This window comes from Sorex fumeus, unplaced genomic scaffold, assembly GCF_029834395.1.
Source record: "Sorex fumeus unplaced genomic scaffold, SorFum_2.1 ptg000043l, whole genome shotgun sequence".
Taxonomy (NCBI): Eukaryota; Metazoa; Chordata; class Mammalia; order Eulipotyphla; family Soricidae; genus Sorex; species Sorex fumeus.
Window position 1 is genome coordinate 3,035,410 of NW_026606100.1, and position 258,802 is coordinate 3,294,211.

General features: G+C 47.8%; 3 protein-coding genes and 1 pseudogene across 4 annotated transcripts; all 4 read left to right on the forward strand.

Annotated features, from left to right (window-relative positions):
• Positions 1-16,062: 16,062 nt before the first annotated feature.
• On the forward strand, positions 16,063-22,739 carry TMEM254 (transmembrane protein 254). 2 transcript variants are annotated; one of them, XM_056120723.1, is made up of 4 exons: positions 16,063-16,188; positions 18,706-18,809; positions 18,951-19,010; positions 22,158-22,739. In XM_056120723.1, the coding sequence occupies exons 1-4, from the start codon at positions 16,096-16,098 to the stop codon at positions 22,276-22,278; spliced, it is 378 nt and encodes a 125-aa protein (XP_055976698.1). In that variant the 5' UTR covers positions 16,063-16,095; the 3' UTR covers positions 22,279-22,739. The 2 variants fall into 2 exon arrangements, with proteins under 2 accessions (XP_055976698.1, XP_055976697.1); XM_056120722.1 differs by lacking the exon at positions 16,063-16,188 and adding an exon at positions 16,204-16,510.
• Positions 22,740-54,171: 31,432 nt separating this feature from the next.
• Positions 54,172-174,318, forward strand: SPECC1L (sperm antigen with calponin homology and coiled-coil domains 1 like). The gene is made up of 16 exons (XM_056120635.1): positions 54,172-54,283; positions 94,267-94,456; positions 101,242-101,395; positions 104,079-105,706; positions 107,251-107,458; positions 117,898-117,971; positions 119,027-119,202; positions 122,140-122,303; positions 124,559-124,650; positions 131,060-131,150; positions 140,500-140,583; positions 144,767-144,923; positions 148,961-149,063; positions 169,603-169,719; positions 170,280-170,339; positions 171,713-174,318. The coding sequence occupies exons 2-16, from the start codon at positions 94,304-94,306 to the stop codon at positions 171,800-171,802; spliced, it is 3,351 nt and encodes a 1,116-aa protein (XP_055976610.1). The 5' UTR covers positions 54,172-54,283; positions 94,267-94,303; the 3' UTR covers positions 171,803-174,318.
• A 10,232-nt stretch (positions 174,319-184,550) lies between these two features.
• On the forward strand, positions 184,551-193,690 carry ADORA2A (adenosine A2a receptor). Its single transcript, XM_056120799.1, has 2 exons — positions 184,551-184,954; positions 192,787-193,690. The coding sequence occupies exons 1-2, from the start codon at positions 184,632-184,634 to the stop codon at positions 193,688-193,690; spliced, it is 1,227 nt and encodes a 408-aa protein (XP_055976774.1). The 5' UTR covers positions 184,551-184,631.
• Positions 193,691-228,037: 34,347 nt separating this feature from the next.
• Positions 228,038-228,418, forward strand: LOC130029861 (60S ribosomal protein L30-like; annotated as a pseudogene).
• The last annotated feature ends 30,384 nt before the right edge of the window (positions 228,419-258,802 follow it).

A 258,802-nucleotide genomic window follows, 5' to 3' on the forward strand; every position in this document is an offset into this window, starting at 1 on the left:
ACATATGGACCCCTGAGTACCACCAGGATACAGAGAACAAAGCCAGGAACAAAGAGAACAAAGCCAGGAGTTATCCGTGAACACCGCCAGGTGTGCCCCAACACTCTGCCCCCCAAAGAATAATCCGTCATATGGACAGAACACTATTCAACAGATTGTGGTCATCTGGGTTATTTCTACCTTTCAACTGTTGTGAATAAAGTTGCTATAAATATTTATGTAACGTGGCCTTAATTTGCTCATTCCCTTGTTTGTTCAATTTCATTTATTTGCTCACTAATGGTATTTTGAAGATCAAAAAACTTTGTTTTGCATTGGGCAGGGAGCAGATGTTGGCAACAGATTCGGGTCTGCAAAGGAATTTTAATTAAGCGTGGGTATTGGGGGAAGGAGAAGTTCTGGGGGTAGAAACTAGGGTCTCACAGGGCCAATAGTACAGCAGGTAGGGCGTTTGCCTTGCATGCAGCCAACCAGGGTTCGATCCCCAGCATCCCATATGGTCCCCCGAGCACTACCAGGAGTAAGTCCTGAGTGCAGAGCCAGGACTTAACTCCTGAGCAGCGCCAGTGTGACCCAAAAAGAAAAAAAAAAAAGAAAGAAACTAGGGCCTCACAATACAGGGCATATGCTCTCTCACTGAGCCACATCCCCAGCCCCTGTGGCTGGATTTTTTAACAGTGAGATACAGGGAGTGAGCGAAGAAGATAAGGCATGAGGTGTCCATGTATCACAGCAGCCCCGACCTCAACACACACACACACACACACACACACACACACACACAGTCATCTTTCTGAAGGATAAGTAGGACTATAAGGGTGAGGAAGATTGAGAGATTTACAAGCCATGGTATTTTGAAGCTTAAAGCCATGCTCCCAGGCCAGGCTGGCTGGACCGGAATTGTGCTGAGGGAGGCGGGGACCTGCATTTGATGGAAAGCTGACAGGGTCTATGCCCAACGTGGTGACCTACTTTGGTGACCCTCAATGAGAATGAAATGGAAGCACAGAGACTCATGGGCTGACACCACATCCGAGAGGACACTGGACTGGGAGCAGGTCAAGGGGAAAGGCCACTCCCAGGAGAAAGCAGCAGAGAGGACACAGCTGGCCATCTGTCATGCAGGGGCAGAGGCCAGAATGCACTGAACCGAGGAAAGATAGTGTCTCTCACAGGCACCCACAGCTCCCAACACATGTGTTTCACATCCTGGTCACCCTCAAGGTCAGAGCCCTTCACCTAGCACCACAGGAATGAGGTTTTATGGACTGGCAGATTGGCCAGTCCTTGCCACCCTAATGCTCCTTTCCTGCCTCTTACTCAAGGTCTGAATCCTCATTAACATGCAGGATGCCAGCCTCGATACTTCAGTGAGTCGGAGGCAGCAAATCCAATCCCTTCCTTAGAGAATGAGAATTCAACTTTGCAGAAACAGAGACAGGAGCAAGTGTCTTAGAAAGTAGAGAAGCATTAAGAGTGCTGGGAGCAGAGGGTCTTCCAGGGAGGGGAGGAGGACTCACTAAAAAGGGGTCCTATAGGGGGAGTCTATGGAGGAGGTTAGGCACGAGCTGTGGGGGCGTGGTAGGGAAGCATTAGGGGTCGTACCTCAGGAGGGCCCAGGGCCCACGGACTGCAGAGTAGAAGGTGCCAGTGGAGAAGGAGGCTGAGATGGAGAATGTTCGAGCAGTGTGAACACGCAGTGTGTTTGTAGCTTGCCCCAGCCTTGTCCCTGGGGGCTCTCCGGCTGAACTCCGGAGGTTTTGCTGAGGAATAAGGGAATAAGGCAGTCTCCTGCCCCTGCGCCTGGCTGTTCCTCGCCGGGGTCCCTTGGAGGGGACCGGGTTGAGCTTTCCTCCCCGCCCGACCAGGGCTCCGGCAGCCGAAGACCTCCAGGACCAGCCACCACCATGCTGAGACCACTCTCCGCACACATGAAGGTACTGGCAGAGGGACAAAGCCACGCGGGTTCCGGGGCCGAGATCTCCAAGCCTACTCGGATTGGAGTCGAGCATCCTCCACCCAGATCCTCCAAATTCCAGTAGGCGGGGGTCACACCCACCACCTGGCTCCCTGGCACCGTGTAATCCCATCAACGGCCAAGACTCAGAGACCATAAAATCCAGCTCCCGGAACCGCGCGGCCGCATTCGCGGCCACGCAACATCTTATCAGGACATCTTTTTATGACATCTTATTATCTCATTCCTACTTTGGACAAACTTGCAGGCTATCGAATGTAGCCTGCCCACAGGGCAGAGTCTGGCAAACTCCCCGTGGCGTACCAAATATGCCAAATACCAGTAACAATGATGGGTCTCATTCTCCTAAAGAGCCTTGAATATAATCTCAGGGCTAGGATGAAAGAGACGTTACTGGGGCCTGCTCGAGGCAATCGACAAATAACAGGATGATGAATGAATGAATGAATGAAAGGGAATAAGGGAGTTGTCCTTGGACATGCAATCTCCACCCAAACAGGGTCTGGGTTCTATTGGCCATTCATGACACACCTGGGTGCTGGGCTCCAACCTCAAGGGCATCTTCTCTCAGGCCCATCTTGTCCTTTATAGCAGTTTTGGGGGACCAAGGGCAACCAGACCTGCAGGAGAGATGGCCCCAAGAGCCAAGTTCGGTCCCTTTTTAAGCCAGGATTCTTTAGGGCTTCCAAGACCACCAGGAAATCATCAGACCCCTAATGACTGAGTGAAATAACTGCAACGGAGGGACCAGAGGGGAGCTGGCACTCATCCCGACTAAGCACATTCTCTCTCTCTCTCTCTCTCTCTCTCTCTCTCTCTCTCTCTCTCTCTCTCTTTCTCCACTCTCAAGGCATGGAACGTACTCAGGCTTCGAACATGCATGGGGCAAGGCAGGTGGACAATGGAGGGAGGGCTTAGTGGTGCTCTGGGCCACAGGCTCAGATGCCGCTGTGAGAAGGAGCCCCCTGAGCCCCGCGGCTGCTGAGCGATCTGGGATTCTGCAAGTGAGAGTTGGCCCCTTGGGTCCCATGCTCCCATCCAGGCCACCTCCCTCAAACCCCAGCCCATTCACACTATTCAAGCTGTAATGGCCTATCTGGAACATATTCCCTGCCCCTACCAAGTGCAAGTATATGCGGTTACCAATTCTTTCCTGCTTAAGTGTTGTTAGTTTTCTTTCTGTCCAACCAAAATGAAAACTCCGGAAGCATCAAGGCCATTGATGACTCCACCGGAGTTGACCCCACTGGAGCTCCAGTCCAGTGTCCTGACAATTCTTTCACTCTAACTGTGGGTGTACTGAATGCCAGTTAGACACAGGTCTTCCCTAGTGGGGCTGTATTTCTTAAACACTTCCCTTAATAAGCTTTTGGAATCTTCAGGAGAATTCACCTGACCCTACCTGAAGCAGGTGCAACCTAGGGCTGGAAAGATAGTGCAGGGGTTAAAGTGCTTGCTTTACAAGTGGCTGACCTGGGTTTGATCCCCAGCACCACGGATTGACCTCTGAGAACCTCTAGGGGATAGTGGTCCCCTAGTGCAGAGCCCAATGTCAACCCTGGATGCCATGGGGTGTGGCTCTAAGATAAACAAACAGACAAGCAAAAATCTTATCTGAAGAATCAACAAAAGCTAAAGCCCTGGATCAACTATTTACCCCAATGTAGTAGCAGGCAGCATCTTCAGTCACAAGTGAGCAAACCATAACCCGGCACACCGAGAGGCTTGTCCTGGAGGGCCGGGGGCTGGGCCGGCTGTGGATCGGGGTCTCGCTGTGGAGCACAGCACTGTCTGATGCAGAAACCCATTTTCACTGCCTTTCCACCTTCTACACTGGGTGCCAAGGAGCCTCACTGTGTCGTAAGCGTCTTAGCTGTCTAGGGAGATTCTGGTGTCCCAGGAAGTGTTTGAGGAGGTTTCAGTGAGTTACGCTAGTGAACATCCAAGCATGGGCTTGGACAAATACATGTGGGCTCCGTTTCCTTCCCCCGGCAGCATGTTTGGGCGGGGGGGAGACAAGTCCTTCAGGTCAGTCCTGACCGTGGAGCCACAGTGCCTCTTCCCAGCCCAGCCTGCGCAAGCCCAGTGCCAGGATCCACCACTGCCCAGCCCCAGAGGAGTGACCTACGCCCACCTCCCTGCCTTTCACTTACTATGTGCTCTTTCTTGGGATGGAAGGATCTGAAGGTCCTAGTGGGGAATCAGAGGAGCTAGATGGTGAGGGGCAGGTGGGGAGAGGAGAGGCACCCTGGGACAAGGAGCACCCAAGCATCTGCCAAGGGATAGAGTAGTGTTCGTGGTGGACGGAAGCCGCGGGAAGTCTGCCCCTTCGGAAGACGCCCACCTCCATGGCCCCGACAGCAGAATCCCAGAATTCCCAGGCTGGTTATGACTGTAGGTCCCAGCCCTTCCCACCAGGACAAGAAGCCAAAGTCGCAGCTCTACCTGGTTCCCCCTTCTCGCCCCGGGGGCCCTCTCTCCCGTCCCGTCCATCACGACCAGGCAGGCCGTTCTCCAAGGGGCTACACATAACCAGGGTGCAGGCGTTGGTCACTGCTCTCGGGGAGTAGTTCTTCATTTCCGCTCCCAGTGACCCCCAGGACTGTGTGAGCAGGATCAGCGCGGACAGAGGGAGGACCAGCATGGCCTGGGCAGGTGGGCAGAGAGAGGAAGGACACACTCTTGGTTCCAGGGCTCAGGGGAGAAGGTGGCCCAGCACCCTGGAATCCCAAGAAGCACTCGTCTCTCCCTCCTTTCCCCGCCAGGGACAGCAGAACTCAGGGAAGTTTAGGAACAGGTGGGCTAATGGTGTGGCCTGGGAGGTCATGAGTTACCCAGCTGAAACCTGAGTATAGGGACAGCAGCCCCTGTTCTCAGTTGCCCCGTCCTCGGACACTCCTTCTGAGGCCACCCCTTGAGTACGGCCATCAGCATGGTGAGGAGGGTGTAGAATTGCTGCCTGCAGCTTTCTGGCACTGCAGGAAGGATTCAGTGGGTGCCTTTGGATGGACCTCACTGCCCAGGCTCCTGATACCTCATGGTACCATTAGTTGGCTGAGCTCATCGAAAGGCAAACCCATTTCTTCTCTCCTGCTGCTGCAGGTGGGTTAGCACTGGTTGTCCACCTCCCACACCTGCACTGCCTAAGTCAGAGCAGTTGCACAGATCCTGTCTCCCTCCCTCCCCACCTGCAGGAGAAACCCCCGCGTGAACGGTGGATGGTGGAGGCTAAGCAGGTGCCAGGGGCCAGTCACAGGGTGCTGGGAAAATACAAGGAGAGAAGGAGACAGAGGCACTCACAGTTGCTTCCTCTGGGGCTTCTGGGTCTCCGGCAACGCAAGGCTGTCCTCGGCAGGCTCTGGCTATTTATTTATGCTGTCCTTCCCGGTCCTTGGCAAACTCTCTTCAACAAGTGGGGCGATGTTCTTCCTGTTGACTCACGCTCACCCCCACCCGCCACAGGCATTCCTAACACTCCTCACCTTAATGTTTCTAGAGCACCTAGAATGATTTCACTCCCCGCAGCTCGGGTGGTTAAGAGCTGGCACCAGTGTCTGTGTGACAGATGTCCAGGAATCTGCGGTCTGGAGAAGACCAGCCTTGGCACAGAGTCACAAAAGCCATAGGCATCTGCAAGTTCCCCAAGTGCTGTGGCCACTTCTTCCAGAGCTGGTCCTCAGGTGTTGGGAAAGAGCTCAAGGCTCCTTGGCATATCTGGGCTGGGCGGGGCAGGTGGAGGGGCTTCAGCGGCCGTGGCAGTTTCTGGGGTCAGAGATGGGAGGAGTGACCCCCTGGCAGGGCTCACTCTTGCTTCTCGCCCAGGATCGCAGCAAGCCTTCCTCCTGCTCTCTGCTGGATGGACTAGACCGCTGCCCCCTTCCCCAACCCCTTCCTCTTCGCCTGCCTTCCACCCTGCCCACCTTCCCCATCCTGCCCTGCCCTCCCAGCCTCCTCTCTCTGTTGTCACTGATCTTTCCCTGTATGTCACTGACTTAGGCCCCTGAGCAACTGACATGCTCCACCCCGCTCACTACCCCTCCTCATCTATGTGATCTTTACTGAACAATCTGCTTTCTTTAAGAGCCCACCCCAACCATTGTGCCAGCTGCTTGCATCCAAATTCCTTTCTCCTAATTTTTTTTTTTTTGCTTTTTGGGTCACACCCAGCAATGCACAGGGGTTACTCCTGGCTCTGCACTCAGAAATTACCCCTGGCGGTGCTCAGGGGACCATATGGGATGCTGGGAATCGAACCTGGGTCTGCCACATGCAAGGCAAACCCCTTACCCACTGTGCTATCGCTCCAGGCCCAATTCCTGTCTCTTTACCTCTTCCTCAATCCCTTCCTGGGTTTCGGGGAACTCCAGTGGAAGATAGGGCTTACTCCTGGTCTGTGGTCAGGGATCACTCCTAGCAGGACTCAGGGGAGTGATGTGTGGGGCCAGGATGGAACTGGAGTCATCTACTGCATCAAGGCAGGTGCCCACCCCCTGTGCTATGCCTCAGGTCTTGTATCAACCCTCCCTCCAGGCAGGCTTCCTGGCCAGTAGCCCCATGTCTCCAGTCCTTTCCTTTGACCATCCCCTTGGTGCTCACTTCTTCCAGCTTTCTTTTTTTTTTTTTTTGCTTGTTTTGGGTCACACCTGGCAATGCACAGGAGTTACTCCTGGTTCATACACTCAGGAATCACTCCTGGCGGTGCTCGGGGGACCATATGGAATGCTGGGAATCGAACCTGGGTCGGCCATGTGCAAACGCCCTACCCACTGTGCTATTGCTCCAGTCCCTCAGCTTTCTTTTCAATATCACGATCACAATCATCCTGTTGTTCGTTGATTGCCTTGAGCAGGCGCCAGTAACGTCTCCTTTGTCCTAGCCCTGAGATTTTTAAAAAGTGCCGTGTTCAAGGCTCTTTCAGGGTTAGGAGAATGAGACCCATCATTGTTACTGGTATTTGGCACATTGGATACGCCACGGGGAGTTGGCCAGACTCTGCCGTGTGGGCAGGTTACATTCGGTAGCCTGCCAGGTTGTCCAAAGTAAGAATGAGATAACAAGATGTCCGGGAGCTGGGTTTTATAGTCTCTGGGTCTTGGCCGTTGATGGGATTACCTGGCGCTGGGGACAGTTGGAGGGTGTGACCCCTGCCTCCTGGAAGATGGAGGATCTGGGTGGAGGATGCTCAGCCCGATCCAAGCAGGCTTGGAGATCTCAGCCCATGTCTTTGTTCCTGTGCCAGTACCTTCATGCGTGTTGAGAGTGGTCTCAGCACGGTTGTGGCTGGTTCTAGAGGTCTTTGGCTGCTGGGGCTCTGCTCAGGGCGGGGATGGAAACTCAATCCGCCCCCTCCAAGGGGCCCTGGCGAGGATAGCCAGGCGCGGGGGCAGGAGACTCTGCAAAAAAAAAAAAAAAAAATAGAAATTTGAGAAAAGAGGGAAAAAGAAGGAAATGTTTCTGAAACAACAACACGAGAGCAAAAGTTTTGTTGAAGGGGCGGTTGGTGATTTGTTTTTTCCTCAAGGGTTAATCAGCAATCCTAAGAGTCCTGCTTGGGATTCTAGGTAAACACCTTTTTTTTTAAATATATTTCAATATATTTTTTAATAATAAAATATAAGACCCACACCCAGCAATGCTGGGTGGGCCAGGTGATGAGGTGGAGACATGGGCCTGGTAGATGCAAGTCTAATAATTGAGTACTGGGCCCAACATGAGGCCACACCCACCAGTCCTCAAATACATGCAGGGCATGTGATCTCCTGCTGCAGCCATCTCCCTGCCCTATGCCCTTTCCGTGTTGCTTGTATGTTGTAGAATCCACAATGCCAGGTCTCCTTGGACCAAATGGCTGGTCTTCAGTTTCCAGGCTGCCATGTTCTAGGGTTGCGTTTCAGGAGAGCGTGGCCTGGACCTGATGTTCAAGCTCTTGTCATTCACACACTGCCCTCTCTATTCTAGAAAGTTCCTGGGCCTCCTAGAGCTCTTCCTAGAGCCACATGGGGGCTGAGCTGAGCCCCCTTTGTCTTTAAACATATTGCTACACATTGCAGTGGCAGTTCCACAGGATCAATGTGTCATATATGATCAGACTCGAGTCTTGCAGCAACCCTAGGTGGAAGTATTGTAAAGAGGAGATGGAAAGGGAGGAATAAGAAGTTTAGTTGTTTTTAGAAGTTTAGTTTTCTTAAAGCTGATTTAACTGTATCACTCCCAAAGTACACTGAACTTTCCGCAAGGGCCTGAAAGCTCATCATGGATTGCAAACAGGAGCAATGGGCTGGGGTTCTAAAAGGATATGGTCAAAAAATGACTGATTGCTTGCCTCATGGACTCCTGCTGTAACCACTTTTCCTCACTTCTGTACCAATGCTTGCCTTGCTGAATTTGCGTGAACTTACCAGGCACCAGGATGTGGGCCCAGTGGGCTAAAGAAATGTTACAGGTGCTTACAAAAGTGTTCAGGACACCAGGATGTGGTTTTTCTAATAAAAGACCAGTGCTTCTGCTGTGAGGCGACTGCTCCCACCCACCAGCTGGTGTCAATAAAGACTCCTCCAAATTCTATTTTTTGGTCTCTAGTTGTCTTTCGATCGTGACCCCACAATCGTATGTAATATACATACCCATCATACCCAACGCACACAGTTGTTAACTAATTTTCCAAGGTCAGACTCTGAGAGGGGTCTATTGAGAAGAGACAAAGGAGGAAAGGAAGGTCTTTAGACAGACCATCTCAGGATTCTCTCTCTCTCTCTCTCTCTCTCTCTATTTTAATCTCATTCCAGCTTTACTTTTTCTAATAAGATACTTTATTTAAGTACTGTGGTTTGCAAAGTTGTTCATAATAAGTTGTTACACATATACAGGTCTTTCAATGTTCAAACACCAATTCCACCACCAAAGTGATCTTTCCTTTAGTTGTTTGTTACAAGTAAAAGAACTGTCAAAAATATTTTGATAAAAACTCAATGCCTCTTTTGCAAACCACAGGACCAAAAGGAGAGAGAAGACAAAAGGGAATGCCCTGCCACAGGGGTGGGGTGAGATGGGAGAATGGGGGGGTGGGAGGGATACTGGGAGCACTGGAGGTGGAGAATGGGCACTGGTGGAGGGATGGATACTTCATCATTGTATAACTGAAACCCAAGCACAAAAAATGGTAAGTCTAAAACTGTACCACATGGTGTTTCACTAATAAAAATAATAATAAAAAATATTTCAGTAGAAGAAAATATGTGAAAATTGTTATATCTCACCATAGGATTGTTAAGTCCTTGTCTAAGGGTTCACTAAGCTGTTGCTTGTTGACTGAGCCTTCAGTACTATTATTTCTGTCTATTGAGTTTAGTTGGCCTCTATGCTGCTTTCCCATGGAATTTGGTGTGCCCCTACTGGGATGTTAGTATTGATGAGTTTGGAGGTGTCTGTGATTGCACAGTGCAGAGACTTCAGGACCTATGGTCTGGGCCAGTGAGTCACATGGCAGGGGTCGGGGGAGATGGGTGTGGCTACCGGGTCTTAGGAAGTTGGGATGGGGGTGGGGGTTCAAGGCTGCCCGCCTCCATTCCAAAAAGACCCCAGAGTTCTCAGACAGGACACCAGGAGTACCTGAAAATGTTCTCACTCTCTGAAGAGAATATTCACGTTGGAGTTGAGCTGTTGTTGCAGCTGTAGGGGTGGGGGTGGGTGCGGCTGCCAAGGCACTAGGCCCAACACCCTCCCGAGGGTGCCCCAGATTTCTCAGCTGGGTGGGTCAGCGTGTCCATGAATTTTAGCTGCTTGACTTGCATCTTCTTGGAGATTTAGTCATGAATCGGTAGAGCAGTGCTGCATGCGTTAGTCGACCTGGAGGTGGCTCTCGTTCCAGCATTAACCATACCTTAACAAAAAAAAATTAAGAGAAAAGAAAAAGAACATGCCTGGTGGGCAGATGAAATCACCTGAGATCACATTCATGAGTCCTATGTGGTCTTGGGCTATTTGCTTATCAAAGGCACTGGCAATTCAGCTGGTCCACTTGGACAAGTGATGGGGTTTATTAGGGACAGAGCTTTGGGAGATGGAGGTGTTGGGGGAGAACAGAGCCATAAAACTTTTGGCCCTGTGGAGTCCATGCCCAGTTCAATCAGCCTAATCAGTGGCTGAATAAATAGCAGTACTCCACATTAAAAATAAATAAATAAAATAAAATAAAATAGAAAAAATATAAAAAACAACAACAACAAACATTTGGCCCTAAATGTTCTCTGGCTTTTTCTTTCCACTAATTCAAAGCTCAGATCAGCTTTATTTTTCTCAGACACTCACTGAATTCACTCTAGGTGGCGACATTTGCTACGCCTCCTCTCCGTGAACCACTCCCATGAACACCTTCCAAGAAACACTCCAACCTTCACTTTCTTGTTAATCATGATTCTCTCAACTCCAGTTCTGTCCATCCACTCCTGTTCTTGTCTCTGTTTCCTCCTCTTTTAGTTATATATGACATGTTTCAGAGCAAGTTACTCCAAATTGAGCACCTTATCTTGATTATTTTTTAAGTAAAGTTACTTAAGGGCTAGCTGGTGAGTCCAGAACAGGGGGCTGAGAATACTTGCCTTGCAAGTATATGGTCACAAGCTAAATCTCCAGTGGTTCACATGTGCCAAGCACCATCCTGGCACCATGCTGGGGGGGGGGGGTGTTTTGTTGTTTGTTTTGTTTTGTTTTGTGTTTTGCATCGTGCTGTTTGAGCCTGGAAACTCTGCTGTCTGTAATCCCAGGCATTGCAGTCCAGGTGTGCATGTGTGTGTGTGTGTGTGTGTGTGTGTGTGTGTGTATGAAAGAGTACCACAAAAAAAGGGGTAAAGTCCCTGGCAAGCATCACAACTAATAAGGAGTGTGGGCACCATCACCAGAAAGTGAGACCTCTGGTTTGAATTGCAGAGATCCGTGGCCAGCACAACCACAGCTTGTGTGCCTCTTTATAAAAAAAAAAAAAAGAACAGAAACAATCAATGTCACAGTGAAAAGGAAACCCTCTGTTGGTGGGACTGTCATCTGGGTCAGCAAGACAGTGCAGAGATTCCTCAGAAAATTAAAAAATAAAACTTAATTTATGGTCCAGTGATTCACTCCTTAGCAACTATCCCCAAGAACCCCAAACATCTCAAATACATAAGATGTACACCTATACATATGTATATTACACCTATATGTCCATCATAGTGCTAAAGGCAGTGGCCAAGATTTGGAAACACCCAGCATCCGATAGATAAATGAATAAAGAACTCATTGCTGTTGTGTGGGACCAGAGGGGTAGTATAGGACTAACAGCACTTCCCTTGCATGCAGCCAACCCTAGTTCAATCCCTGGCACTGTACAGTCTCCCTAGCAACCTTCGTGACCCAGAGCACAGAGCCGAGAGCAGGCCCTAAGCATCACCTGGCATGACTCCCACCCACCCCAAAAAGAAGAAATTAAAGATATATTTTTATCACTGTCACTGTCCTCCCGTTGTTCATCGATTTGCTCAAGCGGGCCCAGTAACATTGTGAGACTTGTGACTGTGTTTGGCATATCGAATACTTCACAGGTAGCTTGCCAAGCTTTGCTGTGCGGGTGAGATACTCTCGGTAGCTTGCCGGACTCTCCGAGAGGGGCTGAGGAATCGAACTCGGGTCGGCCGTGTCGGCCGCGTGCAAGCAAACGCCCTACCCGCTGTACTATTGCTCAGTTGGGGTATATGTACACAAGGGAACATGATGTAGCTATACCAAAAGATGAAAGCTTCCCTTTTGCTGCTACAACACAAATGGCCTAAAGGGGTCATATAAAGTGAAATCAGTGAAAGGGAGAAGTATAAATACCAGATGATCTTCTCCATGTATGGTAAAAACAACAAAGCCAAGAAATCAGTATTATATCTTAACAACACTTTGGACTTTGAAGTCAGAACTGAGGTTACCAAGTGGCAAAGGGAGGAGCATGGGGAAAGGAGGAAGAAGTGAAATGACAAAGTGATGAAGGACTAGAAGTGACAAAGGACAGTGGGAGTGAGTCTTGGCACGTTGGTGATAGTGAGGTAACTTCGTACACCAAAACCATAAACAATGACGCTACTGTAACCATGTTACCTCAACTGTAATTAATACTAAATCACGATCACGATCACGATCATCCTGTTGTTGTTGATTGCCTCAAGAAGGCACCAGTAACATCTCCTTCGTCCTAGCCCTGAGATTTTAAAAAGTGCCATATTCAAGGCTCTTCCAGGGGTAGGAGAATGAGACCCTTCATTGTTACTGGTATTTGGCATATTGGGTATGCCACGGGGAGTTTGCCGTGGCGTACCCAAAACTAAATAAATAAATAAATAAAATGTGGAGCTGAAGAGATAGTACAGTGGGGAGGGCACTTCCCTTGCAGGCAGCTAACCCGAATTCGATCCCTGGCATCCCATATGGTCCCATCAGCACTGCCAGGAGTGATGTCTGAGTGCAAAGCCATTAATAACTCCTGAGCATTGCCAGATTTGACCCCCCCAAAATAAAACAAAATAAAATTTTGGGTGCTTCAACCAAGGGTGAGAGCTCTGAGGACACTGTGCAAGAGCTACAGCTAACGGAACACAGCTCAGTGAGCCCCAAGAGCTGATGGGTGATCCACTCCCAGTGCGCACCACAGCCAGGAATGTGTGCACCCCGAGTCGTAGTGGTGAAGACAACAGCAAAACTGTAGTGGAAGGGAAGCGGGGGAAGGGAGAGAAAGAGCTGGTACAAGAGAAACTGGCTTACTGGAAGGGAAGATGAGTTTTTGTTGAAAGCAAGAAACAATAGAGTGCCCGGAACGTTTCAGCAAAAGAACAAAAGCAACTAGTGCTGGCGTGGATGTGGGGGAAAAGGGACGCTCTTTCACTGTTGGTGGGAATGCCCACTAGTCTGCTCTTTCTGGAAAACAATATGGACGGTCCTTCAAAAACTAGAAATTGAGCTTCCATATGACCCTGCAATACCACTTCTGGGAATATATCCTGAGGATGCAAAAAAGCACAGTAGAAATGACATCTGCACCTATATGTTCATTGCAGAACTGTTCACAACAGCCAAAATCTGGAAACAACCCAAGCATCCTAGAACAGACGACTGGTTAAAGAAACTTTGGTACATCTACACAATGGAATACTATGCAGCTGTTAGGAGAGATGAAGTCATGAACTTTGCTTATAAAAGGATAGACATAGAGAATATCATGCTAAGTGAAATGAGTCAGAAAGAGAGGGACAGACACAGAAGGACTGCACTCACTTGTGGAGTATAAAACAACATAACATGAGACTGACACCTAAGGATAGTAGATACATGGAACAGGAAGATTGCTCCATAGCAGGAAGCCTGCCTCATGAGCAAAGGGGAGAAAGCAGCTGGAATAGAGAAGGGATCACTAAGAAAACGATGGCTTGAGGAAGCAGTCGGGATGGGAGATATGTGCTGAAAGTAGATAATGGACCAAACATAATAACTTCTCAGTATCTGCATTGCAAACCATAATGCAGATGCATAAATAAATAAATAAAATGTGGAGCTGAAAGTAGAGAGTATAAAAATAGAGAGAGAGTATGGGGAATATTGTCTGCCATGGGGGGGGGGAGGGGGGAAGGGGGAAAGGGGGCGTATACCGGGGACATTGGTGGTGGGGAATGTGCATTGGTGGAGGGATGGATGTTTGATAATTGCGTGATTGTAACCCAAACATAAACTCTTGTAAATATCTCACGGTGATTCAGTAAAATTTAAAAAGAAGAAGAAGAAGAAGAAGAAGAAGAAGAAGAAGAAGAAGAAGAAGAAGAAGAAGAAGAAGAAGAAGAAGGCAAGAAACAAATTTCCTATGTGAGAAAGTCCTCTCGCTGAAATGGAAAGGTTGAGGCGTTCTTACACCAGAGAGATGGAATCTAAGCCCAAAAGTCTGTCAATAGAATAGTTTTTTTTTTTGCTTATCTACAGTCTAAAGTTCACATTTCTTTATATTTGCCTGAAGCAAATAAGACTTGCTCTATAAGCCACAAGCTGCAGAGATGCCTTTGGACCCCAAAATCACCTCCAATTGTCTCAACCTATTTAAAATTTTATAATTTCTGGAGGGCAAGGCCACAGTCGGTGCCACGGGACATCTCATACTCTACTCCACTGATGTGCCAAGGGTAGTACACCACATTTGATGGAATGTAAGGTAGAATGCAATTGCTCTGGATCAAAAAAATAAATAAAATAAAATTAGCACACAAGTCTCAACTTGTGTCAACTTGTTAGTAATCTCTTACATAAGGGCTTAATGGCTCCAGGGAGAGATACAGCAATCTTCGCACACTTTGCCTCCACCGAAACTCTTTTGGATCCTTTTTTAGCAGATTATTCAGAACAAGCAATACAAAAGAAATTATTTAGATCTGTTTTTGGGGCAGGCTTGGGTGGTGGTGGGAAAATTCAAAATAATGGTGATGGGAAGGTGTAAGGGTGGCGGTGCTGGAGTATTGAATGTAATAAATCATTGTGAACAACTTAATAAAAATAAAATAAAATTAGGGGGGTGTAAGATAACACTGTTTTGTCCTTCCTGCATAGCTTCAGGTAGTTTTTGTTTATTAGGTTGCTCCCATCACAGTGCTCCCATTCCTCTGTGTTTATTTATAACTTCTTTCTTTGTGCTCTGTTGACTTGTAAATATTGTTTTTCTCTTCTCCCTAAATCCTTTGCATAGTTTATTCAGAGCAATGTCCTTTTTGTATGGACACAAGAAGACATGCTTTTGTAATGTGACTCTCAGTAATATTTCCCTCCTGGGCATCTGTTCTCTCATCTAAGCCTCAGCTGCCTTTACTTCCTAGTGCCCCCAAAAGCAGGGTCCCAAGGACAAGGGACTGGATGGAACCAGGGCAAGCGGTAAGCTATGTGTTATCAAGATGGGCCTGGCCAAAGTGCCATAATGCTTAACTATAAGTTAAGAGCTTAGTCATGGACAAATCCTGTCATGATCCAAAAAGTAATAACTCGATTTGGACCCTGCTAGGGTTAGGAAAGATTAATCTGGCCTGAGTGCTGTAGTCTAAGTCTGTGGCAAGATGTCCCCAGGAGAGCTGCCCTACCAGTCTCAATATTATCTCTTACTGTGTCCATAAAAAAATAGCTAGTATTGATATGTTGATAGTTATTGGACTGAGGAAAAGAGAAAAACACCTTCGGAGGTATTTTGCCCTTCGGCAGTCAGGAAGGGCTTTAGAATACCTTTTAGGGGGGCCCTCAGGAATGACTTTTTTTTTGTTTTTTGTTTTGTTTTGTTTTGGGGTCACACCTGAAGATGCACAGGGGTTACTCCTGACTCTGCGCTCAGGGGACCATATGGGATGCTGGGAATTGAACCGGTCGGTCACAAGGCAAACTCCCTACCCGCTGTGCTATTGCTCCAGCCCTAGGAAGGGCTTTCATATGTTGATTTTGCTACCTGACTGGGTGCAGCAGCAGCCCAGAGTGCTGAGGAGTTGAAGAGGCAAGAGAGCTGGGGAGAGAGAGAGGAGAGAACAGGGTGGCAAGATGGACCGGGGAGAGGCTAGCAAGGGGGACAGAGAGAAGAATGTAGAAGAAGAATACAGGAGCAGGCACGTGAAGAGAGAGAGCCCAGGCTGTGAGATGGAGCAGGGAGTGATGAGCGGGAGAGACAGAGGAGACGGGAATGAGGAGCAATGTGAGATTAGAATGGGGGGCTCAGAGAGACTGGGGCACGCTTGGGGTGAGAATGGAATAAATGGCAACTGATCAATCAACTTGCTTGGCCCTCCGCTCCTCCACCGTCTCCCCATGGCCCAGGCCTCCGGCTGGGTGAGCGGCCGAGGCACCCCAAACGCAGCCAGCTAGGGGAAGAGCCCTTGGGGCCTTCCCCTGGCCGCCCCACAACGATTTTTTACAGTGGAGGAAATAAAAAAAAAAAAAAGTCTCGCTCTGCAGTTCCAGAACCTTTAAGACTCTTCGCAGCTCGGCAGCCGGAGCAGGGCAGGGGCGGGCACTCAGGCCCCGCCCCTGGCCCGTGGAGGGCCGCGTCCAGCAGGCGCGCGGGGCAGCGGGGCAGCGGGACAGAGGGCGCAGCGATGGGCAAGGTGGCAGGAGGCGACGAGTCCTTCTTCCAGAGAAGCAGTCTCTTCTGGTGCACCGTCATCACCCTCTCCTTCGGCTACTACACGGTCAGGGCCGCTCGCACCCGCCCGCGGGGACCGTTGGCGCAGGCGCAGCCCGGGCGCGGCTGCGGGGACTCGGCGTCGGCGCGCTCTGCCCGCGCCTGCAGCGGGGTTGCTGCGCGTCCGGAGAAACCGGCTCCCCGGGCTCGATCGGTCTCGGGTCTCGGGGTGGGAGGTCCGGGCCGCCTCGCCTGCTGCCCACGGCTCGGGGCCTGCAGCTCGAGACATGGTGGCCAAGTCGGAGGCCGGCCGCAACGCCGCCGCCTATTTCCGCAGGGCCAGACCCTTGGCCTCCCTGGTCACGGTCCTGGCGCTGGGCGCTGTCGCGGTAAGGCTGGACGGGGCGGGGCGGCCCGGGGGACCCGGGGCCTGCGCCCCGAGCATTGCGGGGGGCTCGTCCCGCGGCGTCCGCTCCGCCCTCTCCGGGTCCCCGCGCGCGCGGGCCGGGTCTGCGCCGCGCTCTGATGACAGGTCCGGGCGTGGCTGTCCACGCTGGGGGGGCTTCCAGAGCGGAGCGTTCCGGGACGTTCTTGCGACGGGGTGGGGGCGGGGTGGGGGTGGGAACAGAGGTGTCCTAGTCTACAGTAGGGACGTGGAATCCACACGGATCGCCCCGGGAACTCTGCGCCCCACCTCGGATCCTGTTCGCGGCGAGTGGGGACATGGAAAGACGCCCCCTGGGCAGGGGACGGAGCTCGCGTGGCTTGTGGGCGCCTCCAGGCCCTGCCGGTGTTGGGATGCGCGCAGGCTGCCCAGGGCAGTGTACGCCGTCCCTGCGCCGGCTGTGCGGGCCAGGAGGCGGGAGATCGCTTTGTCCCGGCCTCCCCGAGGCTGTGACTTCTCTGGGTGCGGGGACGCTCTCCAGGAGGCTTCGGATGCGGGGACTGGTGCTGGGACACTGGTGCTGGGCGGTGGGGGGGAGGGGAAGGGTGGGGGGGTCTTGCAGTAGGTCTGCTCGCAGATCTGATCCGAGTCAATCCTGAGATCCAAGGGCTGGAGGAGGCGTTTGGAGGCCCTTGGCTCAGGTTTGTATGGGACAGGACAGTTTGGAACTGTTGGCACTGTGGCACCTTCTCCCATCGGTGGCAGTTAAAACGGAGTGACTGGGAAAAGCTTGCAAAGGCCCTGCGTGATTGCGTGGGTTATTAGTACTTCTTGTAATCGATAGGACTTATTTTCCAGGTGGTATGGGCCATGGTTACCACTTTTAGAGGTATTTAAAAAAAAATGAAAGAAGAGTAAAGGGTGCTTAAAGAAATCCATTATAATCTTTATAGTAAAGAAGCTAGCAAGGACACTTACACTCCTAGGGTTTGTAATAACCTCTATGCAATAATGCTTTGTGGAAGTTATTGAGAAGCTACTTGTAGGGAGGAGATGGAAAGAAATAGAGTGAAGGGGAAGGGGAGAAGAGATGGATGAGAAGCAACAGGGCAGGGGTCAAGGGGATTCAGATACAGGGTGGTGTTAAGGAATGACGGCTTAACTCTGTTGAATTCAGCTTGTCTAAACCACTGAGTCAACAACACTGAAATCGTGAGACCCAAATTTGAATAACCAGACTTAAAAGCTGCCTGTCAAGATGGCAGGCTTGGGGCTGGGTTTGGGGTGAGGAGAGGGAACCTGGGAACACTGGCGGAGGGAAGTTGACGCTGGTGGTGGGATCAGTGATGGAACACTGTATGTCAGAAACCCAACTGGGAATAACTTTGTAATTCGTGGTGCTTTAACAAACAAATCTTTGTGGGAGGGGAGTAATTTGGGGCCAAAGAGATGATTTCAGAATAAGGCGTTTGTCTTGCATGCAGCTGACCCAGGTTCAAATCTCAGCACCCCAAATGGTCCCCTAAACCACACAACGACTGGGCGTGTTCCAAATCCTGCCCCTAAAAATAAAATAAAAATCGTAAGTCTATAACTGTACCTCATGGTGTTTCACTAATAAAATAAAATAAAAATCAGTGATTTAGGCCCTGAGATGTAGCTCAGTGGTAGAGCCCACCCCTTCTGACCCCCGCTCCCCCCGTGACCGAGTGCCACCTTCCTCAGTACCATTGTGAGCACTGCAACCAAGGGTAGGGCCCCACTGGTACCTATAGAATCCCTGGACTTGAAATAACTAAAGATTGGGGCTGGAGCAATAGCACAGCGGGCAGGGCGTTTGCCTTACATGCGGCCAACCTGAGTTCGATTCCCAGCATCCCATATGGTCCCCCGAGCACTGCCAGGAGTGATTCCTGAGTACAAAGCCAGGAGTAACCCCTGAGCATCGCCGGGTGTGACCCAAAAAGCGAAAAAATAAATAACTAAAGATTTAAAAAAGCAGCACTGAGTCTGTTAACCTGCCCGTTTCCCACTGTCGGTCTCCGAGAATGGGCTGGAGAGAAGCAGCCCAGAGGACTTGGAGTTTCTTTGGTCAGTTCTTGTTCTCGTGGAATCAGGTTTTCCGAGCCCCTCTCAGAAACAGAGGCTGGCTGATTGCAGTGACCTAATAGGTGTTCTCTGGCTCTGCTTCCCTTGCAGTGGGTTGTCTTCTGGCCGCAGAGCATCCCTTACCAGAGCCTAGGACCCCTGGGCCCCTTCACTCAGCACCTGGTGGACCATCATCTCACTCTCCTGCGCAATGGGTAAGGAGAGCTGACCCAGACGACCCACGGAGTTTTTAAATATCCACGCGGTTCAGGTGAAGGGACCGTTTCCAAAAGCTTTCTGGGTTACAGTTCAGCGGCACTTAAGCATCAACTAAACTTGGCTGAATTTTGTTTCAGGTTTTGGCTTGCCTGGCTGATTCACGTGGGAGAGTCCTTGTATGCCTTGGTCTTGTGCAAGTAGGTGTTTGTGAGAGGCCTTTCGCTCTTCTTTCAGTATCAAGTAGAAGTTAAGAGTAATGACATTTAAATAATTGATGCAGGTGTAGGCTGAGAGCACCAGGTTAGAGTTGAAGCCCTGTGGCGAAGGCTGAGCCTAACCCAGAGAGAGGGAACTCTCCGTAACTATTTCAGGAGAGAATTCAATTTGTTTCACTTCTGTTGATTACTTACTTTATTGAAATAATTTGTATTGTTTTCCAATTCACCGGATAACCCCCAAAGAAAACAAAAGTGTGGGAGCCGGCTGCCTTCAAGTTGGGATTTAATTGTTGACCTTGGTCCCTGGATCTTATTCCCTTCTCCGCCCTCCCATCCCTATTGTTGTTCTGCTGCCTTTATAGTGGGGGTGGGGGGAATTGCATACGTATACACCTGGCTGTGGTGCTCACACACTTTCACTCCTCATTAATGCTCCATGTTCTATTACACGGATGTATGTGAGTGGGTTTTTGAACACTGTGTCGAGCCGGTGGACCACCTGCTCATTGTTGCTCTGAATACAGCATTGGGTAGAATTGGCTTCACAGTCACTGGGACCTGACAGAATTTGTTGTCTCACGTGGTTCAAGAGATTTCCCCATTGCTGGTCCTTGCACAGCCTCGTGCATTGTCCCGAATACAGAGATGGATAGATAAGGACAAAAGTTAGATAGATTAATGTATACGCCTGTTTGAGGCTTTTACTGGATTCAATTTACTTTGTGAGAATCTCCAATACTGAGTTTTTCAAATCAATAAGATGACCAAGTTCTATTTTATAGGTCTCCAGTATAATCTTAAGAGACCTTATATATCATCATGATACTTCCAGCTGCTTCTATTTTCAAATACTATTATAAGTTTCCCTTTTTATTGTTAATAAAATGTATGAATAGAGTTTTTATCTATTGCCCTTAGTGCTAAACCCCTTAATCAATTGTTAATAGTTAATCTGTAGGATTTTTACATTTTTATTTTGCTTTGGGGCCCCACCCAGCTGTGCCCAGGGCTTAGTCCTGGCTCTCTGCTCAGGAGTCGCTTCTGGCAGGCTCGAGGGACCATGTAGGGTGCCATAGATCAAACCAGGGAATGTGTAGGGCAAGTGCCCATCTGCTGTACTATCTTTCTGGTTTCTATAGATTAAAAAGAAAATATTTTCTAGATATATAACTGTATCGAGGAATAGAAACTGTTATTTTTCCTCCCAGATGTACTGGCTAACATCTCCAATGCAGTGGGTTGTTGTTTTATTTTTATTTTTGTTATGCTGGGTATTGGGCTGGAGTGATAGCACAGCGGGTAGGGCATTGCCCTTGCACGCAGCCAAGGGCTGCCCGGGTTCGATTCCTCTGCCCCTCTTGGAGAGCCCGGCAAGCTACCGAGAGTATCCCACCCACATGGCAAAGCCTGGCAAGCTACCCATGGCGTATTCGATATGCCAAAAACAGTAACAACAAGTCTCACAATGGAGACATTACTGGTGCCCGCTCAAGCAAATTGATGAACAACGGGATGACAGTGCTGCAGTGCTATGCTGGGTATTGAACCAGGGCATTTTCTACCACTGAGCCATGTCCTCTGCCCTCTGGGTGAGTGCTGACCAGAAGTGATGATGTGTCCCTCCTGCTTTGTTCCTCATCTAAGGGAAGCCTTCAATATTTTGCATCAATTTTTTTTCTAAAATTTATAGACTTCTGGGGCTGGAGTGATAGCACAGCGGGTAGGGCGTTTGCCTTGCACGCAGCTGACCCAGGTTCGATTCCCAGCATCCCATATGGTCCCCCAGACACCGCCAGGAGTGATTCCTGAGTGAAGAGCCAGGAGTAACCCCCATGCATCGCCGGGTGTGACCCAAAAAGCAAAAATAAAATAAAATAAAATAAAAATAATAAAATTTATAGACTTCTATCAGATGTTCTATAGATATGTTCTAACTTTCCTGAAAACTGGTATTTATGACAGATGTCAAAATGTGTCAAATGCTCCTTATATGCTTACTAAGATGATCTTTTGATTTTTCTCCTTTAATCTATTACTGTGGAAAATTATGACATGTTTATATGTTGTTATAAATTCAGATTCATCCACAGGAGACTTACATGCTGTGATGAGTCTGTAGCAAACCATTTATTTCAGCTGGGTCATTTTCTTTTGTGCTTTGTTTTAAGCAGTTTCGTACGAAGTATGTTATATCAGGCATTCACTAGTATTGAGGGTCAGACCCCCCTACTCAATGCTTTGTATGTGTTCTCTCAAAGTCGTATCAAAACTGGGTGAAGTAAATGCTACAAAAGTTCTATTTTACAGATAAAGAAACTGATTCTGAGAATGATCGCCCAAGGTCACCTCTGGTAGCTAGCCAAGCTAGGACTCATATCAGATCTACCTTCATAATGCTTTCTGTAGGCCTGGAAAGATAGTACAGCAGATAGAGCACTTGCCTTGCATGTAGCCAACCTAGGTTTGAGCCACAGCATCCTGAATGCAGAGCTAGCAGGTAAGTCCTGAGCACAGCCAGGTGTGACCTCCCCCAAAGCAAAAACAAACACTTTCTTTCAAACCTCAAGAAAGCTTTAATTCTTTCCTTTGGTTTGTTTTTGTTTATTTTTGTTTTTGGGTTTTTTTTTTTGTTTTTGTCATTTTTTGGTGGGGGAGGTCACACCCAGCGATGCACAGGAATTACTCCTGGTTCATGCTCTCAGGAATTACTCCTGGTGGTGCTCAGGAACCATATGGGATTCTGGGAATCAAACCTGTGCAAGGCAAACGCCCTACTCACTGTGCTATTGCTCCAGCCCCTCCTTTGGGTTTTGAGACCTTGCAAAGGTAGGAATCGGACATGGGGGGCTATATGCAAAACATGTTCCTAGGCCCTTTGAGCTATCTATCTCCCTGGTCCAACCATCGAATGCCTTTGACTCTGATTCTCAGAATCTTGGAAGATAGTTTTATAATACCCAACTGCAAGCATCTGGCCCAATTGGCCAAGAATCTAGGAATTGCCCCTTGGCATCCTGAGTGCTCCCAGCCTACTCCTCCACCACCCCCACCACCTCCCAGAATACTCTCGCGAAATTGGGACATTAACATTTTGGTGCTGAAAATGTTCTTGTCTTTTCTTTTTAGGGCTAAAGGCATCACCAATGTCCGAGCTCAGTTCCTGTGGTTCCTACAGACTTTCCTCTTTGGAATAGCATCTCTCTCTCTCTTGATTGCCTATAGACCCAAACGCCAAAAACGTACTTAAAGAAGACGTCTGGAAGTTTTCTCCACACTTAAGACATTCAGCCTCGCCTATTGGAGAGGCATGTTGTTGTTTACTTGATCTTTCTACTTTCTAGAAAGTTAAGACCTAGTTATTCATTATTCTTTTATACGCTCTTACCGAGCTTGAGTAACTAAGAGGAAACTGTTCTAACTTTCCAATTCTTTAGACTTAACCTATTTGGCAGAGGGCTTCCAGCTACCTTCTGGAGGCCCTTGGCATAGTTGGTGCTTTCCCTCACATCTGGTTTAAACCACATACTTGAGGCTGGGTTAATAGTATAGGGGCTCAGGCACTTACCTTGAAGGTGGCTAACCTGAGTTTGATCCCCAGCATTTCATATGGTCCCCCAAGCACTGCCAGAAGTAATTCCTGAGTGCAGAGCCAGGAATTACCCCAGAACATCACAGAGTATAGTGTATGGTCCAACAAGGACAAAATAAATAAATGAACCACTACAAACTTCACTGCTTGGTATACCTTTACTCCTGCCTCCTGGCTAAAACAATTTACCCTCACTCTCTCTCCTTCTCTCCTCTCTCTCCCCCCCCCACCCGCACTTTTTCTACCCATCTAGAGGAAGAGAGTTACAGTTACATACCACCTCAGTTCTACACACATTCATTGGGCACCTGTGAAACAGGAGCTTATCCTCTAAAACTCACTCTTTTCTCAGTGTGGCACTAACCAAGCGGGCCCAGTAACGTCTCCATTGGAGACTTTGTTGTTACTGTGTCTGGCATATCGAATACGTCACGGGGAGCTTGCCAGGCTCTGCCGTGCGGGCGAGATACTCTCAGTAGCTTGCCGGGCTCTCCCAATTCTAGAAAAGGGGACAAGTCACTGACTGCAAGCAAAGGGGGCTAGAGAAGGTGATTTATGTGAGACTATTTGGAAAACAACAAACATGTATTGATAAAAACAGTGGCACAAATACGTTGCAATGCCTAGATGCTGGACATAGGTAATGGCAATCCCCTCACTACGTCATGTGAGTTAAAGAGTTAATCCCTGGAGATCTGGGAGCTGGTTGCTAAATGTCCTTTCATTCTTACAGGCCAGAGAGATAAGACTTGCCTTTCTGAGAGCGAATTTCTCTCCTGTCATTAGTGAATGTGGTGGTCTTCAGAATAGTTGGAAGCAAGAGTGGCTTAAAGGAAGCATGAATAGGGAATTTCTCTCATTTAGAATATTGTCTCTGGGGGCGGAAGAGATAATACAGCAGGTAGGGCATTTGTCTTGATTGCCCCCAACCTAGGTTCAATCCCCAACATCTCGTATGGTCCCCCAAGCAACTCCTAGAGTAACAGTAACCTCTAAGCACAGAACCAGGTGTGGCCCAAAGCTAATAATCACTGTCACTGTCCTCCCGTTTTTCATCGATTTGCTTGAGTAGGCCCAGTAATGTCTCCATTGTGACACTTATTACTGTGTTTGGCACATCAAATACGTCACGAGTAGCTTGCCAGGCTTTGCTATGCGGGCGAGATACTCTCGGTAGCTTGCCGGCTCTCCAAGAGGGGCAGAGAAATCAAACCCGGGTCGGCCAGGTTGACCACGTGCAAGGCAAACACCCTACCCACTGTGTTATTGCTATAATATTGTCTTGTTGGTGTGTGGTTCTGGGGCTCAAACCCAGGCCCTGTTACATACAAGGCATCCCCAGCCCTGAGGGAATTTTCAGGTGATCATGTATTTTTGTTTATTTTTTATTGTGTAGACCCTCCCAATGTTGAATAGCAGGATGCTGTATGATTCTAGCAGCTTAGGGTTAAACCAGAACAAGGGGAAATAGCAGCCAAATGCAGAGCTAAGGAACAGGACCCCCAGAGGAGGAGGAGAGGGGTGCTAACTGGAGAGGTATGGAGTTCTGCCCTGGGGTGGCTGAGGGCCCATAACCCCTGACATTTAAGACTCTCCCGGGGCCCACTCTGGAGGCAAGAACTAGATGGACAGCATATCCAGAGCCTTAACTTTAAAGGGACCTGAAGCCAGCAGGGATTTCTGGTCCCTTTGGAGATAAGAAAGAGCCCACAGGGAAACTGCCCTTCCTAGCTGTGGGTGGGTTAGCAGTGAGCTCCTGCCCTAGGAGAGAGAAAAGTAGCCTCCTTCTGGTCACAAGAGTGTCAGCTGAGGAGTGAATAAATCCTGAGACTCAGAAAAGAGAGTTTCTGCAGAGCCTGTCGAGCCGCTGTGCACCTTTGAAGAATAGAACACTTAGTTAGTACCCAGGTCTCATCAAATTTAGGGTCTGACCACTGGTCATTTCCCAGATTGGCTTCAGCCTGGCAAGTTGCCAGGTGAAGGCAGATGCAAAAACCCTAGTGGTTACCTGGTCTGCTCTCAGTTACCACCAGGCACTCCTGACCACAAGCCCCAACTGCCAAATTTGTAGGACACTGAAACCAGCAACTGCAACTTCTGGGAGGCAGCACTGGCTTGTCCTTCCCTAGGGATAGAGCTCATGACTGAATTCCTGGGGGCAGTCCAGACTCGGTTCCACTCTCTCTGGATTGAATTAATATACACGAACTTTCACTGCCATCCATCCTGCACAGAATGAGACTCTCATCCTTAGCCCCCACACTACATCAGATACAGTGAAGACAAAGGAATTTACCTGCAATCCTGGATGAAGACAAAAAGCCCGCAAATATCCACAAGAAGTCTCTAAACACCCCCGATAAAAACTTCAAAGTGACAATGGTAAGGATGCTCACTGAACTGATGACAGTAATTGAGTGTTCCCACAAGAAAAGAGAGCAGAGGGCCAGAGTGATAGTACAGTGGGAAGGACGTTTGCCTTGCACGCGGTCGACCCGGGTTTGATCCCCAGTATCCCATATAGTCTCCCAAGCACCACCAGGAGTAACTCATGAGTGCAAAGCTAGGAGAAACCACTGATTATCGCTGGGTGTGACCCAAAAAAGAAAAAAAAAAAGAGAACAGATAAGAAACTTCTGTGAGAAAATCACTTAACTGAAAAGCAAAGCAGGTTAAATAAAGCACACAACAGAGAGGCTCAGAGCAGAACAAGTGATCAAGGAACAGATGAGCATGCTTGAGGAAAGGCGCATGACCTCTTTGAAACAGAAAAGAAGGAATAGTAAAAAAACAAAAGCAATCTCTGGGAGGAATATAGGAGGAACAATATTCACATCAAAGAAATCCAGGGAAGAGGAGGAAAAGGATAGGAATTACTGATTGAGGGCCAGAGTGATAGTACAGTATTTGCCAGAGATGCAGCTGACCCAGGCTCTATTCTCAGCGTCCCCCACAGTCCCCCACATACCACCAGGAGTGATTCCTGAGTTCAGAGCCAGGAGTAAGCCCCAGTTCAGTCCCAGCATCCCATATGGTCCCCTGAGCATTGCCAGATATGGCCTCAAAACAAAAAACAACAAGTCAAAGAATAATTGATTGACTAAATTATAGCCAAGAATTTTCCCAGTCTGGGGGTGAAGATACAGAAAGCACTAACAAATTTTAACAACAAAAACACAAACCCCTGCATTAAAAAAAAAAAATATATATATATATATATACACACACACACACACACACACACACACAAAGTGATCAATGGAAAGTAAATCATCCAATGTTTCTCCCTGAAAATCAGGCTTAACTCTTTTGCAAACCACAACACTCAAAAGGAGAGAGAAAACAGAGGGGAATGCCCTGCCACAGAGGCAGAGTGGGATGGGGGGATGGGGGGAGGGAGGGATACTGGGATCCGTGGTGGTAGGAAATGGGCACTGGTGGAGGGATGGGTATTCGAAATAAAAAAATTAATTAATTTAAAAAAAAAAAAGAGAGAGGAGCTAAGCAGGACTTCCTCAAAGAAGACGTACGGATGGTCAAAGAGAAACAAGTAGGAGTGTTCATCGTAACTACCAATCATATTATTTTTAAAATCAAAACACTATGTCATGGGGCCAGAGGGATAGTATAGTGGGGAGGACATTTGCTTCGCATGCAGCCACCCCACGTTCAATCCCAGCATCTCATATGGTTTCCTGAGCACCACCACAAGTAATTCCTGAGCGCAGATCCGAGAGTAAGCCCTAAGCACTGCCAGGTGTGGCCCAAAAAGCCAAAAAGAAAAGGAAAAAAACCAACAATGTTGTTTCATCTAACACCACTAGGGATGGCGTATAAATGTATATAGCAGAGTCTGGAAAAAAACATAGTTGGCAGGATGCAGTAAAGAATGAGAAACCATTATTAATAGTGTTTTAGTATTTTAATATTAATAGTATTAATAGCATTGTGAACCACATAACCTCAATAAAATTTTTTCTTAAGAAATAAGGGAAGGAGCTCTCATTCACTTCTGATGGAAAGATTTTTCTGGTTCAGCCTCTATGAAGCAGAAAGCAGCATGGATATATCTAAAAATAATTTTAAATAGAGCTTCCATATGTCTGACCCAGCACTTATACTCCTAAACATAAAGAAGAACATAAAAACATAAATTTGAAAAGATATATGCACACCGGTGTTTAGGGTTATTGACTATAGCCAACATCTGAAAAAAAATAAATGCCAATGACAGATGAGTAAGAAAATGGTGCTAGATTAACACCAGTGAAATGCTGCTCAATCATAAGAAAAGTTGAAATACTGCGTTTTGCTACTACTTGGATGGAACCTCGGGTATCTCATTAAGCAAGAGCAGGTCAGAGAAGGAAGATAAATCCTGGAGTCTCATGTGTGGAGTATAAAGACATAAAGCAAGGAAACAGGCAACAAATAGGCAATGAAAACAAACCCCGAGATTCTGCCAAAGAACCGAGTCTGCCAAGGGGTGGGGGAGGTGCTGTCATGGGAGTTTGGGGACATTAGTGACAGGATTTTGGCATTCTGGTGATGGCATGGATGAAACATTGCATGCCTAAAGCATTCCTACTATACTACTTTAAGTTATGACATCTCTTTAAAATATTAAATGAAAAAAATCAATCTGTTGCATATATTCAAAAAGAACTGAGGTTACCAAGGGGGGTTGTTGGTGAAGGGTTGAGGGGAAAGGGTTGATATGGACTAGAAATGACAAAAGGACAGGGGAGGCAGGAATTTCGTACACCCAAAACGTAGATGCTATTGTAAATCTTGTTGCTTCAGGAATAAAAGAAAAACTTCCTTCTATCAGGTTCTGTCCATACCTGTGACCACATGTTTTTCTGACAATGTTTCAAAGAGTGTTTGGAAATCAATGGGGTCATGGTGTACCTGACCTTAATGCTTTACTGCCCACAGACCAGGCCATCCTGGAAGTGTATGTTCTGATCCTGCAGGCTTGATTTTGAAACTAAGGATTTCCCTTGCTCCAACTTCTCAGCAAGAACTCTCTCTCCATCCCAAGGCCAAAGTGGTGGATTTTGCCGTGGTGACAGCTGGAGTTGGCTGGTGGAGGTTTATAAAGGATTTGTCTCCAGGGCATAAACTGGGGCGGGCGGGGGGGGGGGGGGGTTAAAAAACACGGGAGATTGAGCAGTGAGCAGGCTACTGAAAAAAATTAAACTATTTGAGAGCCGGAGCAAAAGTAGAGCAGTGGAGCGTTTGCCTTGCATGCAACCAACACAGGTTCAATCCCCGGCATTCCATAGGGTCCCCTAAGCCCACCAGAAGTGATCCCTGAGTGCAGAGTCAGGAGTAAGGCCTGTGGTGGCCCCTAAAGCAAAACAAACACAATAAAATTAAGCTCTCTTCATGTGTGTGTTGAGAGACAGACAGCGCAATGGCTGGAGTTCATGTTCTGCAATGTTGGAGACCTGGGTTGGATCGCCAGCACCGCATGGCCCCCTGAGCACTGTCAGGAGTGAGCCCTGAGACCAGTAAGACAATGATAGCTGGAAATGATCACTCTGAACACAAACTGAGTGCTGAAAGTACATAAAGGAATATGCATGATAACCTCTCAGTACCTATATTGCAAACCATGATGCCCAGAAAGAAAGAGAGAGAGAGAGAGAGAGGGGAAGGGAGAGAGAGAGAGAGACAGGGAGGGAGGGAGGGAAATTGCCTGCCATAGAGGCAGACTGGAGGGGAAGGAAGAAGGGGGACACAGGTGGTGGGAAGGGTGTTAGGAGGGAAACAGAGAACATTGGTGATGGGAAATGTACACTGGTGAAGGCACCAGTCTTGGAACATTGTCTGATTGAAATCCAATCATGAACAACTTTGTAACAGTGTGTCTCATTGTGATTCAATAAAGAAATGAATATATAAATAAATAAATGTCGAAAAGGAGTGAACCCTGAGATCTAAGCCCTATGTAACCTCTGATTGCTACCCCTTTAAATGTGCCCCCCCTTTAAAAAAATTAACAAATAAATAATACTTATTCGAAGAATAAATTGAAAGAAATTTAGAACTTCTGCCTCTATGGGAATCCAAATGGATGTCTCTGATCGACAGGACAAAAAGAAAAGGTGTCCGGGCAGTTACCCAGAGATCTTAAGATCAGTGTTTCCATTGGCATGAAGGAGTGACTTGAGATCCAAGGAGACTTACTATTTGAGCACGGGTCCCCCCCACCCCCCTGCCTGATCTCTAACAGGGACACATCTCCCACTATGCTACTAATGGTGACAACTGGGGTCGGTACATGAGTTCGAAGCACCATGGTTCGCATTAGTCCTGGAAGGCCCCATAAAGTGGGAATCAGCCCTACAGTGCCGGCTTGGTGCCCAAGCTCCCTGACATGCCCTTCCTCGAAGAAGTGTGTGCTCCATGCCGCCAGGATGAAAGGTAAGTATGGAAACACGGGGTCCTCACCTGCATCTAGAACTGTGTATAGAACTAGGAGTCTGAACAGTGAACCCGGCAATACCTGGGTGGCCCAGCTGGCGATCCTGATTCTCAGGTCCACACCCCTCCCCCCACACTTCGGATACACCTCTGTCTGAACAGGCTGGGATCCCCCGAGAGGGGGGAGGGGACAGCCTGCAGGCCCTGTTCATTTTGGCACAGGTGAGCGACACCTAAGAACCTCTCTTTTTCCAAACTGCTGCTCTCTATAAGTGATCACTGTACCTCTTCCTCCCCAGGGATTCCTGGCCGTGATCTCCATCCCCCAACACTGGAGAAGGGTGAGACACTGTCAAGGGGGGGCCTCAGGGTGATGGCCTGGCTGCCATCACCCCACTAGGGGACCTTGTTCTTCCCTTCAGGCACCTGCAGGCCACTAACCAGATGCCTCAGGGTTGAGGGTCCAGCCAAATACATGCAGCATCTTAAGAATCTTCAGGGGGCCGGAACGATAGCACAGAGAGTAGGGTGTTTGCCTTGCACATGGCCAACCTGGGTTCAATCCCTGGCATCCCATATGGCCCCCTAAGCACTGCCAGGAGTAATTCCTGAGTGCAAAGCCAGGAGTAACCACTAAGCATTGCTGGGTGTGACCCAAAAAGAAAAGAAAAAAAAAGAATCTTCAGCACTGAGGTTCCAGGTTTACTGGAAGCAGGAGCCGCAGAAAATTCAGATACAGCAGGATTCTCTACAATGTATCTCTGGTCAAACACTGGGTCTGGGGCCATCTATAATGTAGGTGCCTGCTTACAAGGGTTCCGAGTTGTTGGGAGTTGTTGTTAAAGAAGCGACTTCATATCCTGAGTCCTTAATTCAGAAAAATCTCTGTCTGTCCTCTGAAGAGCGCTGGGGTCTGCTGATCGCTTCCCCTCACTGTGGAACACCATCTAGACACATTCACACTGACACCCGCGGCACCTTACAGAGCTGGGAAGGGCTAGGTGCGGCCAGGGACCCGCTCAGAGACAGAGTAACCTGGACTCACTTCACCTCTTCCTGACACTGGCACGTCATTGTGCTTCTCGGGATCTTCTCCCTGGCCATGTAGCACATTCTTCTGAGGGGTCATCCTCAGGTGAAAGTGGGTCATTAGCTGTGAACTAGGAGTGTGTCACCTGGGCACAGAGCTTCCAGACTCTCAGATCTCATCTGGATTTTTTACTGAAGCATCCAAGGTGTGCGAGTCGGTTGCTTATTACACTGTGAGATACAGCACTTGGGAGAAGTTCTGTTTTCCAACACTGTAAAGTACAAGTACAGCAACTTCCATTCTATGATGCACTCAAAACTTTGACTTACGGTACCTGTGATCTACTTGGTGGTTCTGAGGCGTCCATATGGCCTTGCAACTCGACCAAGCCATGAAGCATTGAAGCACGCCTCCCGTTTCTCTGAGGGCCACCAGAGGGCATGGTTGCTTTGTGTCACCAACACTGCTCCACTTCAAACCTTTCTCTCTAGATGAGACTTTATCAGTCCTTTCCGTAACTAGAGAATTTTTTTTCTTCTACCGCTCAATAATTTGGGAATCTAATTGAAACCTTTCTATACATAACAGTTTAAGGTAATCACTCACTGGACCACGTGTAAGCTCCTAAAAGTAAAATTGAAATAAAGGTGGACTCTAACCTAATATAACGTAAAAATTAATTAAAAAAAAAAATCAGAGACTGAGGCCAGAGTGATAGTACAGTGGGGAGGGCATTTTCCTTGCATATAATCAACTTGGGTTCAATCCCTGGCATCCCATATGGTCCCCCAAGCACTGCCAGAAATAATTCCTGAATGCAGAGTCAGAAGTAACTCCTGAGCATTGCTGGGTGTAACCCAAAAAGAAAACAAAAATCAGATACTTAAAGTTAAGAGCTAAAAGAACGAAAGTCAAGAATTTTTTAAAAAATGAAGTAAGTCTCTTATGAACAAACTTGGCTTCTGTTTCTTAAAGATAACCATCTTTGTCCATCTTTTTTTAATTGAATCACCGTAAGATACAATTACAAAGCTGCTCATCATCAGACGTCAGTCATGCAGTGTTCAACAGCCATCTGTCCACCAGTGTACATGTTCTATCACTAATATTCCCAGTATCCCTCCTGCCACCACCACCTCTACCCCCCACTCCAGCCTGCCTCTGTGGCAGGCACTCTTCTTCTTTGTCTTTCTCTCTCAGAGAGTATCATGCTGAGTGAATACTGCACTCATTTGTAGGATATAAAAAACATAGTATGAGACCAACACCCAAGGACAGTAGAAACAAGGGCCAGGAGGATTGGTCCATGGTTGGAGCCTGGGGAGAGGACAGTTGGAATAGAGAAAGGACCATTATGACAATGATGGTTGGAAGGGATCGCTCTGGATGGGAGAGGTGTGCTGAAAGTGGATAAAGTACCCAAACCGATGGCTTCTCAGTTTCTTTGTCCATCTTAATGAGACTGTGGGGATATTTTCTGGCCTCTGAGCATCACAAGGACAAGGGCAAGAAGAAAAGGAAAGGGGGAGAAAGACTAAGAACAAATCTAGGGGCAAGATTTGTTGGGACCCAAATGGGCAAAGTGTGGGACAAATTCAATAACTTCGTTTGACCAAGTCACATACAACCAACTGTCAGCGTGTTCTACCTCCAAGCCTCTGGTTCCCACTATTGTGTTTGGAAGAGACTGAAGCCTCAGGGGGTCCCTGGCCAGGAGAGCCCTTCAGGAGTCCCTTAGTAAAAGGCCTATGAAACTGGTTCCAAAGCACAGAGCTCAAGTAATTCACACCAGAACCCTTGGGGAGGGAGAGCCTCAGCGGTGGGGAAGTCGCCAACCCATCCCAGCTGTACGTTTTGAAAAATAAAAAACTGTGTTAAACAAAAAAAGAATGATGCCAAAATCAACAAAAACGTTTAAAAGGTGCAATGTTGAAATCATCAAAATGGAAAATAATCTATGCACCAAAGAGCACTCCCAATGGCTCAGTGGTAGCACCAGGCAGCCAGGGGTTACATCCCTGCCCCCCACCACACATGCTAATGTGATCCTGGCAGCAGAGACACCCAGCTCTGCAATGGCTTATTGTTCTGTGGGTTTTTTTGCTTCTTATTTTTATGTATATATTAGGTAAAATTGTTATAACATGGTTAATTTTCATGGTTTCTTTGTGACAATAATTTTTTTAAATTTATCAAGTTAAGGAGCAATGGTACAGCAGATAGATTGCTTGCTCTCAAATATGGTGAGTCAGGGTTTGACTCACATGGTCACATGTAGTGTGACCAGCACACCATATGGTCCCCCAAACCCTCCCAAAAGTGATCTCTGAGCACAGAGCCAGGAATAAGCCCTCCCTGAGCATCGCTGGGTGTGGCCCCCAGACAAACAAATTATCATAGTTCAAGTGGGATGTCCACAATGGTGTTGGCATTTATGGTCTTGGGGTACACTGGGATCTCATCTCATCACTACCAAAGAGTTTAAGACCCTCCCCCCCACACACATACACACCTGTGTCACAGCCCCCCTCCCTAATCTGAAGTTGTCAGTTTGTGCTCCAGTGCCCAGGGTCTGCCATCAATTGATGTTCTCCATGCTCTTGTCTTGCTTCTCCTTCACCACAGACCAGTGAGATCATCACATGCTTGTTCTCTCTCTGGCTCTGCCATGACTTACTATTCGGAGAGGAGGCCTAATCAGCTTGACATTTCCTGAAATAGTGAAGCATAACGCCCCCTCTTCCCAGCTAACCCAGCAAGCCCACTCCCAGCGCAGTACACAAAGCTTTGAAGAAATGCATTCAAACAAATGGTCAGACACAAATATTCGTGGCAACACAATTCTTTAGAATCACAAATCAGCAACCACCCTGATGGGGCCAGAGAGCTAGCACGGAAACCTGGTCCCCGGAGCTCTCCCTGGAGTTAGCGATTCCTGGCTTGGTTCTCTCTCTGCCGTTCAGTCATGGCTGTTTCTGAAGGTGGTCCAACTCTGTTCAGTGGCAGGCCTGGGCCCCAGCATTGCAGCTGCAACTCTTCCTGTGAGCTTAGCGTGGCGCTGGCTCAGGAAGTAGCAATGGTGAGTGAAACTATTTGAGCTCTAGACATGGGACAAAGCCCTCCGCCCCCCACCCATGCCCCCCTGTGGAATCTGGTACAGGCTTTTGTGAGAGATGCCACCATCTCTGGGATTGAGGTGATAGCTGGTGCCCAATCCGACTCCATCTCTTTAGATTTGGTGTTGACTCTGGATCCGGAACCATTGCAGGAACCGACACTCAGGCGGGCTCTATCTAATTCTACAGCTGGTACCGGAAATCAGTGACTCTCTGGTAGGAGTTGAAGCTGGAGCTCTTTCCTTGGAACTGCCACTGTACTGGAACAGGAAATGCTTTTTGTTTCAGGAGATTACACTAGACCTGGTGTTACCTAGTGTTAGCGCCAGCCACCCGGCCTGGTGCCACATGAACCCCTCATCCTCCAAGTTTCTGCTGGAACTGACCACAGGTTGGCGGTGTTGCTGATGCAGCTTTTCTGATGCACTTGGAAAGATCACTCTCAGCTGTCACCAGTTGTGCCCTCAGAAAGAGCCTGTTCAGCTTGAGGGTGTGTGAAGTGAGCTGTTTGCTGAGAATAGGGGTGCTGGGGACACCCACATTCACTGGCTCCCTGAGGCTGGCCTAGGGGACTCAGCTCACCTAAGAGAGGCTAGTGGCCAGTGCAGTGGGTGGAGGGCAGTGAGCAGAGGTTCTCTGAGGATCCCACTGGCTGCGGGTCAGCTCTCAGAACAGGGCCAGCTGCCCACATTGATTCTCCCCCGATGGCTCCTGGAGCATCGCAGTGACAAATTCAGTGAATGCAGGGCTCAGAGGTGTCCTGAGGGGACAGACGGTGCGGCCTTGAACTCACTGCCAGCCTTCACAGCTGGTAGAGATGTCACAGAGGCCATACTCAGGTCATGACAGGATGCCCTTGAGAGAGATCAAGGGGCTCAGTGTCTGTGCCTGCAGAGTGCAGTTCCATCTTGGGACTACACAGGGAGCGCCCCCGAGCACCCCAGGTTAGCAGTGGCCCCAGAGTACCATCAGGCGTGGCCCAATAAAGAAAACGATTATGAGGAGCTGGAAATAGTACAGCAGAAAGGGGCTTGCCTTGCATTCAGTTGATTCTGGTTTTATCCCTGGCACCCCATATGGTTCCCCAAGTACTGCCAGGAGTGATCCCTGAGAGCGGAGCCAGAAGTAAGCCCTGAGCACCACTGCGTGTTGCCCAACCACCACCACTGCCCCCACAAATAAATCAAAGTGTGGGGGCCTGAGAGATAGTAGAGTAGGCAGGGCACTTGCCTTGCTCATGGCCAGCCCAGGTTCTACCCTCATGGGGCTGCCCATGCCCTCTAAGGATGAGCCCTAAATGCAGAGCCAGGAGTAGGAACTGCCAGATGCAGCCCCCAAACGCACAATTGTGGGTTGGGCTTGTGGCCAAGCTGTAGAGCACTTGCCCTTGTGAAGCCCTGGGTTTCAATGACACCGCCTGGTCCCCCAGCACTGTTGGGAGTGGCGCCCGAGCAGAGTCATGTGTGGCCCCTCAACAAAAATAAAGATGTCCTAGGGGCAGGTGCCTGACCCCAGTTCAATCTCTGGCACCACAGATGGTTCCCTGAACCCTGCTGGGACTAACCCCAGAGCACAGAGTTGGGAGTAAGCTGACTGGGGCCAAGTGTGGCCCAGAAACCATCCTCCCCCCGTTTAAAAAATGTAAAAAGATACTCCGAGAGGGAACCTCACCATCTGTGTCTCAGATCAGTACTCCCCTCAAGGCACCCTCTTTCGGCAGGGATGCGAGGGAAACTCACTTCCTGCTTATCTTAGAAAAGTTTCATGTCTCAGTGCCACCTCTCTCCTGCTGTCTGCTGGTGAGAAGCAGACAGCCCCCCTGGCCCTTCTGAGTATTTGGTCTCTAAAAAGCTGAGTGCCCGAAAACAGACAAATGGACAAAGAAACTATGGCAGATCTGCACAATAGAATACTATGCAGCTGTTAGGAAAAATGAAGTTATGAAATTTGCCAATAAATGGATGGACATGGAGAGGATCAAGCTGAGTGAAATGAGTCAGAAGAGGGACAGTTATAGAATTCATTTGTGGGACATAAAAAAATTATATAGTAGAAGAGTAATATCCAAGGCCAGGGAACACAGGGGCTAAAAGGACTGGTCAATGGTTGCAATCTACCAAATGTGTGTGGGGCAGAAGGCAGGTAGGATAGAGAAGGGACCACTATAACAGTAAGTTGGAAATGATCGCTCTGGACAAGAACTGAGCATTAAAAGTAGTTAAACTTTGAGAGAGAGAGAGAGAGGGCGGGGGGGGGCGCCTGCCATAAAAGTAGGCTGGGGAGGGGGGGGAGAATGGGAGGGAAATTAGGGACACTGGTGATGGGAAATGGACACTGGTGGAGGGATGGGTGTTGGAACACTGTATGACTGAAAACTAATTATGAACAGCTTTGTAAAGGTCTGTCTCAGTGATTCAAAAAAAAAAACCTTAAAAAATAATTTTTTTCTTCCCTCTCTCTTCCTCCTTTCCTTTCATTTGAAAAGCTTAAAAACCAGAATGCCCCATTGCATCTGTTCTGAGTAGATTCACTTCCTACAGCAGCCACCGCCTCCATGCTCCAGCCGGCCCAGGCCAGCAGCAGCGTCTGGGAGCAGGAACATTCCCTGCTGCCTGGGACCTGAAATTCTTTTTTTTATTTTTCAGATTGTTTGTGCCACACCCAACAGTACTCAACAGCGCTCAGGGGTTATTCCTAGCTCTGCACTCAGGGATCACTCCTGGCGGGCTCCGAGAACCATATGGGGAGTGTCGAGGATTAAACCCAGATCAGTTACATGCAAGACAAGTGCCCTGTACTATAGCTCCAGCCCTGAAATCTGAAATCCTTCCTCTCAAAATGTCCATAGGGGTCTCTTCATCCAACTTTTTACTTGGCAATTGGAAAAACAGAAGCACACAAAGTCATACCACCACCCCCCCCTCTGGTCCCTCTACATCCCAGAGCTGGACCATCACAGGAGTTGGGATCTCAGTGTTTGGATGACCCTCAGGCTTGCATCTGCTCTGCTGGACTCATCGCAGCCAGACCTGGGTCTTCACCTGGTGTGGACGCGACTCTGCTCCTCACTTTCGTGCAGAAATCTCAGGCCCCAGATGCCTTAAAAGGAAGCATCTATGTGCACAAGTGAGGGGCAGTAGTCCTGGAGAGAGAAACGGAAAAGGGACGGACAGTCCTTGAAGAGGCCCAGCTGGCTCCCGGACAGCGGCTGTAGGTCAGGGAACAGGATGGGGCGGCGGGTGGTCCTTGGTGGAAGTGGGGAGAGCTGCCAAACACAGGTCAGCTGTCCAGTGGAGATCCGCCTCACGCCCCCCACCCCCATCCTCAGCCCGGGAAGGCCAGCCAAGGGCAGTGACAAACAGGCACACCCCACATGGTTTCCTGGAAGCCAGGTCCAAGCACACCGCCCTGCCTTATCCAGGGGAGAAAGGAAAACAGCTGCTTTGCATTGGAGGCTGCACTTCTGCCCTTCTCAGACTGGTCCACCGAGAGGGCTTTGGACCCAGGTCACCTGCCGGCGTTGCACACTGCATCTCCACAAAGGCCTTCTCAAGGCTCCTTTGGCCCGTTCCCCTGAGACACTGAGAGCTCAGTCCACACACAAGCACCGCCTGTTCTGTGTCTGCGGTGGGTGGCACAGGGCAGCACCCGGCTTGGCCCCAGTCTCTCCCCACAGTAGAAACTTGAGCCTGAAGCTGGGGGTGTGTTCTTGGATAAGATCCTGGATGAAGTTGGGCCCCAGGGGCAGGGCCGACCAAGGAGCTGTTGGCTGAGCAGCCGCCAGAGAGGAGAAAGGGGAGGTGACCGTCCCTGACCCAGCCCCCAGAGGCCACAGACCACCCAGCGGGAGGGACGCAGAGGCTGCACTACAGGATTCAGCCGGTGCAGACTCAGCGCGGTGAGCAGACTTGGCGGCCCCTCCCTGGGATTCCTGTCTGAGTTCTGTCTGCAGCTGCTCAGTGAACCCAATGCCCGCACCCACACACCCTGCTGCTTCAGGGCCCCGGGAGGGGGAGACAGTGGGGTAGGGGATGATAGCAGCTTCTTTTATTTTCTCGGGTAAAGGTAAAGGTAAAGGCCCTCCCGTTGATCGTCGATTTGCTCGAGCGGGCCCAGTAACGTCTCCATTGGAGACTTTGTTGTTACTGTGTCTGGCATATCCAATATTCTCGGGAAAAAAAATATTTAAAATATGGGCCAGAGAGATATACAGAGTAAGGCACCTGTCTTGCACGCCATCAGACCCGGTTTGATACCTGGCACCGCATCTTGACCCCTGAGCACTAGTCAGGGGTGACTCCTGAGTGTAGGAGTTAGCCCTGAGCAGATTTGGGTGTGGCAAAAAAAATCCACTATAAATAAAATAAGATGTTGGGAGCAGGCGATTAGAAGATCTTTCCCAGCAGCCTGGCTCCCCTGGAAGAGGTCAGGGAAACTCCCAGGGCTCCTAGCCAGTGGGTGGAGGCCCCGGGAACCCTGTCTAGTCCCTGCAGACTCCTGCGTGCACATCTCAGGTCGCCTGGTGCTAAACCAGCCTTCTGGGAGGCTAGCGCATGCCACATCCCTCCTCTGAACAACTGGTATGACCGTGCCCTCCCACGTTCCTTCATGAACACCTGGAATGTTCTAGATACCATTGCTCCATGATTGCAATGGACTCAGCAGTGTTGTGACCAACCCCCACCCCCCATCCACACAAACAGTCGTTACATCTAGTAGTAGTTTTCAGAAAAACTCAAACATATTCGTGAGTGAAAGCAGCAAGTATGCAACAGTTAAGGAACCCACGGAGACCCTTCCATTTCCATGTACAGAAGGGAGAGAAATGTCACGGGGAGTGCTTTAGTGTGGTTATGAAGACCAAGGGGGCTAGAGGTCAGACAGATTCTTCTGCGCAGTCTCCACAGGGCCTTATCTGTGCTGATGGATCCTTGAGATTTTGCTCTGGTCCCATCAGAGACAATAGAATGCAACTGGGCTACTCTCCTGGGGCGAGGTGGTCACGCCCTCCAAACCACAAGCCTCCAGCCAATCTGCTTTCCTAACCCCACAGGTGGGGATGTTTGCTGAATTCCCGCAATGGGAAGAGACAAAGACTCACACTCCGAGGAGCTAGAAACAAAAAACTATTTTTTTAAATTTTTTTCAGTCATACAGTATTCCGACACATCTGTCCCTCCACCAGTGCACATTTCCCAGCACCAGTGCACCAGTGTCCCCCATTGCCTTTCCATCACCCCTCACCCACCCCCACCCCCAGCTCGCCTATATGGCAGGCACTTTCTCTCTCTCTCTCTCTCTCTCTCTCTCTCTCTCTCTCTCTCTCTCTCTCTCTCTCTTTCCTTTTGGGCATCATTGTGGTTTACAATACAGATACTGAGAGGTTGTCATGTATATCCCTTTACTTACTTTTAACAATCTGTTCTTGTCCAGTGTGATCATTTCCAACTATTATTGTCATACTGGTCCCCTCTCTACTCTTATCTTACCTGCCTTCCACCTCCAACACACTTGTGGTGGATTGCAACCACGACCAGTCCTCCGAGCCCTTGAAAAACTAATTTTTTTTTTTTTTTAGCACCAGTGCAGAGTCATCTCCAAAGGCTGACCAAGCAGCCCACATTCACGACCACATTTGTATAGGCTCGTTCCTGGGGAATGGTCTGACTTGTGGCTGGGAAGGGGAGTGGGCAGAGCTACTCCTAATAAGGTGTCACAGCATGTCAGGGTGACAGAGAACTTAGACACGGCTTCCCCTGATAGTGGTGATGAACAAAAAGCCGGGTCAGGATCCAGATTCCTCCTTCACAGGCATCAGACCTCCCTCATCAGGTGAGATCAGGGTGTTCAGGGCAGTATGGCCAGGGAGAGAGAGGGAAAGAGAGAGACAGACAGAGAGAGAAGAAAAGTGCCTGCCTTAGAGGCACACAGGGAGTCGGGGATGGGGTGTGATGGTAGGGAAGCTGGGGATACTGGTGCTGGGAAATGTTCACTGGTGGAGGGATGGGTGTTGGAAAACAGTACGACTAAAATCCAATCATAAACAGCTTTGTAATGATCTATCTCATAGTGATTCCCAAAAAAAGTACAAAATAAATGAGTAAATGAAGTGTACAGATAAAATGCCCAGATTGGAAAGGAAACTGGCCACAGTGAAGCAAAGTAGAGCCAAGTGATAGAGCATATGCAAGGCGCATGCAGGGCTGTGAGTTCATGCCCCAGAACCACACGACCGCCTGATCCCAAGGGTGGCTTCTATGGCACCACTGGCCTGCGCCAGGCTGAGCTCTCCTTGGAGTGACCGTGACCCCCAGCACGGTTCAGGCACAGTTCTGACAAAAACACTTTAAAACACAGAGGCCAAGAGACAGTACAAAGGTTAAGATTCTTGCTTTGACGCTGCCCCAGCCTTGATCCCCAGCACCACATATGGTCTCCTGAACACCGCCAGGAGTGATCCCTGAGCACAGAGCTAAGAATAATCCTGTGGCCTCAAAACAAATCCAAAATATGTTTAAATATGTGCTGAAGGGATAGCTCAACAAGCTGGAGCACATGCTTTGTACATAGAAGGTCCAGGTTCCAGCCCCAGCACTGCATAAGATTCCCTAAGCATTGCCAGGAGTGATGCTTTAACACCAAACTGGAAATAGTCCTTGAGCATTGGGCCAAGTATGAACCAAAAACCAAAAACCAAAAAAAAAAATTGTTTTTTTAGGGGGCTGGAATGATAGTACAGTGGGTAGGGCGTTTGCCTTGCACATAGCTGACCCGGGTTCGATTCCCAGCATCCCATATGGTCCCCTGAGCACCGCCAGGAGTAATTCCTGAGTGCAGAGCAGGAGTAACCCCCCGTGCATTGCCCGGTGTGACCCAAAAAGAAAAAAATATGTTTTTTAAAATTTTAATTAAAGTGTAATTCTTTTTTTTTTTTCTTTTTGGGTCACACAGGGCGTTGCACAGGGGTTACTCCTGGCTCCTGCACTCAGGAATTACTCCTGGCGGTGCTCAGGGGACCATATGGGATGCTGGGAATTGAATCCAGGTGGCTGTACTATCTCTCTAGCCCCATTAAAGTGTAATTCTTAAAATATTAATGTCCTTGTTATATGGTCAATAAAATAAAATAAAATAAAATAAAATGGGTCCAGGCCTCATAAACCTGGTACAGAATCAGGTCTTGCTGTGCAAAAAAGCTTTGACGTGTGACAGCTGTTGGGTTTGAGGACCTTATCTGGTGCAGACAGAGGGACAGAGACGAGTAAGGTGAAAAAATAAGAGAAGTTATTAGGGGTGCTCCCAGGTGGACTCTATAGACCCCTGGTGAGGCTGGGGTAGAACGAGACCAGTGGAGGCTTGGTCAGCAGAGGCATAGTCTGGGTGCTTCCAGGCTTGGGGTGGACCATAAGCCCTGCCTTGGGTGCCAGAGGGGACAGGGTGATCTTTGATTCTGGGAATGTCGCTGTTTCATCAGCTGGTGGCCTTTTGGTCCTGAGCAAACCTCACTCAGGTGGCCAAGCTGCAGCTGTGGCTCAGGCCTGGTGCACTCAGCCCTGTCCTGCCCTGGCCTGTTGGACTGTGAGGGTCCCCTGGTAACAGCATTCTTCTGGGGCCCCAAATCCTTAAGAAGCACTCCCCCACTTCCTCAGTTCCTCCATCTCAACGCCCCACCCCATCCCAGATTTCTGGGGGGAGTCTCCACTTGGGATTCTCTCTGGATTTCCGGGCTGAGGAGGGGAGAGGACATGTGTCCAAGAAGTTGTGTAAGGTGGGCCTCCAGACAGGGTAGGGAAGAGGAGGCCCGGGGCACTGAGTTGTCGGGAAGAGGGGTCGGCTGCCAGCAGGCTGGCGGTGCTGCAGGAGCCCCCGGTGCATGGTGGCAGCTCTCAAGCTCTCAGAACTGGAGCCTCTTACCCGTCCTGCTGGGCCACAGGGTCTGGAAGCCGACTCAGGGCGCCCTCCGTTCCCTCCAGCTCTCCTCCAGACGTGTTGAGACCTTTGCAAGGGAAAGTGACTCTTCCAGTTTCTATCACGGCGTAATTACATCCATCCTGAGATTGGTTCATCTTGACCTCAAGTGGGACTGTGTGCAGATCAGGGGGTTTTGCCAGGGGGGTAAGTGAGGTGAAGAGGCTGAGGTGCCGTCATGTTTCACCCCCGTGATACGTGTTTTTGTTATAGCTTGCTTTAGTCTCTTGTCTTTAAGCAGCCAAAACTGGATATAGGAGACAACACTTAATGGCAGGATTCAGAAGAGATTTTAGGAGCTGGAGAGATAGTACAATGGGTAAGGTGCTGTCCTTGCAAGCAGGTGACCCGGCTCAATCCCTGGCACCCTCTATTGTCCCCTGGGCCCACCTGAGTAATTCCTGAGTGCAGATCCAGTATTAAATCGTGAGCACCGCCACATGTGCTCAAAAATAAACAAAAACCTAAGAGATTTTATTTGCAAGCCAAGAAGGAATGAAAAAGACAGGAAGAGGCTCCGAGTGTGGGAGGCATCTCTCACCAGGATCCAGAGAAAGCAAGCCAGAACCAGCTCCTTGCTGTCTTTTAACCAGAGTTAGGGGTGGGCATTTCCCTAAGTTTAAAGGACCCAGCAGTGTGGGAAGGCAGTGGGGTGCTGGGAGTTGGATGCTGAGATGATGATCTGGTGGTCCAGGATTGGGGGCCCATCCTCATGCTAGTCTGTCTTCACATAATACAGTATAGTCTGACCCTGCTTCATTCCCCCATCCCCGTCACTTTTAAGGAGACTGAAAGGACTTGAGAGAGACACAGAGGGTCAGGGACCCTTCCATGTGAAGACAGAGGTAGATGCTGAAACATTCTCCACCTTTCTCAGAGGTGTCTCACCCGCTGACACCTGACTTCATCCCCTTCATCCTCCTGACTTCATCTCACTTCATCTTCCAGAACTGTCAGAACATCTAAGTCTGTTTCCATCGCCCCATTTGGGGTCCTTTGTGGCAACAGCCTTAGCACCTAATACAAGCCACCTGGCTAGAACAGATCCTGGTTTATTTATTTATTTATTTATTTATTTTGCTTTTTGGGTCACACCCAGCGATGCTCAGGGGTTATTCCTGGCTCTGCACTCAGGAATTACTCCTGGAGGTGCTCGGGGGACCATATGGGATGCTGGGGATCAAACCCAGGTCAGCCGCGTGCCCTATCTGTTCTGCTATAGCTCCGGCCCCAGATCCTGGTTCTTGACACCCTCCCTTGATCTCCCCTCCCCTGCCCCTAGGGGGCCAAAAGGAGAAAGAGCCAGATACCCCCCAGGACACATTGAAACCCAAAACCCAGTCCTCCTCCCTGTTGCCCGATGTGTAAAAGCATCTTGCTATGGCAGCTGGAGCTGGCCAAGATCTTTCTAAGCCCTGGACTTGAAACCCAGCCCAGACCCAAGTTCCCTTGCCATCCTCCCTCCCCGACATCCACCCCAGCAGCTCTCCCCAGCAAAAGACACCTGGAATGCAGAGCGTTCCTTCCCAGCCTGAGGGCTTTGGCCTCCATCCCAGGTCAGCCTCTGAGGATGTGCCCTCTGCCCCTGTTGGAGTCCTCTCATCTCTGCCCCAGGAGTGTACTCAGGTCCCTGCCCGCTTTGACAACCGGAGAGGAGAAAGAATGATCCTGCTTTCACCCAGTGGGGCCTCTCCTCCTCCTATGGAACTCCGGAAGCACACTGAACAACCATCTCGGTCAATGGGAGCCCGTGTCACTGGGTCTGGCTGGAAACCCAGGGCTCCCGGTGACCCCTCTGTCTACTGTAGCGAATCTGATGGACCATGCCCTCTCCTCCCTGGCTGAACTGCATTAGGCTTGACTTGCTGACCAGGGGATGGCTTTGCTCCCCAGGGTGGCTGATGTCGTTCCAGCCCCTCCTGTGTCTGTCCTCCAGACACCCCTAGGGTCCCTGAAGTACCTTCAGGCATTCCTGGGCCCCTTCCAGTGTGGGCTGTGCGGGGTCAGGACCGCGTAGCCCTCTCTGTTGCATTGAGGAAAGAGTGTCCTGCCCTGGAATCTTCCCACGTGGGGGTGTCTTTTCAGAGAGGATGCATCTGTCAGTCCCAAAGATGATTCCCAATCAGATGGTGTGGGGGTGTTAGGAGCTTTGAAAAAGGAGCAGAATTCCTAGGAAACCTATAGCGAGGCTAGGTGTGCAGGCCCAGGACTTGGGACTGGAGGCCAAGACTTGGGGCTGGAGTTTTATTTAATCCAAGGGGCTACGCACAGGCATTGCAGGCAGGAGGTCTGGGCCCGACCCTCGTAACTCCCTCAACTCCCTCGAGCACAGAGCCAGGAGCAACCCCACCCCAGCACCACTGGGTGTGGCCCCCTGCTCAAACACAAAAATAAACACAAACAAACAAAAAGAGGCCAAGGCTTCCTTCCTCTCTAAGACAACTAGCTTATCTCAGGGCCTTTGACCTGTAAACTAAGGGTCCACTTTGATGCTGACACTGGTGACACGCACAGCCTAGGAGTGGTTTTCTAGCCTCAGGTGCCCTGGGCTGGGGCTCTGCTCTCCCTGTGTCCCCACTATGTGGGGTGTTTTCCCAGGACCCTGTCCAGGCAGGAAGGTAGACGAGAGTCAGAGGTTTCTATGGATGAAACAAACCTAAATGCCCAGAAATACCCAGAGGGGCCGTTTCTTTTCTCTCTCTGGGTGGGGTGTGTGGAGTTTCCCAAGCAGAGCTCAGAGGCCCAGTGACCACTCCCAGTAATATTCCCAGCAATACTCAAGATAATACTGAGGACCACACCCAGTGGTACTTGGGAAACAGTGACTGAGACTGAACTTGTTTCCCTTTGAGTGCCAGACCTCGACCCCTGAGCCAGCACTCCTGTCTGGGCAACTCTTTCTTTCTTTCTTTCTTTCTTTCTTTCTTTCTTTCTTTCTTTCTTTCTTTCTTTCTTGGCTTTTTGGTCATACCTGGTGATATTCAAAGGTTACCCTTTACTCTGAATTCAGGAATTACTCCTGGTGGTGCTTGGGGGACCATATGGGATATGGAGGATCGAACCCGGGGAGGCCGCATGCATAGCAAATGCCCTACCTGCTGTACTATCCCTCTGGTCTCTGAACAACTCTTTCTTGAGCCCTGACCCCAAACTAGGCCCTGCCCCACGGATGCTTCCAGTCGCAGGTCATAGACACTAAACACATCTGAACTTCAACAGACCAGTGACTGCCGTGTACAGGGGGTTGAGAAGAGTGACAGGAGGGGCCACTGCATGGGGATCTATTATTTCCTTTCTAGGAACTCTTCATCTGAGGGCTTGGGAGCAGGGCCATTGTTTCCAGAAAGAACCAAGGGGCACAGAGAGGGAGAGGAACCTGCTTGCAGTCACACAGCTTCTTTCTGTCTGAGTCAGGGTTTGAGTTCAAGTGGAGCCCTGGGGGAATCTGGGGGAAGCCCTGACTCTCTAGAACCTTCGCATTGGCCTCAGTTTCCCCAACTTAAACAAGACAGTCTGGTGATCTCCTCAGGCCTTGGGGAAGGTTGGATTCACTGTCCTGAGTAGGCTCCTTCCTCCATCTCCTGAGGCCACCTGTAGACCCGCAGGACGACCCAATGAGCTCCCAGGCTCAGTGAGCAAGTCCCTCTGCAGGAGCGGCGTGGTCTTGGGCCACCAGCCGTTTTCTGTTAGCAGACACACCATCACTGGCTGTCAGTTACCATTCCCCTGGACCCAGAACTCCCTGGCCAGCGGCGGGAAGCATGTCAAGAATCCCAGGCTCGCTGCCCTGGCGCTCAGGGCAGATGGCCCGCTAGCTGTTGGGAACAGTTGTTTTCTGTTTAAAACCTGGCCTGTTTGGCTCCAGCAGCTGGAGTGTGTGGATGGTGCAGCGGCGGGAGCAGTTACTTCCCAGAGAGTCACAGTGAGCTGAATGACTAGGGTATGCCCTAGGGGAGCTCAATAAAGGTGCTCAGCTCACCCCCTGGTGAGGTGACCCCTGACCAAGGCTTGCAAGACCTCAACAGAGGAGTGCTTGAAGCCCATGAGTGGAGGCCATCAAGGGGCCCGGTACCCTGCCACTGACGGTCAGGGCCCGGAGGAAGCTGGGCCAGCCAGTGTCCCAGCACTCAGCCACCTGCTCCCCCAGGCCCGGAGACTGCACCAGGTACCCTGCAGTAGCTGCCAAAGGACATGTCCAGAGCAGGTCATCTTTGTATCAAGGTGACCAAAATGTGACACTTCGGTAGCTGGATTTTTCTGAGCTAAGATTAAATAAAGACCTTGCCGGTTCAGAAGAAACTTTTTGCCTCTCTCTCAACCACTGAGAAGAATGAAAACTGTGGGAATTACCCTTGAGTTAGAACTTTTACCAGAAGTAATCTTTCTATCAGAGAAACTTATCTGAGGGCTGGGCAAACAACTAATGACAGAGCAACTGTCCTTTGTAGTATGAGTCACCCTCTCTTCATCACATGAGTCCCCTTTGCCCCCTTTGAAGTCCTGACCTCTTCCGTCACTCAGGACAGTTCCCTCGTGTTTTCCCACTGGCCTGGGATCAGTGTCCATGAAGCTTCCCCATATAGGTCATTATATTGGTCTGACGTTAATTTCACTTCTCCACAAGTCAAGAAGAGGGGGACGGGGGCTGGAGCGACAGTACAGCTGGTAGGGCGTTTGCCTTGCATGTGGCCAACCCGGGTTCAATTCCCAGCATCCCATATGGTCCCCTGAGCACAGCCAGAAGTAATTCTTTTTTTTTCTTTTTAAAATTTTTATTAGTGAAACACCATGAGGTATAGTTGTAGACTTAAAAATTTTTGTGCCTGGGTTTCAGTCATACAATGATTGAGTACCCATCCCTCTACCAGTGCCCATTTTCCACCACCACTGATCCCAGTATCCCTCCCACCTCCTACCTACCCCCCCCCATCCCACCCTGCCTCTGTGGCAGGGCACTCCCTTTTGTTCTCTCTCTCCTTTTGGGTGCTGTGGTTTGCAAAAGAGGCACCGAGTGGCAATCATGTTCAGTCTATAGTCTACTTTCAGCTTGCATCTCCCATCCTGGGCAGATCTTCCCAATACCCTTTATTTGGTGTTCCCTTCTCTATCTGAGCTGCCTTTACCCCTAGAGTGTGCGGCTGGCCTCCAAGCCATGGAGTAAACCTGCCAGGAGTAATTCTTGAGTGCAAATAATTCCCCAGTGCATCACGGGGTGTGACCCAAAAAGAAAAAATAAAAAAAAGAACTGGGAGAAGTGAAGGGGCCCCTCTCTCCACCCCTGCACTGCCTCAGTTTCCTGCTCTCCTGGCCTGGGGAGTAGTAGGGGATGAGCAGAGAGAGAGAGAAGGAATGAGGCATGAGGCCAAGGAGCACACACAGATGTCATGCTGAGGCCCAGAACTGTGTGAAGTTGGGATGGTTCTATGAGTGCCAGCCGCAAGACTGTGTCTTCACTGTCCTAGACCCTCGGTCAGCCCCCACCTGCCCCCAGACCAAGCTGCTCCTCTGACTGTGGAGGTGGCCCTCCCACCCTGGGCTACCCAGAGACAGTCTTCCTGGAGAAGACCCTTCTCAGCACAGTCGGCCTAAAACTGGAGCAAGTGGCCCCTGGCTACATTGTGAAAGGTTGGGGGTGGGGAATGGTTCCTCTGGTCTGGCTGCAACCTCACTTCTGTATGCATGGCCATGCTCACTGCTCTGTCTAGCACCTCTAGTATTTACTCCCTGAGAATGTCCTATTCACCTCCCATTTCTTTTGCGGGGGAGGGGAGAGGCTTGGGCCACTCCTGACACTGTGTTTGGGGGACTCTGCAGTGTTTGGGGGTCAAACCTAAGCCTCCTGCGTATACTGAATGCAGGTCATTGAGCTTCCTGCCCAGCCCTGCCTGTACTTTCTCATGCGCTCTACTGCTGTCCACTACCCTTGACAGGTCCTCTCGTGAAAGTACCCAACTGCCAGCTCCTCCTGGAATCCTGCTGATTCCATTAGGGCATAATTGCACTTACTTAGAATCAGGTCACCACTGCCCAACCGGAGAAGGCTCTTGGAGTCTTGGACCCTGGCTGAGGGCATTTCTGCCCTCACTCCCAGGCTTGGGCACGGGGCCTGTTACCACAGCATGCTTGCTATTCAGGAAATGTCACTGATCTCCTGTTTGGTGGGAAAATGATTTTTCGCTTTGGAATTTCAATAGTAGAGAAATCTAGTTCAGTCATTTGGCCTCATGAAAAGTCTCCCGCTTTACCAGGAACCTTGAAATAGGACATTGGAATGTTATTCCCAAAGCCAAAGAATGGGTGTTTGGGAGGAGTGGAAAGGGGCTTAGTGATAGAGCACTAACCTTGTATGTGTGAGACTCTGGGTTCAATTTTCTGCACCACAGTTAATAAACAAAATCAATTTAATTTAATTAGATGTTTTCGTGGCTCCAGAGCGCCAACTCAGGTCTGCTGCGTTCTAGGCCGGTGCTGTTCTGCTGAGCCACATCCCAGTTCCCACTTAAAAAAAAAAAGATCAGGGACCAGAGACTTGCCTCAAAAGTGCCCAGTTCAATCTGCAGCACCACACGCCGAGCCTGGATTTCAGAGCCAAGAGTAAGCCCTGAACACCACTGGGTGTGGCCCCAGACAAAACAACAACAAATCACAAAGAGCTGGAGAACTAGTACACGGGTTAAGGCATTTGCCTTGCATGTGGTCAACCCCAGTTTGATCCCCAGCACAGGACTATTTCCCAATCAACCCCAAGCTCTGCTAAGTGTGGCTCAAACTCTCCACCCAAAACTTGAAACCATGAGGAGCAAGGATGCAGCAGCGGCAGGGCAAGGTGAAAGTCACTGCTATCAGCCTGACTCATGCAATCTGCACAAACCTCCAGAGAACCCGAAAAGGCATTTTATATTTCAATTGCAATGCAATTTTGGTTAAACACTTTCCCTTATCTCTGTCATTATCATTGAGGTCACATGTTTTTTAATACTGTTAACATTATTGCTTTAGATACACAATACTGCTCTACCATACCCACCACCAATCCATGAAAAAAAAAATTTTCACGGGGCTGGAGTGTTAGTACAGTGGGTAGGGTGTTTGCCTTGCACTCGGCCGACCCGGGGTGCAGTTCCCAGCATCCCATATGCTCCCCTGAGCATTACCAGGAGCAATTACTGAGTACAAAGCCAGTATTAACCCCTGTGCATCGCCAGGTGTGACCCAAAAAGCAAAAGGACGTTTGCCTTGCACGCAGCCAACATGGCCGACCTGAGTTTGATTCCTCCGCCCCTCTCGGAGAGCCCGGCAAGCTACCGAGAGTATCTCGCCCGCACGGCAGAGCCTGGCAAGCTACCTGTGATGTATTCGATATGCCAAACACAGTAACAGTAAATAAATAAATACATACATACATACATACATACATAGAAATTAAAGAATCCAGGCATGGCCAGGGATATAGTTTAGCACTGGAGCACGTTTCTTGCATATGTGAGGCCCTAGGTTCAATCCCCAGTACTCTCTCTCTCTCTCTCTCTCTCTCTCTCTCTCTCTCTCTCTCCAGGTATACCATCTAACTTGATGTCAAAATCTGATCATCTTTACCACACATTTAATTTGACCTATGAATTACGACTTGGGAACTTGGATTTTTTTGTCTGTTTTTGGGTGACACCTGGTGATGTTCAGGGGTCACTCTGACTCTGTACCTAGGACTTACTGGTGGTGGTTCTTAGGGATGCTGGGCATCGGATCCTGGTCAGTCACATGCAAGGTAAGCGCCCTCCCCACTCTCTCTAGTCCCATGACTTAGGTACTTGGATGAAAAAAATATTGCAGTGCTAGTGCCAGAGAGAGAACTCAAAGCCCTAAGCTCATGCTCTGCATGTGAGAGACCCAGGCAGGATTCCCCAGCATACTGTGGTCTTTGGACAACACTGAACACGACTAGCAAGCACAAAGCCGGGAGTAGCCTCTCTATGTGTGTGACTTGAAAACAAAAATAAAACAAACAAAAAATCATTGTTCTCAGTACAGGTTTTTTTTTTTTTTTTTTTTTTTTTGCTTTTTGGGTCACACCCGCCAATGCTCAGGGGTTACTCCTGGCTTTGCACTCAGGAATCACTCCTGGCGGTGCTCAGGGGACCATATGGGATGCTGGGAATCGAACCCGGGTCGGCCGCGTGCAAGGCAAACACCCTACCTGCTGTGCTATTGTTCCAGCCCCATCAGTACAAGTTTTTAATTGAATCTATTTCTATATATTTAGTATCTATATTTCCACAGGAAATGCAAATTGATACAAAGAAAAACTAGTTCACTTATAAAAATAGTTCATTTATAAGATGAACATAGATAGCTTACCTAACAAGATTTTCTTGAGAAAGGTGGTTTGATAAAAATTCAAGGTTTCTGTGTCTGTTTTGGGAATTTGGGGGCCAACATGGTGGTGCTCAGGGGTTACTCCTGGCTTTGTGCTGAGGAATCACTCCTGTGGTGCTCGGGGAATCATATGTGGTACTAGGGATCTTGCTGGGGTTGGCCATTAAGGCAACTGCCTTAACCCCTGTACTACCTCCCTGACCCCTTTAAATGGACAATCTAAATGAATAAAGGAAGAGTGTCTCAAGTTAATTTGCTTTGTTTTGTTTGGGGGCCACATCTGGTGGTGCTCTGGGATCACTCTTAGCTCTGCGTTCAGGAATTACTCCTGGTGGATTTAGGGGACCATATAGGGTGCTGGGGATAGAAACTAGATCGACCGCATGCAAGGTAAAAGTCCTACCCACTGTACTATCACTCTGGACCCGCATGGTCATTTTCTTTCTGCAAATAAACTAATCCAAACAGCATGCAAAAATGTAGCCCTGCAGTTCCAGGTGTGTTCTAGGAGTTTCAGTAGTCACTGGATGTGGGGAGATCCCTGGGAAGGCACAGGCCGCTGACTGCAGCACGAGAACTGTAGCCCATGGGGGGGCTTCTCAGTGCTGACCCACTACAGTGCTCTGTCCCATGACCGTGGATCCCTCAGCTACACTGTAAGTGAGCAAGCCCGAGAGACCCCATCCTGTTCCTCACACATGTAGCTGATATCATCTCTCCCCCCTGGAGCTCTGCCCAGTCCCCAGAGATGTTCTCATGCCCTGAGCGTTTGACGTTGGACCATGTCCAGTTACGGATGGAGTGGGGCAGAGAAAACAACAGGCCCTCTGAGATCACCCCCTGGGCTGATCCTGCCCACAAACGCCTCTCTCCCTTGGAGGAGAGTCAACAACAGGCCCTCTGGAAGGGCTCTTATCGAGCAGACCCTGGAGAAGGAGGTTGGCCGACCATATTGCAAAGCAACAGACCGTCATCCTCCAAGAATTCATTAACCACCGATGCCAGCCCGAGCAGCCTGGAGACAAAACTGCCTTCTGTTCTGCCCACAGCCGTAAATTTCTTCTAAGTAAGCTTTCCCAGCCAGCCCCATGTAATCCCCTGCCCCAACCTGAGAGGAAGGTGTGTGGTTTTAGGACAAGCTGTCCACCATCTTCTCAGGTTACTAGTGCCTGAAGACTTTCTTGTCTCCACATCAACCGTCCACTTCCGAATAACTGACCTTTGAGCAGCAAGCACACAAACTTAGGAACAGTAACACCAGACCTCAAGCAACAACCCACTACTCAACCTGGAGCCCAATCAGCAGCGCTGGCATCTTGAATCGGTTATGTGGTCAGGGGAGGAGGGGATTTGTAAATGAAATGTTATGAGGAAGGGAAGGAGGCAAAGAAAGAGAGAAAAAGGAAGAGAGGAAGAGAGAGAAAGAGGGAGGGAGGGAAAAAAGAATGAAGAGAGGGAGGAAGGAAAGAAGAAGGAAAGGAGGGAGGTACAAAAGAGGGAGGAAGTTGAAGGAAGGGAAAGAAAGGAAGGGAGGAAGGAAAGAGAAAATGGAAAGAGAAGTGAAAGATTAGTAATGGCTCCAGGGCTGGAGCACATATTTTGCATGCTGGAGCTCTGAGCTTGATCCCCCCAGCAGTGCCTGGTCTGCTGAGCACCACCAAGAGTGATCTCCAAGGACTTGGGAGTAACTTCTGATCATTGCCTGGCAGCACCCCTCAAACAAAACAAAAAAGAAAAAAAGCAGGAAAACTCCATCAAAGAAAATTGCAAGATGATACATTTTCTATTGTTGCTAAAAGCAGAGGGTCATGAAGATTGTGTGGCGGTCTCAATGCCTCTTTTGCAGACCACAACACCCAAAAGGAGAGAGAGAACAAAAGGGAATGCCCTGCCACAGAGGCAGGGTGGGAGGGGGGGATGGGGGTGGGAGGGATACTGGGATCAGTGGTGGTGGAGAATGGGCACTGGTGGAGGGATGGGTACTCGATCATTGTATAACTGAAACTCAAGCACAAAAATTTGTAAGTCTACAACTGTACCTCATGGTGTTTCACTAATAAAAAATTAATAAATAAATTTGAAAAAAAAGAAAAGATTGTGTGGCGGCAGGAAAAAAAGCAGAAAAGGAGGAGGCGGAAATCAAGGTGGCTTCATGTCCAATTGCCCTGTTCTTCAACCGTGTGTCTGGAGCTAAGTTGGTCAAGCTCGCATTTCCTCCCACTTGCTCCAGTGTCCTAGCACTGAGGAGTCTCGGCTGATCCCTCTGTGCCCTTCCTTAGCCTCAGGTCAACTTCCGAGCTTCAGGACCATTCCTGTGGTGAGAGAGTTACCTCTTCCAAGGATTTTTATTTCCATTGGGCTCAAGTCAAAGTACTGGAGTTAGCCTTGTAATTAACTGTTTTATTGCGGGGGGTTGGGGGGGGTTGGGGACCACACCCAGAGGTGCTCAGGGAATTGAATTGAGGTTGACTGTTATATAAGGCAAGCACCTCTAACCCCTGTACTATCTCTATGGTGAGCTCTGTAATTAAGAAAAAAAAAAAGTAAAATGACGACCTTTAACATAAACACACATCAAAGGTTTTTACTTAACTCATTCATTAAATGGAGGAACTGTAAATATTAGTTCAGAAGAGAATTTAAAGACCCCACACATTTATTTTACTTGAAGGAAGGCTTCCCATAGAGTAAAGGGAGATAAATCACATCCTCTGGGCAGGGTTTGGGCAGCTGAAGAATGGAGTGTGCCAAAAAATTCCTTTTTCTTTCTTGTCTCCTTCCTTGCTTCCTTCCTTCCTTCCTTCCTTCCTTGCTTCCTTCCTTCCTTCCTTCCTTCCGTCCTTCCTTCCTTCTCTCCTTCCTTCCTTCCTTGCTTCCTTCTCCTTATCTCTTTCTTTTATGTATTTGGGCCATACCCAGTGATGCTCAGGACTTACTATTGGCTCTGCACTCAGGGATCACTCTTGGCGTGGTTCAGGGGACTACGTATGGTGCTGGGGATGGAACCTGGCAAGCACCCTACCCACTGTGCTCTCGCTCAGTTCCTCCCAAATTCCTTAAAACAACAACAATAACAAAAACCTTACTTCTGCTCTGTGCTTAGAGATAACTCCTAGCAGTGCTTAGACTATGAGGTGGTAAGAATCAGCCCTGAGGCTCCTGCTGCAAAGCATGCACTCCAGTCCTTTATACTATCTGTGGTTTTGTTTCCTTTTAAATAGGAACTTGCATGTGGCTGACTGGTTTGATCCCCTACACCACTTCTAGACCTCTGCTCACCACCAGGTATGTGATCCCTGATCAGACCCAGAAGTAACCCAGGAGCATTGCTGGATGCTGCCTCAAACCAAGACGAACAACCTCCCCTCCCGTATCCCCCCCCCCCCCATAAAAGAAAATAAAGAAGTTCTTTTGGGGGGAGATACACAGCCATCATGCTCAGGGCTTACTCCTGGGTCTGTTCTCAAGGACGATTCCTAGCAAGGTCCAGGAAACTCTATGAGACATCAGGACTCAGGATTTTATGAGGAGCCTGGGCCTGAACCCATAAGTGGTGCAAGTGCCAGACTGCTGCAGCTATACTATGTCCCCAGCCAGAGAAAGTTTTTTATAACAATGTGCAGGGCTTATTAGTAGCAACAGGGTCAATCATGGCAGGTACCAGTGACCATTTTTGTTCTGTTTCTTCTGGCATTTGCTGGCTGCTTTGAACAAGTGAAAAACATTTTGAGTCTGAATTTCATTAAATGAAATTTTTTATTAGCAGTCTGTTTTGGGACCCCATCTGGCTGTGCTCAGGGCTTACTTCTGGTGGGGCTTAGGGAACCCTATGTGGTGCTGGGAATAGAATTTGGGTCAGCTGTGTGCAAGGCAAATGGTCTTTCTCCAGCCCCCGTCTCAGTTCTACACTCCAGCTTGTAGAACCACTCCAAATTTTTGCCAGGAAACTAATATACAGTTCAAACAGAGAGAGAAAGACAGACAGAGAGAGAGAGAGAGAGAGAGAGAGAGAGAGAGAAATGCATATGCTAATACGTTAATTATGACATAAGATAATCTCCCTAACTCGATTAGGGATGTTTAAGGTAATTTTCAGGTTGCTCCCTTGTTTATGGTTCAAGTTTCCTTGCTGCACTGAAAGCATCAGGAGGGATGCTAGCGCGCATTCCTCACACTGTCTAGCTCATGCCTAGTACAGAAGGCGCGGAAGAGCTGAACGGCGGATGGACCTTTGAACTAAGGAGAGAGTCTGGGGCTGAGGAGCGCTAAGGTCATTACCTGAACGCGCCCTACTCAGCCTCCCCAAGAATCCCAGGACAACCCAAAGCCCCAGCGCGCGGCTGACGCGTGCGTACTGGTACGTGGTACTGACTTCAGTGTGTGTGTGTGTGTGTGGGGGGGGGGGGGGGGGGGGCGGGGGGGTAAGAAGGGGGTGGGGGCAGAAAGCCGACGGAGCGCCTGCGCAGTGCAGGCGGGGAGGGCGGAGAGTGGGCGGGGCGGGGCGGCCGTGGGGGCGGGGCCTTGGCTGCGCCTGCGCAGGCGGCGGGAGCCGGACGGGGCGGGTCCGGGGGGCGGGCCGAGGGCGTGGGCCGGGAGGCCGGCGGGGCGGGCCGGACGAACCGCGCCGCCGGGTTGGCTGCTGCCCCGAGGCCGGACTCAACGGATTCGGGCCGCGCCACCGGGCGAGCTCGCCGCCCCGGCCCCGCCGTCCGGAGCTGAGGAGCGAGCGAGGCGGCGCCGCACGGTAAGCGCCCGCGCGCCGCCGCGTCCCCCGGCTGTGCGGCGCGGGGATGGACGGTCCGGCCCGTCGCCGCCCGCGCGGCCGGGCCCAGGCGGCCCCGCAGACCCCAGCGGGCCCCGCGCCTGCGCCCTCCCGCGCTGGGCCCCCGGCCCTCCTGCGCCTGCGCCGTCCCCCTCGGTGGAGGACCCCCCCCCACTCCCACGCCCATCCCTACCCCGCCGCACTCTCGGGCCCTGGGTGTGTGGGCTGGCCCTGGCCGGTGCCGGGGCTGAGCGGGTGTCCCCTTCTCCAGTGCCCCCCGCGCTGGGCGCAGGGGCCGGGCGCGACCCCCTCGCGCTTTGCTTTCTCTGCGCCGCAGTTCAGGCCTGGGCCGCCGCCCCACTGCCCGTTCCTTGTCCCACAGCCTGTTCTGCAGCGCGGGGCGGCGGGCTGTGGGCACCCCCCACCCGCCCCACCCCCGAGTGTGCTGCAGCTGGTGCTTCCGCAGCCCACTGGATTGTGTCCGCTCCCCCCACCCCCTCCCCAGCCCTCCGAAACCCGCACAACTTGGGGGTTCTGCTGGGGACAGGTTCCCCCCAGCCTGGTAATGGTTGTCAGCGGTTAAGTCAGGGGCATCCTAGTTGGTTCGGGGCAGCGCCCCTGGACAGGACTGGGTTGCGGGGTGGGGTGGGGTGGGGGTTGGGGGGAATGTTCCTTTTCCGCTTCATCTCAGTCCATTGAGCCTGTGGGGAGAGAAAGAGACGCTATGATCTTACTGCCGCTGGGAACCCCCAGTTTACTGCGGCCCTTGGTCATTTGCTGGCAGGTAAGGGAGGACCCAGGAAAAATCCACACCCCCAGCTACCAGGACCACCGCTGCTCTGTCCATCACAGGGTAGGGAGAAAAATGGGAGAAAAGAGCCACGGGTGGTGATCCCCAGCTCACAGCAGGCTCGAGAAAAGAGTGGCTGTGGCAGAGCCCAGCCGTGTTTGCTGTCCCGCAGGAGATGAAAGCCGAGCTGGGGCATTGGGTGGGTGGGTAACGAGGCAGCCCAGCGCTGGAGGTCTGGGGTGCAGTAGGAATCCGGGGGTGCGGGGGAGCCCCTTCCTACAGAGGAACGACTAGTGCAGTACTTAATGCAGTACTTAGCATTTTCTCTGAAATCCTTTCTCCCTTGACGGGACTCTTCTTTGGGAGGTGGGAGGCTCATCAGTAAGAGTAATTGGGTCTGGAGAGGTATTACAGGGATTAAGTGCTTGCCTTGCATGCTGCTGACCTGGTTTGATTCCCCCGTACCACGTAGGGCCCCCAACGAGAGCGTCCAGAAGTGATCCCTGAGCAGAGAGTCAGGAGCCAGATATGGCCCAAGAACAAGAAAGAAAAATGGAAAATGAATATTGTGCCCTGGAAAGGCTTTTATCCATTATCCTTAACAGGCACAGCATTGCAGTGCGTGGGGAGGGATTTTAGCCATTGAGGTTAATGTGAAGTTTGTATCAGAATTACGACTTTAAGCCAGACGGTGGGTGTCTGCAGTATTTGGAGATACAGCTTCTTCCAAGCAGAAGGTTTCTTTGTGTTTATGTTGTGATGGACCCAACATTGGTCCTCTTCCATCTTGATGGACTCACTTCTCCGCTTCAGATTTAGGTTTTCCGACACTTGGACCCACATTTGAACCCTTTGGCTAGTGTGCGTAGAGTGTGTAGACTGTCCCTCTCAGCAGAGGCCGTGCCAGGGGGTTGGATCTGCTTCAAGGCCAGCCAGCAGGTTTTCCTTCTGGGACCTTTTTTCCTCTCTCACAGTACGGGGATGAGGGAGGAGATGGAAGGGAGCTTTCATATGCCAGTTTTAGCAGTTACTGGGTCCCTGTCTACAAAATCTTCCTTGGGCAGGGTTAGAACTGGGTCTTCTCACCTGGCCTGTGGCGTTGTTGTGTGGGCTTTTATATCCCAGCATCATAAAGTTAGAGCAGAACTGGGTCATGCTCCTGAAAGGGAGCCATCAGTAGCCCTATGTACCGAGAAAAACGAAGCTTATTTCAAAAAAATGAGTCATTTTCTTGGTGTTAAAATAGGTATATTTAATATGTGAAACTGGTGACAGTGAATGGTGGTGAATGGCAAATTGGCAGGAACATGCTTCCCTGTGGTTGCAGTTGTTAGTGCTGAGTGGACTGGTTGCTGAGGTAACGAAACCCCCACTGGGGTTGTCTGTCGACTCAGAAATCTTCACATAGTGGCCTCAGTTTTATGCTGTGAAGCAACATAACCATCAAGAAATCAGGTCTACAGATCAGATCGTGGTCTGGTTATGCTAGGACCATGTTTCTCAAAGAGGGCAGTAAGCCTCCTGGGACGATCCTGGGGAACATAATAGCTTTGGGTGCTTTTGGGGAGTACTGTGTCATTTGTTTTTCTCAAAAGGGAGCTGTAGGCTATAAAGTTTGGGAACCGTCTTGCTAGAAGTATCTGTGGATTCTCCCAGAGGACATGTTAGAGAGGATCTTGATATCTGTGAAGTCTTTAAAACTTGTGGTGTTCTTCAGGAGTGATCTCTGAGCACAGAACCAGGAGTCAGCCCTAAGCTCTACTGGGTGTGGCATATAGATTTAGGGTCTTTTTTTTTTGTACTTACATATCTAAAGTATCAAAATGGGTTTTTTGATCATACGCCATACATTTTGAAAGTGTTGAATTAAAATTAATAATGCAAGCTCTTAAAACACTTCATAATGCACATGTCTGTATTCAGAGGATTGCTTTTTTCATCAGAGCCTTCTCCATTTTCAGAAAATAATGTTAATTGCTTACAGGAAATTTGTGCAGATCTGTTCAGAATTTTTCTTGACCTTCCTGTAGATATGTCTTCATTGTAGTTTTTTCTTTGCTTTTTTTGGTTAAATCTTGAAAGTTTGTTTCAGCAGTTTTTCTTTTTTTAAAAGAAAAATTAAAGGAATTTAGGGGCTGGAGTGATAGCACAGTGGGTAGGGCGTTTGCCTTGCACACGGCTGACCCAGGTTCAATTCCCAGCATCCCATATGTTCCCCTGAGCACTGCCAAAGGTAATTCCTGAGTGCATGAGCCAGGAGTGACCTCTGTGCATGACCCCCCCCCAAAAAAAAGGAATTAAAAAAATTTTGGGTCACACCCAGTGATGCTCAGGGGTTACTTTTGGCTCTGTGCTCAGGAATTTCTCCTGGTGCTGCCTGGAGACCACATGGGATTCTGAGTATTGAACCTGGGTCAGCCGTGTGCAAGGCAGTCTCCCCACCCACTGTACTATTCCGCTGGCCTCTTTGTATGTCTTCTCAAAATATTGATCTGTTCATAGTCACCACCCCATCCCACCCACCATTACATTTTTTAAATTGCTTCTGCTATCTTTGTAATCAAACCCACCTTAGCTTGGTATTCAGAACACTTCATCGCGGGTCTTTCCCTACCTCTTTTGGTGCTTCATTGAGCTTTGCTGAACAACTCTTGATCCTTTGAACTGTATCCAGTTTCCTTGTCCCTCTCTGCTGGAATGTTCTCATTTTATCTGCTTATCACCTTCAAACCCAGGTCAGATCTTATCTTGCCTGTCTCCTGTAGTCCTTTTCCTATGTGCCCCCTCGCTCCCCACATGCCCCCTCCAATTAGGAGCTGACTATCTTTTGTCTGTGACCCCTCCCAGCTGGTGACATACCGTGCATAGCGAAGTGTGTGGCCTGGCAGAAAGTTCCTGTGTCTGCTGGCTGCTATATAGCACTACAGAGGAAGCAGACCGCTTAGTTCTGCCCTCAAGGAGCCTTTCAGTCCAGGTGCGCCACTTAACCTGGTCAGTTGTGAAACACCTCTCTGCAATGTACACCAGCTTGCAAAGTCTGATTAATTGTATCTTAGTGGGTAATTCAAGTCTTATTTCCTGAAGAAGATACTCTATCTAATGTCCACTTTGTTGTCCAGAAACCAAGTAGGCAATTCCACCCTGCAACTGTGGAAAGAATGTGCTTTTGGAGAAGATTACTACCCACTTTCCTCTTGTATGCCTTCCACCTTGTGTTTTTGTTATGTGGTCAGGGTTTTCTTTTTCTTTTTTTTTTTTTAATGTTTGGACAATAAAGGTTTAAGAGATTAAGATATTAAATTTCAGGTTTTTCTATTGTGCATATAGTGTAAGGGAAACAGAAAAGGAGAAAAGTACTTTGTCTCCAAAAATATTCCCATATTACAATTATTGCATGATTTTTTTTTCAGTGCCAGGTTTTGAACCCAGGGTCTTCATACAGTCAAGATAGTGTTTTATGTTGGGGTCCATCCCAAGTATTATAATTTTGAAACTCTTAATTTGTTTTTTTTTTAAAAAACTAACTTACACTTAAAAAAAGGGCTGGAGCGATAGCACAGCGGGTAGGCCGACTCGGGTTCGATTCCTCCATCCCTCTCGGAGAGCCCGGCAAACTACCGAGAGTATCCCGCTCACACGGCAGAGCCTGGCAAGCTCCCCGTGGCGTATTCACTATGCCAAAAACAGTAACAAGAAGTACCACAATGGACACGTTACTGGAGCCTGCTCGAGCAAATCGATGAACAATAGGACAGTACTCCAGTGCAGTGCTGCACTTAAAAAAGAGAACAAAAATCTCAACACCTCTGGGGCCAAGTAGTGTTTGTATTGTTGAGCTCTGGCGTAGACCTGGTTGGCAGAATATCACTGGGAGAGGTCAAGGAAAGAGACATGCAAAGAAATTTAGCAGCACTGTTGAGATTTGTGAAGAAACACTGATTCAGAATGAAAGTTGCCCCTTTCTTCTTTTCTTCCTTCTCATATTTTTGGGAAAAATCCCAAGTTCTCTATCTTCCAGTGACATGTCCATCAGGAATTCCTGAGGCAAAATATTGGAGCTGCTCTTTTGCAGAAAATTTTTAATAGCATACTTTCTCCAAGGTGACGTTCCCTAAACCCGCACCCATATCTTGGTATCTTCTTTCCTTTGTGCTTTGCTTTTGCCCTGCCTGACCCAAGGATTTTTGAGCAGCTGGTTCCTTTATTGTGTGTGTGTGTGTGGGGGGAGGGGGGGTGCAAGTGCACACACATGCATGCTAATTAGGGTGCCTAGCAAGTACCCTGACCGCTGTACTATCTCCTAGCCCATGTTCATGTTTCTGAAGCACATGCTTCAGTGGTTTTTAGTACATTTAGAGTAGTGCATTAATCCCCACTCTCTAAGACCACAGCGTTGACACCTCAGAAAGAAATGGGGCTCTCGTTAGTATTCAAACTCTTCTCTATTTCCCTTGACAATCACAAATATGCTTTTTTGGTCTCTATGGATTTGCCTGTTTTGGAGTTCTCATAAAAGTTCAATTGTATGGCTGCGTTACCTTTTATTTGACTTATTTAATGAGCCTACTTAAACATTCAGTTTTCAAAGTTTATGTATAGCGTATATTAATACATTGTTCCTTGTATTTTATCTGGTCATTAGTTGATGGACATTATTTTTTTCCTGCTTTTGGCTCTTCTACATATGTAGCTGTGTATTTTTATGTTCGTCTCTACAGATACGTTTTCAGTTCTCCTGGATGTATTTCTAAGATTGGACTCACTGAAGTTGTATGGTAGCTATGATGAACTTTTTGAGTTATCTCCAAACTCTTTGTTAGAGCTGTACCATTTTATCTTCCCTCTATAGTTTCCTCTATAGTATTTGAGGGTTCCAAGTTCACTCCTTTCTTTTTAATGATAGGTCTCAACTATACTTTTTTTGTTGTTAAAAAAACAAAACAGATTTAGGTGCATCAAGGGCACTAGCCCCCATCACACTCTGTGGCTCTTTCTCTATCTGTGACCTCTTCCTGGGTTCCTGGGACTGAGGAAGTCCCTCCTGAACTCCTTGAGCCCAAGGCATGCCCCCAAAGGTCCAGAAAGCTGATGCTGGCCCCTTTTGTCATCCAGATGTGAAGGGCTCAAGCTCCCCAATCTTCCGGGGTTCTCTGGATTGAGGAAGCTTGTCCAAAAACCCTCTTGAACTCAAAACAACCTCTTCGTTCTTGGAATTGAAACCAATTCCAAGGGTTTCTCATATATTTCCTCAAATATGTCTATCGTAACACTTCTATACAAATGGAAATATTAGATACTGAACTGCATGACCAGTGAAATAACAGACTATGGTCACAGATATTGTTAGAGTAATAGATTATGAAGAACATTGCATGCTGGAAAGTAACAAGTTATATCAGACCTCAGATATCTGGGAATCTGAAACTCAAATCATGGCACCCACAGATCTTTAGGAACATTGGTGAGACAAAGGATTTGGCCTGCTCTGGCAGGGACTGAAGTCCTGGCAAATCATCAACCTTGAAGCGTCATTGATGAAGAATTCAAATCAGTGCCCTGTATAGTGGACATAGAAATAAAGCACTCACTGGAAGAAAAGTTCTACCAATTTAACTGATCCAGGGTCTCAAAGAATTCAAACAAATGGAAATGAAGGAGTTAAAAAATACAATAGCAAGTTACAGCAACAGAATTCCACATGCAGAGATTATATCAGTGATTGAAGATATTATCACCAATACTAATCATCACCAATAATAAAGTGAAAAAAAGTAAACAAATGGAAGAGAATGTAAAATTCATGATAGATAATAGGAAGAGGAATCTTTGAATTGTAGGATGACTAAGAGTTGAAAAAGATAATGGGAAAGAGCAGCTGGTGGAAGAAATAATGCTTGAGAACTTTCTTAATGTCTTGAGAGAGACTCCACAGATTCAAGAGGTCCAGAGAGTACCAAACAAAACAAACTCAAACAAAAAGAACGCCAAGACACATGGTAATCAAAATGGTAAATCAAAAGACAAAACCAAGCTGTTTAAAGCAGCAAGAGAAGAAAATCTTCAAATGTAAGGGAAACTATTCCAATCACCACAAACTTTCCATATTACATCTTACAAGCCAGGAAAGAGTGGAATGACGTATTCAAGGAGTGACTGAAAAAAATTTCCATCCTGGAGACCTCTAGTCTGCAAAGCTATCACTTAGACTTGAGGGCGGGATAAGAACCTTTTAAGACAAACAAGAGCCAGCAGCATTTGAGACAAACGAGTCCTGTAAGAATTTCCAAAAGACACACACACACACAGCAACACAATTTTTTTTTTTTTGCTTTTGGGTCACATCCAGCAATGCTCAGGGGTTACTCCTGGCTTTGCACTCAGGAATTACTCCTGGCGGTGCTTGGGGGACCATATGGGATGCCGGGAATTGAACCCGGGTCGGCCACAGGCAAGGCTAATGCCCTACCCGCTAGCAACACAATTTTTTATGTCAGTAATCTCTCAATATCAGCGGACTAAACTCCCTTAGAAAAAGGCAAAAAGTTGCTGGTGGATCAGGAAAGAAAATATATTTGGTGGCTATGGGAAACACACCTAAACTTGGGATAAACACAGATTTAGAGTGAAATGAAAGAGTGGAAAACAATCATACAGGCCAATGGAAGACCAAAAAAAGAAAAAAGAGAAAAAGCTTGGACAGCCATACTTACATCAGACCAAATTCCACTGACGATAAAGACGCTAATTAGAGATAACGATGGACATGACTTAATGGTCAAAAGAACAAAAGATCAAGAAATACTGTCATCAGTATTTTTGCACCAAAGAAGAATAAGCAAAGTTCATGAAGCTTCTGCTCACAAACCTAAAGAAACACATTGAAACACAACAATAGTAGGAGGCTTCAACACATCACATTTACCAACTAGACAGATCAACTAGACAGAATATCAGTAAAGAAACAAGAGCCCTAAATGAGGATCTGTAAGAACTGGGATTGTTGGACATATAATGGGCTCAAAACAAGAATACACACTCTTTTCTAAAGTGTATGTAGAGAGCATTCTAAACATTCTTCAGGATAGATTACATGTTAGGGTATAACTGAAACAAATTTACAAATATATAAATTGTACAAACTCCCTTCTTAGATGGCATTGTCATAAAAGTACATATTAACCACAGAAAGATGAGGGAAACTGTCAGTGCTTGGCTGAACAGAACACTGCTAAACAATAATTGGATCAAAGAGGAAATCAAGGAAGAAATAAAGATTCCTTGAAACTAATGAAAATGAAGGCATAAGCTACAGAATCTACGAGGTTCAGCAAAAATCTAAGGGACACCAAGGGAGTACATATCTATGAGTTACGGCAAAAGCTGTAGTAATGCAGACCTATATTAAGAAAGAAGAAAAAACTCAAATCAGCAACCTAAACATATATCTAAAAATGTGGAGGAGGAACAAACATCCAAAAAGTAGTAGAAGGAATCACTAATCATCAGGGCAATGCAAATTGAAGTGAGTGAAATATCATCTCACACCATAGAGATTGGCACACATCAAAAAGAACAAGAACAAGGTGTGGATGTAGGGAGACAGGGACTTTGTCATTACTGGTGCGAATGACTGCTCCAGCCTTTATGAATAACAATATGGCCATTCCTCAAAAAAACTAAAAGTCAAGGGCTGGAGAAATAATACAGTGGGTAAGGCACTTGCCTTGTACATAGCTGATCTGGGTTCAATCCCTGGTATCCCATATGGTTTCCTGAGAGTACCACTGGGAGTAATTCCTGAGTGCAGAACTAGGAGTAACCCCTGAGTCCCACCAGATGTGGCCCTGAAACAAAAATAAAAAACTAGAAATTTGAATTTTCAGACACACACACACACACACAGACAGAAATTTGAACTTTCATAACTGGGCAATAACTACTCTTGGAATATATCCGGGTTGGCGGGGGGGGGGGGGGGCGCAAAAATACAATGCAGAAAACAAAAACACAATGCAGAAAAGCCATTTGAATTTTGTTCATTTCAGCACTATTCACAGTTGCCAGAATCTGGAAACAGTCCAAGCACCGAGAACAGATGACTGGATAAAGAAATTATGGTATATCTACACAACAGAGTACTATGCAGCCATTAGGAAAAACGAAGTCATAAAATTCGCTTATACATGGATGGACATGGAATATCAATCTGAGTGAAATGAGTCAGAAGGAAAGAGAAACTATAATGATCACACTCATTTGAGGGTTATAAAAAAGAAGACATAGTATGAGGATAATCTTCAAAGACAGAAGAAACAAGAGCTAGGAAGACTGATTCATGGTAGGAAACTTGCCACAAGTTGAGGGGAAGTGCTGTTAGGAATAGAGAAGGGACCACTAAAGACAGTGGTAAGTGGAAATCATCACTCAGAGAACTGAAATCTGAAAGGAAGTAAACTGATCATACATGATAACCTTTCAGTAACAATATTGCAAACCACAGTGCCTAAAAGGGGCAGGGATGGGGGGAATCTTCCATAGAGGCAGGTTGGGGGAGGGGGCAGGAGAGAAACTGATTAAGTTGGTGGTGGGAATTAAACACTGGTGAAAGGATAGGTGTAGGAACATTGTATGACTGAAACCCAATCATGAACAACTTTGTAACTGTGTATCTCATGGTGATTCAATTAAAAAAGAAAAAAGGAAAAAAAGAAGAACTTAGTAGAAGGAGGAAAATAACAAAAACTAGAGCAGAAATCAACATAGAAACCAAGAAAGCAGTTCAAAGAATCAATGAAACCAGGAGCTGTTTCTTAAAAAGAACAGGATTGATAAACCTTTAGCTAGACACATGAGGAAAAAGAGGAAATGTTCAAATAAATCAAATCAGAGATGTAAGGGGAGAAATTACAATGGGTCCTACAGAAATGCAAGATATAATGAGCGGTTTCTATGAACAACTTTATGCTCTTAGCTAGAGAACCTAGATGAAATGGATAGATTCTTAGAGTCATATAATTTCCCAAAGCTGAACAGGGAGGGAGTTGAAGCTTTTAACAGACCAATCACAAGTAATTAAGAATCTCCCCAAGAGGGGGAATTCCAAATAATAATGGTGTATCTTTTGTTGAAATAATGAATGTAATCAAAGTAGATAGAGAATTAAGTGGAAATCATCTGCCTCACAGGCATGGGGAGGGGTGGCATGGGGGGTATATGGGGGTTCGTTATTTATTTTTTAAAATTTATTTATTTATTGAATCACTGTGGGAAAGGTTACAAAGCTTTCAGGTTTAGGTCTCAGTCATGCAAATATCAAACACATTTCCCTTTACCAATACTTATTTTTTTACCATGAAGAACCCCAATAAGACCCCACCCCCCACCCCTCCCAGTCCCTGTGAGGCAGATGAATTCTAGTTAACACTCTATCTGCTTTGATTAGATTCATTGTTTCATTAAAAGATTCACCACTATTATTTAGAGTTTACCCCTCCCCCCCCAAATCAGACATGCTGAAAAAGCATTGTGAAGTGATTTGCTTTCTACAGCTGGGTTCAAGAATTAAATGTTGGTTTTGGATTTCTGCTATTTTACCTATTGACCCTGGAAGTATTTCTACTGAAAGTCAGATAGTTAAGAAATTGGTTTCTGTGCTCTGGCGTCGTGCTGGAGAGCCGCTCGTGGGGGGCAACTGCTGGCCTCAGTAGGGCGTGAAGGGCGGACCGAAATGCCCCCCTTCCCATGAGGTTTTAGTCGTCCCCACACCCTATATGGGGGTTCTTGATGGTAGAAAATATACCCTGGTGAAGGGATGGGTGTTTGATCATTGTATGACCAAGACTTAAACCTGAAAGCTTTGTAACTGTTCTCAAGGTGATTCAATACATGAATTAAAAAAAAAAAAGAATCTCCCCAAGAATGAAAGTCCTGGTCTTGATGGGTTCACTGGTGAGTTCTGTCAAACCTTCAAAGATTTACTTCCTATACTTCTTAAGCCCTTCCAAAATATCGAAGACACAGGAATCTTTCCCACATCTTCTGTGAAGCTAACAGTACTCTAATATCCAAAGCAGACAGAGACACATTCAGAAAAGAAAATTTCAGACCAATCTCCCCAATGAATATTGATGCAAAAATCATCAGCAAAATCTTAGCTAACTGAATCCAACAACAGCATATGAAGAAAAACCAAACTCCCTGTTCAAGTGGAATTCATCCCAGGGATGCAAGCATTTCAGCATAGCAAATCAACATAGTACACCAAATTAGTAAAAGGAAAGATAAAAATCACATATCAGTTGTTGCAGAGAAAATCATTGGCATGATCTGACATCCATTCATGATAAAAAACCCTCAATAAAATAGGGGTGGAAGGAACCTTCCTCAAGATAGTAACAGGTATCTATAACCGGACCACAGGCAGTATCCTGTCTGTCATTATTTGTTTGTTTGTTTGTTTGTTTGGGTAACACCCGGCAATTACAGAGGTTACTCCTGGCTCTACACGCAGGAATTACTCCTGGTGGTGCTCAGGGGACCATATGGGATGCTGGGATTTGAACCCGGGTTGGCCGCGTGCAAGGCAAATGCTCTACCCATTGTGCTATCCAGCCCCCAGTATCCTGTCTTAATGGTAAAAGTTTGAAAGAATTTCCTCTGAGATAGGTACAAGGCAAGGATGTCAACTTCCTCTTCTTTAATTCGTCATAGTATTAGAAGTCCTAGTCAGCAATCAGGCAAGAAAAATCATAGGGATACAAATTGGAAAGAAGAGGTCAAATTATTACTATTTACAGATGACATGATGACATACATAGAAGACCCTAAAGGGTCCACAAGAAAGTTCCTTGAAACAGTAAGCCAATACAGCAGAGTCGCCAGTTACGAACACAATAATTGGTTGCATTCTTAGATACAGCGAATGAATCAGAGGAGAAAGTGATCAGGGAGTCTATCCCATTTTAAAATAGTTTACAAAAACATCAAGTATCTAGCAATCAGCTTAACAGAAGACATGGGAGGTCTATACCATGAAAACTTTAAATCACTTAAGAAATTGAAATTTCCTAAGAAGACCTGAAAAATGGAAAAATATCTTATGCTCATGGATTGGCAGACTCAATATTATTAAAGTGACTATCCTACCTCAGTGATTATATAGATTCAGTGCCGTCCCCTTCCAGATTCAGACTGCGTTATTCCAGGATCTAGGAAAGTCAATAGTAAAGTTTGTATGGAATCAGAAAAGATCGTATAGCCAACACCATACTGAAAAATAACAAATTGGGGAGTATTTCATTATGTGATTTGGAACCATATTATAAAGCTATAATGATCAAAATTGCATGGTACTGGAGTAAAGATACACCCTCTGATTGATCAGTGGGTCAGAATTAAAAATCCAGTGACAAAACCCTATATATCTGGACAGTTAATTTTCAATAAGAAAGCCAGTAACATAAAATGGAATAAGATAGCCTCTTCAGAAAATGGTGCTGAGAAAATTGGATAACTACAGAAAAGATACTAAAGCTGGATCCATATCTTACACCTTACACAATAGTCCATTCAAAGTGGATCAAAGACCTTGAGATTTGACAAGAAACTATAAAGAATATTGAGGAAAATATAGGCAGAACACCTCAAGATTTGGACCTCAAAGGTGTCTTTAGTAGTCTGATGCTACTGGCAAAAGCAACAAAATAAAACTTAAATAAACTATATAAAATTGAAGAGCTTCTGCATAGCAAAAGAAATATAGGCTAGAACAAATTGATAGCTAATTTAATGGGAGAACGTATTTGCAGTCAACATGTGAGGTAGATATCCAGAATATATAAAGTACTCATAAAGATCAACAACAGCAAAAAAATTTTAAAGTGCTATCAATAAATGGGCAGTGAAAATGAATAGGCACTTCTCAGAGGAAGACGGATGGCCAGTAGTACATGAAAATATGATCAACATCAAGACAACAATGAGATACCATCTCACACTAGTAAAAATTGCACGTCAAAATAGTAGAAACAACCTATGTTGGCAGGGATGTGGTGAAAAAGGAACTCTCATCCATTGCTGGTGGGAATGTTATTTGGTACATTAAATTAAAGCCTTGTGGAAAACTGTAGAGAGTTCTCAGTAAAAGGACTGAACTGCTATATGACTCAGCAGTTGCACTTCTGGGCGTGTACCTCCCAGGACACAAAAACACAAATTCAGAAGGACATATGCACACCACTGTTTATTGCTACACTCATTACAGTAGGTAGCTAAGATACAGAATCAACCCAGGTTTCCAACGACAGGTGAATCATTACAAAGATGTGGGCTACAACTACAGGGAACAATGAAAGCATGCAATTGGCTGCAATGTGGTTGGAACTGGAAGATACCACGTAGAGTGAAGTAAACCAGAAAATGAAAGACACAGGATGATCTCACTTATCTGTGGTATATAGAACAATGGATGAGGAGCTGTATTATAAAGGGAGGGGGTGTCTAGATCACTTTTGACCCCAGTGTTGAGAGAGAAGGATAGAGAAGGAAAGAAATCAAGGGGGAAAGAAGAAAAGGAGAGCAGTAAGTAATGGGTGGACAGAGGTCAGGGCTGCAGTTATACTGGTGATGTGGGTGAATAGTATAGCCATATACCCAAACACAGACTCAGCAACACTGAAAATATGAGTAGCTGCAACCACTGGAACTTTGTCAAGTTGACAGGAGGGGACGGGGCAGGGATTGGAGGTGGGAAGAGAATATGGAAGCACTGGTGGAGGGAAGCTGACACTGGTGGTGGGATTGGTGTTGAAATTCTGTATACTTAAAACTCGACTATCAATGACTTTGTAGCTCACAACTCTTAAGTAAAAACATTTTTTCAAAAATGCAGTTGCATCTCAACAGTTCACAACTTATTTTATTCACTTAATACTTTTTGGAAATGGCCATTAAATCCAGTGGTATAGCTGTGACTCATTGTGGTTAGTGACTTTTTAGTGATAAGTAGTATAAATACACCATTCACTTATTCAGTTCAACAGATATTAAGGAGTCATAGATGTTCCAGCAAACAAAAAAATCTCTTAGAATTCCAGCAAAAATCCCTTACGGTTTACTCTTTTATGGAGAGGTTGACTCCCAAGCACTGCTTAGAGGGCTCAAGGGCCCATTCTCCGTAGTGCTCCTCCTGGCTTGTCACTTGCCAGTTCAGTATGTGGGCCTGACAGTGTGGGGTTGCCGTAGCCACACCCAGCAGTGCTCAAGAACTTCTGGGTTACACCTGGAGGTGCATGGAGGTAGTCCTGTGGAACACAGGGTTCTAGCTCTGTAAGCTATATTTCTCGCCCCTAGAGTTTACTTTCTAACGAAGAAGATGCTGGGAAGTTCAGAGTTAAAGCATGAAATTTTGCCAGTACAATTCCAGTCTGTGGCAACTTTCTGAGTAGTCTGTGTGAAAGTGCCAAAAAAAGTTACAGGATCAGTGTTAATGTTAGTCATTTTGTAGGCAAAAGTGGAACGTTTTTCTGAAAGGGGAAAAAATCCTATTAGTACGTGTAGATTTGGACTACTCTGGGAGGCAAACTGGTGAGATTAAAAGATAGTATGCAAGAGCTTAATAACAGAGTTTGCCATTGTCTAAATTGCATTCAAATCCTCTTACTATGGTACTAAGTAAGAGACACCCATGTTGACCAAGAATGTGAAGTCTGGTCCCATGTCTTCAGCGGTTTGGAAAACAGACCCAACACGCATTTGAGCAGCCTGTTCAAGTTCTAAAAGTGTGAAACACACTGACTCAGAAAAGGTGGGCCTCATCCCAGTTTAAAAGGTAAAGGCCCTCCCGTTGATCGTCGATTTGCTCGAGCGGGCCCAGTAACGTCTCCATTGGAGACTGTTGTTACGGTGTCTGGCATATCGAATACTCTCGGTAGCTGGCCGGGCTCTCCTAGAGGGGCGGAGGAATCGAACTCGGGTCGGCCATGTTGGCCGCTTGTAAGGCAAACGCCCTACCCACTGTGCCATCGCTCCAGCCCAGTTTAGTCTGCCTTATGTAAATGAGTTTTTTCATTCAGGAAGATTTGTGGAAGGTGGTGGGTGATTGGTCAAATTTCAAACCTTGACAGAATGACTTGTGCCTTTGCTTCTTGGCTTTGGATGCATCTGGGCAAGGCAGTGCACCTGGAGGTTGCCTGGACCCAGCCTCTCACAGCTTGCTGACTGGCTGTCACCCACTTATGTTTTGCTTTTCAATATTACTGTAAATACTACAGTTCTGGTTTTTGTGTCACAGGGCTTGATCCTGGCTCTGCACTCCAAGGATCACTCCTGGTGGTGCTCAGTACTATCTGGGGAGCCAGGGATCAAACCCAGATTCGCTGTACCCTCTCCTCTGTACTATTGCTCCATCCCCTGTTTTATATTATTTTTAATCCCTTCACCAAAATACCAGGTGAGAGCTGTTGAAGTTTGTGCTGAGAGCATTTGAGTAATGTGGCAAAACAGATCCATTCAAGAATCTTATTTTCTTTCTGAACTTTTATGTATTTATTACCCTCTAAATTATTGAGATTGTCTTTCAAGTAAATTCTTGAATTATTCATGCTGGTTTTTAGGTAAAATAATCTGGGTCAGGTAGAGTGAATTGGTCTGAAGAGAAAAACTATGTCCTTTTGTGGCTGGAGCAATAGTATAGCGGGTAGGGCATTTGTCTTGCACATGACTGACCCAGTTCTGTCCTCAGCGTTCCATATGGTCCCCTGAGCATGGAGTAATTCCTGAGTGCAGAGCCAGGAGTAACCTCTGAGTACTGCTGGGAGTGACCTCAAAAGCAACTGAACAGCTGTGTCCTATTCTCAGAGGCAGATTGATGCTGAGCCTACTTGAGTCTGCAGGAGATGCAGTTGAAATAACAGTTTCTGTTCAGGATTGATTTTTTCATTTTAGACTTTAGAACTAAGTTAGGAATGCATAGTTTTTAATTTTTATTTTGCCCATTCCGTTTGTTGTGATGAAGACCCAGGGTCACACATACTCAGTTGTGTTGCTCTCATGCTTTTTTAGTTTTGGTACTGGCTGTATTTTTGTGCTTTGGTTGTGGTGCTCTGGAGATTGCACACTTTTTTTGTTGTGTTGGGATTACTGTGACAGTGCTACCAGGATCATGTGGGCTTGTGGAGCAGTGCTAGTGACCGAATTCAGTCTTAGCCCATTGGTGCTTTACTATTAGGCCACATCCCTGGACTTTCAGAAAATATACTTTATTTCTTATTTACCTTCTCCGGCCGTCCCACCCCCCGCCCTTTGCTGTTGAAACAGTGAATGGAGAGAGATTTCTGTTACGCATACAGTTTATTTTGGATGGTATCACGTTTTCATTGAATACTTGCTGAGGACTGACCCATAGTTGTGCTTGGGTACATTCTGTTGTATTTATGGGGGTTTCACTTCTGGGCCTGTTTGTCCAACTTGTATTGCTTGCACACACTTGACTCTTGTGCTCCTGCATGGCACTTTTGAGTAGCACTGAGCATCAGACTTCAGCCTTAGGCTGCCAAGGCAGACAATTTTGAGCCATTCCCTAGGCCAGAAATTGACACAAAGTGTAAATTTACTCAACTTTCCTGTCATCCTCTCTCCTCAAAGACTTGCTCAGCTAGACTCAGTTCTGTCATTATGAAATGTAAACCATTCATTATTAATCGACATTTCACTGTAATGGATCAAATATTATTTTGTCTTCGTTTTTACTTTTGGTTTGGGGGGTCCTACCTGTGGTACTCAGAACTTATTCCTGGTTCTGCTTGGGCGTCACCCCTGGTGGTGCTCAGGGAACTATATGTGGTTCTGGTGGGGATCAAGCCCAAGTAGGTTGTGTGCAAGACAAGCACCCTACCTGCTGTACTGTCTCGAGAGTCCCTGTTTTGCAGTTTTGGGAGCCTGCATTTTAGTTATGATGTGTCTTGTCTTAAATTTCTTAAAAATGCAACCTGCAATTGGATGTTAACATATTTCTCAAAGTCTTAGAGCATAGATGCCAGCTAGTGTATACTCTAGGGACATGGGGACTCTAGTCACCTGCCCTCTTGCCTTTTTTTTTTTTTTGCGGGTGGGGCACACCTGGTGGTGCTGAGAGATTCTTCCAGGCTCCCGGAAATGTGCTGTACCAGGAATCCAACCTGGGCTTCCCACAGGCAAGGCATGTGCTCCGGCCCCTTGCACCATCACCCTGGCCCTTGCCTTTGCTTCTCACCACATACGTGTTTAGGTTGGCCCTGGATCCAGAACATCATTGATAAATCTCATTTAATCACATGCTTTATGAAGCTTATGTTCAGTGTCTCAGAGTCCGATGTGCATCTCGAGCAGCACAGTTGAAAGCCTGCATTTCCTGTGTCTCTCTTCAAACTTGGTCCTCTCCAGCACGTCTGCTAACTGTTCCTTTCCTCGGTTAACGTGAAGAATACAGAGTTACCCAAGTGATCATGCTTGTATTTGAGCGGAGGTTTCTGAGGAAAAGTCTTGTGCTCTTTTCACTGCCCATTGCTTTTCTGTCAAGCTGTGTAGTTATCTAGTTGAAAGAAACAGTTACGTAGCCTGGAGGTGGGAATGCGGGGTGGGGGGTGGGGGAGAAAACTCCAGGAGAGTGTTGTTTCCTATAATGAATGTTTGGAGTGCTTTCCCATGGAAAGAAGGATGGGTTTATTTTGTGTTGCTTTGGCAGATTCTCTGCTAAGTAGTAGTTATGGAAGCACCACCTTTGAAAACCTACCCTGAATTGAAGGGTTGCACTTTCAAGTTGCTGCAGAGTTAGGAGCCCAGGGTGTGATTGGAGAATGGATGGGGGATTAAATTGGATTCCTGCTATGTTCTGTCCCAGCCTACTCTTTCTTTTACTCTTCTTTATCTTCTCCCTCTACAGTTCCCTTGCTTGAGGGGCCTTGCCTTTCTGGAGGCTATTCTGGAGGTCTTAGTTTACTTTAGGAAGGTTATCACAGTAATAATGATATGCTGGTAGTTTCTTTTTTTTTTTTCTTTTTCTTTTCATGTTTTTGGGTCACACCTGGTGATGCTTATGAGTTACTCCTGGCTCTGTGCTTAGGAATCACTCAATGCCCTGAACCCTTATGGGTTCAGGGGATTGAACCCGGGTTGGCTGCGTGCTAGTCAGGCACCCTGCATGCTGTATACTATTGCTCTGGTCTCTTTCCATATTTTAAATATGACTATAAAGTGGTTTGAATTTTTTTCCCCAATACTATTACTACAGGGAGCTCTTTAACTGGAAATAAAAATTAGAGAAGTGATGGTAGGCTGAGAGGATTTACTGAATGCGTAGGAGGTGCTCTGTTGAAAGCCTAGTGCGGTATTTACTTTCTCACTCAAGGTTTAGTATCCTCAGTGCTGACTTCCCCAGGTCGTTACTCTGTTTTGTTATTAGATCCCTGTGATTGTATAGGTGTACCTATATTAGGAGCTTTAGGGCAGTTAGGGGTCTGGTTCCAGACCACTGCAATAAAGTGAGTATTATGACAAAGCTTGAGCTGGAGCGATAGCACAGCGGGTAGGGCGTCTGCCTTGCACGCAGCCAACATGGCCGACCCGAGTTCGATTCCTCCGCCCCTCTCGGAGAGCCCGGCAAGCTACCGAGAGTATTCCATATGCCAGACACAGTAACAACAAAGTCTCCAATGGAGACGTTACTGGGCCCGCTCGAGCAAATTGATGATCAACGGGAGGGCCTTTACTTTTACTTTTACTTTTTTATGACAAAGCAACTCACATACTTTTTTTAGTTTCTCAGTACATCTAAAAGTTATGGTTACACTATAAACATAAATCTAAGATGGAATGATATTTAAAAATGTATAATGAGATACCCTAAATATGACACAGGGCTACAAAGTGAATATATGGTGTTGGAAAAGTGTTAGCAGAAAACTTGACATAAGCCTCCTGCAGGCCTGTTTCTCTTTTTTCTTTGTAATGCATTGTGAAGCACAGTAAAGCACTCCTGCTGATCCGAGGCACACTTTTGTAGAAAAGTTGGGTAGTCACTGTGTTCTCCTGGCCAAAGGAGGATATACCGCAAATGGAAAGACTGGGTCGTAAGTAGTGTCAGATTCTCTGTGGACCACAAAGTGGCCTCTAGAAAGGATTGTTTTAATTCTCGGCCACCATCCATCTTTGAAAGTAGTTTCTGAGGTCAAGAAGAAAAAAGATGTTGTCTTTCAAATACCTCATTAATTTTTGCATTGTAGGCACTGGTTTCTGTCACTGGTAACTGGGCTTGCTCTGGAGTATGTGGGCCCTTGAGTAATATATGAAAGATTTGCTTGTAAAACTCCAGATACATGTGAAGTCGTCGCTTTTTTGTACAGTTTAAGTAGGTAGTTCTAGGCTTCTCTCTCTTTCACCTGTAGGATGGCAGTTGCCAGTCCCTTCACTGTCCTTTCCCCTCCAGTGTCCAAAGACCTAGTCTTTCCCTCGCTGTCCTTCCCCCATCCCCTCTGGTGTATGATGACCATGTCCTGCCCACGTGGTATTTGTCCAGTGTATGGCTTCTGAGTCTGCGGTCTGCAGCTGGAAACCCGGATCCTATGTCCCTGGCTGGATCTTGCTGTTCTAGGGTCTGTCCTGGACTTCCAAGGCTCATAGCCCAGCGGCTCTTTGTACCTTTGGCTTTTCTTTGTTCTCAGGCCATGGGGGTGAGAATGGTGGATTTCCTGCCTTTGGTGCTGAAATGGGTGAGGGATCAGAGGAAGTCACCTGGCTGGGGCTCCCATGTGTTTGTTTAGGATTAAAATGTATTTAGAATTTGCCAGAGGGACTGTTAAGATGATTCCAGTTTTGTTGGCAGTATCCAAGGCATCCTCATCAAAAGCTAGCAGAACACACATCTTCTTCTCTCATCACATCTGATTGGGGAGCTGACCTGGGCAGCATCAGTGTTATCGAGCTTCTTGCCAGCCTCTCTGATCTGGGATTCCTTGGCCTTGACCTCCATAGTGAGCACAGATGTGTTGGTAGTCTTCTCTCGATTCTCCGTGGCTGACTCCGTGGTCAGAGGGAACTTGAGGGTGACTGAACTGGTTTCTCCCAGGGCCACTCTTCCGAGTTGCCCTGAGCTGCCTTCTCTGCTTCAGCACTGTGGATCTTCCTTTTTGTGTCTGTGCTTTCTTGGCCTACGGAGTCTTAACTTGAGAGTGGTAGGCGCTTCCTGCCTGGCTGTGGGTGCTGTCTTCATGAAGAGCTTTTGCCCCTTTTATATCTTACTATTTCTCACCCACGGCCATTTTCCTGGCTGCCTCGATAGAGGAGATTGCAACGATTGGTTAAAGGATCAGTTAAATTAACTAGATTACCTGCTGTCTCACCCCACCCCTCCCCATTCATTGTGACATTCATTTGTGCATTGCAATTACTAGTTTCTTTGTTCTTTATTAACCTACTTTAAGGAAATGAATTGTCAGAAGCCTGGAGTTTTATATATTCATCTAGTCACCAAGTACTGTGCTCAGAGGTTAGGATGGGAGGCTGGAGATGATGGGAATGCAGAACTGAAAAAGAGTTTGCCTCTTTAGGTAGATGCAAAAGTAAGAGAGGAGAGGGGTTAGAGAGGAGAATTCTCCCGATAATACTTTTGAAAGTAATTGAAGTTATCTCACCATTGTCTGGAACCTTTAGAGAGGAAGGTTGGGCTGTCTGTGCAACTAACTACAGTGAGTGGCTGAGCTTTACATGTCAGCTGCTGACGGTTGCTCTCGTAGTCATCCCAGTGGCCCCCGGATGGCAAGGGTGCTTTTGGGGACTGCAGAGAAGAACCTCACTCTTGGGGCCTCTCATTGATGGAGGGTCGTTTCTGAGTACTAGCTATTCAGGAAGATGTCTTATCCCCGAATCTAACTTTTCTCTCTCTAGTCTTCTTTCTTCCCTGGGGATCTTTTTACATTTGAAAACAAGTTCTTTTACTTACTGAGTAGAAAGTCTCTCTTTGAGTTGTTTGCAGAGTCCCCAGTACTGGACATAGACTGGTGATTGGAATCTGTCCTGAGAGCCCTTTCAGAACTGTACTCAGTGCCTTGCAGGTCCCAGAGGGCAGAGGGTCTAGCTGTTGCTCTGGATCCAGACAGCATGAATCAGATGGTTTATTTGATTTTTTTTTTTTTGGCTTTTTGGGTGACACCTCGTGTTGCACAGGGATTACTCTTGGCTTTGCACTCAGAAATTACTCCTGGCAGTGCTTGGGGGACCATATGGGATACTGGGATCGAACCTGGGTCGCCCTACCTGCTGTACTGTCGCTCCAGCCCTTCAGATGGTTTATTTGAGTGCTGGACTGTAGCAGTAGATCATGAAGTGCTTCTGCCATGCTGCAAGTCGACCGACACTCAGCTTAGGGTTGGTCAGCCCAGACTCCAGCGTTGCTTCACAGGCACCCGTCATCCCAGGTCCAGCTTTCCAGTTTCCTGTCACTGGGAAGTAGCAAGATCAAATCCAGCCCCTAGACAGTGAGTGGCTGCACCCTTCAAAAATCCGCTCCCCCTCACTTGTCACTTTAATTGAGGGATGGGTCTCAGGCACAGAAAGAAAAAATAAAATGTGTGAGGTAATAGTTGTGTTCATGGGGCTGGAGTGATAGCACAGCGGGTAGGGCGTTTTGCATGCAGCCGACCTGGGTTTGATTTCCAGCATCCCATATGGTCCCCTGAGCACCACCAGGAATGATTCCTGAGTGCAGAGCCAGGAGTAACCTCTGTGCATCGCCAGGTATGACCCAAAAAGCAAAAAAAAAAAAAAAAAAAAAAAAAAATTGTGTTCATTAACTAGGGAATGAAAATTCACATTGCATCTCAGCAAAACAGGAAAATAGCTTGGAGATAGCCTTTTAAAGTTAAGGTGTCCTAGATGAGGCCACTGGCAGAGATAAATTCCAGGTTACTTATTTCTCATTTCTTCTAAATGACATCGAAAAATGGCCCTGGGTGGCTGGAGAGATAGCATAGCGGGTAGGGCGTTTGCCTTGCACGCGGCCGTTCCGGGTTCGATTCCCAGCATCCCATGTGGTCCCCTGAGCACCGCCAAGAGTAACTCCTGAGTGCAGAGTCAGGAGTAACCCCTGTGTGTCACCAGGTGTGACCAAAAAAAAAAAAAGGCCCTGGATTTTTGGCCTGGCCAGCAGGTTTGCTGCTTTATTATTGTGCCAACTCAAGGGCGTCGGGACCCTGCGGAGTTGAGACAGCCCAACAACAGCTCTGCTCTGAGCCTGCCGCCTGCCCTGCCCTGCCCTGCTTCAGCATCCCAGTGACGGGCTGACTGGCTGGCACCTCCTGGCTTGCTGATGTGTCCCCAGCTTCCTGTGAAGCTCCAGGTTGAAGTGGCAGGTTTTCTTCTCCTTCCCTGACCCTCGTCACTTTCCTCTCACTTTCACCTGTGTGGGTGGCCTTTGCTAACAAGGACACTGCAGGCTGGGAATAAACATGACTCAGCCGAGCCCCTGAAGCGTTGTACATCTCCGTGCCTTGCATCATGCCCTCTTCCTGTCCTAGTTGCTAGCCTCCAGCCTGTTTAAAAGATGACGACGACAAGTTGGGGTCATTAGCTACCCTTTTTGCGCATCATACAAAGTACAGGCACTCTCTCTCTCTCTCTTTCTCTTTCTCTCTCTTTCTCTCTTTTTTCCCCCCCAAGACCTCAGCCTCTGTAACAATTCCTATTTTGTTTACTTGCTCTGCATAAGCTCCTGCTGGACAGTGTGTGGAAAGGATAAAGCAAAGTGGGGCTTGATCAAAGGAGAGATGGGGATGAGTGTCCCTGGAGGAGGGGCTTGGCTTTGGTCTGTGTCTTTGTAGAAGTTGACACGAGGGATGCACTTAAACCTTCACACTGTCCTTCCAGCCCCAGGATTCCTTATTATTATTATTATTTTAAAGCTTAAATAGTCAAGTTACTAATGAGATAAGTAAAGTAAAGTAAAGACCCTCCCGTTGATCATCGATTTCCTCGAGCGGGCCCAGTAACGTCTCCATTGGAGACTTTGTTGTTACTGTGTTTGGCATATCGAATACGTCACGGGGAGCTTGCCAGGCTCTGCCGTGCGGGCGAGATACTCTCAGTAGCTTGCTGAGCTCTCCGAGAGGGGCGGAGGAATGAAATAAGATTAAACTATATTGTCAGAAGCTGGTATATGTATGTCAGGGTTGGTAATATTTTGGGGTATGTTTTTGAACTGAGGAACTAGTTTTGGCAGCTTAAATTTTAAACTTTGTGTCTGCCAAGTTTGGTGTAAGCTGCTGTGACTTTTGTAATGGGAGTTTTTTTTCTAATTTGTTTTGTTTTGTTCCTAAATTTGCCACAGAAAAATCAGTGAAATTGAGTTCTATACTTTGTCTCCGTATTTTAACAAGGAAGTGTATGTAGACCGTGTCATTGTGATCTCAGAAGGAAGTGCTTTATACAGTTTTTTTCGTATTCCTCTTAAGTCTCTTCCCCTCCCCCTCCCCCCATTAATAATGGAGTAGAAGTTCTACACCCACATATACAGATGTCTCATGGCAGGTTGTGCACTATATAGACCTATCTAGAACAGTTTACTAGCGTTTCTATCTAACGTCCATGTTCTTTTCAGCAAGAATTCTGACTGTTTGTACCTCAGCTTGGATTCTGTTTTTGAGTATCGGGCTCCATTCCCTCTAATTATTGAACGTTATCTTTAAGTAGTGGCCTCATACAAAGCATGTATATTCTTATTGAGGCTTGTAGGAAAAATGCTGAAAGAGAATCATGTACCCGGAGATTCATGAAGGGGGCTCTGGGGATGGGCTGGGGTTTTTGGAAGACCAGGTATGATTTTTGAGTATTGGGAAATGCTCCTCCTTAGAGCTGAAACTCTAGGAAGTTGAGTTGAACTTGTCCTTCGAGATTGGCATTTGGAGGAGGAGATTTCAGTGAATCAGTGTTGGAGTTGGGAGACTAATACCATTGGCGAGAGTGTGAAGCAGTCATAGCCCATAGTGTGGCTGGTTTGTGAGCGATACGTGCCTGCTGCCCTACTCTGAGGCCCTTTGCAAGTCCTGGTGGAGAGTGGTTTTGGAGCTGTAGGTCAGGCAGTTCTGAGGGCTGCCAGGCAAGGGGATTGGAATATAATATTTGTTACTGGTTATGGCTCAACATTTCTGCCCGTTCATTGTGTTCTGGTTTTCTTAGTCTATTACTCTTGGGTTCTGTTCCCTCCTCTGCTGCTGCCCTTCCTAATCTCCCTATGTGAGGGTCTGGTTAGCTCAGTACATTTGATTTTTAGGTAAATAATGAGTGTGTTTTTGTTATGTTTGCTTGGAATGTTGCTTGGATAAAATACACCCAAGGTGAGTACAGTGACAGGCGTGTCAGAGAGGAAGTGTTGGTGTGTCTGGAAGAGTCATGTCTGAAGAGATGCCATCTGAACTCAGTCTCTTTTGGTGGGTGCAGCTATGCCCAATGCAGTGCTGGGGGATTTTGTGGTGCTGAATCTTGTTAGGGGTGACAGATGTCGCAGCCAGATCGGATCAGGGCTGAGCATTCTCCACCCAGATCCTCCATCTTCCAGTAGGCGGGGGTCACACCCACCAACTGCCCCCTCCCCCCCATGCCGTGTAATCCCATCAATGGCCAAGACCCAGAGACTATAAAACCCAGCTCCCAGACATCTTATTATCTCATTCTTGCTTTGGACAACCTGGCAGGCTACCAAATGTAACCTGCCCACATGGCAGAGTCTGGCCAACTCCCTATGGCATACCCAATATGCCAAATACCAGTAACAATGATTCTTCCAACCCTGAAAGAGTCTTGAATGTAGCATTTTTTTAGAATCTCATTGCTAGGACGAAGGAGACATTACTGGTGCCTGCTCGAGGCAATCGACGAACAACAGGATGATCATGATCGTGAATCTTGTTATGCCTTGAGCAGTTGCTTGTCATCCTAAGATGGTGGTAAGTGTGTGGAATGATAGGAAACACGAGGGGATGTCAGAGTGCACAGTGTTTGTGTGGAAGGTGGGGAAGGCGTGTGGGAATAGTTGGTCTGGGGGCGTTTACTATGAGGATAGGAGTGCTGTGACTGTATGGGGTTTGGCTGGGCAAGCTTTGTGCTGAATTGAAGAGAGACAGTTGTGGTGCAGGGAACTGAAGGCAGGGAGAGGTCAGGAAGCTGGACTAGTTGTGCCGCTGATGTTCCTCAGCACAGGAAAGGCCAGGACAGGATGGCCGAATGACAGGGTGGAGAGGAGGATACCTTATTATTGAGATCTGATTCACATGTACTGTTCGTTTCAGCTGTGTGACACAGTGACTCAGTATCTGTGCATATGGTAAGAAGATCACCTTAGTAAGTGTGTTTAGCATTTATCACCATTCCTAGTTATAAAACATGAAGTCACCTTGTATGTTATGTCCTCTGATTTTAAATGTTCTCACTGGGAGATTGTGCCTGTAACATCTTCCCCTCCCGTCCAGTCTGTTTCCTGTATCCATGAATTTGGTAGTGGTTTGGTTTTTATATTCTACCTATAAATCAGATCATATGGTGTCTTTCTCTCTATTTAAACATATCTTCACATACTGTTCTTAAGATATGTTAATGTAATTTCTAATACTTTATAATATTACTTTGTGTATATACACACACATACATAAATTTAGTATTTCTTTTGTTTCTTTATCCATGTCCATACATTCGTCCATGGATGAACACTTAGGTTGCTTCTGTATCTTGGTCATTATAAATCAAACAATGATGTACCTTGGGGTACATACTGAATTTATTGTTTGGGGGTTGTATAAAAACTGTGGTGAGCCCAACTGGAGCCTGGGTCCTCTCTGTGGAGGATCTTGTGTCGGACTTAGAAGATGCTCGGTGAATTCTCTTGTTGGGACACTTTTGAGAGCAGACCTTAGAGGGTCAGGGTTAGATAGCTGGCAGGCCTTGGTGATGGCATTACAGGTGACCTTGGCGGAAATCACCCAGGGCTGCTGTGCATCCTTGGAGTTGGTTAGCTGTCATCCATACCAGTACCATCAGGAACCGCTTAGGTACAATGATGAGACTATGCCAGGGCCCTGGGCAGGCTTGAGGCACATAGTACAGAAGCTCAAAGGAGGTTTACCTTCCAAGGGAGTGTGTGGGTTTGGCCCCAGACTTGTCCCTGTGGTGAGCTTGGCCAAGATAATGCCTCTCAGATGACAGTATCTCCTTGGACATGTCAGTTATAATCCCCAGAGATGCCTTAACCCTGGTCTGCTGGCCACTGTGGCTCTGTTTTTGTGTGGATGTATAATCTTTAAATACTTATTCTTGAGGGGTGGCCCCAGGAGGGAAATCAGATTTCTTCAAAGACAAGGAAAAACTATAAATCTTCTTCAAGAACTTGGTCTTCATGCCCTGGACCAAGTTGCTCAGCTTGAACACTCCTTGTTCTTGGCCCCTGCCCCTGCCCCTGCCTGTCTCTGGCCCTGGCCTGACCTGGGTGCTGAGACCTCCCAGTCCAGGGCCTCCTGTAGCACCCCGTGTCAGCTGCATTTGATACATTCTTGAAACAGGAGGCATACAGCTTTGTGAGTTAGTGTTTGTTTCCCTTGGATAAGTAGCCAGCAGTGGGATTGCTAGATCGTATGGTAGCTTCCTGTCTCCATCATTAACGTCTCTGAAGACAGAGTACTACAAAGCCCCTCTTGGTAGTCTTGAGGGAGACGTAACCCAGGGAGTTAATGTGTAGTGCAGTGGCGTGGGGTTTGTATGTGGTTGAACCTATTCGGACTATTACTCCAGCATTCGTCAGCTGTGGGAGGCTCAGGTCATCCTTCTCACAGGCTCAGGACCTGATACTTTATTGCCTGCCTGTTAAAATGAAGGAGAATTTAATGAAATATTTTGAGATCCCAACACCGTGTTTGGCAGATAGCCGGCCATTCTACCAGAGAGATTCCACAGGGACTGGAGAAAAGTGAATCTTGATCACCCATTGGGGTTGTCCTAGAATAGCAGAAACCACAGGTAAGCAGTGGGTCCCTTTGACCTCTTCTGAACATTTCATTCTTTAAGATCCTTTGAACTCTGTGCTCTTTCAGGAAATGTGGATGCAAATTTTCGCCCAGCGATGCTCAGGGGTTACTCCTGGCTCCGCACTCAGGAATCACTCCTGGCAGTGCTGAGGAACCATATGGGATGCCGGGGATTGAACCCAGGTCGGCCATGTGCCAGGCAAATGCCCTACCTGCTGTCCTACTGCTCTGGCCCCTACTTACCCTCGTTTTCAACTAATTGCTTATACCAAGGTTTCTCAGCCTCAGCTCTGTTGATATTTTGGGCTGTGTAGTTCTTTGTTATAGGGCCTATACTGTGAATTATAGAGTGTTTATCAGCATTTTTGGTTTCCACCCAGTTGGAGTCAGTGCAACCCCCACACCAAATTGTGCCAAATTGTGCCAGTGCCAAATATGTCACCAGGAAACAAAATTGCTGACTGTTGCAATTATTACCCTTATACTTGGTAGAGGTAAGGGAAAAATAATCCTTAGACACTCCTTAGTATTTTAAATTTGTTTTTCTTTTCTGGAGCGATAGCACAGCGGTAGGGCGTTCGCCTTACAAGCGACCAACATGGCCGACCCGAGTTCGATTCCTCCGCCCCTCTCGGAGAGCCCGGCAAGCTACCGAGAGTATTCGATATGCCAGACACAGTAACAACAAAGTCTCCAATGGAGATGTTACTGGGCCCGCTCGAGCAAATCGACGATCAACGGGAGGGCCTTTACCTTTACCTTTACCTTTTCTTTTCTTATATATTTTTTAAACCTAATTAGAAAAATGTGATACCCGGCAATGTTCAGAGTTTAACTCTTCTGTGCGTAGGACCATTACTAGCCGTTGCCAGGGATTGAATCAGGGCAGGCTGTGTGCAGGGCAGACACCTTAACCCCTGTACTAATTCTCTAGCTCTAAAATGATTGTCAAGAAAAGATTTCATTTTTATTATATTGGAGCCCAGTTCTAGTTTCTTTTTCACTTGGTTTAGAGACTTCCTTCATGCTACTGTCAGAGCAAATTCTGGCGGGGAAGGACTGGGGAGTTCCCTCCAAGGGCTGGCGCTCCTTCCTCCACACACAGGGCCCTGGGTACGAGCTCTGGCACCACGTGACTTCCCTGTCACTGTGCGACACCCTGCCTTCCCCCAACACTGCTGAGGGGGCACCTGCAGAAATTCCTCAGCTTGCACTTTTGGTTTTGGTTTGGCTTTTTTGTTTGTTTGCTTGCCTTTGGGCAAGACCAATCAGTGCTCAGGGCTTAATCCTGGCTCTGCGCTCAGTGATCACTCCTGGTAGGGCTTGGGGCAGCTGAAGGGGTACCGGGACTGAGCCCGAGGTGGGTGTGTGCGAGGAATGCACCTTACCTCTGTGCTCTCTCTCGGGCCCCTCAGCTCATCAGCTGGCTTGCTTTCTAGGGTCAGGAATGTAGCTCCGTGGGAGAGTACAGGCCTCCAGTGGGTTTAGTCCCCTGTTGCATAGTAATGGACTTTTTACTTTGTTGTAGTTGAATGATTAAGTAGTATAAAACATTTAATTTGTATTTTGATTTTTGATAAGTTTGGTCTAATATTACAAATATTTTGTATTTACTGTTTTAATTAAAATATGATGAACAGCAGGGGCTGGAAGGATAGTACAACAGGCTTACCGTGCTTGTGGTTGACCCAAATTAGATTCCCAGTACCCCATATGGTCCCCTGAGCCGCACCAGGATTCCTGAGCATAGAACCAGGAGTAAGCCCTGAGCACTGTTGAGTGTGGTGTGTGTGTGTGTGTGTGTGTGTGTGTGTATGCGTGTGTGTGTATGTGTATATATATATATATATATATATACACATACACACACATATACAGGCTGGGGCTGGAGCGATAGCACCGCGGGTAGGACGTTTGCCTTGCGCGCAGCCAGCCTGGCTGAGCGGGAGCAGTGTTCAATTCCTCCACCCCTCTCGGAGAGCCCGGCAAGCTACCAAGAGTATCTCACCCGCTTCACAAAGCCTGGCAAGTTACCTGTGACATATTTGATACGCCAAACACAGTAACAACAAAGTCTCATACTGGAGACATTACTGGGCCCGCTCGAGCAAATCAATGAACAACAGGAGGACAGTGATATACATGCATTGTGCAAAACTGTGCAACATGACATCTATAAAATTAACTGTTATATATATATCTGGCAGTTATATATAAATAAAATTGTATGACAGTTAATTTTCTGAATGTTGTGTTATGCAGTTTTGTGACTGCCTGCCAAAAAAAATGAGCATAAAGTTTAGGCTTGGAGAGGTCCTGAATAAATGCTTTCTTTTTGCAAATACTTTACCCAAGGAGGGAGTAGTCAGAGAACACACAAATTTTCTTATATTCTGGGAGTTTGAACTTCGGGAACCAATTTATTTTGGACTAAATCTGGAAAAATCATTTGAGTGTTATAGCCAGAAATTCTTTTAGGCTATCCTTTTCCAGCCTTGTCATTTGTCTGGAATGCTAAGTATTGTCAGTAGTTTAACAGCCTTTTAGGCTCTTGTGTTTAAAAAAGGGACAATCTCCAGAAATGGATCTGAAGTGGTTTTGGTGTAAGATTAGCTTTTTGTCGTTATTCGTTGGAAAACATTGAGATGGAGAATACTTAGTAGTACCAAATTTGAAAAATCTGGGGCGCTTCTAATTGTTCCTAAATAATACGTGTGTGTGTGTGTGTGTGTGTGTGTGTGTGTGTGTGTGTAGTTTAACTATCTATCATTAAATCGTATGAATAGGCTTTCTTTGACCCAAACTACAGTGGTGCTTCTGCACTTTCGTCTGTGGTAATTAACTACTTTTCCTTAGTATCTGATCAGTATTCAAGGTCTAGTAGAAAGAGTCCAGACTTTGCGTAGACTATTACCTCTCACCTTGGTCTCCCCTCCTCTCCTGCTGGGCAGGATGGTTCTGAGAACGGAATATACTCATATTTATTCATCCTAGGCCATCCATGTTGTTCTCCTCTGACCCCTTGCTCTCGGATTTAGAAAATTCTAGCAACCTCAGCTGAGTTCTCAACCTCATTAGTCTCTGATTACAAGTCATATTTTACTGTCATATTTTACAAGTTCTTCATTTTGCCGCCTACCTTCCCCGTGGGGCTCTTTGCCCTCCTCACCAGGCCTCTGTACCATCTGCACCGTGCCTTTCTCCTTTTGAATCATTCCCACACTGCCCTCACAGAATATGGCCAGGAGTTTTTCAGTAGACAGTTGCTGAAGGGGTCTGTCAGGCTCCTTTTCCAAGTCTCTATCTCCTCTGACCACAAAAACCTCAAGGGACACTGTCTTACAAGGGTGCTGGGGATCAAACCTGGGTTGGTCGCATTTAAGGAAGGTGCCTTACCTGCTGTACTAGCTGCCTCCAGTTCCAGGACCAAGTCCTTCCTGTTGCTGCCCTTGATTAAGCTGGCAGTGCCAGGTGTCTAGTTCATTTTGAGCTGAGATAAGGCTGCAGTCTACAGTGGCAGTGGGCCAGTGGGTCCAGCACACCCGTTCCATCTGTCGTTGCAACCTTGTGAGGAATAATACTTTTTGATTTGGGGGGGGGGGGGTTAGGATGGGGATTTAGGGCCACACCCAGCAGTGCTCAGGTGTTGGATAACTTTGGGTTGTCCTTGCTCCTCCTGCAGGGAGCTTTGGTTTATTGAGTTATTCCCACAACCGTGCCCCTGAGGCACAGCCATTTCCATCAGGCACTAATTATCCTATATTGCTTTTCTCTTAACTTTATGTCATTTGCTTGGTTTATTCAGCAGTGTCCTTTTTGTACAGACCTAGGAAGACAGTTGATGCTGTGCTTTTGTAGCTTTCTCCTGGGCACCCATATTTCCTTGACTTAAGCCTCAGTTGCCAATAGTTCCTAGCACTCCAAAAGTGGGGTCCCGATGAAGGGACTGGATGGACCCAGGGCAAGCTGTAAGCTACCCTGGCATTGAAAGGGGACAAGCTAAGTACCATAAGTATAATAAGTTAAGAGCATGGTCATGGAACAAATTCTGTCATGATCCAAAAAGAAGTAACTGAATAAGGACCCTACTGGGTTTAGGAAAGACTAACCTGGCCTGAGGACTGTGGTCTGGGATATTATAGCGCGATGTCCCCAGGAGGAGCTAAACTTTAAGCTTAATATGTCTCTTACTGTGTTCATACAAAATGACTAGAAATATTATAAGAAGTAAATTTGCTATGATTGTTTAAAGGGATTACTAGCTGAGGACATGGGCTGGAGCAATAGCACAGTGGTAGGGCGTTTGCCTTGCATGCAGCCAGCCTGGCCGAGCCACGTTTGATTCCTCTGTCCCTCTTGGAAAGCCTGGCAAGCTACCCATGTCGTATTCAATATGCCAAACACAGTAACAACAAGTCTCAAAAAATGGAGACGTTACTGGGCCCGCTGTAGCAAATGATGAACAATGGAGGACAGTGTTTGTTTGACCAGCTGAGGATAAAGGATAAAGCAATACACCCTGGATGGAATCCTGCCCTTGAGTAGATCTCCTAGTATTTTGGAGTGCTGATCCCTGAGATTTTGTCCTTGAGTTAATCCCCTAGAACTTCCCCTGAAGGAGTGGCTTTACCTCTGTTTGTTATGACAGTGTTCAACCCCAGTATGTGTACCCCCACCCTTCATGATTTCTATGTAACTATGCTGTAAGGGGTCAGAGGGGGAGTGGACTTTGAGGTCTACGAGGAGACTAGGATGATGGAGCTTTGATGACTGGGACGACGACCAAAACCACTACTATGATTGTGCTGTAAGGGAGAGATTGGACTATGCTGGGGAGGAGAGAGAAACTGTCTACCTACCCGCCTGGGGCCCTGTTCCTTTGTCCGTCTCGGCAGGGGAACAGCTCGAATCCTGAGTACCACCACGCTTTCTCTTGAAACTCACTCGGGTTATTCCTGGCTCTGTGCTTAGGAGTGACCTCTGGTGTTGCTTAGGGCCCTTTACGTGGTGCCAGGGATTCAAACCCAGGGTGGTCACTTGCAAGGCACGTACGTTAACTTATGTGCTATCTCTCCTCTATAACATTCTCATTTCTTTAAAACTTTTCTTATTGGGCCAGATAACTACTGGGAGTGATCCCTGTGTGCAGAGCCAAAAGTAAGCCTGGAGCACCACTGGGTCTGCCTTTGTTTCCACCACCCACACACACAGACACACACACACACACACACACACACACACACACTTCTTACTGGATTTCTTTGTTTTTTCTTTTTGTGTCACACCTAGCAATGCACAGGGGTTACTCCTGGCTCATGCACTCAGGAATTACTCCTGGCGGTACTCAGGGACCATATGGGATGCTGGGAATCGAGCCCAGGTTGGCTGCGTGCAAGGTAAATAAATGCCCTGCCTGCTGTGCTATCACTCCAGCCCCTGGATTTCTTTTGTATATTTTACTTGTTGGTTTGGTTTGGTTTTTGGGCCAAACCCAGTAATGCTTAGGGGTTACTCCTGACACTGTGCTCATCGGTGCTTGGTGATCATATGGGATGCCATGGATTGAACCTGGGTTGACTGTAAGGCAAGAACACTACCCACTGTACTATCCCTCCTTTACTTGGTTTTTGTTTTTGTTTTTGTTTTTTTGTAGAGTACTTGTTTTGATCAGGTTGGGTATTAGTTTTGGTTCATTTAAGTCCAGTGTGACTAGTTTCCTAAATTTGTCTCCTTGACTATATCAATTTTTCCTATCACTTTTCTTAATTTAAAAATTTTCTGTGATCCTTATATTTCAAGTAGGGAGTTTGTGAAATAAGAGATATGTGTATTTAGGTTGCTTTGTTGAACTCCTTTTGGGATTTTTATTGGGATGATGATAGATATAAAAATCATAACCAGTAAACTATACCATTTAAAAAATCTGATTCCTGGTTATGAGGAATATTTGAATTTATTAAAGAAAGACCCAGAATATCCTCCTCATGACTTGCACCAGATCAAACCGATGTGTCAGGCCTGTGACCACAGTCGAGGTCCCGTGATTACCATTCCAGGGAACTCCCTACCCTGTATTTTCAGTATTTCCTGATATATAATTTTCAGGGAGAAAGAATCAGAAACAAGTCGTGTTTGTTGACATCTCTGTGCCATAGTATATAATTTAATGTATGTAGTAAGTAAAAACAGTCTTTAGTCACTCCTTATAAAGGGTTTCTCTTACAAAGTATCTTGAGTTGCTTTTATTTTAATAAGGTATTAGTCATACTTGGATCATGCAGTGTGTTCTGTGAAATGTGATCATTCACATTTATCCTGTCTTACTAAGGGCTGTCACCCTGCTTAGCAATCTGGGCACATAATTTCATTTAAACCTCTCGACGTTCTTATGCTAGTATTATTGCCAGACCTTTTTATGTATGAGGAAACTGAGATTTCAGAGAGGTTAAATGACTTGCTTAGGGATACAGATTTAATTATATCTGGTAGATCAGTCTCCAGAGTAAATAAGCACAGTAGATTTAAAATTTTAATTACATTCTGTGTGTGTGTGTGTGTCTGTCTGTCTGTGTCTGTGAATGTGTCCATCCAGGGACTGAATCTAGATCTTTAATGTACTTTACCACTGAGCTACATTCCTGACCAAATAATGGTTAAATTAAAATAATTTTAAATAATAACGTTTTGTGTAAAGGGGCCATGGGGAGAAGGATTCTAATTGGAGATCAGAGAAGCTGAGAGGATGGCAACAACTCTAAAGATCTTGGTGTGATTGTCGGCGGGGAGGGGTTGGGGGATTCCTGTAGTTGCCACCAGAGGTTCCTGGGTCACACTGTGCCAGGGTTGAAGGTGCTTTAGCATTGGTTGTTGCCATAGTTCTTTTGAAGTTCTCACAGGATCTGTGTTCTCCATTGTCCGTTCTTTCAGTCTAATGAGCTTGAAGTGGGAGTCTCTGGGTCTTTTGGTGGTGTTTCTGAAAATGGACTGGTGTGTTTTTCATGGGCGGCTGGTTGTGGAGGGTGGCCTTTCTGACCTAATCAAACTGTCATCCCCGATCTTGGGATCTTGGGTTCTTCTGACCTGGAATCCCAAGTTTCATCTTTTGGAATGATTTTGCTCAAAATCCCCACCCCCCTTTTCTCGGTCTACATGTAATTTTGTTCTAGACCTCTGAGTTAGATCCTAACAGCCCACCCCAACCCCCATTCTTTATTATAGACGAGGAAACAGAAAGATATGATGTGAATCCCCCCAGTAATGCAGCTGATATGGCAGAGCCAGAGCTTGAACCCAGCTCTCCAGACTATTGTTTCTCTGACCTGCAAGAGGGTTTTGTTTGTTTGGGGTTTTTTTGGGCCACCCTGGCAGTGCTCAGGGCTTAACCTGGCTTTGTGCTCAGGGATCAGCCCTGGCGCAGCTGGGGGTGATCCCTGAGCACATATGTGGTTCCTGGGGTCAAATGTAGGTTGCTCACGTCCAAGGCAAAGCACCCTACCTGCTCTGCTACCCACCGCCCACCCACCCCACGCCCAGAGGCTTTAATGGCACATCACAGCCATCCTGTTATAATTTGGTCCTGTAGACAGGCCATTATCACCAGTTACATGAAACATTTTAAATTACAAGGTTTTTGGAATCAGAAGGTACCTTGGAGAGCCCTTATGATCCAGCCTTCTTTTATTGTAGGTGAGAAACCCAAGTGATTTGGATAAAAAGGGAACTCGGTGGGAGGGAGAATGGCTATTTTTAGGTTTGAAGATCTTGAGTCAAAATCTGGCCAGATGAAAACTTTTAACAGAGGTGTGATTTTCCTCCACCAGAATATAAATTACATAGTGTATAGAGGATGAAAAAGGGTGTTTGCTGCATAATTTCTTCAACATGACTGTTTTTTATAATAACATGTTAGGAATAAAAGAGAAAAAAAGGGGTTGGAGTGATAGTAAAGCTGATAGGGTGTTTGCCTTGCACACAGCCGACTGAGTTCTAGTAGTCAGGAGCCTCCTACAATAGATATTACAATACTTTTTGTTGTTGTTGTTGTTGTAATGATATTGGATATGGGATCACCCATAAATAACCTTCAAGATAATCTCCTACCACCTTTTAAAGATATTTTCCCTTTAAGAGTCTGTGCTTTAGAACCCGGCAGCTTGGAGCAGAAAAGTGAACGGACTATGCGTTAATCCAGGCCATCAAGTCTGCCGGAGGGGAAAGGGTGTTGCCCCATTCGCCCTCTCCTCTCTGGAAAGAAAGATGGCGGCCGCATGGGAGCCTTGTGGACAGCAGGTATGAGCCGGGAGTGTGGGGGCGACTAAAACCTCATGGGAAGGGGGGCGTTTCGCTCCACCCTTCACGCCCTACCGAGGCCACCGGTTGCCCCCCACGAGCGGCTCTCCAGCACGACCACGACTCCAGAACACAGAAACCAATTTCTTAACTATCTGACTTTCAGTAGAAATACTTCCAGGGTCAATAGGTAAAATAGCAGAAATCCAAAACCAACATTTAATTCTTGAACCCAGCTGTAGAAAGCAAATCACTTCACAGTGCTTTTTCAGCATGTCTGATTTGGGGGGGGGGGGGTAAACTCTAAATAATAGTGGTGAAGCTTTTATTGAAACAATGAAACTAATCAAAGCAGATAGAGTGTTAACTAGAATTCATCTGCCTCACAGGGACGGGGAGGGGTGGGGGGTGGGGCCTTATTGGGGTTCTTCATGGTAAAAAATAAGTATTGGTAAAGGGAAATGTATTTGATATTTGCATGACTGAGACCTAAACCTGAAAGCTTTGTAACCTTTCCCACAGTGATTCAATAAATATAAAAAAAATAAAATAAAAAAAAATAAATGAAATAACTAGGGAAAAAAAAAAAGAGTCTGTGCTTTGGGCCGGAGAGATGTTACAGTAGGTAAGGTGCTTGCCTTGCAAATGGCTGACCCAGTTTCAATCCCCAGCATCCCTGTATGGTCCCCAAGCCTGCCAGGAGTAACTCTTGAGCATCGCTGGGTGTGGCCCTAGAACAACACAAACAGACCAAAAAAACAAAAGAATTTCTGACTTGCCTTTTTGGTTTTGTTTTGGTTTTGTTTGGGGGCCACACCCAGGACTCAGGGATCAGAGATCACTCCTGGTAGGGCTTAGGGGGACCACATAGGATGTCAGGGATCAAACCTGGGTTAGCCAACCGTGTGCAAGGCAGACAGACACACTAAACCACTGTAGTATCTCTCTGGTCCCTGCTGTTTGATTTTTTAAAATAATATATTATCTATCATACATTGAAGGCAAGAGATGGGTCTTTGATTTGTTTTCTTCACTGGGTTTTAATTATATGATCTAGTAGATGTGAGGGAAACTGGAGCTTCCTGTGTGGCTGTGTAATTAGTTTTAGACAAAGCTCCTGGAGCTGTAAACCCTGTCTTGAGGAACCCCGAGTCCTGGGACATTGGGAGAGTTCTCGCCACCCACACCAGAACGTGCTAAGTGCAGGCTGATCTGCAGAATTGTGAGTCTTTGTATGCCTGTATCTAACAGATAATTATTTTAAATGAAAAAGGAGTAATTATCTATAAATTGAGTGTCACTAAGAGTTTTACTTTGATAGCTCAAAGTTAATAATACTGATCTAGACATAGCAATCAATTTTCTGCTGTAAAAACAGATTAAATATTAAACTTCAGGTTAGATAGGATATTAATTAATGCCTTCTAAATGAAGAAAATTTTGGTTAAGAGTTGCCACCAGCAGTGCTGGAGCGATAGCACAGCAAGTAGGGCGTTTGCATTGCACGTGGCCAACCTGGGTTCGATTCTCAGCATCCCATATGGTCCCCCGAGCACCGCCAGGAGTAATTCCTGAGTGCATGAGCCAGGAATAACCCTTGTGCAATGCTGGGTGTGACCCAAAAAGAAAAAAAAAGTACCACCAGCACTGGCCAGAGGACAAGTAGGTGAGCCTTGAAGTGGTGGATTGAGTAAGGTAGTTTAATTGCGGTGTTTTGTTCATGTCTTGTGAGATGGTCAGTAAGACCAAAATTCACATTCTTGGGGCTGGAGCAATACCATTGCAGCACTGCGTGCTTTCCCAAGTACCACCTGGAGTGACCATGTAGTACAGTGCTGACAGTCTCCCCTTAGCACTTCTCAGTGCCCTCCCACTCCAGTTTTGTACTTCCCTAAGCAAGTTCTCATGACTGGCTGACCTGGAGGGAGCACAGGGTAGCATGTAGGATGTAGGGCTGAGAATCAGACTCTTGTTCCGAACCGGCTGTCTCTTAGCATCTTTAAAGCTTCTGGTCATGCTGTCTCCTTGAAAAGTTCACAGACTGTAAAACCATAGTCCCTCTCTTTATTTAAAAAGATATTTTATTTTTTTTTTTTTTCTTTTTGGGTCACACCCGGCAATGCACAGGGGTTACTCCCGGCTCTGTGCTCAGGAATTACCCCTGGCGGTGCTCAGGGGACCATATGGGATGCTGGGAATCGAACTCGGGTTGGCCATGTGCAAGCCAAGCACCCTACCTCCTGTGCTGTTGATCCAGCCCCTTAAAAAGATATTTTAGGATAAGGTCAACTTTCTAGATGTTTTTGTCTGATGTTTACTATTTTTTTAAAATAGCCTTATTCATTTCTTAATTTATTTTGGGACTCCCAAAATAAATTAGCACCAGGAGTCACCAGAAGCCAGCCAGCATGCTTGGGAGGCCATGCAATGCAGGGATTGAACTTGGGACTTTGCACATGTTAGGAATGTGCTCTGTTTATTTTAACTATTTTCCTGGCCTACATTTATTTATATTAATAATAACTCTATTGCATTATAATCCATCTGCCAAAATATTTGCCCATTTGAAGTTCAGGGACTGTTCCCAGCGTGCCCAAGAGACCAGGCTATGCGGGGGACCAAACCTGGGCCTGTTGCGTGCAGAGTATGTGCTCAGCCCCTCTTGGATTTTTCATTTGGCATAATGTTTTTAAAGTTCATCCATGTTATACTGTGTGTCATTATGTTATTCCTTTTTAAGCTCAAATAACATATTTTGGACTACCTGTTAATGATCAAGTGATTGTTGGACACTTGGAATTGAAACAGTTATTTTTTAGATAGAAAGTGTGTGAAAAGGGCACTGTATGATAATACAAAACTGGGACTTTGTCATGCCAAGTGCCTTTGCACTATTTCTCTAGCAGATTTTATTGTATTACTATATTTTTGTTGACACTGGTGCTGCTGATAGTAATTAAGCCACATCCAAATGTGAGCCAGCAGTGGTAAGTGCCCTTGCCAGCATGTTAAAGTTTAGCATATTATACATGATAATCTTTCAGCATCTGTATTAGAAACCATAATGCCGAGAGAGAGAGAGAGAGAGAGAGAGAGAGCCTGCCATAGAGGCTGGAGTGAGGGGTGATTTAGGGGAGTGGGAAGGAAACTGGGGACATTGGTCCAGGGAAATTACACTGGTGGAGGGATGGGTATTGGAACATTGAATGACTGAAACTCAATCATGAACAGTTTTGTAATGCTTTTAAAAAGTTGGAATATTAATTTTTCATTTATTCTATATCCTCTCTGTGCGTCATTTAATTACAGCCCTCCTAGTCTCACTAGGCTCTAACTGCGGGGCATAGCAGAAAAGGGATAGACTGTTGTCCAGTATGATAGCTGCTATGTGCTACTAAGTGTAAATAAATTAGATAGTATGAGTCTAGAAAAAAGTCAGTTTGAGAGGGGTTGGAGGAGTAGGCAAGGATGGTAGAAAGAGATCTGCGTGGAATTGTAGACAGGAGTGCAGGCTTGGTATTGGGAGAACAGAGGAAACTTTGGTGGAACCATTTTTATTTAAAATGTAAGGTAAAGGTAAGGTAAAGGCCCTCCTGTTGATCGTCGATTTGCTCGAGCGGGCCCAGTAACTTCTCCATTGGAGACTTTGTTGTTACTGTGTCTGGCATATCGAATACTCTCGGTAGCTTGCTGGGCTCTCTGAGACGGTGTCTTCGAGGCCTTCAGGATGGTGCAGCGTTTGACATACTGCCGTCGGGTCTCCTACAACACTGCCTCCAACAAAACCCGGCTGTCCCAAACCCCTGGAAACAGAATCGTTTACCTGTATTTAAAACATAAGGTGTAGTAAAATAAGGTGAATTAAAACCGGAAATTGAAAAGTTGAAAGAAACATCTTAGGAACTCATTTTTTCTGCAGTGCCTCAGATTAGTGATAAATCCAATCTGTCCCTTCATTTTACAGGTGAGAAAAACATATACTTACTGGTGGTCAGATTCAGTGTAGTTTTGTTTTGTGTCTGCTGTGGGAAGCAATGAAATTTACCCTTGTAATTTTCAGCGTCCTGTAGGAAAGTATAGGAAAAGATGTGGAGAGAGAACTCGAGGGACTGCTCTGGGAAAATGACTCACGTGGCATAGGAGAGTGGATAGCAAAAGGGTTAAGGGCGGAAAGGCCGTTTGGTCACTACTGTATACAGCATTTTCTACAAGGGATGAGCGAGCTGGCAGTTGGGGGAGGGAAGACCAGAGCAGAGGGAATCTGAAGTCCGTGTTTCAGTGGATATTAATACCAGCGTTTTTGTTGTTGTGCAAGGCCTTGTCACTTGGAGGGTGGAGCATGGCCTTAACCCCATGTCCCCATTCCTGCCATCAGACCACTTGATTAGTTTTTCTTCTGTCACGGCAAAATAGAGCTGGAGTGTTGGCACAATATAGGTAAAATAATCATTAAGACTTTTAGTACACCTTTTCTTTTCCGAAAGGTCATTCATTTGGAAGAATTACTCAGAATGTGAATTTCTCCAAATTTCAGTTAGACTTTTTAAATTAAACCCACTTTTTTGGCGGGTGGGGGGGGGGGTGCTCACAGCAGTTTCTCAGTATCATACACAAACCTCCTTACATTCAAAAGAGACTTTTTATTTTTGGTGTTTGTATTACCCTAATCCCAAATGGGCATTGTGATTAAGAAGTCTTAAGAAGTTTTTCAGAGTTTACTTTCCACGCAGCACCTGGTTTTCAACATACTTAGTTTTCATATGTTCAAAAGCAAATTCCTAGGGTCCTCCTCCCCCCCCCCCCCCCCCCCCCCCGTTTTGCTTTCAGTCTGATGCCATTTCTTTCCACAGATTTGATTGTAAATGCATCGCGAAGAGAGAGCCCAGAATGAAGAAAGCAAGCAGGAGTGTTGGCTCGGTGCCTAAAGTGTCTGGGATGAGCAAGCCGCAAGCAGCAGAAAAAGCCAAACCCGAGAGCAGCTCGTCAGCATCTACCGGAGGCAAAGTTGTGAAGCCGGGAGCAGCAGCAGCATTGTCGAAGGTACTGGAAGGGCGAGGTGTGCCTGGGGGATGCCTTTTAGGAAGGGGGATCTTTGAATGATCTTTGACTAAGCCGTGTTTAGGGATTGCACTCAGCTGGGAGCAGAACCTTTGAAGGAGCGCACAGTGTGGACTGCCTTGGTCTGTTTGCTGTTGCTTCGTGAGTGAAGCCAATAGCGGGCTTATGTGTGGAAACATGTTTCAGGGCTCCTGTCGTATGCACTCGGTGCTTCTGAGAGCTGGAGTCCGCACTCAGGGAGTTTGTGGACTGGAGAAAGTCACATCAGATCGTGAATAAGTCAGACATAGGTGGAAAGTCAGACGTGCTGGGAGAGCAGGAAAGCTGTGTAAATGGTCGTAGGGAAGGAAATACTGTGTCTAGCCTGAGTGAGTTTCATGGAGAGAATATGTGGTCAGGGTCTTAAATGACGACCAGCAGTAACATTCTTGAAACCCTTGGATGGGAACTTTCATTGCCACCCACCTCCTCATATACCACGAGCTGTTCATTCTTTGACAGTTAGCCTCGTATTAATCGTAGTCAAAATTGGCTGATAATTATTTAGTGAAAGTAGTTCGTTTTCTTTACGTTCCTATAGACACTGCTTTAGTCCTTGTGACTTTAGCAGTTCTTTAAATCACGGGCCTAAGGAGCAGGCTGACCCAGACTCAGAAATGAGAATCTGTAAAATCACTTAGTACAGGGCCTGGAACTGCAAGTGCATGGTAAGTGATGGGTAGTGGCATTTTTAATGATTAGTTCTAGAAACCTCTCCAATCCAGGACTGTTTCCTGAAAATAACCATCTTCCTGTGGGTCTTAGTGTCTGCTTTGTTGGGGGCCAGCCCAGGGACAGGAGGATTCCAAACCCGTTTCTCTGCTGCTCTTGTCTCAGACATTCATTGGACAGAGAGCCATGCAGTCTTCCTACAACTTTCTAAGTCCAGAATTTATTTGGTTGTTCTTCGCTTGTTTGTGTTAGGGATGTTGTGAATTAGAAAAAAAAAAACATAAAACTTGACTATGATTATAATTGAGAGAGAGTTTCTCCCAGCCCATGGCAGAGACAGCTCCCCCAGACATGATTTCATTCAAAAGCCTTTCTTTAGGGCTTGGGGGATAATAGCCTTGGGGGCGAAAGGCTCCTGTTTTGTATGGGTTCAATCGGTGGCACCATATGCCACCCTTCCCCGCCTCTCATCTCTAGTCACCTCCCAGTGTAGTCCTCAAGGTCCCTAGGCAAAGCATTGTGGCTCTTGGGGGGCTCCCAAGTGCTGCTTAGGTTGGTACACGTGGTCCCCAGCAGAATCCTCATTCTTGGGCCCACCATCACTAGGAGTGGTTCCCAGGTCTTAGGCCCCTCCTGGAGCAGTGCTCCTCCCCCCCCAAAAAAAAGAAGAAAAGAAAAAAAAACTACTTTTGTCCTTTCGGGGCTTTGCTAGGTCATTACTGAGTTATTTTAAGAAACACCTCGAAGATAATTGAAGGACTTCCTTCTTTGTGTTGAAAGATCTAGCAAGAAATGCTGGCTTTATTGGTCCAGAGTTGTTAAAAATTAGCATATACTTACTCCTTGGGTTTGGAGGTGTCAGAAGATTTTTTTCTGATGCGTTACTGGGTGTCATCCTGTGTCTGAGGATGGGGTCAGGAATAGACCTTTGCCCTACTTCCGTTAATCTGAATCAATACTGTGGATTATTTCCTTGGTGGCAGTGCTACCATTCTTTCTTGTAAGGTAGCCAGCATTTTCTGACCTGACTGGTTGCTCAGTCTGCGGCTGCCTTTGGAGTGAAGCACCTCTGTGACTGCATGACCTGTTCTTGACTTGACTGGAAGAACAGGTTGAGACTCTGGCATTGGACGTCCTCTGCCTCCTTCCTCCCTTTACCTCTCCTCACAGCCAGACAGTGACTTTGGAGTGTGGATTGAGCAGGCAGGCAGATCTGGAGATGCTGGTGATTGGTCTTGAATAGTGAGTACCAAACAAAACTCTGCCTGTCGCATACCTTCCTGTCTGTGCATGTGCCAGTGTTCCGTGGCTTTGGCTTCGCTGTGTTAGCTGGTTTATTTAAGTAGGGTGTGTGTTTGTGCGTGTGTGCGTGTGCGTGTGCGTGTGCGTGTGCGCGTGTGTGTGTGTGTGTGTGTGTATTTGGGGAACGCTTTACCTGAACTACATTCCAGCAAATGCTTTTACTTAGGAGAGTCACTGAAGTAAGGGGACTTAGAAGGGGAAAGAAAGAAATAGGAATGAACCCCCTCCCCAGCAAACAAACAAAACTCAGATTAGCTATGACACAAATTTGTATGTTACTTTCATGATTTCGCTATGCTTCTCTGCATTTAGTCTCCTCTTTCAGCTTGAGTTCTTACGACAGTGATGGGCCATTACTTATTAAGTAAGGGAATGAAGCATTTGATTTTTTTTTAGTTTTTTAAAATTTTCATTAGTGAGACACCATAAAGTACAGTTGCAGACTTACAAATTTTTGTGCTTGGGTTTCAGTTATACAATGATCAAATACCCATCCCTCCACCAGTGCCCATTTCCCCCCTCTCTGGCAGGGCATTCCCTTTTGTTCTCTCTCTCCTATTGGGTGTTGTGGTTTGCAAGAAACATTTGAATTTTGATTGTTTAGATAATGCACACGCGCGCACGCACACACACACACACACACACACACACACACTTATCTGGACATCCACACATTTGTATCTGTTTTATTTGTATATGTTTTAAATTTTGGGTCAAATTCAGCAGTATTCAGAGGCAACTCCTAGCTTAGACTTTGGGAGTTGGGTCCTGGTGATATTCAGGGGACTGTGCAGTGCCGGGATCAGACCTAGGCATCCTGTGTTCAAAACTTGTTCTTTTGCCCATAATCTGGCCCTTTATATATATATTTTTAGAAAATTTCCCCCACACCCCACTGTGCTCAGGGATTACTCCTGACTCTCTGCTCAGGGTACCATGCAGTGCGGGGAATTGGACCAAGAATACTGGTGGGCAAAGCATGTTCCCCAGCCATTTGAGATATCTTCCCTTGCTTTTTTCTTCCTTTTTTTGGGGGGGGGAGGGTCATACCCAGCGGTGCTCAGGGTTTTATTCCTGGCTCCATGCTCAGGAATCATTCCTGGTGGTGCTCAGAGGATCATATGGGATGCCGGGGATAGAACCTGCACTGATCGCGTTCAAGGCCAATGCCCTACCTGCTGTACGTAGCTCCAGCCCCTTTCTCCTTGATTTTAAAGAGTTTTTTATGCTTCAGTGATAGCAGTTCTTTATGAGCTACTGCACATTCTCCCAGTAGCTCATAAACATTTTTCTTTCTTTTAATGTCTCCCTTGCCTTTGTGTATGTTGATGTTGCAATGGCTGGGAGGTCAGATGCTGCAGGACTCTGGTGCTGGCTGCCTGGGGGCCACGTCCGGCTGCGGTGTGTTTGCACGTGTCCTCACTGACCACCATCCTCAGCTATGGCACTCACACACCTGCTATTGCAGTGCTCAGAGGCCTTCCTGCCCTGCTCACGGGTACACTCACCCAGGGTCATGCGCTTTAAGTATATTTGATCTTTCCTTACAGCATCAGAAACTAAGACCAGGGCCTTCCCCGACTGAGACTTGGGCTCCGCTATTCAGCCGTCTTTATTTTTGTTACGGTGATCATCACAAAAATCAGGTTATTTATTTCTTTTTCCTTAGTGGATGTATCACTAGCCTAGCACCATTTATTAAATACCTTTCTATACTGTTTCTCTAGTCATAAATCAAGTGTCATTAATATCCGGGTGTTTTTTTTTTCCTGGACTCTATGTGCTAGGACTGCATTCTTACAGTTAATGATAGTTGCAGAGGTTTTGATTTTGTGCTGTGATGTCTGCTTAAAGATAAATTGTAAGAAGAGCAATATGACAAGTCACTTCCACTTGAGTAATTAAGGTGATTTTAGATATAATTATTATGAACGGGAAAAATAACTATGGGGAAATAAAAATTAGTTCAAAGATCATTTTGACTTTTAGTACCAACACAAAAATTGACTTGAGAAATGTGAACATATGTTGTATTTATTTACTAACAGCAGAGGGGCAGATTGATAAGAAGGGGGTAGGGGGTATAAGTTTGGATTTTTTTTTTTGACACCATAGTTGAAGACCAGTTTTATTAAGAGAAATTGGACTAGGGCGAGTACTCAAGTGGTAGAGAACAAGAGAACGTGGGGAGCATGTGCAAGGCTCCCGGTTTGATCCTTGCCAGCACTTGGGTCACTGAGCACCTTCAGTGGCAGGGGTGACGACCGGCACACACCCACTGTTGTGTGTGGCTCCTATTGGAAAAAATAAAGAAATTTTTTTATTCTTCTTTTCTGGGGAGAACTGGGCAGTCAGACACATTTTCAGGTACATTTTCTTTCATAATTTTGTTATTGAGGAAGTGCGGTAGCATTAATGCTTACACTTTTGGCACTGTGACTGTCCACTGTCACCACAGAATAAGAGCAGTCGGTAATGCTAAGTGCAAGATGCCCTTGCTTTCTTCCTTGTCTGATTTTTCCAGTGTGACAACTCTATTTAAAAGTTTAATTTGTTTGAACATTAATCTTTCTTGTCTTGTTTCTAGTGTACAGATTTGACCTAGCTAATAGTTCTGTGTTTCAACTTTCATAACTGAAAGATGAGAACAGAATTACTTGTGGAGGAGTCACATTTATAACAGGAAGAGACTTTAGAGATTATTTATGAGCCATTTTAATTTGTAGAAATGGATTCCTTTTTGTTTGTTTTGTGTTATGAGATCACACCCAGGCGTGCTCAGGGATCACTCCTGGGAGAGGTGGGGGACCATTGGGGTTCTGAGGATTGAACCTGCGCAGGCCACATGCAGGACTAGTGCACTCCGACTATGATCACTCTGGCCCCTTCACTGTGTTCCTTAACTAAGAATTTTACACCCAGTCTAATTAACCAGAGTGCTTATTTCCTTTTTCAAAAGCTCATTTTAAAATCATCTTTACAAAATGTAAATATTACAAAATTGTATTACGTGATCATTCAAACTGATTAACTATAAAGTCTGTATAGTTTTTAAATTTATATATTATCTAGATCTTTGGAAAAAAATTCTTTCAATTTTGGTATTAGCCTGTTAAAGATTAAGTAAGATAAAGAAAATTTCAGAACATTATTTTAAATTGTGACTTCATTGTTGAAGCACTTAGGGCAGTGGGATTCTTTCTTTTTTTCTGGTGAGAGGGGGCGCAGTTTGGCTCTACCTGGTGGTCCTCAGAGCTTACTCCTGGCACTTCACTCAGGAATCACTCCTGGTGTTCTCAGTTGAACTCAGAGGATCGGACTCAGGTTGACCATGTGCAAGACAAGCGCCCTACCTGCTGTAAGATCACTCCAGCCCCAAAAAGGACTGTTTCTGATTCAGTGATATTTCTAGGAATTATAAGATGATATTTTCTGCTTTTTTTGAATGTTACTAATGTACGAGGGACAGGTTGACAGGAGAACTGTAAGGGTTTTTTATTTTTAGAACTTTTATTTAAAAGTTGACTTTTACAATTGATTTATATCACTAGTACTTGTATAGCTAAGTCACAATTCAGATGAAATTGTAACATGGATGACTGTCTTAATTTTTTCTGGTCCCACATTGAGTCTGACATGTGTAAGCACACAACCAACTTTCATAAATTTTTGAGTACATGATTTTATAATTTATAAAGAAGTATATGAGGTTGAGAATGTGACTCAGTGGCTAAGTGCATGCTTGTGCAAATAAGACCTGGGTCCAGTTCCCAGCACTGCAAACAGTAGACAAACAGAAATGTTTGATTGTTTATGAACCAATAAAGAGGTTTTATTTCTGCTACACATTGGATTTTTTTCTCCCACTCTCTTTACACATCATGGTTTGCAAAGATTTGTTACAAGAGTCCAATATTCCGCATCAGTCCCGCCACCACTGTGACTTTCCCTCCACCATTGTTTCCATTTTCCCAACCACTCCTGGAGCCTGTCTCCCAGCAGGCCCACCATAATTTATTTTAGATCACTTGTTACCATTAAATGACTAGTGAATGATCAAAAATATTCCATGGAAGAAAATTTGTGAAAATCATTATATCACTGCCGTGAGGACATTAAGTCCTTGTCTAAGGGTTTACTGAGCTGTTACTCCAGAGTAAGCCTTCTGAGTTCATGCTTCTGTTATTTGAGATTGGTTGGCTTCTGTGCCACATTCTTGTCCAATCTGGCTACTACTACTGGGAAGAACGTGTTGTAGATTTCGAAGATATCACTTCAGGAAATCCAGAATACTTAAAAGGGCGGTCCCTCCGGAACAAGGCCGGTAGTTGAGTGTTCATGGTGGCACTTGGGGGATGTGGTCTGGTCACCAGGTCTTCTGGAAGCAGAGGGAGCACGGGGAGGTCACCCATCCTGACTTCAAGAAGGCCTGGAGTTTTCAGCCACAAAGACCCAGGTACCCGAAGTATTTGGCAGATTAGGTTTCTGTGGTGCTCAGTCCTGAGGTGGTGGGATCCAGCCGAAGGCAAAGTGTTGGCTTTGGGGTGTGGGAGCGGCTGCCGGGGCTTTGTTTGGGCAGGAGCTGGCCCACCCCTCCAAGAGTACCCGGAGGTCGTAGCACATTATATTTTGCTGAAAACTCAGAAAATTGTTGTAGGTCTCTTGAACTCCACACAAGTCTGGAGCTTTGCATGGTCTCTAGTTGTTGCTTAATCCTGCTTTATCTAGTTGATTTATTTTTGTTTTATTTCTAGACCAAGAGCAGCGATGACCTTCTAGCTGGAATGGCTGGAGGGGTGTCAGTAACTAATGGTGTAAAAGGAAAGAAGAGCACCTGCCCACCTGCAGCATCTTCAGCGTCCGCCCCTGCCATGACCACAGTAGAGAACAAGTCCAAGATTGGCACAGGTATGGGGGGTATTCAGGAGCATTCTCCTCCCGTTGTTCATCAGTTTGCTCGAGGGGGCCCAGTAATGTCTCCATTGTGAGACTTTGTTGTTACTGTGTTTGGCATATCGCCGTGTCGGCAGGATATTCTCGGTAGCTTGCCAGGCTCTCCGAGAGGGGCGGAGGAATGGAACTCGGGTCGGCCGGGTCATCCACAGCAAAGCAAACACCCTCCCCACTGTGCTATCGCTCCAGCCCCGGTATTCAGCTATAAGATTAAAATATAGGTCACCTGAAGTGGTGTTTAGGAGGTTCCATGTCGTTATAGGAAATGTCAAATGGACAAGAGCAGGCCAGCTGGTATTCCAGCTCCATGTGCTTATCACTGTTATTAGCTGCTGGCCACAGCTGAGGGCCAGTCAGCTCTTAACTCCCACCTTTCCCCCAGCTTATTATCAGGAACTCCAGACATTATGCAGTTGCATCCACAAATATTTCATTATACTTGAAAAATAAGGGTTTAAAAAAATACATAATCACAATATTATCACTTTAATTAATGACACTTATTGTTTGTATCATAAATTATTCAGTCAATATTTAAGTTGTCTCATTAATTTTATGTTTAAATATTTAATGTCAATTTGGATCAGGAGTCACTTAAGGTCTCTCTAACATATACAGGTGATATATTTAAAGTGTTTTTAAAATATATGGGTCTTCATTTCTTCCTCGCCCACTTTTTTTTTTTTAATTTGATTTTTTGTAGAGTCTGTTGTTTGACCTGTGGAGTTCCCATGCCATCCATGACCATGTTCTTTTGTTCTTTCTGCTTGTTTAAAATAGATGTCATTGGATAGAGAATCTTGCTGGGACAGATTCAGGTTTCTCCCCCAACTAAAACCCTTCCTATCTTGGTGGTTATTCATCAGGTGGTACATCTTCTTGGTCATCTCTGTCTGTGGTGTTAGTGCCTTTGGCGCCCAAACTTAGAGTCATTCATTCATTCTTACTCTTGAAAGGTTTTTTGTTTTCGGATCTGATGGAATCCACACATTAACTGATCCTGCAATCCTAAGACTCTGCTATCTTAATTTGCTTCTTGTAGTAGGCAAGAAAGAAGACAACGCATTAAAATCATGAGTTTGTAATAAAGAATGAAAGCAAACCCAAAAACTGCAGCAAATTTTCTTCTTGCAGACTGATAGCCCTTCGAGTATGTAATGAACGTTCTCTTAGCCCAGCTTCACCCACTGGTCTCTCCCTAGCACCTAACGTCCTCCAGAGCGTCACCAGGCCTTGCACTGAATTCTGTGTCACCAGTGTTGCTGGGCAGTGGGGTTGCTAAAACAAAGTATTTGTTGGGTCTACGAGATCGTAAAGGGGTTAGGGCTTTTGCTTAACCCCGTTCAGCCAAGTGCAAGGCAAGTGCTTATCTGTGGTACTGTTGCCTTGGCCCCGAGTATATTTTACTGATATTGTAGTTATTACCATTTGTTTGATGTTCTGTGGTATGATTTTTTTCTTCCATTTATTAATTTTTTAATGGATTTTTTTGCCATATCTGATGGTGCTCAAGGCTTACTCTTGGCTCTGCACCCAGGAATCAGTCATGGTGGCCCCTGGGCACCATACGGAGCGGTGGGAATCGACTCAGGGTCAGCCACATGCAGAGCACACGTCCTACTAGTCCTCCTATCACTCCAGGTCTCTTAACATTTGTTTTGATCATTTTTTTTAATGTTGGTTTCTTATACTTTTTTAATTTGAAGATTGGCTTTCTCTCCTTAATCTCCTGTAATCTCTCTCTACTATTTGTTGTTATAATTAGTTTGCTACCTAACTGACTGGTCCTAATTCTCTAAAATATTATCCTGCTGGCCACCTTTTTATTAGGGTTGAGTAGTTTCTTTAAAAAAAAATTTTTTTTTTCTCTTTTGATGGTAGAGGGGTTCCCAAGCAGCGTTCAGGCAGTCTGCGGGCACCACCAGTGATTCTTGACCAGATGTTAGTGCAGGGGCTGGATGTGATGCTGCATGGTCCCTAGAGTACGCGGGATACTGGGTCAATCTCTGGCAGTGATGGGGATCAAACCACTGCTTCTCACATGCCAGGCATGTGCCCTACCACTGAGCCACCTTTCTAAAGCCATGATTTAAGGCTCCTGTTAATGTTTATGTCTTCTTATACTTGACGTTACATAAGATTTGCTCTTTTGAAGTGTACGTGCAGCTGGGGCCATAGGTCAGTGTTAGATTACTTGCCTTGCACATATAAGGTTCTAGCACCATTAAAAAAAAAGAGTACATTAAATTCAGTGTACATGGTTTTTTTAAAAAAGAAAAATTAAAAGAAATTTTTTTTCTTTGCTTTTTTGGGTTACACCCGGCGATGCACAGGGATTTACGCCTGGCTCTGCACTCAGGAATTACTCCTGGCGGTGCTGAGGGGACCATATGGGATGCTGGGAATCGAACCCGGGTTGGCAGCGTGCAAGGCAAACGCCCTACTCGCTGTGCTATCTCTCCAGCCCCCTAAAAGAAATTTTTAAACTGAATTTTAAGAGTGTCCAGCATCTAAGTCAGGGTTAAAGTCTAAATAAAGATGTGGATCGTGGATCTTAATTTTACTATATCTGAGACATAAATGATATATTTTAAAAATTGCTGATATTTTCATCTAAATTCTTTATTTTGACATGTAGGCACAAGTTCTTCAACTAAGCGGAACACTTCCAGTAGTAAAGAATCCAGTTCGACCAGAGAAAGATTGCGTGAACGTACCCGACTAAACCAGAGCAAAAAACTACCTTCTGCCGGTCAGGGAACTAACGAAGTGGCATTGACCAAGCGCTCCCGAAGTCACACAGCCACGGAATGTGATGTTCGTATGAGCAAGTCCAAGTCAGACAATCAGATCAGTGACAAAGCTGCTTTGGAAGCCAAAGTGAAAGATCTCCTCACACTGGCCAAAACTAAAGATGTGGAAATTTTGCATTTGAGAAATGAACTCAGAGACATGCGTGCTCAGCTGGGCATAAATGAGGATCATTCCGAGGGCGATGAGAAATCGGAGAAGGAGGCCATCATTGCGCACCAGCCTACTGATGTTGAGTCCACTTTACTGCAGTTACAGGAACAGAATACGGCCATCCGCGAAGAGCTCAATCAGCTGAAGAATGAAAACAGGATGCTAAAGGACAGGCTGAATGCCCTGGGATTTTCCCTAGAGCAGAGGCTAGACAATTCTGAAAAGCTGTTTGGCTACCAGTCTCTGAGCCCCGAGATCACGCCTGGCAACCAGAGTGATGGTGGAGGGACTCTGACTTCTTCCGTAGAAGGCTCGGCGCCTGGCTCCGTGGAGGATCTCTTGAGTCAGGATGAAAACACCCTCATGGACCATCAGCACAGTAACTCCATGGACAATCTGGACAGTGAATGCAGTGAGGTCTACCAGCCCCTTACGTCGAGTGATGACGCCCTGGACGCGCCGTCGTCCTCGGAGTCAGAAGGCATCCCGAGCATCGAACGCTCTCGGAAGGGGAGCAGCGGGAATGCCAGCGAAGTGTCGGTTGCTTGCTTGACGGAACGCATACACCAGATGGAGGAGAACCAGCACAGTACAAGTGAGGAGCTTCAGGCAACGCTGCAGGAGCTGGCGGATCTGCAGCAGATTACCCAGGAACTGAATAGTGAGAACGAAAGACTCGGGGAGGAGAAGGTTATTCTGATGGAGTCCTTATGTCAGCAGAGTGATAAGTTGGAACACTTTAGCCGACAGATCGAGTATTTCCGCTCCCTCCTGGATGAGCATCACATTTCTTACGTCATAGATGAAGATGTGAAAAGCGGGCGCTACATGGAACTCGAGCAGCGTTACATGGATCTGGCTGAGAACGCCCGCTTTGAGCGAGAGCAGCTTCTCGGAGTCCAGCAGCATTTAAGCAATACTTTGAAGATGGCCGAACAGGACAATAAGGAAGCTCAGGAAATGATTGGGGCACTCAAAGAGCGCAATCACCACTTGGAGCGCATCATCGAGTCTGAGCAGAAGGGCAAAGTGGCCTTGGCAGCCACGTTAGAGGAGTACAAGGCCACTGTAGCCAGTGACCAGATAGAAATGAATCGCTTGAAGGCTCAGCTGGAGAATGAAAAGCAGAAAGTGGCGGAGCTGTATTCCATCCACAACTCTGGAGACAAATCCGATATCCAGGATCTCCTGGAGAGCGTCAGGCTGGACAAAGAAAAAGCAGAGGCTTTGGCTAGTAGCCTGCAGGAGGATCTGGCTCACACCCGGAATGATGCTAATCGATTGCAGGATGCCATTGCTAAGGTACTGTGAAATGTGCTGGGTCCGCCAGTCACACAGTTGTAGCATCACTTGGGTGGTATATCCTTGGCTGAATCTTTTCTGTTGTTGTTTTGGGGAAGGTTTTCTTAGCATTTGTTTTTGGTTTGGGGCCACACTTGGCAGAGTTCAGACTTGTTCCTGATTCTGTCCTCAGGGGTCACTCCTGACAGTGCTTGTTGGACCACCTGGGGAACTGTATCTCTAGCCCCTGTGCAGTTATTCTGTTTTGTTTTTTGTTTGTTTTTGGGCCAAACTGGTGATACTGAGGGGTTACTCCTGATTCTGCACTCAGGAACTCTTCCTGGTGGTGCTCAGGGGACCGTATAAGGTGCTGGATACATCTGGGTGAGCTGAATGCAAGGCAGACGCCTTAAGAACTGTACTGTCTTTCCAGCCCGTGCTGTGACTTTTTTTTTTAAGTAAGAAACAATAGTACGTCTTTGGCCAAAATATAAATAATTCAGACTAATTTTCCTTATTAAGATCACTCAAAAAGACACAATTTTTCTTATTATGTACTAGAGCATGTGTGTTGGGGGAACTAATCTACGTGCAGTGACAATATTTGAAAATGTGTCCCCACTTTTTGGGGGGAGGGGATGACTTGGGTGGGCCTCCAAGCCACCAAACCCCTCCTGGGGCTCCACCAGCAATTCTCACCAAATGGACAGACAGTTCCATGCCAGGTGAAGACACGAAGCTGCTGGGGGCTCACTGTCAGTGCTGGGGACCTGCACGGCTGCACCCGGTGATGCTCTGAGGACTGTGTGCCGCCAGGAATTGAACCTGGGTCTAGTGCATCCAAGGCATGCACCCGCACCCTTATACTATCTCCTGGCCCCAGGCATTTGTTCCAGATGTCAAATTTTTAATTTGATATTTGTCTCAAATGTCAAATTTTTAACTTGATATTTGTTCCAAATATCAAATTTTTAATTTGATATTGAAACTATGACAAATTGGATACCATTTTGGTGGAAGAGCATGTTCATGATGTATCAAATTTATGTCTTTGTCCCAAACTTTGGAGGAGAAATTTCTCAGATTTCCTCATAAATAATCTGGTGATTTAATGATCACATTATTTCAGTCATTGATGTCATGATTAGGCAGCAAATTCTGTTATGATTTAGACAACAAATTATACTCAAGTATATTACCTGAAGTCCTGCATTATTGTAGAGCACTTACTTTTTTTTTTTTTTTTTTTTTTTTTTGCTTTTTGGGTTCACACCTGGCGATGCACAGGGGTTATTCCTGGCTCGTGCACTCAGGAATTATTCCTGGTGGTGCTCGGGGGACCATATGGGATGCTGGGAATCGAACCCGGGTCGGCTGCGTGCAAGGCAAACACCCTACCCGCTGTGCTATCACTCCAGCCCCGAGCACTTACTTTTTTCAGGCTTGTTAAGCAGTTGTTGCACTGACAGTTTTAGTTTATGCTCTCACTTTTTAAAATCGACCTTAGTTCCAGAATGGATCTAAGAACAACTGACTTTTCTAATGTACGTCATCCGTTTATATAGGTAGAAGATGAATATCGAGCCTTCCAGGAAGAAGCTAAAAAACAAATTGAAGACTTGAATATGACTTTAGAAAAATTAAGATCAGAACTGGAAGAAAAAGAGACAGAACGAAGTGATATGAAGGAAACCATCTTTGAACTTGAAGATGAAGTAGAACAGCATCGAGCTGTGAAACTTCATGACAATCTCATTATTTCTGATTTAGAGAGTAAGTGGGGAGGGAGCTCATTTTTCCTTTTCTGTCTTCCTTTTAACGTGTTGGAGTAGTTCATATTCAGTTACAAAGTAAAAATAATCGGTGCTGGCAGTTCAAGGGGAGTGGCACAGCAGACTGGCAGAAATACGTTCTAATAGAGTGAACCACAACTTATCAGCTTGTTTGTTGACATTCTGTGTTTTTTGTTCAAGTTCTGTGTTTTGTCCTCAGGCACATCTATTTGGTTTTCAGCTTCCAGTATTTTTTGTTGTGGCTTGCTGCTGTATTTCTTAGCTCCTTTAATTACTTGAACTAATTCTTTAATACTTTCACATCAGTTTTTGTTCAAGCTGAGTAAATTTCTCATCCAGTTCTTAATTTGTTCACATCAAGAGGACTGTTGTTCTGTGGTTTCCCTTGGACACTGCTGAGTTCCCTTGTTTTTCATTTGCTCGAGCGGGCCCAGTAACGTCTCCATTGGAGACTTTGTTGTTACTGTGTCTGGCATATCGAATACTCTCGGTAGCTTGCCGGGCTCTCTGAGAGGGGCGGAGGAATCGAACTCTGGTCGGCCATGTTGGCTGCGTGCAAGGCAAACGCCCTACCCGCTGTGCTATCGCTCATTATTCTTAACATTTTGGGGGAATTAAGGATGAATGTCAGTTTCCACGTAGTCTGAGCAGAGATTTGGTACGCTGTTCACTGTACCAGGCTTCTGTTCTTGCCACTATCAAATTCTGTCCAGTATACTGCTTTGTGAGGAATTTTCACATGTAGCAGGACAAGCTGGGGACAGAAGCTTGTCCTGCTGGGACAAGGATGCCTCTGCTAATGGCAGGCTCACGGCGGGAAGTCTAGGTCTGGAGTGAGACCCTGAGCATGTTCGTATGTGTGGACTGGCTGTAACAGAGCAGGCATATGGCTGTGTGGCTTGGGGTGTGGAGGAGGGCTTGCAGAAACAGAAGGGGACAAGTGGAAGAGGTCCCCTTCTCACCTGAAAATCTTCTGGGCCAGAGGGTTTGGGGATGGATCAGGGCTTGCAGAGATGGCATCAGGCATGGAGGTGAAGAGAGGTATTGCAACATTTTATGATCTCTTCATTGAAACTGGAATTTTAAGATTATTTATGTTCAGTAATTTTTTTTAAACTTGTATAATTTGCTTTAGACATGTAATAAGTTGCAAACATGATACATTTATATCTAGAAAATGTTAATGTATGTTGTAAATGAGGAAATTAATGTAGTGGAAAAATTTGGCGACACTTTGGATAGTTGTATCATTGATAGAGGCACACTGTGTATTGTAAAGTAGATGGTTGCCTGAAGTTGATAAATAACTATACCACACTGTCCTCCCGTTGTTCATCGATTTTCTCGAGCGGGCCCAGTAACGTCTCCATTAGAGACTTTGTTGTTACTGTGTTTGGCATATCGAATACATCACGGGTAGCTTGCCAGTGTGTATTTATTTATTTATTTATTTTTGCTTTTTGGGTCACACCTGGCGATGCTCAGGGGTTACTCCTGGCTCATGCACTCAGGAACTACTCCTGGCCGTGCTCAGGGGACCATATGGGATGCTGGGGATCGAACCTGGGTCGGGCCGCGTGCAAGGCAAATGCCCTACCTGCTGTGCTGTCACTCCATCCCCTATACTGTGTTTATAGTAGATGTTTCTGTTCTTAGAAATCACACTGCATATTTAGGAATTAAGGTTATGCATATATTCTAGGACGGTTCAGGAAAAAATTTGGGTCAGGAGGGAAGGAAGCAGGACGGATAGATAAGCTACAGGCAGGGATAGAAGACAGTAAAAGGTCAAACAAATGGATGATTTGCTAAGTAGGCAATTTTGAGTAAATAGCTTATGGTTATTCTACCTACATATTTTACTTTTTTTTTGTAAGTTTGAAATTGTTTTTATGTATTGCATTAAAAATTTTAAAAAGCGTTCTTCATCCAGATTATTCAGATGTGAAATTTTGAGTTGTAATACACTTTAGTGATGTCCAGGAATGTAAAAGGAGGGCTTGTTAGTACATTAAGGTCCCCTGGCCTGACATCTGTGATAATTGCTCCTGAGTGCTGACATTTGCTCATGGGAGAGTGACAGGCAAGTGAAGCACCACCCTGACCCCGTGTGTTGTAGAGACAGAGGTGGGAAGGTTTGAACTATTTCTTCCAGAGAGTAGGTCATTTTATAGGCTCCCTAAATATGTCTTTGACACTTGGGATTCTGGCCCGTTGATCCAGCATCTAATCTATAGATTGACTCCCCGTGTTATTTAGAACATTCTCAGGCATCTGGATACAAAGGGCTGGAGCGATAGCACAGCGGTAGGACGTTTGCCTTGCACACAGCCAACATGGCCGACCCGAGTTCGATTCCTCCGCCCCTCTCGGAGAGCCCGGCAAGCTACCGCGAGGATCTCGCCCGCACGGCAGAGCCTGGCAAGCTCCCCGTGACGTATTCGATATGCCAGACACAGTAACAGCAAAGTCTCCAATGGAGACCTTACTGGGCCCGCTTGAGCAAATTGATGATCAACGGGAGGGCCTTTACTTTTTTACTTTACTGGATACAAAAGTAGCTCACTGGGTTTGTGTATCTTAGAGATGGTGACTGTCTTAGAGATGAATTTTTCACCTAAAGTTCTAAAAATTGTAATATATTTTTATGTAATAGTGTTTGAACTAAGAAGATTGATCTAATTTTATTTTCTTAAGGGACTAAAGTTTTCTAGATTATTATGCAAGTTAAGCATATTTTCCATTTTGTTTCCATAACAGCATTTCCCTTGCAAGGTTTTTGGTTTGTATGTAGAAAGAGTGACATCTTGTGGTAATCAGTATAACAACAAGAAAAGAAATAACGGGATGACTTTTGGGTGGGGCCGGGCTGGGGCCACTCCTGGCCATACTCAGGGGTTACTCCTGGTTCTGCACTCAGGACTCACTCCTGGCAGTGCCCACGATCAAATTTGGGTTGGCTCCCTGCAAGCACCCCGCCCACTCTACTATCTGGGATGACATTTACCATCTTGTAGTGATCAGTAAGCAGAAAAGAGATTACCTGGGGTGCAGTTTATACCCCAATAAAAATAAAATGTTCTATGGATTTAGGGTTGGGAATGTAGCTTTGTGGTAGAGCACTTGCCTAGCACATGTGTAGCCCTGGATTTGATCCCTGACACTTAAAAAAAAAAAGCCTGAAATCATGAATGAAAACATGCTTATGAGCCAGAGTGCAGCTGGTAGTGTGCTTGCCCTGAAAGCAGTCTACCAAAGTTGTATTCCTGTACCCAGTGTAATTCCCTTGAGCACAGAATCAGGAGTCAGCCCTGGGAATCTCTGGGTGTGGTCCAGAAACCAAAAAATAAAAAAATTAGCATGAAATTTTTTCCTCTTCAATGCTTTGAAATGAAAGCTTAAATATAGAGAGAAACTAATAGTATAGCTAGCATCTACTATTTGATTTGACTGTTACTGATATTTTGCAATGTTTACCTTCATATAAATGTGTGTGTGTGTGTGTGTGTGTGTATTTAACTCAACCAATTGACAGTAAGTTGTAGATACTGATACTTAGGTCTTAAATATTTCAGCATGGAACTCCTAAACATTTTCCTTAGACCCTTTGATATATGTAATCAAACAAGTCAGTTCTCTAGTGATGCTTGACTTTTAGAGATCCCAGCTCTTCTCAAAATCTCTTAGTTTTTGTACCACACCCAGTGATACTTGGGAGCTGCTCCTGCTTCAGTGCTGGGGGGGGGGGGGGGCTGTGCGGTGCTGGGGCAGCACTCAGAACTCCCTCATGTGGAGCATGCACTCCAGCCCTTTGAGCCATCACCCCAGCCCTCTCAGAATCTCCTTATGCTTTTGTAGAGGAGTCAGGCCAAACAAGTTTCATTACATTAGTAGTTTTGTATCCTCTTAGTCTGATGGGGGCTTATTTTTCTTTAATTTTTATTAGTGAAACACCATGAGGTACAGTTGTAGACTTACAAATTTTTGTGCTTGGGTTTCTGTTATACAATGATCGAGTACCCATCCCTCCACCAGTGCCCATTTCCCACCACCACAGATCCCAGTATCCCTCCCACTCCCCATTCCCCCCATCCCACCTTGCCTCTTTGGCAGGGCATTCCCCTTTGTTCTCTCTCTCTCTCTCTCTCTCTCTCTCTCTCTCTCTCTCTCTCTCTCGTTCCTAGAAAATTCTTTTTTTTTTTATGTTGGAGTACTGCTATTTATTCAGCCCCTGATTAGCCGATTGAATTGGGCACGAACTCCACCTTACTTTTTTTTTTTCATTTTTTATGATTTTATTTATTGAATCACCATGAGAGAAGTTACAAAGCTTTCGGGTTTAAGTCTCGGTCATACAAAGAAACACCTATACCTTCACCAGTGCCCATTCTCCACCACCAAAAACCCCAGTATGCCCCCATTCGACGCCCTCCCCCTACCTGTGGGACAGATGATTTCCACATTACCTCTCTCTCTACTTTGATTACATTCGATATTTTGACACCAGACACACCATTATTATTTGGGGTTTTACCCCAACACTCAGATCTGCTGAAAAGGCAACAGTAGACAAGTTGTTTTCTATTGCTGGTTATGAATAACATATGATGTCGCATGGCTGCAGTACTGGCCGCACGATTTTGAAATTCTGAAATTTTAACAATTAAATTTGGAGGGATTTCTACCAAAACCTGCTGGGTTCTGAGATTTGTCCCTGAGTCTTTGGGATCATGGCCGTTAAGCAGCTTGATCAGGAGCCAGAAATGCTGTTTGTGGGCGGTGACTCAGGGTCCCGTTGGGAAGGGGAAGAAAGGGCCAGCTCCACCCCGTTCTTGTGAGGCCCCACATGTCTCATCACTAAGGACCCAAACCTGACTGTCCAATGGCCTCTGGAGGATGGTGACCACCGAGCCACCCAGGGGGAGCAGGCAGGATGGGGGGCAGCACCCTTTCCCCTGGGGTGACCTGGCAGTAGTAATCTACTGCAGGGTCCAGACGCATTTCTGCCAAAAGCCACTGGGTTCCAAGATTTGTTTCTGAGTCTCTGGGATCGTGGCCATTAAAGAGCTTGATCAGGAGCCAGAGAGGCCATTCGTGGGCGATGACTGGGGTCTTATTGGGGTGGGGAGGAAAGGGCCAGCTCTACCCTCAACCCGTGAGGCCCCGTGTGTCTCGTCATGGTGGCCCCAAATCTGACTGTCCAGTGGCCTCTGGAGGATGGCGGCCACCAGGCCATCAGGGGGAACAGGTCAAGGCACAAAACCTATTCCCATCTGGGTTGGCCCAGCACCAGTAACCTACTGCAGGGACCAGATGCATTTCCACTAAAAGCTGCTGGGTTTCGAGATTTGTTTCTGAGTCTCTGGGATCATGGCCATTGAGCAGTTGGATCAGGAACCAGAGAGGCCATGCCTCCAATTATATAGCTGAGCCGGAGGTGGTTTGTGGGTATGTCTCCCACATACCTAACTTTTGGCCATTTACTTTCTTGGTAAACTTGACCCCAAGTTGTTGGGGTCTGGTCAAAGGCACAGCAGCAATTTTGGCGTATCTGGAAGTCTGAAGGCACCATCAGGCTGCTGATGCACTCACCTCACAGGTACAGATTGACCTGCTGGAGGCACCATACCCCCGTTCCTGGAAAATTCTTGAGTTTGGAATTGATGGCAGGTCAGCACTTAATAGAAGGGACTTGATATAGTGTTCATTGAAAGATTGATACTTTTTCCCTTCTGGAATGTTTTAGTATCCACCCTGCAATTTGATTTTAGAACTTTTTCATTACCCCAGAAAGAAACCTGTACCTATTTAGTAATCGTTCTTTTACCCTAAAAGGATCTGACTTCATATTTAGTGAACACAATTGAAAGCAGCTAGTATAGTGCCTGGGATATAGAGGAAAGCACGCTTATGATGAATACATACCTAATCTCTAGAGAAGTGAAATGGAAAAACAGTAGGTATTTTAGCACCGAAGAGTTTTATTAGCACATGCAGAAAGTTTACTGAACAAGTTTTGTTTGTTTTAAAGGCAGTTAGAGATTGAGAATAGCCAGTGTACTTGGTGGTCAGTCAGTAGGTCCCAGCTAATGTGAAGAAAGGTCTGGGCTGGGCGGGAAAGAGGCGCCAGGGTTGCCTTAGTTGAAGCTGCCATTGTCCCTATTTGAAGCAAGCGGGTGTTTGAGTCTACTGACAGAGAAATCACAGAATGCCGCAGCTAGAGTGAAAGGCGAGAGGCCTGGACTAGAGCAATGCTCTCCCGAGTTGGTGACAGAGTGTGTGTGCCTGCCTGGACACCACCTCACACTCACTGCTGGGGCACCAGGCAACAGCCAGCTGGCTAGGGGTGGGGCACACGATACCAGGGAAAAACCTCAAGTTTCTTTTACACTGGGCTGCTTTGTACCAATTTGAGCTGTCTCTCGGGCCCCAAGGTGTGGTGTGTTGACTGGAGGGTCACTCTGTCCTTCCCTTTCCTGTGAACTCATTCCTGGTACTGGCTGGAGGGAGACCTGACCAAATGCCAGTCTGGCTGAGCACAGGGCTTTTATTTTTCAGTTCAGGGAGTAGGTAAGATTGCTTATGATCTTAGTCTTGCATATAGCCCTAGAGGTCATGGTTTTGACCATCGCCCCCGTGATATCTGGGCATCTTGTACCTAATGATATCTGTTTGAGAAACCAATATATATTCAGAATGGAGAGGCCTGGTTGATCTGAATTTATCACGAATGCCCAATACTTAATGATGAAAATGGAGAACTCGACTATTGAATTGTAATTTTTTTTTTTTGGGTCACGCCCGTCAATGCACAAGGGTTACTCCTGGCTCATGCACTCAGAAATTGCTCCTGGCCGTGCTCAGGGCCCATATGGGGTGCTGGGAATCAAACCCGGGTCAGCCGCGTGCAAGGCAAACACCCTATCCGCTGTGCTATCGCTCTAGCCAGAATCATGTGTTTCAATAGGCAGAGTTGCCTGTTAAAAGCGGGAGAGCAGTCTAACTGATTTCTAGAATAAAAATGTCAGTGTGAAATTCAATTATAACTTGTAGTTTAAAAATGAGACTAGTAATTCTGTTGAGTTTAGTTTTGCATTTCAGCTGAGGTCGGTAGATGGCAGTGTCCCTCCCACTGTGAAACTCTGCAGAGCAGCCAGGTGTATTCTGGCATTGCCGGCTTTGCTTCATTTGTCTGCTTCATTCTGAAGATGAATTCCTTGTGACCAGAAGAACAGGAAAACAGTGTCAGCAGAGAATAGGCTATACATCCCCGCCCCCCCGCCCTCCTTTTCCTTGCCTGTCTTAACATTTCTTGCTTTTAAATAGGTGTGATATAATTGAATGGTATATCCCCCAATGTTTCCAACTCCGTCTTTCAGTGTCTGTCTTTGCTCCGTACCTGGGTCACTGATATCACCAGACCTCGATATAGTTCACATCCAGGGTTATTCTTAGCCCTTGAGATAAGGAGAAGGTAGATATTAAACTTACCTATTTACCTTGGTTATTAGCTTCCTCCTATCGATATTGGATATGGATGGCCCATTTCCCCCTGAGCTCATAGCTAAATTAGATCTAAGTGCCTTGTATATTACAAGTTTTAACTCTCTGCATATAGAAACGCCATCCTTTGCTAGCTCAGTGTCAGATTCACCTTTCTGTGCTGAAGAGCGCGTGTAATAGGTAAGACAGTTGCTTTGCAGGTGGCTGGACCCCATTCAGTCACCTATACTGCATATGGTGCCCCAAGTACCACCAAGAGTGACCCCTGAGCACAGAGCCAGGGGTAATCCCTGAGCAACCCCATGTCATCTTTCTTGCCAACCCCCAGAACCCCCCCCCACCACCATTGACCTGTCTCAAAGTGGGTGGGGACTGTGTATTTTTTCCTCTATTCTTCCTGTCAAATCAGTGAATATAGGAAGGAGGCAAGGGCTTTTTATTTCATAGTCTCTAGCACTTTTTTTTTTTTAAATTTTGGGCCAAACCCACTGTTATGGTACCCAGGATCAAACCCAGACCTCCTGCTTGTAAAGCAGGACTCTAGTCCTTTGAGTTTTCTCCCTGGCCCAAACCTCAGCCTTGTTCAACGGTTTGGGAACAACGAGAGGAAGTTAGTTATCTAATGGTTACTAGTGGTTACTGTGTTTGACCAGTCCCCTTCCAAATTGTTTTTATCCGACTTTAGTAAGTATAAATTTTACTTATAACAAACATATAGTCTAGTTTCATATTGTTCCTGAAGTGAATTTATGCCATTTATTTTAAGATATAAGAAGATTGGGGGGGGTGTGATGGCTCATTGGCATAAACACCTGCCTGGTGCGTGTGAGGCTGTGAATTCTTCCCCAGCGCTGCCCATAGGTGCCAGGTTCAGTACCGGTAGTTTGGCTGTTGGGAAATCTCACCTGAGTGCTACAGCAGAGCACTGTTTTTGGTGCTGCACAGCCAGGTGTGTGTGCCCTGCAGCTGAAGTATCTGACCCCTGGGCGAGCATCACAGTCAGAGCATGTCTGAGTAGCACGACTAAACTGATGAGCACTTGGGCCAAGTCTACAAGCACCTCACCTTACACAGGCATGTGTACGGGCCCGGGCCATTGCAGCAAGAGCAGTGGGAATAAAGAGAGCAGAATAGAAATGTAATGGCATTAAATTCAAGGAGTAATGTCACACATTTTTCCCAGCAAATTTCTGAAAATGCTGGAGAAGCAAGAGAAAAATATCCGTTTAGTCATATTAAGGGTCTTGAGGCTAGAGACCCATGAAATGGGGAAGTCACAGGTGGTTTCTTCCAAGGCACCAGTGGTGAGCAAGTTTCTTTATTTAACACAACTGGGGAGGATTCTGCTCTGACGGCAGAGAGAGAACTGTAGCTGTTTGTATTTTCTTCCTGTTTATGTTTTGAACATTAATCATTCGGTTTTTAAAAATAAAGTTATGTGACTGCAGAAAGAAAATACACCCTAATAATTTAGCTTTTCATTAAAAGAAATCTTTTTGGTGGTTTGTTTTTGAGCCACACCCAGCTGTGCTTAGGAATTACTCCTAGCTCTGTGTTGAGGAATCTTGGCAGTGCTCAGGACCCATGTGGTGCTGGGATTGAACTGAGGTTAACTGTGTGTAATACAAACACATTACCCGCTCTAGTGGCCCCAAAGGATTTTTTAAATTGCATGTATCATTGTACCCAGGTGTTCACTATGTCACATTTCCGGCTACTAATAAGAAGGAAACGCCTCATCAGAAGTCTATTATGATATCCCTGACAAGAGTTAATGTGGAATAATTAAGCGAACAATCCAGGCAATAATTCTTCTAGTGTTATACTCTCACTTCTTTCATTGTCGTGTACCTTAATTTATCTGTTTCGTTTTAAAGGCCTCGTATTTAAATATCCTTGAGATTAAAAGTTTACACTTTCATAGAGGTAATCTTATTCGCCAATAATATGTGTGTTACTAGCAGTTAATTTTAGTTAACTATTTGTTTCAGAATGAAGACAGTGAGGGAGTAATCTAGGAATTGTGATTTACATTTAGTATTTTTCTTAGTAGTATTGGTTAAGCTTGATTTGAGTGTTCCTTATTTTCTCTTAAAGTTTTGAATTAAAAAGAAAAAGTCTTGGGGCTGAAGAGACAGTACAGCAGGAAGGGCACTTGCTATGCCTGCGGCCAGCCTGTGATCTCCAGCACCCCAAATAGTCTCCCAAGTACCACCCGGAGTCGTTCTTGAGCTCAGAGCCAGGAGTAACCCCTGGGCATTCCCAGGTGTGACCCTCAGACCAAAAAAGAAAAAAGAAAAATCATTAGAAAGTTTAAAGAAAAAAGAAGTCTTGAGGCTGGAGAAATAGTACAGTGAGTCAGGTACTTGCTTACACGCAGATGACCCCATACTCCACCAGGAGGGATCCTTGAGCACAGAGCCAGTAGCAACCCTGAGCACTTCTGGGTGTGACCCAGAAAACAGAGACAATTTCTTGGGCCTGGGAAGGTGGCTCGAAAGGGAATGCTGCTTTGCATACAGAATCTTAGCTTAGTCTGCTTCCTGGCACCAGGGGACTGCCTCACTTCCCTCCTATCAGAGGTTTTGCATGTCCCTCCTCCTCCAGGTAGTGTTTGCAGGGAACTAGAGAGGTAGCTCAGGAGACACATTGTGTGCTGTGCATGCGGGAACCCAGGGTCGAGCCCAGTATGGCCCACATGGCCCCCGAGCCCCACCGGGACCCACTTCTAAACACTGAATGGAATGGCCCCCGAACACCAGTGGGTATGGGCCCTCTCCCCCCCATCATAACAAAACAATAAAGGGTCTTCGGGAAGGTTCTCTTTTTTTTTAATGTCAAATTTATGTTCTACTTCCTTCATACTACTAGTTTTGAACATAACTTTAAATTCTTAATTTTTTGTGGTCTTTTCAGATACAGTTAAAAAACTCCAGGACCAAAAACATGACATGGAAAGAGAAATCAAGACACTCCACAGGAGACTTCGGGTAGGATAAATCTTCACGTATTGTTACATTAGAAAATACAGCTTCATGAAACTTGAGAGTAGTGCAGTAAATAGACCCTGGTATCATTAATCTCACGCTTCAGATGCAATTATTATATGGACCCCCTAGGTTTGGGGCAGAAAAAAAAGTGCCGTCATCTCCACTTTGGACCGGTGCTAGATTCTGCATGGAAGAATGGACGAGTTGAGTGCTGATGAGTTTAGATTCTGGAGAGAGTGGAATTAGGAACCAGGTGTTAAATTTCAAAAAGAACATGTAGTAGCTCTCAATGATAGAAGTTTGGGAGGCTCTCATAAGGGCTGCCCTTAGTCTTTGGGTTTGATTGGCTTTCTCACGGCAGTTCTGCTCCAAGATAGCAGGTGGGGGAGAGTTAATCTTGTCGATGGGGCCGAGCCTCGGTCGCTATGGCAGCCGTCATGGGGTTGGGAAATTGCTCTGCTGTGGTGCAGCTGTGGCTTTGTGGTAAGATGCCCTGGGAAGCTTTCCCCGCCAAGGTGCAACCAGATCTTCCTTGGCTGTGGGAAGCAGTGGACCAACTAATTCCTTAGCTCCTCTTCTTGTATGATTCTGTCTGTCTCTGTTCATTTAGTGTTTTTCTTTGGGTTTCCTCTTCCTTTTCCTTTACTTTTAATTTTTTTTTCCTATTAGTTTTTGATGTCAGGGTATTTATAGTTTTCCTGTAAAATCTTTATGGTTGACACACAATTTATACACTGTCTGAGGTTTTAGAGGTAAAACACTGTAAGTTTTGGGCAATGTGTTCTTATAGGACTCACTTTGAAATTTTGTGTGCAGAGGAGAGAGGTTTTTTAGCATTTAGCGTTGTTGAGGACTCCTTTTCGTCAGAGCAGGTTCACTTGACAATGCATTACTTCTTAGTAAAGGGTAATAACATTTCCTTGAAGAGTTAAAAAAAATCGGTCATCAGCTGGAAGTACATACACTAGAGGAATCTGATCATAAACACATTTATTATTTTAAAATAAATCTTCATTGCTCTCTTTTGGAAATATAATTTTAGTTTTTTAATATAGGAAGAATCTGCAGAATGGCGGCAGTTTCAAGCTGATCTTCAGACTGCTGTGGTCATTGCAAATGACATTAAATCTGAAGCTCAAGAGGAGATTGGGGATCTGAAGCGCCGGTTACACGAAGCGCAAGAGAAAAATGAGAAACTCACAAAAGAATTGGAGGAAATAAAGTCTCGCAAGTATGTTTAGGAAAAACTATTTTTTCACTTTATGTCGATGGAGAACGCTTAAATTTCGCTTTTGTCATAAGGTGTTATGTGAAAACCATGAGATTCAACATTGATATGGCTGAGTTTGGATCTAGTGGAAATTCCTCAGGTTTTCTGTTTTCTGACCCCGTCAGATAGTGCATCTGAACATCTGCATGGCTGTTTGGAACTGTCAGTGTCTGTAATCAACGTAGAAGGGACAGAGTGGTTCCTGGTGCATGGGTACATTGTGGTTGTCTCTGTCCTCTTCTCTCTTCACTTTTTGTTTTGTTTCTGTGTTTCGCTAAGTGGTGTTCAGGGCTTATTCCTGGCTCTCTTCTCAGGGATCACTCCCGGAGGTGCCTGGGGGACCATATGGAATGTCAGGGATCCAACCTGGGACAGCCCTGTGTAAGGCAAACACCCTGCCCACTGAACTGTCTCTGGCCAGTCTCACCTGTTATTTTGTGATTAAGGATGTAGAGTCCTGTTCAGCTCTGCTTCTTACTACTTATATGATCTTGGTCAGGGCCCTGAGGCTCAGCTAGTTAACCTCTAAAATCTTTACAGCGTTTAAGGCTTTAAGGCTTAAATGAGCTGTGCCTGCCAAGGACAGTAAGGAGTACACTTCGGCAGAACACTTAGAGTCTTAAGCAGAAAGTGCCAGATGAATTTGTCTCTCTCACTCACTGGAGTTTTCACTTCGGTCATGTTTGTAGCCACATAGAACTCAGCCATATAAATTATACATTTTTTTTTCTTCCCTAGCTTAGAGAGGTCATTGTAAACTCAAAATATTCAGTGAGAATACTGAATTTATTTATGATTTTTTTTTAAAAATTTTTATTAGTGAAACACCATAAGGTACAGTTGTTAGTTAAATACCACGAGGTACAGACTTACAAATTTTTGTGCTTGGGTTTCAGTTATACAATGATTGAGTACCCATTCTCCACCACCAATGATCCCAGCTTCTTAGTTCACATTGCCCTAGACTTTTAAATTAGCACTGTCTGTAGCACTGTCCTCCCGTTGTTCATCAATTCTCTCGAGTGGGCCCAGTAACGTCTCCATTTTGAGACTTGTTGTTAACTGTGTTTGGCATATTGAATACGTCACGGGTAGCTTGCCAGGCTTTGCTGTGTGGGCGAGATACTCTCGGTAGCTTGCCAGGCTCTCCGAGAGTGGTGGAAGAACGAAACCCGGCTTGGCCAGGCTGGCTGCGCACAAGGCAAATGCCCTACCGCTGTTTCGGTGTACCATTGAGGAATAATTAGCCTCATTATTTATGTGTATGTCACTGGAATAGTCTTCCTTTTTTCAGCTACATATCAGTGCAAGGTTTGCTTTTTTATATTGCATTGGATTTAATACAGAAGAATTGACAGTCCAGTTGTTGCCTGCCAAGCTGGATATTATTAGATATGCTAAAATGTAAAAATCACTGCCATTATTCTTTCTGATATTTTAATAAAACATTTAGGTGATAAGGCTTGATTTGTAAAGATTTCTTAGTTTTAATTTCTAATATGGCAAGTTTCAGTAGATATAACCCACATAAAAAATCTTAATTTTCTTTTGTTGTTCGCTTGCTTTTGGGTCACATCTGGCAATGCTTGGTTGCTACTCCCAGTAGTCCTGGGAACCCCATGTGGGACAGTGCACCCCAAGACTCCTGCATGCACAGCTTGTGCTCCAGTCCCTTGAGCTATCCTGTAATACCTTTTATTTCCTCCTTTCTGCTGTATTATGGATTAAACCCAGGTCCTGCCATGTCTAAAAAAATTTTTTTTACCACTGAGTAACATTTCTAGCCCCCACAATAATTTTTAAAAGTGAAAAGAGAGCTCTAGGGACAAAATTTTGATCTTCAGTGATGTCGGTTATTAAAACTATGAGTATGATACCTTATAATTCACCTTGAGGCAAAAATCTCTGTTAGAAGAACCAAATGGCTATCAGAAACAATTTTTTCTAAGGACTGGCTGACTTTTTTGTGCACTCAGAATCTCACTTGCTAGTTACGTGACATTTGCAAACTCGGCAGCTGTGATCTCATTCCAGATTAAAACTTTTGTGTTACTCAGCTCAGTGAATTAGAACTGGCCAGAAATGAGATGGAATTGATTTTTTCAGATGACTCATGGTCCATCACATTAAGATCTAGGAGACTCATGTTACTAATATAGACACAGTCTTTCCCCACCCCACCCTCTCCCTCCTTCTTTATAGCAGATCACATCAGGGTTTTTTTGTTGTTGTTTGTGTTTTTTTTTGTTGTTGTTTGCTTTGGTTTGGAGCCCACACCTGGCGGTGCTCAGGACTTCCTCCTGACTCTGGCACAGGTGCCCGGCAGGCTCCAGGGACCATATGGGGTGCCAGGATCAAGCTTGGGTCTGCCACAAGCAAGACCAATGTCCTACCCACTGTGCTATCACTTCGGCCATCCTGTTGTTTGTTTTTAAAGAGAAGGAGCTTTGGTTTGATTTCTTTGTGCCTCTGTGTCTGCACACAGCACACGGCGTAGTGTGTCAGTGTAAAGTCTCCTGTAGTGGGGAATTCCCAGGCGCTCCCGGGAAAGGCAGCCCTGCTCAGCTGCAAGGCATATTCCAGGCTCTGAATTAAGGTCTTTGGCCAGTCTGCCTCCCGTTTTGTTGCTAATTGGTTACTGATGTCTTCACCTTGCTCTCAGATGAAAATGGAATCTGATGGTTGTTTAACCTACTTAGGATAACCTGATATAAAAATTTTAATATAATTTCCTGGCATTTACCAATCAAATGAGAGTATTAGACCAGGTCATATGCTCAGCTCAACTGATACTGTGTTCTAAAAAATTGATACTTCTTAAATACTTTTCAGTTGGGAGGGGGAAAGGTCAGTTTTCACATGTATTTTTAAAAAGACTCATTTGAGAATTGTTTTCAGGCAAGAGGAAGAGCGAGGCCGGGTATATAACTACATGAATGCTGTTGAGAGAGATTTGGCAGCCTTAAGGCAAGGAATGGGACTGAGTAGAAGGTCTTCTACTTCCTCTGAGCCAACCCCTACAGTAAAAACCCTTATCAAGTCCTTCGACAGTGCATCTCAAGGTAATTTCTTTTGGTGGTTGTTACTGTTTGTTTGGTTTTTGGTTTGGGGGCCACACCTGGCCATGCTCAGGGCTTACTCCTGGCTCTGTGCTCAGGGATCACTCCTGGCAGGGTTCGGGGAACCTTGTGGGGAGCTGGGGATCGAACCCTAGATGGCCATGTGCCAGGCAACTGCTGTGCCTGCTGTCTATCACCCCAGACCCCAAGGTAATCTCTTCAACGCTCTGCCAAGGGCAGGCAATGGTATATACTTACGTTTGTTCTCTCACCTGATTTGCTAATTTTTTCACTCTTTTATTCTCTTAAGTCTCATTAAATTTCATATTGTCTTGATGAGTTAGTCTCACTGTGAGGTGGATTTTAATAGATTTGAGATCTCTTCAGCTTCAGAGATCTTGGTCTCAGTCCTGTGCCTCAGTCTCGTATATATAGACGTGTCTTTGCACATACCTGTAATTTCACACATACCTGTGCCTTAGATCTTTCAGATACATGACTGAAATGATCTTTTTCTTCTTCCAAACTCCTTGAGGCTTGTATATCCAAATGCCTACTTGATACTCACATGCGCTAGCCCTCTGGACATCTGTGTCCTAAACCAAACTTTGTCTTTGAACTTCAGTTTTTAACCTTTTGTTGGTGGTGGCACCACTCCACTCAGTTATTTAAATCAGAAATCTAAAATCCTTCCTTATTTATTACTTTTGATTTGGGGGCCATATACCCAGCAATGTTCATGGTTACTTCCGGCTTGATACTTGGGGGTGGCTCTCTGGCAGTGCTTAGGGAACCAGATGGAGTGCTAGGATTGAACTTGGGTTGGCCACGTGTGAGACAGGCACCCCACCCACTATACCATCTCTCTGGCCCCTCATGTATAAATTCTTTAAGCTTTATTCTGGTTCACTCTAAATCAGTCTACATTCTAATCAGCCTAGAGTTCACAGAGGCTTTATTCTAGTGATTATTCCCAAATTAACTTTCTTTGACTTAAAATTAGACCAAAGTCATGTTTTTTAAAAAATATTTTTAATGTTTCATTTGTTGTTGATTGGAGGGAGTGAGTGTTTGGTTTGGATTTCTCCAGCAGTACTGGGGGTGGCGGGGGTATCCTGTAATACTGGGGTAAAACCTGGGGTCCAATGTATGCCAAGCATGCACTCCAGCCGTTGGACTTATTCTTGGCCCTAATAAACAATGTTTTCTAATAAAATAAATTTAAATTATCTAGCAGTTCCATTTGCTGTATACTCAAAACAAGTGAATACAAGTGTTCAGACTAGTGATTGTGCATAAATTATTTATTGTTGCACTACTCATGATAGCCCAGTCACCACAAATGTTGTCTGATATGAATAGCCAACATGTCCATCAGCAGACGATAGGATAGTCAGAATGTTGCCTGTCTGTACAGTAGAACATGATTCAGACATAACAGAATGCAGTCCTGATAAAGGCATATCACCTAGAAGTGAAGGAAGTCAGACACCAAAGGACACATCTCCTAAGATGCTGTTTGTAGGTAGCAGGTAAATCCACAAGGAAAGAAAGCAGGTTGGTGACTGTTGGCGACTGGGAAGAGGTAAAGGAGAGTAGCTGCTTAAAGAGAGTCTGGATCTGGGGACCAGAGCTAGTCCATGAGGTTAAAATGCTGGCCTCTGGTTCAGATCCTGGCACCACATCTATTCCCCCAGCACTGCCAGGGGTCACTCCTGGGCACAGCGCAACCCTCTTACCCTCCAATGAAAAGAAAATGTTTTGGAATTAAGCAGAGGTAATTGAATGTACTAAATGCTACTGAACTCAGAAACGGCTGCTTTATGAATTTCATCTCAATAAAAAAAAAATCTCAAAATACAGTGTTAAACATAATAAAGCTTTTTAAAATTTACTTTTGGAGGGGGAAAACCCCAAAAAACAGATTAAAATACTTATCTGACTTAAAGGGCCACAGTAATCTACTTCATCTTGCCCCACTCTGTGATATGCCTGATTTCACTTGTGTGCCCAGTTTGAATTTTCTGAACACTCACTGGTTTGTGGTACATTTCCACTGTGCATTAAAGTAGCAAAAATGAAGGACTGGAAATAAAAGCAGCTGCTCCAGTGATGTACGCAGGTGTACCTGGTGGCAGAAGTTGTGCAGGCTGCTGGTCTCACTGGGCTTCCAGCTGAGCTTGGCCTTGGGAAGCCCGAGAGGAATGCTGGCAGCTTGCACTTTTCATTCGTGCTTTACATGGTGCTTGTTTTCGCAGTGCCCAACCCTTCTGCAGCTGCAATCCCGCGAACCCCTCTGAGTCCAAGTCCTATGAAAACACCTCCTGCAGCAGCTGTCTCCCCCATGCAGGTACGTGCTTGTTAACTCGGAGACTCGGGGCACCTCAGCTTCTGGAAGTCTGAGACCTGCAGTCCTCAGAGCCATTGCTGTTTCCTACAGGGTGGGTGAGGCGCATGGAGTTGGGGTGTGTTTTCTCTAAAACACCGTGATACCCTCAATGGATAAATTACGTAAATGTTAAAATGTGTGATTCTTAAGATCTCTGATCATAGCAGTTGCTAACAGCTCTTGATCCAGGGAGCTAGAATTAGGTCCAGTAGTTGTTCCAGATGTTTTTGTTTTGTTTTTTGGGGCCACACCCGGTGGTGTTCAGGAGTTACTCCTGGCTCTGCGCTCAGGAATCACTCCTGGCATGCTGTGAGGACTCTATTGGATGCTGGGGGTTGAACCCTGCTCAACTGCATGCAAGGCAAAAAGTGCCCTGCGTTCTGTGCTGTCTCTCTGGCTCCCTCCAAATGCTTTTCATAGTTGACTTATTTAATCATCACAACATCTCTCTCTTGGGTATGACTTTCCCCAAAGTTTGTATTGCGGGAAGGGACTCATGGAAGGATGGGGAGGGGAATTTTGACCTGAGCAGTGGGACACAGCAAGGACAGAGTGTGATGCAGCCTGAAAGGGAGTTTGCTCAGGTCCTTTAAGCTCCCAAGTGTGGGGTTCAGAAGCATCTGTTCAGTTCAGCTGTTTGTTGCCGGGAGAAGTTGGAGTTGGCTCCAGGAATAGCACATAGGGCACTGGTCTGTACTTGTTGGAACTATTTTTTTGTTTTGTTTAATTTTTTATTATTGAGCCATACCTGCATTGCTCAGGACTTACTCCTGGCTCTGTGTTCAGAGATCACTCTGGGTGGTCTCGGGACAATACTGGGTGCCAGGGATTGAATTCAGGTGGGCCACCTGCTGTACCATTTCTCTGACCCATTGACTCAGTTTTCTTGTGTAGAAACTGAGTCCCAGAAGCAGTAAGCAGTTTGCTGAAGGTCATACAGTTAAGAGGATGTAGCGCTGGGGGTTGAACCTGGACATTCTGGTTTCAGACTTGGCTTTTGAGTGAGTGCTGCATGAAGCACCTCTCCGAGTAGAACACTTCGTTGGCATTTCCCAGGCTCTACTGCAGCACAGATCATTCTAGAACTTCGTAATTTAGGACAGCATTTAAATTCTTTTCTTGTTCTCTGGCTTTGCCTGGGTTCGGTAGGGGTGGGCTGGTCTCTAATTCTGCTTTGTACAGACAGATGGCTCAGGCTCCAAGAAATTGAAAGTGGAAGTAAGCAGTGCTTCTTAGGATCTAGGCTTAGAGCTTGGGATGGAGTTACTTCATTCTTTGGTTTGAAAATCATTAGGCGATCCCAGAGAGGGAGGGGCATGCACAAGGCCGGGATTCGGGAAAGGATGACTCCTAAAGCTGGCTGTGTGTGTAGCATAGAGCTTTGCTGCCCCATCACAGACAGATTTCACAAGTTGTCCTGCCTTCCCACAGTGGCAGGACCAGAGAGCAAGCAGACTTTCGTTGCTCCATTAATACTGAGTCCCTTTGGGAAAGAGTAGCTGACGTGGAATTTTCCCACATGGCTGTGAGTAACCGAAGGAAGGAAGGTTTAGGGTGAAAGCGTACCTTACTACATTCGTAGTTTTGTAAGTTAGAGACTTTGCATATACATTTGCACAGATAGTGTTGTACCTTTAAAAGCAGAGGACCAGGGAGATAGTTGAAAGTGCTGGAGTGCATATCTGGCCTGAAGAGGCCTTTGTTTGAACCCACAGTGCCACCAGACCCACGTGCCCCCAGGACTGCATCTCCCGCCTCCAGAATTACACCATCCAAGGCTGAGCATCATTGTCATTGTCATTGTCACTGCTTGGATACTCCTTCTGAGCACTGCTTGGATAATCCTCCCCTCCAATTCAAAACAGATAGAAGGACAACAAAGTCTCCATTACATCTGTATTTTGTGCTTCTTTATAAGCTCTATTAATCCTTTTCTAAAGACTTCAAGATATAAATAACTGTCAAGCAAACACTGTCCTCCCATTGTTTATCAGTTTGCTTGAGCGGGCCCAGTAACGTCTCCATTTCGAGACTTGTTGTTACTGTGTTTGGCATATTGAATATGTCACGGTAGCTTGCCAGGCTTTGCCGCGTGGACGAGATACTCTCAGTAACTTGCCGGGCTCTCCAAGAGGGGCAGAGGAATTGAACCTAGCTCGGCCGGGCTGGCTGCGCACAAGGCAAATGCCCTACCACTGTGCTATCGCTCCAGCCAAAAGTACTTCATTAAGGCAAATTTTTTCTGTACTTGTCATTTGAAGTTTAATGTACATTCATTTTGTAGATTTTTCCCCCACTTTTCTTGTTGCTGGTAGAAGCATTTTTTAAAATGTAGGAGTATTGATATTTATTCAGCTGATTGAATTGGGCATGAACTCCACCTTTTTTTTTAAATTTTTTAATAAATTTATGTATTGAATCACCATGAGAGCAGTTAAAAGCTTTCAGATTTAAGTCTCGGTCATAGTGATGAAACACCCATCCCTAGACCAGTGCCCATTTTCCACCACCAAAAACCCCAGTATACCCCCCATCCCACACCCTCCCCCTACCTGTAGGGCAGATAATTTCCACATTATTCTCTCTCTACTTTGATTACCTTCAATATTTCGACACCAGACCCACCATTATTATTTGGGATTTTACCCCAACATTCAGATCTGCCGAAAAGGCAATCGTAGATAATTTGTTTTCTGTTGCTGCTTATGAATAACATATGATGTCGTATGGCCGCAGTAGCGGCTGCGTGATTTTAGAATTCCGAAATTTTAACAATTAAATCTGGAGGGATTTCTTGCCAAAACCTGCTGGGTTCTGAGATTTGTTCCTGAATCTCTGGGATCATGGCCATTAAGCAGCTTGATCAGGAGCTAGAGAGGCCGTTTGTGGGTGGTGACTCGTGGTCTTGTTGGGGCAGGCAGGAAAGGGCCAGCTCCACCACGTGTCTCGTCACCCAGACCTGACTGTCCAAAGTCCTCTGGAGGATGGTGGCCACTGAACTGCCAAGGGGGAGCAGGCGGAGGAACAGCACCCTTTCCCCCCTGGTGTCGCCCAGTGCCGGTAGCCTACTGTGAGACCAGACATATTTCTGCAAGAAGCCGCCGGGTTCCGAGATTTGTTTCTGAGTCTGTGGGATCATGGCCGTTAAGCAGGTTAATCAGGAGCCAGAGAGTCCATTTGGGCTGCGACTCAGGGTCTCGTTGGGGAGGGGAGGAAAGGGCTGGCTCCACCCCCATCACATGAGGCCCCACATGTCTCATCACTGCAGGCCCAAACCTGACTGTCCAATGGCCTCTGGAGGATGGTGGCCACTGAGCCGCCAAGGGGGAGCAGGCAGAGGGACAACACCCTTCCCCCCCACCCCCTCCCCCCCCGGGTGGCCTGGCGCCGGTAGCCTACTGTGGGGACCAGATGCATTTCTGCCAAAAGCCGTTGGGTTTCGAGATTTGTTTCTGAGTCTCTGGGATTATGGCCATTAAGCATTTGGATCAGGAACCAGAGAGGCCATGCCTCCAATTATATAGCTGAGCCACAGGTGGTTTGTGGGTGTTTCTCCCATATACCTAACTTTTGGCCATTTACTTTCTTGGTAAACTTTGTCCCAAGTTTTTGGGGTCTGGCCAAAGGCACAGCAGCAATTTTGGGATATCTGGAAGTCAGAAGGCGCCATCAGGCTGCTAATGCACTCACCTCACAGGTACAGATTGACCTGCTGGCACCATACCCCATGTTTTGTAAATTTTTATAAGAAAAGGAGGTATAAATTCTTGCTTCTATGACTTGAAAAAAGTAGTAGCGTGTGGTCAGATTTATTAGCTTTTTAGTATTTGATGAGTCAACACAGCATTTCTAAAATCTAGCAGTGCGTAAAAATCATGTGAACCATTATTTTTGGCAGGGGCGGGAGCCGCACCTGACAGTGCTCAGGACTTACTCCTGGCTCTGTGTTCGGCATGTCTGGTGGGGCTCTGGGGACTATAGGGGGTGCCAGGGATTGAATGCACGTCAGCCTCATGTGAGACAAACGGCTTTCCCACCGTACTGTTCTGCACCCCCGCTTCTGTCTGTTTGGAGTCACACCTTAAGGTGCTCAGGAGCTTCTCCTGCCTCTGTCCTTCGGGGCACTCCCAGTGCCTGAGTTGGATCTTCCTACGCACAAAGCCCGCGCTCCCATCTGTTCGAGTTTTCTTTCTGACCCTGGGCCTGTTTGATGTTTTAGTTTTGGGGCCCCACTGAGCAGTTCTTAGGGCTCCAGGGGTAGTGCCCAGCAGTGTTCAGAGAACCTCCTGAATGCAAAGCATGACCTGAGCCCACTCTGAGCTATCTCTGTGGGCCCTAGAGCGGTTTCAAATACAGATCCCCAGGCCACACCTAGTGAGTAAGAAGCTCTGGGGAAGTAGAGCCCAGGATTGGGGTTGCTAGATTTTCAACTTCCGGCGTGGGAGTTCCACTTTGAGCTTTGAGAGAATAACAGACTCACTTATTCTGCCACCACAACTAGAACGTTGGACAAAATACGGGAAGTGCTGATTTCCAGATTCTGTATAGTGGGCAGGACAAGACTATAATCCATGAATAAAACTTAACAAAGGAAGTAAGATAAACCTTATGACCACACCTACATTTTTCCTGTTGTTGGTATCCAGATGGTGGAGAGGAAGAGTCCAGGGCGCCCCTCCCCCCCCACCCCCCAACTAGATCGCCAGAGCACAGATCAGTTTTGGAGAGAACAGTACAAGAACTCACAGGGTAAGGTACAAGGAAGGAGAGAGCTGTGCAGATAAACGGTCTTTCTAAACAGCTGCAGAGGCGCTCTGAGGGTCTGATCAGATGCCAGCCTGCGCTTCCAAAGGGTTAGCCCTACCAAAGAGAAGCAAGACCGATTTCTGAGGAAAGAAAAGTTCTTCAGTTAAGAGTTCATGGCAGGAAATCATTACCGCTTTCATCAGCCACCATGGAGAACCCCTTTAAATACTTAGAGTATTCAGAGATCCCCAAAGGGACGTGGAATTTAATTTAATTCCTTTAAAGTGGAATTCAGTACCTCTGTAGTAAATGATTTTAGACGTCCTAAATGATCTTAAAAATAAAGGACCATTGAGATCCAGAAGCATGTGGGTTAGATAGCCCCTGAAGTGGTTCCTGGTGAGAAACCACACTTCCGAGAAGAGAATACACAGACAAGCCATTTACCTGTCAGAAGACTTGTGTTTAGGGAATCCTTCTTCAGAGCACCCTTTCCATAATGTTGGAGCTTCCTTGGCTTTTCCCCCCTTCCTTTCCTTTCTCCTAAATGAAGTCTTTTCTGAATTCAGGAGTTGGGGGGAGGAGAGACTTGTAGTTAGGGCTTGCTACATTTACAGTAGATTGGGGCTAGAGCATATGCTTTGCGTGCATGAGGTCTTGGGTTCTTTCTCGGGTATGTCCCTACCACACACACACACATGAATTGGGAGAAGTGTATCTTCTTAGTTGAAGACAAATAACCTAGTACTTGAAAATTTCTTCCCTCAGGTAAGATCATATGTGGCCAATAAACACATGAAAAGACGTTCACCATCACTAGTAATCAGGGAAATGAAAATTAAATCCACACTGAGATCCCCTATGCACCCTTGAGAATGGTTCAATTGAAAGAGGACTGTACTAGGCGTTGGTAAGGTCTTAAAGAAGCCAGACCCTTCAGGGTATATAAAAGCCACAGTTAGGAATCAGCTCAATGAAAAGAGTCTGGGAGGAAGCTGAGGAAATAAGCATGAGGGAAAAGCACTTAGATGGTAGACGTTCTGTGGAAATCAGGGTTCGGTGATGTTTGAGAACTCAGTAGAGGTGGCAAAAGATGAAGCTGAGAGTTTAGATACTGCTGACCATCCAGAGACGGTCTGTGAGAGTCTGAGCAAGTGGCTGTTGGCACTGAAGATGTGAGGCTCTTCTGGAGCAGTTGTTCCAGGAACAGACCCACAGTCTGCTGGCTGGTGTGTGAGACTGACACATCTCCTTAAACACAACAGCCAGCTCACTCTCAAGACTCAGTGGTTGCCAGAAATCAGTAATAACTGTGGAGGGCAGGGAGAGAAACGTAATTATAAAACGGCCAGGGAGAAATCCTTCTGGTGATCAAAATGTTCTGTTTCTTGACTATATCCATGCTAGTATCTTGGTTGTGACACTGTGAGATCGGAGAAAACTGGTAGAGAGTACATGGAATCAGTCTGTATTAAAGTTACTAATCACATGATGTGCTCTAAGAGTGTGTGTTTCAGTAAGGAAAGAGTTCCTTGGAACATATGTATTCTCTGCAACTTTTATTTTCTTAGTCCCAGCTTTAGATTTAATCTAACTTGGAATACTGTTTATCTTCTCATTTCAGAGACATTCCATAAGTGGACCAATCTCTACATCCAAACCCCTGACAGCCTTGTCAGATAAGAGACCAAACTATGGGGAAATCCCTGTTCAAGGTATATTTTATGTCGTAGTATTATACTTTTGTTAATAATTTTATTGCTGTTCTGAAGTTTTGGCTAACTAGTTATCTTCCTTGTTCCTGATATTATTTCAACCAACGTGATATGCATGTTTATTAGAAGCTTACCATTAATATGTCTAAATTGTCCATGGGGGAGTTATTAATAAATACATCTTGGAATACAATTCTCCTAGCATTATAATAGCATTGTAATAGGTAATGAAAACTGTATACCACTGTGTTAAGGGTTAAAATCTCTTGGATACTTTGTTCTCTTACTTCTAGTGGATATGTAATTTACATTTTACATGAAGCTTTAAAAAGTTCAATAGCTTAATTCTGGTTAGCAAAGTTAGTGAGGCTATCATAGTTAATGGGTCTTCTCATAGATCCAGCTAGCCTGACTCCAAAACCTATCCTTCTTATCTCTATATTTCACATGATTGTTTATAAGAGCAACATACTTTGTTTTATTTTGATCTCCTTGTTGGGGATCCCAGACTATGGGACTGTAAAGATGATTGCAGTCTCTTTACTTGCAGTAATTGAACTTGCAACTTCTTTACCTACCTAGCTTAAGCATTTTAGGCTGTCCTCCAGACCTCAGGAAACAAACTTTGTATTTTTATTATTTTGGGACCATGGGGGGGGGGGGCACACACCAGCTCACCAGCTCAGGAATGACTTTTGGAGGTATGGGGAACCTTATGGGATGCCAGAAATTGAACCTAGGTCGGCCACATGCAAGGCAAGCACCCAACCTGCTGTATTCTCTCTTTCTGAACCCTAGGAAGTGAACTTTAAAAGATGAGGTCTGACAATTCTTTTGTGCAGTTGATCAAGAGCCCTGCCCACTTCACAGAGCCTCCTCCATGTGGTAGACCAGCACCAGAAATCCCATCTACTTACTGCCTTTCACGGTTAGGGCTTTCTCTGACCCAAATAGCCAGTGTGGGTTCAGAGTGCTCTGCCACAATGGTTTGAGGCACAGAGGCATTGTGCTGTGAGACACAGCACTCTGCTTGGGATGTGTACTTACACGTCACTCGTAAGCGAAGCACCTCACATCCTGCAGATAAGGCTCCTCGTTGTGGTGCTCTGTGCTGTCTCAGCTCTGGAGTTAGACTCAGCGGTAAGACTACAGTGTTTTAGTGGGGAAGAAATAAGCAGATGTGGGAATTACTTCCTTGAAGAACCAAGAGAAATGGGCCCCAGAAACCCCAAGGAATGTCGGTGGAGGATGGATTCTATTCTGTAACTCCTGCATCTGCCAGTCTTGAGTGTTGTTTAGGTCAGCTGGTTGCTCAGATATCTGAGGTTATTTTACAGGAAGGAGGTACTACGACTTTCATACACAGAGACTTCTGTGTCTGTTGTCATTCCATCAGTTCACCAATGTCCCGAAACCTTTTCTCCCTCAGAAGGTGGAGCCGAGCAGTCCTTTAGATGAAATCACAAGTACATGTCACTCTTTAGGTTGAGTAAGAAGTAGACGAATGCTGTCCTGTTAGTAGAATGCAAAGACCAACCTTAGCCATAAACATAACATTCTTTTACATCTTTTTTTTTAAAGTTATTTGTCTAAGACAACAAGAACTTTATTTCTTTTTTCTTTTTTTTCTTTTTTGGGTCACACCCGGCGATGCTTAGGAGTTACTCCTGGCTCTGCACTCAGGAATCACTCCTGGCGGTGCTCGGGGGACCATATGGGATGCCGGGAATCGAACCTGGATCAGCTGCGTGCAAGGCAAATGCCCTACCCACTGTGCTATCACTCCAGCCCCAGGACTTTAAATTTTTTATTCAAAGCCTGTGTCTTGGGGCCCAAGAGATAGTACAATGGATAAGGCTTTTTTGCCTTGCACATGGCCTGCCAGGTTCAATATGGTTCCCTGAGCACCACCAAGAGTGATCCCTGAATTTATTTATTTATTTATTTTGCTTTTTGGGTCACACCCGGCAATGCACAGGAGTTCCTCCTGGTTCATGCACTCAGGAATTACTCCTGGTGGTGCTCGGGGGATCATATGGGATGCTGGGAATCAACCTAGATTGGCTGCGTGCAAGGCAAACGCCCGATCTGCTGTGCTATTGCTCCAGCCCTGATCCCTGAGTTTAGAGCCAGGAGTAACCCCTGAGCATTGCCAGGTGTGGCCCAGAAACCCAAAAAAAAAAAAGTTTTACCATGTTCCTATTCTGTCTTCTCAGTGGATTCACCAAGGTGAGGCAGGGGCCACAGATCACCAGCCTCAGGTGTCCTGGCTGGGCCTCTCCGATACTTGTCTATAAAATGAGAATAATTGTGAATAGCTAGCTCACAGGGTTGTTTTTGTTGTTGTTGTTTTGTTTTTAATTTTGGGCCACCAGATAGTGCTTAGAGTCACTGCTAGCAGTCATCGGTGCTTAGCGTTCCGTGCAGTGTCAGGGATCACCTGGGGCCTCCTCCGTGCAGAGCCGGTCCTGTGCCCACTGAACTGTCTCTCCATCCCCCGTAGATTCGTAAGTTCCTCTCCTTGTGTTTGCTGAGAACCTGCGGGCAGGTGCTCTCGTCCTTGTTTCCCGCGGGGCTGCTTCCATCCAGACTGCCATGGGGACTCTGTCACTGACCCAGGCAGCTCTTGGATCTGATGAGAGACCTGGCATGCCATATTTCTTTTCGTTTTATTTTATTTTTTTTTTATTAGAAATACATTTTTTAGCATTTTGGGTTTTTAGAAATTGAGTGCAGATTGCATTTTGTTTTTTTCTGCCTGTGTGGCTTTTGTTTGTGGAGACTCGGACATGAAGTCTATGCACCAGGGAAATTGAGGACCCAGAGTGCGTGTTTCACTGAGGTCAGTGCTCTGCTGAATTAAACCTTTTCCTGGCTCTCCTCATTTTACCATCTGGTAATGCATCAAATGATAATGCCGCTGGGCTTGGGGTGCGTGTGATCAGTCTGTGTTAATGCCAGTCTAATTCTCTGCTTCATTCTGTTATAGCCTTAATGGGGCTTATTTGAAACCATGCAAATACAGGAGAGAGAGGGAAGCACACTTAGATGCATTTTTATCTGTGAATTTGTTGATAGTGTGATCCTTTATCTTAAACAGTCACTAGAGAAAGAAACCACTTAGAAAAAAGTAAGAACAAATGATTCTTGGTCATAAAAAAACCACTGTGATCATTCAAACTGTGGTAGAGTTTCTAGCTGTGTTTTCTTCCTCTTCTCTTTGTTTTGTTGTAGATTTTAAAGTCTGTGATTTTCGTATTGAAAGTTCTATAATGGCTCAGAGAGAAAGCTCAAAGGGCTAAGTGTGTGCTTTGTGTGTGGGCGGCACAAATCCAGTCCTCAGCACCACATGGAGCAACCCTATTGCCAGGCGTGACCGTAAAAATGAAAAAAGCTAATAAATGAAAGTTCAGTGACTTCTCTGTACTTAAAAGAAGCTGCCCTTTGTTCTTTTGCTCAAACGATTAGGAATGTATATTTTCTTCTGATTAATTTAATTTGATTCTTCAACACAGGACACTAGGTTTTATTTTTGTTTTGTTGTTTTTTTGGGCGACACCAGATGATGTGATGCTTGGGGGTTACTCTTGGCTCTGAACTTGGGAATCACTCCTGAGGGTGCCCGGGGTGCAGGCAGTGAACCACGGTCGAATGCTTGCAAGGCAAACACTTGCCCTCTATTGTCTCTCTAGCCCCAGAACATTGGAAATTAATGAAAATTGTGAATCTATGGAACTTTTGCTCTAACCCAGTGTCAACTGGGCCCTACGCTTGTACCTTAAACCATGAAACTGGGAAACTCTCCCATTGTTAATCCTTCAGGTGTAGACTCCTTCACTGTCTGTTCTAGGTTTCCTTTAGTTCCTTTAACTAATCTTTATTTTGGTTGGGGTTTGGGCTTATTTATTTATTTATTTATTTGGTTTTGGTTTTGTCTTTATTAGGCAGGACACTTTGACAGCTGAGTCACAGCTGCCTCCTGATTTTCATCTTTTTAAAAGATTTCATAGCCTCTTTAATAGCAACATTGGTCCATTTGAAACTGCTTTTCTGTGAAGTAGAAGTTGGATTTATAGGGGTGGTGTTTTTTTTGCTTTTTGGGTCACACCCGGCAATGCACAGGGGTTACTCCTGGCTCTGCACTCAGGAGTTACTCCTGGCGGTGCTCAGGGGACCATATGGGATGCTGGGAATCGAACCCGGGTCGGCTGCGTGCAAGGCAAATGCCCTATCTGCTGTGCTATTGCTCCAGCCCCTAGGCTTCTTTTTTTTTTTTGAGACCCATTTTTTAGAATTTTTTTAATGAAACACCATGAGATACAATTACAGACTTAAACACTTTTCATGATTACAGTCACACAGTGATTCAGTCACACAGTGGTTGAATATCCATTCCTCCACCAGTGCCCATTCTCCACCACCAGTGTTCCCAGTATCCCTCCCACCACACCCACCCCTTCCCCAACCCTCGCTGCCTCTGTGGCAGGCACATTCCCTCTCTCCTTTTGGGTGTTAATGGTTTGCAGTACGGGTATTAAGTGGCCATCATGTTTGATCTAAAGACTACTTTCAGCATGCACCTTCTGTCCCGAGCGAGCCCTCCAAGCATCCTTTGCTTGGTGGTCCCGTCTCTGCCTTTTCCCCACCGCATGTGAGCCTGGCTTCCAAGCCATGGAAGTCCTCCTGGTTGAGACCCACTTTTGCCTATAAAGTTTGAATCAGGACACAATATAAGACACAGCTGCCAGTCCCTATTGCCACCAGGGTGAAGTTACTTCTAACTTCTAAACTAAGGAGAGTAAGTGGCAGAGCTAGCATGCTCACGGTGGTGTTGTCTGGAGGTGAACAAGGCGTGCCTTTGTCCATGTCTTGGCTGTCATCCTTTGGGGCTTTCTTCATGCTCTTGAGTCGCTCCTTCTCCTGTGTCTTCAACCACACCCTCGCTACTGACTCCCCTTTCTTGTCATTTTGAAATGGACACATCTCAGGGGCGGGAGAGATAGTACGTGGGTAGGGTGCTTGCCTTGCACTTGGCCAACTCCCGGCTTCCCATATGGTCCCCTGAGCACTGCTCGGAGTGATTACTGAGTGCTGGAGCAGAAGCAAACCCCTGAGCATGGCCAGGTGGGATCCAAAGATTAAAAACAAAATAGAAAAGTACACATCTTTCTTCTATTAAGGGGGAAAATCCTCCCTTCTCCCTCTCTCAGTCACTAGACTTTTCCTTGTCCCCTTGCACAACTTGTCTCCACATTCTTTCAGTCTCCTGCTCCTTAATAAGTTTTATCCCCACTGGTATATGAGATTGCTTTCACCAAGGTTCTCGGGACCTCTCTGTAGCCAAGTTTGTTCCTACTCCATCACCTGTTTGCTGATAATTTCCAAAACTATGTATTTGCTCTCATGGCAGAGCCAGGCAAGCTACCCGTGACGTATTCGACATGCTGAAAACAGTAGCAATAACGGGTCTCATTGCCCTGACCCTGAAAGAGCCTCCGGTACAGACGTTTCGTTTAGAAGGACAAGTAAGGAGAGGCTGCTAAGATCTAAGGGCTGGGACGAATGGAGACATTATTGGAGCCCATGGAGTAAATCAATGATCAGTGGATGACAGTGATACAGTGATGTATTTACTCTGGCTTGTTAGCTTCTCCTGACGTTTTTGTCTTCACTTTCTTCTCCACATCTTTTCTAGGTATCTTATAAGGGTCCCGATTCAAGGTGTTCTCATCCCTTTTTTTCTTCCCATAATTCCCTTGTCCTTTCTTATCTCTGAATGTGGTATCTCCTTCCTTCCTTTCACCTGCATATCCTATTAGCCTTGAATCTGTTTACTTCTCTCCATCTCCCTTGGTACCACCCTAGTGCAGGCCATCCTTATCTCTCTGCGCTCTGTTACTACTCTAATCCATTTTAGCCAGAAAGATGCTCACCTGATAAAACCATCACTGATTCCCTTTTGCTCACAGGGTAAAGTTCAGTCTCCTTAGCGTGGCCTAAATTGCCTGTGTCCTTTATTTACCCTGATTTGGTTTGATATCCCAAGCCTTTTTTTTTTTTTTTTTTGGCAGCCTAACCTGGTCTGTTTTGCTCTTTGCCCTCTGAATATGACTAGACTGAATTTCTGTTGGTATATGCCCAACAGTTTAGCTAGGAACACTTTCCCCTCTGTGCCCCCTTTTGCCTGTATAAAAACTATTAATAGTCCTTCTGGTCTTGACTGAGATGTCATTTCCTCGGGAGGCCTTTCCGGACCTCCTCTCAGGAGCAGGTCATGTCCCCTGCTGGGTTCCCAGTGTCCGTTGGACCGGTTCTTTCCTGGCATCCCTCACTCGTAATGGTTTTTTAAATGCCCAGTTTCTGAATTTCACGAGGGTAGAAGTCCTGCTGCCTTTCTTTTTATCACACCTGACAAGTAGTGGACACCCAAATTATTTTGTTTAATGAATTGATTAATGAATGGATTAAAGACAAAAATAGCGCCATATGGCAATAGAATCGTGTCTATTATTGGAAAGCATCGTCTTTCCTGCCTGCTGTGTGCTGCTGTAATGTATTAATCTTATTTCCTGAAAGGGGGATAAGCGGACGGTTTGACATGGAGGTAGGAGCCGGCAGGCCTGCTGCCGCAGTAAGTGGATGTGTGTTCTTACAGGGGGCCAGTGCCTCCGGCCAGTCGGCTCTCACTGTGGACTCGCCTCAGGAAATGGAAGCAGAGACTCTTGTGCTTGTGGCAAATTGTCACCCCAAATGATTCTGGAAAGAATAACCATACTGGGTCTTTCAGAATCATTTTGTGCATTTTCATAAAGTAGGTGCTAGTCTGTCTTAGCGACTGTATCCTAATTGAGAAAGGCTTGAATCCTAAGACACACAGTAAGAAAGACTTTGCCAGGTATTGGGCATTTGCATCAGCCAGGAATTTCATAGACTTTATTTCTGTTGCGTGCCCTTCATATGCCTTGTACAAAGCAAGATGAGGCAGCTTAGGAAGCCCGGGTAGTCACTGAGAAGAGCATCACGCCTGAGCTAGACCCCCTCGTTCTGTCGGTTCTTCTGTATTCATTTGTTTTCACTTTCTTCACTTGCTGTCATCTTTGGAATACTTCAGATTTTAAGGAAGTGACCAGTTTCATAATTGTGGTATGGAAAATTTGATTAAATTTAAAATGCTGATTTCTGCTTCCTACTATTTCCGTGTTCCGCTGACTTTGTTTTGTCTGTCAGACTTTGTGCATAATATGCTCTTCCTGTGAGGATGATTGCCAACTGCAGCAGGGTTCAGTATACTGATTGATGCTTGCTTGTAGGCTCTTTGTACAGAGGTGATGTTTGTTCTAGATAAGATGGGACGACTTGAAGCTGCACACGTCCTATCTTTATTAAGAAAGTGAGTTCATCCTTCCCAATTCCTTCTCCTCCAAAGAAGACCTCATATGCTTAGAATGTGAATTTGGAATGAAAGAAAGAAAGAATCACAAGCTATTACTTCTGATGTCATGATAACTTGAGAGGGAATACTTTTAAAGCTCTCATTCATTTTTTTCCCTTTTTTTGTTTCTGGAGTCGTATTGCTGGTGGTGCCAGGGATTGAACCCAGAACTTCCAGCCTGTGTGCCAGCTCTTTGAGCCTTCTCCCTGGCCCTAAATGTTCATTTGCTAAAAAGAAGTAATGGATGATCTTCTGTTAGTGTTTGGTGAAGCTTTCTTTTCCTCTTGTTAAATTGTTTGTTGGAGGGACATTCTTGGACAGTGAGACTGATGGTCTCATCTAAGTATAAAGAGGCGGTGTTTTTTCCCATGCAAATCACACATCCCTAACATGCCACCCTGGGTCTGGCAAAACTTACTGATCCTCAGGCGTGTGATCCGGTAGCCTTAAGGAAGAAGTGCGCTGGCAGGGAGGATAGGCAGGGCCTGTGTTGGGGGCTTCCACTGCGGGGGAACAGGTCCTGGGGAAGTGCTATTAGAGCTCTACCTGAAGAATGGTAAAGTCAGCCAGACTAAGGAAGTGAAGAAACAGCTTGGGCCAATATTCAAGGAACTCTGACTCTCAATGCAGCTTATGTTTCGAAAGCAAGGGAAGAGTTGAACAAGGTGAGGTAGCAAAAGTAGTCAGTAGAGCGGCATCTCGGATCTTCTTGAATGATCAGAAATGCCAGACACTCCCTTCAGGTTCCAAGGTGCGCCTGCAAACAGAGTAGAGCAGCATCTGATTCTTCCTGGAAAGGTCAGACACTTCCTTCTTGCCCACGGACTCCAAGGTGCGGCTGCAAACATAGACAGTAGAGCAGCATCTGGATTCTTTCTGGAATGGTCAGAAATGCCAGACACTCCCTTCTTACCCATAGACTAAAGTTCACGTAGCAGGTGATGGTAAAGATGATAAAGACTCAGCCTCTCCTTTAAAGCTCCATTTCCTCCACCCTCTTTCCCATATAACCCATGTTTTAGTCACTCTGGGATTTTAATTTGTTTGTTTTTGGTTTGGGGGCCACAGCCAGCGATGCTCAGGGCTTACTCCTGACTCTGCACTCAGGAACCATTCTTTGGCAATGTTCAGGGGGGCCGTATGGGATGCTGGAAGTAGACCCCAGTTGGCAGAATGCAAGACAAGCACCCTACCCTATTATTTTTTCTCTGGCCCCACTCTGGGATTTTATTATTCTCTAATTAAACATCCTTAAAACTATTCTGTTTATTGTTTGACTGAGGTATCCTTCCCTAATCCTTTTCTTTACAACTAGTAAAGTCAACCTTAATATTGTTATGTTGTTCAAGCCTTCCCCACTGCCAAAAATCCAAGCGAAGGGCATTCTAGTGTTCCATTTGACTTGTACGTATGTCTGACTTTGCCCACTAAGTGTAGGTATGAAATATTTCATTTAGTTTATACTATGGGACCTAAAGGCAGTAGGAGGGGTTTACAGTTTTGGTTGAATTGCCTCAGAGAGCAACCAGTGATTAAAAAGCATTTATTGGGACTGGAATGATAGCACAGCAGATAGGGCACTGGCCTGTATATGGCTGATCCGGTAGTGATCCCTGAATGCAGACTCAGGAGTAACCCTTGAGCACACCGGGTGTGGGCCAGGAGCAAAAATAAAAGGCATTTCTCTGTTTTAAAGGTTTCAGCCCTCTAAATAAAGCATTAAGTGAGATGCCATTGCACGTTCTTTGTGGATGTTGTTTTGTGTAAATGGTCTATGGGGAGTTGTCGAAGGGCCTTGGGTTGGAAAGGAGGGTGAGGCTTTAAGGGTGAGAAAAGGAAAACTCTCCTTCCTGCTACCATAAGTGCCAAGTGTCAGGGTTTTGTTTGTTTTATTGTGACCCTTCCTTTTTTGTTCAGAGCATCTATTAAGAACATCTTCAACGAGCCGACCTGCTTCTCTTCCAAGAGTGCCCGCCATGGAAAGTGCCAAGTCCATTTCAGGTAATCACTTTTATCTGAAAATTTCTTTTTAAAAAGTGCTTCCAGAGTTTCAGTGATGGTACTGAATACTTTCTCTTTACACTTGTTTAACTTTACTAACCTCTTTTTTTTAGTACTTGAGCTGATTTTTTTTTTTAATTTATTGAATCACCGTGACAACAGTCAGAAAGCCTTTCAGTTCAAGTCTCAGTCGGTCATACAATGATCAAACACCCGTCCCTTCACCAGTGCACATTTTCCACTTCCAAGAACCCCAGTATACTCCCCTCCCACTCACCTCCCGCCTGTGTGGCAGATTTCCACTTTACTCTCTCTCTCTACGTTGATCACATTCAATATTACGACAAAAGACCCAACATTATTCTTTGGAATTTTCCCCAACATTCAGACCTGCCAAAAAGACATAATTAGATACTTTGTTTTCTGTTGCTGATTATGAAGAGCATATGATGTTGTGTGGCCACAAGTGACCATGTGAATTTGGATTTCTGATATTTTAGTAATAAGGGTAAGCCTAGAGGGATTACTGCCAAAAGCCCCTGGGTTCTGAGATTGGTTTTTGTGCCTCTGGGATCATGGTCGTTCAGAAGTCGGAGGAGGCGTTTGAGGATGGCAACCCAGGGCATTGTCATGGCGGGGAGCAGGGCCGATTCCACCCCCCATCCCATGAGGCCCCATGTGCCTCGTCAGTGCAGTCTCATACCTCGCTGTTCATTAGGCTCTAAAAGATGCAGGCCTCCATGCCGCCACCACAAGGGGGGACAGGCGGAGGCACAGACACCCTTCCCCTCCCAGGGTGGCATAGCACCATAGTTAAATGCACATACCAGGACTATTTTCTGAACCACAATGGGGCCGCCCTGGTTCCCAGGCAACCTCTGATCCCGAAAGTCACGTCCACAACCCACCTCCAGCGCCATCTTCCAGCACACAGCAGCAAAGAAAACCGGCTGGAGGGCTGCACAACTCCTGGAGAATTCTCTGGGCCCCATACAATGCCGATATCACCGGGAGGTCCCAGATGGGATAGGTGCTGTCTCCCGGCCTTCTCCAGATGAAATCCCGGTGACCATGAGCTTCTACAAGCATGGCTCTGGTATGTGGGTACCAGGACAATGTTCTGAACCGCACGGCTGCATAAGCAGCCATTTTCTGATATGCAAAGTGATCAATGGAAAGTAAATGATCTAGCATTTGTCCCTGAAAAACAGGCTTGAATGGTGGTGGGAAAATCGAGCAAAATATAATGCCCAACCGAAATGCATCCAGAATTGATTATTTTTTTACTCTGAATATTCCCTGTTTAATTGTCCAGAGTCTATATGAATCAGTTTTATGGCCATAATTGCCAGTGAATGGCTTTATTTTTTAAAAAAAACCTAGTTTCCTTCCTTTAACATGCCGTGCCTGGGATCAAACCTAGGGCTTCCACGTGCAAAGTGTGTCCTTAAAGAGATCGCTTTCCTAGTGCTGAGTCAGACTCTGCTTGTAATTACCTTGACATCGTTAAGGAAAATGGAACCAATAAAGGGCAGAACATTATTGATGTAGAATATTGGTTGCATTACTACCAGCCCAGGGCTGATATCCGGACTATTCTCAGGCAAGAGAGAACTTGTCTGAGGTCTGGAACTTTTTCTGACTGTGCTCAGTCCAGTGTCCTGAGCTCCTGTTTGCCTTACTCCTTGCTGGAAAGCTGCTTTTGTTGTGACCTCTTACTGTGGGCTGAAGCAGCTCCTTCCTCTGATTCCCATATGGTATGATGTCATCATTTCCCAATAGGTGACACCTTTTAGTTTCCTGCTGATCTCACTGATAGATGTTTTGTCTTTTCTTTAAAAATACAGCCTTGTGCTGGATAGGTAACTTAAGGGACAGAGCAGATGGTTTGCATGCAGGAAGCCCAGTTCAGTCCCAGGTCAAGACCCAGTTCAGTCCCAGTTCACCCCTGCATGGTGCCCTGAGCACTGATAGGAGTGACCCCAAAACACAAACCTAGGAGTAGCACCTGTGTTCCACTGGGTAAGGCTCCAAACCAAAATAAATGGAGAAATAAAACAACAATATAGCCTGAATCAGACTTAAATCAAACCACGTAAGAAGTAGCTTTCCTTTCTGTCTTGGGGGGGGGGGGGGGGTTTGAGCCACACTTGGTGGTGCTCAGGGCTTACTCTTAGCTCTGTGCTCAGCTCAGGGGAGACTATATTGGTGCTGAGGATCAGCCAGCACCTAACGCCTGTACTCTTTTTCTAGCCCTTTCTTGGGGTATTCTTAACAATGTTTTCTTTTTTTTGTACTTTGTTGTGAGAACTCAGTGTACAAATCATATAGAATAGGCAGGGGGATGGGGGTATACTGGGGTTCTAGTGGTAGAAAATGTGCACTGGTGAACATTGGGTCATTGACCATTTGATTTTTGATCATTGTATGACTGAGACTTAAACCTGAAAGCTTTGTAACTGTTCTCACGGTGAAAAAGGTAAAGGTAAAGGCCCTCCCGTTGATCGTCGATTTGCTCGAGCGGGCCCAGTAACGCCTCCTTTGGAGACTTTGTTGTTACTGTGTCTGGCATATCGAATACTCTCGGTAGCTTGCCGGGCTCTCCGAGAGGGGCGGAGGAATCGAACTCGGGTGATTCAATAAAATAAAATATATAGAATAGTTGTACATCAACTATATTGTTGGTGTGGTATTTTTTTTTCTGTCAACTGCGGTAGTATTTTTTGTGCAAGTTCAAAATTATACTTTGAGATTTTCAAATGCTGGGGTGCAGGGAGTTTAGCACCTCTACCCTACAAGTTGTTCTGGGTCAACAGTGTAATTGAATGTGGAGTTCTCGTTGTGTATGAAATGATGACACATCAGAATATTTGGGGGGGGGGGTCACATCCCTTCAAAATCTGTGGGATTCGAATGCCTGGGAACAAATGACTGGTTAAAGAAACTGGTACATCTACACAATGGAGTACGATGCAGCTGTTAGAAGAGATGAAATATGCATATAAGTGGATGGACATGGAGAGTATCATGCTAAGTGAAATTAGAAAGAGAGGGACAGACATAGAATGACTGCACTCATTTGTGGACTATAAAATAGCATAATATGAGATTAACACCTAAGGACAGTTAGGATATATAAGGGCCAGGAGGATCACACCATGGTTTGAAACCCGACTCAGGTGCTAGGGGAAAAGGCAGTTGGGATGGAGAAGGAACCACTAAGTAAATGAAGATTTGGAAGGATCGCCTAGGATGGGAGATGAAAGTAGACCAAGGACCAAACAGGATGGCTTCTTCTATCTATATTGCAAATCATAAAGCCCAAAATTAGAGAATAAGAAAGATTGTACCTGCCACAGAGGCAGGGAGTGGGATGGGGTGAGGGTGGCCGGTGGGACACTGGGAACAATGATGGTGGAAAGTGCACTGGTGGAGGAATGGGTGCTCGAGCATTATGTGACTGAAACATGACTACGCAAGTTTGCAACTGTATCTCACAGTGATCCAATAAAACTAATATATATGTATGTATATAGTTATATATCTATATGTATATGGGATCTGGAGCGATAGCACAGCGGCTAGGACGTTTGCCTTGCACACGGCCATCTCGTACGACCCGGGTTCGATTCCTCCGCCCTTCTGGAGAGTTCGGCAAGCTACCAAGAGTATCTCGCCCGCACAGCAAAGCCTGGCAAGCTACCCGTGATGTATTCGATATGCCAAACACAGTAATAACAAGTCTCACAATGGAGACATTACTGGGCAGCCCTGGAGGACCCAGTATCTCAGGCCCCTGCACTGAACAGCTTGTTTGATCAAGAATCACTAGTTCGGTCCTCCAGGCCTCCTGAGTACCTATTGGAAGGCCCAAACACTCCTCCCACCCAAATATTTTCATGTGATAAATGGTATTTAAAATATATATATATTTGAAACCTTCCAAGGAAGTCCATTTAAAATGTCTTTGTGGGCTGGAGAGATAGCACGGTGGTTAGAGCGCACACCTTGCACGTGGCCTTCCCAGGTTCAATCCCAGGCATCCCCGTGGCCTCCGAGTCCACCAAGAGTGATCCCTGAGCGCAGAGCCTGGAATAGATACTGAGTACGACTGGGGTAAACTCCAACCACCCAAAAAACAGTTTATGCTATAAAATTGAAAGTACCCATTTCTTCTAACCAGTGTCTCGCAGAAGTAGTGAAGAGATGAAACGAGATATCTCTGCACCAGAAGGAGCGTCGCCCGCCTCTCTCATGGCTATGGGGACCACCTCCCCACAGCTCTCGCTCTCCTCCTCTCCCACCGCCTCTGTTACCCCCACCACCCGGAGCCGCATCAGGTAAGCAGTTCACTGGCCACAGCTCGGACCCAACTTTCCTGGCCTTTGGGAGGGAATCATCTGGTTGTAAAATAATGGCTTTCAAGCACTGATCTGATGTTTTTCCCTTTGTGTGTTACTGTTTTCTGATTGCTTTCCCTATACTCAGAACTGGGTAAGATAGAAGTGAAAACAAAAACAAAAGAAGTTCCTTTCCTCAGGTACCTCATTATTTTGTTCATGGGGTTTTGGGTTTGGTTTTGGATTTTTTTTTTTTTTAAATCAGAGACTCATTGTAAAATACTAGTGTTATGAGTAGAATGTTAGGGAAGATTTCCTAAAAGAATGGAATTTGAGTACAACCTTGAAGGTTGAAGAAGAGGGAGGAAGGCAGGGCTCTATTGGCAAAGATAGTGACATGAGTAAATGTACAAAAAGAATGAATAGGGCCCGAGAGATGGCACAGGAGGAGGTCAGGCACGTGTCCTGCTTGTCACATACCCAGGTTCCATCCACAGTACTGCATACAGACCCCCAAGCACTACCAGGTGGGGCCTTTGAGCACTGCCGAGCAGGACCCAAAACAAACAACAAAGAATGACCCGAGAGTTGGGGGAGCCAGCAGTCTAGGAAGCAAGGACGTTTGCTGTGTGTTGGAGGGAGATGGAAAGAGACACCAGGCCTGTTCAGCTGCAGTAGAAACCAGTAGGCTGGGATTGTTCTTGCGAGGCAATGGAGACCCTCTAAGGCCACTGGGTAGCAGCTGTAAAGTTTGACAAATAAATCAGCGACACGATTGAAAGATTATTCTAAACAAAAGTCAAGGAAAGCAGCTAAAAGGATATTAGAATGTTTCTAGGGCAAAGTCTCCAAATCTGGACCAAGACAATGGCAGTTGAAATGGTGGAAGAAGGGCTGGACTTGGGGTTTTCAAAGAGAAGTTCATTAATTCTGGCAACAGATTCTCCGAGAAGGAATAAAAGAATGAGACGCATCAAAGATGGCTCTAATTGTTAAGGGTGGGACTGAGAATATAATACTACATTTAGAGTTGATGAATACATGAAAATGTGATGTATCTTTTCATGTGTCTCTTATGTCAGAAGCCACTTAGCTGTAGAAAGTACTTAATGTTTAGAAGAAAGAAAACGTGAGCCCCCCAAAAAAGAACATGAACCCCCTCCAAAAAAAAAGAATATGACCAAAAATGTTGTTCATAGAGATGAAGGAAATCTGATGAAGGAGACCATAAGAAGAATCGAAAGAGCCAAAGAGATAATCACAACAGAGAGGATGCTTTCCTTGCATGCACCTCACCTGGGCTTGACCCTGGTACCACGTATGGTCTCCCCAGTCCCCACCAAGAATGATCCCTGAGTACAGGGCTAGTAGTGAGCCTGGGGCACTGCCAGGTGTGGTCCCAAAACAAAACAAAAAGAAGGGCTAGAAATGGGTCTCAGAACTTTCGCCATGTGTTAAGGATAAAATAAGATAATTGGCCTCTCACACTCCTCTATTGCAGCACCTGCAGGACTGTGCTTGGGGAGCACTTTGTGTGCCAGGTGGGGGCTGCTGGTGCCTCTGGGGCAAGCACCCACTCCTGCGCCCTACTTAGAAGTAAGGTCTCCGGCAAGATAGATTCTGGCTAGTTTCCTCTCCTCAAAGGGAAGTTCAGCTCCAGGAGGCTCTTCCATGGCTTCTTACTGTCTCCATAGAATTTGCCTTTCTTTGATGCTTTAAAGCTGTTTATATAACAAAATTGACCACGTGACCCATAGTAACCTTGCTCGTGGTTTAGGGACTTTCATGTTAAAATGAATGAGATAGTGGGAGTATACCTTCATGCCTTGGTTCACATCACTTCTCTGTTTTGGGTCCCCACAGACAGTGCTGTGAAGACCTGGGACCACTCCCAGGGGTTCTCAGCCAACCATGCATGGCAGCAGTTCACTGCGAGGGTTTGAGGCGGTGGTGCTCCTTAGGCCCGGTGTTGAAGTATTCTGTTCTTTTGCTTCTGGTTCTAAGATAAATTTACTGTTACTCCCCTATGCCTCCAGTTGGAAAAGTTTCATTTCAAAATAGGAACTTTTGCTTTCCTAAAATGATTCGAAGGGCAAGATACTTTTGATATTCTGACAGTTGGAAAAGGAGAATCACTGTGCAGAATAATACTGAACCACTTGCAAGTTGATAACCTTTAGGATACATAATGAGCTCTTGAAATTTATGGGGTGTGGGCTAGAGACCCTGCTGGTAAAGTAATCCCTACAGAATTACACCAAGTATTTAAAAGTATGTTGCTTATCAAGGAATAGGTTACTTTACAGAGCCCATCTCCCCCAGGTGGTCCTTAGTATTAGGCTCTACTTCAGAACTATATCCTGAGGCCTGAGGTTGTGACTCGACAATGGAATATTGAAGTGTGAACCTGCGTTCAGCAGATCTGGTGGAGCCTCAGGACACGGATCTGCATGCAGACACATGCTATGCAGCTCCTGCTGCTGCTGCTGCTGCATCCCTGAGTACTCTCAGAATCCTTTTTAAATTTTGTGTCTGGTTTGCCTATAGAGTAATACAAAATATTTTTTATTTGGAATATAATGTTTTTTTGTTTTGACTTTTTTGGTCACCCCCGGCGATGTACAGGGGTTACTCCTGGCTCTGCATTCAGGAATTACTCCTGGCGGTGCTCAGGGAACCAGATGGGATGCCAGGGATTGAACCCGGGTCAGCTGCTTGCAAGGCAAACGCCCTACCCACTGTGCTATCACTCCAGCCCCTATAAAATATTTTCTATTTGTTTTTCCTTCTTCCCCCCAATTGTAAGCACCTTGAAGAGAGAATTTGTGCTTTATAATCCTTTATTTCACACGACTTGCTCTTTGTCTTCATAATAAAGGAATTTGGAGGCCCTTCCTGGTGTTGCTCAGGGTCTCTGCCTACCTCACCGCCTGAGGGTCATTCCCTGGGGTGCTCTGGCAAACTTGCCATGTGCACTGTTGAATTCAGGCCTCCTGCATGCAAAACTTGCACTCTAGACTTTTGAGCTATCTCTAGCCCAGTAAAGGAGGTAGAGAGGGAAGTTAGGTTTGGGGGTCACTCCTAGGGGTGTTCAGGGCTTGCTCACTCCTGGCTCTTTGTTCAGGGGTCACTTCTCTTGTTGCTTAGGGGACCATGTGTGCTGAAAATCCACTGGGGTCAGTCACATACAAGGCATCTCTACTAGCTCTCATGCCCAGTGAAGCATTTCTAATTATTTTATTTTGGTTTGGGGGCATACCCAACAGTGCTCAGGGGTTTCTCCTGACTCTGTGCTCAGAGATCACTCCAGATAGGTTTGAGGGACCTCGGGTGCCTCGGATCGAACCCAGGTCAGCTTCATGCAAGGCTAAAGCACTGCCTGCGCTATTGCTCTAGCCCCTGAGGCATTCTTTAAAGATGCTGTCCTTGAGAACTTAGGAGGTTAGAAACAAAAGTGAAACAAAGCCAAAGCCAGCAGAGTTCTCGGGTCAAATAGTGAATGAAAGGTGGCCACACCACCTTTCAGGTGCTGGCACAATTCATTTGTTCTCCCTTTCCAAGCGTCTTCACATAGGTTTCATTATCTGTGGGTGTCCACTGTCCATTGTACTGAAATTTTGCCTATTTCCGAGTAGCTGATAAGTAGAATTTCTCCCTTTAGATAGCAAAGGTAAAGGTAAAGGCCTTCCCGTCGATCGTTGATTTGCTCGAGTGGGCCCAGTAATGTCTCCATTGGAGACTTTGTTGTTACTGTGTCTGGCATATCGAATACTCTCGGTAGCTTGCCGGGCTCTCCAAGAGGGGCGGAGGAATTGAACTCGGGTCGGCCATGTTGGCCGCTTGTAAGGCGAACACCCTACCCGCTGTGCTATTGCTCCAGCCAAAACTTCTGGTGATGATGGTTCTGTCACAACTCTGCAAAAATTGATAGGTAAAACTAAATAAAAAGGTACATCTTGCCACTGTGTATATCTACTTACAGTGCTACTCAGATTAAAAATTATTTCACCTTTGGGTTTCTTATTTTTATGTATCAGGGAAGAAAGGAAGGATCCTCTCTCAGCACTGGCAAGAGAATATGGAGGCTCAAAGAGGAATGCCTTGCTGAAATGGTGTCAGAAGAAGACAGAAGGTTACCAGGTAATCTAACAGTGCTCACACCAGCACTTGCTAAGCCAGGTGCTGGTTCCCACATTAGGAATGACAGGTCCTGTCACTGGTCTCAGCATTTGGACTCTACCCCAAACTCAACTCAGTAGCACTCGGATGAAAAAGTTTCTTTTAGAGGAGCTGGTCTTTCTGCCTTTATCGCACTTGTTATTTAAGTTCTGGTTAAATGCTTTAGTTGAGAACTCGGCTGGACTAAGTGAAAAGGTAGTAATTTTACTTTGAATCTTGCATGTAAAGTTTCCTTCCAGGTGTTCTCCAGGGCATCCTTCCTGTTGTGGTGTCTTTGTGCCCTCATCTCACATCTGCACTTTTTTTTTTGCTTTTTGGGTCACACCCGGCGATGCTCAGGTGTTACTCCTGGCTCATGCACTCAGGAATTGCTCCTGGAGGTGCTCAGGGGACCATATGGGGTGCTGGGAATCGAACCTGTGTTGGCCATGTTGGCTGCGTGCAAGGCAAACGCCCTACCCGCTGTGCTATCGCTCCAGCCCCAACATCTGCACTATTTTAATAACCCACTCTAAGTGACATTAGGTAAGGATGTCTTTTGGGAGAAGTACACAATGGAAACCTCTAAAATATATACATAGACTGCTGGAAGGTTCTGATGACCTCACATCCAGTGTTAGAAAGAGTCTCCTCAAATTTCAACAGATACTCTGAATTGCTCTTTCATATTTTGATGAACACAAAGCATGACATAAGAAAGGATTTAGAGTTCTGAATTCTTCATAGAACTTCATAAAGGAGCTAAAGGGCAATGTTTCCCGGTAATGTGTACATGAAAGAGGAGGCGTAAAGCAGTAGAATCTTGGAGGTTGTTCAGGGCCACCGTTAGGAGTCAGGACTAAGCATTGTAGGGAGCACGTCCAAGGCAAGAACTACCAGGCTGTTGGATAGCCTCTCCCCCAGCCCTCATCTCACATCTGCGCAAGGCCAGGAACTGCTAGCAGAACAGTCCCAGCCCAGCGTGCGAGAAGCACTGAGCTGAGGGAGTAGCTGTCTATGGATATAGCCATCCCTCCGCACCATGTCCTAAGGGTCAGCCTGCAGTGAGCTCAGGGAAGTGGTCACTCCTTTTCCAGGGTGGCCAGGGGGATTTGATCCACAACAGCCCTAACACCAGGATCCTGAGTCCTGCCTTCGGTAGTTAATACTTGTTGCAAGAAGGACATTCAAAAATCAGTAGCCAAACCATTCATCTTCAGAACGTTTAACTCAGACACAAACTACAAGGCTGACTCAAGAGCAAAAAGAATCTGAACAGAACTAGAACACCAGAAAGCCAGGACCAGATGACTTCTGCCAGATGTTTTGGTATTGCAGGTGTGAGGCGTGCCAAGCCTTGTGGCTCAAGTACCACCAGATAACATCCCCAGCCTCTTCTGCCACATACTTAGAAGATTTAACCTCCATGTTTCGAAAAATAGAAGGACATTTCCTAACTCATTCTCGCAGGCCCATATTTTCCTCTTACCAATGCTAGAATAAGATCCCACAAGAAAACTACAGCTGAGAAAACTATAGCTCAGCATCCTTAAACAAAGGGAAACATTTTTGTGCTTAAGGCAGTCTTTGCTACAACCCAGCTCCCCCTTCCTATTTCCTATGAACTCTTCTGTAATAATATTGATGTCCTTGTTTGTTTAGCTTTTATGTCCTATAAGGTAGATACCTGTTCTTTAAAAGCTGTTTAAAAATAGAGATGGTGCTGGTTCTTGTATTTCAAAGTCTGTGAGTTAAAATGAGACCATCTGAAATACATAATCTTCCACTGAAAGCTGCATCTATATGTTGTCAAAAAGCTCTTACTGGGCTGTAGCTCTGGCTGAGTGATGAGCTTGCCTGTCCTTTGGAGACGGCAGTTTGAAACCAGCCCTTTAGTGTCTGAGGACTCACAGTCTGGAGGAAAGGGCAGGTTGTGACACTTGACCAGCTCACTTGAGCAGGAGCCGTTAAGTGACACTTAGCACGTACTGCTTTCTCAGACCCCAGATGCATCATTACTCCTCAGCACATGCATGCTGTATGTCATAGGAGCTGTCTAATCAATGGAGATAGATTCCCTAATACCCGTATCGTCTTCCTTTAACTCTTAAGAGTCATCCTAAAATAATTGCATTAATCACACTGTAATTTTATTAACTGTCCATTACAAAACAAGCCCTCTGACTTTGGCCTTTTATCTAACAAATTTGTCCCTTTTAAATTGTGCCATCACTTATTGTTCACTAAAGTTTTAGAATGCTAAAATATTACTGTTAAAAGGGCCTCGATGGTCTGATTACTGTCAGGTTTACAAATGTGAGGCCGAGATTCCCCACGCAAATAAATGACTGCCTCAAGGCTCTGTTGTGAGTTCATGGCTTCCCATCCACAACTTTCTGAGTTGCTGCTTTAAGGACTGCATCTTGCTTATTTTAATCGGTGCCTCTGTTTTGTATGATGATGGTTTTAAATTTAAATAATAATTTTTAAGACTTATAGGGAGAACCTATAAGAAGTAATAATCTAATCCTGTTCTCTAACCGTTGTAATTTCTGCTTCCCAGGGACTTTCAGTTCTTTTATCCGTTTCTTTAGGGACTAACAGTATGAGATGAATAGTACAATAAAGCAAACCAGATAATAGAGAAAATAATTTATACTCTTGGTAAACTTGTTTTGGTTACAAATTATGTTTGTGGCAGTTTATGTTGCATTCCTGTTCTTTTATTTTAGAAAAGCCTAACTGATTAAAACCAAGGAGCCCCTCAAAGGTTAATATAAGAGAGCTTCACTTTAAATGAAAAATTGCATCGTTTTCTCATAAGATGCCAGACTTAAAAATGGCTTAGTTAAGCCAAAGAATAACAAAATCACTTAATCTAGTACAAAACAGTTTTAATAAATGAACAGAAGCTCTTAGTACTGCCTGAGGTAATTTAATCTCTAATAAGCATTAAATGCAGTTTAGTTGGGAATTTGTTCTTTAGTGCTTGAGCCAAAGAAGACGAAAACTGGCCATTTCGTAGTGGATATGAGTGAACAGTTGATGGGTTTAAATAATTTAGAAATGAAGTTTTTATGTATTAGGCTTTACTGGTATTCTAGCAATTTTTCTAAATGCAAAAGTTAACGTAGATACTTTGCATGTGTGTGTGTGGCAATGCTGGGGCTCAGACCTAGGTCTCGTACATGTAAAGCATACACTTTACTATTAGCATGGTTTTAAATTTAAATAACTTACAATTTTTAAGTTAGCCCAGCTGACTTAGACACCAACTTAAAATCATTCTAAGCTCTGTGCCGAATATCGTGTTGCTGGGTGTTGAAACAGAGATCAGAAAATTCCTATTTTCAGAAAGCTACAGTGAAAAACACACCAGTAAATACAATTCTACATAAACGTCTGTATGTTGTTGAGTTAGACTGTTGTTACACCAAACTCTGTGGTTCTGAACTACTATAAAAGCTATTTAAAATACATATTTATATCTTTGAAGGCACTGGGAACAAGTGAAAGCAGCCAGGATAAATTTGGCAGGAGCCAAATTACAGAAAGAAAGAAAGAAAACACACCGAGCTGAGTTTCTGCCTTAAAAAAAAAAATCCTTGCAGCATCTGCCAACTTCTGGCCATACCAGATAGAAAGCAGCAGCCCAGAACTTGTTTCGGATTACTAACTAGGACAACGCAAATTTGAATTCAGGACTACTAAGGTCCAGAAGCCCAGGAAAAAGACTCTCAGAGTAGAGAATGCAATTTTTATTGTTGGTGTTGTTTTGCTTTTTTCATTGAATCACCGTGAATTTCAAAGTTATAAAGATATTTATGATTGAGTTTCAGGCGTCTCTCGTTCCAACACCAATCCCTTCACCAGTGCCCACTACCCACCACCCGTGTGAATGCAATTTGTGAGATAATTTTTGCCCTCAAGGTATATGTCAAATTAGTTGGGGAAATTCAGCAGAAAGCACTTCAAGAGGACAAAAATTGTTTACACAGTACTTGGGAGGTAAAAGTTTTGGGTTCAAAATGAATGACCCTGAAAGCTGTTTCACATTTTAACAGAGACCCTACAAGAAGTACACCCCAGAATTTGTCTTTAGGTGCCCAACGCTTACTCTGGTTGTCTAACGACACTTAGAAACTCCCTCTGTCAGGAGAGGCTGTCATCCGACCTCCTTCTCTCTTGGTACATAGGAGTTCTCGTTCCTTCTGAGATACCAGGTCTACCAGAAACCCTGATGAAATGATTAGAATCAAAAAAAGGAATGAGTAACAGAAAGGAACTAAAAATGATTCAGGTAGTGGAGCTCTTCGGCCCTAAAATGATGGATTGATGTCAATCCATTGTCAGCTCTCAGTTTATGCATTCTTGGTCATATTACAGAAAGATTCTAGCCTACCTTCCTAGAAATTAATAGAAGGAAATACATTTACTAGAGCTGTAAAAGATTGGAATGTCTCTGTAAGCCCATTTACCCTGGCAGCTGTGAAATGTACTGGACAGCTTCAGGTTGCATGAATCCTGTGCACGGCCCTAGTTTAGGTTGCTGGCACTGTACTGCCTGCTGTGCACCCCAGCATGTCCCCCAGGCGTGTGTGTGTGTGTGTGTGTGCGTGTGTGTTGGGGGGAGAGGGGATGGGGGCAGTCATACCTGGCAGTGCTTGGGGACTACAGGAGTAGCTTGGTGCCAGGTGGTCGCCCCTGGCTGTGCTTGGGGGACCTGCTCGGGGGACCCTGTGGTGCTGAGTTTGAAACTGGGCCTCCTGCATGTGAAGCATGTGCTCCAGTCCATGGTGTGTGGCACATGCAGTTGACCCTTGAACAGCATGGGGCTTCCCAGCACTGTTCCCCTACTCCCAAGACATCAGTAACAAGCACTCAATAACATTTTGTTTAATATTCCGTAGAAAATCATAAGGGAGAAAAAACACATTTGCAGTTTGTTGATGCTGCATAACATCATTTATTTATAAGAGAATTTACCTCCAAGTGGACCCATGCATTTCAGTCATGTGTCACTCAGGAACACCTCTAGCTGTTGAAAGTGCTGTTGTTGTTGGAGAACTATTCTGCAAATGTAAGTTAGGTCTCCCGGTTGAGAATGTTGTTCCAATCTGTATCTTTAACTATTTTCTGCCTGTTTAGTCTGTCAGTTGTTGATACTGGAATTCCTTGGCTTTAGTCTTGGGTTTCTGTTTTTCCATAGCGTGCTAGCAGTTTTTGCTTTGTGTATTTTGAAACAGTTACTAGGTACATAAATGTTAAGATTGTGTCCTCTTGGAACTGGAGAGATCTCTCAGAGGGCTGGAACACAAGCTTTGCATGATAAAGGCCCAGGTTTTCTCCCTGCTGCCGCATTGTTCCCCCAGTATTTCTGGGAGTGACCCCCAAGCACCATAAGTTTGTGTGTATGAGTATGTACGTGTACACACACACACACATACACACACACGGTGCTTATATGTATACACAAATACATATGCACACATATACATGGTTCTTATATATACATGGTACTTATACACATACACATATGGTACATGTATTTGTACATGTGCTTATATATATGTATATATATATAGACATACACGATATACACCATTTATATTTGAAGGGGAAAATTAAGGGGGGGAAACACCAGTTTCCCATTCTTATCTGTAGTTTTGACTCTTTTCCATGAATAATGCTGCCTACTTTGTTATTCACCTTTGATTTCCAGCACCATGAAACCGTTGTTCTTGATAGTTTTTTCTAGTTTTATGTTCGCCCTTTAGAAAAAGGGTTTGTCAGCCTCTGCTCCACCACACCTAGAAGTTTCCCAGTGAACTTCCTCCAGGCTTCTTCTCCTCCCCCCCGCCCTCTCTCTTTTCTTGTCTTTCTTGACCCTCATTCACTAAGCAACAACAAAAGAGCATTTATCCCTTATTCTCCCAGAATTGTTTGCCCTCATAAATTGAAAAGAGTGTTAGTAAAGTAAAAGCTAAAGAACAGATAAAAATAGCTTGATCCTTCACAGCATCCTTTGTAACATTAGATTGTCTGTAGACAAATAGGAGAAAAGGAAATTCTCTTAATAGATTGTGCGAAGTATTCATGTGGTACTTGCGATTGTCTCCTTGGGCAACCCATAGTGAGCCTGGTCTGTAATGCTCCTTTCTTACTTACTCCCAACACTTTGGAGCTGTGGGCTAAGTGAATTCTCTATACAAAGGCAGCTTCCCTCACGTGAAGTGATTGGTGCCTCGATGTGATTGACCAGGCTTTTTGTGATCCCCGGAGTGGCCAGGGGATGGATAGAAAAGCATCCTCTGCACACATCACACACCTGCCCATATCAGAAGAGATCTTCGTTAGTTTTACAGGATGCCACTTGCTCTCCCACCTCCCCTTCCCTCTCTTCCTCCTTAGCCTCCTTGTCATGACTCCAGCTCAGGCTGGGATAAGGGTGGGTGACAAGCTGGGCTTCTGCCGGTGGGAACTGAGCACTGCGTGGAAGGAGTTTTTCTGGTCAAAGCTTTGTTGGTTCATTTCCTTCTTTTAGAACCAGAATCTTAAGGTCATGGAAATGGCCTCCCAGAGTTCGGTCCCCGGCATCCCATTTGGTCCCTCATGCAGTGCCAGGAATGATTCCTGAGTGCAGAACTAAGAGTAACTCCTGAGCACTGCTGGGTGTGGCCCCACCCCACCCCACATTTTTAAACATGGTCATTTTGCGTCGAAGCCAAGTTTCTATACAGAAAGATCTTGTCTATGAATATCCATTGTGTTCCAGGGGTTGAACTTACTTGAACAAAGGGGAAAAGAATGGCTAGCTCTGTAAGCCCCACCCGTTCTTTATCGGAACTCACTTATACTCGCAAGTTCTCTCAAGTTCTCTCCAGTGAAACAAACAGAACTGCTGCAGTCCTGACTTTCTGCATCGATAACAAGATATCTTCATCCTGACGGCTCACAGCTGCTGGACAAGAAGGTCACATGTCTCCATCAGCCACCAGGGAATAGCAGAGCTTACATCTCGGCTTCTCGGGCCTAGGTCCACTGTCTCGCAGGCGGAGGAGGTTAGATGATTCTCAGTGTCACAGCAGAGCAAAAGAACTGCTTCCTGTTTCCAGGGGATTCCTTCTAATGCCAAACAGAGCAGCTGGGAAACAGCTTTCCCAGAGTCACAATGTGTTTCTTTCATTCTCCTCAAACAGAATTTGACAGCAGCCATTAGTATCTATTTCCATAAATATCAGCACTATAAATTTTTTTAATGAGTTGCTTAGTATTGTTACCATGAATTCATTTTTCCTTTGTTTCAGTGGACGTGGATGATGCTTCCCAAGTTTTTTTCTTTTGCCCTGACACAAATTAGAGGTGAGAGTGGAGGAATTAGGTATAGCCCCAGTTTGGGTTTCAGGGGGTACGGGGTGATGAGGGGAAGGCACACCCCACTGTGCTCAGGGCTTCCACCAGGTTCTGCACTCAGGGATCTCTCCTCTCTCGGACTGGGAGCCACATGCAGTGCTGCGAATCCAACCGAGGTCGGCTGCCTGCAGAGCAAGGGCCTTAACCCCTGCTCTGCCTCTCCTGCCCCCCAGCACTAGGTCTAACTTAAATGCTGATTTTCAGTTTTCTCATTCAGGACCGATCTGAAAGCTGTTTAGTCCTGGTGACACTGGCGTGTGACAGGGACAAATAGAGATGTTACTGGCGCTCGCTCGAGCAAATCGACAAACAACGGGGTGATAGTGATAGTCCTGGTGTCTTGCTCACCCTCTGGAGAGCCATGAACTGACACACAGTGCTGGTCCCTGTGCCCGGCCCATTGTAGCCTCTCCATTGAATGTGCTGGGAGTGCTGGAGGTGGGAGACGCCTGAGGAGTCATCAGAGACTAAGTTCTTTCACTAAGATTTTGTTCCTCTGCCCTTTATTCATTCGCTTCCCGTTGCACTCCCAGGAATGACAGAGGAAACCTGCCGGGCGCAATGAAGTGGTTGGGTTGCCGGTGCGCTTTCGCTTTGAGGGCTGTGTCTGAGTGCTGGGTTTCCTAAGATGAAATTTGAAGAGCTTGATCTGAATGAGCACCCAAAATTCCTCTTCTAGAAATTGGGAGAAAGTCAGACTTCAGGCTGGAAATCAAGACAGATGGTGTGGGGGCTTTCACTCCTCAGGTGAGGAAACGGGAAGCGAGAGAGGCAGCTCCAGGCCCAAGGCCCCACATTCCTCTCTGCACTTGCAGCCTGCGGGCTCTTCCTCCTGGGTCAGCCTGTCTGCCCCAGGCCCCATGTTCAGACTTCTGTAAGTAGTAGGTCTTTTTATTATGATGATTGCTGAGAAATCAAGCTGAAGAAAAATCAGATAAGTAACATTTGGGGGGAGTTGCTTAATTATTTTTAATAAAAGCAAAACCGGTCCATTTATCTGACTCAGATAATCCTTACAGCATGCCACTCTTCTTAGATCCTGAGAAATCACTTTTTCCCCCCTAGTGCTTTATCTGCCTTAAGATAAGATGCCAGTCTAACAGCATGAGGTCTGGAGAGAAGTTGAGATTTGACAGGGTAATTATGTGAGCACTCGGGTGGTTCATAACTGAGTTCCACGTGATCTGAAGTCAGTGTGGACATTTAGAGTGACTGCTCTCATTTGGGGAGGCAGGTTATCTGTAAAGATACTGTTGCTATCCCCATGATACAGAATTACAGGAAATTTCCTTTTTTTTTAAGGTCACAAAAATTGTACTTGTCACCAGTGAAATATTCTAGATGTTAAATAGATCCTTGCACCGGTGGCTCCTCCCCTCAGCTCATTCAACTTCCACACCTGTCATCCCCAGTCACTGTTCCAGAACTATCTTCACTGTCAACCTCCGAGATTTCACAGTTCAAACCTGGTCTTCTTTCTTCTTCAGCCCTCTCTCTCTCTCTCTCTCTCTCTCTCTCTCTCTCTCTCTCTCTCTCTCTCTCTCTCTCTCTCCTCTCTCTCCTCTCTCACTCTGTCTCTCTCTCTCCCCCCCTCCTCTCTCTCTCCTCTCTCGCTCTCACTCTCCCTCTCTCTCACGCTCTTTTGATCTCTCACTCTCTCTCATTCTGGGACCATATGTGATGCCGGGGATTGAACCCAGGTTGGCTACATGCGAGACAAGCACCCGGCCTGCTCTATGATCTCTCCGGCGTCCAGCATTTATACTTCTCTAACAGAGACCTCATGGAGTGGGTCAGTAGACGGGCAAGCGCTTTCTGTTGTCTGTCTTCCAACGCTGTCTGGATCCGTTGCTCACCCACCTCTCTCAGGGCACTCTGCCCCTCTCAGGTTCTGATTTCCATCCTCTTCCAAATCTGGTAGGCGATTGAGCATTCTATATTAAGGGGTGGAGGGGAGAAAATATTTTCTTTCTGAGTTCTCTAGGCATTCTTTCCAGGAGAAAGAGGATCTGGTTTTCTCCTGTGAAATAATAAATAACCATCCCCAAAGTTACTGGATTAAAAAATGAGGACACACAGGTCATGGATCAACAGTGTGCGTGGGGGTGGGGGGGGGTCGCTTTGTACAAATGTCTCCTCTCTGCTCCACTTGGCTCATCCGAGTCTCCAGCCCACATGTCTGGCTGAGGGTAACTGTGGGCTGAGACTTTTACTGAAACTACGGAAACCTACGTAGTCTCTCTCCATGGCCAGGGTTTCCTCTCATTGTGCTGGCTGTATTCCAACGGCGAGTGTCCCAAGAGAAAGGCAGGCAAAACCCCCCCGCCGTCCCCTCCACCCCACCCCTGCTTCTTACGACCTAATCATGGAAGTCCTTCAGCACCTCTCCTGACAAATTTTGTTGTCAAGGTTTTATGGTTTGGTGATTTTATTTATTTTTTTTGGGTGCACCCGGCTGTGCTTAGGGCTTACTCCTGGATCTGTGCTCAGAGATCGCGCCTGGCAGTGTTCAGGGGGCCGTATTCCAGGGATCGAACCCGAGCCGGCTGTGTGCAAGGCAGACACATTAGCCCTTGCGCTATCTCTCTCGCCTTGTGATTTGAAAACGCTTGGCCTGTGAAAGTGTCCCCCTCTGTGATGAGCAAACGCACCCATCGCCAGGGACGTTTCCCCATCCGCCTTTGTAGCCTCCGCATCCTGCCTCTTTCCCAGCTCCATCTTTCCTCGTCGCCTATCAAGTAACCACTGATCTGCTGTGGCTGTCAGAATTCATCATTCATGTGAGTGGGATCCTAGTGTGTAGCATTTGGGTAAGATTTTTGCCTCTTAGCATGATTATTTTTAAATTTGTTCAGTATCAACAATGTATTTCCTGTCTCACCATGCCCCCCCCCCCCCCCTGACCCCAGGATAGTCCATATATCAGAACTTGTTTAACCAAGCTGTCGTCGGCCAGTTGTGTTGTTGTTTCCAGTTGTTCCTTATTGTAAGCGAAGCCCTATCAGTATTCACGGGCTTGTATTTGGATCTGAAAGTATAGATCGACTAGTTCGTGCAGTAGATATAAGCAGCTTTCACGTTGTTGGTGGTGGTGTTGTTGTTTTGGGGGAGTGGGCTTAGTTGGACCTCCCAAGTGTACTTGGGGAGTAAATATGATGTCACAAGTGCCTAGTACCACGTTTGGGGCCCTAGGGAAGGCAAATCCCCTCTTTGGCAGAGTCATCACATGCTTCCACTGCAGGTATCTCATTGCCTCTGGTTCAGGTGTAAAGTGTTTGTCTTTGTTGGGAGGTGTGGTGGGCAGTGCGGGGGTCTCCCAAGTGGTGCCCGGGGGTCAGGCCAAATGGCTGGATGCCTGGGGCTTGACAGTGCTGTGCTGCCTGGTGGTACTAGGGCACCTGGGTCAGCCCCAGCTGTTCTTTTTTTTTTCTTTTTCCATTTTTTATAATTTTATTTATTGAATCACCGTGAGAGCAGTTACAAAGCTTTTGGGTCTAAGTCTCAGTCATACAATGAAACACCCATACCTTCACCAGTGCCCATTCTCCACCACCAACAACCCCAGTATACCCTCATCCCACACCCTCCCCCTGCCTGTGGGGCAGATGATCTCCACATTACTCTCTCTCTGCTTTGATCACATTCAATATTTCGACACCAGACCCACCATTATTTGAGATTTTACCCCAACACTCAGATCTGCTGAAAAGGCAACAATAGACAATTTGTTTTCTATTGCTGGTTATGACTAACATATGATGTCGTGTGGCTGCAGTAGGGCCATGTGGTTTTGAAATTCTGAAATTTTAATGCTTAAATCTGGAGGGATTTCTGCCAAAAGCCACTGGGTTTAGAGATCTGCTCCTGAGTCTCTGGGATCATGGCCGTTGAGCAGCTTGATAAGGAGCCAAAGAGGCCATTCGTGGGCGATGACTTGGGGTCTCATTGGGGTGGGGAAGACAGGCCTGGCTCCACCTCCCCCCTCATCCCGTGAGACCCAACAAGTTTCGTCACTGCGGGCCCAAGCCTGACTGTCCAATGGCCTTTGGAGGATGACAGCCCCCAAGTCGCCAAGAGGGAGCAGGCGGAGGGACAGCACCCATTCCCCCCTGGAGTGGCCCGGTGACAGTAACCTACTGCGGGGTCCGGACACATTTCTAACAAAAGCCGCTGGGTTTTGAGATCTGTTTCTGAGTCTCTGGGATCAAGGCCGTTGAACAGCTTGATGAGGAGCCAGAGAGGCCGTTTGTGGGCGATGACTTGGGGTCTCGTTAGGGTGGGGAGGACAGGCCTGGCTCCACCTCCCCCCCCATCCTGTGAGACCCAACAAGTTTTGTCACTGCGGGCCCAAGCCTGACTGTCCAATGGCCTCTGGAGGATGACAGCCCCCAAGTCGCCAAGAGGGAGCAGGCGGAGGGACAGTACCCATTCCCCCCTGGGGTGGCCCAGCGACAGTAACCTACTGCGGGGTCCGGACACATTTCTGACAAAAGCCGCTGGGTTTTGAGATCTGTTTCTGAGTCTCTGGGATCAAGGCCGTTGAACAGCTTGATGAGGAGCCAGAGAGGCCGTTTGTAGCCCCAGCTGTTCTTCTGGGCCACCAGGGCTACCTGATTGTGCAAGGGGGGTTGGGGGGGTGGAGGGGGTTAGGGGCCCGGGTTTGAATAGCTCGTGCAACTCATGTGCCCCGATTGCTGAGCTGTCTTCTGACTCTCCTCCCCGCCCCCCGCCCCTTTAAAATGCGTTACACTTACAGATGAAGTAGACCACTGAGTTTGAGTCTGATGAGAAGCACAGGAAAGTGGTGCCATCAGTGTGGTACTTTCTTCGATGTTCAGCCATTTTATCCTCTGCCAAGATGGTTCACTGTAGGTGTAGAAACAGCGGCACTGACAGATAGAAAAAGTGTCCTGTTCCTGCTGTCAGCAGGACGCCAGGGTCATCTCACGGTGAGCGCGCTATATTGAGCATCTCTTTCCTGAGTTCATTTCCTTCCCCAGCTACTGCAGGGCTGCGGGCACTTCACGCCCAGGCTGCCCTGTGCTCTGGTGTCCTGGGAGGCCTGGGCCCGGCCCGCGAGATTTCAGACCGGGGATACAGTTCTGGGTAAGAGCAGGAACCATTCCAGGCTTGCCTTCTGTCTCTGCACAGATCCGAGGGTGCCCCTCCATCTGTGGGCTGTGATTCCCAGAGGAGAAGTGACGCGTCCAAATCACCGTCTTCCCTCCTGGTGTTCCTCACCAAGGCAGGGCTCTTTGGCTGAACTAACAGTGTATTGTGTAGTCTCTGTGTGGTGGCGTTTTCCTGCATGAATCAGGTTGGTTTGTTTCTTTTCTTTCTCTTTCTGCTTTTTCGGCCACACCTGGTGCTGCTCAGGGCTTACTCCTGCCTCTTTCCTCAGGGATCACCCGACGGGGCTCATGGACCATGTGGGATGCTGGGGATTCAACCTGAGTGGGCTGTACACAAGACAAGCGCCTGGCCTCTGTGCTCTCTCCAGTCCTTCATGTTTGTTTGTTTGTTTGTTTGTTTGAAGAGTGTGATGGCTTCCGTGTTGTCTTCGAATAGCCCTCGTGTTTAGAAGTCCAAGCATTCTTCCCTTCCCACCGTCACCCCTAGCCAGGCTCAGCTGAGACTTTTTTGTTTTGTTTTGTTTTGTTTTTGTTTGGAGGGCCAGTGACAGCACAGACAGAGCCAGTTCCCCTCGACTCCACCTCAGCAGGTGGCACCACCCCACATCTGGGCCATTTCCAGCAGCCACCGGAACCGGAATCAGCTCTGTTGCCCTCACCATCAGGGTCGAGCGGGGGCCAGTGCTGCAGAGTCAGCAGCAAAGCCCCAAATACGGAGCCTCTGCAGGTGCATCCTTGGAATGGAGAAGAATTTTTGTTTTGCTTACCTGGCTGTGTACAGGGCTTACAGCTGCCTGTGCATTTAGGGACCGTACCTGTCAGGGCTCGGGGAAGAACATTTTGTGGGGCACCAGGGATCCGACCTGGGTTAGCCACGTGCAAGGCGAGTACCCAACCCGCTGTACTACCGCTCTGGCCCATCACCTAAGACTTGCATGTCCTCTGAACTTTTCCATCTACTTTTCCTCAGAAATTTCTTCTCTTTGAGGGGTGCTCTCGAGCTGTGGTCAGGGACCCAGGGAACGCTCCTGCACTTATAGTTCCGTGCTCAGGTTCAGCAGTGCTGGGGGCTGTGTACCACTGGAGTGAGTGATATGTGTGCATCTGTGTGTCGGGGGGGAGGGGGCGGACGGGCAGGGGGGCATGCAGTATGCAGTGCTAGGGACCAGACTTGGGGCTTTGGACTATAAGGTTTGTACTCTGGCCCCTTTAGCACCTCTCAGAAGTTTGTTAGTGAGTTTATTTTTTCAGCAGACGTTACTTGCCGACTGACTGCAAGAGTGTGCCAGGTTTTTTTGTTGGACTCCTTCAAAGCACAAGCCCACCTTTGAGGACTGTGGTCTTTGAGACGCAGAGTCAGGCCCTGTATGGCCTGCTGGAGGCTCGAGATGCGAGCCCGCCTGCCCACAGAGCCCTCACACCCTCACTTCTGTTCCCTGGGCGGGTGTCTGTGGGGGAGAGACACAGGTGCAGCGTACTGGGTTCCCCCTGCAGAGGCCCTGCTCTCCCCGGCTGCTACGGCTAACTGATCTGATTCCACACAGTAACAGGTGAGCACGGCTGCTGCCTGCGCGGTCGATTTGAGGACTGGCTCTCTGCTGTCACTGGCCACTGATCATCATCCCTGCCCGGCAGGAGGCTTCCTGCTGCCAGTCACCCTCCCTCCTTCACTCTTCCTCAGCAGCTCAGTGCTGATGGCCTGTCGGTACTGGTCCCTCAGGTGCTTGGTCTCTGCTTCACTCCCCAGCGCTGAGAAGCATGAGTTGCCAGTGGGGCCTGAGTGGGTTTCTGTAAGCATCACCAACTCGCGGATTCAACCTTTTCCATGGCTATTACAATTCCTTTTCCTTTTGGGGGGGATTTATTATTTTTTTTGAGCCTCACTAGGCAGTGGTGGGTGCTCTGCCACCCCCTTCATTTTCTAGGTCAGTTGTCCTTTTTTTTTTTTTTTTTTTTTGCTTTTTGGGTCACACCCAGTGATGCTCAGGGGTTACTCCTGGCTTTGCACTCAGGAATCACTCTTGGCGGTGTTCGGGGGACCATACGGGTTGCTGGGAATCAAACCTGGGTTGGCCGCGTGCAAGGCAAACACCCTACTGCTGTGCTATTGCTCCAGCCCTAGTTGTCCTCACTCTTGACTGCACAGTCGGGTGACAACCCAGACTGACGCAGAGTGGGCAGCAGCAGGTTGCATGAGTGCCCCCCCGAAGGGTGTCTTGTGTGGCTCCCAGCACACAGGGTGGCAGGGAGGACCCCTCCTCTGCCTGTGTTGGACCCGTGGCACAAGAGGAGGTGCCTCACCCACTCCATAGCTGAGAGGTACTCGGAAGTGGGTGCTTGCATGTGCTAGCAGAGAGATGAATCATGGCTCTTGGCTTCTTGCCTTGGACCCATAAAAATGAGCATTTCCTTAAATAGATCAGAATCTTAATAACTATTTAAAGAGTATGTTGCATTTGGTGGTGTGTTTTATGACCCTTAATTAAACTTTTAGACAAAGCATTTTTTGATGTTGCATGACATATTTTTAATCTTTCTGGTACTTCTACATAATGTCTTTCATGCCCCTTCTCTTAACTCACAGCACATTCAAAGGCTCACTGAACGGGGGCCAGCTGGAGGTAGGGCGCATTGTTGTACCTAAAAGCGCACGAGCAGGAGAGGGCTTCGTCCCGGGGGGCAGGAAGTGGGGGTGTCAGGCCAGCTGACAGGTGGAAGGTTGACTTTTGCTCCTGAGTAAGGACAGCAAGTGGCACTGTGCACCCAGTCACATCTGTCCACCTGTCATGCCTCGGGCGACAATTCTTGCACAGGAGATTGTTCCCGTCCTCAGGCAAAAAACAGGGCGCAGCATCTGAGAGTCTGTTAACAAGGCTTTTGTGAACTTTGTTTCTGGCGCATGTCACCCTTTCGTTTGTCCACCGAATCCAAACCTAGTAGATTTAAATTGTGGAGAAAGCCTGAAGAGACCTGAGAACTTGGTGAGAAGCAGGCCTTTGTTAACTGGGCATTTGCAGCATGTAATGACAAGAATGGGTTTTTTCAGTTGTCTTGTTTTGTTTTAATTCTTTTTGATGCACAGGAGTTTCTCCTGGCTCATGCACCCAGGAATTACTCCTGGCGGTGCTCAGGGGACCATATGGGATGTTGGGAATTGAACTCGGTCAGCCGCATGCTAGGCAAACGCCCTACCCGCTGATGACGAGAATGTTTTATGTTTCTTTATTTTAAAAAAAGAAAATCCATACTTCTCAGAGGCTTGGCCACACTGCTCGTGAAGTGCATGGAAGCGTGCATGTTCCTCCCCTCCGATGGCAAGATTTGGACTTGCAGAAGTTTCCGAGAGGCCTGCCAGCCAGGCTGCTCCAGGGGCTGCCACCGAGGAGAGGACGAGAGTCGGTGTGGCCGCCCGCCTCCTGCAGCCCTTTGTTACCCTGCAGAACATCAGGCCCTGCTCCCTGTCGCAGGCCCCCTGACTTCCTCCTGTGCCGGCGCTTCCTTTCCAGCCCTCCTTGACGGTTGGTCTTTGCCCAGCTTGGGCCACTGGCTCTTCCCCTGGCTTCTGTCTCTCTCCCCCCGGCCTGACCTCCTCTTGTGCCCTGTTGAAAGCTCTTCTTCCCCCTAGGCCCCAGGTGCCACGTCTAGTCACCATTCCTTGCATATTTATTGTCCTGCACGTCACTGCCTCCCGTTGGTGTCCCAGGTGCCATGACCATCACATCACAAGTGTCCCTGCGCCTCAGTGAGTTCTCCCTCAGCAAAACTCTCTCCCGGCCTCCCTGACTGCAGTCTCCCCTTCCTCCTGGCCATTCTGTCATCAGTCTCGTTTGACTGCGCTCCACAGCCCTTATACCCTTTCCCACTCATCACCTCTCCCAGGGACCCCTGAGTTCCGGCCCTGTGTCCCCACCCTCTTCCTCTCTGGTTTCCGTCACACAATCCCTGAATCCTGCCCCAGCCTGGGTCCAAGTTGGCTCCCTCGTGGAGCTCTGCCTGTGCCAGAGAAACTGCTCAGAGGAACCCAGATGACATGACGAAGGGGGAGAAGGAGAGGGGGAGGGTGTAGGTGAGAGGGTGCGGGTGTGGGTGGAGGTGAGGGGGTCAGGGTGCAAGTGAGGGTGAGGGCTTGCCATAGATAGCGAGTCTGCTCCCAGCCTCTCCACCCCACAGGCTCGGCTGCAGAGCTGCGTCCCGCCGTGAAGGTCCCTCCCAGCGAGGCTTTCCGTAGCACCAGGGAACGGCCCTGGCTCTAGGCGCTTCCGCTGCGTCTTTGCTACGGGACTCGCGGTGGGAGACACTGCTGCTCATTTGGGTGCTGGCGGGTGGGGGTGGCCGTTTGCCTGCGTCACCCACTGAACAGGCGTCCTGGTAACTACTGTCAGATGTCGGTCAGCACAGCTACACACAAGCAGTGTTTGAGCCCCAGCTGTGTGCAGGAATTCAACTCTCCTGGCGCGCTCTGTGCATCCTTCGCTCCGGACTTGGCCCCCCCAACACTGCCTCCACCCCCGGGGCCAGCTGCAGGCCCACGCTCTCCCTCTGCACTGCCGGCAGCTGCTGTCACATGTCCATGTCCCCTCCTTGGGTTTGATCTAATTGGCTAGAGCAGCTCACAGAACTCAAACATTTTAATTGCCAGAACTCTGGCTTACTATAAAAGGGCCTAGAAGTCAGGAACGGCCAGGTGCAAGAGGCATGTAGGAAGAGATATAGGGGCAGAACACAGAGCTTCTGTCCCACTCAGGCACATGGCTCTTGCCGGGTCACGTGTGTTCACGGACCCAGAGGCTCTCTGAACCCTCTTGGGTCTTTATGGAGGCTTCACTATCAGGAGCAGTGACTGAATCCTTGGTCTTCGGCTGTTCTCAGTCTCTCTCTCAGGGCAGTGGGGCTGCAGGGTGAGACCTCAGATAACTGAGTTCTCTTGGCAGCCATGCCTCGGCCCTCACTCCTTCCCAAAACCACCTTTTTAACGTAGCAAGAAAAGACGTCTTCATTCCTCTGCCTTGGGAAATTCCGTGGCTTCGGGAGCTGTGAGTCAGGAATTGTGAAAAAAGGCCAAATGTACAGAGAAATGATATCTAAATGATGGAATATGTATCTCGTATAAATCAGAAGGGTGCGCCGCTCCGTGGCATGTAAGTCACCCGAGACCAGCAGTTCCAGAGTCAGTGTCCCCCGAGCTGGTCCTGAGTGAACAGACTTGGGCTTTGAGGCAGCACGGGATTGGAGAGCTCCTCATCCGGACGTGGCTCAGAGAGAAAGCGGGAGCGATCTCACGCCCCAGGGCCTCGTGGGAAGGCCACAGGGCGCCCAGGGCAGAGGCTGGCAGGCACTCGCACACCCACACGGGCAGCAGGGCTGGACCCCGTGGCCAGTGGCAGCCAAGCTTTCGTGGCTGCGTGCTGGCCCCGATGGATGGCTCCTCGGCTAGAGACTTTTAACCTAATCTGCAGTCTTGAGCGGGGTCAGATTTTCCTGCCCTGGCCACGCGAAATGGTTGCCTGACGCATAGCAGCAGGCCGAGCTCTGTGGTGGCGGGCATCGCCTGAGCTAACAGCATAGGCTCCTCCCTCCCCCCACCCCCTCTCTCTGGACAAGATTTGGGGGTGCACAAAGGGCCAGGGGATGCTCAGAGGTTCCCCTTGGGCTTGGGGCTTTCTGACCCCGTCTCCCCCTCAGGGGTGCCCAGCCGGCCGCCTCCCACTTGCCCTGGCTGTGGCAGCCAGTCCGCCTTGCTCTGTGCTGGTTTTGCCCTTGTCAGGTGTTAGAAGTGAGCCCGCCCGGGCTGGAACTCCAGGAGCCATTGTTTTCCGCCCTGTTTCAGTCGCTTGGGCGTGTCTGGGAAATGCAGGGCTGCAGCGCTGACTGGGGGCTCCAGGTTGCGTCTGCCTGCGGAAGCTGGGGAAGCCAGGGTTCCCACAGCTGGGGCGCTGGGGCGCAGACATTTCCGCTGGTGCGGGAGCCTGTGCTGAGGCCAGGCACGTAGGCGACCCTGCCAGGGAGCGGGAGCGGGGCCCACAGGGGCTGCGGCAGCAGGAAGTGAGGATTTGTTTTCCTCCAGAAGTGACTGTGACCTAGGGGGCAAGGGTTGGAGCCTTTAGCAGCCGTATGCTACCCGGGGCCTCGCACACAGCTTAGACTTGGCATTAAAAAGTCGTGTGATGGGCCGGGGAGACAGTCCTGGGGTGAAGGCACCTGGCATGCAGCTGACCCGCGTTCAGATCCTGGCACCTTCCGAGTACCACCAGAGTGATGCCAGAACCACACCTTTGTCTGCCTCAAGTGCCACGATGCCTGGTGTCCTGGGCTTCCTCCCGGGGCGCATAGTAGAGGCTCGGAGGGTGGCTCTGAGGGCCTCAGACCACAGTGGAGTCCCAGCCTCCTGTAAAAGTGCTCGTATGTGAACCTTCCAAGTACCACCAGAGTGATGCCAGAACCACACCTTCGTCTGCCTCAAGTGCCGTGATGCCTGGTGTACTGGGCTTCCTTCTGGGGTGCAGAGTAGGGGTCGGAGGGCAGCTCGGAGGGCCTCAGACCACAGTGGAGTCCCAGCCTCCTGTAAAAGTGCTCGTGGGTGTTGAGGGGGGTTATGGTAACGCACCGCCACTGAGGCTTGCTGTTCTCCCAGTGCCTGGGACAGGTCACTTCTGCCTTCTTCCCAGAGTAGGAGGCCTCTTCTTCCCGGATGGAGCTGGCTGCTTCCTGAGGCACAGGAGACGAGAGTCGGTCCCCCTGGGGCCGTCCACGTGTAGCAGTGACCGTCAGGCACCATCTGCAGTGCCTTCGGGTGGGCACTAGTTATTCCAGAACTGGGCCCTCAGGAGACAGCAGGCCTGGTTTGGACTGTGCCCTCCTGTCCCTTCCTGCTATGTTTGTCAGGAGACCTATGGCCATGTGTGACCCCTGAGGCCATGGCCCCAGCCTCTTCCTCTCCATTCACCCCTCACCTCTGTACGGAGGCGCCCACCTTGTGTCTGGACCTGACAAATCGTAAAGGGTTTGGGGGAATGGGGAGCTTGATAAAACTGTATACATGGCCACACAGTGTTAGTACCACTCTGTTCTGTGGATCTTTCCTGAGGGGAGTCAGAGCCAGCATCCAGCTGGTGGTCAGTTCGCCTTTGGGCACCCTCACTCAGTTCCTGGGAGCCTTACTCAGCCGCTGAGGGCTGCATGAGTGCGCAGTGAGACAAAACAAGAGGTGTCTGGGGAGTCTTTGCTTTGGGTTGTGTTGTTTGCATTCGTGTGTGAGTCGGCAGTGTTTAAGTGGGGACTGGCTTCTTCAGAAAGATTCTTGAAAGCAGTGGGAAAGGTCACATAACAGCTAACCATCGTATATGATAAAATGCTCAGAATGGTGCTTTACCGTTGTAAATACATTTGACTTGCGTTTGAAATGAAAGTTCTGCTTCAAGGAAAACACCCGCTTCTCCCAGGGCACTGTGGGAAAGTGCAGTGCTTGGCTCCGATTCGTGCCTGCATCTCGGCTGGGTAACAGACGAGCCGAGATTCCCGACCTGCCACAGCTGTTTCTTTTCCCCTCTGGTTTTGGTTTGGGAGCCACACCCAGCAGTACCCAGGGGCATTTCACAGCCCTGTGCTCAGGGAACCATCAGTGCCAGCTGGGGATTGAGCCCGGGCTGGCCGTGTGCAGAACACGTGGGTCACCCATGAGCTGCCTCTCCAGCTTCAGAGCGTCCCTGACTAGGCGGTGGGGATGAGCCCGGCTCTGCCCAGCATGGCCCCGCTGCTCACTGCTGGCCCCGCTGCAGCCAGACAGAAGGACCGTGGCTCGGATTTCCAGGCAGCCGTGACAGGGCGTGAGGGGGGTGGCATGCTTCCTGATGCCAGCGCTGTGTGGGGCTTCTCCAGGCCCCATCCTGCCCAGGCCCAGGGGTCAGGTGCCGCCTGCGGCCTCTCCCCAGAGATCAGGGCGTGTGGGGCTCACGTGTGTTTTTCTCCTTTCCCTACAGAATATTGACATTACAAACTTCAGCAGCAGCTGGAACGACGGTCTGGCCTTCTGTGCGCTCTTGCACACGTACCTTCCAGCCCACATTCCTTACCAGGAGCTGAACAGTCAGGACAAGGTAAAGCCGCTAGGGCGACAGCCCGTGAGGGCTCCTCGCTCAGTGCCCGCCCCTGCACTCCTGGGTGGGTTTGGGCTCATTCCGGGTTTGGGCTATGACACCAACAGCTGAAGGTTCCCAGAGGGACCATCCAGTCCTTCCTGTGGCGACATGAAGGAGGATGGGCTTCACTGGGATGGGCAGGGGAGGGTGTTGCCAAGACTGGAAGTTGCTCCCTGGGTCCCACCACCCTGAACAGGACTGCAGGCCACAGGCGAAGTGACCTGGCCCAGCCCTCCATCCCCAGCTTTGTGCCCACCCGCACTAGCCCTCCTAGCCTCCAGGCAGACTGATCCATCCCTGCAGAGAAGAATCTCTTTGACACGTGTTTCATACTAGATTTGGGGGTACGTGTCCAGGCCATCCAGGCCCTCTGTCAGAAATGACCCTTTTCTGTTGTGATTGTGGGGGGCTGTTGGCAAGCCTGGAATGAGTCCCCGGCACGGCTGGAATTCTAAGGGTGGCTAGGTGTCTGCCTGGCCTGGCCTGTTCTACCTCCAGTGACCCCCTTTCTCTTCCAGAGAAGGAACTTCACCCTGGCCTTCCAGGCGGCTGAGAGTGTCGGCATCAAATCCACACTGGTGAGTCCATCTCCCCCGCCCCCACGGGCAGGGCCCCTCTTGTTGGGAAGAGCTTCCTTATTTAGGGAGATCCCCGCATGGCCAGGGACTGGCTCTCTCCCCTACCCACTGGCGTCTCACACAGCCTCCAAGGAAGCATCCAAGTGTGGGGAGCAGCCTGGAGCCAGCCTCCTCCTTACCCGAGCCCCAGGATTCCGTGGCATGCCACGTGTGTCAGTGGCTCCGCCCAGCACATCCAGCAGACCTTTCTCCCTTTGTCAAACCGGGGGGGGGGGGGGGGGGGGCTTTTGAGGACGGTGACTTTAGAGGCTCAGTCGGTGGCCCCCATACCTCTTCACGGAGCGTCCGCTCTCACAGGCCACCTGGGAGCTGCCATACACGGTGTGAGGAGTGCGTTGTAGAAAACCCGCCGACATTCAGGTTGTCTTTCAGCCCCCGTGTCTGCAGAAGCTCCCTGCCGTTGGTTCCGCTGACGAGGCCCCTGCCTTGTCACCAGCTCTGACTGACTCGGAGAAAATAGTGTCCACGTGCAGAAGCCCCTGGATCCCCTTTCGCCAGCTGGGCTGGGCGCTAGGTGCTGGCACACCCCCATCATCCCGCAAACAGACACGGGGCCTAAGAGTGTTGCTGGAGCCCTCCTCTGCCTGTCTCTGCATCCACAGAGTGCCCAGAGAGAGCGCAGGCACGGTCACCAGACCTGTTTCTCCTCCCTGGACATTGCCTGTCATGTGTATGGTTCAGGGATAGAAGCAGTGGCTGCTTTCCCCGCCCTCGAGTCCTTTCCCTAAGAGCTGGGGAGCTGACTCCAGGGAGATGTGGGGGCCCTGACACCCCATGGTAGCCCGAGGCCTGGTCCCTGCCACTGGGAAGGGCCTCTCAGACCAGGGCTCTGTACTGCTCCCTAGGGAAGTCACACAGTCTTCAGCACCCTGAGCTCTTGAAGTTCCCGCCACAGCCCACACCCAGGCATTGCCAAGTCTGTTAGAGCAGCAGTCCGATCTCATGGGCCACCAATGTGAGAGGAGACTGTCTTCCCTGGCTCCCCGCTTTCTTCTGGCTGAGGTCTGGGACAGACTCTGAGAAGTAAGGGAGTGTAGCGAGATGTTTAAGGAAAAGAGGCAGGTTTCAGGGGAAGCTCCCCGGTGGCAGCTGAAACCTTTCCAGCCTTGAGGGTAATCAGACTGGGGTGGGGGTGGGGGGTTAGGGCAGAGCCACACCCCGGGAAAGTGGGAAGAGATGAAGCTGGGAACTCGATCTTGGCCTCGGGGTCCTGTCCACACCAATGAGCATCAGGGTGTGACCACAGCCAGATTGCTGCTGGGGTGGGCCAGGGGATGCCCAGAATCCTCACCCACCGTTTCCTTCTCCGCCAGGACATTAACGAGATGGTGCGGACAGAGCGGCCCGACTGGCAGAACGTGATGCTGTACGTGACGGCCATCTACAAGTACTTTGAAACCTGAGCACCCGGGCAGGCCCGCCGCCGTCCCGAGAGACGCCGCCATCCGCTACGCGCCCCGTAAAGCTTCCCGCCACTCTCGGGGCGCCCCGCAGCGTGCGTGCTTCTGCCGGAGGCCTCCGTGTGTATGTGTGTGTGTGGCTCACGACTCAGCCCCGTCTCCTCCCGCGCGACTCAGCGGGCCGGAGGTCAAGCTGGCTCCGCACTGCACCCTGTGATGGGCTGCTGGGGTTTCCCTTCGGGGAGAGCACGCTGAGCTGCGTTCGTGCAGCGGGGTCTCCGACCAAACCCCGACCCGTCCCCAGCTGGACCTGGGGAAGGGGCTCCAGGGTGTGGGCAGCACAGCCCCACCCTCCTGCCTGCCTGCCTGCCCGGAAGAGACACGCGAGAAGTGGGAGCCTGGCGCGGCTCTGCTTCCTGCCACCATCGGCCAAGGCCCTCCAGGCGGGCTTGGTTTTGAGATATGCGTCACAACCCCTCTGCTGACGGGGCCGTCCCGGCCAGCCCGGCTTAGGTGCGCTCTGTTGGAGCCGACAGATGGCCAGGACTCTGCTGACCAGCTCTCAGTGTCGCGGCTGACAGCAGTTCACACGGGCCTCTGCCCACAGGAGTCTCTGAGCGATTGGATGCTCACCTGCCTTGACTGTCCCCCGGCCTTGAAGGGGGTTTGGATCCCCACTTTTGACTTTAGGGTTCTAGACAAAAGAATTGATCAAGAGTCCTCCTAGCTTGGAAAAAAAAAGTGTTTTTCTTACGAGCAATATCAGCAAAAAAAAAAAAAAACTCCTATTCTTCATTACCAAAGTTAAATTGGTTTCATAAGTGTAGAGATAAAACACTAAAACACAAAGGTTTGGATATTCACATGGTAAAAAAACAAGGAGTGGAATAGGTAGTAGCAGGGAAAAATAGACACGAAACAGTTGTTTGCTGGGAACCCAGAGTGTCATTTAAAGCACTTATGGGTCACTGGGATGTAACCGTCCCGGGCGGGAATTTATGAAAGTGCCTTAACTCTCCGTGTTCGCGCCACCCCCATCCGGAGGGGTTGCAGGGCTTCCAGCCTCCGTGGCCAGCACGGGATGTCGCCTGGGCACAGCCTGGAGGGGAGCCAGGCCCCCTGCCTGTGGCCACCCCAGGCACTGAACAACAGGCCGCCACGGTGGCCTCTTCTGTGAGGTGTGGACCAAAGCCTTATTCCAGTGAGTTCTGCCCAGCGGGCGCTCAGGCTGGGATCCGGCCCTTCTTGGGGACAGCCCACGTCTCGTCATGGGTTTGAACAGCGTCAAGATGTGTTTCTTCCAGAATACAGCCGTGTGTGGCCTCTTCAACGCAGTGCCAGGAAGCAGGATTGCGACACACACGGGCACCCACGGAGCCAGCAAGGGTTGCATCCAGCTCGGCCCCGGAGGCCACGTTCCACACCCGGAATCAGACTTGTCTGTAGCCTAGACAGGGCCGTGGTTCCGAAGCAAACTGCCTGCGAGTGACCCGCAGGCCACGGCTGCCAAATGGCCAGTTGGTGCCCCTCTGCCCTGCTCGGGTGTTCACAGCTGGCAGCCCCACTGGGGCGTTTTTTGGTAAAAGGCCATTTTCAGCTCCCAAAGGAGGGGCTGGGACCCCCCAGAAACCCAAGCAGATGCCTGGCCTGTCCTCCTCAGCCCCGCTGGGGGCCAGTTCATTCCTCGTGCCCGATCCACAGTGCTCAGTGCTGCCCGCGGAATGACTGTTGAGTCAGAGTCACTGGCGGCGTTTGTTCGCGGAGGAGGAGAGAGCAGCGTGTTCAGGAGCGCGCGGGCACCCCTTGGGTGGGAGAGAACCGGAGTGCCCAGAGAGTAGGGGGCAGGAATCACACACACCGGGAAGAGAGGCGGGCAGCCCCCGAACGGGGAGGCGCCGAGAACCATCCAGGCACCGAGAATCTCACCGCTCCCTTTACCTCCCGCCCCTGCTCGCCTCAGCTGTCTCCAGGGTACCTCCCGGGTACCTATGTGGCCGTTGTGTGCCCGTGTTCCTGTTTATTTATTACGTGAGTGGGGAGCTCCTTGTCCTGCGGAGATTTCTGGGTCTGTGGCCCACCGCATCGTCCCTTCCCAGCCATGTGAGCCCACCCTGGCAGCCCAGCTGTACAGGGCTCGTGGGTGTTTGGAGGGGGGCAGGGGAGGCTGCCGTGCCGAGGGGCCGCACTGCAGGGCTGCTGCCCTTCCGCCTCTCGGCCCTGACAGCGGCAGGGGCGCGCGGCCACCCATTGCTCCGCAGAGAGGCTGCCAGCATGAGCGCCTTTCCCGGTGGCTCTGTGGCGAGTGCTGGCAGACCCGCAGCCCTGACCGCCCCCCATGCCGTGCCCACTCGCCGGGATGCCTCCAGGAGCACCTTTGCCTTTTCTTCCGTCAAGCACAAGCTTTCCTGCAGAAGGGCCAGTTGCATTTCTGTTCCTCTCAGCCACGGACTTCTGCTGACTGACTACTTTGATTTTGTGCTATTCAATATTCCTGAATGTATTAAAGTTCCTGAAACATTTCCAGCTTGGCTGTTTCTGACTCTGCCTGGCATGAACAGAACCCCCACCCCCGCCCCAAGGGCCTGGCGAGGGCAGTGCCTCCAACAGACGGGCTGGGGAAGGTGCCTCCAAGGACAGCTGCTCCAGGGCCCCAGGTGCGAGGTGGTGGTGCCAGAACGGCCCCTCGCCAAGAGTTCGGAGAGAACCAAGTCGGTAACGGCTCCATACCGAGGCTCAGCCGGGGCCCGCGTGTGCCTGCCCGGTGTCTCGGAGGCGTGAGCAGCACGCGGAGCGTGGCCTGTGTTCCTTGTCAGGGGCCCAGGAAGCTGCCAGGCGTGAGTGGCCAGGGGTGTCCTTTCCCAGGCCTGCAGGGAGGTGTGTGCTCGGGGCCATGGACAGTGTGGCCCCTAGACCTGGGTGTGGCGGGGACACACCAGGGACCTGTGTGCAGAGCCAGACGCTGATCTCTTGCCACCTCGTGTGTGGCAGCCCCGCCCCCAGGCCCCAGCATGAAGCAGGGGGCAGCATGGGCTGCCTTCCCCCTTGGGTTGGGGTGCTTCCCCCCACCCTTCCCGCAGACACCCACCTGCCTTGTGTAGCCTTGGGAGCAGACCACTGAGGAACCCGCATGTAGCCAGATACCCTGACCCCAGACCCAGGGGGCTCAGGAGTAACTGGGGAGACAACCCCAAGAGGGAAGCCCAGCCCAAAGGACTGTTCCCTCCAGAGCTTATCCCAGGGGACCGTCTCTGGGGAGGGAATCATTGACACCTGAGTTCTCGGACTCCTTGGGGGCAGGGGGCTCTGATGCTGCAGTTCCTGGAGAGGGGAGACAGCAGGCCAGAGACGGCTCACACCCACCACCCACCCACAGGGCTGGGGGCTGGGCTGGCCTGGCCTGGCCTGGCCTGCTTTCCGCTTGGGAGAGGAGGGGCCCGGTTGCAGGGAGAGGACTGCCAGGCTAGCGCTCTGCTGGCCAGGCTGAGCCCTTTGTCCATGGATCGTGGGCCAGGGGGATGGGGAAGGATGACTGGCCAGGAAAAGGGAGCCCCAGGAGGAGTGTCCACTGTCTACGGTGTAATTCGGGGGTGCATGTCTCATCCCGAGCACTCAGGATGGCCCCAGGGCTGCCCCCTACACAGGATGGAGGGAACTCCTCCCACCTCACTGAAGTGGTGACCTCAGGTCGTCTTTCCCAGTGCTCACCATTCTGCCCTGAGCTGTGGGTAGGGGGTGTCTAGGGGTCTGGGGCACGGCGGGAGTGGGGGGAAAACAGCTCCTGTGGGACAGTGTTGAGGCCCATCCTTGGGGTGTAGTGACAAGCCCCAGCACCAGAAGTCTTTGCTGGCCCACCCTGGAGCCCAGGTCGGCGTTCCCACCCCTGGGAGCCAGTCCCCGCATTTCCACGGTGTCTCCCCTCTGCTTAGTCGGCGGCACGGGGTTCCCAAGGGGCTGCTCTCTGGCCAAAACACCTTCCTGGGGCCTGGGAGGCGCTGGGCGGCCGGTATGGCTGCTCCAGGCCGTGCTGGGCCCATGAGGTCACTCCACTTCCTCAGCTGGCCCGGTTGGTTCCCAGGGACGTTGGCCACGCCACCTTCATCCTGGGTCTGGCATTTCTTTTCTCCCTGATGTGGCCCAGCTGGCCCGGCGCGAACAATCACGGGCCAGAGGCCACCCAGGTGCATCCTGCCCAGGAACAAAGGCGCTGCCTGCAGCAGGGGAGCCCCCGCCCGCGCTTGGACGGAAGGAAGGGTGGGTGCCCGCAGCCTTCAAAGCCGGCCTGGGGCTGAGCAGGGAACCCCTTGGGCAGCGGTGAAAGATGGGGCCTGCCAGGGGCATCCCCATCCCTCCTAGAGCGCCCCAAGCCTGGAGGGCTGCCCAGGCTGCTGGCCCCTGAGCCGCAATCTCCAGCCAAGTCGGGCACGGGGCAGGACAAAACCCAGGAGGTGCCCAAAAGCTGGTGGTGCCAGAATCAGCACGGCCAGCAAGGAACCTGGGAGAAGCAGGAGGAGCTGAGCATCTTGCCAGGAGGCACTTGAACCCATATCTTCCCACGGGCAACTTCGGAGGGGCCCTGGGTGCTGCTCACAATGGCTTCACTGGAGACCTGTAATGAGAGCACTTGGACCCAGGCCAGAGCATCTTGGCCCCTCCCTGTACACCTAACAGACACAAGAAGGCTTCAGGGGGAAACTGGGTGCTCGAACCTGGGGGTTCTAAGAGCTTGGGGAGCTGGTACAGAAGAGACCTGAGCTGGGCCTTGCCTGGCCACTGGTGGCTTGAGGCGCCCTTCCAGAGGGACCAGGAGCAACCTTGGGGTCTTGATGCTCTTGGCTTCATGGACCAGCTGTGGAATCGAAGCCTTGGGCTCCTGGCCACAGGGTTGAAGCAGTGGACATTCAGGCTGGGGGCGCAGGCAGCAAGGAGCCAGGGCCCAGGACCAGGGTGGCGGGTGTGAGAATGGCAAGGGTCCACATTGGGTCCTAGGGGACAAAAATAACTTGGCGGAGCTCTGTGCCTTGAGTACAGTCAGGCCCAGGTTTGATACATGGCCCCCCATGTGATGCCCTGAACCCCACCAGGAGTGATCCCTGAGAATAGAGCCAGGAATAAGCCCTTGAGCACAGCCGGATATGAACCAAACCCATCCCTGTCCGCCCTGCCTCCCCCACCACCACTTTTTTAAAAAAAAAAAAAAAGCTGAAGGTTGAAGGGTTGAAGGTTGACTCTGCTCCTCACATGTCACTCCTGGGCCGCAAGGTCACTCAGTCAGGCTGCCAGCAATAATGTGTTTGTTGAGTGTAGACTAGGCGGGTGGGGGTCCAAGTCCCACCTGGTGGCAAACTCACTCAAGGGGCGAAGGCTCTGGAAGAACTGTGGTGGGGAGGGGGGCTCCTCCAGTTCCCTGTTTCCTCTCCACCGGGCTGAGAAAGGGGGGGGGGGGGGCAGGACTCTGAGACCTCAACTGGGCAAGAGAGGGACAGACAGGGCAAGTGCGGCCCGACTGGAAGCTGCAGAGGCAGCTGGGGGCACAGGGTACTGTATCCCCCGTTCCCAGCATCCTCACACAGGTCTTGCCCAATGGACTTGGGTTCTCAGGGTGTTCTGGGGTCCTCGCCCTTCAGCCCACCCTCCTCTGCACTTCCTACCACCTCCAGGACCCCCTGAATTTCAGAGAAAACAGGGACCAGGGGAAACCCAGCCTTTGGTGCTAAGAATGACTAGGGGAGGTGGAGCTATGGGGGGGGGGGGGCGACACCCTGTGTTCCCCCACCAGGCCCTGGTGGAACCTCAGCAACCCACATTGCAGGGGGGTGGAGCATGTGGACCCCCGACACCCGCTGATCCCTACTGTCTAGCGCTGCTCACTGCTGGACCCACCTTGGGGCTACTCCAAGTCGGCCCAGATTCGAGGTGGAAGGTCCCCCATATGGCTGGGCTGGGGTGCAATAGCCGGGGAGCAGGACTGGGCTGTTGGGGGGAGGGGCAGCTCTGAGTGTGTGTGTGTGTGTGTGTGTGTGTGTGTGTGTGTGTGTGTGTGTGTGTGTGTGTGGTGGCCCAGGCGGGTGGAAGACAGCAGGGACCTGATTCGGGCCGGGGGGAGTCGGGGGACCTGGGAGCCGGGGCGGCTTCCAGGTGGCATCCTCAGAGTAGGTCCTCCCGGCCTCCCGCCCCCTCCCCGACGGACCCTTCTAGCCCAAGGCTCAGAACGGGCGGCGCTGAGGCTGGGGAACCGCAGGTCCCCGGTGAAGGGCGGGAGGCTCTCCAACACCGAGAGAGGAGTCAGAAAGATTTGGGGAGGCTCCGGGCGGGCGCTGCGCTCTTGCATCCCAGCCCAAGCTCGGGGAGCCGGTGACCCAGGGGCGCCGGCCACCCCGGCAGAGCTGCTCCCCGAGAACGCTGCCAGGCACCGGGTGGGGTTCCACGAGGGGCGCGGGTGCGAGCGGCGCTTTCGCCGGAAAACGGGGGCAGCAGCCCAGCAGCTCCCCGAAGGGGAAGGGGCGTGACGCTGGGGGTGGGGCCAGGAGGGGCGCGGCGGGGAGCGCCCCCGGGGGGCGGCGGGCCCGGGATGGGGGGGAGTGCCGGGTTGGGGGGGCGCGTCCGGGCTGGCAGCTTCCTCCGGGGCGCCCTCGGGCCTCATTCTCCCCGCACGGCGGGGCGGGGACAGCGCGGGTGTGGGAGCCGCCTGCAGGGGGCGCCCGCGAGCGGCGCGGCCGGAGCCCGAGCGGGAGCCGGAGCCGGAGCCGGAGCCCGAGCGGACGCCGGGAGCGCAGCAGGTCAGCGCGGGGCCCCGGGGCCGGGAGGGCGAGGGTCCTGGGGGCGCGGGGGGGCGGCCGGGCGCGGGACGGGCGGCCGTCGGGGCGGGCTGCCCGGAGCGCGCGCCGGGTGGATGGCGGCGGGGAAGCCCCCCTTGCCGGGGCCGGCCGGGGCGCGGGACCAGGGGGTCCCGTCGGCGGGTCCGCCCGACCCCGGGGGGCGCGGGGGTCCCCGCGGCTGGGCGCCGTCTGCGGGGGACCCCACGAGGGCTGGGCGGAGGACGGGGCGCGGGAACCACGGCGGGAGGGCCCCCAGGGCGGCCGAGGAGCGGGCCCTGCCCTGGAGGGTCCCGGAGCGGAGCGGCGTCTTCACTGCCCGGTCCCCTCCGCACCGCCCCGCTGGCCGGACCGCTGTGGGGGGCGGGGAGACCCTCCGGCGGGCGCTGCTCGTCGGGTCCTCGCCCTCAGTGGGCTCCGCTGCTTCCCCCGAGGACTCCGCGCTGGTCCCTGACTCACCCACTCGCGGGTCTCAGCACCGTCCGGGCCGCCGCATCCCCGGGAGTCCAGCGTCTCTGTGGGACAAGCAAGAGGCGCTCTCGCTGCCCCGTCGGGCAGGTGCAGAGAGACCAGCGAGGGGGTCAGGGATGGGCACGGCGGCCCGGGTGCCAGCCCCGGGCGTTAGGGAAGTAGGGGTCCCCCCTCGGGCAGAGAGACATCCGATCTGGGGCTGGAGGCAGGGCCTGACCTCAGGGCATCGCCCCCGCAAAGTGCAGCTGCCCCGGGGAAGCTCCCCGCAGGGCCCCAAACCCCCAAGTAGCTTTTGCGCTTCCCAGCCAACGACCTACCCAACGACCTGAGCTGGACCAGCTGCCCGCTGTCCAGTGCTGTCGGTGTTACCTGCCCAAGTGCAGACTAGCACAGCGGCGCAGGTGAGCCTAGAGGAAGGAGGGGGCGGGGATGGAGGAAAGAGAGAAAGAGGGAGCCACCCTCCCCGCACCCCCAGGCGCTGAGTGCCCCGGGCCCCAGGATGCTCTGCTGAGCAAGACAGGGACCTGCCCTAAGCTTTGCAGGTGGGCGACAGCTGCAGGGGTGCGCTCCCTGGGGGGCAGGGTGGCCTCTGTTCCAGAGGCTGCTAGTGGCGGGGAGCACATGGGAGCTCCCCACTTCCTCTGAAGGCCTGTGAGAGCTAGGGGGAGGGGCAGGGGCGCACCTCCCTGCGTCTCCCTGGGCCCTGCCCACAGGCCTCCCAGGCTGCTCCTGTCTGGCCCCATCACAGGGTTTCTCTGACCTCCCAACGGGCTCCACGCCCGTCCCCCAGTCTTCTCCCAGCAACCACTGGCTTGCAGGGTTGTGCCCATATCCCAGGGACCCCAGAAGCAGACTCGCCCGTAGTGTATGCGGTCCCCAAGCGGTTCCCTTCCCCAGACAAGCCTCTGCCAGGCCCTCTCTGCAAGGCCCGGGGGCTGTGTCCTCAGCTCCGGGTAGAAGCTCCCCCGTGTCCCTCTCGAGGCAGCACCATGCCCATCACCCTAGTGGAGCCCTGGGGCCCACATGGTGTGGGTGCCCCAGGCGAGGGGCAGGGGTGGGAGGAGTGGTGAGCGCCCTGGGCCTCTGTGGGGAAGGGTGTCAGGGGAGGGTGTCATTCAGCCACAGCAAGGGGGCGAGTGGCCAGCTTGGGCTGGGAGGAGGGGGCCCTGAGCCACTCTGGCGTCTCCGGACAGGTGAGGGAGGGGGGGACCAGGAGCGTGACCTTGGGGCCCCCATTAGCCCAGAAGAAAGGCCCAGGGGCTGAGTTCAGAGTTGGGAGTGACTCTCCGCAGTCTGCCCACATCCTGCTGCCTAGAGCTGAGCGGCATCACATACCCACCACATACTGGGTAGCCAGTGGGGGAGGGGTCTCCCACCTCCTGCTTCACACCTGCCAATCCTGCTGGGTTCTTGATGTGGGGGGGGGGGGGGAGGAGGCAGGAGATGGTACGCAGGTGAGGTCACTCAGGCAGCGCTGCATGGACCCACATCACTTGCTGGGTTCTTGGAGGTTCCTGGATTACTAGTGGCTCCTACCCACCTGGGGGCCCCCCGAGCCCACCAAGGCAGCAGAGGGCTAATGGCTGGGAGCAGTTGCCCAGGGGCTGCCCCCTATGCCTGAGTCCCAGTGAGAAAGAGGTCAGCACCTCACTTTCTACCCAGGACCCCCTCTGCTGTTTCCTCACAGACACCACCCTCTCTGCCAGGTGTGGTGGAACCCCTCAGTGGGTCGCCCGGAGCCTGCTCTACTCTCCCTCGAACCCACAGCTTTCCACATCCGGACATTCCACCAGGGGTTAGTCTCATTCGCCTGGTTCTGTTTGGTTTCTGCCTGTTCGTTCACTATTTCACTTTTGTTTTGTGTTGTTTTGTTTTTAATTTGGGGGACGACACCTGACTGTGCTCAGCATTTATTCCTGATTCTCTGTCAGGCACCATTTTTGGTGCTGGGGATCGAACCCGGGTCGACTGCAGGCAAGACAAGTGCCCTGCCTCTGTGCTAACTCTCTGGCCCCGACACCTTCTCCTGGTGCACGGATGCCATTTCGTTCCTTCTATCCTGATCAGACGTCCTTGGAGATGATGGTTCCATGGTTCTGTTACCTTCATCTCTTCTGGACTGAATTCATCTCGCTTTGAGTCCAGCGTGTGATAATACGCTGCCCCTCCAGACAGGGAGAGGGGCTTCACGAGGCCAGGGGTGTTGCCCGCACAGCAAAGCTGCTCGCATCTCCTACTGTAGGGCTGGTGTCCACCTTGAGACGGGCCCAGCAGCAGACAGAAGAAAACCCCCGGGGGCCCTCAGGAGGGCACTGCCCAGCACAAAGCAGGGATTTCCATCACGTTCCGTACCGGACAGTAGCAAGGCGCCTTCGGCTGGGACTCGAGTCGGGGGGAGGGTTGAGCCGGACTGCAGCAGGCCGGGCTGGAGGGAGGATAGGGCCCTGCCTGGGAGCTGGTTGACCCCTCTGTCCACAGGCGCTGGACACAGAGGGGTTCGTTACTCTTACACGCCAGAAGCAAGAGTGGCCGAGAAACATGTGGATTTTGATTAAATGAAGTCTTTTATTCAAGTGACTGGGGGGCCGAGGAACATGGGGAGAAGGGGTGGCTCTGAGTTGGGCGTTTTGCCCCTTTGGAGTCTCATCAAGTCCGTCACCTCCCATCTGTCCTCATCTGCATGGGGCCCCGGCTGCCCTCTGCCCTGTCCTCAGTGAGAGACACGCAGGGAAGCATTGCATTATTAATGTTTGATTTCCCTCGCTGGCTAGCAACAGATGACTCGAGGATTAATGAGTCGGACGGGGCCCGCAGAGAAGGACGGGTATTGCCTGATCCCTGCCCTGCCCCTACTTCCTGCCTGCCGCTTTCACTCCTGCTCTGGGTCACCTTCCTGCGCGCCAGACGGGGGCAAGGGGGGCCCTTTGGGCTTTAGCTTCTTCCTCTGCTAAATGGGCTCCATGAGATGAGTGTCCATGCAGCCCCACTGTCCCTTCACCCTTGCTCTGGAGGAGACTCCTGGCCACAGGCAGGGTCTCCCGGGGGAGCACAGGGTCAGGTGGGAGAGCCCAGGGCCCCAGTTGTCACAGCTGACTGTGACAAGTTGCTGGCGACTCCCAGATCCTATCAGTGACATGTCAGCTACCTGGTATCACCACGAGGCGAGTGTTGACACCACAAGAATCTGGTGGCAGGGGCCAGAGCGATACAGTACAGTGGGGAAGATGCTTGCCCTGCACACAGCTGACCTGAGTTCGATCCCCGACATCCCATACGGTCTCCGGAGCCCCACCAGGAGTAACTACTGAGTGCAGAGCCAGGACACAGCTGGGTGTGACTCCAAACCTCCAAATCTGGTCCCAGGTGGCCAAGAAGCCTCCTCCTCCCACGGGGCTGCTTTGCAGAGGGGACCCCTAGGCTTTCCAGCCTCCCAGTGGCCACCTCCCCATATGGCCCCTCTGCTCAGCTGCAGGTGTTCTGCTTGTCCTGGAAGCTGTTGCTGAGGCCAGGCTGGGGGATCAGGCTGTCTCCCTGGCAGGGACAGCTGTGCTTGCGGATCTGTAGTGGCACGGTGGGAAGGCCAAGAGGGAATGGGGACCCCCAAGCAGGAACTGGAGGCGTAGCTTAGCGGGGTGTAGGATGTGGGAGGACATGGCAGGAGAGTCCGGAGGGGTCAGCAGGGGTCAGGATGGGGCAGGCACCAGGTGCTGTGCTGGAAGGTGGTCGTGATGGGTCCCTCGAGGGCTGAGCTGATGGGTCCTGGGTCAGGTGCTGGGTTTCCAGGGAAGCACTTCCAGTGGGGGTCACTTCCTTTCTACAGAGCCACGTGGGACCCCAGAGAGAGCCTCTCCGCACAGAGCTGCCCAGGCTCCGTCTCCTGCTCTGCACGTGGGCAGCGTCTGTCCTGTGGGGATAATAAGCACAGGTTCTGAGAGGGAACCCCTGGGGTTCTTGGGGGCTTGGCCAGCTCACTGGGGTCAGGCCCTCCACCCCATGCCGGACACAAAGAGGGCACAACTCTCAGGGGTGACCCGAGGCCCACTGGAGGGAAGGGACAGGGGGCTCTGGGAGGCTGGGTTGGTTGGTCCTGTCACTGTGACCAGGCATGATGGCAGCCTTGTTCCCAGGACATCAATCCTCAAGAGGCCCTGAGGCCCCCTGCAGGAGGGATCTGATTTTTTTTTTTTTTTTTTTGGCTTTTTGGGCCACACCTGGCCATGCACAGAGGTTACTCCTGGCTCTGCACTCAGGAATTATCCCTGGGGGTGCTCAGGGGACCAAATGGGATGCTGGGAATCAAACCCGAGTCGGCCATGTGCAAAGCAAATGCCCTACCCGCTGTGCTATTGCTCCAGTCCGCTGCAGGGAACTGAGAGGAGGTTACTACAAGCATCCTGTCACCAGGAGGTGGCCGCTGGCTCCTCAGTGCCTGGGGCCCAGGAAGGGCCAGGACTGGTGGGGTAGTACTGCGAGCAGCAGGGGATTGGAGAGGCCCCACATTACAGGGGCAGGGGGCCCCGAGGACCCCCACCTCAGAAGCTCCAGCGTTTTTGTTGGGGAGACTAAGACCCCTGTTCCTACTTTCGAGGGGTGCCATTGACTCCTTCCACCCCGATTACTCTGGGGGAGCCCCTCGAATCTGTTGGCTTCTTCTCACAGAGCCGTGGAGAGGAGCTGAGAGGACCACAGAGGGGCCCGAGCGAAGGTGCGAGGGACCGTCTGAGACCCCACCCCGAGACCTGGCCGGCACCCCGCTTTCTGTCAGCCACCAGATTTCGATTCCATCCGTCCCAGCCGCAGCCCGGCGAGGAGCAGGTGGGGCGTGGGGGTGGGAGGGAGGGGCGGGTCGGGGAGCCGCGGCAGCTGCCCTCCCAGGTGTGCGGGCGGGGGCGGACGGTGCTCCTGTGCGCAGCCTCCCTGGCAGCCGCTCCCCTAGGGCGACCCTGGGCCCCTCCTGAGCCAGCAGCACAGGCACCGCTGTCATCCCTGGAGGAGCTCCAGAGGCAGCGCGTGCCCAGCGGCTGGAGAGAAGGTGGGGGGCCTGGGAGAGCTGGGGCGAGGGGTCCCTGGGAGGGTCTTCCAGGGCCAGGCTGTCCCAGAAGGCCCGAGAAGCCCGGGTAGGGGGCTCGCGGGAGGGACTTCACTCAGGGTTCCAGCTATCCGCAGAGACCCGGGTGGCTGCCCGCCAGCCGTCCGTGCAGAGTGGGGTGCAGGCACGAGGTCCTTCTCAGGCAGTCCGGGGGCACTGCGGGGAGGCCACGGCTGCGCTGGGCTGGGGGGTATCCAACCCCTCAGGAGACCCCCCACCTCTGTCCCCGCAGGTGTCTCGGAACCGGGAAGAGCCAGGCAGAATGCGGGAGCCCCGGGACCCCGGGGTTGGGGCCTGGCTTCCACCTCGCCGCCGGCTGTGAAGAAGCCCTGGGGGCGCCGCCCCCCCCTCCCCGCTGGCTCCCGCGAGGAAGGGGCCACCGCCGGCGCTGCAGCTATGGACCGTGAGCTGGCCCGGCCGGCGTCCTCGCTGACCCTGCCCGCCGGCGGCCGCGCGCACCATGGCCTTGTCGGTGTACATCACGGTGGAGCTGGCCATCGCTGTGCTGGCCATCCTGGGCAACGTGCTGGTGTGCTGGGCCGTGTGGCTCAACAGCAACCTGCAGAACGTCACCAACTACTTCGTGGTGTCGCTGGCGGCGGCCGACATCGCCGTGGGGGTCCTGGCCATCCCCTTCGCCATCACCATCAGCACGGGCTTCTGCGCCGCCTGCCACGGCTGCCTGTTCATCGCCTGCTTCGTGCTGGTGCTCACGCAGAGCTCGATCTTCAGCCTCCTGGCCATCGCCATTGACCGCTACATCGCCATCCGCATCCCCCTCCGGTGAGTGAGTGGCCGGTGGCCCGAGCACCAGCGGGCTCCCAGGGGCAGGGTGAAGCCGGGGGCAGGGTTTGGTTTGTGGCGTCGGTGGGTGAAGCGGGGTGGGGGGTGCTGGGCTGGCTGGAGGTGCTGCCCGCAGTTTGTGCCCATCGAGCTGCGGCCTGTGGGGTCCACCCTGCTCCTCGGCTCCTCCAGGCTGTGTGGTGGCGGTTCCTGAGTGTGTGTGGACCCCCCCCCCCACCGCCCCGCTCTGCAGGCAGCATGAGCTGCCCACCCCCCCCCCCCCACACAGAGATGGTGGGGCTGAGCACGGCACCACGGAAAACCACAGGCCTCAGCGCGCCCCTGCCCTACACCCCGCCCCTCGCGCCGGCCTTGTAGTTGCACATTAGGAAAATGACCCAGAGAGGGGAAGTGACTTGGCCAAGCGCCACCGTGAGTCACCACGGGGGACCTATATGCAAATTCTCTGCCCCGCAGGTCATCCAGTACTCAAGGTTTTGGAAAGTGTCTCTACCCTCACTGGCTAAGCGGGGAGTCTGGGGGTGGTTCGTGATGAAACGCGGGTGAGCTGGCCTCAGTTTCTGGGTTGTGCAAAGGGAGATTTTCCCTGAGGCTGAGGGTACGCCCCTCCCTCCCGGGGCTTCCTGAGACCCGTGGGGCTAAGGGACAGGCTTCATCCCGAGCAGGCCTGCAGCCGGGCGAGGGCACAAGGTGACCACAGGACCAGCCCCCCAGTCCTGTGGCGAGTTGTCCCGCCCAGGTGGGGTGTGTAAGAAAAAGATGCTGAGGGCTGCTGGCTTCGTGACCAAATGGAAAGTTCGAGTGTCAAACCCAAAGGGGCCCTTAGAGGTTATTTCCTCTGGCGCTTTGGAGAGTCAGCCCGGGGGCCCGCCCAAGGCGAGGTGGCCAGACTGGGATGGGGCCTGCGGAGAAGTGGGGCCTGCAAGGTCACAGCCCTGGGCCTCCAGTGGCCACACCTGTTACCTGAACTCTGAGGGGGACGCAGGCCCTTCCTCTGCTGCTGAGTGACAGACAGGGCTCCCAGGTGATCCAGAGAGCAAAAATCGGTATCCAGTTCTCAGCGGGGAGACCGCAGGGTTAGACCAGCAGGACAAGCGGCCGTGTTACAGGGGGCAGGACGGCAGTGGCCCCCGGCAGGAGTTGGGCTTCTCCATCTCTCCGGGCCCCGTCTCTCCATCACTCAGAGTCAACACAGGGAGTGACCCCCCTGAGGAGGGTGGTGGGCACGGTGGGGGGACATTGGAGGGAGGTCCCATCTGTGTCCCCAACACCCCCCACCCCCGCCCCAAACTGGGAGCAGGACCTGGGGCTGCCCAGTTGGTGGCCAAGTGCCACTGAGCCAGGCGAGAGGAGACTCACCGGAACCTCCGAGGCCTGGGGAGCTGACGGGGATGACAAGGGTGACGTTCATCCTCCCCCTCGACCTCATCACGTCACTGCTGTCAGCACAGCAGCGCCTGACCAGGGCTGTGACCGGGTCAGAGGCCAGACTCTCAGGCCAGAGCCATGACTGGGTTTCCCAGCGCTGAGGGCCTGGGGGCACTTTCACAGAAGGCTGTGCAGACTGCCCGGCCCTTGCACCCTTTGTGGCCGGGGGTCCTCGGTGGGCACCTCCTGTCCCACACTGAGCAGCCGTCCTCAGAGCTCTGAACTCCAGCCCCTCACCCTGCCCTGTGCACCTTGCCCGGCCAGCACCATTCACCACTCACTCCTTCCTTCCTTCCCTCCTTCCTTTGTTCCCTCTCCCCCATCCCTCTTTCTTACCCTCTCTCTCCCCTCCCTTCCTCACTCCCTCCCTCTCTCTCCTTCCTTCCCTCCCTCTCCCCCTTCCTCTTCTCTCTCTCTCTCTCTCTCTCTCTCTCTCTCTCTCTCTCTCTCTCTCTCTCTCTCTTTCCACTTAAGAAGCATCAGTGTGTTCTGGCTAGAGGCAGATCCCCCCCAGGAGAGCGGTTCCCCAGGGGTTGCACAGTCTCCCGTCCCATTGTCCTGTCTCTGGCCTTACTGGTGGCAGTGACCTAGTACTATTGGTCCTGGTGCTCACTCCTTGAGAAACAAGCCTCATGCAGGGAGATGGTGCCCCAGGCGACACAGCTGGAACTGAGGCCAGATCCTGGGCTTTGGGGCCCGGGCGACACAGCTGGAACTGAGGCCAGATCCTGGGCTTTGGGAAGATGCGGACAAGTGTTCCAGGAGGAGGGGTGGCTGTATCCTGTACGGGGAGGGGCGCAAGCCCAGGGGACTCCCCAAGAAAGGAGTGAGCGCATGGGTTCTGGGCCGTGAGAGGTGGAGTAGACGGGCAGGAGGGAGGGCGCAGTGCGCAGCCTGCTCTGCCAAGGGAGGGGACCGAGGGGCTCCTCGTTTCTTGAATCACAGTTTGGGCAGCGGAGGGAAATCCCACCTCTCCTCAGTGTCCGTCAGAGGAGTCGAAAGCCCCCCCACTCCCTCAAATCAGGAGGGGAAACACTGTCGGGGGCCCTGAGGTGGGGATGGGGGGCAGCCTGTGACGTTCTGCACAGTGACCCTGGCACCCACTTCCTGTGCTCCCCGGGGCATCAGGGCATCCGTGTTGGAGGCTTTGTCTGTCTTTTTACCCAGCCCAAGTGGCGCTCCTGGGGGGCCGGAGCGATAGCACAGCGGGTAGGGTGTTTGCCTTGCACGTGGCCGACCTGGGTTCGATCCCCAGAATCTCATATGGTCCCCCAAACACTGCCAGGAATAATTCCTGAGTGCAGAACCAGGAATAACCTCTGAGCATCGCCGGGTGTGACCCCCCGCAAAAAAAAGGGGCGCTGCTGACTCCTGCTCACTTGGACTGTGGCTCCATTTGGGTCCTGATGCCGTGGCAGCCCCCCGAGGGGCCTCGGGTAGGGTTCTCAGTCTGAGGGATTTCCTCCTCAATAACAAAATTCATGTTTGTTTGTTTGTTTGTTGGGGGTCGCTCCTAAGCAGTGCTCATGAGGCTCCGGGCCCCACGGGCGACGCTGCTCGGGCCTGGGTGCCAGGACTCAAACCTGGATCAGGGGCCCATCTGGCAAGTCCCCTCTCTAAGCACTGTCCCCTCTTCCTGTCCCCGCACACAAGACCTCAAGAAAGAAGCGAAGGATGGATGCTGAGAAGTGACCTGTCACCCTCTCCTTGGTTTTCTCCCGTCTTCCTGGGCACAGTGAGCTTCAGGTCCTTCCTCAGACCCTGCAGAGACAAGCGCTGATTCACTTTCCCCAGTGGGTGTCGTTGCCTGTCCAAGGGGACCTGTGCACAAAAGGGAGTTTTATCCCACGTCCCCAGGAGCTCTGGGCCAGACCCTGGTGGCCAATGCCTTGCCAGTGGTTTTCACTTATTGGTTCATGAACAAGTGAATGTAGATAGTCACAGGTCTACAGGGGCAGAAAACCGCCCTTCTTTTTTTTTTTTTTAATTTTTATTAGTGAAACACCATGAAGTACAGTTGTAGACTTACAAACTTTTGTGCTTGGGTTTCAGTTTTACAATGATCGAGTACCCATCCCTCCACCAGTCACATTTTCCACCACCACGGGTCCCAGTATCCCTCCCACCCCCCCCACCCACCCCCCATCTCACCCCATCTCTGTGGCAGGGCATTCCCTTTTGTTCTCTCTCTCCTTTTGGGTGCTGTGGTTTGCAAAAGAGGCATTGAGAGGCAATCATGTTCGGTCTAGAGTCTACTTTGAGCATGCTTTTCCCATCCTGGGAGGATCCTCCCAATACCCTTTACCTGGTGCTCCCTTCTCTATCTGAGCTGCCTTTTCCCATAGCAGGTGCAGCTGGCCTCCAAGCCATGGAGTGAACCTCCTGGTACTTATCTCAGCTATTCTTGGGTGTTAGTCTCCTATTTTGGAGAACCGCTTTTCTGTTTGTTTTTTTGGGTTTTTTTTTTTTTTTTTTTGCTTTTCGGGTCACACTTGGCAATGCTCAGGGGTTCCTTCTGGCTCTGCACTCAGGAATCACTCCTGGCTGTGCTCAGGGACCATATGGGATGCTGGGAATTGAACCCAGGTTGGCCGTGTGCCAGGCAAATGCCCTACCTGCTGTGCTATCACTCCAGCCCCGAACTGCTTTTCTGCACCCCCCTCATTGCTTGCCCCTGTGTGAGTGCCTCTTTCATGGTACTATGTGGAAACTGAGGCTGGGGTGGGAGGGGGCCAGTGGTGGTAGAACGTGGTGAGTAGGAAAAGCAGTTAGGGAGGGATATACTTTGCCGCAGAAAACTCATCAAAATTAAAGTAGCCTCCAACTCATCCTGTCAGCCACTGTCTGTAGAGCCTTAAAAGCTGCCTGCGGGGAGCAAGTGCCCTCTAACTGGCAAAAGAGGCAGTGGGCAGGGGAGGGGGGTTCTGTGACCTCACATTGGGGGCCCCAGTCAGTCTCTTTCAGCCATCTCAGCTGCGGGGCCCCAGCATCCAGAACCCGCAAACAAGTACCGTCATAGCTCTGTGGGCAGATGGACAGACTTACCCTAATCCAAGTCACCTCTGGCTCCTGGAATGCCCAGAGCAGGCCCGTGATGCCCCTTGGCCTCAGTTTCCCCACATGTGAAACAAAGGGATTGGATCTGATAAAAGGTCACAGAGTCTTCACTGTCGCTTTTCTCTTCATTGGAACTTGTTGGCAGCATGTTAGTCCAGGGAGCTCTTCCCAGGCCCTCCTGAGATGTGCTGGTGCTGGGCACACAGTGTGCCTGCAGGAAGTGCCCACTGGCTTCCACTCTCCCACTCAGGCCGATACCCCCGGCCTGCCTCGCACACGTCACCGATAGACCCTGAAGTTTACACGCAGAAGTTCCTAAACTTACTTGGCCCACTCCTCCGCATCTAGGCCAAAAATCACTCAGTGTCCCCCAACCCTGAAGTCTTTCTTCTTTAAGCAAACAAACAGAAAGTCCTTCCCCTCCCATTGCAGGCCTCCCCAACCCCATCACTCCAGCAGCCCCCCCTCAGGGACAGTTTCCTCTCTCAGGAAACTCCAGGGCTCCTGTGCTGGAATAAAGGAGGCGCATGTTCCCCTTCACACCCTGGGGGTGCCTGTCTTGAAGCTGGCAGTGCAACGAGGGATGCAGAGGGGGTTGCCCCAGCTCCCATGGATGTCCAGCTGGGCAGGATCAGCCGTGCTTCTGTAGGAAGTTTCCAAAAGATTCCTAACCTGGACATGTTGGCCAGGTAGAGGAGAAAAGTCTGGCTTTTCAGAATCAAAAACCCTCGACAGAAAGTCGTTTTTCAGGGACCTTGGGGGGTTGCCTTCTTCAAATCACAAAGAGATTTTTGATTGCCCAGCCTTTTTCCTTCCTTCCTTCCTTCCTTCCTTCCTTCCTTCCTTCCCTCCCTCCCTCCTTCCATCCTTCCTTCCTTCCTTCCCTCCTTCCTTCCTTCCTCCCTCCCTCCCTCTTTCTTTTTTTAATGTTTTCTCTCTCTCTCTCTCTCTCTCTCTCTCTCTCTCTCTCTCTCTCTCTCTCTCTCTCTCTCTCGGTGGCTCTCTGCCGTGAGGATCGGGACCGTCGTTCCCCTGGGTGCGTGTGGGATGGTCGGGGCCTGTCTTGAGGACTTCCTCCCTGGCCTCCCGCCGCTCGAGCCGCCCGCCTGGGCCCTGTGCACGCAAGAGCCGGCGCACATATATATGGGCTGGAGCGATAGCACAGCGGGTAGGGCGTTTGCCTTGCACGCGGCCAACATGGCCGACCCGAGTTCGATTCCTCCGCCCCCTCGGAGAGCCCGGCAAGCTACCGAGAGTATTCGATATGCCAGACACGGTAACAACAAAGTCTCCAATGGAGACGTTACTGGGCCCGCTCGAGCAAATCGATGATCAACGGGAGGGCCTTTTTCTTTCTTTCTATATATATTATATATTTTTTCCTTAAATTTTTATTAGTGAAACACCATGAGGTACAGTTGTAGACTTACAAATTTTTGTGCTTGGGTTTCAGTTATACAATGATCAAGTACCCATCCCTCCACCAGTGCCCATTTTCTACCACCATGGATCCCAGTATCCCTCCCACCCCCCATCCCCCATCCTACCCTACCTCTGTGGCAGGGCATTCCCTTTTGTTATCTCTCTCCTTTTGAGTGCTGTGGTTTGCGAAAGAGACTTCGAGTGGCAATCATGTTCAGTCTATAGTCTACTCTCATCATGCATCTCCCATCCTGAGAGGAACCTTCCAACGCCCTTTAATTGGTGCTCCCTTCTCTATCTGAGCTGCCTTTTCCCCTAGCGTGTGCAGCTGGCCTTAAAGCCATGGAGTAATCCTCCTGGTACTTATCTCAGCTATTCTTGGGTGTTTCTCTCTCTCTCTCTCTCTTTCTTTCTTTCTTTCTTTCTTTCCTTCTTTCTTTCCTTCTTTCTTTCCTTCTTTCTTTTTTTCTTCTTTGCCACACCCAGTAGTGCTAGGGGATCACCATGTGGTGCTGTTGATCAAACATGAGTCAGCCACACACCCCTGCACTGTCTCTGATGCCGCCCATTTTTTAAAATTTTTTTTATTATTATTAGTGAAACACCGTGAGGTACAGTTGTAGATTTACAATTTTTTGTGCTTGGGTTTCGATTATACAATGATCAAATACCCATCCCTCCACCAGTGCCCATTTTCCACCACCATGGATAATATCCCTCCCACCCCCATCCCTCCCATCCAACCCTGCCTCTGTGGCAGGGCAATCCCTTGTGTTCTCTCTGTCCTTTTGGGTGTTGTGGTCTGCAAAAGAGGCTTTGAGTGGCAAACATGTTCAGTCCATAGTCTACTTTCAACATGATGCCGCCCATTTTTAACACAATCTGTGCCACCCTCTTTTGGGCCTGGGGTCAACTTCTTGGCTGCTCCCGAGTCTGTAGCAGAGGGAGAGGGCCGGCGACATGGGCCAGTGTCCCAGCGACATGGGCCAGTGTCCCAGCATCCTTCCTCCCAGCCCCACAGGTGTGTGTCAGTGACAGGGCTCAGTCCTCATTTCCCCACAGGACTGTGGGTAGGCTAGAAGGGGACTTGGACCCTCCACCTCTCCTTGGGGGCTTGCAAGCAGCGCTAGGGGTGAATGGGGAGGGAAAAGCAAGGAGAACAGGACCTGAGAATCAGGAAGGATCTGGTTCGGCTGCTTTTGTCCCCACAAATCAATTAAGCTCGCCCTCCTGCCACCCCACCCCGCCCGTGGGGAACATCCCCTAATGTCAACCATGATCAGCCTGGAGGCAGGTTCTTCTCTCCCTCCCAGTTGCAAAAACAAAATCACTGCTCAGGGGCCAGTGGAGAGGTCAAGGCTCTTGCCTTGCACACAACTGACTCCGGTTCGAACCCCAGCATCCCATGGGGTTCCCAAGCCCGGCCAGGAGTGATCCTCAAGGTAGAGTTGGGAATAAGTCCTGGTCCTCAAACCAAAGTAGAACAAAACAATAAAAGAATCCCTCGTCCGGGGCTGGAGAGAGCTCGGCAGCCTGTGCGTGCATTCCGCATGCAGGATGTGAGGATTCAGGCACCAGCAGGAGTGAGCCCTGAGCACAGAGGCACAACCCTGGGGTGGTGTTTGGGGGCATCCCCCCGTGTGCCCCCTCCCCCAACACCAAAACAAAAATTCCCAAGTACCCTGCTCACCGAGCGCCTCAACGTACTATTCACGTGCCACCAGCAGGCCCTCTGCAGCGTTCCCTTCCTCAGGGCCTGATGTCCACACGGGCCCGAGAGTGCCCGGAGAAGACCCGGAGACCAGGAGGCGCAGGGGAAGGATAGTCCCAGCCCTCAACCCTCACGAGCGGGCCGCAGCTCCCACTCCTGCCCCTCCCTCACGCAGCCCTTCCCCTCTCCGCAGGTACAACGGCCTGGTGACGGGCACCAAGGCCAAGGGCATCATCGCCGTGTGCTGGGTGCTGTCGTTCGCCATCGGCCTGACCCCCATGCTGGGCTGGAACAACTGCAGCCAGCCGGCGAAGGCGGGCAACGGCACACAGGAGTGCGGGGCGGCCCAGGTGGCCTGCCTCTTCGAGGACGTGGTGCCCATGAACTACATGGTCTACTACAACTTCTTCGCGTGCGTGCTGCTGCCGCTGCTGCTCATGCTGGGCATCTACCTGCGCATCTTCCTGGCCGCCCGGCGGCAGCTCAAGCAGATGGAGAGCCAGCCCCTGCCCGGGGAGCGGACGCGGTCCACGCTGCAGAAGGAGGTGCACGCGGCCAAGTCCCTGGCCATCATCGTGGGGCTCTTCGCCCTCTGCTGGCTGCCCCTGCACGTCATCAACTGCTTCACCTTCTTCTGCCCCCAGTGCAACCACGCGCCGCCCTGGCTCATGTACCTGGCCATCGTGCTCTCCCACACCAACTCCGTGGTGAACCCCTTCATCTACGCCTACCGCATCCGCGAGTTCCGCCAGACTTTCCGCAAGATCATCCACAGCCACGTACTGCGGCAGCAGGAGCCCTTCAAGGCGGGCGGCGCCAGCGGCCGGGCGCTGCCGGCCCACGCGCACGGGCATGGGGACGGGGAGCAGATCAGCCTGCGCCTCAACGGGCACCCGCCAGGCGTGTGGGCCAACGGCAGTGCCCCCCACCCCGAGCCCAGGCCCAACGGCTATGCCCGGGGGCTGGCAGGCGGTGGCAGGAGCGGGAGTGCACCCCCCGGGGACACGGGGCTCCCCCACGTGGAACTGCTCAGCCAGGAGCTCCAGGAAACTGGACTGGAGAGCCCCGGGGTCCCGGAGGGAGCCGGGGTTTCCTGAGGACCTGTCCCCACCCACCCCCAAGGCAAGATTCCGACCCTTCTCTCTCCCGTGGGCAGCACCAGCCACGCCAGGAGCCCCTTCTGGACCGCGAGGCAGGCGGGCACCGCGGCTGGAGCAGCATGAGGCCCAGCGAGGCGGGTTCATCCGTGCTGGCAGGGATGTGGCGTGTTTCCTGCTGGCGGGCCGGGTACCACGGCACCAGCAGCATCTTGGTTGGGCAGGGCCCGGCTCCCCATTCCAGAAGCACCCGGAGGTGCCCCCCTCGTCGATCACAGTGGTGGCAGAAGAGGTTGGCCCGTCCCCCAGGCGGAGGGAAGCCTCTGGCAGGTCCCTGCCACCCACCTCCACCTGGGAGCCAGCTCTGTCCAGGGGGGGGCGCCTGACTCCCCTCGCCACCCCGCCCCAAGAAAAAAAAGTAAGTGTGAGGAGCAGCTTCCTGTTTTGATATTCTCTTGGCTCTCCCTGACCGCGGCGGGTGGCGAGTGCTGCTGCGGGCCTGGACTCGGCACTGTCCTTGCCAGCACCCTCCTGGGGGCAGCAGGGATTTGCCCTCTGCGGAGGCAGTGTGGGCCCAGGGAGGGCCCTCCTGGGTAGCCGAGAGTTGCCCGGCAGAGTCTCTCTAACTGCTTTTCTTGAGTAGGGAATGTTGTTGTTGTTACTGTTGTTGTTGTTGTTGTTTTTCTGAGATAAAATAAAAATGAGCCACATTGTGTTTTAAGCTTGTGCCGTGAGAAGGTGTCTGCGTTCCTTTCCCGCCTCTCACACGGGCTGGCACTCCGGCGGGTGTGAGAGGGCATGAGAGACAGACAGACAGACAGACACGCTCCCTCAGGCAGCGCCCGGACCTTCCACTCTGCTGTGGGGTGGAAGCAACTTCCGGTGACTCTTAGCCTTCACTCCTGACCGCGCGGGAACTAGGCCCCATTACCTTCCACACATTCTTTTTTTTTGTGGCTGGAGTGGGGGTGGGGTGGGGAGGGTTGGGGGATGACACCTGGTGATGCTCCAGGCTTAACTCAGGACTCTGCACTCAAGAATCACCTCTGGCAGTGCTCAGGAAGAGGTGCTGGGTATTGAACCTAGGTCACCCAGGTGCCAGGCAAGCTCCCTCTCCATTGTACTATCTCTCTGGGCCCTTCCCAGTGCTCTTAAAGGGAGCAGCGCCCTTGGCCTGTACTTGCACAGACGGGGCCCTCCTCATACCCCCCTCCCAAGCCACCTCTCCCCCAGAGGCCACAGAGGGATCTAGAAAAAGATCCTGCTGGCAGGAGCCTGTGTCTGGGGTCAGCCTGTGATGGAGAAGTGGGAACCCAGGGAGCAGTGAGCACCCAGCCTGGATGTCTGAAGCATCCTGGGACAGGGGCAGGGCAGGGGGTGGCTAGAACTCTCCAGGCCCACAGCCCCGAGGTCCCACTGGTACACAGCGGAGAACAACCTGCTTCTCTTAATTAAACAGGGTGATGGGGTCCCTGCAGGCCACATAGCCGGTAAGTATCTCACTTAGGCCTTTCTGCTCTTCCCCCACCCCATGAGAACCACAGCTCACATGAGAGTACCCGTCCAGACGTTGGACCATGTGAGCACAGGAGTGAGCAGGTGTGAGCCCCCCACCCCGCCCCGCGGGCTCCACAGCATTCCCCGAGCACCCCTACTAGGAGTATGGTCCCAGCACACATGTGGACAAGCGTGACAAAATGAGCCCACACTTCAGTGAGCTCGGTGGCTGAGCACACGAGCACCAGCCAGGCTGGACACCCCCGCCTGCATGATAACATGCAAAACAATTAAAGAAATAAAGTCAATAATAACATTTCCATTTACAGAGAGAAATCGGTGCCGGAAAGACTGCAGAGGGGTAAAGGTATTTGCCAACCCTAGTTCAATCCCCTCTCAGAGAGCCCAGCAAGCTACCGAGAGTGTCTTGCCCACACGGCAGAGCCTGGCAAGCTCCTTGTGACATATTTGATATGCCAAACATAGTAACAATAAGTCTCACAATGTTACTGGGCCCGCTCAAGCAAACCGATGAACAACGGGAGGACAGTGACAGTGACAGTTCAATCCCCGGGACCACCAATGGTCCCCCGAATCCGGTCAGGAGTGATCCCTGAGTGCAGAGATCCAGATGTGGCTCCTCCCTCCAAAGGGCCAAAAGTGACCTAAACCTTAAGTGTTCAACTCGGCAAAGGGAATAAGAGTCCAGGGGTTAGCACGCGCTGAGCGTCTGTGAGGTTTGCTCCCCGACTCCCACCCCTGCTCCCAACACTGTCCTCATGAACCTCCATCACTGTTACCTCAGAGCATCTATGAGACCCAGAGGTTTTTTTTTTCCTTTTTTGAAAACTGTATTTTTTAATCAAGATGATTATTTTTAATGCACCGAAGTCATATCGGTTTATAACACTAGGTTGGATTCAGGTGTATAGCATTATAAATCAACAACTGATTATACCAATAAACATCTGCAGATAACATCACTAAATGTTTACTTCCCATACATAATTATATATTGACCCCTTGTTATAAGATTTACACATTTCTTCAGAACATTCTATTTGAACTTCTTTCGATAAACTTTTGGTCTGGAGGGGCTTATCTCAAACTATAAAAATTTAGACTGAAAATAAACTTCAGAAACTATTCAGACCAACACAACCTAAAAAGCTTCCACAAATTTGCATGATGCCCTATACAGAGTGGAGCAAAGAAACATTTTTCTAGACAGTCTTTTTGTCATCACAAAATGATGTTGAAAGTGAACTTCCAGGGGCTGGAGTGATAGCACAGCGGGTAGGGTGTTTGCCCTGCACGCAACCGACCCGGGTTCGATTCCCAGCATCCCATATGGTCCCCCGGGCACCTCCAGGAGTAATTTCTGAGTGCATGAGCCAGGAATAACCCATGTGCATCACTGGGTGTGACCCAAAAAACAAACAAAAAAAAAGAAATTGAACTTCCAGGATGATAGATTTGGATGTGGGACATTGGAGACCCAGGGTTTGCTACCCATTCTCACCCCCTGCTCCCAACACTGCCAGCGCCCTTACCTCAGAGCACCGCTCTGTCAGGCCTGCGCCAGAGGACAGGGTCCTGTGACGGAAAACGTAGGGGCCAGAGAGCTAGTACGCCACAGGTTAAAGGGCTTGCCTTGCATGTGGCAGACACGGGTTTGATCCCCAGCCGTGCTTATGATCCTCCTGAGCACCAAGAGTGATCCTTGAGCACAGAACCAGGAGTAGACCCCATGCACTGCCAGGAGTGATCTAAAAACACAAATTACACAGCTGAAAACCAAAAACCGAGGCTGGAGTGATAGCACAGCGGGTAGGGCATTTGCCTTGCACACGGCCAACCTGGGTTCGATTCCCAGCATCCCATATGGTCCCCTGAGCACGGCCAGGAATAATTCCTGAGTGCAGAGCCAGGAGTAACACCTGAGCATCACCGGGTGTGACCCAAAAAGTAAAAAAACAAAACAAAACAAAAACACCCAAAACCAAAAAAAGCACTAGCGCATAACTGAGTCAAGCCTGTCCCTGCCACTTCCTCCTGCCCCTCCTCCACCCCAGCTTCGTGCTGGTTATGGGCCGAGAATAGGCTGCAAGACAGACACTGTCCATCCTCATGGTCACCCAGAGGTCAAGGGTCAGACAGAAGCTTAAAGGCGGAGAGTGAAGAAACATCTCTCCAGACTTCCCTGAAACCGTTTAGGAGCTGTGCTTTGAGTAGTTGGTGACACGGATACTGATTAGGGACAGGAAGGGGCAGTTGTAGTGCTCAAGGCGCTCTGACCTCAGGGGGCCCCGGGCTCTGCACACCCTCTCCTGCTCACTCACCCTGAGTCAGGCCTGAAGTGAAAGTGCCTGCAACCCTCACAAGAAGGCCGGACTCTCCGCCCACGCATGTATGCCCGCTGGGTGTGGGCACTGCCTGGGCATCAGGGATAGCTGCCCACAGCAGCTGCATGAAGGACCCATGAGGCAGTTCCCAGAGTTCCCAGGGCCCCTCTGCCTTCTCCTTATTCTTCCCCATGGGCCAGGGGGACAGGATGACCTCATCATCAGGCCTGTCCCTCAAACAAGATCCTGCCACAGGCTGTAGCCTCCAGGTGGTCCCAGCCATTCCCTGTGGTAGGACCCAGGGATGAGCAGGGAACTGGCTTCAACCGGTGCCAGCTCAACATTGCTAGAAAGACAGAAGCTCTGGAAACCCTCCTGCTCCCGCTCCACTCACGCCCTCTTTGGGGCTGGAGAGAGAGTGCAGGGCACTTGCCTTGCGCAGGTCTGTTTTGATCCCTGGCACCACATATGATCCCCAAGCCTGCCAGGAGTCATCCCTGAGCACAGAGTCAGGAGTACAGGAGATACTATGGCAGGTAGGGCTCATGCTTGGCAGATGTCTGAGCCAGGTCCAATTCCTGCACTACATGGTCCCCTCAGCATCTCTGGGGTATCCTAGGAAATACTATAGCAGGTAAGGTTCATGCTTGGCACGTGTCTGAGCCAGGTCCAATTTTTGGCACTATATGGTCCCCTCAGCATCTCTGGGGTATCCCAGGTGATAATATAGCAGGTAGGGCTCATGCCTGGCAGACGTCTGAACCAGGTCCAATTCCTGGCACTATATGGTCCCCTCAACATTTCTGGGGTATCTCAGGTCTCCCTGGCACAGTAGGGCCCAAGAAGCCCCACATCCTTGGGGTTTTTCACTGGCTTGATGGCCCAATTGGCCAAAAATGGTCAGTAGGGTCCTTGGATCTCCGAAGCACTACTTAGAAGCATCCTCCTGCTCCCGCCAAAAAACCCATCTTTGCTGTTCTCCTCAACTGTTTCAGGGTTTTTCTCTGGTTGTGGGGAGCTTACACAAAGCACTTCCAGGAGCTGCTCGGGGAGCAGGGGAGCAGGGGTAGGGGGTTTCTGTTCTGAGGCCAAGAGGGGTCAAGGCAAGCCCAGCAGTGAGCAGGGTTGAAGTGACCATGTCCTCAGTCTGCTGGGGACTCTGTGGGGCATAGGGACGCAGGGGGCTCAGAAGCCACCTACCTGCCGAGGGAGTGGGGAGGTTCTTCCTGTCCCCACTCTTGCTCCCTGAGAAAAGGCGTGCCAGAGGCACCCTGCGGAGACAAGGACAGACCATACCAGGCAGGGGACCACAGGATACCATCTCCTCTCCTCGCCCATCCGGTCCTGGGGCTGCTGTGAGCAAGCACACCCCCACCCCACACTGGACAGCGCTAGTGCCCTGGGCCAATGAGTTACCCCAAGGGGGCGTGAAGACAGGGAAAGCCCGGGGAGGCTGTGAGGCAAGCGTCCTCCAGGCCCTTATCCCCTTGGAGCCCCCAGAGTGTGAGGTGGCTGTGGCCAGCGTGGCTCAGTGGCAGAAGATGTGCCTTGCATGTGTGAGACCCCAGGTTCCAGCCCTGGCTTTGATCTCCAGACCACACACACGCACAGTGTCGATTACCCCACCTCTGCCCCTCGGTCATGAGGACCCTTGATACAGCTGTCTCTCATCTTTGGCAGTCACTGTTGGGACAGCCCTGGGGGCATGGGATGGACACGCAGGCCCCAGCTCCTAGACGCTCTGACTCCATCCTATAGTTTATCAGAGAAGGGGCAGCTCTACAGTGTTCTGAAAGCCCCCGTCAGACTAAGGAGCACAAGAGTCAGGCTGGGAAGGAATGATGAGAGCCAGGGAGGGACAGGCTGGACATATCAGGCTGGGCGAGTGACCACTATTTTTTCAGGGAGAGATTCATTCCTGCAAGGGGATGACAGCACGGGACCCATCTCACTGCTCTGCCCAGGGAAGGATTTGCCTCTGCATGTGTGTGTGTTCTTGTGTGTGTGTGTGTGTGTGTGTGTGTGTGTGCGCGCGCGCGCGCGCGTGTGGGGTACAAGTGATTTTTTTTTTCTTTTTCAGAAACAAAATGGTCTGACTTCTAAGTACCAGCTGAATAAGCTCTTATAGTGACTGGAGTGATAGTACAGCAGATAGGGCAGTTGCTTTGCCGTATCCAAAACCCGGGTTCAATCCCTGGCATCCCATATGGTCCCCTGAAGTGATCCCTGAGTGCAGACCCAGGAGCAAGCCCTGGACACAGTCAGGTGAAGCTTTCCCAGAGAGCCAGGTTAGGGCTGGAGAGAGTCGAGAGGTTTTACTTGCCTGGCACATGACCGACCCCCAGCCAGATGTCCAGCACCGCATATAGCCCCTGAAGTTCCACCAGGAGTGATCCCTGAGCACAGAGCCAGGAGAAAGCCCTGAGAATCGCTGGCTATGACCCCTCAACCAAACTGGAAATGTCAGAGGGCTCAGTGAGGCTAGAGCAGGCCAGGACTGCAGCCGTTTTCTGAAGCTCGGCTCTGCCCTCAGCCACTTCATGAATGCCCGCTGGGGCAGGGTGGGGCTGGGGGATCAGCTAAGGAAAGTGGTCCAAGGGCAGCCTGGAAGGGCAGCAGGAAAGGAGCGGGCACAGACTCTGGCGAGAGCCAGCTCACTGCAATGGAATGAGAGGTCAGGCCAGGGCTGGCCTGCAGAGACCAGCCGGGCCCTCTCCAGGCCAGTTTCCTCCAGGCGTTTGCTGAGATGTCAGAGGGAAGGAGCTGAAGGAGAGCACACCTGATTTACATCTGCCTACACGGAATTACGCCACCATCTGCAGGCAATTTTCAAGTTAAAATGTTGTCAGAGGATTGTCACAGTTTTGATCTTGCTTTTCTGTTCTTTCTCAATCCACCCACAGCTGCTAGATGGATTGAAAGGAGGAGTGAGGGGGATAGAGCCAGTTTAGATTCAGTGCTTTGGGGAATTGTTAAAGTTACATGGGACTTTGCAGAAAAAAAAAAAAAGATCTAGTTTTATCTTAAGGGAAGTTCAGACCCGGAACCCAAAGTCACAGCTATTCAGGAGTGATTCTGGTGACAGCACTTCGGAGGGAGGAGAAAGGTAAAGTTTTGGGGTGACAAGGTCAGGCAGCCTACAGTTAGCCCCAGGCTAGCTCTCAGCATTTTGGCTTGACTTTCCTTTTCTGCCTGATTCGGACATGCCGAACCATTTCCCACTGCTCCTTCCAACCACCACTGGGCTCTCTCCTCACCTCTACCACTCCAGAGCCCAGCGCAGACCCAGCCCAGCTCACACTCAGGCCTGGGGCCGACTTCCCTGACCATCGTCCGCAGGCCTCCCACTGCACTGCCCGCTCGTAGATAAAATAGAAAAGCAAACAGATAAGTGCTGCGGAAGGTTTTATAAGCACCCAGGATTATTAGTATTCTTATGATGGTATGAACAGCCATTATTGATTCAGAAGACACGAGCGGGGCCAGCAACCGTAGCTCTGGTATTCCTGACATCACGAGGGGGGAGGAAGGAGGAAGACGGAAGCAGGAACGGGGCGGGCGCTCAGGTTCTCCTGCGCACTGACACTGCCCAGCTGTTGCCAGAGAGAGGGATGTGGTGAGTGTGACTCGAGCCAGACCCCGGGAAGCCACTGATGTCTGTGGGTCAGAAATGGGTGTGGAACTGGCAGAGGCCGGGACACAGACTGTGGCTCCTTCCCTGTCCTCGGTCCTGGCCCATACCGATTGTGTATGGATGTCTGGAATCCAGAAGGATGGGGGGGCTTATCAAAGGCGTGGACAGAGAAGGGCTGTAGTATCGGCCAACTGAATCTGGACCCCCAAATGCTCTTTGGGACTGGATAGATAAAATTGAGCAAAGATCAATATCAAGTCCTGAATTTGAATGAGCAAATGTGACGGGAGGAGTGGAGAGAGGAAGACTTGGCTGTCTCGAATCCCTATCAAAGCAGTGTGGCCACTGGGGCAGAGAGTGGGGTGGTGGGATGCAGGCCTGCAGGCGTGGGCTGCTGTTGTGGTCTCTGGCACCATCCCAGCTACTGGGGGTGGTCCTGGCAGCACACCCAAGTGAGTGGTCTCCCGTGCACTGCAACCAGGCCCACGCGGGCACCACAGCCAAGCATGTGACCCCAACATGGTAACAAGAACAACAAAGGGAGTAGGGGAGGAGGACACAGAAGAGGATAGGACGGAGTAAGGTAGGGTAGGGTATGACAGGGCAGGAGAGGAGGAAAAAGGATTTTTTTTAAATGTAGGAGTACTGTTATTTATTCAGCCATTGATTAAGCTGATTGAATTGGACATAAACTCCACATTACATTTTTTTTAATTCAGAATATTAATTTTATTTTATTTTTTTAATTATTTATTTTTAAATCACCGTGAGATGCAGTTACAAAGCTTTCCTGTTTGAGTTTCAGTCATGCAATGATCAATCACCCAACCCTCCACCAGTGTACATCTTCCACCACCAAGGACCCCAGTATCACCCCTCTTTCTCTTGAGCCTGAGCCCCCTCCAATCTTACAGTCTTAGTTTATATAGCAATCACATAGGGTGGTGACACAAAGGTGGGTTGAACATTAACAAATCAACAAAGAGGGGTAAGACCACTCCTCCAGGAGATTTTTTTTTTTAATTTTTATTAGTGAGACATCATGAGGTACAGTTGTAAACTTACAGTTTTTTTTTGTTTTTTTCTGCTTTTTGGGTCACGCCTGGCGATGCACAGGGGTTACTCCTGGCTCTGCACTCAGGAATTATCCCTAGCGGTGCTCAGGGGACCACATGGGATGCTGGGAATCAAACCAGGGTCAGCCGCATGCAAGGCAGACGCCCTACCCGCTTTGCTATTGCTCCAGACCCTAGACTTACAAATTTTTGTGCTTGGGTTTCAATTATACAATGATCAAATACCCATCCCTCCAGGAGATTTTTTTTAATTTATTTATCAAATCACCGTAAGAAAAGTTACAAAGCTTTCAAGTTTAAGTCTCGGTCATACAATGTTCAAACACATATCCCTTCACCAGTGCATATTTTCCATTGCCAAGAACCCCAATGTACCCCCCATCCCATCTCTCCCGATGCCTGTGAGGCAGATGATTTCCACTTAACTCTCTTTCTACTTTGATTACATTCCTTATTTCAACAAAAGATGTACCATTATTATTTGGAATTTTTCCCCAACAATCAGACCTGCTAAAAAGGCATTGCAAAATAATTTGTTTTCTATTGCTGGTTATGAAGACCAAATGATTTTGGATTTCTGATATTTTACTAATTAAGTCTGGAGGGATTTCTGCCAAAAGCCACATAGTTACAAGATTGGTTTGTATGCCTCTGCCGTGCCGGAAAGCCACTCGTGGGGGGCAACTCTCATCCTCGGTGGGGCAGTAAGGATGTGCCAGTTCCACCCCCCATCCCATGAGGCTGCAGTTGCCCCTTCACCGCCAGCTCATACCTGGCTGTCCAATAAGCTCTAAGGCAGCAGCCACAGTGCTGCCGGTGGGGGGGTGGGGGGAGAAGGTGGAAGAGACAGACACCCTTTGGCCGTTTACTTTCTTGGTAAACTTTGTCCCAAGTTTTTGGGCTCTGGCTAAAGGCACAGCAGCAATTTTGGGGTATCTGGAAGTCTGAAGGTGCCATCAGACTGCTGATGCACTTGCCTCACAGGTACAGATTGACCTGCTGGCGGCATCATACCCCCTTCATACTCTCTTTTGTATTGCTTGTTATGAATAGCATAGATGTCTCATGGCCGCAAGAGTGACCACATGCTCCTAGAACTCCTCCAAAATTCCAGATAGTTAGGGTCTGCAGAAATCTCTGCAGTGAGCTGCTGCTCATTCAGAGATTCTTTTGTGTCTCTGGATCATGTCCACTAAGGAGCTTAAGTAGCAGCCTGAGGCAGTTTGTGGATGCGACCTCCAGGGTCCCATGGGAACTGGGGATGAGAAGGACTGGCTCATCCTCTATCCCTTGAGACCTGGAGTTTGCAGTCACTGAACCCATGTACCTGCACTTCTCACCGGGTTCTGGAAGTTGGTGGCCGCCGGGGTTTTTATGGGGCAGGTGGAGGGATGATGCCTGCCCCCATCTGAGGCACCCTGGTAAAGTCCAGAGGCTTTGCAGCGAGCTGGTCCTTTTGGGGATTCTTTTGTGTGTCTCTGGATGGCCATTAAGGAGCTTAAGTAGCAGCCGGAGGCAGTTTGTGGACCTGACCTCCAGGGTCCCAGGAGGAGAGGGGATAAGGAGGACTGGCCCATTCCCTATCCAAAAATGGATTATTTTTTTCTTTTTGGGTCACACCCAGTGATGCACAGCAATTACTCCTGGCTTTCAACTCAGGAATTATTCCTGGCGGTGCACGGGGGACCATATGGGATGCTGGGAATTGAACCCGGGTCAGCTGTGTGCAAGGCAAACACCCTACCTGCTATACTATCTCTCCAGCCCCCGAAAAGGGATTTTTTAAAATTAATTAATTTATTTTTATTTATATTTTTGCTTTTTTGGGGGGGGGTCACACCTGGCGATGCACAGGGGTTACTCCTGGCTCATGCACTCAGGAATTACTCCTGGCGGTGCTCAGGGGGCCATATGGGATGCTGGGAATTGAACCCGGGTCGGCCGCGTGCAAGGCAAAAGCCCTACCCACTGTGCTATCACTCCAGCCCCGGGATTTTTTTTTTTTTTTTAATGTGGACCTTTGTAACTAAGTTCAGCCTTTACTGACTCCGGAAGTGACTGTAGGTTCAAGCTGCGTCTCTGCGCTGTGTGTTGAAGAAACCCACAGAGTCCCCCATCCAAACAGAACACACACTCTCGGCTCTTGAAGCACCAGCAGCAACTTGGAATTCCGTGTGGACCAAAGGCTCATGGCACCCATCTCTCAGCTCCCCCTGCAGAATTTACAGGTGGCCAGAGGAAGGCGGTCAGGATGGGAAGGAGATGAAAGAGCCATGGAAACGCGGGAGAAGCCAGGCTGGGGGCGCACACACACACACACACACACACACACACACACACACACACATACACACACCACACACACACACGCACACACACACACACACACATATTGTGGACCCCTGCACCTGCCCTAAGCTCTGAGGGCATAGGGTGAGGGTGGCTCCTCTCTGCCTTGGAAAGTGAAGCAGCTGGTAGAGATCAGACAGGTGATTGGCGGAGGGAATGACAAAGTTATCAAAATTGTTTCTTGGTGCTTTGGTTGTGACTTTGGGTGGGGGAGGATGTGCCGGGAGGCACACCCAGTGGTGCTCAGGGCTTACTTCCTGGTTCTGTGCTCAAGGACCATTCCTGGCAGACTCAGGGGACCAAATGGGATGCTGGGGATTGAATCAGGGTTGGCTGTGTGCAAGGCAACCCAGTACTATCGCTCCGGCCCAGTAAAGTTGTTGCTGGTTTGTTTGTTTGTTTGTTTGTTTGTTTGTTTGAAGTCACCACCTTGGGCAGAGAGACAACAGAGGCAGAGTGTTTGTTTGCCTTGCACACAGCTGACCCCGGTTTTGATCTCAGCCCCACCACATATTTGGTCCCCTGAGCCTGCCAGGAGTGATCCCTGAGCACAACGTCAGGACTAAGCCCTGAGCACCACCAGGTGTGGCCCTAACCTACAAGGAGGTGAGTACATAAAGCCACTGCCTGAATCAAGTGCACGGTGGGTGGAATGAAAGGAACCGAAAGCCCAGCCAGTGCCTGTGTCAGCAGAGGGCACCGCAGGTAGACGCTCCCACAGGGACAGTGTGGCCCTAGCCCTGGAAGCATGTGCTGTTCAGTGGCAGCGCGGGAACTCAAGGACACTGGGTAAAGGTTTGGAGCAGCACAGGGTAAAGCACACTCTGCCCACGTCACAAAAGGCTCCCACCAAGAGGGCGCCCAGGGCGAGCCCCAGAGGCCCCTTACCTCCTTCCCGCTTCCCAGTCTGCGTCCTATGTCCCTATCGGCATTACAGAGCACCTTTCCTTGCCGGCCCTGCTGATCCTTCTGATTCTGTTCCCAGGAACCAGCCCAAGTCACGCTAAGACTGACGCCTCAGCTCTCAGCCACCCTGAGAAACTCCATCATCAGACCCATCTCCCCAAAGCTCACCGCCAAGCGTGCCCCTCCCTTGCCCCTGTCCTTCAGCAAGCCCTCACGGGTGAGATCAAGCCTGGTATCCCAGGGGAACCTTCTCCCACTTTCCCTCGCCACTGCCCAGGAACTTCCAGCCTGCTTTTCCCTTTGGGGAGGCCGCTTGGCCTGGAATGCTGGTCCTCCGTGTCTGTCCTACTCAAAATGCTTCCCAGGTTTGAGGGAGCACCTGAAAAAACACCCCCCTCCACACACACACACACACACTCATGGCCTCCTGACCCCTCTGCAGAAGGCCCTTCCTCACCCTTCTGAGTTCCGGGGATCTGGGCGCCTGCCCGCAGCAGGACGTCTCATCCTGCTTTCAGGAGCATCCCTTCTTAGGTCAGGCAGATCGACAGGACATCAGGCTCTTGCCTTACCCATACCTGTGCTGGCTGCAACCCCAGCTCGAATCTCCAAGCACTGCCCAAGGTCTCGAGGTATGACCAAAAAAAAAAAAAAACCCAAATATTTTTGTCTGCTTAAAAATGACCTCAGTCCTAGAGAACAGTCTAATTTTCTGTGTATATATATTTATATTATCTCTCTACCTGAAGGGTAATTTCAACTTCGAACCAGAGTCCCAGAGAGGACAGTGGAACCCTCTGGCCTTCACCCCAGAGGCGGAGCATGGTGAGCACTTGTCAGGGAGTGCTGGCCCGAGATCATGAGGGGTGTGGCTTGAAGTAGAGTCCTCAGCAGTCATGGATGGTCATGTGACTTTGGGGTACCTTTCCTTCCCTGCCGAGCTCTGAGGCCGGAGCTGGTTCCTGCTCTAAGTTTTTGACCGAGGACTGACGCAGCCCTGGACTGGCTAGGGAAGAAGCCAGGTTGGCTATGGACGAGTCCTTCCAGGGAAAGAGGGAGAGGGAGAAGGGCAGCTAATAGCTCTGGAGGAAGGAAGGCCAGGCCAGGCTAATGGGATAATTGGATAATCCTCAGAGCGAGGGGCTGCCAGGCTGGGGCCAGCTGTTAGAAGCAGACACAAATAGCACAAGCAAAACAAGGGCGCTGGTGCAGGAAGCTGCTTGCTGAGAGATATGGGGGAGGGGATGACCAAAAAACGGGGAAACTGGAGCCCCCCACCCCCCACCATTCGGTGGGGCTACTGAGGACAGGCCCTTGGGGACCCTGCATTCAGAGGCTAACAAAGATTCCATTTAGGGCCTTGGACCCCTTTCTGCATCGGGGAACATTTTTAGAGAGCCTGGGCTTATCTTGGCCTCAAGATGAGCCCTTGGGGTCCTGACATCCTCACCCCTGGGCAATGGGGTTTCTGCAAAGGAGCCCCCTGTTTGGTACACTCATGAAAATATTGTTGGACTCTGAAGGATCACAAGGTGGTCCCTGAAGCGGGGGGAGCGTGTTAAGTAGGGGAGACCCTGAGGGCCAGAATTCCAAGCGCAAAAGCCTCCCCAAAGAAAATGGCAGTTAGGAGGCTCCCGTGCGTGGGGGGACAGTGGCCCTTCAGGAGGATCCTAACTCTGCCGCAAGATTACCTCCATTTCAGGGTCTGTCTGTGGAGTGAAACACAGCAGGACGTGTAGATTCAGAGGTCTGGCCTAGCTGTTGGGCTTCTAGTGTCAGCTCTGGTGCAGGGTGTAATTCATGACGTGCTGATCTCTCTGGGCCTCACTGAGCCCATCCACATATGGGGGGTCAAAGAACTTACTGGCAGGACTGTTATAAAGAGAGCGAACGTTTGATGTTTAATTCCAAAAGGGAGGTTTGGAATTTATAAGCGGCCTGACAAGTGTGTCAGTCCCAACTCTGCTCCTCACTCTCTCTGACCTTAGAAAGGTTCGTTCCTTTCTGTGAGTTCCAGTTTTTTCCACAACAAAGTGATCCTATGTGTGTTCAATAAGTGAGCTTGGGGCCCTCTTGCCATTTGCATTCGGTGGCCATGAGCCGCTTCCCCACCCTGGTCTGCAGCCGCTGCCAACAGATGCATGAAGGAGGGAACAGGGCCGCCAAGCCGGTTGGTGATCAGTTGCCGTTTATGCCAATCTTGGCCGCGCTGTTTATTCCATTCTCCCCGCGCTCCTGTTTCAGTCTCACTGAGCGCCCCATTCCAGTCTCACACAGCCCCTCATTCCCAGCTCCTACTTTCCCATCTCTCCAATCTTGCAGCCTTAGTCAAGAACCCAACCTCCAAGGGTTGAGGGTAGCAACTATGTCAGATAGCACAGTCAACATATGTAAAGCCCTGCCTTCCGGGGAAGCTCTTCTAAAACAAAGATCTCCTCCTGCTAGGAGATTGGCCTCAAGGGCAGAATTTCATCTAAGGACATACTTCTTTCCTTAGTCTATAAACAATCATCTTAGATTTCACTTAATCACTTAACTTCCCGTTAGTCGATTTGCTCGAGCAGGCGCCAGTAACGTCTCCATTTGTCCCTGCCGCGTGCTAGTGTAGCCCAATGGTATCTGTTCGCTCTGGGAACATGAAGAGCCTCAAACTGATCGTTCATGATCTTGACGAAGAAGTCTGACCATCTGGTAGGTGGGCGGCCACGCGGTCTTTTGACATCCCGTGGAATCCAGTCAGTAACAGCTCTAGTCCAGCGGTCGTCTTTAAATCTCATTATGTAACCAGCCCATCTGATTTTTGACACCTTGGCAAATGAGACAGCGTCCCTGATTCTTGATCGTCAACAGATGTTGGAACTCCGGATTTTTTTCTCTCATTTGAGTGAAACGTGATATTCCAAGCATAGCTCTTTCTATTCTTCTTTGGGAGACCTGAATAGCGTTCTCATCCTGTTTGCGTAGGGCCCAGGTCTCAGAGGCATACGTTAATGCAGGAAGAACAGTGGAATCAAAGAGATGTGCCCGGAGCCGGAGGTTCTTCATCCTCTTAACTATTTCTTCGACGTTCTTGAAGGTGTTCCAAGCCGCTCTCTTCCTCCTGTGCAGCTCGGGTACCAGGTCATTTGTCATGTTGACTTCTCGACCTAGGTACACATAGCTGTTGCATTCGGAGATGGTCGTTCCATTGAGAGCGAATGGGGCATCAGGAACGAGGCTGTTTCTCATAAACATTGTCTTCGTAAGATTCAGCTGTAGTCCTACCTTTCCACACTCACGGTCAAAGTCGGCCAGCATTTGTGCTGCTTGGCTGATGTTTGGTGTTATTAAAACAATGTCATCAGCAAAGCGGAGGTGGTGTAATTGCCAACCATCTATCTTCACTCCCATTCCTTCCCATTCCCGTCGTCGCATAATGTTCTCAAGGGTGGCACTGAAGAGTTTCGGTGAAATGGTATCACTCTGCCGAACCCCTCTCTTGACATCAACGATCACTTCTTTGTAGAATGGTGAGATCCTGGTAGTGAATCCACAATACAGCTCATGGAGGATCTTGATGTATTGGGCTTGAATGCCCTGATTGGCTAGGGCTTCAATGACCGCTTCCATCTCAACAGAATCAAAGGCCTTCTTTAAATCAATGAACGTTAAACAGAGCGGCATCTTGAACTCCCGAGAAACCTCAATGAGCTTGGTTATCATGTGGATATGGTTGATGGTGCTGAATCCTTTGCAGAACCCAGCTTGCTCGCATGGTTGTCCTTCATCTAGTGTTCTGCCAATCCTATTTAGGATGACTCGAGTGAACAACTTGTAGATGACAGACAATAGGCAGATAGGGCGATAGTTGCCAATGTCATGGATGTCTTCCTTCTTGAACAGTAGTACGGTTCTGCTGGTTTTCCATTGGGAAGGAACCTTGCATTCAGACAGGTAGCAAGTGAAGAGCCGAGCCAGTGTATTGATGAGTACTGATGGCAGGTTCTTCAGGTGTTCAGGTCTGACCTTGTCTGGGCCGGGTGCTGTTTGTTTCTTTACCGATGAAATGGCGTGTCAGATTTCGGAAGGGAGAATGTTGGGAACAACATATCCATCCTGTGGAATTTGGTATGTCGGCAAGTGGACATGGCTATCGAAGAGATTTGAGTAGAAGTCATGGATAATCTTTTCCATTGCCGTTCTGCAGGATGTGATGGATCCATCAGGACGTCGGAGGGCAGTCATCTTGGTCTTATAGTTGGCGAAGGACAGGCGGGCGCTACGAATACTTTTCCCGGCTTCTGCCGCATCTACCAGTACTTCTGCTCTTCTCTCTTTGAGGTCTTCCTTGATCGCATCTCTGCACTGCTTTGCGAGCTCGGACGTTAGCTTGCGGTCGCCTGAGGAATGTGCCAAACCACGCTGGCGAATTAGCTCAAGAGTTTTCGAAGACAGGCGTTTTTTTGTGGCTATCTCTCTCTTAACGTTCCTCGCACATTCATGGAGGTGCTGAACCAGTGATCATATTCCTCGTCAATGTTGTCAACAATGGCATCTTCCCATGTTGCCGCAATAGTGCCAAAGAGTTCCCAGTTGGTGGTCGTTCTGGGAGTTCTCTTTTTGAACTCTGTCTGAGTTCATCATGTCGACCAAGACCATCCATGGTAACTCACAGTTCCAGAAGGCAGAATCTAAACGTTGGACATGGGAGTCTCCCGGTGGACGATTCCACAACGAAATAGACCACATCATATTCAATCGACGGTTTTGCCTGACCGATGTCGCTGTTGTCCCAAAATTTCGAACGGGATCGGACCACCGTCTCCTTCATGCAAAATTCTACTTCACAGAGCGGGGAGAAAGGGCTGCGAAGTTCAAAAAGAGAACTCCCATCTTAGATTTACCTCTTAATAATCTTTCTAGTCATTTGGTATGGACACAGTAAGAGATATATTAAGCTTATCAGGTGGCTCTCCTGGGGACATCTCGCTATAGATCCCAGACAACAGTCCTCAGGCCAGATTAGTCCTTCCTAACCAGTCACTTCTCTTTGGGTTGTGACAGAATTTGTCCATGACCATGCTCTTCACTTACTATAAGTTTTATGGCAGTTGACCTGTCCCATTTCCATGCCAAGGTAACTTAAAGCTTGCCGTGGGTCAATCCGGTCCCTTCATCGGGACTCTGCTTTTGGAGTGCTCGGAACTAGGGCAACTGAGGCTTAAGTTGAGTAAATATGGCAGATGCCCAGGAGTAAATATTGTTCAGAGTCAATTAACTTACAGGTTATAAAAGCATAGCATTAACTGTCTTCCAGTGTCTATACAAAAAGAACATTGCTCTAAAGTAAACTATGCAAGGGACATAAAGGAAAGAGAAAAGCAATATTTCACTTATAAATACAAAATTCAGAGTCCTTAGAAGAGTCTGACTTTACAAGTCACAGGGTCTGATTTAGGGATATAAGCGATTAACAGATAAGGGAAGCAGAGCACAGAGAAGTTAACGATAGACACAGAGGGATGGGAGTGCCTCAAGAGCACTGTGATGGGTGTAACCCAATAAACCTAAATTCCTTGGAGCAGGGAGGAGGAGAAAGGATGAACCAATGTTAAAGCGAAAATGTTTAGAACTATATTCCAACAATCTTTTTTTCCTTTCTGCCCTTTCTGCTTTTTGGGTCACACCCAGCGATGCTCAGGGGTTACTCCAGTCTCTGCACTCAGGAATTACTCCTGAAGATGCTGAGGGACCATATGGGATGCCAGCGATTGAACCTGAGTCAGCAGCACCACAGCAGTCCTCTAGGCACTGCCAGGAGTGATGTCTGAGCACAGAGCCAGGAGTACCCTAAGTATTACTGAGTGTTGCCCAAAAGCCAAAAATCAAACAAAAACCTGACACATTTAAAAGGAAATATAAAAAAATTGCTTTATGATCTTTAGACAAATAAAGATTTCTCAAAAACTGAAGGCAAAAGCTGTAGAAGAAAATACTGCAAAACTGACTGCAGAAAAAAAAATTTTTTTTGAAGGTGTAAGTGCATTTTTTAAAATTTTTTATTTATTTATTTTTATTAGTGAAGCACCATGAGGTACAGTTGTAGATTTACAAATCTTTGTGCTTGAGTTTCGGTCATACAATGATCAAATACCCATCCCTCCACCAGTGCCCATTTCACCCCACCCCCCCTCCCACCCTGCCTCTGTGGCAGGGCATTCCCCTTTGTTCTCTCTCTCCTTTTGGGTGTTGTGGTCTGCAAAAGAGGCATTGAGTGGCAATCATGTTCAGTCCATAGTCTACTTTCAACATGCATTTCCCCTCCTGGGAGGATCCTCCAAACACCTTTCATTTGGTGTTCCCTTCTCTATCTGAACTGCCCTTTCCCCTAGAATATCCGGCTGGCCTCTAAGTTATGGAGAAATCCTCCTGGTGTTGATCTCAGCTATTCTTAGGTATTGATCTCATATTTTGTTGCTTCATATCCCCCAGATGAATGCAATTTTTCTATGTCTATCCCTCTCTTTCTGACTCATTTCGCTTAGCATGATACTTTCCATATTGTACCACTTGTATGTAAATTTCATGACTTCATCTTTTCTAAGAGCTACATAGTACTCCATTGTGTAGATGTACCAGAGTTTCTTTAACCAGTCATCTGTTCTTGGGCACTCAGGTCTCTTCCAGTTTCTGGCTATTGTAAAGAGTGCTGCAATGAACAAACAAGTGCAGATGTCACTTCGACTACACATTTTTGCCTCTCTGGGGTATATTCCCAGGAGTGGTATCGCTGGGTCAAATGGGAGCTCAATTTCTAATTTTTTGAGAAACATCCATACTGTTTTCCAAAAGGGCTGAACTAGTCGGCATTCCCACCAACAGTGAAGGAGTGTCCCTTTCTCGCCACATCCACGCCAGCATTGGTTGCTTTTGTTCTTTTGAATGTGGGCCAGTCTCTGAGGTGTGAGATGGTATCTCATTGTGGTTTTGATCTGCATCTCCCTGATGATTAATGATGTAGAGCATTTTCTCATGTGCTTTTTTGCCATTCGGATTTCTTCTTTGAGAAAGTTTCTGTTCATTTCATTGCCCCATTTTTTGATGGGGTTGGATGTTTTCTTCCTGTGGAGTTCCACCAGTATTTTGTATATCCTTGTTATCAACCCCTTGTCAGATGTGTATTCGGTGAATATCCTTTCCCATTCTGTAGACTGTCTTTGTATTTTGGTCACTGTTTCTTTGGAGGTACAGAAGCTTCTTAGTTTAAGATAGTCCCATTATCTATCTCTGTTTTCACTTGCTCGGCCAGTGGTGTGGCATCTTTGAAAGTACCATTAGCCTCAATGTCATGGAGGGTTTTGCCAACTTTGTCTTCAATGTACCTTATGGTGTCTGGTCTAATGTTGAGGTCTTTAATCCATTTTGATCTTATTTTTGTACATGGTGTTAGGCAGAGTTCTGAGCCCATTTTTTTGCATGTAGCCGTCCAGTGATGCCAGCACAATTTGTTAAAGAGGCTTTCCTTACTCCACTTCACATTTCTTGCACCTTTATCAAAGACTAGATGATCATATGATTGAGGGGAGATGTCAGTGTATTCAACCCTGTTCCATTGGTCTGCAGTTCTGCTTTTGTTCTGGTACCACGCTGTTTTAATTATTACTGCTTTGTAGTAGAGTTTGAAGTTAGGGAGGTTGATTCCTCCCATTTTCTTTTTCCCAAGAATTGCTTTAGCTATTCGTGGGGGCTTATTGTTCCATATAAATTTCAGGAGTGTTTGCTCCATTTCTTTGAAGAATGTCATGGGTATCCTTATAGGGATTGCATTGAATTTATACAATGCTTTCGGTAGTATTAACTGCAGAAAAATTTTAACCTTCTTTTTTTTCAACAAAAAGCAACATAAAGAAGTATAACACATTGGGGGAAGGAATCTATAATGTATAATCAATGATCAATAAAAGACTATTGTCCCTAATATATACAAAATAAAACAGGAAAATAAATAACATATTAGGTAAGTTGGTGGAGTCACAATCAGACAATTTAGAAAAAAAACTAATGACAATAGCACTGTAGCACTGTCCTGCACTGTCCTCCCGTTGTTCATCAATTTGCTTGTGCAGGTACCAGTAACGTTTCCATTATGAGACTTGTTACTGTTTTTTGGCATATCGAATACATCACGGGGAGCTTGCCAGGCTTTGCAGTGTGGGCGGAATATTCTCGGTAGCTTGCTGGGCTCTTGGGGAGGGGTGGAGGAATTGAAACCTGGGTCGGCCATGTGCAAGGCAGATGCCTTACCCGCTATGCTTTCACTCCAGTCCCTAATGATAATAAATATGTGAAAAGAAGTTCAGTTTTAGGGCTGGAGAGATAACATAACAGAGAGGGCACTTTGTCTTGTGTGCAGCCAACCAGAGTTTGATCCTTGGTCCTCCAAGCCCACCTGGAGTGATTTCCAAGTGCATAGCCAGGAGTAACTCCTGAGCACTGCCAGGTGTGACCCAAAACCAAATAAGTAAATAAATAAACTCAATTTCACTAATAGGGAAATGCAAGTTAAAATATATTTCACAGCCATCGAGTCAGCCTATTGGCAAAAGTTTAAAAGTGTATTGGAGGGGGCTGGAGCAATAGCACAGCGGGTAGGGCATTTGCCTTGCACACGACCGACCCTGGTTCAATTCCCAGCATCCTATATGGCCCCCTGAGCACCGCCAGGAGTGATTCCTGAGTTCAAACCCAGGAGTAACCCCTGAGCATTGCCGGGTGTGATTCCAAAAAGAAAAAAAATAATAATAAAAATAAAAAATAAATAAAAGTGTATTGGAGGGGCCGGAGCGATAGTACAGCAGATAGGGCATTTGCCTTGCATGCGGCCGACCCAGGTTCGATTCCCACCATCCCATATGGTCCCCTGAGCACCGCCAGGAGTAACTCCTGAGTTCAGCGCCAGGAGTAACTCCTGAGTATCGCCGTGTGTGATTCCAAAAAGAAAAAAAAAGTGTATTGGAGACTGGGGATACTGTGGATATGGTTCCGTGGCTCAAATTCTAGCACCAAAAACTAAATCATCAAAGGAAAGTGTTGGTGATGGAGGACCGAGAGATGGCTCAAGGATTAAAGCACCTGCCTTGCAAGCATGAAGCCACTAGTTCAACCCCCAGGGCCACCCACCAAGTACCTCAGTAGGATCCTCACAGTTCTGCTGTCTGTAATCCTGGCAGCCAGGTGTGTATGAGAGCCACAGCCAGAGAATGTGCCCCCAGTGAGCACCATGACCAGGGACATGTGTCATTGTGACAGCAGTGACTCAGTGGGTGGTGGGGTACATTTTTTTAATGTGTTGGTGAAGACTAATTATGTGATTTGAGCACTGGGACTTTGATTTTACTCTTTAGAGAGGAGAAGGGCCTCCTTCTATGTGAGAATGAATTCAATATAGTAGCCAGGGAGTTGGGGAAGGGGTGGGGGTGAACACTATTGCAAGAAAAAAATATATATATATACACATATATTATGTATATATGTATATATATCTATATATAGAATAAGAAATGGCATGCAGTGCTTCCATTGATCATCGATCATATCATTTTATGTAATGAAAGCCCGTGACAAAACTAGCACAGTTGAAGATGTGAATATACTAATCCTAGGCCTCAGTCTTCTTTAAAGAGATGTAGAAAACCATACACATGGATATTACAGTAACACTGAAACACCAGAGCAATTCTCCGAAATGAAATTGATAAAGGAACAGTGGGCTGTTTCCTTCATATAGAAGAGATAATGAGTTAATGTAATATATCAATATTCTGTACATCCAGGCTAAATTTCCAGTGCATGCCTTGAATTATTTTTTTGTGCTATCAGGGCTATTAAGGTCTTCTTTGACCTTAATCCAATAATTTCCCCCCTTTATTTAGACACCATGGTTTACAAAGCTGTTGATGATGCATTTGTTACAGGCATTTGGTATTTTAACACCAGTCCCAATATCAGTATGACCTTCTCTCCACCACTGTCCCCATTTACCCAACCAACCCCCAAGCCTGCAATGCAACAAATTTTAATATCATTTAAATGTTGCTTCCTCTTAAGACACCCCTCGATTCTTCAGATGAGGAAACCAAGACCCAAAACAGGTTGAGCTGTGGCGAGTTTGCAGGACATGTATGGCAGAACCAAAGCTAGGAGCTGGTCTCCTGGCTTCTCACAGTGAGGGAGGCTACAAACAGACACTCTCAGGGAACGGAGGACAGAGAAGCCAAACCACCAAACCACCACATCACTCAGTAGGTGAAATTCTGTCTTACATCTGTGAGATGAGTTGGTTCATTTGTTAGGTACCAATAATGCCCACCAATTATATTGCCAGTTATACCACCCCCCTTAAAAACCCAACCAAATAAGAAACCATAGGCATGATAAATTATTGTTACCATTCTCAGGAATAGAAATCCATGCCCTCTTCAAAGAAACAGTTTGAAGAGTTTTGCCACAGAGGACCACAGAGCGTGGTGGCGGGGGTGCTGGCCTTACACCAGAAGGTAGACTTTGGAGGCCGCTCTCTTCTCTGGCTCCTCCTGCTGGATTTAGTGGCATTCTCCCCTACAGGAGGACTAGCAGGATGGCTCAGTTCCCAGGAGACAAGGCTGAAGTTAGGACTGGGGAAATAGCTCAAAGGGCTAGAGCATATGCCTGGTCTGCACAAGACCCCAACTTCTCTCCCCAATTGCATGGCCCCTGAGCACTGCTGGATAAATCCCTGAGAACCCTGGGGTACCAATATGGTGGACTTGGTCCCCAGAGTGGCCCAAGTTCTAGCAGCACAATATTCCTGGGTCTGAGCCATGAACCACAAGTCAATATCACAGGAAGTGGTCCCTGGGCCCTTGAAAAGTGCTTGGGAGTCCTCACCCCTACAAAATATACATATTCTATCTGTATACCAACCAGGTTGGTCTTCAAAAATCTCTTTCCTGTGGGTCCAGTCTTCCCTTGTCTCTTTCTTGGGTCCCTGAGGTTCTGCACAATCTCCTTTTGTCCTAGAACTGCTAGGTTTCTATTCCCTGGACCTACCAGAATCCCCACCAGGTTGAGAACTGTGCCGTTTTGGCAAAGCTGGTATTTAACAAATGCTGACCTAAGCTTCCTCCTTGTGCTGAGCTGTTCCCTCAGAGCATAGGAAAAACATCTGCCGGTCCCTCCCACAGGCGGACAGAGATCCCTGCCTGCACCCTCCCCACCCAGGCTCTGCGCTTCTTTAAACAGGAGCTGATGGCAAACCAGAGGGTGGAGGGAGGGACAACAGCCAAGAGCACATGCACGGGTTCCACTGCCAGCCCTTCCTCCTCCACTTTGGCCCCAGTTTCACCCCACCATGTCCCTCGAGCCTGGGCAGACAATCCAAGCGCCCTGTGAGAGATGAGTGGGCATATGTGTGTGGTACATCTGCCCAATGGAACAGTGCTCAACTAGACTCAACAATACTCAACCATCCTCAACTATTGGAAAAGATGAAAAGATGCTGCCTTCTGCTGCAACAAGGATAGTCCTGCCTTCTGTTGCAAAATGAAATCAGTCAGAAGGAGAGAGACAAATATCGATGACCATACTCATAGGCAATACATAAAGAAACAAAGCAAGGGAAAAGACAACGTCCTGTGACGACAAACCAGTGGGCACTGATGACACAATGGACTGTCCAAAGCAGGTGGGGAGTGAAAGGGAAGGGTGTCTGGACAGGGTAGAGGGATATTAGTACTTTGGTGGTAAGCATGATGAGGTAATGTTGCAATCCTAGGACATAGTATAAACATAAAATTTAAAAGTATCAAGGCTGGAGAGATAGTATAGTGGGTAAGGTGCTTGCCTTGCATGTGGCTGACTCAGGTTCAATCCCCCAGCATCCCATATGCTCCCCCAAGCACATCAGGAGTGATCCCTGAGTGCCGAGCCAGGAGTAACCCCTGAGCATAACCAGGGGTGGCCAAAAAAACAAACAAAATAATTTAAAGTATCATATAAAGGCTCCTCCTCAGCCATGTGCTAGTCTAGGCACCTGACAATCCATTCCTGGGACATTTCTGGGATTGTATTGACCTATGGTCCTGCCTCTGGTCAAGCCAAGAGCACCCAAAAGTGCATGTGAAAGAAGAAAAGTTTTCTTGCTGGTATCTATGGGCTTTAAGGACCATTCTGATCGTAACCACCTGTGTTTGCTACTCAGACTTCGGCCTGGTCACATTCCAAGGCCACCGCTCCTAAATCACAGACTTCTGATCTGCATCACAGTCAAATATTTGGGTGGCAAAACCTACAAATGAGGGCTAGATCTCTGGGAGAAGAAAAAGTGTCAAGTGAATGGGAAAGGTTGGTATGTGGCGCTGGCTGGCCCAGAGAAGAGAACGGCCACATCAGCTCAAGCACTAACGGTTTCTTGGTGGGATAGAATTTGTGACTCCCTCGATAGTAACCGCTCCACTTTCACTACCTCGGCTTCTACAGAGTCGTGGGGATGTCAGTAAAATAACAAAACAAAACAGACATCTCGGTCTCATGGGGAAATAACCTAGGAGTATATGCGGTGCGGGGGCAGGAGACTGCACTGTTCTTCTTCCGGGAGCTGGTTTTTGTAGTCTCTGAGTCTTGGCCGCTGATGGGATTACACGGCGCCAGGGGGCTAGTTGGTGGGTGTGACCCCCGCCTACTGGAATTTGGAGGATGTGGGTGGAGGATGCTCGGCCCAAATTCGAGTAGGCTTGGAGATCTCAGCTCCGGAACCTGCGTGACTTTGTCCCTCGGCCAGTACCTTCATGTGTGCGGAGAGTGGTCTCAGCATGGTGGTGACTGGTCCTGGAGGTCTTTGGCTGCCGGAGCCCTGGTGGGGGCAGGGAGGAAAGCTCAACCCGCTCCCCTCCAAGGGGACCCGGCGGCGAGGACAGTCAGGCGCGGGGGCAGGCCACCACATCTTTATTATGACATCTTATTATCTCATTCCTACTTTGGACAAACTGGCAGGCTACCGAATGTAGCCTGCCCACACGGCAGAGTCTGGCAAACTGCCTGTGGCGTACCCAATATGCCAAATACCAGTAACAATGATGGGTCTCATTCTCTTAAAGAGCCTTGAATATAATCTCAGGGCTAGGATGAAGGAGACGTTACTGGGGCCTGCTCGAGGCAATTGATGATTAACAGGATGATTTGTGATTTGTGATTGTGATATGCAGTAGACTTTGATTCTGCTATACAAGTCAAAGAGATGGACGCTCAATTCAACATAAATTAATCCTTACATAGTCTTTTTTTTTCCTTATGGTTTTTGAGCTATACACAGCTGTTCTCAGGCTTATTCCTGGTTCTGCACATAAGAATCACACCTGGTGGGGTTGGATGGGGGCGCATAAGCTGTACTGGGGATTAAACCCATATCAGCCATGTGCAAGACAAGCCTTGCCCCTGTACTATCTCTCTGGCCCCTAACTCACAGGGGTTTTTTTGTTCTTTTTTTTTTTCCTTTTTGGGTCATACCCAGCAATGCTCAAGGGTTACTCCTGGCTCTGCACTCAGAAATTACTTTACTCCTGGCGGTGCTTGGGGGACCATATAGGATACCAGGGATTGAACCTGGGTCGGCCACGTGCAAGGCAAATGCCCTACCACTGTATTATCACTCTGGCCCCAACACAGTTTTAAACAAAACAAGGAAATACAAGAATATGCCACAAATGTCAAAGTGAAACAAAAATCCAGAGATTTTTCAAACGTAATAGAATTGGGGAGCCGGCCTGAAGAATCGTTTTTTAAAATAACTGCTATAATAAGGTTAAAGGAAAAAAGAAAATCATTCAAGAAACAAAATAAGATCTATGAAAGGAGAAACTATTAAAAAAGCCTCAAACAGAAATAATGGTTTAAAAAATGCACAGTAGCTGGGCTGCAGCATACAATAGAGGGATGTAACAGTAAACAACATGAGTAGTTAATAGAGGAGCTAAAAATAAGAGGAGTAGGGTGACTGGAGCGATAGCACAGCGGGTAGGGCATTTGCTTTGCACACGGCCAACCTGGGTTCAAATCCCAGCATCCCATATGGTCCCCTGAGCACCGCCAGGAGTAATTCCTGAGTGCAAAGCCAGGAGTAACCCCTGTGCATCGCCGGGGTGTGACCCAAAAAACAAAAACAAAAACAAAAAAACAAAATAAGAGGAGTAGGGCTGGAGCAACAGTACAGCAGGCAGCGCACTTGTCTTGCATGCAGCCCATCCCAGTTCAATCCTCAGTATCCCATAGGGTCTTCCAAATCCCACGAGGAGTAATTCCTTAGCGCAGAGCCAGGAGAAAGCCCTGAGCACAGCAGGGTGTGGCTTCCCCTGCCCTCTTCCCCTCTCCCTCTAAAACAGAAAAAGAGTAGTGAACATCCAAACAGAAGAGCATATAGAAAAAAACAATTGTAAAATATGAAAGCAGTGTAAGAGTTCAATGGAACAACCACATCAAGAGGAGTAATGGCACATTATAGGGCTCCCAGGAAAAAAAGAGATAGCTGCATAAAAACTGTACTTGAAGAAATAATAACTGAAATCTTCCATACTTGGCTGGGCCGGACAGATAGTACCATGGGGAAGGTGCTTGTCTTGCACATGACAGACCTGAGTTTGATCCCTAGAGCCCCATATAATCCCCCGAGCCCACCAGGAGTGATTTCTGAACACAGAGCCAGGAGTAACCCCTGAGCACTGCTGGGTGTGAATCCAAAAACAAACAAACAAGCAAACAAAAATTAAACAAACAAATCTTCCATACTTGAGGAAATAAATTAAGGATTCTACTACAAGAGGCTCAAAGAGTCCCAAATTGTCATTAAAGTATTAAAAATGGAAGAAAAGGGCCTGGGGAGATAACTCCGTAGACTAAAGCATGAGCTTTATACACAGGATTCCCTAGTCCAATTCCTGGCACTCACGGTCCCCCAAGTACTGCCAGGGGTGACTCCCAAACGCTGAACCAAAATCAGTCCCAAGTACCACTGAAAAAGCCCTGCCCCAGTAGAAACCCTAAAGACAGGCTAGGGTTTAACTCAGTGGTTACATAGACCTGGGTTCAAGCCCCAGCACATACATAAACACACACACACACACACACACACACACACACACACACACATACACACACGAACAAATTACTTCAAGCATCAAGGAAAAATAAACCTACAAGCAAGAAACTCCTATCTGATGAATCGTAATTTTAAACAGAAAGCCTATAGCACAGAAGGCGATAGATTTTCAACTTAAGAGTTGTCTGCCCTGCCAGACTATTGTTTAGAAAAGCAGGAAAGATAAAGATACTGAAAAGTAAATCATAGCAGGAAACAGAGAGCGAGTACAGCGAGTAGTGTGCTTGCCTTGCATGCAACTGACCCAGATTCTATTCGGCACTGCATATGGGCCCCCAAGTCCTGTCAGGAGTGATCCCTGAGCACAGACCCAGGAGTAAGCCCTGAGCAAAGCCAGAAGGGCCCAAAAACCAAAAGGAAAAAGAAAGAAACAATTGAAGCAATCCATCACCATTAAACTAGTTTGAAGAGAAACATCAAAGAGATTTATAAAATGAAGCAGGATCTCACCTGCAGGTAAGAAACCTGGAGACTATGCAGAGAGTTGGGGTGAGGGAAGGTTAAAAATACTGCTCATCCTCCACCCAGATCCTCCAAATTCCAGTAGGTGGGGGTCACACCCACCAACTGGCCCCTTGGCGCCATGTAATACCATCAACGGCCAAGACTCAGAGACTATAAAACCCAGCTCCCGGAAGTTGGACATCTTATTATCTCATTCCTACTTTGGACAAACTGGCAGGTTACCGATGTAACCTGCCCACACGGCAGAGTCTGACAAACTCCCTGTGGCGTACCCAATATGCCAAATACCAGTAACAATGATGGGTCTCATTCTCCTAACTCTGAAAGAGCCTTGAATATGGCACATTTAAAAAAATCTCAGGGCTAGGATGAAGGAGACGTTACTGGGGCCTGCTCAAGGCAATCGACGAATAACAGGATGGTCGTCGTGATAACCATGGTTTTGAGTCTATGAAGTTCCTGAGCTGTTGTTTGTCTGTGAGACTGTGTGTTGTTCCTTCTGTTATGAATGAGAGTCTCGCTGGCTAAAGTATTTTTGGTGAGGCATTTATTTCATTAAATTTTTTCACTATAAAAAAAAATACTGCTCATGGCTCGCTCTCAAGCCTGGGTTCTCCCTTGAACACGTATCTCCCTTGCTTGTCTCTGTGCCTCTACAGCAACTACTAATAGAATGAAAGAGTAAGATCAACAGTAACATAATAAAAGTAGGAAGTTTTATTTTTATTATTTTTACTTTTTTTTTTTTGGCGTTTCTATTTATACCTGGAAATGCTCAGGGGTTATTCCTGGCAGTGCTTAGGGGACCATATGGGATGCCGGGTATCTAACCCGGGTCGGCTGTGTGCAAGGCGAATACCCTGCCCGCTGTACTATCACTCTGGCCCCACAGTAAAAAGTCTTAATACCACACTTAAACTACAGACAATTCAACTGAACAAAGGTAAGAAATGAAATGGCCTTAAATAATGAAACAGAACAGATGGGCTTTATGGACATTTGTAGAACCATTGACCCCCAAAAGGAGCTGAAATCACTCTTTGTTTAAATGCACATGAATATTTTCAAGAATATACCATGTGCTGAAACATAAATATCAATAAGCTTATGGCTATTGAAATAATACCGATGATCTTTTCTGATCATAATGCAATGAAATTAGAATTCAATCACAAAGAAAGGCAGAAAAAGGTCCAAGGTATAGGGCCAGGGAGGTAACGCAACAGGGAGAGCGCACAACTCACACGTTCTATTTTTGTTTTATCCCCTGGTACTGCATGGCTCCCAAGCAACCACAAGGTATATATAGCCCCAAGCGCCCCCAAATATTGCTGGGTGTGGCCCCAGCACTCTGCCCCCCACAGCCCTGAAGATAAATGAAAATGAAACACAAGTTCTCAGAATCAATGAGATTTGGTAATAAAAGTACTGAATGGTACTAAGATGGAAATGAATAGGTCTTTATAAACACCTGTTCAAGAAACATGATCAATAAGCATGTAAATAACTGGAGATGTAAATAACTTACATCTAAGTAACTGGAGAAAGATTAAGCCATGGTCAGGGTGTGGCGCAGAGTTCAAAACCCGCCTTGCATCACGTGTGAGGTCCTTTGTTTGATCCCCAGTGCCACAGGAAAATAAGCGAAACCAAAACTTGGTAGAAGAAAGGAAATACTAAGAACCAGAACAGAGATAAAGAGAATTCAAACAAAAAATACGGAAGACCAAAGAAAGTAAGAAGTGGTTTTTCAAAATGATAGATATAATTGATAAGACTTTAGCTAGTTGTAAAAGGAAACGCGAAAACTTTCTGCATCCAGTTTTCATCTGAGAAAACGCAGGTGAAAAGAATTAGAAAGGTAGTGCTGGTGAGATAGTACAGCAGGTAGGGCGTCTGCCTTGCATATGGCTGAACCAGATTCAATTCCCAACATCCCATATGGTCCCCAGGAGTAATTCCTGAGTGCAGAGCCAGGAGTAACCCCTGAGCATTGCTGGGTGTGGCAAAAAAAGTCAACAACAAACAAAAAGAAATAGGAAGGGAAGTGAGAAATTACAACAGATATCATATAAATACAAAGAATTATAAGCAACTACTATAAGCAACTATATAACAATAAATTTGATAAAGTAAGATAAATGGAAACTTTTTAGATAAATACAACCCACCAAAACTGAAACAAGAAGAAACAGGAAACCTTCCTTGACTAATACCAGCACAGACATTGAAAGGGTAATTTTTTTTTTCCCCTTTATTTTATTTTATTTTTTTTTAGAGTTGTAGATTTACAATTTTTTGTGCTTTGGTTTCAATTATACAATGATCAGATACCCATCCCTCCACCAGTGCCCATTTTCCACCACCATGGATAATATCCCTCCCACCCCCATCCCCCCATCCCCCCTGTCTCTGTGGCAGGGCAATCCCCTGTGTTCTCTCTCTCCTTTTGGGTGTTGTGGTCTGCAAAAGAGGCATTGAGTGGCAAACATGTTCAGTCCATAGTCTACTTTTGACATGCATCTCCCCTCCTGGGAGGATCCTCCAAACATCCTTTATTTGGTGCTCCCTTCTCTATCTGAACAGCCCTTTTGAAAGGGTAATTTTTAAAAATGTACACAAAAATAATATTGAACAAGATGGCTTTACCAATGAATTTTACCAAACCTTTCAAGAAGAATTCAAGTCTATTATCCTCAGGATCTCCCAAATAATCAAAGAAGACATTCTTCCACATATATTCATGAGGTCAACATTATTCTGATGCTAAAGGCAGGCAAAGATTTGCAAAAAAAGAAAAGTGCAAATCAAAATATCTCTGATGAACACAGATGTGAAAGTTCTCGACAAAATCCCAGAAATAGAATTCAACAATGTGGCATCAATTAACATGACCAAGTAGGTTAATTTCAGGAATATAAGGAAGACAACATTCCCCCAACAGAGAATGAGGATTCCTCTTTCATCACATTAACGCTTGTTCTCTCCAGTCTCTTGGATGTGTGCCATATTCTCGGGTGTGAGATGATACCTCATTGCTATTTTGATTTTCATTTCCAGAGAAATAAGTGACCACTTTTGCATATGCTCACTAGCCATTTGTATAAATTCTTGGGGGGAGTGTCTATTCATCTCTTCTCTCCACTTTTATGAGTTTATAATTGTTTATTGTTGCTGATTTTTCTAAGTGTTTTCTATATCTTGGAGAGTAGCCCTTTTTCTGGTGTATTGTGTGCAAATGTTTTCTCCCATTCAGTAGCAATTCTTTTTATTTTAGCCTGAGTTTCTTTTGCCAACATACAACCACTTGGGAAAACAATATGGAGATTCCTCGAGAGGCTAAAATGGAACTACCATTTGATCCTGCAATCCCACTTCTGTGTTTCTGGCCAAAGAATACAAAACATCAATACAAAAAGTTATACCCACTCCAGAGTGTACTGCAATGTTCTTTATAATAATAAAATACAAAAGTAACCAAAGTATCCACCAAGAGATAATTAAGGGAGACCAAATGTACTATATAATAATACTATAGAATACAATATTATTATAATGAAAAATTATTATAAAGGGTAGAAAAAATAACCGAGAGGGCTGAGCATATGCTTTGCACATGGGCAGCCTAAGTACAACCCCCAGAACTGCAGTTCCCAGTTCAGAAGTAACCCCTGAACACAGCTAGGTACACAAAAAAGAAAAAAGAAAATAAAGAAACGCTCTCACACAATAAAAACTATCCAGATATTTTTAAAAATAGGGAGTTTTGCCATCATTAGCAACATGGAAAAAACTTGACATCATGCAAAACAAAGTAAGTCAGAAGAGAACAGAAGCATCGCACCCAGCAGTGCAATATATAAGTATATAACATTAAAACACAAAATGAATCTTTAAACAGTGAACATTGACAGCAGAACAAAGATTACCTGAGGGAAGACAAGGTAGAGGGGTGTACGTGTGTGTGTGTGTGTTTATGTGTGTGTGTGTATTAGTGTGTATGTGTGTGTTAGTGTGTTAGTGTGTATGTGTTTATGTGTGTGTGTATGTGTGTTTGTGTATTTTAGTGTGTATATGTGGGCTGGAACAATAGCACAGTGGTAGCACGTTTGCCTTGCACACAGCCAGCCCAGCCGGGCCAGGTTCGATTCCTCCACCCCTCTCAGAGAGCCCAGCAAGTTACCGAGAGTATCTCTCCCACACGGCAAAGCCTAGCAAGCTACCGTGACACATTCAATATGCCAAACACAGTAACAAACAAGTCTCACGATGGAGACATTACTGGGCCCGCTCCAGCAAATAAATGAACAATGGGAGGACCATGACCGTGACCGTGATGTGTGTTTGTGTATTTTAGTGTGTATGTGTGTGTTTGTGTGTATGTGTGTGTGTCTGCGAGTGTGTGTATGTGTGTGATTGTGTGCTAGTGTGTATGTGTGTGATTGTGTGTTAGTGTGTGTGTGAGCATTAAAAAACATTGAGTTTAAATCTGGAAAAAAAATTAAAATAAATCCAAAGGGAACTGGAGACATAGTGCAATGCACAGTGCCAGACTGGTCTTGGGTCCCAGGCACCCCTTTTGGTCCCCTGAGCCCTGCCCAGAGTGAGCCCTGAGCCTAGCTGGGTATGAACAGGTGAACCCTCTCCAGAGCCTGATGGTGGGCCAGGCTCTCCCGCCTGCGACCTGTGGGCCCTGCCGCCAGCTGGGACTTCAGTCCAGCCACTGGACTCCACTCGAGCAGCCTGACCTCACCCGGACCAGGCACGTAATGACAAAAACATGGGAGGCCCTGCCCCAGTGGGTGACCTTTTATCTACACAGGATTGTTTTCTCTGCCAAATAGACCGAAAGGAAGGAAGGCCAGCAAGACATTAGTTCTTTTCTTAGCTCGTAAATGGCTGACATTTCAGGAAACCCAAATTCTGAATGGGAGCAGAGGGGATTTCGATCCCTTCTGCCTGTCTGCGGGGACGGTCAGCCTTCCATGAGAATTCTCTCTCTAGACTGTTCTTTCCTGGGTCCAAAGGTGGCCCTGGTCCCAAACTCCTCCAGCTTAAGGACTCAGACTTGGGAATCCATCCACTAGCATTTTGTTTTTTTGGCACAAGTCACATCTGTGCAACTACACTAATCAAGCATCACATGGTATTAGTTACCTCAGTGTGAATGGAGCATGGCAGCCTTCTGCTGAATGAGGCCCGGGTGAAGAGAAGGCCGGAACAACGGGGGGCAGCCTCTGAGGCTGGACCAAGGAAGGACAAAGGAGAGGGGCTGGGGACAGGAAGGGTCGAGCTGGTGAAGGCTTTCTGCATCCAGAAAAACTACGTGTATAACAAGCCAAACAAACCAAAAATAAATCATACAATAATCCCATTTATACCTCACCAATGCAAACTAATCTATAGTGACAGAAAGCAGATCCGTGGTGGCCTGGACAGGGGAGGGGGAGCAAGAGGGAGGCACAGGGTTAGTTCAAAGGAACATGCAGGAACCAGGGGGTGAGCAGCAACTTAATTCAGATGATGGTTTTGGTGATTCACTTTGAACACGTGCAGTTTATTGTGTAGCAGTGGTGTTTCAGTAGTACCTTTTGGGGGAACACCAAAAAAACGCTATGTAAGTTGAGTGTGCCATTTATATAATCTGTATTAGAAGCTTCTAGAGAGTTCTGGCAGAAACAAGTGTTTTTCAAGAGGGTACCTCACCTCACTGTCGATCGGATTTTCACTCTGAAGCTCATAGGGATGAACTGAAGGATTCCCAGGCCCTGTCCAGAGAGCACAATCAAATTGTGGGACTCAAATGTTAATGCTAGGAAGCCTTTAGGAAAACTTAAGGAGTCTAACACAAATGTAAGGTATGAATTAAGTAACTAGCATATATATATATAGTGGTACTGGATAAACACAGTGGCTTAAACATCAGTGTATCTAATTTCACTCTGTCTAAAATGTCTTTCGACCATTATGACAAAGTTAGTTGGAAATGATCACTCTGGATAAGAACTGCAAGCTGAAATAGGTAAAGGAACAAATATGATAACCTCTCGTGATAACCTCTCATTATCTGTGTTGCAAACCAAAATGCCCAAAAGGGGGGGTGGAGAGAGAGAGAGAGAGAGAAGGAAAGTTCCTGCTATAGAGACAGGTGAGGAGTGGGGTGGGAGGAAACTGGGGACATTGGTGATGGGAAATGTACACTGGTGGAGGAATGGGTACTGGAACTTTGGATGACTGAAATCCAATCATGAACAGCTTTGTAATTGTGTATCTCACAGTGATTCACTAAAAAAAAAAAAGGAAGGAAGGAAAGAAAGAAAGAGAGAGAGAGAGAGAGAGAGAGAGACAGAGAGAGAGAGGGGGGCTGGAGCAATAGCACAGAGGGTAGGGCGTTTGCCTTGCACGCGGCCAACCCGGGTTTGGTTCCCAGCATCCCATATGGTCCCCTGAGCACCGCCAGGGGTAATTCCTGAGTGCAGAGCCAGGAGTAACCCCTGTGCATCGCCGGGTGTGACCCAAAAAGCAAAAAAAAAAAAAAAAAGAGAGAGAGAGAGAGGAAGAGAAAGCAAGCAAGCAAACTCTCTCAAAGGTCTTTATTTTTTATTTTTCAAAAGTTCTTTAAAGATCCGCCCCCCACTTCCACTCCAGGTAAAGGATATAATGGGTTTTCTTGGAAATGTCCACTTTTTGGTATGTATATTGGGGCGAGTGCATACCCCATCACACGAGTGCTACTCCCAGAAGTTTTCAGGGGTCACTCTTGGCAGTACTGAGAAGTCATGTGGTGCCAGAGATGAAACTTGGGGCTCCGTCATGCATAGCATTTGAGTATCTCCTTGGCCCAGTATTAAAAATCTCAATGGAGTTGGCAGTTGTTTGGCTGGGGCTGCCCCGCACCTGAGAGGAAAGATGGTGGCCGCGAAGAAGACAAAAATGTTGCTGGAGTCCATCAACTCCTGGCTCCAGCTGGTGATGAAGAGCGGCAAGTACGTGCTGGGCTACAATAGACGCTGAAGATGATCCGCCAGGGCAAGGCCAAGCTGAACATCCTGGACAACAACTGCCCGGCGCTCAGGGAATCTGAAATCGAGTACTACGCCATGTTGGCCAAGACTGGGGTCCATCACTACAGTGGCAATAACATTGAGTTGGGCACAGCCTGTGGGAAATACTAGAGTGTCCACGCTGGCCATCATCGATCCAGCTGATTCTGATATCAACAGAAGCATGCCAGAACAGACTGGGGAAAAGTAAATCATGCAAAAGTTTTCTGTAGTAAAATCAATTATTTAAAAATAATAATAATAAAAAATAATTATTAAAAAGTTAAAAAAAAATAAAAATATCAATGGAGGGGCTGGAGCAATAGCACAGCGGGTAGGGAGTTTGCCTTGCATGTGTCCGACCCGGGTTCAATTCCCAGCATCCCATATGGTCCCCTGAGTGCCAGGTGGCACGCTCTAGTTGTTGCCCGCACAGGCGCTCAGCAGCAGCTGTACCCTCTACTGATGATACTCATGAAAGTTCTGGCTGAAGAGCTCTGCCGGGCTCACGCTCCTGGCCACAGATACATGCCTTTAGTTGTGGTGCTCACAAGGCCATGGTTTAGCACTCAGAAACACCCGGCTGTGCTCTGGAGATGACCCGCTCAGCCGCTTCAGACAGCTGAACCACCAGCACCCAGACTCAGCACATCTGGGCAGCACGAGGAATTGAGCTGAGTCCTCCCACTTATGAGGCAGGTGCCTTTTGTCACTGAGCTCGAGAGTCAGTCCTCACTCTGGGGACATACCGTGCTTCCTGCGTGCAAAACATTACAGTTAGGGGTCAGAGAAGCAGAAAGTCGGGTGCTTCCTTTGCATGTGGACAACCAGGATTCCATCCCTGGTACCACATATGGACCCCCAAGCCCCTGTGGGGCTGATTTCTGAATAATTCATTTCTTCTGAGCCAGGAGAATGCCCTGAGCACTTCCAGGTATGGCCCCCAAATAAGCAAAACATTGTGCTTAGCCTGTTGAGCTCTCTTTTGGATTCACTCCATATTTATTATTATTATTATTATTTTTAAAACTCTCTTAATGTTAGGGACAAAGAAATTCTACAAGGTCACATACAAAGAAGGCTTTGGCTTCAATAACAGTCCTGGAAACAAAAAGACAATGGAGATATGCTATCAAAGTTCTGAGGAAAACTGACCTCTTATCTAGAATTCCATACTGAATCAAGTGCTGGTCACTTCAGACATGAAGGGCTTCAACAAATTTCCCCTTCAGGCACTCTCAGATGCACTCTAGAGAATATATGTCATCAAGAAGAGGAAAGAACACAGCCTTGGGACCCACAAAGAGCGACTCAGTATACAAAGGAGAGAGGCCAGGGTATGCCCTGGCGACAAATGACAGCTGTGGCAGCTCCCCCAGAGCAGGAGAAAAAGCTCCAAGCGAACATCTCAAGAGTATCCAGAAAGGACATCTGGATAACTGGCAGAGAGGAGGGTTAATCAATGGTGAGATTTTTGAAGCGTAAGTTAAAAAAATGGAAAAAAAAACCAAGAAGATAACCAAAACAAAGATATGTGTGAAAGGAAAAGCAATCATAATGGACTCATGTCTCAGCAGTGCTAAACCCATCCACGTCGTCATCCTAACAAGCACACGAACTACTGATCTACCAAAAATTACCCTCTAACCATACTGAGAACCAGGGACATAGGAAGTGCATTTGTGCCGAGGGAGGGAGTGAAGACAAGGAAGTCGAATCCTCCTCTCCCATAGTGGGAAGTCAACAGATACTGCCTCAACTGGAAAATCAGGAAGCAGCAATACAAACATGTTATTTATAGATGGGTAAAAGAATTAGTTAAACAAGTTGAAAACGGGCCCTCTGGGAAGGGGAAGTGAGGGGGGAGTTGGGTGGATGGGGGCTGAAGGATGCTCTTTGTCTTAATAAACTTTGTAGCACTTGTAGACTATTTTAAGTCCATGCCTATATGACTTTGATAAAAATTTACAATAATAGTTTTTGAAATGAGTGAGGTGGGTGCCACAGAGGTTGTCAAAGGGCTGAACAGATGGTGCTGCATGCTGGAGACCCAGGTTTGATCCCCAGAACTGCACGGTGTCCTGAGCATCACCAGATGCAACCAGTTCCCAAACACAGACCAGGGAGTAGACCCTGAACACCAAAAATTTGCCCTTCCTCCCAGAATTTTTTAAAGAAGGGAGCTAGAGCGATAATACAGGGGGTAAGGCACTTGCCTTGCATATGACCAACCTTAGTTTGATCCCTATCACCTCATATGGTTTCCTGAGCACCATCAGGAGTGATCCCTGAGCAGTCAGGAATAAGCCCTGAGCACAGCTGGGTTTGAAACAAAACCCCAAAATGTAGGAAAAAAATAGATAAATAAAATATAAAGGAGTGCGATGAAAGGATGATAAAATTAACTTATTGAGGGTCCACAAGTGCAAACGGGTGTTCTACATATAGGTGCCAACCTACTGGTTCCACATTTAGAAGTTTCTGCAGGTCATGCAAGACACATATACGAAGGTATTTCCATTTGGGGTGCAACATGGGGCTCAGCCCAGCCCTGTGCTCCATGTCGCTTTAGTCAACTACTTAGTCCGAACCTCAGTGTCTCCCCTGGAAAGCCATGGGGCAGGATTCCTGAAGGTTTCATGAGCAAATGTCCAAACCCACTCAGCAGGGCCTGGCTCTCTGACCAGCAGCTCCAGGTCCTAATTTGGAGAAGAGAGAAGTACTGCATGGCACAGGGAAACTCCTGGCTGGCTAAGAGCCCACGGCAGTCCTGCTGTATAAGAAGGAGGCTCCACTGATGGGCTGCCTCGTACTGGCACTGAGAACTCTGACCCTTGTCTTAAGTTTCTTTTTTTAAATTTTTATTGAGGCACTGTGATTTACAAGACTGTTAGTGATGGTTTCATGATACGTCTTCCCAACACCACCTCTTCTGATGTTTTAAATGCCAGTGACAACAAGCTAGTTGCTCTTCAGTATGTGAGAATGCTCCGCCCGTGGGCGCAGGGATGGGGTAGGGGAGGAGAGAGGGGTGTACGGGTGGCTGAGACTGAATTCACATCACAGAGGGGACACAGTGGCCCCAGGAGAGGCCACCTTCCATTCAGAGAGCTGAGACAGACCGGTTTCAGGAATAGAGCCAAGGTTCAGCATAGAAGAAAAACACCCCAAACTAGGAAAAGACCCAAGCTCCCAATCCCCCACCACTTGCTGCGTTTGTGACCCAGGTATGTCATTTGTCACAGTGACTCACTCTTCTCTTTGAGAAGAGGACTCAGCTGGATGCTTTCAAGGGCCCCTTTCTGGCATACAAGAAAGCCAACTTTCCGAGGGCAGGAGCCATGACCTGGTCATCACCCTGTCCCGACTGAGTGCCTGAGGCATCGGCTACCACAGAGCTGGTGGCCAACAGATATTTGTTGAATGAGTGGGACTGAAAATCAAGACAACTACATTTATGGCTCTTAACACCAGAAAATGACCCCAGTCCATGAAATCAATCACAGATGATGAAAGTAAAACCTCGCAGAGATAAAAAGCCTGTTAGCGGCCACCACAGCTAAGTAGGAATGAACTGAGAGGCGAATTCCAACTCTGGGAGCTCAACAGAAGGAAGGTAAAGAGGGGCAAGATGGAGAAGGGACCCACACCTTTGAGTATGCAGAGTAGACTTCAAGTAACAGGTGACATTTGGTATGGAAAGAGCTGCAGTGAAAAGGAGCAGGCAGCATTTGTTTCAGAACTGACCTCTGCTGATTAGAAACTACCTAATCACTGCATCTGTTTTGGTTTCCTAAAGAATGGGGATCAGGGGCTGGAGCAATAGCACAGCAGGTAGGGCGTTTGCCTTGCACGCAGCCAACCCAGGTTCGATTCCCAGCATCCCATATGGTCCCCTGAGCACCGCCAGGAGTAATTCTTGAGTGCAGAGCCAGGAGTAACCCCTGTGAATTGCCAGGTGTGACCCCAAAAGCAAAAAATAAAAAAGAACGGGGATCATAAAAGCATCTACTTTACAAAAATTTTTGTTGGCGTTTAAGTTAGAGGTGATGAGGGTCAGAGAGATAGTACAGAGTGTAGAGTGCTTGCCTTGCATGTGGCTGACCCAGGTTTGATCCCCGACACCCCTAGCATCACCAGGAGTGATTCCTGAGCACAGAGCCAGCAATGGCCTGAGCACCACCAGATATGGACCCCCTACACCAAAAATAGAAGTGATGGTTGAAAACTATGAATATCAAGCTATGAAAACATATTCGCAAGCTATAAAATGTCATAAATTGCTCATCTGTTAGGCAAGAATCCCTCCTGAGTTACTCTCATTAACAAATCCACAGGGATTCTTATAAGCTTATCCAGTCGGCGGTCACTTAGAACATCAACCATGAGAGGCCAAGCTCTGTGCTTTAGGTTCATAGATTGTGTCATTTCGATGTGGCAGCTCAAACTAATGTACCTGTCTAAGAGTTCAGCTTCCTTATCTTCCTTCCCTGAAGCAGACTTCATACACAGAGACGCTTCCGACAGGCAGCAAAGGGCAGATCTCCCACCCTAGAAGTCAGGGCCAGGGATTAGGGATTAGGCATGTGTCTGCTCCATTCGGGGTCATGCTCTTGAACTGCTGGATGAGTGGAAATGAGCACTGTCTGCTCTTAACTTCAAGTCTGTCTTCTGTCTCCCTGTGTATCGAGTTCCCAATTCTCACCGGAATCGGTGCTTCAAGAGTTTTTGGTTGGGGGACCTGAGGGATAATACAGCGAATAAGGCATTTGCCTTGCATGTGGCCAAACTAGGTTCAATTCCTGGCATCCCATATGGTCTCCTGAGCACTGCTAGGAGTGATTCCTTGGCAGAGACAGGGATAACTCCTGAGCATCACTGAGTGTGGGGCCCCAAAAAGCAAAACAATAGAGCTTTTTGTTCAAAGAGAAACTGAAGGATCAAGATCAAAGTTTAACTTCTCTGTTTGGTATATGCTAGGCAATTTGAATCACGATACCTTAGAAATAAAGGACAATGTTTAAATCTTAGTTGGGAGCTCCAAAGTAATTATTACCAGTTCCTTTGGAGGTTGAATTCCGCAAGATTTTAAAAAGACAAATCTGACAGTTCATATTATTCCTTATACATTAAATCACAGGTCTACTCTTTCAACAAAGTTTCTTGGTCACCTACTACATGACAACCTCTATTATAAACCATGAAACAGTGAAATTGGCATATTCCTTACTTTCAGAGCCTGTTGTTGAGTGGGGAAATACAGATGAGGATAAAAGTAAAATTCTTTGGCCTGGCACTTGGAAATAACGTTCATGTGGCCCAGTCAACCTCTCCCCTTCTATAGTCTATTTGGTTTTGACCCACATCCAGTGGTACTCAGGGGTTACTCCTGACTCTGTGCTCAAGTATCACTCCTGGCAAGCTCAGGGAACCATATGTGGTGCTGAAGATCAAACCTGCATTAGCTGTGTGCAAGTTAAGTGTCCTGCTCTCTCTACTATCTCTCTAACCCCACCAATTCTATCACGATCATGATCATCCTGTTGTTTGTCGATTACCTCAAGCAGGCACCAGTAATGTCTCCTTCGTCTTGGCCCTGAGATTTTAAAAAATGCCATATTCAAGGCTCTTTCAGGGTTAGGAGAATGAGACCCATCATTGTTACTGATATTTGGCATATTGGGTACGCCACAGGGAGTTTGCCAGACCCTGCCGTGAGGGCAGGTTACATTCGGTAGCCTGCCAGTTTGTCCAAAGTAGGAATGAGATAATAAGATGTAGGCTGCATTTGCTTCCAGGAGCTGGGTTTTATAGTCTCTGGGTCTTGGTCGTTGATGGGATTACACGGCGCTGGGGGCCAGTTGGTGGGTGTGATCCCTGCCTACTGGAAGATGGAGGATCTGGGTGGAGGATGCTCAGCCCCGATCTGAGCAGGCTTGGAGATCTCAGCCCCGGGACCCACATGCCTTTGTTCCTCTGCTGGTACCTTCATGCGTGTGGAGAGTGGTCTCAGCATGGTTGTGGCATGAGCTCCGGCAGCCGAAGACCTCCAGAATTAGCCACAGCCACCACTTCTATATTCTTACCCAAAAGCCTTGCTCCAGCCAAAGCATCATTCTGCCTCAATGCTTTCACTGCTATCCCCTACCTAGAATGCTCTCCCTACCTTGTTGGAATTCCATCCACTCATCTCTGAAGGAGGCCCCCAGTAATCTCAGTTTCTTGTTCACATCCTTCCTTTTTATGTGGGCTGAACCTTAAGACTTGCAGCGAATGAATAAAAGAACCAGCAAAAATGAAGGACCATCACTTTATAGATGGGCCTACAAAAGGTCCACAGTCTCCATCTTGGTCTTTCTTGCTCTGTCTTAAGTCCTCACTTTGGGGGAAATCCACACCGAGTCTTGAGCCACTGAACTTTCAAGGTAATTTGTTACACAATAGGGAACCAGAACACATAATGTGGGTGGAGTAACTTGTTACATAACAACAGATAACTAATACACAAGACGGGTTCAAGCTGCTTTCCTGAATCTGCCTTAACTGAGACTAACCCAGAGCAATCTCTGCTTTTAATTTTTTAAAAAATAGCCCAGGAGACTGAACCCACGGACTTATACATGCCAGATCAATGCTCTACCACTGAGCCACATCTCCCTCCTCTGCCTTCTCTGAAGTTGATCTAAACCTATACTGCTCTTTGGTCATTTTGCAAAATGAGTTACCTTCCACACTGTTCTTCTATTCCTAAGGAGCTCAAGGTTGGTGATTATCTCATTTTTGTGTGTGTGTTTCTGTTTAGAGAAAGTATTTGGTCAAATAGAAAAAGGCTTTGAGAAGCTAGAATCTTGTATCTGAAGGGTTTTTCCGCTGATGTTTGGAAACTAGCTGAGGAAGATTTGTAGGTGGGTAGATGGCTTGGAAGTGGAAAGAAAAAAGGAACAGCCACGTGGCCAGAGAGCAGCTTCGGTCACCATCAAAGTGAGACATCAAGTAGGCAGTGCAAACAGCCAGCCCTCCTTATAAATTCTTTCTGGCAATTTCCTTACAATTGTGTGAAGAGCCTTGTGTTGGCAGTTGTGAGCAGACATAGAGGGGGTGGTTCTGGGGCACTGGGGTCACTTGAGAGGAGGGAAGCCAATTGTTTTCTCAGGGTCCCTCTTTCACAGTTATTCTTTGCAGCCCGTTCCCCTCCCCCACCCCACTCCGCCAGCCCGGACTGCTAAAGCTCATTTCCGACACGTACGCCCTTTATTTAAAAGATGCGCCGCGCCACGTATACACAAAAACCCAAATGCAAAGGAAAAATGGGGGAAAGGCTGCTGAAGACCAGAGTCACTAAAAGTTCAGGCTAAGAATAGACAAGGAACTCTGAGAGCCGCTTGGCTATGTGACCTCCTGCAGGGGGCTTGGCAAGGAGCCCAAGCCAGCTTTGTTTTTTCAACGTCCTCACAAAGGAAGAGCACTTGCTTCTGAGTCTGGAGACCTGGAGTCTGGACCAGGCTCTGCTAGACCTTCTGCTATGCCCCTGGAGGAGTCCCTCCCCTCTCTGGACCTCAGTTTCCCATTGACAAAATGAAAGGGTTAGATCAGACTGGAAGACTTTCCGGCTCTATATTGAGAGGTCAGAAAAGAAAATAGAAAGAAAGCAGGGAACCTAGAGGTCTGTCTTTTCCTGCCAGCTTCATCGCCACGAAGTCCAGCCTCTGTGGTTTCTTCTCCCTCATCTATGAAATGAGGCAATATATTCACAGGGCCATTCCTGCACCAGGACTTCCTGAAAACCTGCTCTGCACCAGGCAGGGGGGCGGAAATATGGTGGTGAGTCAAGACAGACATAATTGATCTTTTATGTTTACATGGAATTTCCAGGTGACTGAAGCTGCTCCCTGCCCACGTGGCTGTCCCTTCTTTCTTTCCACTTCCACGCCACCAACCCACCTACAAGTCTTCTTCAGCCAGTCTCCAAACATCAGCAGAAAACCTATTTCAGGCACAAGATTCTAGTTTCTCAAAGTCTTTCTCTAACTTGACCAAATACTTTCTCTAAATAGAGTTGGAGGGGAGAGAGAAGGTAAACAGTAATCAATTACACAAATGAGTGTGTCATGAATATTAAAATAATTGGAATGGAGAGATAGTATAGCTAACCCAGGATCAATCCCCAATACCACATGATTCCCCAAAACCTGCCAGGAGTGATCCTTGAGTGCAGCCCTGAGCACTGCCCACTGTGGTCCCGAAACAAAACAAAAATGCCTTTTAAAATTAACACTAAGATAGTACAACAAAGGAAGGCTCCTATTTGGTTCTCAGAGGCTAAAGTAACATTGCAAGGTTGATCAGTTCCAGCATTCTGTGACCAATAGGCACCTCTGCAGAAAGGTACAGGAAAGCCCTCTCAAAAATTCATATTTCATACCAAAGCTTTTATAACATATTTAATTCAGTTATTCCAATCAACCAATGGCCACCTATTGGGCACTTGCCCACAGAATCAGTCACCCAATTCCTGCTTTTCTGATAGACTCAAAATGGAAATAAAGGCTAAGCATCTCTTACATGCTTTGTGCTGTGTCTGTTGTGGGGTTCACTCGCAGGGTATTCAGTAGGCAAGTGATGCTAGGGATGGAAACCAGGACCTCACGCACTACATGGACTCAATCACTTTAATCACGTCACTGGCTTTAATTAAGATTGTAGTTGTTTTTTACCTAATAATGTCTAGGAGAGTTAAGAATCAAGAAGGGTAGAGACACACAAAAGAATCTCAAACCTGAGCAACTTGCGGCAGAGATGGCCTGGGACTTTGCAATAGACCTTCTCTGCTGGGCTGCTCCAGACGGGGACAGATGTTGTCCCACCACCTGCCCTCGAAGAGTTCCTGCAGTTGCCATTTTCTAGAACCCAGCAAGAAGCACCAAGTACGAGTTGAGGTGACAGTAAATCCCAAGTCTCGTGGGACAGGGGAGGAGTGGGCTCTCCTTCCCCCTGCCTCGATGGGACGCCGAGATGATGCCACATCCGCCCACCATCTACTTAAACTCCCACGTGGCCACAATCTGGATACTCACAAACGAATCTCGAACCTGAGCAACTTGCAACAGCAATTTTTTCAGACCCTAATTTATTAAAAGATTCGAATTCCTAGAGACATTATATTATATCCATAACAAGCAATACAAAACACATTGTCTAGCAATTGCATTTTCAGCAGGTATGAGAGCTAGTAGAACTGGTTTCAAAACATCAAAGGTTACTAAAGTAGAGAAAGAATATTCTGCAAATTGTCGGCCACACAGACAGGAGGAGGTATGGAATGGGGGGGGCTGGTAATACTGGGGATTTTGGTGGTGGAAAATGTGCACTGGTGAAGGGATGGGTGTTTGATGACCATGACCATATGATTGAAGTTCAAACATGAAATTTTTGTTACAGTACTTCACATGAACTAATAAAAAAATTTTTTAAATTTTAAAAATAACAAAAATAAAAAGAATCAAGAAAGGTAGACTGGAGTAGAGAGACAGCACAGAGGGTAAGATACCTTGTAAGCAGCCAACCTGGGTTTGATCCCCAGCACAGGAAAAAAAGAAAACAATAGGAGACCATACTGTATTTGTCATAGGTTTCTTTTTGGAAAATGGTGGGGGTGGGAAGAGAAAATAGACAGCAATAATGGTAGTACCACACTGTGGATCTATCAAGCCTTACTGACCTGTCCACTTAAAAATGGTCCAAATGAGGGGCTGGAGCGATAGTACAGCAGGTAGGGTGTTTTCCTTGCACGCAGCTGACCCGGGATCAATTCCCAGCATCCCATATGGTTCCCTGAGCACTGCAAGGAGTAATTCCTGAGCGCAGAGCCAGGAGTGACCCCTGAGCATCACCAGGTGTAACCCAAAAAGCAAAAAAAAAAAAAGGTCCAAGTGACCAACTTTTTAGTGATTGGGGATGAGGCTGGGATAGAGTAATTGTCTTGTATGTGTGAGGCCCTGGGTTCAATTTTTAGCACTACCTCGTTCCACAGCAACACCAGGAGTGACCCTGAGCACTGAACTGGGAGTAGCCCCTAGCACTGCCATGTGTGGTCCAAAAAAACAAAAGTCAATTTTTAAAATAGGGGCCACATCCACTGGATTGGTGCTCTGGAACCCAGTAGTGACTCCTTGAGACACTCAGGCGAGGTAGTACAAGTCTGGTAGTTCAGCACTTGAGCCACTGAGGACCCAGCAGTGGTGAGGGTCACCTGGGCCACATCTGGCCATGCTCACAGGGCCATGAGGTGCCTAGGATAAACTCCAGGGCTTGGCGGGAGCCGAAGAGATAGCACAGTGGGTAGGGTATTTGCCTTGCATGTGGTCGACCTAGACTCTATTCCCAGCATCCCATATGGTCCCCACACATTGCCAGGAATAATTCCTGAATGCAGAGTAAGCCCTGAGCATCTCCAGGTGTGGTTCCTTCCCTCCCCTTCCAAAACCCCAACAAAACAAACAAACAAAACAAACTCCATGATGTGGAGGATGGCAGGTACGTGCTCCCTTTGAACCATATTTCCAGCCCCTAAAATGACAAGTTTTTAAGTTATATCTGTATTTTACCACAATTTTTCAAAGTTGAGTCTGTACGGGCTGTGGAGCTAGAATAATAGTCAGGGGTGCATACTTTGCATGGTTTGATGTGCAGCACTGCATGGGACCCCAAGCACCAAGACTGCCTTGTGACCCCCAGAAATGCAGGGCTTGAGCAGCCTACATCCTCAAACCCTAGTATTGAACTGTCTGGCCCACTGGATGGAGTATTGCCTTCTGAGCACAGCATAGAAAGAACCTCTTCTTCCTCCAACTAATAATGTGACAGCAAAATCCGCTGAATCGTAAACTTTTAGGTGGCTGAATAATTTTGTTATTGGTGTCAGGGATTGAATTCAAGACTCATCCATGTGTTCTACCCACTGAGTTACAACTCTGACCCCAGAGTGAGTGAATTATATGGTATGTCACTTGTATCTTAATAAATCTGCTTTAAAAATAAAATAGTAAAATAGTTCACTCTAAAAGTATATATTTTCCATCCCACTGGGTCCATCCCCAAAGGCAATGATTGATTTTTGTCTCTCCTTTTAGGGACTTTTCAGGCACAAAGAAGTACATTTAAAAATCTCTCATGGGAGTAGACCATAGACCAAACATGATTGCTACTCAATGCCTCTTTTGCAAACCACAGCATCCAAAAGGAGAGAAAGAACAAAGGGGAATGCCCTGCCACAGAGGTAGGGTGGAATGGGGGGAAGGGGGATGGGAGGGATACTGGGATCAGTGGTTGGTGGAGAATGGGCACTGGTGGAGGGATGGGTATTCGATCATTGTATAACTGAAACGCAAGCACAAAAATTTGAAGTCTACAACTGTATCTCATGGTGTTTCACTAATAAAAGTTTAAGGGAAAAAATAAAAATAAAAATTATATAAAAAAAATCTCTCATGGGCCAGAGAGATCATCCAGTGGGTAGGGTGCTTGCCTTGCAAGCAGCTGACCCAGGTTCAATCCCTGGTACCCCACATGGTCCCCTTCAGGAGTAGTAATCCCTATGCTCAGATCCAGGAGTAAGCCCTGAGCACAGCCAAATGTGGCCCCAAACCCAAAGAAACAAACAAACAAATAAATAAAATTCTACTCTGTGCGGACAGGGAGCTAGAACAGAGGCCAAGGGCATTTTCTCGGCATGCACTTGGCCAGGTTTGATCCTTAGCACTTGGTGGGTGTAGACTCAAGGCCCAAGAGCTCTATCAGGGTGGTTCTGGGGACCCAAGAATTTTAGGGCCTAAGAAGCACCACATCTCAAGTCCTCGCACTAAATCACTGAATCAGGTGCCCACCCACCAAAAGGAGTGATCCCCAGCCCCCTCTGAGCAATGCTTGAGAGACATCTCTGCCTCCCTGCCCCAAATCTATATTTTCCTTTTAATACAAATGGAGTAAGTGATATTCTGTTCTGGATTCTACTTTATTTCACTTAATATAGATCAGGTTAGCCCATTAGCCCATCAGCTCATGTGGCACTAGCAACCTCATTCTCTTCTGCTTCTGTGTAGAATTTCACTGCAGGGACCCATCACCACTTACTTACTGAGTTCTCTTGTTGAAGGGCCTTTTGACTGCCTGTAGGCACTTTCCACAGCAGAGTGTTGCAGTCAACACCCTTGCTCTCAAGGCTTCGGGCGCACACACGAATTTATCATCCATAGGATAAATTCCTAGTTCTGGTGTTGCAGGGTCAGGAGGTCATGTGTGTTAAATATTAATACCGCTAAACTGACTTCTCTGTAGTTTATACCAGCTTAGATTCCTAACATAAATTATTTTTTTTTAATCCATTCAATGAATATTTGAGTGCTTTCCATGTGCCTGGCACTACTCGAGGCCCCAGGAACATAGCACATGAGACACAAACAAACAAGTATTGGAGCTGATAGTCATGTAGGGGGAGAGAGCAAACAGAAAAATTAACTCCATAGAATTGTGGTTGGAAATAAATGTTGTGGCTGAAACAAAGAAAAGAGGGTTGGTTAGGGATGGAGCTAGCAATTTAAATATGGTGGTTGCAGTATGAGAATTCTAGGCCTCAGTTTCCTTCTCTGTAAAACGGGACAATAATAGTTCCTATCTCACAGAACTATTGATAGATCAATGAGATCATGTTTGATACATAACTGAGTATTTCATAAGTGGCATCTATTGACATTATTAACAAATTTGCATCCAAAGAAACTGAGTCAGGAAGAAACACCATGCCTAATGTCTATAGGAAAAGTTAAACTGGGTCAGAACCAGAATCCAGACCTCCAGGCCCTGTGATTCCAAATATACCACGACCAAAGCACTAAGAATATACCCTCCCAGGGCTAATGGGCAACATAGGTTTTTGTTTTTAATTTTCATTTGTTTTTTATTCTATACACCGTAATTTACAATACTGTTCATAGTAAGTTTTCATGTATAAACCATTCCAGCACCATACCCTCCATCAGTATCTTACTTCACCCCATTATTAAAAAAATGATTATCCTTTCTCCACCTTTTATTATACCTTACATTTCTTTCTATTCTTAGGCCTGTCTTTGTACTCCATTCTGTCCCATTTAGCTCATTTTCTGGGGGGTGCAGTGGTTGGGCCACTCTCGGCGGTTCATAGGGCTTACTCCAGGGGCTCTGCTCACTGTGGTTTCGAGCTGAAGAGGTCTCTGCAAATGTGATTTTCAGCATCAGCAAGAGAGGGAGGAAGACGTGGGAGTACATGAGGTACTTCTTTAAGGAGAAACAGGTCAGCTTCACAAGGGCCCAGGGCTGAGCCTGCTGGGGTTTACTCACAAGACATTCAGATCCAGGATGATGCTCTCAGCCAAAGGCAACAAGCTTTCTGGCTGCTTCTGGCCCATCTGCTCGGATGAGACTGTCCCAAACTCTGATCTCCCATTGGTTTCATTCCAAGGAATCTCCTGGAGGAAAGATAAGCAGCAGTTAAATCACAGCTGTAGAAATAATATGTTCTAGAGAGGCACTTGTGTCTGTTTGACTGGATGAGATTTTCCAAGTACGCCAAGTGCATGGTGGAGGTCTCTCAACTCTGTGCTCTTTGTTCACCAAATGGCATCTTTGTCCTTGCCCCCAGCTGGGTACTCACTAATTTCCTGGGCCTTCCGTCTACACAGAGCCCTTCCCCTGTATACTTCTATCTTTCCTTCATGCCTATTATTTCTTCATTATCTATCTATCTATCTATCTATCTATCTATATTTTTGAAATTAGATTACTTACCTGTTTGTTTTATGATGTCAGGGATCAAACTCATACATACAAGACAAGTGCTTACCACTGAGATACATCCCTGGCCCCCAGGAATATATATTTTTAGAGATGGTGTTTATGAGGCTAAATAGTCAAAATGGAGCAGAATTCATGGAAAAGAGCCTCTGGGCTTGACTCCGTTCATAAGTGCTTATACAAACTTGAGCAAGTCAACCACTTCCCCGGGCCTCAATTTCTTTATCTAAAAATGCAAATGTATGAGAGAGACAAGGATCTCATATGGCACATCAATAATTTACATGAAGTAAATTAATCTGCAAAGGCCAGGGACCTCAATGATGTATCTAAAGACAAAAAAAGTACATTGAGAAATAATGAGGGCAAGGACAGATGTTTTCAGACCATAGGTGCCAGGACCACTCAGTGTTATTAGTAAACTCGTTATGATGGCCATTGTCCAGTTAAATGATGTCAAGTGTCTAGGCCAGAGTTGGCTATAAGGGAGATCGGTCCTAGAAAAAGAACTAGGCTTTGAAGTCAATTCCTATGTTGACTAGAACTCAGTGAATCAGAGGGGTAGGGGTGGAGGGATCTGGACCAGCTTTAGACCACTCATGTCTACTCTTAAAGGAGAAATATAAGAAGTAAAGAAAGAGCTTAGATCATTATTTGACACTTCAAAATATTTTGAACAAGGAATTATTTAAGCATCATGATTAGGGTTCACAGCAAGTTTCTCTGCAAGGACAAAAAGAAAAAAAAAGAAAAAGAAAAATGGTGAACAATTAATTAAGGGGATCTTAAATTCAAATTTGGGAAAGTGACCTAAAACACATTTCAAATGAAATGAGAGCCATAGGCAACTGTGGGTGTTCCAACTACTTCTGTTTTAACTGTAGCCATTTACATTAGTAGATGAAGCATCTGATGGGGTCATTTGAGGAGATGTAAAAGATCTTTATGGCCACCACCAAACACTAATGCATTCTATCTTTCCAGGTGTGTCCATGATCGAAACTGTATGATAGATGAACGCTGGGAATTCTAAATTCTAAGCAATTAAGAACAGTCGTTTGTATATCATTGTTCCTGCCTGGAAAAATCATCCAGACCCCTAACTTTTCCTCTTTGATGCTCCACAGCTGGGTTGATCATACATTTTCAGTTTATATCTTGCTGCTGTTTGTATCTTGGTACAGAAGCAACATGGATAACTGGTAGTTGGGAGGGTGCAACTCTCGGCCTGCTTAGACCACCTCTTCCTTGCTGGGGTGCTGGAATGAGATGGCTTGAGCTGGGATGTAATTTAGCCAAGAGGTTCCCAAGGACGGGTGGCACTGTTTTCGTGGAGTCGTCAGTGACTTTCCACTGAGCTGTGGGAAAATTTGACAGTTGACTGTGGTTGAATCATAACCCAGAGGTCCTGACCACTCAGATCTTTGAAGATTCCATTCATTCCTTTCCCAAAAGGGGAACCTGACAAACTCCAGTGTTACCTCGGTTCCTTGCAACCGAGATGAAAGTGGCAAGGAGTGTGTTCTTGGCAGTAGCAGGAGGGCATCGGAATAACAGCATCAACAACCTATAATTATAATAACATATTTATCTAATACTTAGGGTTGTCAGGCTCTTTTTATAAAAAAAATTTTTTTTGGTTGTATCTTTTAAGCATCCCTTGGGAATTTACTGTTAGTGTCCCAAGTTGCAAATGAAGACACTGAGGCCCAGAGCAGTCCATGATTTGCCTACTAAGGGTCACACTGCTATGATGGGTGTGAGGTGCTGAGAGTTAGCACAAACAGTCTGAATCCGGAGTTTATGCTTCCAGTCATTAAGTTATACCGTGTACAAACCCAGGCGTGAGTATTCTGAGCTCAAAGGCACTTCAGACATCTCAGCTCAACTAGTAGACTTTGCAGCTGAGAAAACAGACCAAGTAGAGCTGATGGGAACTGCCAGGATTCAAAGTGGGATTCTCACTGCAGAGGTAGGGCTGCGGATCTGCGGTAGCCTCCTAAGATGAAATTCTTTGATACTGCCCTTACTCTTTAAGGGATTGAACCAAAGGATGCATTAACAGAAGGGCAGAGCGATAGTACAGCAGGTGGCGTGTTTGCCTTGCATGTGGCAGATCCAGGTTCGATTCCTGGCACCTCAAATAGTCCCCACAACCCACCACAAGTGATCCCTGAGCAGGTATGCAAGTTATACCATGTACAAACCCATGCATGAGTATTCTGAGCTCAAATGCCAGGTGTGGTCCCCACAATAAAAATTAAAATTGGCATAAAAACTGACATAAAAATACTTTCACACACCTTTTCCACTATATATTGATCCCCCCAATTCCTCCTGCTTCTTTTTTAGAGGTATATTTGTTAAAATGGACTTTCATTTTTACCTTTTCTTTTAAAGTGACGGGGGCGGAGGGGTGGAATGCACGCAGTGGTGCTCAGGGACCTTACCTGGAAGCTATGTAATCTGACGATTCAGTGCTTGGGACCCTGTGGATGCTGGGTTCCACCCCTGGTTGTACTTATGGGCTACTAGAGCTACACCTTCTACTGCTGGGAGTTGAGGGTGGGGGGAGGAGCTTGATGCTGGGGATCTAATCCCGTATCGGGTATGAGCTCTACCCCTCTAAGCTGACCATAACGCCAGATCATTCTTTGTTAAAAAAAAAAAAAAGAAAGAAAGAAAAGGAAAGGGGAATAAGGGTTCGAGAAAATAAAAGCAATCAGGATAGAAATTTTTGTTTTGTTCTGTTTTGGGTTTGTTTTGAGTTTTAGATTTCGGCCCACAGCCAGAGACACTTAGGGGCTACTCCTGGCATGGACTGAACTCCAGTCTCTCAACATACAAAACACGTATGTGTCTCAACCCTTTGAGATAAAAATCTTTTAACTGACTTTCCCTTCTTTGATCAGAGCATTTTAAGCACTGTCATTCAGTTATTAACCGTTCAAATCCTGTTTCTGATCTTCTCCATGACCCTCCTCTGCTGTGTGCCTTTAGGAGATGACCATCTGATGCTCAGTATATATCCTCGGCAACCATGACTCTCTCCAGACCTCACTCTGTGCCTTTTCCTTCACATCCTGTCTCTTCTCACAGAGAGAATTTCCTCCATAGTCTTCAGCACAGTGATCTTGGCCCCATATGTCTGACCCTTCAATATCTGAACCAGACCTTAGAAAGAGCTGGGAAACAGTCTGGAAGAGGAACCCATGGAAGAGTTTGTTCTTTGTAGTCTAACAAATCTTCACTCCTAAGGGCCATTGGAGAATCATACTCAGCTTTATATTTTATGAATAGGAGATTCCTCTTCAAAGTGATTATGAGAATGAAATGAAAGACTATGGAAGGGGCTAGTGGAACCCCTAGCACACAGCAGGTGTACCCGTCCCCTCTTGTCTGACTCCCTCCTCTCTCTTCTCTTCCCTTCTCTACCCTTCTCTTCCCTTCCCTTCCTTTCCCTTCCCTTCTCTTCTCTTTTTTTGTTTTCTCTCTCTTACACAAACACACACACAGTTCAAAAGTGTCTTAATTTTAAAGCGGGGACAACAGATAGTACAGTGGGTAGGGTGCTTGCTTTGTATTCAGCCAATCCAAGTTCAACTCCCCCCACACCCCCACCCCATATGGTCCCCAGAGCCCCACCCGGAGTAATCCCTGAGCTTAGAACCCGGAGTAAACCCTAGGCACCACAGGGTATGGCAAGAGAGAGAGAGAGAGAGAGAGAGAGAGAGAGAGAGAGAGAAAGACAGAAAGACAGAAGAGAGACTGAGACAGAGACAGACACAGAGAAAGAGTGTGTCTCAAACAACAAACTATTCTTTTTTCCTTCCTATCATTCTAAGCATCATCAAAAAGTATCCTCACTGTTGGTCCTTCCTTCCTGCTATTCAACTTATTTCACCAGTGTATATTGAACTCTTCCTGGGAACCACTTTAGCCCATTTCAGTACTCTCTGAATGAGAATGGTATGCCCTTAAGAACTGATCCCTGCGCAGCATTAACTACAGCCTCACACTACAGCCCTGGGAAACGGGTTCGTTGCTTTTAGAAATGAAGCATCTCCTCTGTCTTCTCTGATCATTTCTATCTCGCCTTTCTTACATTGGGGGTGTGCATAATTGCTCCCCTCCCATAGACTCCATAATCATTATTTACTTAGACTTCCAGTTATCTCTAGTCCAAATGTCAAATTAGACTCCAAACCTGAATCTCCAACTGTTCACCAGAATCTCTCTTTAGAGATTTTATGAACATCTGAATTTACAAGTTTTCTCTTTTTTAAATCCTGACCTACAGTTTCTAAATGGTTTTATCATAAAGCTAACATTATAATCAGAAGTCTTTGGGACATCTTTATCTTCAATACTCTATATTCTTGAGTGATGACAATACTATATGATTTTTTTAATATTTATTTATTGAATCACTGTGGGAAAAGTTACAAAGCTTTCAGGTTTAATTCTTGGTCATACAATGATCAAACACCTTTCCCTTCACCAGCACTCATTTTTCACCACCAAGAACCCCAATATACCCCCCTCCCAACCCTCCCAATGCCTGTGAGGCAGATGATTTCTACTTAACTCTTCTCTACATTGATTACATTCATTATTTCAACAAAAGATGCACCATTATTGTTTAGAATTTCCCCCCCCCAACAATCAGAATTGCTGAAAAGTCATTATGAAATACTTTGTTTTCTATAGCTGGTTATGAGAATCATATAATGTCATGTGGTTGCTATTGCGGCCCCGCAATTTTGGATTTCTGCAAAGAGCCAGATAATTACGAGATTGGTTTCTGTGTGTCTGGTGTTATGGCTGTGCTGGAGAGCCGCTGGTGGGGGCAACTCATGACCTCGGTAGGGCGTGAAGGACAAGCCCGTACTGCCCCCCTTCCCATGAGACTGCAGTTGCCCCGTCACCGGTCACCGCCGGCTCATACCTGGCTTTCCTATAAGCTCTGAGGGGGCGGCCACCTTGCTGCTGGGGTGGGGGGGAAGGTGGAAGGGAGCAACACCCTTTCCCTCCCAGGGAGGCATGGCACCATAGTTTAATGCATGGTCCATTCACTTTTCTGCCGCAAGCTGCCAAGCTCTGGACTAAGGCCTTTTGCCTCTGGAGCCATGGCCATGCCGGAAAGCCGCTTGTGGGGGGTAATTCGTGACCTCGATAGGGCATGAAGGACGAGCCAGTACCGTCCCCCTTACCATGAGACTGCACAATACTATATGATCTTGACCGATGACAAATTTCTTTGATTTTGACTTCCACCATGTCTTCTGATTTCAGCCTGTGTATTTCCAGTACCTTAATTCAGGCCTTTGTCCCTTGCCTCAGTTAATATTGCAAACTCAAAGCCCTTATTTCCAGTTACTCACTCTTGCTCATCTTCTGCTGAGATCCCTAATTTATCTAATTAATAGATCGGAGCATATTAATCATCTTCTGTAAAATCTTCCATAGCTGAGACCAAATGAAATCCAGAGTACCTCTAGCCCCCATTATCATGATAATAATGCTTATTAATTACTGTATCCCATTGTCTCTGTAGGGGCAAAGAGGAAGAATTTCTCTGCTCCTCTGGGTTCTTTTTGGACAGGATAAGCAAATAAAAATTAACATCAGACAAATTAGCAGAAGAAAAAGGACAAGCTTCACTGCATACATATGGAGAACTTACATCAAAATTTTAGAGTAAATGGGACAGAGTAATGGTTCTTTGAGTCAAGAACTAGAGAGTTTGGGCTGAAGAGATAGTACAGATGGTAGAGATCTTGCCTTGCACGCAGCTGACCTGGGTCCAAGCCCAGTCATACAATGATCAAACACCTTTCCCTTCACCAGTACTCATTTTTCACCACCAAGAACTCCAATATACCCCACTCCCAATCCTCCCAATGCCTGTGAGGCAGATGATCTCTACTTAACTTTTCTCTACATTGATTACATTACAAATCCTGCTACCCATATGGTTCCCCCTCCAAGAGTGACTCCTGAGAGCAGAAACAGGAGTAAGCCCTGAACACTCCCGGGTGTGGCCCCGAAACAAAAAACACACACCCATAAAAGAGGGATCTGGAATGTTAAGGAGCAAGGAGGGGGACTCAGCAGGAGGAGAGGGTGACTCGTGAGACAAAAACCAAACGTTCAAGGCATTTTTCCTGCTTTAGAAAGGCTCCTCTTATAAAATTTTTTAAAAATGAAATAAAAAAAAAGATTACCTCTAGAGGAGCCAGAATTAATTAGGGATTAGCCAGAAGGGCACTTGACTAGCACACAGCTGACTCAGGTTTGATCCCCAGCACCACCTATGGTCCCCCAAGCTCCACCAAAAGTGAGCCCAGAGTGCAAAGCCAGGAGTTAGCCTTAAATACTCTTAAATGTGGGCCCCCAACAAGAACAAAACAAATTATCTCTAGAAGTAATTTCTGAAGGTAGCACTGTAGCACTGTTCATCGATTTGCTCAAGTGGGCGCAGTAACATCTTCATTGTGAGACTTGTTGTTACTGTTTGGCATATCAAATACATCACCGGTAGCTTGCCAGGCTCTGCCGTGCGGGCGAGATACTCTCGGTAGCTTGCTGGGCTGTCCAAGAGGGGCAGAGGAATCGAACCTGGGTAGGCTGGGTCGGCCATGTGCAAGGCAAACCCCTATCCGCTGTGCTATCGCTCCAGCCTGAAGGTAGCGTCTCTAAATTTTAAAGGTTACTTCTAAATCTCATTCATCACTCTTTTAGGAGACCACATCCAGCAGCTCAGGGCCACAGGGCTTGAGGATGACTCCAGATAGCCCCGCGGTGAGAGGAGCATGCTGGAGATGAAAGCTGGGGTTCTCACAAACAAAGCTGCCTCGGGTTCTTTGAGTTACCTCCCGCTCCTCATTCTTCACTCTCAGAGGTAATGTAATCTCTCATGATGCAGTCAGGAATCTGAGTTTATTCCATAGGCCAGAGTGGCATGTAGAGAAAGCACCTTATCTGGGCATCTTGGGAAAAATCTATTGAACACTTTAGTGGAGGACTATTTTTCATCCCTAGAATACATTAAACATATCTCAATCAATCTTACTAAATGAAAGACTGTAAATTCAGAACTATGTCACAGAAAGTCAAGGAATATGAAAGAAATACAAAATAGGCCCTGTCTTCTAGGAATGCGCGCGCGCGCACACACACACACACACACACACACACACACACACACACACACAACATAAACATGGGAAATACGGGTTCCTGCACTGAGATACAAACTCTAAATGCTGGAGCAGCTGAGAAAAGGGATTTGATGTAGAGTGAAACTTGTTGAAGACTTCACAAAGAGAGATTGCCACCAGATCTTTGAGGATATGTAGAGTTTGTGAGAACACAGTGGAAGAAACAGGAAGCTCCAGGGTGGAAATAGCCAGGAAAAATACAGAACTCTTGCCAGATAACAAGGAGCCTGGCTTGGTGGGAACTGGAGATTAGGTTGGAGAATAATGAGACCAACCTGAAGAGGAAAAGTGGGCCAGAAAACAGAAGTCCTCAAATGTCAGGAAGAAAGACAAAAGGAGTGTCCCTAGATTAGGAAAGCAGTTTTGTGTGTGTGTGTGTGTGTGTGTGTGTGTGTGTGTGTTTCTCTTTGTGTGCTCTAATAATGAAAAACCTATCATATCAAAGCTGTAATAATATAACACTATTATTTGGTATATATGTAATACCTTATCATAGAGCAATCCTTGTACACAGATATGCCCTGCCCTCAATTTGCACACGAGGAAGCTGAGGCACAGAACCATTAAAGCACTTTTTAAGAACTACTTGTAGATAAATAATTCCCACTTTCAAAGATCTCAAAGTCCAAACAAAGAGGCAGGTATGCAGATGATTTTCTCACATTTACTTAAAAATCAAGGTGTTAGGGGGCTGGAGCGATAGCACAGTGAGTAGGGCGTTTGCCTTAAACACAGCCAACATGGCCTACCCAGGTTCGATTCCCAGCATCCCATGTGGTCCCCCGAGCACCGCCAGGAGTAATTCCTGAGTGCATGAGCCAGGAGTAACCCCTGAGCATCACTGGGTGTGACCCAAAAAGCCAAAAAAAAAAAATCAAGGTGTTAGGCATTATAGCTAATTCATGTACAAGACAAGTAGTGGTGGTTTAAGGCAGTTGATCTAAACGTATTCACCGCAAAAGACACTAAAAGACAAAGACAATAAATTGAAGTTAGCTTCCTGGTTCATACCACCTTCTCACTGATGATCAAGACAAGACTCAGTAAAGGGATGGTTTGGATCTAGTGAAACTGAAAAGGAAGCTGAAGGGAAGACTCTAGAACTGTAGCACTATCCTCCTGTTGTTCATCGATTTGCTTGGGTGGGCACCAGTAACGTCTCCATTGTGAGACTTGTTGTTACTGCTTTTGGCATATCAAGTACATCACAGGTCGCTTGCCGGACTTTGCTGTGCAGGTGGGATACTCTCAGTAGCTTGCCGGGCTTTCCGAGAGGGACAGAGGAACCAAATCTGGGTCGGCAGCATGCAAGGCAAACACCCTACCCGCTGTGCTATCACTCCAGCCATAAATGATAAAACACAAATGATGGTAACAAGTTCAATATAGGAAAAACAAATAAGAATTAGTTCAGGGTTGTTGTGTGTGTTTTGGGGTTTTGGTTTTGGTTTTTGCTTTCATTTTTTAGTATCAGGGATCAAATCCAGGACATCGCATATGCAAGGCAAGTGTTCTACCATTGAGCTACCTGCATGCCAGGAGCTACGTTCCTGGGTTTTCTGGGAAACTGAAAGAGGAATGATAGCATGAGGAAGATAAATTAATGTGAAGACGAAGACAAAGTAGATGCAGAATTTAATAAGCCTGTGTATAATATGTTTTAGATATGAGACTTAGCATCCTTGTTTGTGTTGAATATAAAGAACTTTAAAATATATCATTCTGTTCCAGGAAGATGGCCACTTGATACCGGGAGGTATCTGGGATCAAACTTGGAGCCTCACAAACGCAAGGCAGCTGCTCTGCAGAGCCCCACATACACTGCGAGACCCAAATTTCTGGTACTTTAGGCTCACTTTGTTGCATTATAATTACACCACATTTATACGGAAAGGATGATTTTTAATCTTTATAAGCAAAGAAGATGGCTTCTTGAAGAGAAACTTGAAGAGAAAATAAAACCATAGAAAACAAGAATACTGCTCTCTAACAGTTATTAGTTGTTTGTTTTTTATTTGCTTTTTCATCATACTTGGCAGTGCTCAGAGACAACTCTTGCTTGTTCCCGACAGTGCTCAGGAAGCCACATAGTACCAGGGATTGAGCCTGGACCTTCTGTATGCAAAGTCCTCTGAGTTATCTATTGGCCCCTAGGAAGTTATAAGTTAAATGATGTAACTACTACATAATTATCTCAAGTGGCCATCATTTTTATACTTTTAATTTTGTTTCCTCCCACTTTCTGCTATAAATGAATTCAGAAAAATTTGAGACAAATATAGATAGCCAACCATGAAAATTGTCGTAGCTTTTGAATTAAATCTAAATCATCTGGCCTGGCTCCCTCTGATAAGAGTACTATTCTTTGGTTTTAGTAAGTACGTTATAATCTTGGTCAATAAGCAAATAGTATTTCTTTCTCCCTAATGAGTTCAATTGACCATTGCTGTGTATTTAGTACTGGGGCTTTATTCTTGCACTCTCAGTCAAATGCAGATAGTACTTTTACTTAGGTCTCCTTCAGATTCTACTCATTCACCACATCCACATTTATATGTAACAGGCAGTTACACTATCTTAAACTGGGTTGGAAGCCTGCAGGCTTGAATTATTTAAGAGAAAAACATTTCCACTTGTCCTGCCAAACACATTGATCAATGTTCACTTAAGTGATGTAATCATCTCCTCTGGTTTTGTAAGGTCTACGTACTCTCTCTTCAGGTGACTAAGCAGTCTGCAATCTTCCTTCCTTTAATTGGATAATTTTCAGCCTTGTCTTATCCTTCCGGCCTTTTTTTTTTTCGAATTTATGCAATCATTTTCTCCTGTCAATATGACAAAGGGCCTCATAACTGCAATGTTTCTTTAGCACGCATATCTCTAGAACTCTATAGAAATGCTTCTCATACTCTGGCGCAAAGCTACCCTCATCTCTCGTGTTCCAGACACACTGTCTTCTCTACAGTGACTATCCTGTTCAGCTTGCAGTCTTGCTTTTCCTTCTTCCATTGACCTTGTTTCCTCTACATATCCTTCTGACTCCCATGTTTGTTCTCCCACCTCTGAACCTGTTTGACACTTTTAGCAATGTTATCACTTAACATTGTAAACACAGCTGTTTACTAAGCACAAACCATTTGCTGTGTCTTGAACCTAGGTAAGTAATATCAACTTTCCCCCCTTTTCCTTCTACCCCCTTACTACACACCTTTCATTCCATAGTAAGTCTGTCACAAAGAAATCTAGCATATTGCCTGGCAAACAGCAGAAGTCCCCCAAAATAGGAGCCATTATTATAATGTTTATGAGAACAAGGACCACACGATTTACACATGTTTGACTTCAGTGCCTAGCAAAATGGCTGGCTCATTCAAACATTTTTATAAAAGTGACCAGTGAAGAGAAGAAGTATGATAAGGGCTGCAAGATCCTTGTGAAACTGTTAGTCTGATGACAGTTAAAACTAATTCTTCAGGGTCTGGACAGAAAAAGGACCCGAATAAGTTTACAGAAATGAGGCTAGGGAGGACGAAAGGATGGCCTGGAAGTACAGCAGGATGCTTACAATCAGGTTCAAGAAGTTCTTGTTGGCTAGTGACTGCAGAGACTGAGTACTTAAGAGGCCTTTGTGGCTTGCTCTGGGCACAGGTCAATAACAGTTTGGCTCTCCAAGTGCAAGCAGCACAGTCAGACCCACTTCACTGCAGTGAGGAGAAACTTGGGACTGAAACAAAAGGTTCCTGATTGACAACGAAGTGTTGTCTGATTCTTGGAAATTTGAAGCTTATTATTTGCAGCATGCACAGAAACTCAAAGGTGAGACTCTGGAACCCTTGGAACTTTGCAGCAGCAGTTCAAATGTCATCTGTGTAGACATCTGGCAAAAGTTATCTGGGTCCAGAGACTAGAGTTAGACTCAAAATTTAAAGCTAATTCATTGATAGAGCACTAAGATATGAGAGGTTTATGAAAACAAAGCATAGCTTCCATTTCTAGACAGGAATGCGAGAAGGCTTTACACTCCAAACTTGGCAGCCTCACGACTACATTAGGGTCATTGATTCAGATAGAATTAAAAGCAAGGTTGAGATCTGAGTGGTACTCAGATAATGGGACGAACCTTCCAGTTTGTAAGGTTGTTGGTAGTGCAGAAAATCTGGTAGGTTATTACAGCATTCGTTACAGACGGTATTAGCACACAGGACAGCTTCTCAGAGTACAAAAATCTACTTTGTCTCAGTGTTAAGGATTTTAAGATGCTAATTATCTACAGATGGTAAAGAACAGAACACAAGTCTATTTGGCCTAACTTAACAAATATCCAATTATTCTATATACTTCTTTCAGCCCTGTATACACACCTGTATACTAGCTCGGCCTCTCGATTTCCATACAATGATGGTTTTCCTTAATTTGGACCCTAGATACAATCATCTCAAAGTTGAAATTGTTCATTACAAGATAGTTGATTTATCCTCTGATTCTGGGACCAAAACTGATTCTGGTACCATTAGGTCCCAGATTTTCAGTCTACACATACTAGCAAAATGGATCCTTTACCTTTAAAACCAACCAATACAAGGCAAAACAAAATACTGCTGCTACTACTAATAATAATAATAACAACAACTTCCCATCACCTGGTTCTTCAGTATGATGACACTTCTTGATTTTTATTTCAGGTGCCAAGTTGTCAGTCTTTATAAGGTCCATTTATGGTTCTTTGCATATGATAAACCTATGATATTTTTGTGCGTGTAAGATCAATATGCACAAAACATGGCAAATCTGGTTCAAGGACCCAAGTGATTGACTTTCTTCTACAATACTCCCACCAAGTGGTCATCTAGTCTGCATTTGAACACCCTAATAAACAGAGATCTAAGGGTATTCAAATAGACTTGAGACTAATTTCCAAAAGTAGGCTATTTCATCTTTGTATTTATTTAGTTTGAGGACTTAGGGGCCACATCCAGCAGCACTCATGAGATTTTGCACTACTCCTAGTTCTGTGTTCTGGGATCACTTCCGGTGATGCTCAGGACCATGAGATGCCAGGGAGTAAACCAGCTCCTCCTGTTTGCAAAGCATGCACTTAGGTCTTGTAGAGTCAAGGATAGCTATATCTGCAGTCCCTATTTCATATTTGAAATACCCTTTGAGACTAAAATATACCTCCCTGAGTTTCTATACATTGACTCAACTTCTCTTATTCAGGCCATAAAATCAAATATAAATTCCTTGTTCATGGTCCCCTCCAGATATCTTAATAAAGCAATATCTTTCCCGAGTTTGTTTGCTTTATTTTGCTGGATGAATGTTTCCAGTGCCTTTAATTATTTGTTGTTTTTGCTGCTGTTTATTGGTGTTGGTATTTTCACTATCATTCTCTTTTTTTCTGCATGTATCTAAAATAACTATTTGCATCAGATAGAGCCCAGATGTAGAGAAGTTTCAAATATGGTCTGGTCAACATAAGACAGAGTGGAACAGTCACTTACCTCATGTTATGGCCATTATTCATCTCATAACAGCTAAAACTTTGTCAGCTTTGTTAGCAAGGACAGCATTCTGTTGATTCACATTGAACTAGGTAAAGGTAAAGGCCCTCCCGTTGATCGTCGATTTGCTCGAGCGGGCCCAGTAACGTCTCCATTGGACTAAAGACAACCAAAATCCCTAAATACCGTATGTATTGTTGCTAAGCCTAGTGCTCACTTAGGCAATTGTCTTGGATTAAGGAGATAAAGGTGAAGATTGATGTACCAGATTGATTCTTCATGCAATTTGAGTTCTCAAAATTTTTTTTTCTTTTTGAGTCACACCCGGCAATGCACAGGGGTCACTCCTGGCTCTGCGCTCAGGAGTTACCCCTGGCGGTGCTCAGGGGACCATATGGGATGCTGGGAATCGAACCCAGGTTGGCCACGTGCAAGGCAAACGTCCTACCCGCTGTGCTATCGCTCCAGCCCTGGGTTCTCAAAATTTAAATTGGAATTTTGCACTCCTAAAAAGTATATACACGTCTATACTTAGCTAGACCAAAATATCAGACAAACTAGTAATTAATCATGGGTAATATTTAGCTTACGCTAGTTAGCTTTGTTTTATTTCATGGCATCAGACTATCACCTTCTTGAAAAACTCATCTTTCGGGGCTGGAGTGATAGCACAGCGGGTAGGGCGTTTGCCTTGCACACAGCTGACCCAGGTTCAATTCCCAGCATCCCATACAGTCCCCTGAGCTACCGCCAGGAGTAATTCCTGAGTGCAGAGCCAGGAGTAACCACTGTGCATCGCCAGGTGTCACCCAAAAAAACAAAAAAAACAAACAAAAAAGAAAAACTCATCTTTCAAATGCATGCTATTTATGATTAGAAGAATTGATGGAAAAAGTGCAAATTACTTGATACAAAAGCCTTATCACCACTGGAAAAATAACTCAAAGGTAACTATCCAGTATATTAAGAATAATGTAGTTATAATTTCTCATAGGAATATTATATCCAAATACCTTTTCCTCAATTAAAAATAATACCTGGAGGGGAAAGGTCTGGAGAGATAGCACAGCAGGTAAAACACTAGTTTTGCATGTGGACAACCTTGGTTTGATACCCAGCATTCCACTTGGTCCCTTAAGGCCCACAAAGAATGAACCCTGAGCACAAAGCCAGGAGTAAGCCCTGAGCACCACTAGGTGTGGCCCAGAAACTGGGGGGGGGAAAAAGAAATATAACTGGAGCTGGAGATATGACTCAAAGGGCTGTGAGTTTTGCACTTGGGAGGTCCAGGTTGAATCCTTGGCTCTACATGATTTCCTGTACACCATCAAGAGTACCCCGCTGGCACCTAATCAGGCTGGAAGAAACCCCCAAGCACCAGGTGTGGTCTGTCACTATCACTGTCACTGTCACTGTCCTCCCGTTGTTCATGGATTTGCTCGAGTGGGCCCAGTAACGTCTCCATTGTGAGACTTGTTGTTACTGTGTTTGGCATATTGAATACGTCACGGGTAGCTTGCCAGGCTCTGCCGTGCGGACGAGATACTCTCTGTGGTCAAAACAAACAAAACTTGTAGGCTAACACTATGTAGTTTATTTTTAATATTTCAATTTAGGAGCCAGAAAGATAGTACAGCAGGTAAAGCACTTGCCTTGCACACAGCCTACCTGGGTTTAATCCCCAGCATCCCATATGGTCCCCTGAGAACCACCAGGAGTAATTCCTGAGTGCAGAGCCAGGAGTAATCCCTGAGCTTGAGATGCTCAGGGGTTTATGTGGCCCAAAAACCTAAGACCTAAAAAAAAAAAATCAATTTAGCTAATGTGATTCATTCAAAAAATAATAACTTGGGATGTTATAGTCCTCATTTATAGAAGAAGAAACAGAGACCCAGAAAAGTCATGACTTCTTTCATGGCTAAAATGCCTGCCATAGAGGCAGGCAGGGCTTGGGGGGTGATGGGAGGGAAACTGGGTACGCTGGTGTTAGGAAATGGCGTATTTCATGGCATCAGACTATCTGGTGGAGGGATGGGTGTTGGAGTACTGTATGACTGAAACCTAATCATGAACAGCTTTGTAAGGGTCTATCTCACAATGATTCAATTAAAAAGTTAAAAACAAATAAAAATAAATTAAAATGTGTAGAGCCACGTCTGAACCCAAGGTCTTGGATATCGAGTGCAGAACAGTTCCCACTGTACCCGAAGAACTCTGACACAAGGGGGACCCAATCCCACCTCCAAACAGCAAGGATGTTTTCAGGCATTAGGATGTCATCCAGATTTAAAACAAAAATCTCACTGAAAACAGTTACTACAAAACCAGGGATGCTGAAATCATAGACTTTTTTTTTTTTTTTGGCTTTTTGGGTCACACCTGGCGATGCACAGGGGTTACTCCTGGCTCTGCACTCAGGAATTAATCCTGGCGGTGCTCAGGGGACCATATGGGATACTGGGAATCAAACCCTGGTTGACCCATGCAAGGCAAACACCCTACCCGTTGTGCTATTGCTCCAGCCCCTGAAATCATAGACTTTATCAGAATTAGTCCAAGATCTTTAACTTTATAAATTAAGAAGTGGTATCAATAAATTAACTGAAAGCTATAGTCTTCTCATTGCATGATTTATTTGGACACCTGATTGAGTGACTTTCTGTTAACTCTAAAAGTTTTTCAAAATATGAGTAGGCCATTCTCTGGGACCTGTAGTCAGGTCATTTCTGAAAATTCAGTCTGATATAAATTACCTATAACTCAAAAATGTTAAGTTCAAGGACCCCAACAAACTCCTAAACCAAAGGAATATAGACCAGGAGGGGAATCAGAAATAAATAAACACAACATATTAAACAGACAATTTGTCAGTAGACAGAGCTGGCTGTATGAAGCGGCCCCTGAGATAGATCCCTCACTTTAATATCTACTATGGTTGTAGTCATTCAATAACTTGAACTTCTTGGCACTCCGTGACCAGAGTACAAAGAAAACTGAGTATTGGAAGGAGAGGGTTATAAATTTGCCAGCTGACTAGACCAAGTAAGCGGGTCAAGGCCAGGACTGACTTTTCTTCCCTGCAAGGAGCAAGGCTCACAGTCCTAGATTTCCCCAGACATTCCCAGGCCGTGGAGGTGCATAGAGAGAAAAAGGCGGAACCCCTTCTCAAGTCTACTGCCTCTCTCCTCTTCACATAGGTCATTTGGCAGCCCCACTGACATCAGTAGCCGCGATTCCCATTCTTCTAGGATACTCCCCTACCTAGGGTGCGTGGGGTGTTATCCGCACACCGAAGGATCACACACCCCGAAATCACACCAAGTTCTCAGAAGAAGTAGGGCTTCCAAACAAGGAAGAGTCTTTCACTGGAGTGTGTTTATACACAGTTTAAACCTGGGGGGTTTGACTGAATATATTAAAAAGAAACTAGGGCAAAGTTTAAAGTCCTTTTTAAATGCTCACCACCAAAGGATTTGGTGAAGTGACCTTTTAAGAGTAGGAAAAAAGCTAGGCAAACATAAAAATACAAGGGTTTGTTTGTTTGTTTGTTTTTAATTCCTTCTCAAATTAGCATTTCGTATTTGGTGGTTTCTAATGACTTATTATGAAGGACAGGACACCCAACAATAGGAAAAGATAGATTACACAATTTACCTCGGATTATAGTTTCTACTTCTGCTGCAAGGTCTAAACCAAATGTCACTTTAATGAATCCTCTCGCCCATCAGAATCAATTTCTTCCACAGTCATTTATGAGTGCCAAAGTCCTGTAGAGACAACAGTAGACCAGACCCAGTTCCTGCCTCGAGCTCAGGAATAATTACAAAATATTACTTGACATATGCTGCAAGAGAGGTATCCATCATCTAAATTTTCCTGTGGCTACTGAAAAGACTACAATAGGAGGCAATGCTTGAAAGGCCTGTAGGCGTCCACCAAACGGAAGACAGAACACTGGCCAGCAAGAAGCTTTGCACAGTAACATATCAGCTTTTAGAAAGACAACTATGGGAAAACGCTGGAGGTAGATAAGTTAGAAGAGCGACAACAATACAACCGGAAGATGATATTCTTGCAGGT

What these genes read in the sequence shown, in the direction of transcription:
- SPECC1L (XM_056120635.1), top strand. Translation starts at nt 94,304, where the DNA reads ATGAAGAAAGCAAGCAGGAGTGTTGGCTCGGTGCCTAAAGTGTCTGGG. An exon ending in CACTCCACAGGAGACTTCGG is followed by an intron (nt 117,972 to 119,026) that starts GTAGGATAAATC and finishes TTTTTAATATAG; the next exon opens with GAAGAATCTGCAGAATGGCG. An exon ending in AGCTGAACAGTCAGGACAAG is followed by an intron (nt 169,720 to 170,279) that starts GTAAAGCCGCTA and finishes TTTCTCTTCCAG; the next exon opens with AGAAGGAACTTCACCCTGGC.
- TMEM254 (XM_056120722.1), top strand. Translation starts at nt 16,409, where the DNA reads ATGGTGGCCAAGTCGGAGGCCGGCCGCAACGCCGCCGCCTATTTCCGC. An exon ending in TGGCGCTGGGCGCTGTCGCG is followed by an intron (nt 16,511 to 18,705) that starts GTAAGGCTGGAC and finishes CTTCCCTTGCAG; the next exon opens with TGGGTTGTCTTCTGGCCGCA. An exon ending in TATGCCTTGGTCTTGTGCAA is followed by an intron (nt 19,011 to 22,157) that starts GTAGGTGTTTGT and finishes TTTTCTTTTTAG; the next exon opens with GGCTAAAGGCATCACCAATG.
- ADORA2A (XM_056120799.1), top strand. Translation starts at nt 184,632, where the DNA reads ATGGCCTTGTCGGTGTACATCACGGTGGAGCTGGCCATCGCTGTGCTG. An exon ending in GCCATCCGCATCCCCCTCCG is followed by an intron (nt 184,955 to 192,786) that starts GTGAGTGAGTGG and finishes CCCTCTCCGCAG; the next exon opens with GTACAACGGCCTGGTGACGG.